Genomic DNA, 288358 nt, shown 5'->3' with positions numbered 1-288358 from the left:
CACTGCAGCTCAACTGGTGCTCTTGTAAGAAACAGGAACAACACTGGGATGCAGTATCAGCTCACATTTACTGTGACTCAGATGTCCTTTTTGACTTCTGTGTTAGTATAGAATCATAGAGCTGTTACGGTTGGACCCCTCACTGCCACATATACACTGTTTTTGAACACCTCCAGTAATGGTGACTCTACCACCTCCCTGGGCAGCCTGTGCCACTGCGTCATCACTCATTCCAACAAATTTTTCCTAATATCCAACCTGAGCCTCCCCTGGTGCAACTTGACACCATTACCTCTTGTCCTATCGCTGTTTCCTAGGAGAAGAGGCCAAAATCTCCTTTCAGGCAGCTGTAGAGAGTGATGAGGTCTTCACTGAGTTTCCTCGTCTGCAGACTAAACAATTCTAGTTTCCTCTTCTGGTCCCCATAATACTTGTGCTCCAGACCCCTCACCAGCTTCATTGCCCTTCTCTGGACATGATTTGTGGTCTCAATGTCATTCTTCTTGTGAGAAGCCCGAAACTGAACACAGTACACAAGATGTGGCCTCTGCAGGGCTGAGTACAGAGGGATGAATTGTTAAGAAGGGCACTGGCTGTAGGACTGTGCTCATATGTCTGGGTAGAGACAGCTGAAAACTTTAATAAGATCAGTGATCATTGAGCTGGTTTAATGGCACCATTTTTATGTGTCGTAAGCTGTTGTGTTCCTATTTGTACAGCCCTGATTAAAATAAATGCTGATTAAATAGTTCTTGGTCTCTGTGTTCAGTTTTCTTATGACTAGTCTGAAAGATTGTCTGCTCCTGTATCAATCCCTTCATACCTTAAGCAAAGGAAAGCACAAATTGTTAACATAGAATCATAGAATACCCTGAGTTGGAAGGGACCAATAATGATCACTGTGTCCAGCTCCTGGCTACACACAGGACCACCCGAAAATCAGACCATATGTCTGAAAGTGTTGTCCAGATGTATCTCAAACACATCCCATTTACCTGGGACAAAGGCAGACAACAGGCTCAATGCCATCATCTGTCTACAAAACAGCTCCAGCACTGCCTGACAGTGCCATGGGAATTCCATGGGGCAGCAACATGCTGGGTGTGACAGTGATTCTTTCTGGCTTGCATTTATTTATCTCCCATTAATCCACCTTTTGCTCTTTTATAAGTGACACAATTTAGAAGGAAACTGAAGCTTTTTCTGCTATCACCTGCCCTTTTCAATAGCTTCCAAATAAGTGTCTCCAGCTATTTCATCTGTGTCTCTATCCCTTCCTTCCTCCCACTGTTTGTGACAGCTGCTACCTCCTGGCTGAACCTTTTCAATCTCTGTGACAAATGCTGTTCTAGCAAAGCATGGTCAGGGCTCCCTGGTGCACCTCTTGCAGAGAAGCTGAGGTCACAGATGTGAATGCTACTGTTACTTACTTTGCTCAGCCCTGGGCTGAGTCCTAACAACTGTCTCAGGAGGCTCACTGCCAGCAAGGCTTGGAACCTCCTTGACTATTTTGCAGCACTGCATGCGAGGGAGTGAGTGAAAGCATTTCTGTGCTGTTCTTCTGCAGAGCAGTCCCACAGCTTAGATGAGCAATAGAATCTAAGTCCTGCAAGTAACTTTATCTAATTTTTTTAATAGACAAGCCTTTTGTTTAGAGTAAGTGCTAAAACAACCAGTGGAAGTTTCCAGTCCCTCAAGCGTATATTATTAGAGAATTAGTGCATTATTAAAGGGGTGGTGTTTTTGACCTGGGTCTTACCAAAAACTGACTCATGCAGGCATCCTTCCTTTTCTCTAAATATGTCATTGCTAAAGACAAGCCAGACATTTAGAATGGTCATTGCAGACTTTTTAAGTAAAAAATAAAAAGAATTATACCAGCACGTGTAGTTAGCAGCATCTGCAGAGAGAGGATTTGCTTTAGGTTTATCTACGTGATGCTAAAAATAATAGTATACTTATTTTTGTTAAAATACTGCTATTATTTTTTTTTCCTGTTTCTTTTCTTCTCCCTTTGTTAGCTCACTTTGTACAAGTGGTTCCTTGCGGTTTGTCTGGTATATCAGTAAGCATGTACAATTAAGCCAGTGAGTGGAGTACTGCAAAACAGATGTGGACACAACCAGGCATAACAGGGTGAGTGAGCTGCTGGGAGCACCACATGGAGAAGGCCAAGTGTGCTCTTGTTTTCTGAGTTCTGGCAGGGGAAAGCAGTTGGCTGATAGTGGGTGTTTTGAACAGCCCTGCGGCTTTGTGGTCATACTGTGCAATATCACTTGGGACACCAGCTGGAGTCCTGATGTGGAATTACTGTTCCCTGGCTGGGATGTGCCTCACAGAGCAACCTGCCTTGTGTAGGAGAGCTGGAGAGCTCTGTAGGAAGAAGCTTCCCTTTGCGCACAGATGGATGGCAACTGCAGGAAATATAGTCATTGCAGAGTCAAAGGGGAAAAAGGCCAACAGGTGTGGGGTGTGGGGAAATCCAGGGCCCTTGGACTGATTTGGGAATAGCTTGGTGTAGGGGAACTGTTGGATCACAGCCTGAACCTCTGATTAACCACCTGAGGTGAGCACTGAGTCAGCCATGGAGCACAGGTGAAGGCGATTCACCTGTGTGATCAGAAGGGGTGGAGCCTGGCTGCACCTCTCCTAGACCCCATTTAAGGGCTGACTGCTACTGAGGAAGGATCTCTTCTGGAGGTTGCTCCTTGTGGAGTTTCCTTGAGCCTACAGCACTGGTGAGTGCTTTCTATTTAGCTCTGATTGCTCTTTCTGGTGTGGTAATCTTACTGCCTAACTTCTCTGTATGCTTATTGACTATTCAATACTTTACAACATCTGTATACTTATTGATCTTACACTTGGAAGTTGTAGAATGGGTGTTTACCAATCTCAGTCTGCAGTACTGAACTGACAAATATTGGCATCATGTAATTCATACATCAGGGCTTTCACAACTAGATTTTGTGCAAGTCTTATACAATATTTGTACACTGAGACAATGAAAACTTTATATTCTAGGCAATGCTGTATTTACTATTCTAGAGACATGCCCAAGTTTTCTGAAGTGTAAATTTCAAATTAAATATAACCATAGCAATTAGCTGCTATTCTCTTAAGACTATACCCTGAACCTTCTGCAGTGGTTTTCCAGTAATAATGAGAATTTAATGTGAACTGACTTAACTGACTGGGAAAAGATGAGGCACCATATGGAGCAGTCAAACATCACTGTAAAATCTAAACCAACTCTGTACAGTTTAAAATAACAAATCCAGGTTTTTATGAACCAAACAAGTGTGTATCCTTTGCTGGCTTCCCATATCAGTGCTGGTGAAGGATTGCTTATTGTTGTTCTCTCTTGTTGTGTAGGCAGGGGTTGAGGCAGTGCAGGAGAGCCTTGCTCTCCAAGGTGGAGCACACAGGGCTGATGGTTCCTCTCTCTACATGTCCCACAGAAGTCTGTGTTGATTTGTAATCAATGCTCACAAAGGCAATATCTATTTTACATCACCTGTGAACACCAGCTGATATAAAGACTCTTTATTTGCTCCTATTTATTACTATGAAAAAGGTGCTATTAAAAGCCCCCCCCCCTTTTTTTTTTCTGCCAGCACAAATGAAAGTGTCCTCTCAGCATTTTCTGTATAATAGTGACTTGTTCCTGTCCACTCTGACCCTCAGCAGCTGAAATGAATGCAGCAGTTCTTCATTCTGCTAGTGCTAATAACAGTGCATACCACTGCATAAGCTGCGCATTGTGTGCACACTTGTGTTATAGATAGTGGCATTCCTAAACACTTGTGTTTTAGCTGTGGTGCTTGCATTCCCTTGTCGAGACACAGGACCTCCTGCTGATCCAGCAACTGACTGTGGGAATTTGGAACTTTGAAATAAAACTGAGGTCGCCAAGAACTTGTTCAAAGTTAGATAAAACCAACAATTTTAAATGGATTCAGTACAAACTGAGAGAGGGAATGGGGAGAGGAGAGAGGAAGAGTTGCTTCTTCTATGAAGAAAGCCTTTCAATGAAATGGGCAGGTGTCAGTCCTATGGTTTTTTTTCACTGAAGTATCATTCAGAACTGGATCTTTAATCACAAAGTATTACTTTACAGTAATGACTATGAAATGCCAAGTTAAGACTGAAGACTTCTTGTGTAACAGTCCTACAGTGTAGGTATTTACTTGGAGTCCAAGACTGGTCCTTAGACTTTGCACCTAAATGATTTACAGCAGGTTATTTCCTTTGGCTGTAACAGTATGATGGGAGGGCAAATAGTCCTGTTTCTTTCAGGATATTTTCAGTATTTGGTACACACTTACTCACATTTTTACCCCAGCTAGCAACTGCAAAATAAAGGGAATTGTGTTTTTCCTAGTACTTGTGATACTAATTTGTCAAGTTGCATCTGTATAAGCGATTGATGTGAGATGATCACATTCATCTCATGGGTGGAAGGAGGAGCATGAAATGGGCAGCAAGAACTTTGTAATTTTTTATATGCTCATTCTGTAAGGGTGAAGTTGAACTACTAAGACTAAGTTGCCTTTCCAAATGTTAATGATAAGCTATTATTCTGCCTGCTCCCAATCCTAGGAATTGCTCCCTATTTAAAATGACTGGTATCTTTGGAATGTAGAAGGCAGGTTAATTTTTATTGTTTGTAACTATCCAAAGAAAACCTTAACTCTGCATCATGTATGTCCAAGGTCTTTGATCATGGAACTGCAAATGGCTGAGGATTATATTTGGAGGAAAAAGGAGAACCTAGTGATGACAAATCGTACCCATCCATCTATAGGGTTTGCACACGTGTCCAGGAAGAGCTGCTACCAAGTGCTCAGAGAGCCTGCATTGCCTGTGTATTATACCCAAGCTACTTACAATATTTTCAAAGAGCCATGCCTAAAGAACAAATGCGAATCTAATTCCCTGTTTTGCAGAGCAGGTATCTGCATTTTAATTTAACAATGACCACAATAAAATCAAAGTTTTCTTCCTGAGAAAGAGCCACTCCAGCAATAATTATCTCAAATCTACTTAGCAGTTGGCAGGCTGACTAATACGATGCAATGACAAACAGCTGCACTCATCCAGAGGAGCCTGAACTCTGCAGAATTCTGCCCTCACTAGGATGTGAGGCTTAGCCTTGCATAGCAGTATTATGTTCCAGTTCAACATTAAATACTGAACAGCTTTTGCCATTTGTAACAGATATGCATATATTTGTTTGTGTGTGTTTGTGGCTAGTTTTTTAATTACTACTCCTGCTAGGACAAAGGAAAACCAGAAGTAGCTGCATAGCGTTTATCGGTTTGCTACCTGCCTATTTTGTCTTTTGCCTTCATTTATTCAATTCCTTTTGCTAAAATCCTGCACCACCTCCTTTAAGGTCATACCTATAGTAACATTTAGGCTTTAAAAATTATTGTGCAAATCTTAAAATCTGATGAATATCTCAATTGCTTCACTGAAATTAAACTAGCAGAGATATGCCTCCCTAGGCAATGGGATTTAGGTTTGTTTGGGGGCATTTTAGGTTTTGTTTTGCTGCTGGGCCATTATATCTAGATCTGCTCCTTTTGGTTTAATAAATTGGCACTTGGAAGAACATCCAAAATTCCATTTTCAGTGTATGAATTTATCAGCCTTTTTTGTTTTACTAAAACAATTGCTTAATTCAAATGCTTTCAAGTTCCAGTATGTCCATCTTTGCAGTGTTTAAGTTTTCTGCACATTGTTTTCTTTTTTTCTTCTATCAAGATATTGACATGCAACAGCTTCACACTTTTTCCACCTCTGACCTTTTGTGTGAATATATGACAGGTACTGAATGAGACTATAATTTCCCCCCTCCCTCTATTGCCTCCTATACACAAAAATGCTGAAGAACAATTGCTCTTACAGTGTGGCCCAAAAATTTTAGTCAGAGCAGGACACTGGGCTAGTTTGACCTTTAGTTTTACCTTGTGGGTCTGTTTCTGTGATGTCAATTGATGTACAAACACATTACATGAGCTAAGACTAGTATCGTTATATGCTAGTGATTTTGCAGTTATGCACTTCCAGCATATCCTTACATCTTTGTGTTTCCTTTCCTTGTTCCAATCCATGCCAGAAAGTCTACTGGGTAAACTGTACTCTAAAGAGTTTGCCAATTGTGCAAACTCCAAAACCATTATCTGTTCTTGAGGAAGCTGAGCTTGACTTTTTCACTCCAGCTCAAGCTGGTAATACAATAGCTTTGGCTCATTTGGGTAATGAGCTTGCATGGCACTGAAGATCAAAACTTTGATTGCAGTCAGTTACTTGGACTCATGTCTTTTTTTTCTTAATTTTGTGGCTCTTTTTTCTTTAATGTAACACTTTTCTCCCTTCTGTTTGATACACTGGGTGTAGACAGTAAGCATCCATCATCCTGTAGTTTGTTTTAAAGTTAAGAGCCAAAGGGTTTGGCAGAAAAACTCTTCTTTTTGGTCAACACAAGCATATGCTTCTGTTTTATGTAACTAATGCTAAAATGAAAGTCCACAGCAATTACAGCCCATTTTTCCATTACCACACACTTACCATTTGTAAAGTCTCCACAGATCCAAGTTTGAGAAGAATGCTTTTTTGTTACTGCTCAACAATCATATCTGATATTTGAGCAGTGAGAAGACAGGATCTCAGCCAAAATTTTTATATCACCTACATAAAAATGCAAAGGTCTGGATACAAAATTAAATACTTCTTGCTTATCACAAACATATGTAAGTCTATTTTTGTTTCCTTTATGCGTACTCTGAAAGGTTAAAATATCTTTTTGGTGCATACATAGAAGCAGTGTTGTCTGTTGGGTACATTATTGGTCTTAGACTACCTGGGTAGTCTATCTTGGAATTTGTGACAGGCACCAGGGAAAACCCTGCCATCTCCTTTTCACCAGAAAGATATAATGGTAATAGAATCATCTGGATGGTATTATAATCCATTATAATTGGTTGAACTTGATGATCTGGGAGGTCTTTTCCAACCTAAATGATTTTCCTAATTATTTAGGATAGCGTTTTATGGGAATAATTAATTGCAGGCTATAATTTGTGGGTAGTTTTTTATGAGACTTTCAAGAAACTGATTTTTTGGTTTTCATGTACCCACAACTGGTGCCCTAGTTTAAGTTGGATACACCTTCCAGACTGCTAATTACTCCAAGAGCAACAATTGACCAAAAAAAAAAAAAGGGGGCAGAAATGCAGGAAGGGGCATACACAGAAAAGAAAATGCAGGAGGAAACTTGGAGGATCTGAAAGACCTTGTCATATGAAAGGGGAAGCTTATTGTGCCGAGTATTTTTGTTCTACCTACTGCATGTCACAATATTTTAAAGTGAGAAAATAAATATAAAGAAAGAAAAGCTGTAGAACATATAGTTTACTCTCTACAGTGGATTAAGCCCCAGGAAAACCTAGCTATGTTTCACTCTACAGAATATTTAGGAAGGCTAAATAGTTCAACTAATCCTCCAGCTGCTGACCCTCAAGAAATCTGTGGCCCTTCAGAGTCACAGATGTGAATGTGGAGACCCTCTGGGACAGCTGTGATAGAGCTGAAACTATCCTGCAGGCAGCCAGGACTAAGGTCTTGCCCCTGTGCTGCAGTGGAGAGCGCTCTCCTTGGGCAGGTTCAGGGACAGGAGCATCCCCTGCCAATGGGTGGCTCTGTGTGGTGAGGCAGGGCAGCTGCTCCATGCACTACATGAAATGAGCTGCTTAATGAATATTCCCTCTTAGATGGGGCCTACCATCAAAATATTCTGTGACTTCCCAGGAGCAAGGAACTGAACTGCCCCCAGCCAAGAGCTGTGCTTTCACTAAGTGGTACACTGAATAGATGAGCAATCTGTGAGTAAAGGGCAAAGGCAGCAATGGAGAGAAGAGACACAATACACTGGCAAGAGCCAGGCAGCACAGAAAGGCATGGGCCAATTCTCCTAAGAGATTACTTCAATTTGCAAAATACAAAAAATGTAGGTAAAGACTAAATTCAACTCAAAGCACTTACAAATCCAAAGGATGCCTCTGCTCTCCAGGGATGCTGTTTTTATGTCTCTCTCAATTGGATTCTGAAGGTTGCAGAAATTTTTATTGGTTTTAGTTGCAGAATCAGTGCATGTTCTGTCTCTTCTTAACCATTTAATGTTTAGGTGGAGTGGAGTCAAATCAAGTTTCCCTTTTAATACATGTTTATTTTTTCATTACAACCAAGAAGCAACTACAGACAATTTAAAGTGTAGCAAGATGAGGTTCTGAGAGGATATTGAGAGGATTAAAAAAAAAAACCCACCTCCTTTAGGTGCTGTTCTTCCACTCTGAGAAATGTGAACTCCTCCTTATCACACCCTTGTACATATCTTTGTGTTTTTAAAAGATGTCACTGAAGAGATCAAAGAAGCTATCAGCTGTAATAGGAATCTCTGTTTGTTGCCATCCCTTCCTGACAATTTGTCTTTGCTTATAAATTTAAAGATATTTGAGAATTTTGCAAGTTTGCTAGCATGACTATAAGAGGACTCGCACTCAGTTTTCATAACTTCTGAAATAAATTTTGGCGAAGTCCAGCATTGCAAGCTATTAGCACTTGTTCCCAGCATACAGTGTGCAAGGACTCTACAGTTACCTGCAAGAGTACCTATACTTTGATAAAGAAATCACATATAGCTAGAACTGTAATTTGGTTCAAGTAAATACAGCAAGAGTCACATGCCATATTTGAGAAGAAAATCTATCACAACTTCATTAGTATCATTTAAGCGTAGTAGAGAACCCTGATTATTTTGACACTTGTATATCCATCATTAATCCTGTAATAATTTGACTGGAGACACAGTGAAGCATTTAGAAAAGGTAGCATGGACCTCATTAAATACTTCTTCAACTGGGAGATAAGATCTTGATTTAATTTAGAGCAGGAGAGCAGCCCTAGTGAAATAACCAAGTCTGTTGTTAAATGCATAGGTGAGACACAACAGGGTCTCCCGAAATTGTGAGCTGTTTTCTGCCCTCTGTTCAGACTGTTGTCTAATGACTCCCAGTACTGATTTCTCTGCCAGTATAGTGGGACTAGACACTACCTTTTTCTCAACTGAGAAAATGTTGTTCTTGGCAGACACCTCCAAGAGTATAAAAGCAAGATGCAACATTGGATTATACTGGATATCAGCTACCTGTTGCAGCTTCCATTTAGTAATACCCACAGCAATTTTATTCCTAAGGGGTTTATTGCCCATGGCTACCAAGAGTCCTCTATATGGAATTTCCATGCTGCCTCTTGTCCCAACTTTGTAAGCTCCCTAGACACTTATGCCTCATTTTATGTAGGCTTCTATGACTGAAATTGCCTTTAATAATAGTGCATGACATAAAAACTCACCATTTCTAAGTTCAGTAACCTTTTCTTGCCGATTTGGCTTAGCATATATGGAGGCCTCACCTTTTATGTTGCTGAAAAGCTATTGCTCTTATCAGCTCCTTAAGTTCCTGCTTCTGGTTTTGGAACAGAAAACTATTTATCTAGTTCTCTGATTGTCTGAATTTCACCTGTGTTTTCTAATAGTATCTTTGCTATTTATCATGCTAATAAAGCAAAAGGTCTTGAAATAACAAAGTACTGATAGTGCAAAAATCTAACATTATCAAAAAATCTAACAGTACAAAAATCTAACAAATAATATCTATGTCAAAACCAAGAAATGATAATCCAGATATTAATTTTATTTGTTTTGTTTCCTTAGCAATTCTAGCTTCTATGTGTTTGTGTAGACATGCTACAAAATGAAATGTCCTTAAGTTGTGCCAGGTGAAGTGTAGGTTAGATATCAGGAAAAATTTCTTTGTAGAAAGGGTTGTTAAGCACTGGAATAGGCTCCCCATTGAAGTGATTGAGTCACCATTTAAAAACCATTTAGATGTGGTGCTCAGGGACATGATTTAGTGGAGGGTTGTTAGGGTAGTTTGGTTAGATTGTGGTTGGAGTCAAAGATCAGTTTCAGAACTGAGAAGATAAACATGTAGAGTAATATCCTTAGCACTTATCTTTGCTGCAAATGCCTGCTTGTGTCTTGACAGCTGTTGGAATCTCTGAACTTGCACATACATGTAGTCACAGCATTCTCCTGGGGCTGCATCTCCTAGCTGCGCCACTTTAGTACTGCTTATCTATTCCCTACAGCACAAAAAGTACAAAGTGTCCTGCCACTTTGGCTGCTATTGTTGTCATCAGCATGTCCAGTGTGTATCAGTTGTGCATTGTGTACCTTTGTCCTGGGAACAGCCAAAGACATTAAAAAGTATGGAAAGCTCTTACACTTCAAATCTGGGACTGCGGCTTTCCTGAATTAATGTTCTTTGCTGTCACAGAGAATTTCAGGATAGTTGAGGTGGGAAGAAACCTCTCCAGGCCAAATAGTCAAAGCTGTCTCATCCCCTTCTTGAATGTTGGATGCTCCTGTACCTTTGCTGGACTCTCTCCAGCATGTCCATATCTCTCTTGTGCTGGAAGGCCAGATCTATTTCTTTTGATAAACTATATGATACTTCCATCAGCCCACTTTTTCCATCCTGTCAAGGTCTCTCTAACTGGCACAACACCTATCTGGTGTATCAGCTGATCCTTCCAGTTTTGTATTATCTGCAAACTTATTTTTACTTTAACTTAAGAGGAGTGCAAAGAGATTAGCATCCATCGGCACTCCACTAAACTCCATAAAAGATTGCATGTGACAGCAGTTAGGAAATCAGTTTAATGCAGCCATTAATTAAACCAAAATATTAAGCCAGTTTTACTATACATTTTCAGAACTGTAAACTAGAATTTCAATGTTTGGAAGTATTTTTGCAATTAATTGCATTTATAGAGGCAACAAACTGATAACAGCATCTGAAAAATTACCCTTTGATGCCCTTAGCACATTTATGAGAGCCAAAATGCTCTCTTTTCATAAGTGCTCTTGTGGTACAAAAAGAAGTGGTTTGAAGGACTGTCATTCCAAACGCAGTACATAGCTGTAGCAGCGTATAAATACAGCAGGGTGAAAACTTGGTTAAAATATTTACACATGATATAAGGTTTAATATTTTCCACAAAATGCCATTTCCAAAAATGCTTGACATAAGAGGGAAAAAAAAAAAAAGCACTTAACCCTTGGACCATGTGTCTGAGCATTTCCTGGTGAGGTAAATGTGGGAATCAGATGTTCTTGGGCTCCTTAACACATGGACTTCAAAGAGGTGGAAGAAGGCTGATGTGTTTTGGTTTGCAATGATCAGGGGTGAGGAGAAAGAATTGTACCGGCATTTTACCAATAGTCAGGAAGACAACAAATGGATAGCATTCTTTTTAAATTCCAGACTGTAGTGGTACTTATTTTTTGTATCAGTCAGGATCCAGCAGCAGTTCGTCAGATTCTAAGCCAAGATAGAGATCTTTTGTGCTTAGAATATGAACAAGCTTCTCATATGGGTTACTAAAATTCTCAAAGGTCTATTTAGAAGGTTCATCCCAGCCAGATCCAGTGTTTATGCATTCAAGTTCATGTATTTTAACTGTGATATTCTTCTCTAAAGTATGCTTTCTGAAATGATAAGAATCATTCTGTTTACATTCATTATTAGCATTAATTTCTATTTTTTGTTACTATGACGCGTTCTATTAGAGTGTGAGTAGTTTTATTTATACTGTGTGTATCACGGTATAATGCAAATGTGGGACACAATTCAGCTAAGAATTGCAGCCTTCCTCCATCACTTTTTCCATCAGTAATTGTTGTAACAGGAGCTTATTGAGACAAGATGAACTGCTGCTTTCTTGACTTTTACTGAAAAAAGCAAGACCTACATGCAAAAAAAAAAAAAAAAAAAAAAAACCACAGCAGGGCTGCATGAGTTAACTAGACTGGTTTAAAAAAAAAATATATATATATATATATATAGGAAGATGAGCTAGACCACTCCAGTGTGTAGATTTTTCTTATAAACAGCATTTTTTTCAGAACCAGTCAGATACTTATTAAATACGTATCCAAATTTCTTTTATTTTTGGCTGATAACATTTTTTTCCTCTCTCTTTTCTCTTCCTAAGGCTCTAGGATACCTCAGTGGTAATTATTAATGTGATATCAGTGTTTTGGCCCCTAGTATAGAAATACATATTAGATATGCAGGTACTGAGCCATGGAAACATCATCAATTTTAAAATGAGGAATTTGGGGGGACATATTCATGGCTGCTGAGTTACAACAGATTCAGCCTTGTGGCTGGGATCTGTGCCAGCCTTCTGATCCCTCCCATGTTACCAGCCATCAAGGGCATGAAGTTGCTGGTGGGGATGTCAGCTCGAGGCAGTATGAGAAAGCCGAGACACCAGGAAAACCAACTGTGTGAAAGGCAGGTCTGACTTGCTGCCAAGCTGCATCAGCTCCTCAGTAGTAATGCTTGTATTAAAGATATTCTGCCTTCCACGCTTAATAGTAATAAAATTTGATTCAAGACAAGTTCAAATTGCACTCTGTCTGATGCCAGGTATTTAATATTAAGCAGTTTGGGGAGTTTAGCTATCTAAAGGAGAAGAGATTTAGATTTATTCCAGATTTTCACAGTAGAAACTTGCCCTAATGGCCTGGAGCCACTGAGCCAGAGGAAAGAGGAAAAAGGCTACTGGAGGTCTGATCATCTTCCTTTCAGCAAAGACATTCATGATTCTTCACATGCTTTTAAAAATTGTTCCACTGTAGAAGGACTTACCCTCTGCTGCAACACCAGGAAATCCCCATTTTGCCATGAAACTGCTGCAGGGTCCAATATAATGATTTTATTTTATTTTTTTTCTTGAAAGCGTGGAGCTCAGGACTCCAGGGATGATAAACTCTCATCCTCACTCTGTCTCATATACGCATACATACTTCCAACCTTTCTGTGTTTGCAAATATAAGTTTGCTATGAACAGGAGGCTCAAAAACAGAAGGAAATTAAAATAGCTGCAAGCTACATATTGGCTTTTTTGTTATTTAGAGAGCCTAAGCCAAACCAATTATATTCAGAGCCTGACTCATGATATTTGAACACTCAATGGCATATCAGATATCCTTGGGGATCCACGTCATGCTGTGGCTATCGCATAAAACCTGTATTAGATTAATACACAACTCTCCACTTAGAAGAAAGATAGAGGAACAGCCTTTCTGGTGCACATTCTTAATTTACTTTTAGATATGGGAAATACAGAGCCTCTATTTGAAGCTCTGATTAAAGAATTTATTAGCTCAACAATTCATATCACTAGCTAACAGCACACATGCAAGTACGTGCTATATTCATCTGGATTTGCATTTGCATGGATGGTTTTTACCTTCAACAGCCATAGCCATTTGCAGGATAAGAATTGTCAATAAAGTAATCTGTATACTTAAGGAGATAAAGCCCTACCTGGAGCATAAACAGTGAATTTCAAATTCAGAGCCATTGGCATAAAGGATTTTGATATGTTCTACAGGGTAAACTGCTTTTGGAACTCAGTTCGGGCAGCAAGAAGAAATTATGCTGCATCCTTCCACCCTAATTTATGGCCTGTGGAATGATGGCCTGGGAAAGCAGCTCACTGGCCAAAGCCTGCACACAAGTTGCATCCTCCCAGGCGCTCAACGTTACACCCTTGCAGCAGTAGCTGGGGGTTGTTTTAGACTTCTTCCATCTCGATCTCTTATTCTATTTCTAGGAGAGGATAATCCTTTGCAGGAGAACCTGTGTCTCTCCTAGTGTTTTGGTGACCTCAGTTTATAGTGCTTCATGGTTTCCTGTTTGGGGAAGCGGCAGAGCAGCATCATAGGTGCAGAGGCAGGCTGATCCCATTTTGAATGCTCATGTGTTCCCTGACCAAACAAGTCCGGATGGCAGCAAAACATCTGCAAAGAAGGGCATATGTTTCTCCCTTCAGCTGCTGGATATGGCTGATTTGAGCACGTTGTCCACTAGGGCAGCATGACAGTCCTGGCTTTGTGCTGCTCCCTGCAGCCTGCTTGTTCTCTTGCTGCAGGGAGGAGGAGGAGAGAAGAGGGAGTTTCCTTGATGCGATTGCTCGAGTCAGATACAGTCTCCATAAATATTTTCTTGAGGAATTCAGTTCATTAAAGCCCAATTAGACACTAATGGTTTGCTTTACCTCATTAAGGCTAATTTAAAATAGCACTAAGCAAACTGTTCCCAAGGATTTACAGCCAGATTTTTAGTGAACAGACAGATACTAAGGCAAAAGCTGTTGCTTTTCTCTCATTTACACTTTTCAACATAAATATTTATTTAAAAAAATTACTAAACCTATAGCCAAACGTGTAACAAGTAAGTTAATAGCAAATACGGTAATTTACATGCAACTCTTCTTTTGTTTCTTTATTTGAAATGTAAATATATTTTTCCTTGTGCTATATTAGGTGAAAAGACTAAGAGAAAAGAGAATAGCCTTGATAATTTTTTTCTTTTTCCATGAAATTTGTAGTGAAAGGAAAGAAAGTTCCCATAGAATTAGCATTTGCTTGCATTGCGACTAATGTGTAGACAACAGCATTTGAAGATCAGGTTTATTTAGCTTCTGGAGTAGTTTCATTTGCATGAGTCAGTGGATATTCGAAGGAGAAATGTGTGGATATTATGAAATACTCAGAATTTTAAGAATTTTTCAGAACAAGGTTTGGGGGTACAAATGATCCAGGTAACATACCCAGCACTTTCAGAGGCCCCCATCATTTTGATTGTGAACGTTAGTCTTTATTTCCAAATTGAAAACAGGAATGACGTTATCTGATGCTTCAAACAAAACAGCAGAAAAGCAGAAATGGTAACTCTGCTCACTTAGATAAATTCAACTTGTGTGCCCAGAGGCCTAAAGGCAATCAAAAAGTTTGATATCTAGTCTGTGCTGCTTTTCCAGGCTCTCTCTACCATTCACAGAGACATGAAAAGACTTGCACAGGTTCTCTACAGGAGGTGAAGGGGTTCTCTCGTCTCTGTTTCCAGACTGCATACCGTAGAGCTGGGTTTGCTAGGGCACCCTGCTTTAGAAGTAAAGTAAGATCCCAAGATACCTTTTATTAAAATTTTCAGTCAGCAAGTTTATTGGTAGGATTGTTTTCTAAAGTGCTTGTGACAATATTTCCAGGGGTTTACTGAAGTCAAAATTTCAAGACTGTAATTAGCTACATTGGACACAGGATCCTAAAAGTTGAAGTAAACTGCAATGTAGATATGTGTATGCTTGCATGAGCATACCTTGTTACTCTAGTTGACAAAGGACATTGCATTACAATCTCCAATTCAAGCAAGATTATCTTTCTTAAGAAACAATCCCAGGAATTATTTCAACCCAAAGTTTATACTCATCTAAGATTAAGTTTACTTTACATAAAAGTATTCAGTGTGCTTTTTCAGCTTAAGATTCTTAAAGGTGGAGTCTAGGTCTCTTGCTGCTCTGATTTTCTAACAGTCACTGCTAAAAAAAAAAAAAAAGTGCATTCTTCTGAGCTATACCTCCATATCATTCAGAAAGCAATGTTAAAATGCACTTCATCTGGAAAAGGTTTCTCTGGTGAAGTTTGTGGGAGAAGTCTAGAGATCATTTTACATGGAAAACCTGAAACCTATCATACTAACTTAGGTGACATGGAGTTAGTTCTCACATTTAAAATTAATTTCCATTTTCCCTACAGAAAATTCAGAATCTGAAAAATTTTACACATCAACTAAGGGGAGATTTTAGCAGCCAACATGCAGAACAGCTTTTCTTCAGCACTGCCTGCTCTGCAGTGAGCCAACCTTTACCCCAAAGTTAAAATCAAGAGTTAGAAGCTTTTGTAGACTCTGAATACTGTGGTGTGGTGAGCAGCTGAGCCAGACAGATCCTTCTGTCTGAAGGCAACATCTCACTCTGCTGTTCTTCATTGCACTCTCCTCCTCTCTTTCTGCTGCCCAAGCTTGGAATCGGTCGCAACAAGAAGGGAAAACAGAAGTCAAGAAACTAAACAACACCATCAAGATCACATAATAATCCAGCAGAAAAGGGCAGACCAACATTCTGATTTACTTTTTTTTTCTTTTTAATTCCTGTCCTTGACACAGGTCTGTGCTGCACTTTATCTAAACAATCAGAGATAGGCTAGTTCACAAAAACAGGAAGAGGTAAAATAAGCAGACGGCTTTTTTTTTTTTCTCCCTCCTTTCAGGAAAAAAGTAGTAAAATCAAAGGAGCTGATTTTTTGCTTATGTTTGGAGGAAGGCATTGATCTACAGATCGTGTTTCAGTTTGACAAGTAATACCAAATAACATCCAGGTTGTGCAAGTCAGAGATGAGTGAGGCAGTGTGATTTTTAGGCTGATGTCCCAAGGGTGGGAGCTCAGCACTGGTGGTGTCTGTCTGTCTCTTCTTTCTTTACCCAGTAAATTTTGTACCCTCTGGCCAATTTCATAATACCACAGAACACAGTCATAGAATAGAATGCCTGAGTTGGAAGTGACTTGTAAGAATAATCGTGTCCAACTCCTGGCTCCACACAGGACTACCCACAAATCAGACCATACATCTGAGAGCGTTGTCCAGACATTTGAACCCCAGTAGCGTGGGACCATGACCATGGCCACTGCCCAGCCAGTTCCACACTCACTGATGAAGAACCTTTTCCTAATCCCCAATCTGCCCTTTCCCTCCACTCCCTGTGAGAGCTGCCGCTGCCACGAGGCCTCGTCTCAGCTCCTGTGCTCTGAGCTGAACAAACTGGGGCACCTCAGCTGTCCCTCATGTATTTTCACAAAATATTTGTGAAAGACAATCCCTAGAGAGAGGGACACGAATGAATACTCAAACAAAAGCAGGGATCCAGATTGGGGTCATTATGGGGGGCAGGGGAGAGAGAAGGTGATATTGTAGAAGGATTTTGGGACTACAGAGATGATATAATGATATTGCAGTAGGGTAGAAGGGGGCAGGAACTGAAGCTATCATAGTAAAGAGCCATAGGGGGCAACATTATAGGAATCCAGTTTTGCTAATTTTGTTGTTTCCTTTCTAGAAGAAAAAAAAAAAAAGGCTTTGTGAGTTTTTGAAACAACATCAGGTGTCTGAAATCTTCCATTCTAAACCTTTTCTGTTGAGTGGCTATCCACTTTCAAAGAGACAGGAAGAATGTATCTGCTTCAGTCATTTCTGGTGGGAAATCTTATATAGAAAATAAGTGTCAGTACTTTACATGATTTTGACTCTTGCATGTCTGCTGTTTTCTACAAGAAAAATAAACCCATCAACCCATGACAATGTCTGTATTTATTTTGTCCTTTCAAGGTAAAGGTTTTTTCACTGGTGTGTTTCTAATTACTGAAGTAATTAGATCCAAATTTTGAAACCAGATGCCATAGTGACTGATCTAATTGTCTTCCAATGACTTGAAGTCAACACAGTACCGCTCCTGAGCAGTGTGGTGAGTTCAGAAGAAAACACAGAGTATACCATGGTTTTGACCCTTCAAAAATTCGTGATCAAAGTTACCATGAAACAGCTTTAGTATTTTGAATCCTTTCAGAAATAATGATAGCAAATAGTCCTGGATGACTCAAGCCTGAAAGAACAGGAAAATATCAGCTTGCTCTCCTTCTGCCATTTTGCCTAGGAAGACTCCAGGGGTTAAACACATCTATCCATGGCAGAGCCCCCATCTTCAAGTTCTCTGCACTGGGGGTTAGTAACAAACAGCAAGAGCCAGACGATATCAACTTGCAGAAGAGTAATAGCGTGGGTATGGCTTGTTTGTATAGCAGATTGTAGGAAGAATATCCCACTCAGAGTGTTCAACTGCCCCACCCCCTACAAACAAGTCAGCAGCTAAAAAATGTAAGTCTGAAGGAAGATTTTTTGGCTTCCAAGCTTGATAAATTAATGCAAATTAATAACTGGTCTGTGACGAGGTGTAGAATCAGGGCTGCACATTTGTATTGCTGTGCAGAGGTATGTAGGGGTAGAGTGCCTCAGCATCAATCAACAGAGGAAAGGAAAAAGACTCCAAGGCAGCTATCGCCCGAAAAGCCAAATGAAGCCCTTGTAGGCTTTCCTGGGGAGGCTGGAACACTGCCTCATTTATTCCAGATGTAACCTACAAGACTCATTTGTTCTGTTGATGGCTAGATAGCATATTTCATATATGTCTCAAATGGTAAGTGACTAGTGGTTAAAAATAGTCACACAAGCACTGTTCACATCAGCAAGCAAAAGATGTGGAATCATGCTTTACAAGAACATCTTTTGTTCTGGATTCATAAAGGCAGAGAACATGTCACCAAGAGAGGCATGAGATGACTGCTTGGTGGCTACACGAGTTTTAGCTCAAGAAAAAAGCACCAGCTTCTCAACATTTTTCTCTGTAACTTGCCAAATTCTAACTTCTCTTACTCTTGTGTTTCTTATTTTTAACTATAAAATGAAGATACTCCATACATCATTCAACTTCTGCAAGACTTGATTTGTTAGTACGTACAGACTTGCTCTGATTTTGAAAACATACAATGACAGACCTCAAGAAACACTGTCTTAATTCTATAGTTTCTGAATAACTACTATGCTGAGATTGTCTTGGAACAAATCATAATTATTATCTAGACATCTTTATTCAGCATGCGAAGATTCATGGGCAATCTTGCAGAACTACATTGCCAGTTTTTACTCATAAAAGGATGGCTTTTTTTTTAAATCAAGACATTTCAGCCTAGAGATAATTTCTTATGTTTAGTAGAATCTTAGATTAACTGCAGCATCACATATATATATATGTAGATATAGATATACATATTTCATGAGTTTTCCCCCTTCAGGTTTGATGCTTATTACTTTGAAAAATTATAAAGACAGTCTGAAAAGACAGCCCATAGGTAAGTGCAATATAATTAACAGAATTTATCAAGGTTAACAAGTAAGGGAAAACAGATAAAATGGCAGCAACAGCTAATATGTTAACATTATTACTTACAATTTCAGTCCTTTTTAGAAAATCCTACAGTGAGAACACAATTCAAACATAAGGTTTAAGTAAGGAGGTTCATTTGTAAATACACTTCGAATTTTGCAGATCAAAGAAGATAATGCTGATGAATCTGTTAACGAAGCAGAAATTTGATGGAAATAAAAATGCAAGAATTTTTAATTTATTTCAGTGATTAAAATCTAGATTATAGTGGATTACTCCCACTGTACATAAATTCTAAGAAACTTTGCAAAGGAAATAGATGTACTATTCTTATTTTTTCTTTATTAAAACAACAAAATAAACTTTGGTTTGCTTACCTGAAATGTGCAGTTTGGGGAAAATAAAGCTGTATTTGCTGCCTTATTTATGTGTGATTGAAAGACATACATTTATTAACTGCAAAATCAAAGTCAAAAGTTCAGATGAGGATAAAACTAAGCCTGTAATCTCTCCCTTCAAAGGCCCTTTCTGGAGAAGAAAAGCAACTCTCCCACATCTTCAACTTGTGGATTGTTCCTGCAGTAAACTTGTGAAATTATGAATGATTCTCAGTTTTTCTTTACTTTGTCATAATAGAAAAATACCCGGTTTTGTTTAAAAGCATCTGAGAATTAGGTGCTATTTACATTTCAAGTAAAACAAATGATGTATTCCAACATGCCTTTTAAGTTGGACATTGGCAACATAACTTTTTGGGACATGAAAATATGTTTTGTGAGTTCTAATGAAATGTAAGGATGTGTTGCGTATAGCAAATAATCATGTAAGTACTTTTTTTCTTTTGAGTTTGCTTAAGAAATATTTCTGAAAGAAGCATGACTCTTAGTAGCAAATCATGTGATGACAAAATTGGAATAAAAATTGCATAGATAATTCTTCAGGGAGCTATTCATTCATGGGAAGAGACAGAAGGAGAAAGAGAAATGCATTGAACAGTAAATAAAAAAGAAGAAACTTTGATACGAAAAATGGAGTGTCTTCCACTAAAAAAAAAAAAAGGGAATTTCCTCTGCACTCCCAGTTTCCCAGTTCCTTGTGGAGAGAGGCATTTACCTCTTGAACAAATGAACAAAAGGACTGAATAACCAAGGTGCAATTTTTCTCTTTACAATAAGTTTAATGTCTACATTTCATTGTTTTCTGTACAAGCAGTGACTGAAATTAGGAAAATCATTTGGATTTTCAGATTTTAGTGTGCTAATTGGGTACAGAAACATTAGGACCTGCATAGTAGGGTGAAGCTGCAATTAGCAGAGATTTAATGAGCTGTGTAATGATAAGTGACAGGGCTATGTAACTTTACAGACATAATTTCCTGACTAGATGAACTCTTAAACACTGCAATCCCACATCCTACCCCAAGGCACATTGACCTTTCTAGCTGCCCAAAGGAGAAGAGGCTGCCTGCAAAGTTTTTAGGACCAACACAGTATTTTAGCAACAGGAAGTTCCTATAGTTTCAGGGCAGTTTCTCATTCTGATCAGAGTGAGCATGCCTTTCCTTTCTAGTCTAAACATTTTTTTTCTTCTTTTTATGATCTAGTTTATGTGGATAGAAGAGTATGTCTGATGACAAGAGGATCCTCTGAAGTAGCCACAGCCAGATAGGATATCAAGGGCATCCAATATCCGCAGCCACATCAAATACAGTTTGGGTGATGGAGAGTACACACAAAGAAAGCCTCTAATAAAATACTTCATAAAAGGGGGCCAGAAAAGCAATCCAGGAAAGAAATTATAAACCAACAGTAGAAGAACTCTATTTGTAACGTTCACAAACATCGAGGAGAAAGCCTGCTAGATAAGCGTGGTCTGAGAGTCAAGCGATCTGAAACCATTAATTGCTTCTGACTAACCATGACTTTTGACAAGTCTGACTCAGCTGGTCTTAGCATGAGGGATGTTACAGCTAAAAAAGTTAGTTAGAGACAATGAAGTCTTTAAAACCAAATAAAGAGAATATCTTACCCAGAATTTTAATCCTTTTAGGACAGATAAATCATAACACATGCTATACCTTTGTGATCCTTCACTCACAGCTTGCTTCCTTCAGCACGTAGCACATATTTGTTGTGGCTACGATAAGCACTCCTTGGAGCAGAGCCTGAATTTACCTCTGTTCTGTTTTCAGCCAACTCACAGGACATCCTGTGATCTATCCTTCTATTTTAACAGAGTTTATGGTGAACATGACTGAGAGACAATGCAACTGAAGAATACCTGGAAAGCTGCAAAATGCCTGGATATTTTTCCTATTAAAATTTCAGCAGACATAAAAAATATCTGGATATATGGATAATAAAAACTTAATTCCTGCAAGAAATGTCCTTGGATACATTCAAGACCTTGATAGATAGTGACACTGTGTGCTCATGCATGCAGAAAGAAGCTGGGCTGAGCAGTGGGTTCCCCCTTCAGTCATTGTCCAGGATTTCTGCGTAAGTCATGAAAGCATCAAATACCTGGCAGGCAGCAGGAAGGCCAGCAGTACAGGTCACATCTATGAAAGTATGCACAGATTATGTATGTGTATATGTATATATATAAAAGTACGTAACACTGTTTCAGACTTCAAAACTGAAACCAATTTTTGAAAGTGAATGGCAAGAGAAGAGGCAATGAAGAAAACAGATTAAACACAACATTCCCCAAATGCCACATTATGTCCACTGTTATTTATATGTTATGGTGGGTCTATAAAGCTAGAAATATTATACCCTTGGTATGCTTATCAAAAGCCCCATGCAGACAATGATTGTTCAGATACATAGTTTAGTAGTTTGGAGGCTGTGCTACATGTGATGACATGGAAATCTCCAGCAATATTACCAGGCTGTGGCATCCTTCTGTCTTTTTTCTCTTTTTCTGATGCTGACAACAAAACAGACATGTTTACTTTGCCTTTCCCTTCAGCTATTACCTGATCCCTGATCCTGGCAGGAGTTTGCACAGTGCAGAAGGCACAGCTCTTGCGACAAGGAGCAGGAGCACATTGATTGTGCTTTGAGTAACACATTATGAAGCTATGTGAGAACCATGGCCTTATCTATGAGAGAAGGAGTCAAATACAGCTGCTAAAGTCCTAAAAAAGTAATTACTAAATACTTTTTGTTCTGAAAAGCTGATCTAACCTGTACAAGTGCTACCAATGCTTCATTTCAGTATTGCCAACAGCCACAACTATATCCTGCCCAACAGTGCATTACCATTATTTAAATAATTATTCGAAGAGGAATACGTGCAGGGCATATCTCAGCATTTCAAGAAAAGAAGTTCTTTGCTGTGGAGTTCTCCTGTAATCAACTTTCTTCTGGTTTGTCAAAACAACGGGATGGGCTGCAGTGAGGGCTCCAGGACACAGCTTCCAGCTACCAAGGTTATTCCCGAGAGCATCTCTCTGTCTCTGCTTGTCTGGAAATAGGGAAAGGAATGAAGGACATGGACCTTATTGTGATCCTTGTGGCCATGCTGCACACTGATGTGTACCAGACATTATTGTTGAGGGAAGGGCAAAGACACGCTCCATCTGCCTAAGGAACATCCAACCCATGTTTGTCATGAGAAAGGACAGGTGCTATGAAGAGGAAGCTCCTTTCCAGCATTACTGTGCTCTGAGGGAGTGAAAGAGTGGGAAAAGGAAACAACTGGGGGCCTGAGACATGAGGTTATTGTTACTGCTGTTGACCTTGGTATGTCTGTATCCCTGCTCCTAATACATTCTCATTGGAAAGCTGCATCTCCACAAAAATCAGAGTTAATGGGCTGCTGATAGGCCTTGTTTTTCTTTATTTCCTCACTTATCTTTACTGGCCACTCATTTGCACACTTCCTATACTCTGAACAAATGCTTTTCAGGGTGGATAACATCCAACTATGACAAAAGCTTTCAACAGCCGTCTCATGTCCCAGCTAAATAACTCAGTCTGGAGCACAAAGACCACAGAACGAAGTGCCAGTAACAATTACATGCAACCTTTCCCAAATAACTGCCATAACATTCACAGCTACCCCTTGCCAAGTAACTGGAGTGAACAGCGGTGCACCGCAGCTCTTTGGGAGATAAGCAAGAGTCCCACAGTCCACACTGGCAGACTGCAGAAGAGCAAACCACTGCTTGTTCCTGGATTTTGTACCATACTCATGTACCAGTGACGCAGCATCATTATGGGTTTGGATAACTGAAGAGTTTTCTGTGTTAACACTGTCCGTGACACCTTCCTCAGTTAGTCACAGGAGTTTGAAGAATACAGTGTTTCTTTCACCCTTTTTTTTTTTCCAATTCAAATAACAGCAGCCAAACTTTTATGCCAGAAGATTAAATGTTTGAGAATTAATTCCCGAGGTCTTTTTCTAATTTCAGTATGAACAATGCAGCCAAAGTTGTGTGAGAGTCTTGAAAGATGGCCAATTTGCTCATGTGCCATATTTTAATAACAGCCTAAACCTGTTGGTGTAATATTTCCTTGAAAGTGGCAGCTAAAAACATCTTCTGAAAAAATCTTGATACAAATCTGTAAACAATACAAAAAAATTCTTAAACATTTGTGAGAGGGAAAGGGACTGAATTCATTCTACTGTAGAGGCAGCTTAATACAATCATGTATTAGAAACAGAAGAAAAACACAGCCTAACTTTTAAAGTATAGCATAGGAAGTAGTGCAAGTTCATCATCAGTGAAGTAATATAAATTAATTAAATTAATCTTCTGAATCATGTAACTTAAGAAAATGAAGCAGCAAAGAATTCATGAGGTTTTTGATCTCTCCAGTGGAGGGAGTCTGATTTAGTCATCTGCTCTGTGAGACTTTCCAGCCAAAAGTCCTTCTAATGCAGCACCTCACTTAAAACCGTTGTTAATCAGCATAGGTAAACTGATGGAAATTGCTCTTCTCCTGTTCCAGCATGAGAGATTCATGGAGAAGAGTAAAGTTACCATTCGGAAGTAATCACCTTCCTTCTGTTACCAGCCTCTTGTTTCTCCCAGTAATTCCAATAGTCTTCCTAAAATAAAATGTATAGCCAAAATAGAGCTGCCTGTCAAGTTTTTAGCTCAGTAATATTACTGCTTTCTTATACAGCAAAGGAGTTGCATGTATTGGTAATGCTTCACCCTTGAGAACCTGTGCATCTAATTTTCAAAAACAACTTGTTCCCAACTTTCGTTTTAATGCTGCTTGGATTTGCTTCCTTGTAGTGAATGTTCTACTGTGATTACGGGAAGATGGAGATTGAATCCCAGTGGTTTTTTGAAAGCGTTGAAGGCATTTTTCATGTATGTGCTTCAGGACAATGCAAAAATTGTTCAACTGTCTACTTCTCTGTCTGAGTTTCCTTGAAGTTTAATCTCAGTTTGGATTTCCTGAGAGCGTGATGATTATTCCTATGATAATTATATAAAAATGGAATATTTTGTTCTTTAATGACTGGTGTATACACAATCTCACCTGTGACTTAATATTACTTTGTATTAGAGGACTTGAGTTTTTACAATGAAAGAATTTTTATGTATACAGTCTAAATAAATATATTGAAGAAAAATTTTGCACTTCAATGGCTCTTTGGAGATACATACTGTGAACTATGTTCCTGCACATTGTTGGGATAGGTTTTGTAGCTCTGGTTGCTCTTTGGTGCTTTGGAGCAGTGTGAAACAGTGAGCACCCAGCACCTGTGATTATCAGTGATTTCTTGCAGTGCCAGGCCAAGTAAGGGCCAGCACTGAGGCTCAGAGACCTTGGAAGTGATGAAGAAAACAGATCTTAGTAGCTGCAGGAAGCTCAGCTTTGCACTTGGGCAGGTGGACACTTGTTTCTGACACTTGTAAGAAATGGAAACTTCTATACGAAGGGCCAAAATCACCAACTCCATGTCTTTCAGAAGAGCAAATAACATTAATTACAGCAGAAACAGAGTCTGAGAAACAGATATTTTCTTTCCATCCTTTCTTTCCCAATTCCTTCCATCCTTCCACCCTTCCTCTCACCACTATTCACACTCGATGGCTACATCCCCATTGAGTAAATAAACCAAGAGCACGGCATGATTTCCATCACCTGTTCCATTCTGGCAGTTAGCAGCATGGAGGCCAGCCCTGCAGAAGGAGCTGCCTGTCTGGGAGGGCAGTCTGGGTGCAGTCACTAGGGGCTGTGGAGGAAGGGAGTGGAGATGTATGGATACAAGATAAACCAGGATGCTTTGCCGTAACAATATTGAATAGCCTTGGGCATCTTTAATTTAGTAGTGTAAATGTAGCTATTGAGACTAGAAGGTACATAAAGAGGTAATTTTATATGGGATTAAGAAATAAAGTCAGCTGAATGGGAAGCAGAGTCTGTGAAAGGGTAAGTTCGTCTCAGTGAGAAATGGGAGAATACAACTATTATACATTCCCTGGAGGTAGCTAGCGCATGAGATTTCACTGATTTTTAATTTAATGCGATGTTTAAAGGTCTATATTGTTATTTAGATCAAAGAGGTTTTTATCCAAAAAGATTACATTTCATTAAAGAATTCTTATTTAATTTTTACCCCAAGTAACTATTAAATTCATTTGTATCATAGTTTTCTCTGGATGTTGAAGGCAAGTACACTATGTCATTTGCACTTAATGAAATGCTTGAAAGCAAAATTTAGTTCATAAATGAGGAAAAGGGGAGAGAAGTGACTGAATTATTTCTTAGTGAGTAGTTTGCTCTGAGAGAAAAAGTTTGCTGAAGCTAAGAAGCATGATGACGGCCGAAAATTAATTCCGGCACATGAAAAAATAAAGCATATTGCACAGTGCTTAAGCTAATTGCAATCACTAAGTTAAAACCCGTTCTGGCTTTCAGACTAGCCCAGACCAGTTGCTCCACTCTGTATTTACATTCTGCAAAGAAAAGCTGTGCAATACCTGCTCCAGCAAGCACTCAGACAGAATCCGTGTGCTAAGTTCAGTTCTTTGCTTCCAGCTTGTGGCATAGCGATATGTTTTTTGACAAGGATTATGCTCCATTTTGGAGGACAAAACATCCATCACTCAACAGCACATAAGCTGTGCAGTTAAGAAGCTTTGTAATTAAGAACCCTTGCAATTGCATTCCATAATTTATTCATAGTATCAATTACAGAATTCCTGGTAGAGGAAGTCAAACTAATTATATTTTTAAAAATTTAAATTAGTTTCTTCTGTTCAATTAAGGCAAGCCAGAAACTCTTTGGGGTACCCACACTGCCAATGGCAAATTATAATAGCTTTGCTACAGGATGATCTGATGCAGCAGCCAGTGGAAGAATGCTCTTTGCAAAACAAAAAGTCCTCTAAATCCATGTTAGCCAATTTGGCCTCAGGGAGTGATTGCTTAGCCTGCTTTTTTCCTGTAAAACACTAAATTCTGAAACTTTTAGAAACAAAACCCAAGAGCAGTATATCTCTTTCAGGATGATGAATGACCTCTGTATCCTGGATGCATAAACACAGTGATGGCTGGTAAGGTGTAGTCAGATGAGGTGTAGTCAGGGACATTCACTTTAGATACCAGCAACCCTATGTGGCTGCTGGGTCCTCCTCACTGATGCCTAAGGAGTAGGGAACAACCTTTTCCTTAAGACAGGCCCCTAGAACACATGAACTGAGGGAATGGATTCATCCTTGCATTCCCGGAGTGTAACCTAGTTGTGCGTTGATGTCCGCTCATGCAAAGCAGGTCTCTGCTGTGACTTTATAAAGCCAGTGATGGCTCAGGGCTGAATTGGTGGAGCCCATTTCACACCCCACATCACTGCTTCTCTCCCAAATGACCTGGCCCCCTTTCTTTCCCCTGTGCCAAGGACATACGATGGCATTTAAGCTTTCATCTGAAAGGAAAACTATTCTACTTACATTAGTTATTCAAAAGAAAAACAGATAGATTGCAGGGAGAATGGTGCTACCAGGAGCACTGCTGGTAGAGAGTATTGTGGGCATTTGGTGATGTAATTTCAAGTATCAGATAAAAAAAATGCTCAGTATGGCCTTCACTTGAGCCTGTTCATGCCCTGATAAAAGAGCAGTGGGCCCCAAGAACCCATCCCAGTAGTTATTACAGGACATTCCTTCACATATCCCACACAGTGAGCTGCAGCTTGCTGCATTATAAATCCAGCTGTATTTTTAGGTGCATTAGCAGTCGCCTGACTACAACTGAGACTGGTCAGAGGTCAGAGATTTGGTAAAGATTTTTTTATTCCTCCTTTCTCCTAACAACTATAAACTAATTTTCCAGATATTTCACCCAAAACCTCAGAGCTTTAACCTTCATCTCACAATTTGAAGGGCTGATTCCTTTCAGGGAATTTTCCAAGAGAATTAGTACACTGCCAAGCAGTTCACTGTATTTCCTGGTTGCCAAGTGAGTACAATACCAGATCAAGCAAAACCAACACCTTGTCTTTGATCCATTCCTCACAATACATCAGTGATGTTTGTCAGAAATTCCTAGTCTCCAGATCATTGTGTGGATGGCCAGGAAGTGAGATTCAGGCAGGAGGGTGGCTTATTTCTGCACAAAAGCAAGACTGGAGGCTACATGGTTAAAAGTTCTTGTATCCATCAGTAAGCCAACAAGGCTTTATTGTCTTCATCATATTTTCAGTTTAAGTTATGCAACTGTAGTCCAGTCATGGAAAGTGTGGTTTCTCCCAAGGATGAATTTATTCAGTTCTGGGAGTAATGAAAATTGTGCAAAATCACTCCAGTCTTCAGGCCACTGTTGTAAGGGAAATTTGGTGGGAAAGTTGTTGTAAATAAAAGTACCCCAAACAACAGTGTCTTTCCCGCATCATCATTTAGAGATTCAAAATACGTTATGAAATCACAACATAAATAAGAAAAACCTCTTATGATTCTTGAAATCTCTCTTTAACACTTTGAAGTCCCAAACAATTTGAAGAGTTTCATTGTGTTTGTGCTAGAAATGAGGAAAAAAACTGCAGGCAATTCCCTTCCATGTTCAGGCAGATGGTGCATTTTCTGAAAATAAGAAATGGAAGAATTTTTTCAAAGTAGTCATGCTTCAGATACTACAGTCACAATTTCTCCCAAGGGAAAACACCAGAGGGAAACAAAGATGTCGTAAGTATTTTGTCTTCTCTACCACTCTTTGAGAAAGGAAGGAGTAAGCACTTAATTTTATGTTTCATTTCATGCAATTAATTGAAGCTAATGATATTAAACTCACTGCCAGCAGTGTTTCAGCATGCCTGTGCTCATTTGAACCCCACACTTATGAGGCTGGATGTATGGTTTTGTTATGGTTTCCGGGCCCTGAAATAAGACAAAAATATGTAGTTTGTAAAAAAAAAAAAAGAGGTAAAAGAGGTTTAAATTTAAATTTTAGTCTTTTAAATATCTCTTCATAGCAAAACATACAGAGTTTGAGTTGTCTTTTATCTTTAGTCAGTCAGATGTAAAGTCTTCTACCAGTTGGGTCAAATATCTTGTCTCTCAGATATAGCATGTGTAACTAGGACTTGAGTAAATATTTTGTTTTCCAATTGAAAAAAAACGAGTATAAACACAACATATGGGGACTGTAATTGGACATGTCAACATGTCATTTCAGCTTCTAATTTCATCTCCAAAGTGTTAAAAACACCTGAGCAGCAATTTTCAACAATGGACTTCAGGTGTCAAGAGAAGGCCATAGCACTTAAACTTACTCATAACAGTTGTGAGTAAGTCCACAGCAATCCTTGAATGACTCTTACTGTATGGGGAAGTGCCTTGACAAAAGGTGAAGCAAAGGAGAGGTGAGACCATGCAATTATAGTGCTCTATCTTTGATCTATGTGGAAAGGAATGCCTCTGAGCTACAGACAAAGTTCTTGTATAAAACATGATTAGGCTTGAATTTAAGAGATATCAAGAAGCTCATTAAAGCTTCAAAATGTCTTTACTGAAGGTGTTTTATGCTGTAAGCTTTAACCTAAATGCATGCATAAGCTCAATTTTAAGTCTATGAGCAGTTTCTTTGAAATGAATTGAGCTGCTCCTAGACTTGGATCAGCATACAATGAAATGCATGAGGAGAATGCAAGGATAAAGTAAATTTTACAGTAGCTGCTTTTCAGCTATTTCCTAACGTTGGTTGAAGAAAAAAGACATTTATTTGCATTAAGTTATGTTTTTTTTGCTTGTATACCAAGTGGTGTAGCAAAGTCATTTGTTTGAGTTATACTCAGAGCTTGCATGGCAATAAAAGGAATTATAAAAGTTAATCTATTCTGCAACATTCTTAGAGAGGAAAGGAAGATGGATTTCATTATTATATAGCAAACCTGATAATATCTGGAAAAACAATTACTGTAAATCAACATGAATGTCTACATTTAAAGCACAAACCCTGGAAACAAAATTGTCTCCCACTTAATTTTTTTTTTTTTTTTTTTTTTTTGGGCCGTTTTCTGATGAAGTTTAAATTTGAATCTCATTCTAGGTATTAATATCAAACAACTGTTTACATTTCTTATACCAGACACACAGTGAGAGAAGAGAATGCTTTCATTATTATTCAAAGTGCTCCTTCACACCTGGAAAGAATTGCATTACTTCTTAGTTTATGCGGCTCCCAAATTTACATTATAGCTCTAGCATAGAGAGAACTCAAAGGTTATCAGTTCTCTGTGGAAGATGATTTAGGGCTGTTTGTATAGTGTAGAATGGATCTCAGTATTTTAAACCTTTTTTTTTTTTTTACTTTTAGTTTGTTAGACATTCATCTTGTCTTTCCCTTTCTGCAGGGGACCTAGATCTGCACTTGACCACACAGAAAACTCAGTGGGAACAGGAATATTCTGCTCTCTCATGAATAGTGGGTTTTCATTTTCCTTTTTTTTTTTTTTCCTCCTCCCTTGTTTCCCTTAACTCTACATTTGGTTTGGTTTCTGGCTACAATTCAATTTGAAATATTTAAGTCTTTAGGACTTCATAACCAATTTTAGCTTCCATTCAGTAATCTGTGATATTTATACCCAGTGCAAGGTATTTTCAGAAAAGCTCTCCAGTCTGGATTTTAGCTCAAAAGAACTAATGCTTTTTTTGAAGAGATCTCTGCTTTGTTTTGTCCCGACTAAGTCTCAGACATGCATATGAATAACAAGTCCCCATAGGGCTGAAAGTAGACTGCCCTTATCTGTGTTACTGAGGTGGTTGAAAATGCTCATTACGAGACAGGTCCCATTACACCAGGCACAGTGGCATACAGACAACAAAAATGTAGCGAAGTTTTGTAAGATAGCTGAAACTTTTGTTTTATAGGTCACTATGTTATCCATGCATTGTATTATACAAAAAGCTCAACTATGTTGGTTGTTGGTTTATTATCACAAAACTTCTCATCTGAAGTAACAGTAATGCCATTTATTTTATTTAACAGCAACCAGTTAATGCTAATTATCATTACTATTGAGGTTTTACTCTCAAACCAAAATGATCCTTAAGTTTTTTTTGATCATTTCTTACAAAATGCCCTGGTATGTGTTTCTGTGAAGTCTTTCATCTTGCTTAAACCCAGTCTTCATAATTATCTGAAATTTAAGGTGAGTAGTGATATCAAAGGAAAGTTCTTTACCAAGAGAGTGGTGAGGTACTGGAACAGGCTGCCCAGGGAGATTGTGAATGTCCTGTCCCTGGAGGTGTTCAAGGCCAGGTTGGATGGGGCCATGTGCAGCCTGGTCTAGTATTAGGTATGGAGGTTGGTGGCCGTGTGCATGACGGGGTTGGAGCTCTGTGATCCTTGAGGTCCCTTCCAGCCCAAGTCATTCTGTGATTCTATCATGCTATTTATCCCACTGTTTTACTGGAGGTCTCATCAGACCAGTAAAATCTCTTATAAAGTTCAGTTTTTCCTCTTTGGCTCCCATAGCACACCTTTCATTTCTAAAAACCAAAGCTTGACGTCACAGAAGAAAGCACCAAGTCAGACTGAGAGTTGATCTGAAGCATCTTGTGTGACTCTATGACATTTCTGCCACAAATCAGTTCCTTCAACATGGTATCCAGTATGCTCAGAAGAATAGATTAATGATATCTTCATAGTCACTGAACTTCTGGCCTGAACAAATACCCCTTGACTAACACACTGTGATAGCTTTTATTACATCGGTGTGAGTAATATGTGAAAGAATCTCTCAAATATACTAAATCAGAGACACAAAATTCTCACTTAGATGTAAGAGTTCACACATTACTTCATTTGTACTGAGACAAAGATAAATGGAACAAATAGTGTAAATTAGCTTTGCAGTCCAGTAGTTCTGTGATTGCGAGGTTATGAAAGCCACCTCTAAACATGACACTTTGTTTTTCAAAACATTTATTTTTCACGTGTTGTGACATTAAGTTAAAGCACATCAGCATCTCAGTCCCACTGTGGCACGCTATTCCAGCAGGACCAGGTATTTATAATTATCCCATTAAATACTGTTCTTCTCTTTAAGGATTTTATCCTAAGATACTTACACATCTTGTTTTGGCAAATAATTTGTTGGGCCAGAGGAAAAAACACATGGTTTTGTATTCACAAAGCATCTTAAGTTCCAGTTTCAGATTAATTTTTCCTGTGTTTGAAATACAAACATTAACTCATGATGGAGTAAAAATGCAGATTTGTTTTTTATTTTAGACATACTAAGTATGAAGGCAGGCCCCGTGTGATTGGGCATTTGTGTAAGCTTTTGCCTCTTTGCTATGCTTTCGCTGGTCTTAAAGTTTCCAATCCAAATTCAATCCAGACTCTGGAATAGTCTGTATGTTGTAAGTAGTCTGTGTGACCTATGAATAGTGCTGGTTTGAAGCGAAGAAGGACAAGATACTCAAACAAAGATAAAATTCTTTGTTTGGCAGTGGCTTCCTGTAAATAAACATACAAGCAAACAAAAAATGTCTGCCTTTGGGATTGCCCACTGTCAAACTGAATCCTAAAGTTATGTGTGTACTAAGTTCTATCACAGGAAAACTTTTCCTTATATAAGGAAGAACTATGTCTTATATTTCATCGTGGGAGGAGAGTGAGTGGTAGACAGTGTTGCAGAAATCACACACTGTCTAACTGGGGATGTACATATACAGGTAGTTATCTGACCTTGTTCATGAGATGTCTAATATTGCATTGTGTTTAATGAACTCGTTTTCATCCTTGTGATGAACATGCATCTTTGCCTACGTTACAGTGGGGACATTTGCATGTGGGGCTGTATAGGTTCATTGTAAGCCTTTAAGGGCATTGAGGTAATTGGAAACTGCCAGCACTGGGATTAAGTGGGAATTTAGGTCAAGTGAATCCACGCCTTACCAAAAGGAGAGATTTTACAGGTTTTGAAACAGGAGGATGTTACAACACTGGAGTATTTGCATGGATGCAGCCTTATCAGCATAACACGAGCTTTATGCCAATGGCTCCTCCAGAGCCAAGCCAAGGGCAGCAAGTAAGAGCTGTCGGTTCCTTCTAGTCCTTATGCTACTTTCCCAGCTACAAAGGATGGGCAGTAGTTATACATACATAGGATGTGAAAATATTTCTCAAAAAGCAAAGTGGCACATTAGACGTAGAAATACTAACATAGAATTTGCTGTAAATTACTTGGGGTATATTTGTGCTTAGAAATGTCAGTGTGGGACAGTACCATCAGAATGAACAGTACTTCATCATAGTCCCTGGCCAGCTGTGCCTTAACACAGAGCTCCAACTGCTGAGCATGAAACCTATAAAGCATGCAGCAGGGTACACGTCAGCTCTCGAGGCTGCAGTTCTTCTGATTTCCATGGGATATGTTAAACCTTCAGGGCTCACTGACATTCAGTTAAAAGAATTAAAACAGCTCATGAAATATGGGATTGTATAAACACAGTTTGAAGATGCTCTGTTTGAAATTATGGCCAAGGCAGACATTACAAAATGCCCTTCCTTCCCCTCAGCCTGTGCATCAGCCTGGCAGTCCTGACTTCCGCAGGGCCATTCCCAGCCTCCGGATGCTTTTGATCCCACTTCTAAAATGGTTCTCATCAAGTAGGGCAATCAAGTCTGCTTAATTACGAAGAAGAGAACGGGGAAACAAAGAAAAGGTAAACGTTGTGCCACATTGAGGTCAGAAAACTCACATTCATGAGCAACTACTCTGAAGTTGCTCATAATGTGGGTACAAGGTTTGTGGGAGTGAAGACAGCACCTGACAGCTGGTGCAGATTTCCTGTCCTAGGGCTGGAGGGAGTACGAGGGTGATTGATTCAATGAGATTTAATACAAGATTACAGTGCTTTGTAATCTGTTGTGTCTTAGGGCTGGAGGGTGTCGCTGTTAAACTGCCTAGCAATATATTTTAATTCAGCTTTTGCATGGAGACGATAGATTTCTGATCTTTTCATTTTCTACTTCTTTGTAATATTCACATCACCGATTTCTTATGAACAAAAGTTATACTTCATATCACAACCAAAGGCATACAAGATTCAGTGGGCAAAAACTGTTAAATCATCTGGAGGACCTGAATAACAAAATCTCATTACTTACAATGGAAATTGAGCAGTATGACCACACAGAAAGCTGATCCATTAAAGTATTTTTTGCTGATTATCTAGGAATGTGGAGGCATGGCATACAGCCTTTGTTTGCAAGATTTTAGCTCGCTGCACACAATATTAGGTTTATTTAAGCTATTTATACTGGTTATGACTGCAAAGAAAAAGCCCAATGTCTGATCAGAAGAACAGGTGCAGAGCACCTGGACCAGTAGCACCTGGACCAGTGAACTGCCCCATTCATCCCTGCTAGCCCAAGGTGTGGCATTATTACAGAGCTGAGCCTCCCCGGGATCAAACTTTTTGCAAAGTGACCTTGCTGTTCTCCTCCCACTGCTTATTCTGGGCAAGCTCTGATACATGCTTGGGTGGGGAGTAAAACAAGTCATGTAAATGGCACAGCAGAAAACTTGCCCAGCAGCATCCCTCTGCCCCAGAAAGAGGGAAGGAAGAAAGAAGAAAACTTTGATCCATGCACTTAGAGGATGAGGAGAAAAGCTTTCAAATGTGAGAGTCTGCAAATTATTCCTCTCCTTAAGTAAGGCTTGGTGTATGATTAAAAGCCTGTTAGTCTTAAGTATTTCTTACCTTGTTAAAGATTCTGAGTTAGCTATGGTGGTGATAACATGCCTGCATAGTACAGAACCAGCTCTCAGAAGTACACAGCCACATCTGTATCCTTACTTGAGGCCTTGAGTTCTGACTTCTTTCAGATGTTGCTGTGCTGAGGGACTGTTTTGAGATGCACACTGTATGCTGCAGTTCCCTGAGAGGCTAACATCTATGACCTCCTCCACAACCCCAGTCAAGTGTTCTCATCCTTCTCCTGGGGAAATATCCATGCACATTCTCCTATTCACCCCTCCCTGCATAAATAGTCATGCTACCATCCAATAAGTAGATACATTAGTTGGAGAATAGGATAAGGCAGGTTTGGGTTGAAATTCTCCTTTTAGTACCCTTATATTGGCACAACTAGGAGAAACTTCCAATGTGTGTTCATGGTATAAGTAGTCCAACAATTCTTTCTAGATTGAACAGCCCATTTACTGACAAATCTTCCAAGGTGTGCTCTACTTTGCTGTCAGTTATGAGATTTAATGTTCCAGTCTGTTTTGGCCAAGGCCAAAGGGCCAGCAGGGCCCCTGGAGCAGAGCTCTGGGAGCAGAGAGTATATACATCTTCTATGGATCTAATTTCAGAGCCAGGTAAATTCAGACAATGTGTTAATCTACTCTTTGTCACCTGATTTACCCTTGGGGCTATCTCACTGAAAAGTTTTGCTATTAAGCTCAGCTGTAGTTAGAATCAATGGCCCACCATATAGTAGTCTTACTATGTCTCTATTATTAAATTTCTTATTTCATCTACTTTCTTGACCACAGCATTTTCAGAAAATCAAATGGTGAACGAAAAGCAGCTGACACAAGCTGAACCAAGCAGGAATACAGATATTCTAGTTGACAGCGAAAAGAGAAATGCTTCAAAAAGTTTATTGTCTTCCCTTGCCTCTGTCTCTTTTCATGTCAGCATACGGACCCTAAGTCATGTTAATCCCATCATCAACTTTAGCAATCATTAGAGCATCAGCAAAAAATGCCTTTTACTTTTCTTGCGAGCAAAGATCTGATCTCTTTTAGCATTATTCCTGATACTAGAAATGTGGGAGAAATGCGAAGTCTCATTTTGGAAGAGAAGTACAGCCTACCTTTCCTGGCAGCTGCAGACATCTCTGATGTAAACTTTGTCTTCCAAAAGCTGCTGGCCACATTTCAGAATTTAATCTTCACATTCCACCATCACCTCAAAATCCACCTATCTCATTTTCCAGACTAATTATGCAAGACGTAAATAAAGTTTTTTTTTTTCTTATCAAAGGGGTTTAGTTTTCACAAGCAAAGTCTGTAGAGTAAAGTTCTAGTACTTAAAATGGAATTAATCTATTCTTAAACCTTTCCTTATCATTTCCTTCTGGACAGAGATTTTCCTCTTTGTATTATATGTGTGTTTTCATTACCATAATTCTACTTTTGCCCAAGGCAGAGAGAGAAGAAATTTCCTGAAGCACAAACAAAAAAAACAAGTTCAAGCATGATTCTGTTAAGGGAAAGGCAAGGAATGGTGAACAGGGGCTTATTTACTCACATAAATCTGAAGAAAGACATAGAAGTTCAATACCATAAAAAGCCAAGTACCCTATAATATTTCCTATGAACAAAAAATATGAGGGCATGATATTTGCTCTGAAGGTGAGCAGTGCTTTATGGAAGAATGAGATCTGATTTCTGTTTCAGGAAATGCGAGACCACTTTTATATTAAGTTGGTGTAAAATGATAGGCTGTGGTGGTAGATAAGAATGACAGCATTTCTTACCTTCTTTGCAAGGAGTAAAGTCTGTATTTCATATCTTTTTTAAAAAGATTGCTTGTTTATGTCTTTGCTGGCCTATGCTGTATCAATTATCTAATTTCTGTGAAAAGAGGCTGACCTATTTTCCAGAATGCAAAGAATAGTGAAAGGAATACTCACACAGTCTAAAGCATGGCAACCCTTTTTTTTTTTTTTTTTTTAAACCAGATCTCATCCAACATTTTTTCATCTTTTGCTGTTGTTCATTACTACTAAAGTAGCAGCTTTCCTAATGAAGAAATCAAATTGGAATCCAACACTTTGGAGTAGCCACAGAAAACCATAATGAAAACAATATCCTCTGAACCAGGATTTCGCATGTGTTAGTGGTTACTATTTCTGCCTCCCTCAGAATTGCCTATCCGCATAACCATGGGCTGCAAAGTGAGTTCAAAGGGCTTTTGTATGCACGAGCTTACATTGCACCGGGTTCAGCACAGCACGTCCCCACGTGGACTCCTGGCCATGCAAAGCTGAAGAAAATACTTGGTGAAAGCAAAACCTGGTTTTGCTCACGTAGGAAAATGAACCAAGCTTAGCAATTTGCTTTCCCAAACCACAAAAACACTGTATCAGCTCAAGAGTTCTCTGAGTCTCAGAGCGCTTGTCCCACTGCTGGTATATTTGCAGGAATTGCTGTTGCTCTTCTGCAGGGCAGTGGGCTGGGCAGGCTGTGGGTCTGACATGCTACAACTGTCTGTATGTGCACTCGTGCATACAGCTCTGTATTTAGAGAAGGAATGACAGATTGACTCTGATCTCATCAATGGGACTTGCCCATTAACCTCAAGTGGCCCAGGGTTTCACCTCAGACCCATAAAACTTGACAGCATAGGCTGGGAATAAGTTTCAATTCAAAAAATACATACTATAGACAAGAATGTTTAAAAAAGGAACAGATCTTCTCTACCCTTTAAAAATCCACGCAGTCAAATCAGTTGTGACCAAAACTATGACACATGAAAAAGTCCCTCAGATGTTTCATTGTAAACCTAAGTGAAGGAGACATAATAATGACCATGCTATTTCCTTTAGAAGCACCCTAAAATCCACTGTGCCATTAGCGAAAAGCTGATGTCTTGTGCTCCCTCAGCTGATTAATGTGTGAATGTTTCCTGGAGCACCACTATAAGCACTGGCTGTATTTTGTGCAGCTTTAGAATCACAGAATACCCCAATTTTGAAAGAGCCCACAAAGATCATCTGCTCGCTCAGATTCAACTTTCCATTGACCAGAACCCCAAATCCCTTTCCATTAAGCCACTCTCCTGCCTCTTTTACCCGTCTGTACAGATGTCCTGGCTTGCCCCACCCCAGGTGCAGAATTTAGCACTTACTCTTGTACAACTCCATGTATTTGGTGATTGCCCAGCCTTATCTTTAGTCAGCATCTCTCTCTGAAAGCCTCTCTACCTTTAAGGGAGTCAACAGCTCCTCCAGTGGCATCCTCAAACTTAGGAGATGTTTGAGTCCTGCATCCAGACACCATCTCCAGATCAATCACCTTATCATGTAGAGAGGAGCATAATTTAAAAGGCTTAAAGAACATCACTGATTTTGTAAGCTTGCTTTCTAAATTTCTGAAATATAAAATAAAAGCATAGGAACAGAAAAGGAGTTACATATCTCCTATTTCAAAATCATCATCAAAATGCACATAGTGTCTTTTTCTAGTTGGATTACAGAGCAGCCTCTGGGAGACTGTTGACATTGCAGAGCATCCCTTGGGTGCACAGCTATTCTCTTGCAGAAGTCATGCTATTGAAATCACGTAGCATTTGGAAGAAAAGGAGACAAACTTGGAACAGATTACTATTTTCTTTTGTTAACATTGCTTGGGAAACTGATTTCCTCCCCCACATCTGGAGAAACTAGAGGGCCATCAAACAGGCTAGAAGGGAGCTATTCAGGGGACCACACAGGGAAGGGGGGAAGCAAGGTCTAGGTGAGGAGTGAGCCCCTTTACATACAGCCAGTTCCTGACTCAAGTCAAAACACTCATGGCTGTGTGCAGGACCAGCAGTATTGGTCATTGACATCTGCTCTGGCTGCTCCAGTCAGCCAGGCCCTGGGCACCACAAAGTGACGTCACTGTGATGATACACGGGCCTCATGGTAATGCCTCAGCTTTTCCCAAAACAAGCCCCAGACAGTTTTGCTGGATTGGATTTCTCTTGCTGATTGGCAGGGTGAAGATTGGCCTGTCACAGAAATGTCTCTGTGCAAAAACTTCCATCAAACTGAGACAGGAAAAATTAAAATTGAGCCACCTTAATTCAAAATAACTTCCATTTCTGATTAGCAGAATCTGATTGAGTCCTCAGGCTCCCCTTCACGTGATCTGATCAAGGAACAATGTGGGATATTGTTCCAACATGAATAAAGAAACAAAAATTTCAGTAACTTTTTCTCATAAAGAGGAAGCCAATGTTTCCCTCTGAAGAAAGCAAAGATGCATCTGACGGGCAGCCTCAAGCAGAACTCTACTGCCCCAACTGTACCTGCAGCTCTCACAGGGCACATGTAGAGGATGGGTTAGCACCCTACCACAGCAAGGACAACAGCACCAGTTACAGGTTATTAAGTTGAGAGGTCATGGATAGATAGTTCTGGAAAGATTTTTGAGCAATTAACTCTCTCCAGTCTTGGGTTCTTTTAATTATCTATTTATTTAGCAGTTCTGGAAATAAAAGGTTTAAATAATAAACCTTTTCAGTTGTCATGTTCTTTTAGCCATTCATTCATTCATTCATTTATCTAATGGTGAAATCTCAGATTGAATCTGTATTTTGTCCCTCAAGAGGAAGTAGAAGCAATGGTTCTAACATCAATTTAATGGTTTTCTGTAAGAATTAAGTTCTAGATTCTTAGTTCAGGAGTAACACAAACTCCAAAGCATTGTTTCATTCTGCTTTTAAATGCTCTTCTCAAAACAATTCCCCATAGAAACTTAAACTATGTTTTCATACAATGCACATCACAAGTTAAAAGGCTAGTAAGCTTTAAAAACTGAGTTAAACAAGCTTCTTTTATCCCTCCAAATTCCATAATTGCACACAATGACAGGATCTTACTGTTGTAGTAAAATTATATGGATTTTTTTCCCCAAAAGAAACAAAAGCCAAACAACATAAAGACCCCAAAGCTATAACTATGCTTCAGTAACTTCATTTCTCTCCCAGAGACTGAAGCTGAAGATGCAGGTCATTCTCAACTAAAAAAAAAACAAAAAAAACCAAAAAAACAGCTACCCATTTTTTTACCCTATTGTTTTTTTCAAATAATACTGTAATACTGAGCTGTAAATTAGGAGCTGACAGCAGCTTCAGCAATGGTAACATAAAGAAAATGTTAAAAAGACTGAGATTGAACTTAGTGGGTGTACAAAGGGAAAATCTTTACGCACAACAGAGCTATTCACAAAAAGAATTTGCAATAGTGATAGCAATGTGTCATGGAGCAGCAAAGGGACAAGCTCTTAGGCTTCTGCATATCTTGAGTTGCCTGACAGTAGTACCTGAAGATCCCAAACCAAATCAAACATTGACTCTTCCTTCTCATCTCCACACACTTAATTAGACTTTGTTCTTTAAATGAAGAACCTGAGCCAGTAATTCTGCTGGCTCAGTGCTGTTGTATGTGCACTTCATGGGAAATTGTAATTCAGTCAGGAAAATACTGTATTTTCTGATATCTGATATGGAATTTCCTGAATATTTTTTTTTTTTACTGTTATACTGTTATTTTAAATGCATTTTTATTTTTTAAGCATTGTTTTGAAAGAACCACATGTTCTCAAATAAACAGCTTGCAGAATACGTTCGCTTTAAAATCCAGTGTAGGCTTAAACAGGCAAAAAGTGAGCTTCTCAGCTACCCAGCTGTGGTTTTATTGGGAAACAAGAGCTCTTCATTTTGTCTCTAGACCTCTTTTCTTACAAAGGAAAATCGTTTGCCAACAGCCTTTCTTGATTGATGGATTACCCTCTCTTCCTTGCCTTCCTTTTCAGGTAGATCTAACTGAAATGTTGTAGCCTTACTTTCTCTAATTAAGTTACTATAAAAGCAGAATGCAATTTGAGTGTGTTTAGTGAAAATATCTAATAATGTGTCATCAGAGCTAATTTAATCACTATTTTTAATGTACAATCTTTGGATAGATTACAGTATTATACACTTCATTGTAAGTGGAGAGCTCCTTAGATGCCAGAGAGAAAAATAAGAATTAAAGTCAGGGCTCTTAGGAATAAAATTTCTCCAAAGCACATTTTTTTTCATCATTTGTGTCTCTTTATAAATAGCCACTTATAGTACAGGTATCTTTCACAGAAAGCTGTGTTGGTTTTTTTGGTGTATTTGCAGGTGGAAGGGCAGTCATAGGAGTCTAGATGTTCAATTCACCCATCAAAACTCACATGAGAAGAGCTTCTAAAAGATTTGCTTGCTCTTATAACACTAGTCTGGAAAAACTAATCACCTTTTATTTTGTTTCATACCTGAGGTACAGATAGTATCTCATAGTAAGAACACAAATATTCTGCTTATAAACAATGCATTACAGGAGTCAGAAATCAAATTAAGAAAACATCACAGGCACAGCTGAACTCAGAGGAACATAGAGATCTGCCATCTGCCTCCATAAAGATCCTATGGAGATGGACTCCTGATTTTCCTTAATTCCAAACTCATGAATAAAGAATCCAGAAATTCTTTTCAGAGTTTGAACGATTCCTGCAATACCTTCAAACAAGGATAAGGTCAGTTTTGAGTTTCTCTAATCAGAGAGGAAGACCAGAAGTCTCAAAGGTTGCACCTTCCTTATGGAGTGAAAGATGAAAAATAAAAACCTTTCTGTTGGTAGAAAAGTCTGCTTAGAGGATACTGTTTCCCAGATAATGTCTAACAGCAGCCTGTAAGCAAGCTTCTCGATAAACTCCAGGACCATTTCTCTAATTTCCAAGTACAGTTGAGAGCCTAGCTTTAAAAATCCAAGTCTGGGGATCCAAGCTGGTCTAAACAGCAGGAGTTGCTACTTGTGCCATCAAAATGGGAACATGCTGTAAATCAGATAATGTAGAAGTTTCAAGGACAGTTTCATGGGCTTATTGTATTAGTGACTCCTGTGAAGGAGCTGAAATGAAAGAAAAAATCTGTTCTAGGCACGTCTCTAATCTTGAAGTATAAATCCAGTGAGTAACAAACCAATAACACCAAGCTTTCTTTAAAATTTATGTATAATAAGCTTTAGAAAGTTGGTTAGTAATTTATCTTATACACTGTAATGGTAGCATCCACTGATACACTGCTTCTCTGAAGTAATTTTCTGAAGGAATTGGGAAGGGATGTGTGTAAACAAGAAAGATGTATGTGACCACTCTCCCTGTGAGGTATATAGAGAATTTACATCCCCCCTTTTTGTCAGGTGATTTCTGCTAATCTGGTAACAAAACTGAAATATGCCAATAGAAACCTTAACAAGTGTGCTCCAATACAGAAAATTACACCGTATTTCAAACACTCCCTATTCAGCTAGAAGAAGGAGTGCAGGGTTTACACCAGAAAATTGTTCCTACTCCCCTCTGACATAGGAAGATCCTAAATCTTCCCTTTCATCATTCTGCTCACTAGTCTCTGTCACTGAGTGCAAAGCAATGAAGATTTACTTCTCAAGCTCCCAAGAAATTATAAAGTAAGATAGCTACCAGGGACCGGGGGCTGTGCTATCCAAACTCATTTCTCCACTAACATAGTAATCATTTTTCAGGTAGCACAGAAATCATTGGAAAATCTGGTAAGTGTACTGGACTATAAATAAAAATATAAATCATGCTTACATAGGAAATGTTCATCCAATTCAAGCAACCATATTTAAAGTGCTTTCACTTGAAACACACAGCAGGATTCCATACAGACTATGCAGGATGTGATTGTTTGGATTGGTAGCTTTATCATTAGCAAGCTCATTTTGCTAAGTTTATGGTGCTTTAAAAAACACAACTGTATCTGTTCTTGATGTTGCATACATAGCTCCAGTCAGAGCAGTCATCTCATCCAGAATTCACATATTTTCTGGGAAATGCAGCCAATGGTAAAGGACATCACAGGTCACAACATTTCCAAATTGACCTTTGGAGACAGCAATTTCTTTGCAACAAGATGATATTTAGAATTTCCTGGCTCATTTGAGGGAAATTTGCATGGTGTCTATGCAAGCATTAAAGCTGAACTAAGTTCTGTTTTTTCAATCCTGCATTCAGCCAACAGATATCATTCAGTCTCAGTGGAAATGGGATGTGACAGTTTTCATCTGGTGAAGCTATAAACAGCACTGTCGAAGGAAACAGAGCTGTCCTTTCGAAAAGACTGAGAGAGCAGAGCATATCTGGCTTTGGCTGCAGCCCTGGCCATGAGGGGGGCTGTTTTCTTTCTGAAATGCTGTGTATACCTCCATGGTTACAAGCAAGCAGCAAACACACTTCAGGTTGGAAGAAACAGTCCCAGGGTGATGACTGAGAGAAGTTTGCCTGTCCTGAAAGCAGCTGTCAGTGGCAACAGCAAAGCCTGTATATTTAAGTGAAGGAGTGGAGGGCATAAAGGTAAAAAGGGCTCATTCACCCTTAATTTCCTGTAGACAGACAGACATTTCTGGAGATTTCAAACTTGCCTTTGCTTTCCTCTCAGTTCTAGGAAAGGGGACTGTATTGGGAGGGGGAAGACAAATGAAAAATGTGAAACCTATAAAGAGACAGCTGAAATCAGTTTTCTGCACTAGCCTTTGATTAGCTGTTCCCCAGCCTTAAAACCCTGAAGCTAAAAGAACTAAAAACCAGCCATAAACAATGAACGCTTTGAATTAGATTCTCTTTGTATGTCATGCAAGAGGAGGGGGTCACGTGCACGCTGTGAGTGGCCACACAGAAGGTCAGACAGAATCTGCATCTAAGTCCAAGGGGTAAACACAAAGCTAAGGGCATCTTCGGGACTCTCAAGAAAAGAAGCATTACAATCAAGTAATTAAGTAAGCAAAACATTTGCTAATGGAGGAAAGCAGCCACAGTGTGAAACTCCCCAGGCATATGACTGGGGTAGGGTGGGTCTTCAACCTTCAGCCCCATGCAGCCTAATGCCTCTGACCTTTTCTCTTCAATGCTCTGTAGCATCACGTCTCACTGCTTAGGGACGCAAGGAGACAATCGATCTGGAAGAGAGTAAATATATCTAACGCAGGAAATTCTATCCATCCACCAGAAGATTTTGTTCCTTAAGCACCACTAAAACCTCAAAATATCGGCTGATTGGCTGCCTCAACTCAGTACTTAAACAATCTTGCTAGTTAATAGTAGGCTCATAGTCCTGCTCTAAAAGCCATTCAAACAGGCCTGTAGTGATGCAGGCTTCAAATCCACAGGTGGAATTTACACACATTTATATTTTTGTTAATAAAGACATCAAGGCTTTTGCTTGCAAGTTACTGGAGACAAATCTTTTTAAGGGAAAAAGGAAGCATCTGCACCAAGCTGATTGGAGAAGAGCCTAAAGACAGATAATAGGCAAGTCCTATGAATAGTTTAAAACAACTTTTGGTAGAGATAACCTGGTTTCATTCTTGCATGTAGGAATCATGAATCATAAGAACTACAAGTAAAGAGATCTTTTTTCCATTATGAATCACTATTTATCTACCTAAAACTTTTTCCCCTTAAGTTTTCTATTTCTGATTTTCCTTTCTTCGAGTATTACAGGCAATTTAGTCTAACAGGTTTCTGAACACCAATGTTTATCACTAAAAGCAGTAACTTCCTCATAGCTCATTTCCACACAAACTTCTTTAAAATGTAAACGAGTAAATATCTTGAACTAAAAAGACTTTAGAAGTTGCCCAGGAAATATCAGTGGTACCAATTTTTGGGAATCCTAGGGACAAGTGCTCAAAAATGGAAAGTAATATTAAGGAAACAGCATTTACTCATATAAAACCCTTCTCACAGCATCTTTGTTTACAGCATATCCTGTTCCATTATTATAATTCAAGCTAATCTCAGCCTAACAACATCTAGGATACGTGGAGAAAAGCCTGCCCCTATCACTAACACACTGCCTGTGCTTTTGCCATCTTTCACTGTATGTGGTTTCTTGAAATTAAAGAAGTTCTCCTTAGGGCCATTAAATTTAGGAACCAAGGCATGCTTTCCATTTGGTATTCCAAACAAACCCAAGAAGATGGGACACCATATTCCATTTTATCAACCTTAAAAAAAATAATTAAAAAAAAAATCAGAAGGAAAAATCTGAACTGCTTTTCAACTCCCCTTGTTCATCACCTGTGTGTTTCTGTCTGCCTTTCAGCCACTCTGTTCACCGCACAGTAGGGCCTTCCAGAGGTGCAGACATGCATAGTACAGGATGGAAATTATTTTTAACATTTTCTCTAGCCAGGAAGAAAATGCATGTTGAAGTGAACTTGCTCATTTACCAAAGAGGTGCTCAAAATATAGTTAGGTGGTTACAAATAGATATAAACTTTCACAGAAGCAAAAGCATATGCAGCTGCTGCTGTTTTCCCTGTGTATGTCTATTATTCAGAAAAATCCCTGTTTCCAAGGGTTTCTTTGCGCCTTAAGAGCCTATTGCTAAAAGGTAGTTGGCAAGTATAGACCATTTGCTTTCAGGTATGAAGGAGAAAGTAGGTACTCAGTGTTTGCACTTGCTGGATTATCCTTGGAAAGTATGAAAATCCTGGATGTACGAGGGCATTTGGTTATTCAAAGCAAACAGAATTTATGTCAGCTCCGACTCTTGTTTAATAAATGAACTTTGCTGCACAATCTTCTAGATATTTCCCCAAATTCTGCTACATGTGCCACTAATTTCAGTGGCTTATGTTATAAATAGCTATAATGCCAGTGTTATAATGTGAATTTGGCCATGGAAAATGTGCACAAGAGACGCCACAGCTACCGTATTTTCCCAGTATGTTCTGGATTATAAGTGCTGGACCCTTGCCATTAAAAGACCTGTTTTCATTTCCTCAATTTTGCCCATGTTAAGTTGAAATTTTCCATGCAAGGATTTTGATCCAAGACAATTGGAGAAAATCTTTAGCTTGACTTGTTATTATTTCCAAGACTCATCTTAAAGTTTACTAAGGATATTCCCTTTTAACAGATTTCTGGACTTTGAAGCAGGATGGTTAGTCTGCCCACAGTGTGCCAGAGGAGATGATGCCTATGTGCAGGAGAGGAGAAGATTGGGTGATGGATGAGGTGAGGATGGTGGAAGTAGTCCTTTTCCCCACAAATACAAGATATGGAAGTGCCTTGGGATGGAAAATGCTATAACTGAAGGAGAAATTGCAGGAGGGAGAGCTTGGGATGCAGGTAGCAAGTGGAAAGAGGAAAGCACCAGGCAAGAAACTGTGCTGGAGAGTGTAGGTGGCAGAGCACCTTTTGTTTAAACATGACAAGGAAATTGCAAAGGGGTAGAATCTTTTATTGGCTAGAAATAAAACAAGAGAAAATAAGATATCTGCATTTCTATTAGATTAGTTAGTCTCCTTTGAAACAGTACATATTCCAAAATATCTCCTATACCAGCTGTATCAGAAGATAAATGTTAATTTTCAAGAGACATCAACAAGGAAGATGAAACATTATGACACATCACACATGTACAACAGAAACAACATGTAAAAGAGATAATGCTGCTGAGAACTCTTGTTATCAAACTAAGAGAAAACAGGCATTACAGAGTTAACTGCAAAGTAAATGCTGCAGCTGAGATCCTTGTTAGCAGCAAATGGGCCGCGTTCAATAAACAGCGCAAATAAAGACAGTATTTCCAGTGCACTCCAGACACACAGGGGAACAGATGCATTGTCTGGCTGCAACTGTTCAAGAAAGAAACACAAAAAGCTTCTATATTGTTTCTACAGTTAAAAAGAGCGTGTCTTTGTTCAAGACACCTTAATTAGGTTTCTATTTGTCACAGACAAATAGTTTATTAATATTTTGGACAGTAAGCTGTAGATGTGTGTGTCTCATCCATAATACCACCCTTTCTTTAAAGTTATATGCTAGGAAACACAACCTTTTTCAAACAAATAAGCAAGTAGTACACAGAAAGGCAGGCAGAAGCAGACTGCAAGGACATCTATTTGAGGCCAAAATATAACTGTGATTTATATTGGGGGAAAAAAAAGATATTGCATAGTTCATAAAGTTTAATGGGATGTAGAAAAGGATAAAAAATATTTAAAATCGTTATATTTAAGATTTGCATCAATATCCTATCTACAGCAACCATGTAGAGTCACAATTCATTCAGAAGAAAAAGTCCAAAGCCAGAAATTCCAATATAGAGCTGAAAGGCAAGAAATGGTAGGAAGTGTGAAACGATACTGTATGGGAACTGTCGAGTTGTGGCCTGAGGCTCTGATTGACCACCTGAGGCAAGCACTGAGTCAGCCATGGAGCACAGGTGAAGGCGATTCAGCTGTGTGACCTGAAGAGGTGGGGCCTGGCTGCATCTCTCCTAGACCCCATTTTAGGGCTGACTGCCACTGAGAAGGGTCTCTTCTGGAGATTGCTCCCTTTGGGGTTTTCAGCAAGCCTAGGATATGGGTGAGCATTTCTTTTTTTTTCTTTTTTTTTTTTTATTATTATTATTATTATCCCTTTCTACCATGGTAGTCCTTCTATTTATACAACCTGTAAAATACCAACCTAGCCTCCGCCACATTGTTAATTGTGTTTTTGTTGATTGTACAAATACTAACACAGACGAAAGCATAGGGCTGAGTTTTGTTCATCTGTTCCTGCTCTGATTCACTATATTTATGTTCATAATACATTAACCAAATGTAAGTGCTACTGTCAGTGCACTGTTATACGTCTCTTCAAATAAGGTTTCACCTAGTTAATAATATTAAAAGGCAGCCTATTTCAATTTAAAGACAGTACAGGAATTTCTGAAATAGCTTGCCTTGTTTCTAGAAACCTTTAAAACTTTTAAAATATTTTCATGGATGAGTGAAATATTTAGAAGTCCCCTTTTCCCTGGCCTTTTCTCAACCTGTCTTCTGATAACAAGGCTTTAGAGGACAAATGTGCTTTACAATCTCCTCTTTCTTAAGCAGCCAGAAGAATCAGCAAAGATGCAGAAAAATGGCATTTCTGTCTTTTAGTAAAATGCATTCTTCAGCTTTTTAATGTAATGTTGAAATACTACTTTTAAGGGTTGCTGTCAACAGTAACAGTAAGAAAATTGTGCTGTGTCCACTGAATTCTTTGAATGCCCCCTGCAGGCCAAGCTAGCTAGAAAGCCTGAATCTTAAAGAAAACAAAATGAAACAAAACATAATGCTGTGGATAGTAATCAAAATAGACATTCATACGTACATATATATTCTGTATAATCTTGTCCAATGAACTTACTGATATGCCATCCTTCCTGCTCCAACACACACACAACCGTAGTTTGAAGCAGCTCTAGATTGCTCTGTGCTCACCTAATTGTGCAGAATGTCAAAGTCTGACAGCAAGGCAGCTCAGAGATGGGCAGCAACAAATAGGGAGATAAAAATTGAACATGTCCAGGGTACGCGAGATCTAGGGAAGCCTACTTCATCCCAGTCAGGACATGTAACTTCCTCTGAAGACAATACTTTGCTATTGAACCCTTTTACCTCTATCTAACTGCAACTCACATGAATGAGCCATTTCTTTTAGTCAGAATTAGTCAAAACGCTCATGGCAAATCTAACAGTGTCAGTAGCATCTGAAGGATGCTGCTATAGGTGGCTTCCCTCTGCTAAATGCCCTCCAAGGCTTTATTCTACCTGCCTGAGATTCTATCGTTGCTGGGCTCTGCTCTGCAACTTGGTGTGGTGTGTCAGGAGCCTTGGGGACAAATGTGATAAAACTGCAGTATCTGGTTATTTTTTATTATTTTCCCTGCTAACCTTGGAGGCTGCACATGTTATATGTTTCTCATAAGGGATTTATTTTGCTAGCAGTTTAGAAAAGGCTGGCTTTCTGAGATGAAGTATTCTACCTCAGTACTCAGGAGAAGGGGAAATCTGTAATAACACATCATTAAATGAATCACCCCACTACCCCAGCAGAATGTAACAGGATACAGTGTGCTGTGAAATCTTGCTTTAGAAAGTTAAAATGTCTCTTTCTTTAAAAAATAGAATCACTCAATCATTTTTGTAGAGATGATACAGGAGACCTAGAAGGCATTGTGCCAATATTGTGGGATAATTTCCAGCAAAAGGAAAGATAAAGAAGAAACAGAAAACAGAAATTTCTAAAGGATGTATGTGAGATGAGTTGCAGGAAAGAGGCTATCACTGAGAATAGGTAATTAGCAATGGGAAATTGGTACAAAGGATTCCAAGGTTGTAATAACCTTTTTGTTCAAGCTGTTTTTCCAGGGGGGAAAAAAAAACCAACCCTCTGAGGCATGTCATCTAAGTTTGAAGTGCACACACAGCCTGATCTGGGATTGTTCTGGACCTCTTGAATCAACCTGCAGCAGTTTGGAGCCAAGTGGCAGCCATAGGGACATTGTGGTGGGAGGAAAAAGACACAAGGTGCAGAGAGCCCCTCCAAAGGGACCACTGTTGTTATCTGCTACACAGATGTTAATTCCGAGGCTTTTTGTGCACTTCCTTGATAGTCAGTGTCTGAGGTACAGTGATTTTCTTCTGAAATGTCATCTTTAGGCTGTGAACTGTGAAAGAATTGCTGTGTAGGGGCTTAGAGGTGTTTTTTTTGTTTTGTAGGGTTTATCTCTTCCAGTCTTTCACATATAGCGCTGCCTTGGCCAAGAGGGATGAGAGGAAGGGGTTGCTGTTTCAGTTCTTGCTCAGTATAAGCCAGAATAACTTTTGCCACTTGGAGGGAACCAGAAAAACTTAATTTCCTTCCCCAAAACTGAGAGGAAATTAAAACAAGCGTTTAAAAGGAGCAGAGTATATGCTCAAAACAGTTGTGAGAAAGTCAGGTTTGGTTAACCCACACCCAACACCACCATTATTTAGGTAAAACTTTCAAGACTTCATCTATTTTCAGTCACACGCTGAAAATTCAGTGTATTTATTATTCATCTGACTTCTTTGTACGTAACATTGCTCACCTCAGGATATGTTCCGATTTATTCTGCTAATGGAGGTGACATTGCTGATTCAGACCTCTTCACACCAAAAAAAAAAGTGTCTGAATGTGAAAAAGCCCTGTTTTCAACAGACAGTAAGAGAATGGGAAAATTCACACCTTCAGCATCCAGATGAGACTAAGTTCCAAAAAATCTGTGGTTCCTGCAAGGAAAATGGTTCAGTATGCAGCACTGACTTTGTATGAGTTGTGAGCCTTTGGGATCCAGCTGAAACCTTCCCAGGGCAAGTGTGGTTCAGGCTCTCTCCTGTCCATTAGCTGTCCTTCTTACATGGCCCAGCTCAGACTGAGCACAAATACATCAGCACACACCTGAGTCAAGATCCAGAATGAGAACAGAAGAGCTTCTGCCATGAAACAGAACTTGTAATATGGGCTAATGAAGGAGGAAGGTAATTTAACATGCTTCTGGCACAAGATGCATTGCTTCAACTAATTTTATAAGATCCTGTATTTTTGCTAGATATTTAGAAGCAATTTGGAAAATATAAGCAATTTTTCTCATGTTATGAGAGAGGATGAAAATAAGAACCCCACCGGTCAATGCAAATGGTAACTCTCAGGATTTTATATTCCAAATTTTGAGATAGTTTTCAGAGTAGAGGTCTCATGCTTCTAAGATTTCCTTTGGAAATGAAGTGCTGAACAGTGTGTTCAGCAGTATTTCAAGCATCACCACATTTAATGAACTCTGCTGTTGCCATATGAGCAGTACATTAGCTGCATTGCTGCAATCTCATTTAATCTCTTGCTTTGATTCTTAATACCCGCAGCTTTAGAAATTGGCAGTGACAGGGGTCTCCAGATCCCTAGTGAAGCCCAAGCAAGGAGTCTATAAAGCATTTTTCTCTGTGTTGTGCTTTCCAAAGATGTAGGCAAGTACAGATGCCTCAGACCTGCCCTCTATGGTTCACAGATCTTCTGAACTAGGCCTTCTGATGTTCTGTGCCATCTCAGCCAAGCCAATAGAGCTGCTGCCACGGACAGCATCTCTTAATTATATAGGCAGGAAAATGTATCACAGGTCTGAGACAAGAGAGGATTTTTTTTTTTGCTGCTGAGCTTGCTTTGCTTTGCACAATGATGTATAATGTCATTCAGCATTATCACCATCTTTACGTGGTATGAAGAATCCTTGAGGCATCCTTTATCTAATATCTCCTGCAGAACAAATTGCTTTCACTCCTTTAAGTTGTTCTCACTTTCACAGTGATGCAGCAGAGGAAAAGAAAGTTTCTGATGACTTATGGCAGGAAGCAGATAACATGCCCTCCTGGCATAAGTGAAGGAGAAACAGAAAGCTTTCGTAAACACACTTTCAAAAGGCAAGATCAGAAACAATATATTGTAATTCTCCGAGATGCCCAAGTTAAAGGCTTGCATTTATGTCCCCAGATCTCTGGTACTCTGGGGTTGCTCAGCTCCCAAATACGTACCTAAAGCTGTTTTTCCATGCTAATTCTGAATTTTAAATAAGCATTTAAAAAATTTAAATAAAAAAAAAAAAAAGGGGGAAGGAAAAAAAAAGTCTATGAAGACTTCAAGCTATTAAGGTCAGGAGTCTTTTTTTATGGGTATGCAGCACCCTGCCAACCTGTTCTCCAGATACTGAGACTGTGGGAAGAATACTGAGGAATACTTTACTTAGGGAAGTTTTCCCAGGGGAAGCCTTATGGACTTAGTAATACTAAAATACTTAGAAGTGCATGTTGGTTTCAAATCAGTGTTCACCTTGTACAGTGAAACAAGCTCCATCATTTTGACATTTTCAAAGTAAAAAAGAAAAAAAAAGCTTTAACACAAACTCATCTAAACATGACAGTTTTTGACTGTTCAGAACTTCTAGCAAATGAAAGAAAAACATGGATTTTATGGAGTTTGGCTTCAGATGCTATGCAAATAAAGAATAGACAATGTCCTCTAAAGGTTTTTGTCTTCTGACCCTAGATTTTTCAGCAGAAAAGGAGTACTTTTTTTTTTTTTCTGAAGTTCATTCATATTTTTGTAAGGATTTTAGCTATGTAATACTGCAATAGGATACCTGACCCTTTAGACAATCTGATATTTTCTCAGCTCAGGGTATGGGAAAAGGTAGTCCATAGATGGATGTAGTTCCACAACACATGCACAAAATTGGTAAAAGAAAATAAGGGCTGGTGTTTATTTGAAGTCAGGGTTCATGGTGAGGTACTTAGTCCACTTGAAACTGAAACAAGAGAGAAACAATCCAGATATCTTTATAGATAGATTCACAGAGTTGCTGGTTTAAATATTTCTTTAATGTGTTTAAATGACTCATTATTTAAAACTCTAAACCAGAAGAAGAAAGTGACAAGTTTTATTAATTCTTAAAGTATCTCTTGATCCTCGAGAAATCAATTCTGATTTTCTTGCCCATGTAAAATGTCTACAGCAGGAAGTACCCACTGTGTCCTGCCCTGTACAAGCAAATACTTAAGTGAGAAAACAGAATTCAGGTTTCCTCTCTTGATTCAATAGAGCAAAGAGATATCCCAAAGAAAACTTCTTCGCTTACCTACAATTCTAATTTTCTGAAAGTCTTCACAGTTTTGCAAAATATTGCAGGTGGAGCCTTATTCATAAAAAGGACAAACAGTATTTCAGAAACTTCTCTCACAGTTTCACAGTTTTTGTTGTTGGTTTTTTTGTTTTGTTTTGTTTTTTTGGCTTTTTTTTTTTTTTTTTTTTTTAGATTGCTCTGTAGACCCAAACAGGTTAGCCAAAGACCATGGTTAATCCCTAGATTAATTCAAGTTCAGCACTTGTAACAGATCTGTCCAGTGTTTCCGCATATATTGTAGTATTAGTTTGGACTGTAAAGGCTGCAACAGAAGAAACGTGGTTACACCTAAAGATGTTTCTTAACCATAAGAAGAAGATGAGCTTAAACTGTTCGCTTTATATGTCTTTTTGTAATCTTCAAGAAAGACATTGCTGGAAAAGTCTAGTTGAATTGCAGCATAGCTAAAATCTGAGAAAAAGCTTCAATTTGCTCCTGCATCTGGATTAATGGAAGAGATTAATCTGAAGATGATGCTGGCTGTTGGATAAGCATTGTTCACTCTGAGACTTATTTTTAAAGCAAGAATCAATAACGAGCAGCCCATTCACCAAACACAAGTAATTACAATTTAATTTTTCGGTACATCCTGATTTCCTGACACGGATGTTGCACAAACTGCTCTGCAAAGATATTTCATGTAAGTCAGCCATATCCTTCACCATGGACTTAATGCTAATTGCCCTGCATAGATCACAGGGAAAATGCTTAGAAGCAAAGCTTGTGCCAGGACTGCAGCAGCACAGCAGAAGGAAAGTGAGGCTGGAAATTGGTCTGTTGGAACCTCAGTCACACCTGAACATTTAAAAAGACACCACTTCCTTATCAAGTTTCTTACAGTGTTTGGATAGGTTTTGCTGACCCCTTATTTCACGAAAGTCTGCTTTTGAAAATTAATACCCACAGGGTAATTAGCTGATATTAAAAGAATTTGATAGCAAAGGCAACTTGCTCTGCTGGATTCCTCTTGACTGAGATCCAGAGACGTACAACCCTGGATCGTGTGATTGATAAGACAGCAGGAACACACAGCAGAGCTGCAGTGCCATTAGTCCGTATTTTTACCTTTCTCCTGGAGTAGTAGTATGCAGATAATATGGATGAATGCTCACAAGAGGTAAACTGATGTAGACAATTTCTGTTACTGTAATCTCATAGCATAATTATATGTAAAATAGGATTTCTGGTATTTTTTTAAAGCAAATCACTTACATTTACATCATCATAGAAAGCTAACGTTGTCACAGGTGGAAGGAAGTTTGAAGGCACACATTTTTGCATAAATAGCTGCTATAATTCCTTGTAAAATGCATTTCTTCTCAGATGTTTAAGAAGATTCAGGTGAGCAGTAAAATATCTGCTTTCTCCTTTGACAAATACATAATAATCCACATAAGAATATGATGGAGCCAAATAATTATTGTGAGAATGTTAGAAGGGAAGGATCCTAGCTTTCCATCTGGCTGCAGCCTTGCACTGTCAGAAAGACCAAGCAAGAAGCTTGGCTGTCTTATGGTGACAGTGCAAAATGCATATGTCATGCTGACTTCAGTCAGTGTAAGTCACTCTTCCAAGACAGTTTCCAAAACCCAGTACCTTCTCCTGTATGAGTTTACCAAAGGCTTGTTTTTAAACTGTGTGTTTAGTGCGTATTTTTGTTCTTTTAAATATTCCTCCCCAGTTTAGCTGTAACAGCCAATGAAAAGCAGGTGAGAAGGGAGTTGTAACACCCTTCTTGCAGCCATGCAGCAATTCTGTGTTGCTTGTAGTCTTCTGCATATAGATGGAAGAGAAGAGAATGCAAAATGATGCTTTTAAATAGGACAAGAATCAAGTTTGTACCACTTGGATAAGCAGGTGACCTTCAGGGCACAGGCTGCCTGAGATTTAAACTGGATTTAAAGAAGAAAGCAGTAAGCAGGAAGGCTCAGGTCTGAAAACACTGATCAGTGACTAGACAACCAGGGTGGCACTTCCATATCCAATACCTGCAATTAACTTCTTGAATTTCTTGATTTCATTTTGTATGGCACAATGCAGCCCCTGTATTTCACTTAGGTGAACACTTTGCCTGCACTGTGCTGCAGAATCTGGTTTGGTTTTGTTTGTAGCCTTCTTGGAGGTTCTAAGTGGATGGGAGAGCCATGGATGGGCCAGTCACAGAACCATGCATTTGGAAAAGGCCTGGCCAAAACCACAGCAGCACACTGAGGAGGGAATGAGTGAATCAAAGCAGCAATTGTGGCAGTACCTTGTCAGATCACTGCAAACTGGAGAGCTACTAGGAGAATCCATGAGTCAACAGACTGGGGGAGGTTTTATTAAACAGAGTGCTCACTCTCTGCTCAATCCTTTGCAGAAGCAGGAACCGTTCCACCAAGTAATATTGTGAATTTAAGGTCCATTCTGAACAGAAAAGCCTGTAGCACTGTGCATCTGGATTCCAATCCTAATTTTGAATTTGAATGTAGGATAAAAATTCTTTGTATCAGTAGACCAAGAGGCACAGGACTCACAGAATCACAGATTAATTTAGGTTGGAAAAAGATGATGTGCAGGAATAAGAATGGAAGCAATCAAGGGAAAGAATGGATTCTCTACTGTTTGTGAAAAGCTGTGGAATATTTTATGATTATATATGTGTATATGTGCATTGAGCATCTCTCTTCCCGATGGCTACTTAATGCATCTTGAATCTAGATCTGGAACCAGGGGAAGCCAGGGATTTATTTCTATTCACTGAAATTTTGAGAGACACATCTTATCAGAGATATCCATGATGCAGCAAGATGTTTTCCTCAAATCGGTGACTTTTTATGGAGCTAAGTTGCTGGTGCAAAATCAGAGAAACAAATGGAATTTATCTCAAAATGGGAGCTCTTAGTTCAGTCTGTCTAAATACAATCTTACTGACATTAGTAAAATATGTGTCTAAGATGGCAGCTAGATATTTTGACAGCATGGTGTTTGTGTGCTGCTTGGTAAGCTCTGTTATAGCCATCTGGTAAGCACATTAATTCCTCCAGAAAAAGAAGAGAGTGACAAAAGTAGCACAGATTTGCTCAGTTTGCAGGAAGGCCTTACACCCACTGCAAGGTCGCAGCACTCTGCCTCCAGAGCGGCAGAAAATTGCTTGGCTTCAGAGTGCCAGCCATAGCCCTTGCACCAGCAGGGACCACATGCCTTCCTCTCTCAGGAGCTGACACGCATTTCTGGGAAGCACAAACACGAGGAAAATAACCCCAATCAGATTGCCTGTGGGATGTGCAGTCAAGCCTCTTGGAAGTGCTATTGCAACACTCTGGTGTGTGTCAGTCTGCTGCCATCACAGTTTCCACAACATTGCAGGAGCAAGTCACAGGAAGTTGTATGAAAGGAGTAACAGCAAGCAGAGGGCACAACATCTGAAACATGGACTAGAAGGAGAAAACAACCAAAATAAAAGCTGGCAGGCTGTATCCAGCAGGGCGGAAGATCTGCTTTCAGAGAACAGGCAGGAAAGGTGTGAGGGAACATGACTTCCGTTCACAATTGTTAGTTACTCCACCTTGGCATGAAAAGAAAGCACGTAGATTTTATGCTCTTTGAGGTCACTGGAACAAAGTATTTCTTTTAATTTTCAATGCAGTTACTAAGTCACATTCTGGTACTCCTTCTACAGGTGCTGATAGATGAGCATTCCCATTGCCAACTGTGGGATGTTCACAGAAGAGTGTAACAGTATGGCTGGGGGCAACACAGTCTCCACCTCTTTTCTTAGTAATGGATACTTTTTTCCACCTATGCTAGACTCTTAAGGTTTTGCTTGAAGCAGAAGGGTCATCTCCATCTCTCCATTCTCTTCCATGCAGTTAAGACACTTCCAGTCTGAAATTGCTCATCAGGTCAAGCAGGCTCAGGTGTAAAGGAAGATGCACCATACTGTGCTTCATCATCACTCCCAGCTAAGGCAATTTTTGTTTTCAGCAGCGTCCTTTTAATTCATCAGACCTTTCACCCCAATTCAGCAAAAGCAGCCACTTTCTTTGGCAATGTTGCTCTGAGATGACTAAACAATTATTATTCTTGTTTCCACACCCAGCAGTAGCAGATGAGCATTATAGAAGGATCTTTAAACTGACTTTCAGAAAAATGTATGGATGTTCCCTATAGCCATAAAATGAAGTGTAAATGCTCCAAAGCTTTGGTGGGCAGCAAGCTACAGTTTAGGAAAGGGATAAAATTGCTCTAGCAATTTTCAGATGAGTGAAAAACAAAATACATATTAAGATAGCAGGTTAAAGGGCCATTATCATCTGTCTGAAGTGACTACATGAGTCCTGGTACTCCCAAAGCTTTATGCTTAAAGAGAATTGTTTTCATTGTTTTAATGTTGCTGTATGGAAAGGATGGGAAGACAGCCTTGCAGTGAGTGACATGTCTCATGAGCAATTCTGTGAAGGTGAAAAAATGTAAAAATTTGGCATCCAAGGCTATGCTAACTTTACAGCATATCTCAAGGCTAAGCCAAAGCACTTTTTAATTTATGTTGAAGCAGTTTCTCAGGAAATAACTAAAAGCAGAGCTCTAGCAAGAAGCTTGTCTAAGGAAGTTCAGATTTTCTATCTCTTTCATCTACAAATAATAAACTCACAGAAAAGACCTCAGTTTTCCTTGTGAATGATAGACTATTAACTTTAAAAATGAAATTTCAGTTCAGAGACAATTTGGCATAGTGAAAAATGGATAAGCATGTTTCCCTGCCATCAATTCACAGCTCTTGTATCGGTGCTATTCCATTTACTTCTACTCACAGACCTAAATAATACAGAAAATTCAGCTTACAGGAACTAAATTTGTATGTAGTTAGATCCACAGCCATGGACTTGCACTCAATAAACAATTTATTTCCTTTGGAAAAAGCAGAATATGAAGTTTCATTATGTATGTTTGTCCCTGCAAATGAACTACTAGAATTAAGGAAGGAGTTTGTGAAGACATGTGACTATAAGGCAGCAGTGATGTGCTGTTTAGAACTGCACTGCAGATTGCATAAGTGGTGTTTTGAGTCTGTAGAATAAAGATAATTTAGTCTATTATTTAAGTAATAACATAAAATAGTCAAAATAATGCTGATTTAAATCCATCTGCAGAAATAATTTATAGCCATGCATTATACCATATGCAAACACAGTCATAACAAGAACCCATATTTTATTGAAAATGCATTTTTTTGTACATTTTAGTGGATATAAAAGCATCAAAAAGTTCAATACATGTACACTTGATCTGAAAACTTTCCACTAATATTGACAGTACTTGATGTAGAAGGAATTTTTTTTAACGGAATGAGCCAGAAAATTGTATAGCACCACTGATGCTGAATAATACATTCAGACAGTGTAAATCTCAGGTTTCTACACTGGTACAATAACCAGAAGGGCAATATTATCTATGAATATGTTTCAACTGCCCATACAGTAATTTGTCATTTTTTAAGGAGAACAAAGTTCTCCTGGAAAAGTTGCAACACCTGGTTGTAAAGCCAAGCATACCTCATGAACGGAGGGGCAGTATAGATAACCTTAGTTCACAAAAAGATGCTCATCTTCTCCTGCATAATGTACTTGGCCCACACGCCTCACCTTCGACCAGCTTTAGCCGGAGGAATTCTGTATTACTCCCATGGATATCAAGTGTAGGGAATTGAGACTTGCAAATTTTACTAGCTATAACGAAGTTAAGAAAACAATTTTTCAGTATAATACTTCAGCATCATTTACTCTTCTGTTTTATCTAACAGCTCTTGGTGATTTCAGGAAAGACTGAAATAAATAAATCTGTGTTAGTGGCCACTATCAATACACATGCAGCCAATTGATTTTCTCAAATGAGTAAATCACAGCAGCCAAAAAATCATTTGTAAAGGACACAGCTTTATAGCTTTCTGTCCTCAGTATAAACCTGAAAGACTTTAGCAGTGAAGTTATAGTATATCCTTGCAGCAAAATTTCCTGCCTGCTAACACCTTATTACATGATAAACTGTTTGAAAAGATTCCCTATTTACAGGATCGGACAACTCTACAGTTGTTTGTAGGAGCTGAGGTACAGGTGGAGATGTTTATCAACAGTTTTCCAAAAATATCTGATAGGACAGTGACAGTTCCGAACAAAATAGATAAGCAATGACAAAGTCAGATACTTGGGAGATAACAATACAGGTGTTCAGTCCTAGAGCACAGTCCTAGGCTGGCAGAATGGTTTCAGCTTCTGTAGAAAACTCTCATTCTTTACCCAAGCCTTATACCCACTTTCTTTTAAGCTAATAAGCCATTTTGAACAGTGGACACTCTTTAACAGGAAAAGCCTTATCAGTGAGTTGTTTATTTTAAAAGCATTGATTTTCTACAAATTCCAGGATATTTTTTTTTTTTTCTGGAAAAGGACCTCAAGACAGTGACATTAACAGGGACATAGATTGCTAGCACCAGCTTAACCACTGTGTTGTCTTGTAGACTTGCTCCAACGTATTTCTGTGCAAACTAATTTTGCAGGCTGTTTTTGTCAGGATAGGCAATGCCCCATTAGTCTGTAATAGACTACTTTATGCTATTTACTTCTAAAGGTAATCCCAGCACAACTTTGGTTGGAAGCATTCACTTGGCATCTATTTTGCTTTGAATGCTAAAAATGTAAGAAACATTTTCTCTAAAGGAAGATCAGATTCATTAATTCATTCTTTCACTTTGGACAATAGGAATAAAAGTGACAGGATTAAAATAACAATGTGGCAAGAACAAAAGTGGAGAAAGGAATTGCCTTCTCTCACCACACATATCTAGACAAGAGAACCCCTTAGAAAGTCCTTGGCAATGTCTGCATCACAACGGCACTGAGCTGGCCAAGACTACTTCCTCAAGTCTGATGATCTCAGCCACTGTAGGATCCCATTTCACTGTATGGAATAGAAATCCTTAAATATACAGATTTAAATAAGATTATTCTCAAGCATGAAAAAGGCTCAGAATGAAATAAGATTTTACAGAACAGATCTTGCCTCTGTGACGCTGAAATCATCACAGGGCAATTGCCTGAAACAAGATGCATGATTGGTAAAAAGTATAGAATGGCCTGGTTAAACAAATCCCTTACTCTAATCTCTGAAAACCAAATGCACAAAAGTCAGCAAAGCAAATCTAAGCTCTCTGGACCAGAAAAGCTGGAGTTTAATAAGGTGAAAGATTTAGAGGAACATCCAATTTGTGGAAGTTCAATCTGGGACTCATTTCCCAATGGGATTCAGCTCCAGCAGACCTCACCTCACTTTAAAAAGATACGTATTACCTGGTCAAATGAATGGCTCTTTAAGATCTTTTGACAGTATTGACGAAATCTTGATTGGCTGTAAGGGGATTGATGTCACTAAGGCATCTAGGTGCCTAAATGTAGGTGTTCTTATACCATGACTTCCACCTTCTATGGGATGACTTAAATAATTTGTAGCAAGCCTTTTAGTCATATTTTCACAAACAAGAGCTTCCAAGAAACCAGAAGATCTGTTGAACTACAGTTAAGGCTGAAAGACATTCATAAGTCAAACCAAGAAGCAAACAAAACAAACAAGCAACAACAACAAAAAAACAGTTTTTCATACCTGCTTATCCACAAACTGTTGTTTTGACTTTTCAGCATATATTGACAGAAAATATTGCAATTAAAAAGAAAAAAAAAGGAAATCAGATCTGAAAAATAAGTACAATTAGGTGTCAGATTGTGTCTTGTTTCAAGGTTGTAAAGAAATTCTGAATCAGTCAGAATAGAACAAGAAAAATAATCCTACAACTTGTGATAGCTAACTGTAGTTTTGAAAAAATAAAATTTTAAATAGCTTATGAATTGCAGTGAAAAGCTACTTTTCATGCTAATAAGACTAAAATAAATTAAACTAAAAAGATGCTGATTCTGAATTTTGATAGATTAGTTTATTGCCGTGATAATAGATTTTCTCCAATCATTATATTATCAATTTTTCTCTGAAAATACTGACTTGATTAGTGGGTCAGGTGACTTCACTGACTCCCATTTCTTGACTCAATCTATTACCTAGGTACAGGTTTTTCTGTTTTCTTCATTTTTATTAGCTGTAGTTTAAAAATGGATTCACTCAGATTTTACCCCATAGACTTCTATCAAAGTATTTCCCAAGATCATATCTAAAGCTTTTCTAATATTTTAGTATCCCCCAGTTTCTCATAATGTAGGCATTCACTCATCTTGAACAATTTCCAGAACAGGTAAGCAGATGTTACCAACACAATGTTCCTCTTCCATTTGCAATGGCAACTGCATCTCCAGTTGTGTTCCAGGAAGCTGTAATGCTTAGTCATTCTCTGCTACTGTGTGATCCACAGGGAGCGCAGTTCCTAAGTAGCCCAATTTGTTTTATGCCACCATCCTTCAGGGAATTGCACTTATTGAATGTTAATGTTCAGCATTCCATATTCTAAAAATGTCAAAAGGTCCACAGAATAATCTCTGTTGCTATTTCTTTGATGCAGTGTCAATGATAAATATTAATAGATCTGCTGTAATTATAAGCATTTGTCCTACAAAAAACATTTCAAAGAGTATAAAATTCATCTCAGCATTCTGCATGTACCAAATCATGCACAGTAATGATTCCTTATCTAATGATGGTATTAAAGTGCAGCACAGTCTTGTCAGTGAAAATTTATTTCATATTTTTTTACTTACAGGCAACAGAGGAAAATGAGTTAAGACAGTTCTGATACAGATTGTGACAGAAGCATTCATCTTCCCATGCTTGTAAATATGAAAAAAAGGAAATAAGAACTGACTGAGAAAAAATTGACTGGATTAGTATGAAGCAACTGCCACTCAGATCTAGTCTCTATAATGCACTTGGCAAAAAGGTTTTCCCTCCAGCCTAAGCATGAAATCAATAGTCATAAAAACACACAAAAACTGATGCTGAGCCATCTACTCAAGCTATGACTGAAGCTTTTGACAACTAGTTTCAGACTCTGGAAGTAGAGCAAGGTCTTTCAATAAGAGACAAAATAATTTAAGAGTCATTTAATGACTAATGTTCTCTACTTTCAAAGCCATGAGAACAACAGTATGTGAGCTAATTTTAACATGTGGAAAGAACATTTAATTTTATCAGAAGGAAACAATGAAGAATCTAATTTGTTCTCCACATGTGTGCATAACCCCCATTGATATTAATAAGAATTAAACAGCCTATGGAGAAGAAAATAGGCCCCCCAGAAGTGGCAAAATGTCTTAAGAAAATTATCTGCAGCTTCCTAATGACCACAGAAATTATTTCTTCTATACCAGCGGAGAGAGAAAAGTGGCTTCATATCCAGCCAGTTATGAAAGGTTTTTGGCTTTCCCAAGGCTATGTGATTGAGAGCAGCAGTACATAAACACACACACAGATGTGGATATGGGTGGTTTCTCACATGTTCATGCAAACATATCCTTCCCAGTCATTGCCTCCTTCCCATCAGCCTTGTCTGCGGCATGGAATGACTGAAATTCTGCTGCTTTTCGCACTTGCTGTTCCCAATTAGGGATGAAAGAAGATAAATTTCATGTAATTCATGTGGTTTTTGAATTTGAGTGCTTAACATGCTGTCAGGGGTAACTGATAGGACCAAGGATGGCTGGTGAAAAAATTTATTTGCCTTGTGCCCTATTTTCTCTTAATTCATAGAATCACCAAGGTTGGAAAAAATCTCCAAGATAATCTAGTTCAACCATCCACCTACCACCATTTCCTCACTAAACCATGTTCCTCAGTACCACACCTAAATGTTTCTTGAACACTTCCAGGGATAGTTATTCAGACACCTTCCTGAACAGCCTGTTTCAGGGCCTGACCATTCTTTCAGAGAAGGAATTTTTCCTAATATCCAACCTAAAGCTCCCCTTGTGCAGCTTGAAGCCATTCCCTCTTGTCCTATCACTAGCTAGGCATGAGAAGAGGCCAACTCCCATTTTGCCACAACCTCCTTTCAGGTGGCTGTAGAGGGCAATAAGGTCTCCCTGAGCACCCTCTTTTCCAGAATGAACAATTCGAGTTCCTTCAGCTGTTCCCCATTAGACTTGTGCTCCAGACCCTTCACAGCCTCATTGACCTTCTCTGGATGCTCTCCAGAGCTTCGATGTTTTTCTTGTAGTGAGGGACCCAAAACTGAACACAGTACTTCAGGTATAGCCTCAATAGTGCTGAGTACAGAGGGACAATCAACTTCCTTATCCTGCTGGCAGTGCTATTTCTGGTACATGCCAGGATGCCATTGGCCTTCTTGGCTACCTGGGCACACTGCTGGCTCATGTTCAGCTGAGCATTGACCAGCATCCCCAGGTCCATTTCTTCCATACAATCTTCCAGCTGCTCTGCCCCAAGCCTGTTGTGTTGCCCGGGGTTGTTTTGGCCAAAGTGCTGCACCCGGCACTTGGTCTTGCTGGACTTTATCCCACTGGCTTCAGCCAAGCAATCCTGTCTGTCTACATCCCTCTGAAGGGATTTCCTACTCTCAGGCAGATCGACACTTCCTTCCAGCTTGGTGTCAACAGTGTTGCCAACTATCTGATCAGGCTGCCCAGGGCTCTGCCCAGCCTGGTCTCCAATGTATCCACAGCTTCTCTAAGCAATTTCTTCCAGTGCCTCACCACACTCTCCATACAAAAAATTTCCTCCTAATATCTTATCTAAATCTCCCTTCTTTTATTTTTATCCCCCTTGTTCTATCATTATCAGCTGTGGAAAAGGCTGGTCTCCCTCCTGATTATAAGCTCCTTTTAAGTACTTGAAGGATGCAATGAACTCTCCCCAAAGCCTTCCCTTCTCCAGGCTGAACAAGCCCAGCTCAGTCAGCCTGTATTCATAGTGGAGGTGCTCCAGCCCTCTGGTCACCTTTGTGGCCCTCTTGTGGACCCTCTCCAACAGCTCCCTGTCTTGTCCCGGGGGCCCCAAACCTGGACGCAGTACTCCAGATGGGGCCTCATTAGGGCAGAGCAGAGAGGAACAATCACCTCCCTGCCTCTGCTGGCCACTCTTCTTCCGATGGAGCCCATTTGCTTTCTGAGCTGCAGGAACAAACTGCCGCCTCACGTTAAGTTTTTCATCCAGCAGGACCCTCAGGTCCTCTGCAGGACTACTGTCAAGGATCCCACCCCTAATTCTTGATGTCTCTCTATATATAGAGATAGATCTGTACTTTTTAGTGTCTGCATACTAGATAATTACAACCCAGATATGAATGCAAGACAAAGCTTGCCTTTTCTTCCTGGGAACTTAGACAACATCTGGTTATAAAGTGCTGAAGTGGTTATAAAGTTCTATCATTAACTTTTTGTAAGAACTTAATCATATTATTGCTTATATAATTGCTTTACCTTTCTGACTGGATGCTTAGAACTACAGAAAAGGATCTCAGGCAGAAGACAAATGCCTGGAAAAAAAAGTAAAAAAATTAAATAAGCAAGATACCTCATGATGTTATTGTATCTTAGAATTAAGTTCAACTCTGGGATTCCTCAGAATCGTGTATCATTAGCTAATAAACATAGAACTTCTTTTGGCCTCTCTCTTACAAAACCACTAGTGCTCAAAATCCCATTTTCAACCTTCTTTGTGAGTGAGATATTGTAAGAGTAGATTTGTTGGTAAACATACTTACTTGACAGCTGTCTCTGGTGGAATGGTACGAAGCAAGTGTCTGGGGCTTTTTTATTACTCATAAGGATGCATTTTCATTTATAAATACAACAAATCTCTGCTCTCCAAGAATAGGAATGTTTTTCTCCCCTAGTTTATTTTCTCCTCCCACTAATACATAAAATTATATATTGACGTTGCCTTTTAACATTGCAATTTTTTACTGTGGTACATTACAGTTTCCAAAGATCTTCGCTTTTTATGATACATGGTAGCTTAAAGGAAAAAGCAGTGTCCAGCTGAGAAATGAAGGGTGAAACACCAGGCTCTTTGTAGTCAGTGAGAAAAACTATTACTGTCTTCAACTGAAGCAAGGTTTCATTCCAAGCATTAAGGGACAAAGGTGGAGCCATGTATTGATTTTATCTCTTAGGTAAAACTGTAGAGAAGAAAAATGCCTTTGTCTGGAATCTAGGATGCTTAATATCAGTAAGCCTTTAGGAAATTGCATTATATAGTTGAATGGTATGTTGGTTCAATGAAAAATCCAAAATCCCTACGTTTGACCTCTGATTCTATAAACAAAGCAAAACAAACAAACAGACAAAAGAGAGCTTAGCAACTGCAAAACCAAATTGTGTAAGATTCTATTTATGTACATAATACAGAACATTGAAATCTGAGCATATTTAAAAGTGAAACAACCAAGCTTGTGTCTACCTCAGCTTGGATTAATAAATCGCAAAGTACACAAATCTACATTTAGACAGAATTGTAATAAATAGGCAGAAAACATCTATTAAATCAAAGACAAGTTAATATGGGATACATTCTCTAGTAGCTGCCCCTCTATCATTTAAAATATTTTTAGCTAATTAAGAGAATTTTGTACCACAGTTAAACAGGAGAAAGAGTGAAATAAATAATTAATGAACATCTGAAGTAAATAATTTCTAAATAGATATTTTGACTAATTTACTTTCCACAAACAAGTGATCAAAGCTTTGTTTTTGCAAGAGTCTGATGAATGCAGTTTTCAGTATTTCAGCTGAAATAAAATTTATTTTGGACAGCTGCCCATTTAGCTTCTACAGGCTCATAACCCAATGCATTTAGATAACAAATCATATAGCTCCATCACTGTTCATGAATTTTGAGTATCGTAATATATTTTTGCACTGAACTGTTGTAAAAAAAAATGCACTAGTCAAAAGTTACCAGTATAAAGAAATGCAGAAAGAATGCTAGAAATAGCTAATTAATTAATTTAACCCTTCTAGATTTGCATACAATTCACACATAAGGAAAAAATGACAGAACAGTTAAATCAGCTTTGCTCTGAGCCCCATTCTTTCTTCCATCTTAATGAAAGAATAAAGCTGGTGCTTTGATATCACTACATTGTCATGGTAATTGTGAAGCTGTGAATTCAACATGATGACTTTACTGTAGGTTCAAGAAAAAAGAAATTTTCAACTATGGGAAAAAGAATTTATTTGTCAGTCTAGATGAAAGGACAAAGATTAATAAAAGCCGTGCATTGCACATCTATTTTAAAGTATGATCTACTTGAAACAATTCTGTAGGAAAATCTCAGTAGCAGTACACTCATATTTAGTGTTGAGTTGGTTAGCATGTAGTAACATGAGATTCAGAATATTCAGACCAGTTGGCTGAGTGTTGTTATGGTCTTCAACATCGCTTCTGTTCTTCTTTTTCCACCTTTCCACCTACATTAAATTCTGTTGCAGTGATAAGGTTTCCAGTAATCACAGAAAAGAGGTTGAGAGTAGCTCATATGTAGACATGGCCTTCACAGTATAATGCAATCCATTCTGTTCAAAAACATGAAGAAAGCTGCAAAAGACAAAGAAAATTCCTCTTTCCCCATATATGTGGTACTTGGCCAATACAAAAGTCTTCATTGGACGAATCCAAAATTAGGAATGTTTATGGTTCAGTAAAAAATCAGTCTCAGCTCTGACTGATTTTTAAGTATAATTTCTGTAACATATGTTACTTTTTAAAACTGCATGAAATATGTTGTAAAAATTAGGTATCCACTTAAATATTTAGTAGCCATGGGTTCAATTGCTGGAAGCATTTAAACACAACAGCGTCATGTTCAAAAATACAATGAACTGATCACTCTGTAAAGAAGAATTGTATTGCAACTAGTTTGGACTTTTAAATTGTGTTCTCTGAGACAAAGGATATGAAAGTTGCTGCTTATTATTAAGAAAGGAAAAGCCCATTAAAGTTATATTTCACCAGAATTTTTTTTTCTGTTCATTATTTTTTCCCCAGCCAGGTCTAAAAGCAGGTATGTAGTTGATTCTAGTAATTTCAAAATCTCTATCAGCCTCCAATTATGGATTAGGGCTCTTTGAAAACTTTGAAAACAACATAATAAGGAAGTTCTCTGCCCCAGCGAACTTCCAATCTGAGATTTAATTAAAATAGGATGCATGAGACAGGAAGAAAGATGAAAGAACAAAAAGGATGAACATTCATAAATTACAAGTGATGATCAGCCTATTTGCTACGTGTCTTTTGGCAGAGCTAACAAACTTCAATAGATGTCTCAAGTTTGTTCGTCCGTTGAAGGTACGGAGATAAAAACTATGCCAGATTTCAGAGGTTACAAACCTTTGTCTTTGGAGTATTGAAAAAAAAAGTGAGAAGTCACAGAGAGTCTTGAACTACACAACCACCTGCTGTTGCAGCCATCATGACTCACATAATTTATTCATACCAAAACGCAGCGTGCATCTGCTATTTACTGATATTTTGGTTTATGTTTCTGATTATGGCTCTTGCTTATATTGAATAAGATTTCTAAGTTCTGTGGAAAGTATATGGATTATATATTTCTTATAAAGGTCTTTCCCTTTAGCACCAAAGAATGAATAATGCATTTCCTTACATTCCAGCTAGGAAAAATAAACATCAAAAGAAAGATTAGCATTTTAGATCTTTAACAATACTAAATCTTTGTATCAAATGTCTTGCTGTCTTATGCAAAACATTTATATTTCTGTACCTATTACACAACCCAAGCAGTAGGCCAAACATATTTACTTTCTTCTAATTTACATAATTAAAAGCCAACATCTCTTGCCAACCTATCTACACTCACACTGAAATAATAAATGCCAGTTTTCATCTTGAAACAAAATCAATAACCAGATTTTGAACTCCTGTCACATTGCAAAAGTGCTTCAAGCCAAGTAAATCCTTGCTGCTCCCTAATAATAACCCAGCCATTGGATGCAGTGGATTATGCATGATGCCACAATTGTAAAGCTGGAAGGGCTGTAAGGAAGGTACTGTAGTCGTCTATAGAGACTTGTCTGCCAGGAGTCAACAGGAATCTCGTGTGTTAGTATTGGATGGGAAGGAATCAATGGCTAAAGAGACCCAAGGTGCACTGATTCCAGGCCAGATTCTGTCAGAACACTGAGGGAAATACCAACAGGCGGAAGATTGCAATATAAATGCTTGTTACAAACAAATGTCTTTCAGACTAAGCAAGAAAGGCTGATGCAGAACTTCATGTCACTACAGGCCCCATCTAGTGATCTAGCTAATAATTTTATTTTTGGTCTATACTTGTGTTTCAGCTCTCTTTTTCTACAGCTAAAGCAGGACTCTATCAAGTCAGTAAAATGAAGGAAGTTCTAAGAAGAGGTCTTTGTTTCTGCAGTGGAAGTGCCTACTTCGATTGAAGTTGAATAAGAAGAAGCCAGGGTGTTAAATACATGTGAATACTTAGATATGCAATAAGCAATTCAGTTAAAAGGAGAAAAAAAGGGAGTCTGGAAGGAAAGCAGCACAGGTCTGACCACTGTCCTTCATTATTTCTAGGTTTTCATCCTGTTCTTTGTGGAAAGAGTAATTTTCTGTTTGCTTTTACCTCACAGAAATATAAAAACCTATTTATCAGCTAGGATCTGCCATCTCAGCCTCACAAAGTCTTACAGTGAGTTAGCTGTGATACTAATGACTGAGCAGTAGGTGACTGGCCAGACTGCACAGCCTTCATTTTGAGATCAGGACACAAACCAGTCTGCACCAGTTCTCTGAGGAATCAGGGCCACCTCTGAGGCCACTCCATAAGATGAAGGAAGTACAGACGTATCTTCAGCTGTCAAATTCACAATGGTTTGCACTGATAGATCTCTAAGCATAGGTCCTTATCCGGCTCACGCCTAGAATGTTACTCAAATATCACACTTCATCATAGTTAATATGAAAATAAAGTTATGCATGCACCTCCTTGTTTATAGGTTTAGGACCATACTATGATTCTTTTCAAATATATAACTTAGCTGTTTGCTGGATTCAATAGGTCTTGTGCTCCTTGCTGTAAATACATGGTACTCATTTTCAGTTACTTGAGAACAAAATGTGCATAAATTCAAGCTTGTACAGGAACCCTACCATGCAGAAGTATGGCAGTCAGTAATACAAGAAAGGTATAGAAATAACCTAATGCACTGGCAGTCTGAAAAAACTTTTCAGATATTCTTACACATTTCTTTGGAAGCAGCTGTAATACTTCAGGGTTTCTCTAATCTACAACTATTACTTTGGGCTTCCTATGCTTATTAAATTTTGGAATACCGTGGCCTCTTCCACAGTAAGTTTTATGTCATTTCAAATGTTATGGTGCTAGCTGAAGCAGGTAGTTACTTCTTTGGAATTTAGGCAGAGTTTGAGAACCAATTTGGTAAATCTTTTCTGACAAACTCCCTAATCTCTTCACTAAAACATGTATACAATATAAAGCATACAGACTTTCCCTTTGCAAGTCACTGCTAATGTCAAGGGCATTGTCCATACTGACTTTGACCATCTTTCTAAGATCCAGCATAGGGAGAGTTACCCAAAACTTTGGGAAGATGGTACTTCTCTAGAAAGTGAAGATACTCCAGCAGGCAGTATCACTAGTTCCACTAGGAACATAAAGCCAGAGATTTGCATTAGATTTATATGAAGGCTACAGGTGTGGTAAGCCTGAGAATAGCTTACATTTAATAGAGTATCTGTAAATTTACAATTTAATTCTTGTTATCTGAGTACTTACATTACTAGCAATGGTTAAAGCCAACCTCTGAACAAATTAGAATCTGTTCACAATTTCTTCAAAATAGAACTAGCACCTAACTGCCCTATCTTCACTTTACACTTTTGTACATAACAAGGATACTTCTGTTTCTTTCAAACATGCTTTCCTTTTGATCTAGTAATTTCCCCCTAATTGCATAAATATTTGTGTGGGAACTGTTGAGTCACGGCCTGAGCCTCTGATTGACCACTGAGTCAGCCATGGGAGCGCAGGTGAAGGCGATTCAGCTGCGTGACCGCAAGGGGTGGAGCCTGGCTGCACCTCTCCTAGACCCCATTTAAGGGCTGACTGCCCCTAGGAAGGACCTCTTTCTGGAGATCCCTTCTTCTGGAGTTTTCTACTGTGGGCCTAGGATATAGGTGGGTATTTTATTTTCTTATTGTCTGTTTCCACTGTGATAATCTTTTAAGTATCAAACCTCTAAAATACTATCCTAACCATGCTATTCTAACACTACATTTGTTAATTGTACAATATTCATGTTTTTTGCTACTGCCAAGGAAAAGGCTAAACTGCCTTGAAATACGAAAATTTGTTTTGATCTACAAGACATTTCGCTTAACTTTATTAACTTAACTTTAAATGTTGTGGAAATTGAAGTTACTTAACTTTCTATCGTCACAAAGACATCAACATTAGTCTATTCTTCAGGGGTATTCAAATTCATGACCAGACACTTCCATACTCAATGACTTTAGACAAAAAATACTTCACCTACAGTTACTGGAACACATGGAATAGTCATTCTATGAAGAAATTATTCTCTTGCTTTATTCAGACTTATGGCTGGAAAGATTGCTTAAAACCAATTATGAAAATATTTTCTCAGCAAAAAAGATGAAGTCTTTCTTAGATTTAGCAAATATTTCTGGCCTAGTATTTATCATTGTAATTAATCCAGAGTATCAAAATCTATTTTAAGTGAATAGGTAGGTAAAATGTTTGGTTTCTTTCCCTGCAAGAATGGCAACATTATCTAGAATCAGATTTCTAGTGTGAATGATCAAAACCAGGAGCATAAATATTCCACTGATATTTGCTATTTACTATTGCCAGGAACAGTCGACTGGTATTTATCATCAGAACCTTCACAGGGAGCAAACTCTTCAGGGCTACACATCTAGATGGTAAAAAATGGAATGTGGTTTTGAAGAAATATGCAGGTAGATTTATTTTTGTAACATTTAGCCGAAACCAATATTTTACTGGTTGAGTGGCTTTGTTATCTACTTTGCTGCTTCGCTCCAGTTAACAGGTTAGGTAGCACCTTCTGGATGGTTGGTTGTTTTTTTTGTTTTTTTGGTTTTTTTGTTTGTTTGTTTGTTTTCCCCAAGGTGTTCTCTTTCAAGGAGATTTGGTTTCAAACAAAATCAGAAGCAATTTAGATTGGATATGGCCTGATCAGGCTCTAGGTGTCTCTGTTCATTGCAGAGGAGTTGGAAGGGAGCCTTACAGGCCATCTAGTCCAATTCAAATGCCTATGTGATTTTGTGATTCTATGGTTCTGTTTCGTTAACACCACTATATTTCATGTATTTCATATGACACAGTTTTCTGACTGTTGCTGGATGGACATGAGGGCAAGATTAGGGAGAGAAAAAGACATGACAGACTTTAAAGGGACAAATATTAGAAAGATGTAATTGGAGGAGAAGAAAAACAATTATGTGGGAAGAAAGTGAATGCATCTACAAAACATGATGTACTCTGTGAGTGAATAACCTATTATTATGAACTTGATATCTCATAGAATCATAGAATTGCTCAGGTTGAAAAAACCTTAAACATCATCAAGTCTAACTACAACACAACCGCACTACCCTAACAACCCTCTGCTAAATCATATCCCTCAGCACCATATTCAAACAGTTTTTAAGCACATCCAGGGATGGTGACTCAACCACCTCCCTGGGGAGCCTGTTCCAGGGCTTAACAACCCTTTCTGGAAAGAAGTTTTTTCCTGATTGCCAACCTATCCTCGTGTAACGTGAGGCCATTTCCCCTTGTCCTGTCACCAGTGAGAAGAGACCAACACTGCTCTTGTATTTACCTCTCAGATATTGGAAGAGAGCATTAAGGTCTACCCTTAGCCTCCTCTTCTCCAGACTAAACAGCCCCAGTTCTGTATTTTATAGTTGCCATATTACATGGTATACTACATTATTTTGATACACTTCAGGCATCAGCTTACTTTTATGACCTAATCCAGAAGATAAAAGAACTTTCTATCCTTCTCATTTCATTCTCATCATTTAATCTTTAAAAAACACAACAGAAAACAATTGGCTGAAGATCAAAAAGCAGTGACATGCCTGTAGTAGTTTTATGCAGGTAAAGTAGTAATTTACAGATTAATGAGAGTCAGCTCTGAAGCCGATTGCGGAGGTTGCTGCTCCTCGTACGAAGTGACCTACCCTTAAAACAGAAAGCCTGGCAAAGCGAGCCCCGCGCTGCTGCCCGCCGCACTCCGGGGATGGCGAGCAATAGCGCCGCGCCGGCCGCTAGAGGGCGCACCGACACTTTTTTTTCCCGGGGTGAAGCGGGACCCGGCGGAGGGTGCGGAGAGACCGGGCTGCGTTTTGTTTCGGGGAGGATGGGGAGCAGCTGGGCGCAAGTTACAGAGAGGGCACGCAGTTTGCGCGATCTTTTGGAAAGCTGTGCGGATTGGGTGGGTAGGGCTCAGCTCCCAGGAGAAACTTTAATGCGATTTGCCGCTTGTCCCGAAGTAACTTTATTTTATAGCCTCTATGTTATGAAACGTGGAAGGCTTTCATAAATCACCATGAAGGCAAATGGGTTACAGCCTTCTTACAGATCCCATGCCAGCAAGGCTTGCCATGCTGCCCGGCTTTTGACAGTCACATGACAGCTGACCACCTTCCTGCTGCCTTCTCACCCTCATTTAATAAGATGAGATTGAAGCTTTGGCTGTCTGTAAAGTGCTGTGAGGAGCTATATCCAGCAGCCAACTGAGAGGAGCTTTAAGCTGATGCTTTCTTGGCTCTCCCTCTTTTGCAGCTGCACGTTAAGAAGCTGCAGGGCAGCAGCCCAGGCCACGCAGCAGGCCTGGCAGGCACCGCTGGAGAGGGAGAACGTGGGAGCAGAATGGTATAGGTTTCTCTTCTAAGAAAAAGAAAGCCAGGTGGGCAGGAAAAGAAATAAAGTGGACAAACAAAAAAAAAAAAAAAAGAGAGGAGGGGGAAAAAAGAGGGGATGGAAAAGATAAAAAGGGAAGAAAAGTGAGGGTAAGAGGTGCTAGATGGAGTAGAGAAGCAGCAAGGAACCAGCAGAGGAAAGAGGCAGACAAAGGGCTGATGCAAGCCCTGCCCCAGGTGCGCAGCCCCGCAGCCGGGGACGCAGGGCTGGGGAGCTCAACAGGCTCTGGGCAGCGGCACATGGCAGGAGCAGCTCTCTCCTCCAGCCCGGTGCTGGGAAGGGACTCGGTGGGGCCGCCGGGGCGGTTCGACCCCCGCCCGCCGCCCCGGGGGCCGGCAGCTCCGCCGCCTCCTTTGTGTGCGCGGGGGGAGCGGCGGCGGTGCCCCCGCCGGGCTGTCAGCGCTGCCCGCCAGGAGGCGGGGAAGGGACGGGAAGGGAAGGGAGGAGGAGAGGGAAGGCGCGGGCAGGGCGGCTCTCCCGTCCCCGCCGCAAGGTAAGCCCAGCTTCCCCGGCGGAGAGAGGCGCCGGGAGCGCCGCGGCCCCTTCCCCACCCGCCGAACGGCTTTGCCCAGCCCCGCGGCGCGGCCGGCAGCTCTGCGGTATCGGAGCCCCGCTCCCTGTAGGCGCACGAGGAAACCGAGCGCGGGCTGCGGCGGCGGCTGGGAGCTGCGCGGCTCCGGCACTTGGCCATGGGCTGGCAGCAGCCGGACAGCAGCGGGAGCCGACGCGGGGCTCGCAGCTAAAGGGGTGAGGAAAAGAGACCATGGCAGCATCCAGCAACTCCAGTCTGTCCGGCTCGTCGGTTTCCTCCGGTAAGTTTCTCCCAGAATTTCTCCCTTCCCTCCATTTTTAGCGGAGGGCTACCTGTCCGCGGTGCCCCCGTCCCGACAGCCCGACGCGGTTCCCCTTAAGCCTTACTCCCAGGCTCGGTGCCCCTCTCGAGGGGGTCGGGCTCGCCTCCTCCCCGCACTGCCTTTGTGCGGGGCGGAAGAGCCCCTTGCAGAGCTCCTGCAGCGGGAGCAGCCTCCCCCGGGCGGGCACGGGGTGAGCCCCGCGGCTCCCACCGGCACCGCGTTAGCGGCCGCTGCTCCCAGTGCGACCCGTGCTCTCCTACCCCCGGGGCTGCGGAGCTGAGGGAAAACAGAAAAGTTGTGTTCGTGAGCGAGGCAGCCCGAAACTGAAAGCGGTGATAAAATAGTACTGTAGTCTGTTTCTTCTCTCGTTGGGTTATTTTAATACTTCAGTGATAGTAGACCAACGAAATTGGCAGAGTGGTATCCTGGCGCATACCGGGCTGAGGAAGTAAATAGAAGGATGAACAACTTTGGGGTTCAAAGGACTTGTGACTCAGTGTTTTATTGGAGGTGCCAGACTGAGAATTTGTAAGAGCTCTTTTTAAGAGCAGCAATATGTGCTGTGAAAAGCCGACGAGCTCCTTTGACTATCAATACAACCACAGAAAAGAAACATATATATGTAACAGGCAGTAAACGACTATTTCTTTTGAAGATGCTGTATGGCTTACACAACTTACTGCATGTGTCACTGTTCCAGGATGCGCCACTTACTGCCAGATCCAAAGAAAGAACTGGCTGCTTAAAACTAGTATTTATTCCAACCCTTTTAATAGAGAACACAAACACTGCAAGCCCTGATTGCCTTAACTAGAAAGCAAGCACCTAAAAGAAGTAGCATGAGAAATTGTGTTGTGTTCATGTTCGTGATGCAAGAGTCGCAGGACCGGAATGAAAACAAGAAAGAGTCAATCCAACGCAACAACCTACCTGTTAAGAATCATGTTCCCATGCACTTCCTTGCTCCATGAATGTAGGTCTTCCCTATGTTCCATTCCAGCCCATGAGAACAGTGCTCAGTGCACACTCCTGAATCACAGAATCATTAAGGTTGGACCACTAAGATCATCTGGTCCAACCATTGACCCATCACCACTGTGATTCTCTTTGGCTGTAGTCTCTGGGATCCATCTCCCATGCTGAATCCTTGCAGTTCAAATGCCTGAACTGCAGAGAGCAGTGGGAATTCAGGCACATCTTTGGTTTTCATTTGATATGTTTGACTCCAGGTGTCCTTCAGTGACTCCTGTTTCAAATTTAACATCCAGCCTAGGAGCTGAGCTCTGGGCTTTGGGTGCATGCTGTTGAAAGCTAAGCTGGTGCTTGCCAGAACTGTGCTGCAGCCTTCAGCATTTTGTGGTCAAGCTTTTCTGTATTTTTTGCAAGGTCTTGGCCCACACTTGGGGCTGTTAGATGCCACAGTGATAAAAGTAATAAATATTGTCAAGTGCTTCATAAAACAACAGGGTGTCTTTCACTTTCATACTTTACAACCTTGAAGTGCTTTTTGTTTTCTACAGTGTGTTGGTTTTTTTTTCTATGCACATACTAATCAGAAGTTGAATTTGCTGCAGCATGCTGAAGTTTCCAATATTAGCAAATGCACCATATCTGAATGTGTGCAGCTGTATTTTGTCTGTCTGCGGTTTCAGTTCTCAGAACTCAGCAAGTCTTAGAGCATACTTTTTTACATAATCTAACCAAACAGTCTTGCTTTTAAATTTAATTTGCTAGAATTTATGTGTATATTTAATTTAGCAGTATGAAGACTTCAAAATGACATAATTATTTCTACTCAGCATAAAAGGGAAGATTATAGTATCATACAACATTTTACTAGTAGAAGTAAAGTTCATGGCTGATAGCAGAGTAGCAAGCTACAGGAGTCCATTCCACCACTGACTTGTCAAGCTGCATATTGTGCTGCTGGATCATTTGTCCATCTCTAGAAGCAATTGTCCATCTTGCTCAGAACTTCTGAAGCCAAATTTAAGCATTGTTCATATAATACCTCCAGGTTTTGCAGTAATCTATGGACGGCTTAGAGTCACCATCCCTGGAGATGTTCAGGGATAGAAGTGGCACTGAGGTACGTGCTTAGCAGGCATGGTGGCAATGCATGGCTGGTTGGACTTGGTGATCTTAGTGGTCTGTTCCAACCTTGATGATTTTGTGTTTACGTGAAGTATCCTATTTGTAAATGAACTTTTAGCTTCAGGAAAACGTGTTTGTTGTTGTTGTTTGTTTGTTTTTTGAAGATGTGTTCATTTACAAGCATTCTGAGAAGAAACAGAACTGTTCTTGAGAGTGTATAATTCAAATTTGAAACCATTGTCAGGATCTACTCTGTTTTTGAGGTAACAACAGATGTCCAGAGAGAAGTTTCTGTAATACCCAAATATGTGGTTAGTGTTAAGCACTATGATGTTATACTTAAGGAGTTTTCTGTAATTTCTTTAGGGAATTTGTGGTGGTGGTAGCTGGGGGAAGTGCACAGATACACATTGAGTTGGTTGACAGCTAGATTCCAGTCATCTAAATGCAGCGTGGTGCTGAGTGTTTTCAGGTTCTCTCTGCTCAGATCAGAATTTTGGTTGGCCTGTACGATATGTATGGAAAGGCGAGGGTTAGCCAGAATCTGTCTTCTAAGGAGTAAAGGGATTATTGACTGAGTGATAATAGGAGAAATTAGTGTTTGAATGGCAGATGGAAGAAGTCACCCCTTTAAATAAGTGAATGAAAATTCCTGTCTCTTACTTGCCTTTCTTAAAATACAGACAGTTCTCCTTCCTTAGTCACATATATATCGTACTGGTGAGCACAGCTGTAGGAACAAAGTAGTCACACTAAGGCCAGGGAGGGGAAAAGAAGTAAGTTCATTAATGATACTTCTGAAGCCTTGAGAATTTGTTCCTGCAAGTGACCATTTGCCTCATAGCAATTCTGTTTTGATTCTTGCCTATTCATGTCAGTGAGGATGTTAAACAAGTCCAATACTAAACAATTCAAAAATATTTCACATGAGAAAGCTGTCCAAGGATTTCAGGGGGTGTAGATATTTTGCCAACCCTCTTACAATCTGCAAAGGTGCAAGTGGGAATTATAGCCTTCACTTCAACTTGTGCCTGTGCATGACCAGAAGTTAATTCTGTCCTGGAGCAGTTTGCACAGTGGCACGGCAGGGTGACTCATTGTAACTGCACAGATAGGGAGCTGATGCATATGGAGAGCTATGAGGTATAAACTAACGCTAGTGCAAGGGTTAGTTCTTAACAGTCCGTTGCTCCTTTGCTTTCACAGCTCAAAACCCTGTCCTTTCTTGAGTTGGGTGTCTGTAGTGCTGGTTCCAGCAGCACTGTGAGGATCCTACTGTGAGGATGCTAACCACAGGTTTGGCGGTGCCAGGTTCCTGTCATGGGCCCCATGTGACCTGAGTCTGACAGATTTTCTTCTCTAAGCTTGCACTTAAGGGCAGCAAAATCCACAGTAGTGAGCAGGGACATTTGTGCTGCATTTCTACACATAACGCTCTGCTTTTGGAGGCAGAACATAAGCTACTCGTTGACTGTAAACAGTTATGTTTCAATGTGGCTGAGAGATAAAAGACTGTACTATGCAGAGGGAGGAAGGTGGATCTGCTAAGCAGTTAAATTTTCTTCTTTGGATCTTGAGTAAATCTGCAGAGCAAATGAAGTGCTGAAATTATAATTACTCCCTCTGGGAATTCCATTTAACTTTCCCATAATCTCTTATATAGTGAATACCCAGGCGATCTGTTAGCTTTATGCCTTGCAAGCTCCTAAATTTTGTTCTTCTTCCCAGATGAAGTGCTGATTCAGCCACAAGTGGCATCTTTTCTTGTTTTCTATTCTCTAGTTGACTGTATGTGTTTCTGTGCTTTTCTTCACGCTGCTTTTTCCTTAAGATAGACCTATTCCCTTCTGCTTCCTGTCGTAGTACAGACACTTATTCATTCTGAACTTTTAGATTTTTAATTTTTTTAAATTATTTTGGAATTTTTTCATCTTTTAATGTCAAACCATTTACTTCTCCCACATCATCATCAGCTGACCCCAGCTTCCTCTACCCAGCAGCCAAATACTGATTGTTTGTGACTGACAAACTTCAAGCTCCACTTTCTGAATTTAAATTCAGTCTTGCTTGAAGACACCTTTGCAATTGTGTCTCTCTGCTTTTCTGAGGAGCAAAAAAAAACCCAAACAATCAGCACGCTTCCCAGCCAGGCTCCATGCAGCTGTGTTTGTAGACATCAGAAGTCTTAGCCTCTGCACAGTTGTGCCACATAAAGCTAACACAGTGGCTGGTCCATGGAAGTTGGCAAAGGCCACTAACATCATCTAGTCCAGCAGTCAACCCATGACCACCATGCCTGCTAAGCCATGTACCCAGGTGCCACATTTACACATTTTTTGAATCCCAACTGCCTTCAAGACTTTGAGCCCTCCTAAAAAAGAGCTCTGCTTAAAAAGCTTTCTGCTTCCTGGTAATGGGCAGGAGGCTGAGAAAATTTGGGCGTCTATCAGGTAAGGGGCGTGCTGGCATCCACCCTGAAGGTAAGTGTAAAGTGTGCTGAAGGGCAGCATGCCATCAGGTTTTCTCTGCTATCAGGACTCAGATTGTGCCAAAACCTTTGCCTTTATAACGCCAATGTAAAAAGATGTGCTCACAGTTTCTCCAAGCTCCAAAGATAAGTCTGTAGGCATTAGAGAAGCTGTGAAGGCTGAAGGGATCCTGTGCACTTTTCCATTCCCATCTGAGCCAAAGCTTCTTCACGTGCTGTGTGCACTTCTATCATTAGGCTAAATGGTGGAGTTGAAACAAATTGAACACACACTGGCAAATTTTCTGCTGCAGGCCTGAGGTGGGTTTACATATCTTGTCTGGAGATTTTTATTTTTTGGCTGTGTCTTCTAATTAGCTGCTCTAATAAGATACTGCTTCTTCCTACAAACCTCCTGTTTTTGTAAACTCAGAGGTAGAAGATGACTGTTATAAATTCTTTTAAAATCAGCATTCTTTGATGTTTTTTTGTTTTGTTTTTAATTGAAAAGAGAAAGCAATAGTTTTCTGTCCTGAAGCTCATGGAAAAAGAGACATTTATGTACCATTTAACTGGTCATCCTAAATTAATAATGAATTTTATGGTTTGAAAACTCATTCTTGCTATAACTTGAAAAGCAACAAATTGCTTTCTCATAAATGAACAGAGATATGTTGTTTAAAGGCAGCATAGTTCTCAGCTATGTATTTTCACACATACTGCGCATTTTGATGATAAAAAATGGCTCAGTGAGGGAAGAAGAAAAATCTTTGATGGTTCCAGTAACTTAACAAGGTCAAAATAAAATATTAAAGGCTTATGACTCTCTGGGGGTCACGAAGGTGCTATGATGTGAAATAGGCAGATATATTGTAAAAATGAAAGTCAACATAAGCTGATTTTAATTAAGATGCTTGCAAGTGAGAAGAAATGAAATTACTATTGTACACAGATTCAGAGAGATTCTAATTGGGAAAAAGATTAGTAAATGAAAACAGATGTTTATTCTCAATGATCTAATAGAAATAGCATAGTAAAAATGGTACATGAAAGCCATTTAAGTCATGCTGCCATTCTGCCGATAAGGTGCTACTTTTGATTTTCTAAAGGGCAATAAGAGGATGGTTGTTTTTTTTTTCTTTTTCCTGTTCCTTATATGGAGCTTCTTCAAGCCAGGGTGTTCTTGCTCTAAATTAAAGCTGAAGTCTTTTGTATTTGGTGATTATAAAGAACTCTTCATTCTTATTAAAAGTAATGAAAATTCAAAAGGGAAAAATGGCAAAGTACCCTATCCTCATGTAATGATTGATCCAACAGTTAGCTACTGAATGCATAGGCTGTGATTGCTAAGAATAAAACGTACTGGAAACAGGTCTCTCCACTTCAGCGTTATATCTACATGCAATGAAGCAGAATTCTTATTTTTCTTACAGATCTGCTCATCTTAGAGGCATATGTGCAAGATCAAGGGAACAGTTTTCCATGCTGTCATTATGGTGACCTTTTTGGATACCCATTCAATTGACTATTTCTTGCCTTCTGTTTGATGGTTTTACGAAGGCTTAGGTATGCCAAATGCTGAGCAGCAATAGGAAAGAAAATTTGACATTGTGTACAATCCTCCTCTGTGTCTGTGCCCATCGTGTTTTACAAAGCAATTTTCAAATTATAATCGTTTGTCTATTATGGTGCATAGGTGGGCTTTTTAACCTACTGTTTTAGACAAAGAAATGTGGTGGTTTTTTGTGTCACTTTTTATATACAACGGGGGCATACCTTTGGCTAAAGAGCAGCAATGGCAGCATTTGCCTCACTGAGTGCTGGCACAAGGTGTTCTCATGCTGAGGACCAGTCTGTTGTCACTTGCTCTTCTCTCCCACAAAAGGAAGAGATACTTGGGAGATTAAATATTTGGAGAAGCGTATGTTAAGGAATGGCACATTAATATTGCATGAAGGAGCTTTCATTGCAGGGAAATGTACCAGGATTTATGCAAGAGGAAATAAATCAGTATTCCTGTGTATCACATTCTTCACAGGTGTAGTCACAGTTTGTCTAAGAATTATGCACAGTAGCTAGTGTAAATGTATACTTTTAGCAACTATGCCTAATAACCCATTCTTGCTGTCTTTTTCTGACCTTTGATTAGGAGAATGTAAATTTGAATTTTATATTTGAAGGCAGTTGTTACAAACTATGAATCATGCACGATTCAGCAATAGTAATTTCATCATCACCCTGTTTTACTCAGCAATAGTCCAAATCCCAGGGCTGGGGATGAGCGTAGTCCTGGTACAAGGAAACAGACGCTGCAATAATGCCCTTGTAACGTTGATGGGCTTTGAAGCTTGCCAGTGAATGTTGAAACTTGGCAGTGTGGTCTCATGCATTTGTTGAGGTAGGAACAGGTTAAAGGGCTTTTAAAATGCAGACGATTGCATGAGTGTCCCATGCTTTGCTTCTGTAGTTATTGATCAAGGTCATCATAAAACAATTAGTTTAGTAAATAAGACATCTGTTCTGAGGATATCTTCATCAGGCAGTCCATTTCTCCTGAGACGAGGTGTCTCAGTTAGAATATTGTTTCTGACAGTCTGGAAGGTGCGAGGTGGGCCTTTTCATGTCATCAGTGAATCACATGTCTCCTGTTGTGACCCAGTGCCAAGTCACATTTCTGAATTTCTTTCTACATGCTTACGTGCTGTTCTTCTCCTTCCTTTTTACCTTCCTGACGACTGTTTAAACGTTGCTCTTGGTTTAAAAAAAAAAAAAAAAAAAAAAAAAGTGCTATGAACTCTGTTTGTGATTTCATACTTTTTTATTTCATCAAAGAAGAAAATTGAATGCTAGAGTTGGAGAATTTAGTTTGTAAATGAGATTTGGCTTGCTGAGCCGATGTTTAATTACTAAAAATTTGTCTTATCATGGCAGATCAATTGGTTAAGTATTTGGTTTCATTTTGTGGCAAGAAAGAAAAATGAAAAGCACACCATATATGTGCGTACTGGGAAGGGCCATCGCAAAGGCAGGCAGAAGTTCTTACAGTATCATGGTTCTGTGCCAACAATGTGCTGGAGTGCTTATGCATGATCAAAAGCAAAAGACGTCCAACAGCTCCTTAAGTTTTCCATCAAAAGACATGGAATCTTTGCCATAATGTTTTTCTACTCTGTAAAGCAGTTACTGAATCCACTTTAATTCCCCAGTAAACTAGAGCAGTGTGCTCCAAAGCAATGAGAAGATGAGGGGATCCTGAGCAGCTCAGGCAAACCCTCCACTTTCAGTTTTTCCAAGGAATCAGGTTGTGAAGGCTCAAATGCTGCCTCAGTGCATGAGATGTATTTAACCCTGCCTCTTGGGGTGGCTGGTCCTGCTTCACCTTGGGAAAAGATACACAGGGTGGGTCATGAGGATTGCTGAATGTAATCTCAGGTAGAATGTGGGATAGGTAGTTTCTACATATTATGTATGTGCATGTATAGGTCAATTGTAAATGTCCCAGCTATTAGCTAGGAGTTCAGCAATAGGTACTGCTTAGCTTAAAGGCATATACAAACCGTGAAACTCTCTGACACACAACAATTAGATATGCTGGTGGCTGATCTGGGCCTTCAGGATGTTTAGATGAATTCACAGGCAATCCATCTGGTGCTGCTAAACACAATAGTATCACCTCTGTCTACTGTTGCTGAGCTGTATGAAGGCCGGGAAACTGCCCCGATGAGGTATATCACTATATAGCTACTGTATCCTTTTTCTTTAGTTATCCATTGATAGTCACTGTGGGAGATAATTTACCCATCTGATGTGCTGTTGCTGTTTTTACCTATAGAGCAGTTAGAGTTACTGCTGAGTCAGTGTGCTGTGACTTCTAGGTCATGCTTGCCACGGCCAAGAGCTTCGAATAGATAGCAGAAGTTTGGAGGTTGAGATACGGTATTCTGACATCTCGTGTTTTGTGTTTAAAATAAATCCACAACTATGTTGCAAAGAAATCTGATGGGAAAATCTTATTAACAATGTGCTGTTTAGAACAGCATATATTTAATGGCACAAGGAGCATTCATCTCTTTCTGCCTTGGCAGCTCAGAGTATATCAGGGAAAAAAGTAACTTTTTTCTGCAGCCTTTTCAGTATTCTTAACGTAGTGCACAAAAGATTGTCAAACAATCAGATTTATCTAAAACTCTCCTTTGGAGTGAAAGGCTTTCTACTTCCTCTCCTTTGCTTTATGAGCATACAACCCAGCAGGATTTATGATCCAGCTGAAGTATGATCACATTTCATTATTTTTTATTCATGTGTTAAGACTAATAATAAATGAACTTTTAAGAGCTAGAGCAGAGTTTTTCATATAAAACTTCAAGATTTAGGGCTGTACAAAAAAATAAAAAATAAAAAAATCTGAATGTTGCAATAAAAAGTTGTGTAAAATCCAGGATTCTTTTTTGAAGTATTACATAGAAGTGTCATAAGGCTGAATTGTTTGTAAAAGATTTTGTTTTCCAAATGAAAATCCCTTTATCAGTGCAAGGTATTCAGTCCTGACCCTTCAAGCTGCTTAGTACCTTCTGTTCCCACTGCACTGTGGTAGTAAATCAGCAGCTTGCAGAACTGGGTGGTTGCTTCTCTGAGTATTTTGATGTCGTTTCCATTAAAGCAGCATCTGCTGTTATGATGGGGCAAATTATGATAGACTTCATAGAAAATTTCCTCTCCTCCAAGTGCTGGTGTGTAATGTATTTAATATTTGGTGCATTTGCATCATATATGTAGGACATGTCATTTCACTGATGATGAATTTCTAAGGATTAGGTACAAGATTTAAATCATACATAATTTGTATAAGTACCTGTTTCATGAAAGAGCATGCTCTCCATAACTCCTGATCTCCTGCCAAGCAACCAAGATGATGGACAGCTTTTGGCATCAAGCTGTGATAGCTCTGTATTTCTTTTATTTTGCAATCTGAAGCATGCAGTTAGGTTGTTCTGTGTTGATGAAACTGTTTACAGAGAGAGTATTGAACCTTTGATGTCTTAACAAAACAGGAAGACAAATTTCAATTCTAAGCTTCCTTAGACCATCCTAATTTGAGTCTGATATATCCGCGTGTGTTGAAAATTGTGCTTAAGTTTAGACAGTAACAATGACTGATGACTTAAATAGGAGTGGCTGCCATGGATGAAACGTCAGTTCTCCTGAGTGAGTGCTTTGGTCTTGGAGACAAATTAAAGCTATGGACTCAGTGATGGACAGGGATGCTTTTTTCTCCTCTTCCGTTGTGACACTGCCAACAGCACTAAACACAGAAGTCCCTGAGAAATAAAACTGATGGATTAGAGAAGTACTGAGGTAAGTAGATGTCAGATTGGTTAGAATTTATGAAATTATGCAGACAAGAGAACAGAATGTTTTTATTTAGGTTGTGTAGAGACAAGAATACAGATTTCTGGATTATCTTTACAAAGTGGAGTGTTATGCCAGACCGTGGCACAGAACAGAGATAGAAACTATAGAATTTTATTATGGAAGTCTTGGAATCTTGATATCAGATGAGTATACATCTCAGCATGCGTGAGAAAGAAACATCAGGTGCACTGATGGTGTGTTACCAAACCTTAGGTGGTGTTAGCCCATTGGGTTCAGGCCATTTTGGGAGTCTCTGAGGGAGCACACAAAGCAGAGGGGGTCTAAGGCATATCCAAAAGCATCACGCAATGGTATTGTCCTTTTTTTCTGTGGCTGAACCAACAGGATCCTTAAAGTGAGGAAGCGACCTATGCAACAATAGGTGCATATGTAATACAACGTGCTTTTGAGAACAGGAAAGCTAAGATTTGTATTGAACTCTGAGAGCTGCATTTCCATCAGTGCAAAACTTGGTGTGATAGCCACGGTGGCTTCCTGTGTTGCACTTGGAGTGATTTGTTTTCCTGTGGTTCGAAAAAGTGTTACCAACACAAAAGGAAGACGTTCTCTGTGCCTGCTGTTGGGTAGTGCTGCATCACATTGCCAAGCAATTGCTGTATTTCCTTTCGGAAGTGATGGATTACTTGATCCAATAAGCTCCAAGAAAAAAAGAAAAAACCAAAATCTCTTCCCAAACCCATTAAATTGCCTTGTGCTATTGATTTTTTAAAATAAACTTCAGAAAAAAAATAAAGTGTACATGCAGCCACAAAGGGTTAAAGGTATTGTTTTTAATGATTGATGTTATAGTAAGGCTTTGTGCACAAGAAGCTTAAGAAATCTACACATACTGTGTGATTTCTGCTGGAGCTCAAAATTCAACAGATGTGTAGTGTTTATATATGGGTTTATTTGCACATTAAAATTATTTCAACATAAGTTCTTAAGAGTAATAATGAAATAAAGTGTTCATACATGGAAATATTCTAGAATAGCTATTGCTGAGCAGTATTCTGTTAAGCTTTGGTATGTAGAGCATAGACTTGAAAGAAGCTGTGTGAAAGGTGTAGAAATACAGCATTAATTATACTAATTTGTCAAGTAACACAAAGCTTCCTGTTTTTTCTTTTTGCCTTTCTACTGGATTTGTTCTTGAAAGCTGGTTGCTCCCTCTTTTCAGAGAGAAAATGCATTTCTGTCATCAGAAACTTAAAACAGAATCTGCCACTTTCAAGGTTATTATTCTTTTATTTAGTTTGGTGTTTTTTAGCACTGAAACTGATCACTTGGTAGTTAAATGAAGAGAACAAAGAAGAGGATTAAAAAAAAAACATGAAGAAAATCTGAATCATGTCAGCAAAACTTTGCTGAACAGAATAACCTGCAACTAGTTAGAAGTATTCTTATTGTGCATGTGAAAAGTACAGTCAGGACTGGAGGTCTACCTTGCTGAATGTTGTTAACCACCCATTTTAATTAGTGCTTTCTCATTTTTGCAAAGATGTACTTATAATGAGACCGTGACCTTTCCATGCAAACAGGTTGGTGACTGTAGAAATGTAGAATAGATGACAGTTTGGGGCCAACATTTTATAACTTGAAGAATGCTACGAGCATAAGCATAGTGAGTATAAATTACAGCCAGAAGGGTGACGAATTGGCACTGTTACTAATTACATGTATTGAGTATGCACATGTGTGTGTGTGTGTGTGTGTGTGTAGGTTTAAGCAACCAGGGATATTTAGGAAAATATTAGGAATCTGTTCCCCACCCCCACTGTCTGTTTCTTTTTTAATTCTGTGAGCTAAGAAGGAGACACATTGCCTTCAAAGAGCTGCTGCAGAAGGCTTTGACTCATGAAAGCCTTTTCTGTATTGTATTTGTTTAACTTCCTTTGATCTCTTTTGGTTTGATGAGTACGTGTCATCACTTGGCATTGCAATTGCTTCCTCTTGTGCAGTTATGACAGTAATAAACATATTCACTGAAAGGTGTAATTTAAAATTTGTATTATTCACAGTTATTGGCAAGTGCTGTAGCCTAAGTGGTGAAAATGAGGGGAAATCTGGTTCAGTTTGAGTTATTTTTAACTAATTGATCAGTCTTATCAATATGCATAATAAGCTTATCAAAACAGGCTTTTCAAAAATTAAGGATGAAAAAAAACCAATATAAAACGATTGTAAGTGTAATTGAGTAGTGTAATTTACTTTCCCTTTACAGGAAAAGGCTTTCAGCTTCACCTCTTAAGAAGCTTTAGAAAACTGCACACTGACTCCTAGCAGCAGTGTATTGATTGAAAGCTTACAGAGTACCTAGGAAGCATGAGTATACACGAATTTGTCTGAAACTGGTGTTTTTTACAGAAAGCTTGTCACTCTCTATGGTGCGTAAAATGTATATTAACTTCACAAGTACTGGATATACTAGTCTTATGTAATCATTAACAGTTTGTAATCAGCAAGATTAAAAAAAAAAAAAAAAAAACTTTTTTGCATCATTCTGTACGTTCTTAACAAAGCACCTGTTTCGTAATGGGGGAGAAACATGGGCAGAACAGTGAAACCACTCAGCTACTGCCAGGGACTAGAATTAAAGTCAACATGGAGTGAAAAACAATAAAAAAGGATTTTCCAATAAATGTTCACAATTCATTAGAGAGTACCACCCCCTTGGAGGTTATGACAGGTTTTTGCTCATATCAGGGACTGTCACGGAGTTATCTAGATCTGTGTCTGTGATGGGGACAGCAGTCCCACAGGTCCACTAGTCCAAAATGGGGAGGGGGTGTCAGTGGTTTACAGGTTGGTTCAGCCCAGTTTTGTGACAAATGGGCAGGGAACCCACAGACCCGTGCCCAGGGAAAAGGGAAAAGGGGGGAAGGGTAGAGAGATGGGAAATGGACCTAAAAGCAGAACAGTGGCAACAATCTGTGGAGGAAGGTTAGTTAACTAAATATGATATCGGAATGCAAGATAGTACACTATAATACATAATTGGTACTGAGGCTAAAAAAACAAGTAAAATGAGACAGAGAGTGTCCAAAACTGAAGGTCTTACTATGAAATTGAAAGCAAAACAGCTGGGGAGAACATGCACATACTGCCAGACAGCAAGGAAAGAGGGAGTCCTGGAACAGGCTGCCTAGGGGGGTTGTGGAGTCTCCTTCTCTGGAGATATTCAAGTCTCGCCTGGATGCCTACCAGTGCGACCTGGTTTAGGGAACCTGCTTTGGCAGGGGGAGTGGTCTCGATGATCTCTAGAGGTCCCTTCCAACCACTGTAATTCTATGATTCTGTGAACTTGCCAGGAGCTTTATCTTCCCCTCTGAAGGCAGAGTCTTCTGGGGTATGTAGTTCTCTTCTGAGTTCCAGGTATTTGGAAAATAGGCAGTCTATGTAAGTGGGGTATTAACTGTTTAACTACCAGTGCTTTACATGATGTTATGATGTGGAATACCGATAATAAAAATCATAAAAATGTGACAGGGACATATTTCAAAAATTCTTTTCCTTATTATGTTTCTTATTTTGCTTGGTGAAATACAGTGTCATAAGTTTGTCTTTTCCATTGTGGTTCCTTTTATAAAACTAGCTTAGGACGTGCTTTGTCCCACTACAGTTTAATTATATTTCTTTTTGCTTTTCCCTCCTTTCTTGTATATTCTCCTTCCTTCTGCTTGTACATTTATACCACTCTGTGGCTTGGAGTTAGGAAAGAATTGTGCTTAAAGCAGTGAAGTGGCTCCAGCTGACATCAGTGATTGGAACAGTGTAATTCTGCATTTGTGTTCCAACAGTTCTTTAGTCTGTTATCAGCTTCCCCATCCCTGATGATCAGACTCCTCCCTAGGAAATGTTTCAGAACAGATTTATCATCACTACGTACTTGAAGTTGATGCTATTCGTTTCTGAAGCTGTTGAATACCATTTGGAATAGCAACTGCTGAGGTAACAATTTTGACGTGTCCCCTACCACTCTTGCAAGGAGAAACATTGTGGCTGGACAAAACCTTTCCAAAGTATCAACAATATGCACATCTGAAAGCATTTGCATATTTTATTTTAACATATATATTTTTTTTCCACCATGAATGTATTTATCTTGCTTGCAGATACTGAGGCTGATTGTTTAATGTCAAGCAGAAATGACTTCAGAATTTTTTTGTATGTCTAAACCTCCATAAACCTGTGAAAAAGAGCATTTTACTTCTGATAATCCACCAGGTTGTGACAAATGTGAAGAAATGTGATCTTATGGGTTAGCTCCGTAGTCAGCTCAGTTTACTGTACCCTGTGATTTATCAGAGCCTCCAGTCCATGTAATGGGAGATGCCAGCTCTCATTTGAGGAGCTTGAAAGAGGGAACAAGAAGCTCACTTTCAGGGCCACACCAGCTTTCTGAAGTACTGAGAAGGAAGAGTTTGAAGAGAGTTTTTACTTCAAACCAAACCAAATTTTAGGCTAAATTTCCAAGCTTTTACACGAGCTGTTGACTTTCCTAATATATTTGTCTGGTAGTACTGTTCTTTTTAATTGTTTCTGTAAATTTGCCCAGTGCAGCTGTCAGGCTACTTGGAGATTTTTGGCTTTCCTTTGCAGCCTTTTGTAAGACTGACATAATATTATCCCACTTCCCACTCTCTAATAATGAGGACATTTTAGAAGACAGTCAAATGCTGTTTCAACCCTGAATCTCTTAGAAAGTCTTTGATGAGTATAACCTGATCTATATAAAATTGTTACTGTTTGTGTGTTTGTTCTGTAAACCCCACTGAAAGCTTCGTGTGAAGCGAGTGGTCCAACCAGTCTCCCACAAAAAGGTGTTCTGTTGTGGGGGTTCTCTGGGCTCAGTGTTCTCTACATGCAGATCTCAAAATACTTATTTTCTTCTGTGATCTGCAATGGATCCTTTTATGCTTTGACCATTTATTGGCTGGACTGGAAGGCTTGGCATCCCGTAAAGGGTTTGTTGTTATGCAAGCGATTTCTCAGCCTGTCTTTTGTTGTACTCTGCTGTGGTTTGAGTTTGCTTTGGCTGTATGTATTTTCTCAGTTACCCTGCAATGGTCAACTTCTTTCATTTGGACATGACTTCAGCTTTCAGAGGGACGTTTTTTTTTGCTTCTGATAATGCTTCGTACCCTGCTGCTTAGCTTTGCTGTCTTCCTTTCTGCTTTCTCAAATGATTTTGTTTAATAGGTAGCATGTATTTGCTCTGGGCCTCTAATGTCGTATCTCTGTTTACCATGCAGCCTTTAAAGGTTTAACTCTCTTAACTTCCCCATTTAGCTTCCTTTTAGCAAGATTTAATGTATCCTCCAGAGTGACTTATAAATCAGATTTCAAAGGCTTTATCAGCCCTGTCAAAATTTCCTAGTATATGTATCAACACTACCTACAGTTACAAACCCATTAAAAATGTCCAAACTGTAAAAACCTTGTGTGAATGTGTAAGCTCATGTGTCTGTTTATCATAGATAGAGAAGAGATAATAGTTTTTGACAGGAGTAATTTTAAATGCAGAATCTGGTTTCTATTTGTTTTTATTAGGCTGTAAACCAGCAGAAAGTGTTTCTTCAAGTGTAACTTTCCTTTCTTCAGCCCTCGTGGTTGCTTGCAACATATCACAGCTTCTTCTGTGTCTGGGGAGTTTGAAAAGTGGTGTTTCAGTTTTGAGTATTTGAGATCCAGAACTGGGATTGAGATAAATTAGTATGACAGCCTGTACGATTACAAACACGTTTGGAGCTGAGGTAGGCAAACTTTATACCTGTAAGCATCTGGAGCACCCCAGAATGTTTTTGTCTCAGTTGGATTTGTGGTCAATCCAGTGAGTGGTGAGCACACAGTAATGAAGGGCCTTTATTAAGTATGGGCAGATATGGTCTAAACAAGCTTCTGACACTTAAACACTGTTTTGTTGTCTGGGTTTTTTTTGTCTGCTTTTTTCTTTTCTCTCTCTCTTTTTTTTTTTTTAAAGGAAAACAATTTTTAGAAAATTATCAAAAAACTTCATGCAGGGTACTTGGGTTTCACCATAACATGTAGCTGGTCAAGGAAATGAAAAACTGAGCAGGATTAGTTATTTTTAAATATTGCAGTAGAAGAAGGTAAAAGACATCAGATGAGATGAAACTGAGCACACACTGTTCTTTAAATCAAAATAATGAAGCTTGCTTGAAGTTAGTGGTAGAGTTGGCATGCATGTGTATGTACTCAAAGGCTGTTGCTTTAGCAGTCATTAATCCTGATCTGACCTGTTCCAGGCGAGGAATATTCTCTGTTAACTTTTTTCTTTAGACTTCAAAAGTGAGCTCCCTTTGTGCCAATACAATATTTTTCATGCTGTTTTTCTGAATCTTTCTTTATGCATTTGAGATTTCTAGTGCTGAACTTTACCTAAAAGCAAATTTATTTTTAGACCTTGGAAGAGGAAGGAGTGGTCTGTGGAAGTGGTGAGGTCCAGAGGCAGGGCAGCCTGGCATGCCCTCACTGGGAAGTGCTTCATACAGGTGTTACCCAAAAGCTTTCCAAAGAGCTGTTTCCCTCACCACCAGCTCACATTCCAAGAGGAGAGTGGGTTTATGTCCAGTGTTCCTCTCCAGTCCCCCTTCTTGCCCCTAGATGCACGTCTGTTCTCATTCATGCCTTTATTTTTGATGCTCATGCCATGCCATGCCTTTCTTGTGGGAAGAAATATTAACTGCATGCACATTTTTATAGAATCATAGAATGGTTTGGGTTGGAAGAGACTTAAAAGATCACCCAGTTCCAACACCCAGCTGTGGGCAGGGCTGCCCACCAGATCAGCTGCCCAGGGCCCCATCCAACCTGGACTGGAGTGTCTGCAGGGATGGGGTATGCACAGCTTCTCTGGACAGCTGTGCCAGTACCTCACTACCCTCTGAGTAAAGAATTTCTTCCTAACATGCAACCTAAATTTCCCTCATATTAGTTTAACCATTTCCCCTTGTCCTGTCACTATTAGGCCATGTAAAAAGTCACTCCCTTCCTGCTTATAAGCTCCCTTTCTAATGTTAAGGAGTTCCTTAGTATCTGAGGCATTCTGAGGTTTTGATAGAATGCCTCTGGACATTTTTTTTTTTTTTAATACTAGCATATTCTGACCATTCAGGGAGCTTTATGAGAAAGGATATTACTCAGTATTACAAACAAAGCAAAAATTTTGCTTGTAAGAGCCTATTACTAAGTGATGAGAAGCCACAAAATCCCAAAGTTGAGTGTCTGGGTACACTTCATAACAGGTCACTGTCAGCAAGAACATTATAATTTAATTGTCAGCCACATAATGAAACGCTTCTTCTAAAAGCAAATTATAACATAGTTTGTGCTTACAGTATTGGCACATCTTTGGAACACTGTTTTATTAGGAGTTTGAGCTGAAATTCTACAAAGCTGTTTAGATTAAATGTGCTTATTAAACAGACAGTAATACCTCGTAACAGCAAAGGATTAAAACGAACAGAGAGTGGCAGGAGACAAGTGTACTCACAGTAAGCATTTTAGAGACCTACTTTGCTGTCTTTTTTTTTTTTTTTTTTTTTTTTTTTTGGTGTTGTTTTTTTTTTTTTTTTTTTTTTTTTTTTTTTTTTTTTTTTTTTTTTTTTCCTTGTTCCCTTGAAATAGAGAAGTGGAGATGGCAGTGTTGTGTGACCCCTTATATTAACTTAGATGAGATCCAAGAAGAGTTTTCTGCTGGGAGAAATAATGCCAATTTTCAGGTTCAATATTTCATGCTACCTGGGCTATAAAGATACCGTGAGTTTTCTGTGCAGCTGATGGTTTGTCTTTCCAATTCAATACAGCAGTTACTAGCAACTGGTTAATTATTAATCTTTGAATTCAAAGCTTTCTTTTGCTTTCTGTTTCTTAATCTGAACCATCCTCTTGGGCCATTCAAGATAACACCTATGAAGGGTTATTTTACCACAGGAATTTTAAAACTGCATCTTCCAAGTTTCAAAGAATTAATTTATTTCATACATGAAATATTTTACAACCAAAACTAGCATAATTTTAAAAATGGAGAGGTTACCAGATTTATGTCATTTTAGGAAATGGATTCTTCTAGTTTAAGCATAGTCCATAAATATATTTTTTAAGATCTCAATAACTTCGTAAGTGTAAATTTTCAAATTCACAATGGTCTCAGATAACGTGATAGAGTGAAAAAAAAAGACTATAACATCTTTGGGTCCCTTGGTCCCATTCAGTCTTGGAAAACAACTCGTACATCAAATAGCTATGGAGAGAATTTTGAAGGTGACTCAGATGTTAGTTTAAAATTTTTGAAAAATACAAAAACTGTTTAAAAAATGAACATTTATGTAGGTCTTTCTAGCAGGAAGTAAATGCTCTTTGTGCTTAAATTTCTAGCTCCTCTTTGCTAAGACAGTACAAATACTGTGGGGAGCCGTAAAATGAAATTGGCTTTGTTTTTCAGAATATTTGATCCATGTGAATGGTCAATGACATAGAATAAGTGAGAAATCCAACCAGGAGCATAAAGAGATGCTCATTCTTACAATGGTCTCCATATGGACAGACATTTCTGCTTTTGCAGAACATCAGTGTTATCAGCAGGTCCCTACATAGATGGTGGATCAGCAGCATAGAGCTGATTGCATCATCAGAATGAGGTGACAGCATGTCTCAACTGGTCGGCTAAATGCTGCGTGATACCCTTCGTAATGAGGATAAGGGCCTGTAGTTATTTTGTTTCCATTAGCTGTTTCATCTGCGCACTTCATGGAGCCATTCCCAATGTCTTCATTTTCTGTCTGGGATAGCACGTGCTTGGGTTTGGATTGAAACCACTTAGTCCTAGCAGCAGTTGTGGAATTGCTGGTGGGCAGCTTGCGGGAGGAAGTATGACAATAAGGAATGCTGTGACTGGAGGAGCATCTGAATCCTCTTTCTTTTATCCTGAATCCTCTGAACTAGCCACTGCCCAGCAGCTCATTACGTCCTGCATGAGACCCCACCTGTAATGCCCCCAGTGTTGTCCCTATCTGCCATTTCCACACCCTAGCTCCTGTTTTTCAAACTTTCTGATTAATTAAAAGACTCAGAAACTTCAGTTTCCTGTGACTTCAATTCAGAATGTTTCCTTTTCTTTGTGGCTTATCCTGGCAGTAATTACAGTATCTTTAAATTATATCTACTTAGTGAAGAGATTGAATGTGAAAGCCTTTCATTCATTTCCAAGAAGATACGAGTTTGGTGGCCAGGCTAGACACCACCTTATTTGATTACTTGTACTAACAGCTTATGCTCATGGAAGGTATTTAATCAGTCAGGAAATTAAAGAATAGTCCTTAAGAAGAGTTTGGGGCTTAATCACTGCTGCAGCCTTGCAGCACAGAGTAAGGTGAGCAGGTTGGCAGGAGAAGTTAGGAAGCAGCCGGCACTGCAGAAGAAATCGGTAGGTTGAGGGGGCTGTAAACACTCCAGAGGAACTTGGCAGCAGTACTGGAATCATTGCTGCTTCTGTTGTAAAATGAGTTATGAAAGGAAACATTTTGTTTATTCATGAAATGAAACCAGCATGCTGGGTTACGTCTTTTCCTAAACCTGGCACTGCGGGCAACCTGTCATCTTTCCACTCTGTGCTGGGACATCTGTGCAAATCCAAAGACAGACATTATTGTCTCCTTCCAACCAAACGACAAAGTGGCATCTGAGTGGCCACTTCCTTGCTCCAGCTGTTTTGTGAGCAGCTGTGATTACCATCGAAGTCATTAGCTGCATTTTCAGAGTTGAGAAGACATCGATTCCCGCAGCGGAGGTAGAATCCACATTATTCTGTCTAGACATGCTCTTAGCTGCAGCATCTTCAAATAACAATGCTGTTGTGTAAAAGCAGAAATATGGCAGCTAGCGTCTGGGTGTAACTGTGGGAAGGGGCTGCAGAACCGTTTGATTGTGGTGGTGAAATCAGAACTCAGTGGCTGATGCTAATGAATGGGCTTTTCCCTGCAGGAAAGCTGTGCTTTTAAAACAAATACCTGCTTGTAGCATACATCTGAATGATGCACGTGGGCACTGAAGCTTCTAGTTACTCTTCGCATACATTTCTGAACGCTCAATTCTTCACAAATGCAGTCAGATATGATGTAATATTTTCCAGAGAGATATTATTTATTCTGAAAAGGATTTGGCACGTATTAGCTGGAGGAGTTCTTTTCTTGTTTTCTTTTTCCCCTGCTTTCAGTGAAGGACTCTGTAAGTTCTCACTGTCTTCTTCTTTCTTAACCAACATATGGAAAAGCCATAATGTTGGCATGATTTTATCTCCAAGCAAGTGTGCCAGTGGAGTGTTATTTTGCTGCACTGTTTAGTACAGGGAACTGCTTTGTGTTCTGTCTGTAATTTCGTCTTTTCTGCATGTTTGTTTTAGGATTCAGAATGCTAGAATTGATGGTTTCTGCTGCGCTTTAGAATGCCTAATACAAGGGATAATTATAGCATGAAATATTTCTTGCTCATCTTGTATTTTTTTAATTGTCTCCTTTATGTATCGGTGTTAAGTTTTCTGTGGCAGATATTTAAGGATAACTATTCTAGGAAAAGTTGCAATTCAAAAATGCCAACTTTTTGTGTCTGAAAGTCTTCATTTATATTTTTCAGAGAGAATTCTTTGAAGCTTATATGATGTTAACATTAAGATCTGTCGTAGCTGTGTAACAGGAAGCAAAACTGTCAGCTAAGATCAAATACTGACTCTCTACTGAAGGCAGTGACAGGGAAGAAGGGAAGAATGGAGTGGGATTTCCACATCTTGCTTTGTTTCCTGGTTTACTGACTGAGCAAATTTGATTTGGGAAGTAACTTAGACAAAGTATAAAGGCTTTAAAATCTTTTTAAGTAATAATAGCAATAATTTTTATAGTTTACTGTAGATAAAATCCTGGCTGTGTCGAAGTCAGCATAAAAGTCTCCCTGACTTTGGCAGAGCCAGGACTTTGCAGACTGTGCTGAAAGTGCTGTCAGGACATCCATTGGTTCCCCAGTGTCCTAAGAGGTGGATGTGTTTTGTTGCCTCTAACATGCAAACCGAGATAGCAGGATGAACTTGCTTGGTCCTGGCCTCGTAGGGAGTTGGTCAGCACTGAGGCAGTCATTTGAGGTTTCACGGGCCTCAGCAGTCAGTTCGTGGTTGGCACCACCTTTTGCAGAGTATTTTTGCACTGTGTCCCTGCTTATTCATTTGCTATTTTGTTCTTCTGCCTTGTTTTTGCTTGCGCATCTTTTACCCACCCTTTCATTTATCACGTACTTTTGTGGCCTTCTTTTTGTCTGCGTTAATTTACAGTGGTTCTATTTCTGGCAATCAGATTTCCTCTCCTCCTTTTATGGCCATAACAGAGCCCTCTTGTAAATCATCCCTTGTACTGTGCTGGTTGCCTTGCTTCCACAAAACGTGAGCGACTCTGTCCTGTCACTGTTATGCACTGACATTCAGCAGATGTATTTTCATTGTTCCAGAAGTACTATTTTCTTAACATTTTAACGTGGTTTTGTTATTGTGAGGTACTTACCTCCTGGAAATAACTTTACTAGCCTCCAGTGTCTCTTTGTAAACATAATAGATGTGTTCTAATATGTGTAACTATTTCTTGAAATGTTTTCCCTTCATGTAGAAATAATCTGTACAAGCTTAATTTTTACACTGCTGCCAGTTAAAGACAATTCAATTGGGTGATATGAAATTCTTTTATCGCTCCTTGTTGTATATTGTATTCTATACAAAAACTTAAATTACTGTCATAACAAAGACATCATCTGAACAATGGAGGACTAGCCAGCTATATCCAACATCTTACATTCTGCTATCTTTCTAAATCTCCTATTCATTTCCCCAGTCTGTTACTTGTTGTACTCATTCCCAGCTAGTTTAATGCTGGCTTCCTTCCCCTATCAAATTAGATCTGTTGGAGTACCGTGGCATGTACTGTGATTTAATAGTCATTAACTGGTTTTCTCGGTGGACAAAGAAAGGCTGGCACATCCAAACCACAGGGTCTCTCTCTTTTCTCTGCTCCCCATGTGTGTCCCTGGAGCCTCCGACTTTTCACCAGCTGGGGTCTCATCCATGTGCTTGTGATTTGGCATGTGGGTTCATCATTCAGTAAAAGAAGGTACCTATTTCTTTCACAGCTGTGGTGAGTGATTTTGTAGCAGTGTCAGATGGCTCCGTGTGAGAGGTCTGAACACAGATTTCCTTATATAAAGCACTTATCTATGTCTAGTAGTCCTTGTCTTGCTTTTCACATGTACAGCAAAGTTATGCTGAAATTTGCAAGTTTAATTCTTTGTGAGAAAGTTATAATATGCCAACTTGCCAAGTGCATTGTCACTTGCTTTCTGCTAAGCATTACAATCAGTTTTGGCCCCAAACTGGAACCTTGAACCCAAGTTCTACATTTTTATCTGGAACAAATCCAGAATCCAAGTAGCATCTCTCTGTGGGTTCTAGGTGGAAAACTATTGATCTTTCTCAAGATATCAGTATGATCTTATTTTTACAAAACATCTTTGGGACAAATAATTCTGTGTGATTTCCGATAATGTGACAGCAGTTCTTTTTTGGAGTTACCACCTTTGCTGGCACCTTGGGTTGTTCTTATTTCCAAAGCAGCTGCTTGATCCATGCCTGAGCTCTAATGTAAAACTCACCAAAATCTGTATCCAAACTATTGCTCCTTTGCCTGTGCCATCACATCACTATTTATCTCAATGTATTTCCAAAGAGGAAGGGAAGGAAGGGCAGAGGAGGAGGAACTGCCATCTGTCTGAGCAGCCTAATTCAGTATATGTTCAGTGGTTGTCCTGGGCTATTCATTTTAAATGCTGTTATCCACTGTTCATGAACACATAACTGACATAGTAGTACTTGATCACTTATATTTAAATGCTAATATTTGCTAAAGTGGAAAGCACTCACTAGTCATGCAATTTACTGCTATAAGGATCACATGGATTAGAACTATTGCCTTATCTATTTGAATAATCTGTAGGTTGCTTTGAACAAAAAAAAAAAAAAGGGAAGGATATACCTTTGTAACCTAAGTATATCTTAGGGATATATGAGTCATGTACTCATCCAGAGATTTTGGAAATGCTTCCAGATAGGTGCCGACTGTGGTATTAAGTGAATCCCCAGGTCCCTGAAATATCGTCTAATATGTAACAAAAGGTGATAATAGGATTCATTCAAAAATTGTCTTTAAGGGTGCTTGATTCTATAGTCATCACTCAAACACTGAAACCCAAGGGTACGGGCTTTTTATGGAGGAATTCAGTATTACTGGAAAACCATTTCCATCATCTCTCACTCTTCCTGCATTGTGTTTGCATTGTGAACAGGCCAGATGGTGCCTTGCTGCATGCGAGCAAAGCAGTAATTGCAGTTCTCAAAGTGAATGACTACATTCTGCAGCATGACACCAATTTTATATGAAAATGAGTCCCCATGTATTGACAGACACCAGCATAGTGAAGCTGTGGCCCACAGAGTGGGAGTGGACTTGCATTCTGGCTATTCCTTCCTATTATTCCTTATGTCCATTAACAAATGTCTGTGTAAATTAGGGCTGTTTGAAGAAATGTTGGCTTGCAGTGATGTTTCAGAAATTATTCTCTTTCCTCCTCGAGGCTGTATGTTTCAGATTCTGACAACTTGCTTACAGTGTTCTGAAAAGGCATTGAGTCTAACAAGTTATTCTGTGTTTTGAATTAAGAGTTTTTATTGGTGGAGCTGGAGATGATTTTGCTGTCAGTCACCCTTTATGATCTATTCCAAAACATTTGGTTTTGAACTCTACACTAAGTTGTTTCTGGCTTCCAAACAATTTTACCAAGTTTACAGCTAAGTGCATTTTTGCTCCCTACATTCTTCTCTGCTAGAAATCCCATCACTGATCTTAGAAATGCATAAACACCAATCCTCTCCTTCCTTCCATTGCATCCTTTTCTCCTCTCTCCCTTTTCTCTTGAAATCATGGTGCTCAGCTATAAGTCTCTCTGCCTCCATCTCCCTGCACCTTCCTTCCCCAGGTCCTTTGCTTTCATAAGGTTCAAAGCTTTCATGTAGGGGGAGGAGATAGGGGGGCAGGTTGTCAGCTCCAGAAGGTCTTAATAGGAGAGGCTGGAAATTGAGGAGGGGAAAGGGGCTGGGGGGGGGAATGTTGCTAAGGATTAGGTTTCCATCTGCCACTCTCTCATCTGCCCTTACTCTGGTCCTGTGCTGCCAGTGCTCTCTTCTTTTGCTGACTTGGCCCTGCTGTTGAAAAGAAGGAAGAAAGCGTGGGCTTTTGTTTGTTTAAAAGCATAAAAGCGAGAGGGAATTAAGCTCATTAGTCCTTCGTTATTAGGCACCATTGACTGTAGGGAGTAAGCTTGAGTAAATTGAGGGTAGCAGAACTGTACAGTCGTTCAATAGCAGCATTTAAGAGGAAACTGAAAGTCTATTTTTCCTTTCTGCAAGTTTGAAAAGTACAAAAACTAGATGATTTTACCCCTCAAAATTATCATAGGAATAATTAATTGTATTACCCATTGTTTTTTTCCCTCTTACTGATTTTCTAGAGAATATGAAGACTTTCTAACCCACAGTTTTGCTTGGGTCTGCTTTGCAGTGTGTGTTACAGTTTGGTTTGGAAATTTTAGTATGACTTCTAAGAATAAATTTGTTACTCTGTATGAGCACTGTAGAGTAACTGCTATCTATATGGAAATATGAATATGTGTATCTGAAGTCTGTGAGCATGACTACTTGAGAACAGTGTTCTGTTTTTCAGAATGTGTTTGTGTTTTATTTGGGAGTCAAGTTTCTGTTTTCCTATTCTTGGCTTAATTTTTCATGGAATCACAGAATCATCAATGTTGGAATAGACCTCCAAGATCACCTAGTCCTGCCAATATTACCTACTGAACTGCCTCCCTTAGTACCACATCTACACATTTCTTGAACACCTCCAGGAACAAAGGTACAAGAAGGCAGATTTGATTCTCTGTTATCAACTCTGATTTAAAAAAAAAAAAAAAAAAAAAGGCTTTCTTGATTTTAATGTCAGAAACAGAATTCCTCTTGATAGGATACTGGTTTTACCATGGCTAGAAGCAGGTTTGGTGCTGTGAGTGCTTAGGTATTTTTATGATACAGGGTGTATCATAAGTGCAGAATGTAAGTAGTCTGTTATGAAATTTTAGCTCTAGAGTAGAGGCATCATTTGTCAGTGAAACAGTACAAAATCTGAGATAAATGTAGGAAGTAGCTATTGGCAGCCTGAAAATTCAGAGGTAAGCTAGTGGTATCTGTTAGGGCTGCTGCTGCCAGTTGTGCCAGACTCTGTTGTGCTTGTGCAAACTGAAATTACTAACAGGAAATATTACCTCAGGAAAATGGTGATTAGTACCTTCATAGCTCATTTGCATGGTTTGTGAATAGGAGTGGTTTAGAAGCAAGAGTGATGACCATACAGGAAAAACTGATGATATTCCAAATGGATTGGAAACTGAGGCATGGGGACGGTCTGTGCTCTGCACAGTGCAGAGCCAAGAGTCAAAGTGAACTCTTCTCAGCCCCACTTCTTGGGGCATTTACGGATACTGTAGGATGCTGCTGAACAGAAGGGAGTGTGTCCAGTAACGTAGTGAATGCTGCCAGATGCTTATGGAAAAGATACAAATACACCACTTCCTCCAAATACTTCAGAGCATGACAACCACACATTCCCACACATGGCTTCAAGCCCAGGAGCATTTGGAGGGTTGGGAACACCTTCCAAATCATAATCCCTCTGCTTGCCCTGCCCATCGGACTAGAAAAGCAATTGTGCATCTTGGGCGAGTGCTGTGTCTGTAGCTTCAGCAGAGTAAGGCTCTTGGGCACTGGCAGCTCACCCAGCACTGTGTGTAGGACTGGTACCAACACATTACAAGATGTGGGACCATTGTCACAGCCAGATCTGCTTCTGCTGTTCCATGACGGATGGTGTCTTCAAGCTGCTGGCAGGCTTTTTCTCTTTTGTGTGCATGTGGGAAGCCAATTTGCATAAAACATGCTGTTCAGTTAGGATGGCAGCAGGTGCAGGTGTTCTCTTGCATGTAGGACACGTAGAAAAGAAAAATGGGCACTAGATTTCATCTCATGGGCACCACTACAGTTTTCCTCTTCTTTTATTTTGCAAATAATCAGTTTGAAAGGTTTATTATAAATGAGGTAATTGCTCCTGACATTCTTTGAAATTAAGAGCATGACTGTGTGTCATTAGTTTGTCTCTCTGTGTGAGCTTTATCATATTTCAGATGGTTTACCTACTCTTCAAGAAACCAGCTTCAGTGAAGACATTTTCACAGAGGGCTTTAAGACAGATGAGAGAAAATACAGTTGTTTATAGTGCTTGTAACAACGCCTTTGCTGATATGTCTCATTTTTGAGTATCCTTTTATCTACATGTCTAAAATTAAATTAAGGCTCCATTACTAAAATTAGACCGAAGAGTCGCTGGATTAGAAGTGCTTCTTTTCTGATCCCTAACTGAATGAAAGGAGCTTCTTTTGATAAAACTATAATAGAATTAAATGTTCTACATCTCATCTCCTGAAATGTTATGGATAGAATATTAATTTTATTTTAGCCACCAAGCTAACAGCACCTTAAAAGGTGGATTCAAAATTTTGGACAGGGAATGATCTCTCATTTGGTGTGAAGGAGAGATTAGTCATTCAGCCTGGGATTACGATCACTACTGGATTTTTGTACAGGGTAGCCTTTCCTCCTTATGCAGACAGAACACCTATTGTATTCAGTACAAGTTTTTCTTGTTTGCAGCAGCATGCTTTCCCTAAACTTCAGTGGGTAATGCTTGTTTTTAATGCAAAGCTTGTGCATAAGCGTTTTTGCTAATTGGCACCATAGCATTCAGCGTCTTTCAGCTCTGGCATCATAAGAGCTTGAGGATTAAATCCACTTTTTGGCACTACTACACAATGTATGTGTTTTGTAAGATCAAGTGTTTGTATGTTTCTAAAATGATTTACTTTCTACTCCAGAAGCCCTCCATAGCTGAATCTCAGCCACATTCTCTTCTGCTGGGGTCTCTGGCTCCAAAGTGTTGCTGAATGAATCCTTAGTAGAGATTGCACAGGGGAAGGGCAACAGTCCCAGTCCCAATGCCCTTAACTGGTCAGAGATTGAGCACTGAACGGAAACATCAAAAAGTACTATCCAAACTTTGCTTCACAGTGAGATACATCCATGTTTTACCATTACTTAAAAAGTAGCCAGACTAAATGCCTTCAGAGCAGTTTCCCTTAGGAAACCAACTCTCCACAAGAGCTTCCTGTGCTGTTGGGGCTGATGGAAGGCCCTGGCCAAGGGGATTGGTGATTGTTTGAAAAGTGACTTTTTTCAAACAGCTTGGCTCAGTGCCTGTGTCTGTCCCATAGTCTGAGGTTATCCAGGAGTTGGGATCATGCAGAAGAGTGTAGGGTGGAAAGGAGTTTGCTTTGGAAACATTTTAGTCCCTTACTTACAGTAATTGACCACTCTTGAACACAACTGTGTTTCCTGTGAGCAGGGTAAGATCAATTTTCTGTATACACTAACATTCAAAAATTAAAAAGGAGGAGAATAAAATGTCATTTCAATGCCACCATTGTAATAATTGAGCTTTTCTTGGGGTGTGAAATGCATACCTCATTCAATTTATCTATGAATTTTTCTTAGAGGTATACAAATATAATCAGCATTTGTTCTTCTTAGAAACAAAGTGGCATAGAAGAGAAAGCTGGTGTTCAAGTTCTCTTCTCATAATCTGGTCATTTCTCCACCAAGAAATTCTCTAACTGCACTGAGGTTATTTTAGCATGATGCATTCTGTAATGTGACCAAGTTTCTTTCATGTCTTGTGTGTCATTTTTAGAAACAGAACTGCCAAGAAGTGTATTTAAAAATGCTAAGATATTTGCCATTTCTGTGGCCTTCTTTTATTCATGTTGAAGCTATTATATCTTTTATGTCAGTAGTTCCCAAACTTGCCTGCTTTGGACTCATTCCTTCCTTCCAGATTTGAATCATGGCTTCCAGCTGCAAGTTGGAATGCTGTTCTTGCATTATAATAGTTGTGGTAGCCCTGTTTCTGAGAGCCAGTATCCCATGTGAGCTCGTGGACCCATGTTCAGACCTGATGTCCTGTGCAACCTAACCTTGTTTCTGGCTGCTTTTCAAAAAGTAATATTACCTAGCATAAATAAGTCCATGTGTGCATAAAGTTGAAGTGTAATACTAGATTGAACCTAGCTTATTATTGAACTTATTTCATCTTCCATCTTAATTTTACATTTGGTTTTAAGTAATAAGATCCTAGGTAAAAGGTTGATTACTGAAAGTGAAGCTCCTTTCATCTTATTTTTAGGTTGGAAGAGACTTGAAATGGTAAAGAATAGTTATGTTCACAAAGGGACAGGATGTGGCTGGGAACATTTGCTAGTGCACAGTGAAGCACTGATCTAAAGAGGAAGTGTCTGAAGAGTGGATAAATGTCCGCATGTATATTTAGCCAAAGGCACCCGTGACAAAGAGAGGATGAACACTGGCAGTCTAGCCCCAAAATACTTTTATTTGCCCAGTGCAATTTCAACAGCAACACTGCAGATAATCCTATTTTTCACCTGCATTTCAGTGAGGACTGCTAAAGTGTTTTTCAAATACAATGTTTTAACTGAATTGTAAAAGCTGTGTGAGGTCTGTGCCAATACGCCTGTTTTGCAGACAAAATCGCAAGAGCACATAGAAGTAATCACTGTTTGTAATAGTAACATCTGTACAGCAGTTCTCTTCAAAATGCACCTGAACAGTCTTTCCCTCGATATTTTTAATGAGTGTATGGTAGCTATATGTAGTAGAAATGCTCAGTCAGGGCTTGAAGCAGTGATTGAACACCTTGTAGGAAGGCAGGACCTACCCAGGGGAGCTCAGGTGCAAGCAATGCAGTGCACCTGAGTGACTGAAAGGTTGGAATCAGGATCCACCCCTTCCCAGACCTCATTTAAGGATTGACAGTGGCAGTGAGGGTACCTCATCTGGTGGTCCCTGCCTACCTGAGAGCCTTACAGGCCTTCTGAAATAAGCACTTTCTTTCCTTAATTTCGTGCCCACTGAGTGGATCCTCACTTGCTGTGGCCTGGGATCTTGCTGCTCTGCTATCTTGTTGTGCTTTTCATCACGTTACACTTCATCAGTATTTCTGCATTACTCATTTTCACAGATTAAATTTTTAATGGGACTTTTCAGTGGAGTGGATCTTTTTTGTAAACAGGTACTTAATAAATTAGAAATTAACTAACAGGCAGGATGACTAAATTAGCGTGTAGGAAATATTCTGATAATAGTTCAGATATTTCAAGAGTAATTTGAGCTTATGGTCTCTTTCACACACAGCTGTTAGCAGCAAACCAGCTACAGAACAAACAATCCCTCTCCCAGTATATTTTTGCCATTTCTGGAGTAAGTAATGTCAAGTGAAGACAGCACATTTCTTGTCTGTAAAAGCAGTTTCCACTACTTCCAGTAATACTTGTGTTTTGGTCTTTATTCATTTGTTGTCTTTAAAGTGTCATTTTTCCCTTGTGTGTAGAGATCATTTCACCTCTCAGAGCACCAAGAATGAATATATGCTGAAGGCAATATTTGATGTACATAAAAACTGAAGTAAAGAAGAAAAGCCTAGCAAGTCAAACTAGGGCTCAGAAATGCTGAGGAATAAATTTTTAAAAAAGAAAACAAACCCAAAACATTGCATTACGCTTCAAAATACAAGAATTGTTTGCTTTTGTTTTGTTTTAATAACAAGAATATATCAAAGCTTTTTTTCCCTGTTAAAACCTATTGTAGGGTGAGAGGACAGGTAGTGCTATTCATGCAAAATCTATGCTAATTCCTGAATGCTTGAAGTTTATTCCTTTTTCCTCCTTGCTAAGTCTTCTAAGTTGATTAGTAATAAATCATTTTTAAGCCAGGGCACAGGGGAGCATTGTGTAGAAGAAAATGCAAGAATGACAAGCTTGCTTACTAGTTTAGCACACTAAGATGTTGGGCATATTGCCATTAGTCATCTTGAATTTAGAGATCAGTTCAAAGAGATGCTTGTCAATGAATTTCTAAAAGGATGTGTTATTCATTTCCATAGTAATGCTGGTGGTGATTGCACGCTCAGTAGAAGCTATGAAGAAACTGGAATTTCTTCTTTGTTCTCGCTTTGACATGGGAAATATGATGTATACAAACTAGGTACTGTGGTATTAAAATTAATGAATAATTGTACATTGTTGTCTGGCAAGAGGAAAGTCAAAAGCACACTTTAAGAAGCTCCCAGCTTTGTCCTGACTTTGCCAGGTGCTTTACTTTCTGTGTGAACTCTTGTTTTGCATTACTGAGGAGAACGTGCCCTGATACGTTGGCTGGATCAGCCTCATCCAAATGGCCTCTCTAGGGCCAAAGCAGGTCAGAGTAAACTGAAGGAAGTTAATTCTGCTGAGGATGCTGAGGAAGTACTGGGCCCTAACAGATAGCGCAGTCCATGGCACTTGTGAAGTGTGTTCACATCTGTCCAGCATCCTTAGAACTCTCCTTTGAAAGAACAGCCCCAATAAACTGTCATTGAGTAATGGCTCTTAATAAGCCTTTACTGGATAACAGTTCTAATGGCTGGCTGTATTGAAATGCCTCTTCTCACTATGGCATTTAAATGGAAATAATGTCCATTTCCCAAGTGTTTTCACAGCAGTAGTGAAACAAGTAGCTGGGAGGAGGAAGGCTGCTATCTTCACAAGTGAGTGTATCAGCAAATAACTGTTATGGTTCTCCTTGAGCTGTGAGGCAGTTCTGCACTATGCAGGAAATGCATTTTTTCACACCTTTAGAATTCAGATTGATTTATTTAGAATTCAGAATAGCTGGTGATCACTCCTGTCTCTTATAGTTGTAGGGCCAGAGGGTTTCCAATTTTGGTTGAGCTTAAGGCAGACGTGGTTGTCAGGAGAGGGTAAATCCCAAATAGCTTTTAAGGATGCTGACAAAGGTCCCTAACTGGACCCTAGGTTAAGTGGAGGAAGAGAGTTACTAGAAGGATTTCTGAAACATATGTAAATACGTATGTGTAAATATATGTAAATATGTCATAGGAGGAGGAAAAAAAAAAAAGCCTGAAATACCTAGAATCTGAATTGAGTCCTATCACCTGTGAGAGAATGTTCTAGCTAGTTTCCTACTCCACTAGCCAGCCTGAGCTGTTCTGATCATCCTGTGAAAGATGTATCTCCCTTTTAAAGAGCTATTATGGTCAATGGCAGGAAGTGGTGGTGTTATCAGAAAGCATTTAGAACAGATTCTTTTTGAAAACAGCACATCTTTATCAGAAGGAAGATTCCTTGCTAGCAAGTGGCCACAGGCTGAGTAGATGTGGAAGAAAAGCCCTGCTGAAGTCATCACCATGTTTTGTTAAAGGCCGTCTTACTAGGTCTGGTTCAGCAGCTGCTTAGGTAGCAGCCATGATAGTCAGCAGAAATTTGGCCTTGCTGCCCCAAATATTGCTCTGTGATGGAACTGAGTGTAGGCATTCTACCAGACCTTAATTGCAAAGGTTTTACTTTAACAGTTCTACTGTATTTCTGAAAAGTCTTGCTAGGTGAAGTAAACTTTTGGATTACATTCTCTCTGAAGTCTTCTTTCTAAAGTAACTGAAAATCAGAGCAAATCTTAATCTTTGTGTTTAATGCTTTGATGTCAAAACAAATAAAAATACAAGCGTTTTTAACTTCTCTAACAAAAGTAATTTCTTCCTCTGCTAATGCAGAACATTTCTTCCCTGTAGAAGCAATTAATCAAAAATTGATTATACCAAACAGACTAAAAATGTCCAGGGGAGCCTGAATCTGATGAATTCCCAATAAGGAAAATGGAAATCAAATGCAGCTGGATCAATGTGATTCCTATTCTCAGTTATTTATATAAGTAATAGGAACTAGGCTATGCTAATAAGCAAGTCATCCTTTGAAGTACAAAACATATGCAAATGTGCAAGCCAAAATTTGGAGTTTGGAATGTGATTAAATGAGCGGAAGAAGCACTGAAGAAGCAGAAAAGTTTCATGCCTGTGGCCCACTTTCCAAGTGGAATTTACTGTGCTTTTTGAAGTCTGTCTTCAAGCCCCAAATCATTTTCATACTTCTGATTGTAATTTCAGTTGTTAAACAATACGATAATCTATTTTGGTTCACGGATATACTTCTGCTTGTTAGCATTTGCACATCCTGCCTCCTGTTAATATAAAAGAGGCACTTTTGCACTTAGCTTTGCAATACTCAGATCTTAACACACAGAGCAGTTTTAGGAAGGCTCAAACATATATAATTTTGCTTCTTAAATTCTCGTAACTGCTGCTGCAGTTATGAGCCAGTAGAGTTAGGGTTAGTTAGAGTAGTGTGGTTAGTTTGCGGTTGGACTGTCAAGTGATCTGGAAGATGATCTTGAAGGCCTTTTCCAACCTGAGCAATTCTATGATTCTTATACAATCACCAGAATAATGGAAATTTTTAATGGGAAGAAGGCTGACACAGACCTAGGGGTATGGAACAATGAGCACATGGAGAAAGTTAAGAACATGAAAAAGTGTAGCTGTGAATGTATAAAAATATTTGTTGAAGGAGAAAAAGCCAATAGAGTATGGAAAAATAGGAAGGCAACAAGGGCTACTTTCAACATTTTGACAGTAGCAGAAAGGAGTAAATGAAGTTAAAGAAGAAAACTATCATTTTTGTAGCAGGAAGATGGTATGTACTTTCAAAGGATCTGAAACCTATAGATTTTTTTCTGTTTGCTTGGAGGGAGGTTCTACTTTTTCACAGTCCTTTGAAATCGACAGGTGTGGTAGCTTAAAGTCTTATGTGCTTCTTAATGCTAAATTCTGAATTTACAGGGAGCATGCTGCAAGACTTAGTAACAGAATGGCTCCAATCTCATAAATAATGACATTTAATGAAGGCAAATGTTCTGTCATGTGGGATACATTAGAGCAAATCCCACATTATCCAGAACATGAGAAAAGTTTTTCTGGGAAAACGGAGTTGGTAATATGCAGTCCCACTAATGTTATTGCTTACATGTTGCAGTGTTAGGCTGTGTAACCATAAAATCTAAGAATGGATGCATAAGTAGTCCTATTAGAGTGGTAGCAGACTTGAGAAAGTATGTGCTTGGTTGCTGACATACCATAGGACTTCTGTAGTGTGTGTTTACTCAGACACCAGTGGTACAGTCTAGTGACAAATTTTGAAGGCAGCACCTGATTGCAGTGAAGGGAATGGTTAGGGAAGTATATTTTCAGTATATTAGTCATCATTTTGCAAGACTGCTGACAAAATACTGGTGTTTTGGTTTGCACTATGAAGTTTCTTATCTGATGAATGGAAATAACAACAAAAAAAAAGAAAGGTACACCTTATCTTGGATGAAAAAGCTACAGAATACCTTGATGCTTCTCAGTATGTGTGCTCTTCTGCATCTTAGGTTTTTTTTTTCTTGATTTGGGAGGGAAAAAGCTTTCAAAACTAATTTGAAACACAGATTAGGATGTATGTTCTCTTTATATGTCTCCAACTCTTTGCTGAGAGATAATGTACTTAGAGAAACTTAGAATATACTTGCATCAAAAAAAAATTCATTGTGTTTGACATACATTATTAAAAATATGCTTTGAATCCTACATGTTGAAACTGTTACTGGCATTTCCTACTTCTGATTCTTTCTCAGCACAGGACACACAGGAGTAGATGACTAAAACTGAGAGGAAATGATTGCGATGAGCATGGTACACTTGGAGTCCTCTTACAAACTTTGTGTCTTGATTTTTAAACAGGTAATGATTGTATGTTTCACACAGAAAACAGAAATTTGAAGGTGTGGTATTTCAACTTCTCTTCTCTGGCAAATGTTTTCACCAGGCACGTTTTCTGTAGTCAAAATTTTAATTGCCAAACTACCCATGATATTCAGATGGGATTGGGAACCTCATGAGATAATCAAGGCACAAAGAAGCAGTTTACCATTTAAGAAAGCTTTTTTTTTTTTTTTTTCCTTCATGGTGTAGAATACTTCAGCTGGAGAAGTGAACATATTTAAAGATTCCTCTTTTATGAAGTTTCTTGCTTTCATTTGCTCTCTGCTCAGCAAAGTCATCAGGGTGTGTGCTGTACAGTGTGGCTTAGCAGAGTCATAACCCTTCTGCTGAGGAAATTTGCCAAAAGTTGCAGGTCTTTCAATAATGCAGCGAAATATGTTGAGATTTCAGCTCATACATGCACAAACAGTGTGAGGAAAAAATAATTTTTGCATGTTAAGGTGCTTTTTAGAAATGGCTCTTATGTTCTCTGCATTCTGAGAGTGACTGATGCCTCAGGCAAGCTGTCTAGTCAATAAGGTTACTATTAAATTTGAGGCCTTTTTTCTTTCTTGTTTTTTTTTTTTTTCCCAAGTTTGCTCTTGGTGGGGAGAAAAATGTTGGTTTGGCTTCATGTTACTGGGTAACTTGATGTCTAGCAAAACCGCAGTGATTTTGGAACATGTTTAGCTGTGACAACACTAATAGCAATGGTCTAAATGCTGCTAGGGATAAAGGACCAAGATAAGTTATCATAATTGTTCAGACTGAGATTGTTCAAACATTGGATATCCTGAGGCACTGCAGAATTTTTAATGCCGTAGCAGCCATATTATTTTGGTCTAGGTAGACCTACAGTTGTTGAATAGATGAGTTATAGAGATGGGAGCTGATGGGATACAGAGAATTATCTTTATCTTATCTAAAGGAGATGAGCCTGAAGATGTTATGAAGTAGTAGCAGTGCATGAACACTGCTTGAATAGGGAAAGATGTAGGAATTGTCTCCACCTTTCCAAACTGACTGATAGATAATGCAGTGGATAACACTGGGAAACAAGAAATGGCATAGAGCAGTTTTCTATTTCAAAATAGAAAGATTCTGAAGAAATGTCTTTTGGGATCTGTTCAAACTGCTTGTCTTTGATTTAATTCATGAGACCTGAATATTTTATACAGTAACATATGTATTTGCATGCTTTGGAAAGTGATTTTGTTGTTGTTTTTGGTTTTTTGTTACATGTATTCATTCTATAAGTTCAGACAAACATCTTACAGAATGAATCTGGTATAATCAACTTCAATATTAACAAAATTTTCAGTAGGAAGGGGCTGTTAGTGCAAAACTAAAACTTTCTGAAGAATTCCTCACATATTGTACTGTGCATGTTGGAGTAGGTTACTTCACTGTGTACACCTGTGCTTAAAAATTGAACAGGAAGAAATCAATTGTTCACAGAATCACAAGGATTGGAAGGAACCTCAAGAGATCGAGTCCAACCCCCCTGCTAGAGCAGGTTCCCTACAACAGGTTGCACAGGTAGGCTTCCAGGCAGCTCTTGAATATCTAGAAAGAGACTCTGCAATCTCTCTGGGCAACCTGTTCCAGTGCTCTGTCAACCTTACCATAAGGAAGTTCTTTAGCATGCTAGTATGAAACTTTCTATGTGCAAGTTTTAGGCCTTTACGTCTTGTCCTATTGCTACACACCGCTGAGAAGAACCTGGCCTCATCCATTTGCCTCCCACCTCTTTAGATTTTTATAAACATTTGTCAGGTCCCCTCTCAGCCTTCATTTCCCCAGGCTGAACAGACTGAGGTTGCTTGGTTCCCCATATCTGAGTGGATGCCTCAGTTTGAGCATGCTGAATTCAATAATAACTCAGAACTGTTTGGCCTAGCCCCATTCTGTGTTCAGGGACTGAACACAGGTACTGTTGTTACTGCTTACTATTTTGGGATATGTGAAGCCTTAACTGTCTAACTATTATGGCTCTCTTGCACAGGATGCCAAGATCATAATAAATCCCCAGACACTATTAAGTAATTCTTGTTACTGGACAGATAGAGTGGAAAAAATATCTAATTCCCATTTTAAAATATAAAATCTGGGTAATCAATATTAAATAATCAACAAAACTGAGTCATGGATTCTGGTTTACACCTTCATCTAGTTTTATTGCAGGACTGAAGATTTTGTTTCCCACACTTTCTGTGCAGTGATGGGAATGTTTTTTGTAGTAGATTGACTTCTAGTTCTCATCTCTGTGCAACAATCACATTTGAGTATATAATTTGTTCTCTGATGCCTATTAGAAGGAAGCAAGGCATTGCTATATGACTGTGATGTATCAAAAGTGTAAGGCATTGTGAAATAACCAACCCAGCACAGTCAATTGCGATTCATTGTCATGTTTCCTGTGTTTTTGGTTTACACTGTACATGAGGATTTTCTAATAGGAAGCATGATTCTGAAAGCAGTGGAGCATATCAACAATGAAGTAATTGTTTCAGAGCTGATAGTCACAAGTTTTACCTACATGGTTTTTGTTTACTTTGTGGGCTTGATGCTTGTCTAGACCTGCTTGTAATGCTACTAGCTTCAAAGCTTAGGTACAAGAGGAGCCTCCCTTTGCCTTTTTTTACCTCTGGCAGTGCAGTTGTTTGAAGGTGCTCTTTGTTTTCAGTCTGTAAGATCTTAATATTAGACTGTATATAACATAGCTATTCAAGTTCTTTCTACTGTATGTGGTAATCACATTTATGAGTATGTTGTTAGGGCTGCAGACATGATGTTCATTGATGGTGTAAGAGAACGGTGTTACCTTATCTGTAACTTTCAAATCACCTGTCTTCAAGTGTTTTCAATGGTAGAGAGCATTCACGGTCATTCAAAATATATGAAATGCAAAGCTGAAAAAGAACCAAAGCCAAATACAAAATAGATTTGAAAGACTGCAATTGATCATACTTTGATAGCATGGATAAAATCCAAAATGAGGCAGTTGGCGAGCCTGCAAGAGTTCTGTGGTGTACCTGGAATGACTGGGCAATTGAACTGTTAGGGACATTAGCGTGCAATGAAGAACCTCATACACTGAACTGAATGTGGAGACTTTCTCTTGACAAAAGGGAGTTGAAAACTTGAGATAGAGCAGTGACATAAGAACTGGTTAATAATATGCTATAGTTTCAGGTGGCTCTGAAAGTTTCTCTGGAAGTTTCTAAAGCTGAAAAGTTAGGATTCAAAATCTAATCTTCTGAAAACATGGCTAGCTAACCTCAGATTTACAGTGCAAAATCCTTAGTATTTTAGAAATGTGAATCACAGAATTGTAGATCATGGAATGGACCTCCAGAGATCATCAAGTCCAGCCCCCCCGCAAAGCAGGCCCCCTACATTTAGAGCATTTAGTGCTGTGCTGATGAAGACAGATCTAGGAGAAAAAGCGACCTCATTTTTAATATTTGATACTTGAACCACAAGTATTTACATATGTTTTGCAAGGTAAACAGACATTCTTTGTAATGCAAGCTTCTTGTTGAAAGATTTGCATGTTACTTTTCCTTTTATTTGTTTCCAAGCTTTAATTAATTCTTAAATATTCTTTATTATCTGATTCAGATAAGCTGTCATAGGATGTTGACGTGGTATCTGAGTGTGATAAGAGACACTCACACTTGGTAATCAGGAGTAGGCTAAACAGTGTGTATTTACCGTATCTTTGTTGCCTGAACAAAAATAAATAAATAATAAGGAGGGAACCCAGCAATTTCCAACAATGAGTAACACGGCTGGCAGGTTATTTGCAGGCTTAGGCATGAATATGCAAAGGCTGAGATGATTCACATTTGAGGAATAAAGGGACAATGAATGAAGCCTTTGGCTCCATGTACAGTTATGCTGGTAAAGTCTGACACCTAAGAGGAAGAATATAATACTTCCTTGATTGGGCAATCACCTCATCCAGAACAAGTTTTTCCATGAGCAGAACTGAATTTCCTATGGGTTTATAACATAACCCACTGCTCAGCATTACTTCATCTCCTCTCCATGTGCTTCACATGTGCAGCTACAATTCCCGTGGTCTTCAGTGTTCTCTTGACTCAGCAGGTTCCCATGCTTACCCTAACCATAACCTCCTCCCGTCATGATCCCTTAACTGCCATTTGGGCAAGGTGCAGTATGTATTGCTCTTAAATTTACCAAACCTAGCTCTTAAATCTCTCCTGTGACCTTTCTTACATTCATAAGTCACAGATTCTATTTAAATCTTGGAAAAGCAGCCAATAACTGAAATCTTAAGGCACCATTTAACTGACAGAAATATTGAGATGTTCTAAGCTGGAATTCAAATGTAAATTTCGCAGCTTGAAACCATATCCAGTCTCTATTGGCCTGTAGGATCACCATGGCTTTTGAAAGTCTCTGGTCCTTAGGATGCAGAGAACTTTGACTAACAATACCAACAGAAGACAGAACCGAACAACTATCCATTCCATTTCTGTGTATGGCAATAGAAAAATACATTAAATGCACCTGTGTTATATAGTGGGAGTGATGCTCTGTTGCGGTTTTGTGACCAAAATATTTTTGCAAAGTTTGGAAGGTGACACAGAGTACTAAGATGAATCTGGACAGCCTTCCAGCACAATGTGTTTTTAGCTGCAATAGCACTTCACAGCAAACACATATTGAAAGATAGAGCATTTGTGTGTGGCTTTCTCAAATAGCTAGTGTTAGACTATTCATCTTTGATGATCGGTGGGATGACTGAAAGACCTTCTTAAAATGTCAGCATTTAGTCAGAGCTTGTTTTTCTCTGAAGGAAGTTTTCAGCAAGGATTATAGGACTTTCAGGTGTAAATTGATGAAAGTTACTGTACTATTTCTAGGAGTTAGGGAGCCTTTTTGCCATTCAGTCTTCAGAGCTATTTTTAAAATATAGTTTAATACTTTTTTGTAGTTTCTTTTTGTTTCTGTATGGCCTTTTTGTTCCTCGGAAAGGAGCTGCTAGGAAAGGTCAGTGAGGCAGCACAGCTGAAGCCTGCTGGCAGGAGGAGGTAGCTAAGCATACCAATCATCTGGTGATTAGGACCCTCTTCAGAAGAATCTGAATACGGTAATTAAAAGCAGCTTTTTAGGCAAATTTGGTTCTAGTTAAGTGCTAAGTACCCTCACTTTTAGCTGTACTCAGATCTGAAAAGGATCTACTGGGATGGGGGGGGGGGTAATTTGTGAATTTATACATTCCAGACCATATACCTTGTTGTTTTTTTAATGAAATCTGTTTAACCTCGTGACCTGTACCCCTTGCACATTGTTCTGTACAAAAAAGACAAGAAGTTTGTTCTATTTAATGGAATGGACATATGGAGAAATACTGGGTGAGTCTGAAAGAATTGTCAGTAGTATGTGGGGTTTGATGCAAGTTTCGGTGTATGCTCTAGTATTTAATTTTTTAAAATTTTCTCTAGCTGTTTTATTATGCCAAGTGAAGCAGCCTGTTATTGTTCTCATTTTTGCTATCCTACTATTTAAAGCTGTTTGGATCACGCATGAGAATGATCTTGTTTCCTTCCCTGTTCCCTGTCATTAAAGGGGCTTTGGGAGGTGAATGGCTTTTCAAGACTTATGTATTTCCTTTTGTTTTTGTTTTTTTTTCTCCCTGGCTTTATGGGATGAGTTGCAAGTTGACAATTCTTTTTTCTCTGAAGCACTCCATTTGGAAACTGAATGAAGGCTGTGTCACAAATACAGCCCAAGGTATCCAGTCTGGGGAAAGGGTGTGGTTTGAAAGAGCCCTTATGGGATCTGATGGGTGGTGTGGTGGTTACTAGTTACTGTCTGGAATCATCTTTGTGAGGGCAGCCTGACCTTTTTCAGACCTGGAAACAGAGATGAGAAAATCTGCACTAAATGAGTATTACGGGAGAGGAAAAAGTAAAACTTCAGTTTTACAGTCTTGTTCATTTAAGGAAAAACATGTTCTGTTATCAAAACCATTATTAGTAACCAGTGTTTAGTGACAGCTTTTTTAGTTTTCTCTGTCATGTGTGTCCACTAAAGGTACACTGACGTTTCAGTCTTTCTCCTAGGGGAAATCTTAAGAAGATGGTGAGAGCTTGTGCGTGCACCTAGAAATAGTCTGCTCTTAAGACAAGGATTCCCTGTTAAGAAAGTCAGATAAAACAAACTTACTTCTTCTTCAAACTTACTTCGGCTGCAGTGTCTTCCATAAACTATGATACTTGACTTTCTTTGTTGCTTCTTACTAGCGGTTGTAATAATACAAACCTGACATAAATAATAAATAGCAGAAAATAATACTGATTTCTTCAGACAAGAAGGTGAGCAGATCACATTAAGGAAATAGCATTTTATATCTGTAGTTAAAGGTAGATCTATCTTGCTTCTCTCAAAGAAATCATTAGGAAAGCTTAGAAGTACTTTATGGAGGAAGAATAATTTAGCAAGTCATGAGTACGCATGTAATTCTGAAGCTAAAAGTATTTATGTCAGCATTGAGCTTCACATGGTAGCATTTCTAACAACAGATCACAGCTCAACAGGTCGTTTTCCCAGAAAGGCATGCATGTGGGAAAACAAAATACTTTAAAGAATATTAGTAGGAATTAAGGAATGAGGATTACAAAGTATTAAATGTGATTTATGTAATTGGAGATTATCTGGAAAATACAGCAATGTAAGAAACTCTAACCGTAACTGCTCAACAGCTAAAACTCCCCTCATATATAACACGTTTTGATTAAAAAGTAGTCCTCTTGTCAGTGACAGTGTAACTGATGCTGGTGGTCTGCAGTGTTATGTCCAGAAGACAGGCTTTGAATTTTGAAGTGATGTTAATGTGGTTCAAATGAGTGTAACAGAACAGATGTCTCTATATAGTAGCACAGGAATGTTTGTCTTCCTTGGATGGGGAAGCCTGCATTTATTTTTGGAAAATTTGACCCTCAAGATCCAACTGGAATAGGTCAAAAGAAAAAAGAAAAAAAAAAAAAAAACACCCCACCCAAAAACCTACATTAACAACTGAAACTTTAAAACTGCAGCTTCTCAGTTGTACTATTGTAACCTATTATTTAAGGGTGTATGCTGTTATTGCATGCCTACAAGAGAGTAAATCACATCAAGGCTGGTGTTTAAATATCAGTTTCCTGAGGTTTGGTGTAAAAAGAAACCAACAATTAAGTAGGTCTTCAGTTTTCACTTAATGTTTGTTTATCATATGCAGATGCCTTTGGAATAAGCCAAATGAATGTCTCTCAAATGTTCCTTATGAAGGAAGCATCTTAAACTCAGGATTTAGAAACCAAAACAGTGATTTCCTGTCTCTGTGTCAAAAGAAATCATTTTAATTATTTACAATCCTGTTACCATTTCCTACCTTTGTTTAAAAGGGTTTGAAAGTATTCTTAGTTGAAATAAGTACAATTACAGCTACTTTTTGAACAGAAGTACACAGCAGCCAACATAGAATTTATAAAAGACACACAGAAGGGCGAAATTGTAGGAGGCTTTGGGAGGGGTTCTTTATGTTAGATACTCAACATTTTTAAGGTCACATACTGCTGGCAGGAAAAGGAACTTTTCCTATGTAGCAGTAGCAAAGTATGTAGCAAAAATTTATGTTGTGGACTGGAAGTTAATTTTTCTATGGAGATTTCACATAAATAAGAATTCTTGAGGGGCAAATTTTGCACTCTGCTGAAATCAGCTTGATGTGCACACATTCATTCAGGGATTTAAATTAATCCCATGAGATCTTTTCTGTAACAACATTCTCTTAATTCATTTGGGCAATAGTATTTCAGTTTGAGATGATTGAAAGTGCAGCCTTGCACTGAGCTATATGGATGAAGTCCGTGAATATGCATGTATATGTTGTGTATCTCTTTTGTTTATGGGTGCATTCAGGACCTCTTCGTAACTTTGAATGAGAAATTCTTGACTTCATTTTCCTTCCAAAAGTTTGTTGTTTTATTGTTATACACAACTGCTCCAGTATCGATCCAGACTACTTATTAAAGTAGCATAAATTGCCTGAGACTAGACTCACAAGTTGAGATAAATCTGTAGAAACATATTTCCTCTCTTCAAGCTTTGAACAGTCATAGCCATGATGGAGAAGCCGAGCCAGTTCATCTCAGTGGCTTTCCAGTAAATAGTGGGTTTAAGTCCAAATGTCTCAGTGCACCAGTATGTCTTAAATGAGGTAGAGATTGGATCAGATTAATACAATGATTTTAAGTATAAATTGCATACCAGTCTGACCCACGGCAATTAATGGAGAAGAAAACCCTGGTATTATTTTCTTTGCAAAGAATATGCCAAGCACTGTCTTATTTTATATAATTATATAATAAGATAGGTAGCCCTGTCTTATTTTTTATGCCTTTTGACTCTGTAGTATCTCTACCAGTGCCAAGCCACCAGAATCTAATGGAGACTTTACATCTTCATCCACTGTCATGACACCATTTAATTAGATTTGCAGTCTGTGTAACGATGGGCATTGGATCTTGACTAATGAGCTAATTGAATGGATCTTGTTAATCAGCTTCTAATCTGTTTTTATTGGAGGCCTTTGGTTGAGATTTTAACCTGTATTCAGGTTGGTTGGAAAAGTGATAAATTTTGAACTCCAGATATGATAAGTTTTACTGTTTGAGAAATGCCCTGTGTGTCAGTGAGCCAGACCAGCCCATCTGATTGGAAATTGGGGGGGAAAAAAGGAGACAAGGTAAAACATTATGGAATTATTTGTAAAGTGACTGCTGTGAAGCAAGTAGGTTAAAGAGATATTGATGTTCTCAGGGTGTAATTGTGGCAAAAGCTAAGGTGGGTGCAGCCACTTCTATTGCACTTCTATTGCCAATGCTGAAACATGTCATTGCCGTTTTTTGTTTTTTTTCCAGCCCATCCTCATTGCTTATCATAGCTTGTTGGAAATATCTGTTCTCTCAGATTTTCCCACAGTTACGCTTGTGTAAGTTGTTTCCTTACCTTGTTCCAATCAAAATGTGCATGATTACCTTATGCACCGTAAAAAAACTTGGCTTTGTTTAATGGCACTTGCTACACTTTGTGGAGCTGGGATATCTGGCTTGTTAATGCTCTCTCTATAGAATCATATAAAACTTGCTTGGAAGGGTCTTTAGCAGGTCTTGAATGAAAACTGTGGCCAGCAGCGTATCAGTCAGACCATGGGTTTGTCTGCTTAGTCTTGAATAGGAGCACAAATTGCACTGCTTCTCTGGGCAGCTTTCTCTGCTGCTGCCCTGCTATTGAATTTTGTTTAAAGGTCTTTGTCCAGTCTGCACTATCCAAGTCTGTTATGGTTGCCACTTGTTGCATCACCTGCTACTACCTAGGAGAGTTTGATCCTGTCATCACTTCAGCTGCTGTTTAAGCAATCATAGGCTGCTACTAGATTACCCTTTGCTTCCTCTTTGCCACACTAACAAAGCCTAGCTCTTTTAAGCTCTCACTGTGGTCAACATATGCTCTGTATTATTCATGAAGTAAGCATGTTGTCAGTTTATGTTCAATTTGGAGTCCACCATGACCTCAAGGTCTTTCCAACAGGGCTGCTACTCAACCAGGCAACCACTTGCTGGAGTTAGCCTTCCCCAGCCACCAGGCTTTTCACTCGTTGAACTTCATGAAGTTCAACCTGGCCTAACTCTCAGTTAATCAAGGTCTTTCTGAAACGAATCTCTCAAGAAAATATTAAGCGAAACAGTAGTTTACTGCTGTCCAAAATGTTGATAAGGAGTCTATCTTATCACTCAAATAGAAGATAATGAACAGTATCAGGCCACTGTTGATGTTGGGTTATTCTGCTTATCACCAGCTGTGAAACAGTTGTAAATAAATTGACAGTCCCTCTTGCAGGACTGGAAGACTGACCAATACTCAACTGATCAATGAGTTTGTTCTTCTAGCCTTTACTTGCTTAGCTCCCAAATGAGTATGAGGGGACGCCACAGCTTTGAGAGCCTTAGTAAATCAAGGTATGTCTTTCTCTCCTCATCCACAAAACAGGCCATTTTGTCATAGGAAGCATTCAGATTAATCAAGCATTCTATGCTTGTGTCGACAGTTTTGGATTACCTTCTTGTCCTCCACGTGTCTGGAAGAGGCCTCCAGGGAGCACATTCTCTGCCCTGTCCAGCCTGTTATTCTCTTGGTCCTTCCTGCTTTTCTTAAACTCAGCATATCATCAGCATTTTCTGGTTGCTAGGGACTTGCACTGGTCACGTGCATTTTTCATGGATAATGGCCACACAGTTGCATCTGCCAACTATTTCAACACCTTGAATGAACCCCATCCATTCTCAGCTATTTGAACAAATATGGGTAGTTGTGTTGGTGAATTTCTAACCAGTTACTTTCCCGCTGTTAACTGCCAGTCTTTTTCCCAAACTGTAGTGATACATTCAGAGGTCCAGCAGCAGGTTTTTCTATATTTCCTGTCAATGGATTGTCTACCCAAGTAGGTCCACATTTTTCTGACTTTCCTTTTGTACTGACGTTTGTAGAAGCCCTTCTAGTTTCCCTGTACATATCTGACTAATTTTACTGTAGCTGGACTTTGACCTTTGTGGCTGTAACCCCTATTGACAGAGCAATGCATTTATATCTTCTCTCTTGCCTTTTCAAGTAGCAGTTTGCTAGTTAAAAGGATGTGTATATGCAGCGTGGGTGTTCATTAAAGCATGCAGAAGCTGGAAGTGCACAGGCAGTGTTCCTGTTGCTTTTCCTTCAGGGCAGAGGAGTGCCTGCTAATGATACCATCTTACTATTTGCATCATTTCAGTCACCTGCTTTTGTACACATATAGCAGATCATGAGAAACTATTACTTTCCATGTCCCTGATGGCTATTTACAGTATGACTAATTTATTTCTCAACCCACTCTGTTATAGATATCTATTATATTAGGATACTAGCATAAATGACTATGTTGTTCTAAAGAATTGCTCTGGTTCAACATAATACTTTTCCAGTTATACTACAGTGTTACTGCTTTTGATTTCAGTGGAGTTAAAGTGCCATTAAATTGAAATATGGGAAGTGAGCCTGTCTACAGTCTGTACATTTTTTATATCAGAGGCAAAATAATAGCAGCTGGCTATACTTTGTATTTCAGGGTTAAGAAAAAATGATGCATCCATAAACTTTTCTTTTGGTTATTCATTGTGGATACTGATGTACGCTGTGGTCTCCAAACCACTGTAGAGGGAGTGAGTTAGGATGCAGCTCTGGTGTTGTAATGTGGCAAGGAGCCTCCTCCAGTTCAAGTGATGGCTCTAAAACTCTTTTCTTAAGCAAATGTTGTTGGGAATAGTGTATCTGCATTTTCCATTATGTGCTAATAAATAGCCATAATTTCATTAATTTTATTTCTTACTTAAGCTGCATGTCTTATCCCTGAGCTAGTTTCCCCTACCAGAATATAATAAAAAAAAGGAGTTGACCTTGATCTTAATTCAGTTTACACAGTGTGACATCAATGTGTAAGGTCTGTTGCACAACTGTATTCCAGAATTATGTTTGTTTCAAGAAGACATAGCAAAGATCACCAGAGACACTTCTTGAAAGATTTTCAATAACAGCTTGTTTACAAGGTGAAATACCAAATCCATAAATGAATAATGAAGAGAGCTGGAATTGGATATTTAGATAACTTACAACAGGGCAAGGCAGAAATGGCCTTTCCAACTTGAACAGGAGGGAAAATAAGAAAAGAGTACACTACTTGAAATCAGAACAGACTCCTCAACTATGCAGCTATTTGTGATTTGTTGTTTCTTTTTTTTCCTGAATAACTTTGTCTGGTCCATCATGCTCAAATTATTATTTTTTTTTATTTATTTGCTGGGAACTTTTGTCTTAGTACTTCAGTTACTTCCTGTGCTCATCTGTACCTTTGTGGAGTTGGGGAGTACTCAGTTATTCATGAGGAAATTAATCAATCATCACTTTCTCATGTCATCTTGCATTGCATCAACTTCCTTTTTCAGATGAAATGGATGGGTGTAGCACTCTATGGCATCTGGCAGTGCTGTTTGCTGGCTTGTTTTTTGGTGGTGGTTGCTCAACGTTGATTTAAACATTTAAGCACTGCAGCTAATTTATGTTTATCCATGCCAGTGCAAGGCTTGGAGTTTAAGCACTGTTGAGGAAAAGTGGCATTTGTACTGCCATGATGTTGTACCATTATCCCCACAGTCATAATTGGAAAGATTTGCATTTTTAGTGGAGCTGGGTAAGGATTAAGAGCATAAGCAGGAGTGAGGTGGGTTGCAGAGATATAGCTGAGAGCATAATTTGTTCTGCCAGCATCCCATAATTGGTAATCGTGCTTTAGAAGAAGTAAAAGAAGTAGGGATTTTTGTCTGCAGGACTGCCAATTAATTCATTTACTAGGGGGCTGAAAGAATATTTTATGGTGTTTGAGAGCTGCCACATAGCAAAAGAAATATCACGTCAAGTTTACCTTTCATTCTGGAGTTGCACTTAGCTTTGAGTACAATTGAGATCCTATTGAAAGAGAAAACAGAGACTGTTTCCAGTACGCCACTGCATGTGCTCTTCCACCCTGATTTAGTTCCCCAGCGGCATGAGACTGCTACCTAAGTTAGTTCATTAATATTCATTCGGTAGATCAGTATTGCACTGTTGAAGCCAATAAATTTTGGTTTAGTTTAAAAATCAGAGATATTTTATACATTATGTTAGCATACAATTTTTATTAGCTTATCACTCTTTAAAAGAGTGATGCATTGAAGCCAAAAAGCCACGTATTTCAAGTAATTGCTATTCCATTAAGTAGAAGTGGCAGTTTCAGCTATAAGAGTGGAGAGAAATGTTTGGCTAATGAAAAGAGCACTCAGAGTGAGAATAACCCTTTGATGTGGCGAAGACACTGGTGGAAAATACCCACCTTGGCAGTCAGTATGTGAGGCCCTGGGAAGCTGGTGGTGACGTGGGAATAGCCCAGCCTGCAGAAGCTCTTATAGGAGAAGGTGGAGAGGTCATGATGACCACTGAGACTCACTCCTCTTGCTCGAGGTAAATAAATAAATAAATAAATAAGCAGCAGCTGAGACAAACGCTTAACAGCAGGTTTGTCTGAACTGAGCTTCTCCTTTCTTGTCCAGAAGGAGCAGTGTGAGAGATCAGAAACCACTTGAAAGCCCTGGGCTGGGGAGTGGCTGGTAGACAATGGCCATGATGCAGCAAATGTATGTGCTGCTGCTGCTGCAGCTGGCCCAGAGGCTTTTCTCACAGGGCTGCACTAGGGGCAAGAAATTGAGGCGGGCCATCTTCCCATTCTCCTTGGTCTCCTCTCTGTCATCTGTGGTGCTTTGAGCAGGTAGGAAGCCACCACATTTGAGATGAGCACAACCACTCCAGCTCTTTCTTGATTTTCTTCCACTTCTGTACCCTGCAGCTTCCTTTCTCTGCCATGGTATCGGAGGGGCTGCAGGCTGAAATGGAAGAAGAGAAAAAAGGCATGTGCTCCTGTAAGGCTGGGGATTTGGCTGGGAGCCGGCCTGCTGTTCTGCATCAAGCTGTAGGCATCACAGTTTGGAACTGAGGAAGGAAAGCTCCTGAGATACGTTTTGGCTCATAATGCAACAGCAGTTTTCTTGCCCATATCACTCTCCAGTGACACTCGGCAGTTGAAATTGATTCCTGTGCCCTTGATGAAGCATTGCAGCTCTGCCATACTATTGGTGTTGGATTCAAAATATTTACTCTTCTGAACTTTGCAGTAAAGATCAGACTTGATGCTTCCCTCTTCTCTTACTGCCTTATCCTTGCTTAGTGCCAATGTAGAGAGTCTTATTTTTGAAGTGTACTCTAGTATTCGTGGTAGCAGAAGTATTTGTTTCTTGTTTTACTGCAATATTTAAAGGCAAGGTTCAAACTGAGGACTCGGTGCAAGGTAGCTTCCCAGCAAAGCTGTCTGCCTCAGAGAGGCTGGAATCATAGAATGGCTTAGGTTGGAAGGGACCTTGACGATCATCTAGTTCTGACCTCCCTGGGCAGGGTTGCCAACCACCCTGCCCAGGATCCCATCCAATTTGACCTTGAATGCCTCCAGAGATGGAGCATCCACAGCTTCTCTGTGCAGCCTGTGCCAGTGCTCACCATCCTCTGAGTGTAAAATTTATTTGTAACATCTAACCTGAATCTCCCCTCTTTTAGTTTAAAACCATTCCCCATTGTCCTATCATTATCCAACTATGTAAAAAGTTGGTCCCCATTCAGCTTGTAGGATCCCTTTAATATTGGAAGGCCACAATGAGGTCTCCCTGGTGTCTTCTCTTTTCCATGCTGAACAAGCACAGCTCCTTTAGCCTTTCTTCATAGGAGGGATGCTCCCTTTGATCATCTTCCTGGCCCTCTCCTGGAGTTGCTCCAATAGTTTTTATGTCCTTCCTGTACTCAGGGCCCCAGGCTTGGATATTACTTGGATATTGCAGGTCTTTTGGGCTACAAGAATATACTGCAGTTTCGTGTCCAACTTTTTTTTTTTTTTTTTTTTTTTTTTTTTGTCTATTTGGACATATGAAGCTCTATAAAAAGTATTTTTTACAAGTTTAAAAACTGATGGATACAAAATAAAATGAAAAATTGGTAAGAATATGCAATTTAATTTTGAAGTCAGTGAAAAGGCAAAATATCTCTTGTTCCATATATTCCATTCTGAAAAATGCTAAATCTGGAGTGTTTGAAAGTCAAGAGTAGTGGTGAGTGTGTGAGATGATGTACAAAGGCCACACTTGCAAAAAATAAGGACTGAACCTCAGTGAATGCATAGAGATGTGTAAGTCTATTGTGCTGGTATAAATATATTCAGGAAAAAAAAAAAAAGATGATCCTCAATAAACTTTTTCAGCTAAATTAAGATAAATCGACAAGAATTCATCTGTTTTATAATCTGTTCATGTACTACTGGTCTTTGGTCAGATCTACTGTGTTTTATTTTTGTTATAGGTAAAGGTACAGATACCAGTTCTGACATGAGACTGTCTTTCAAACATTTATGGAGGAATTAGAGTAAACTAGATTTGAATTAGTGTTTCATACTGCTTCTTATCTGGGATTTTTGTTGCTTTTTAGCTTAGTTTTTAAAGGGAGACAGCAGAGTTTTTTCAATAGATCATATATTTTTATTAGTTATCAGCATAGCCTGAGTTCAGCTGGTGGGTAGTTTGAGGAGTATACTTCTGTTGTTCTGTGGGATATGTTAATCTTGACTACCTCAGTGGTTCATGTAAATTCTTACATAGGAAAATACTTCTGTATGTAAAAATCAGCTGCCTTTTCAATATTACAAGTTCTGGACTGTAAAGGGTAAACCAGAGAGTCACCAGTTAACAGCAAGTGTTGCAGAAATGTAGCACACTGGTCTAGGATATGCAAAAGTAGTGTTTCTGGTTGGCTAATACTGCTGTACAGCAGCAGTCAGGGCACACCTTTGAGACCCGTATTTGGCAGGACACTGCAACTTCAAGTCAAATCTGTTTTAGGAGAAATTATAGGAACTATAAAAGCTTTCTTCAGATCTGGCATCAAACCACTTTGGCACCTAATCAGTGGTCTCTTACATTGTCACAATACCACTGGAGTATTTTCAGATGAGTCTTTTGAGATTAGCATTGGCATCTCCTGCTTTCTTAAAGGTGTCTGTAATGCGTTTCTAGAGGAGGTTTGCTTTGAGGCTAATGATCATGAAGCACTACCTCACCTTGATCTTCTTCCTTAGCTCTTCTGTGCAAGAAGTTCTTTTGTTGCTGGAAGCCCATGTTTCACATCTCTCTTTAGCCAACTGTTACATCATCGTAAATTCTCTGTGGCAGGACTTGGCGTTCTGCTGAATTTTGCTGTCCAATGGCACCAACAGTGTGCCTTGTCTTCCTCATCAGATATACATGACTGCTTTCAAATCTGCTCATTCCAGTGGGGACTGATTTTTGGACCCTAATGAGGGAGAAGCTGGTAAGAAATGTAGCCATTTAGACAATAAATTGGTTTTCAGAATACGTAAATGAAAGAAGCATTTCTGTTGAAAAGGTTTACTGCTTGGGGACTTCAAACTAGACTTTGCGAAGCAGCAGTGTAAGTAAATTGACTGGCATCAGAGCAAATGATGCACTGAAATCAGACTTCCAAGCAAGGGGATACAGGCTGAAAATTCAGTAGCCAGGTGCTATTCTCTGGTGCGTCTTAAGCAGAGAAGGGTGTGCTCTCAGTGAGCTGCAATTTGCTTGTGAATAATTCACATTTCAGGAAAGAAAGTTATTACCAAAGCTTGATCTGGAATAATTGTATTATTTATGTGATGTGTCACTTCAATAAAAATGTATCATAAATGTATTGAGGTTGTTTTTTCTCACGCTCTCGGAGGGAACTAAATCTCCACCATTTTTCTTAACGTTTATATGCAAAGGTTCCTGGTGTAATAATAAATCATGTGAAGTTATCTCTTGTGTGTTTAGTGCCCAGTTATTCTTATTTTTTTTTTTTTTCTTGTTTTTAACATCATCTTCTGCTGTTTTCTGGCTATCTCTGTGTTGTAGTCAGCTATTTTCTTACTAGTTAAGGGAGGCTGCATTGGTACTACTGCTATGACATTGATAACCCTCCTGTTACTCTTTTGCTTTTCCATCCCTTTTCCTTGTATCTGCTGGATGCACGCTATAATCACAAGCACTTTTAGGTCAGCAACTGCTGTGTTTTATTTTTAAACTACGCTTGTTAGCAGTTGGACTTGACACCAAGCCTTATTTTGGGTTCCAAATGCTACCATGATGGGAATATTTAATAATAATAAAGTGCTTTGCTTTTTGCCTCATTTGGAGTTCCACCTAACCTGACTAAGCAGTCAGCAGCTACTCGGCAGAACTAAATTAAATATTATTACTCTATAAAACCATTTAAATTTGAATAGCCTTTTATTTAAGATGCATAAGCATTTCTCAAACATTCAGTCTGTTACACAAATTATATGCTGTAAAAGAAGCATTTATTGCTAACCTGTGAAAATAAAATATAATATTGGTAAGTTAGCTGGAAGCTTGTAGATGTTCCGAAAAGATGACAAAGTAAGATTAGCAGCAGAGCTAAGCAGAAATTGTTGCAGAGCTTCTTCTGAATAGCTGTCAGTTTTATGTTCTCCTAACACAACAATGGGCACTCCCAGGAGGTGTAAGTCTCATGGGATAATTATTCTTCTGAGGTCTAGATGGGTTTTGCTATGCCTTTTCCACACATGGGTAAGTGCCTTATAATTATTCTCCTCCCCTTTCAGTAGATTTTCCTAATGTAGAAATTAATAGAATTAATTCTGTATACATGCACGGTACTTACATTACCTAGCATATTAATGAATTTCAAGCAATATTGAATGATGCTATCGGATGGCAATAGAAAGTGGTTTGGAGCTTTTATCTTACAAATTGGTTTTAAGTCTCACTGTACTTGCCTTTTGAGAGGTATTTCTTTTTAATATTCAGGTCTATTTTCTGCTGTTGTCAACTCTCCCAACCTGGTTTATCTTCAGCCATCCTTGAGAATAACAAACCCAAGAAGTAAAACTTTAAAATAAGCATATAGTCTTCAGCAGTAGAATATTTTTGTAGTGCCTTCTGCACAAAGCTATTACTGTTGCTCACTCTCTCTCTTTGAGCGTCAAACAATATTGATGAAGTGAAGCAAAATCTTGGCAAAAGCTTAGCTTCAAAAGGGCGTCTTGTAGGGCAGCACATTTGACCATTAGTTACAAACCTTTGGTGTTGCCAAATAAACCTGCAGACAGCTTGCAGCCCAGTCCCTAGATTCTCAAGAAGGCTTGTATTAGAGAGGTTTAGCTGCTAGGGTGATCTGACAAGTTTTGACAAGCTCACCTTTATGATGTAACAACCATAGAAAAAAAGCAGAAAGGTCTTTAAAGATTATCTTTCTTACCTGTTGCTCTCTTTACAAGACTGAATATTCATCATAGCTGTATTGGTGTTGAGACGAGTGCTTGCTCATCCTCTTACCCAAATTTCCTATCTTCCAAACAGGAGTAGGTCTGCAGGGTGGTGTTTGCTGGTAAGACTTGCAGTTCCTGCTCAGCACCAAGCGTTCCCTTTAGCTTAAGGGGAAAAAAAGGCATCATATCACTTTGGAGATTTACCAAATCTTTCCAAGAGACTGGAATTTGTTTTGTTCTTCCTTCTCCGTGCTCCTGAGTGCCACTAGTCTAACTGCGCTGACAGGTTTGAGTCTTTCAGCATGTATGCACACGTTCATTATAGGTGAATAAATAATAATTGAACCTTGTTCTGCTAGATGAAGACTGATATGTTATCAGGGAACAAAGATCTTCTAAGCATGAGGAGTAGGAAGTAATTGGTATAAGGCATTTTTTGTGTGCCTGTAACTATTGACCTGGTGTACATAACTGCATATGTGCTCTAGGAGCACGGGAACATGGCATTTTGGGTAATTCTGCAGTACAGTTAGCTGGTTTTCTGGTTTAAAAGGCTGTGATTATGCCTGAGCATTTGAAGGAATTCTGGCTTATTTGCTTTTCCAAGAAGGGAAGCCGGAGCTGGGTCATAAAGACTAGCTGCTGATTTTGTTCCACAGAAGAAAAACTGAGGATATGTGATTTCTGAACTTCATCATTTGAAGAGTATAAATCACAAGAGAAAGCATACGTGCTTACTGATAGCAGGTTGAATATTATCACAGAGTCATAGAACCGTTTGAGTTGGAAGAGACCCTAAAAGTCCATATAGTCCAGACCCCTGCAGTGAACAGGGATACCTGCAGCTAAACCAGATTGCTCAGAGCCCTGTCCAGTTTGATCTTGAATGTCTCCAGGGATGGGGCATCCACCGCCTCTCTAGGCAACCTGTTTTTAGGGTGTCTTACCACCCTAAAAAGCCTCTTCCTTAAGTCCAGTCTAAATCCCCTCTCTTTTAGTTTCCCCTTGTCCTATCACAGCAGACCCTGCTAAAAAGTCTGTCCCCTTCTTTCTTACAGCTCCCCTTTAGATACTGAAAGGCCACTATCAGGTCTCCTGGAGCCTTCTTTTCTCCAGGCTGATTATCAGATACTGTTTAACTGCTGTTAAGCTCATAGTAAACATATTTGCAAAGTTTAATTTTCGCTAAGAGTATTGCTTTTTTCTGCATCTCTGCTGTGAAATATGTATTTTCATGCCAAAGCCATAGCCTTGTTCATAATTAATTGACTTTACACAAGCTGTTTCAGTGGTATGAGTTAGAGGTTTTGTTCAGATATGTGCTACCTGAGCAAATTTTTAAAAATAACTCAGAGGAAGAGCTTTTTTTTTTTTTTTTTTTTTTTTTTTGCTTAGTGTCCAGATTTTAGGATCATAGATCTGATGGATAAGCTTTCAAGTACTGGCTTCAATATCCTCTGAGTGTATCTGCAAGATAAGTGGAGTATAGAGAAGGCAGAAACAAGTTTTCTTTGTAATTTCTACAAGGGTGAAGAATTCCAAAGTATTTATTAGGAAAAATAGTGGTTTCTACTTAATTTCAAAGGTAACTGGCCTATCTCACATGACACAAACAAAATACGTTTTCATACTGGAAATTCATTCTTTCACCATATTTATTGCACACAAAGAATCTTTCTCTATTCTGAGATACTTACGTACAATATTGTTGTATTCTACGCATCTTCTAAATTTGCAGAATAGAAGATCTGCATGTTAGCCAGGCTGCAGTCACGTTTTCCTTTGTACATCATGGGTGGCTGAATTCTGTCCTCCCACTCATTGCCACGAGAAGCATTGGTTACAGTTGAGGCCACCATCTTCCCCTGAGCACTGTGCTGAATGTGCTCTGATTTGACAATTAAAACGTGGTGGAAACATGGGATTTGCCTAATATGGCATTCCATTGACCACAGCGTTGCTGTAAAGAAAGTGCAAAGCTAGAAGCTGAAAAGCAATACTGTCACCTTTGCCCAGGCATGAGGGTGTTTTGCACAGCCACACTACTCTGACCAAATGAAGTTGTAGAAGACAAACATATTTTAAATTTTATAGTTTTGTACAATGTATTTGAAGCTATATGATACTGTTAGAACTGTGAAAGTGCCAGGCAGTATTATAAGGATCCTGGAAACAATACATAAACCATATTCGTTTGAGAAGAAATGGTTTATAATAGCTTTCTAACAATTTTAAATACTGGTGGTAACTTTTATTGCTGAGATTTCAGGAGAAAAGTAGATTTTTTTTATGACATAAGAACCTTGTCAACATAGAAGTACATATTATGAAACTTAATTTTAAGTGTTTATTAATTAGATGAAAATTTAATAACTTTAAGGACAGTGGTGCTAGGAGTGCCGTTAAATCTGGGTGGCAATATTATAGAAAGACTTGCAAAGTATTTGTGTAACATTTGAAGAGAAGGTGGGTGCCTTGGTAATGTCTGACATTGCTAAATCAATGCTATTAAAAATGGAATATCCAGAAAATAAGTTACATAAAGTAATAATCTAATTGGCCTGGATTGTAACAGGCACACTTGGATAAAATACTTATGAAAGAATGCATTGCTTCTTATCCTATGAGCCGTGATTGTTCCGAGTTTTATCAGAAAGCTGTGGGAGTGATTTATATGCTTTGCAGGTGGGTGGTGTTTTTCCTGTTTTTCATGCTCTAATATAGTATAAAAACAAATATTGCAGCAAATGCTATGCGACCTGTAAAGGAAGTCAAGGAAAGACCTAATTATTTGCTAACCTTTTATTCTTCTGCAGGTCCTAACATGTGCTCTGCTTTGCAGGGTAGATCCCATTTCTGATGTCTGAGGGTTGAAATAGTGTGTAGCATGTATAGTTCAGTGAGGTCCCCAGTGTCTGAGCAGCCCTTGTGTTGAGAATAATGTATTTTGAGATCTTTATACATTACCAACTTAAAATCATGTGGCTTTCTTGTTTGATATGAACTATTGGGCTTCCTTTTGCTTCCGAATCTGCACTGTTCAGCTTTAAAAATACTATTTCTGCATACAGAGAGATATGAATGCAGGCCTGAGAGGCAAAGACTGAGATGTTCCCTGGAAAGCTGTTGAATGGTAGCCATGTTCAGTTGCTGGGCTAGAACTACTCCTCCCCTTGAAAAAGCAAGCATTTGTGACCTTAGAATCATGAAAAGATTTGGGTTGGGAGGAGCCTTAAAGATAATCTAGTTCCAACCTCCTGGCTGTGAGCAAGGACACCTTTCACTAGGTCAGGCTGCCCAGAGCCCCATCCAACCTGACCTCAAGTGCATCCAGAGATGGGCTATCCACAGCTTCTATAGGCAGCCCATGCCAGTCTCTCACCACTCATACATCTGGTATCCAGTTCTGGGCTCCCCAGTACAAAAAAGACAGGGATCTCTTGGAAAGAGTCCAGCGGAGGGCCACGAAGATGGTGAAGGGCCTGGAGCATCTCCCCTATGAGGAAAGGCTGAGTGAACTGGGTCTGTTCAGCCTTGAGAAAAGGAGACTGAGAGGGGACCTGATCCAGGTCTATAAATATCTAAGGTGTGGGGGGCAGAATGGTGAGGCCGGACTCTTTTCAGTGGTGAGTGGAGACAGGACAAGGGGAAATGGCCAGAAACTGGAGCATAGGAAGTTCCGCACAAACATGCGCAAGAACTTCTTTACAGTGAGGTGACGGAGCACTGGAACAGGCTGCCCAGGGAGGTGGTGGAGTCTCCTTCTCTGGAGATGTTCAAGACCTGCCTGGATGCCTACCTGTGCGACCTACTGTAGGGAACCTGCTTTGGCAGGGGGGTTGGACTCGATGATCTCTGGAGGTCCCTTCCAACCCCTACAATTCTGTGATTCTGTGATTCTGTGATTCTGTGATCTAACCTACTCTCTTTTAGTTTAAAGTCCTTATGCCTTGTCTTATCACTACATTCCTTGATAAACAGTCCCTCTCCAGATTTTCTGTACATCCCTTTTAGGTACTGGAAGGCTGCATTGAGGTCTCCCCAGAGCCTTCTTTCCCCATGCTTAACAGCAGTTCCAACTCCTTCAGTCCCTCTCCATGGGAGAGGTACTCCAGTCGTTCCATCACCCTCATGGCCCTCCTCTGTACCTGCTCCAGCATGCCCATTTCCTTGCTATGTTGAGGACCCCAGGGATGAAGACAAGACTTTAAATGGGGCCACACAAGGGCAGAGCAGAGGAGAGCTACCACTTCCCTCACCCTGCTGATCATCCCTCTTTTAGTACAGCCCAGAGAACAATTGGCTTTCTGGGCTGCATGTGAATAGTCTCATGCTCTCCTCAGGCACAAGGAAAAGAAGCCTAATTAGAAGGAGCTGTTATACTCTTTACCAAAAGGCCAGTATCTGCTTAAAGAACTTGAGGAATAATGTCCATCAAAAATTTTAATGGGCCCGTATATATTATGTAGGACTACGTATTCTTGAATGCAAAGTCAGAGAACCAAAGCTATTACTATAACAAATGCTATGCACCATCCCTCTTCTGTCTTCCACAGGACAGCTGAAACACATGAACCAGTGCAGAACTGACACTGTGGCCAAAAAATCTAACTAATCAGCATGTATTTTACTTACATTATTAAATACTATCTGTAAACTGAAGCAGTTCAGGATCTTTTGAATGTGCAATTCAAATATTCTCCTATATAGTTGAAAATTTACAGCAAGGGAAAGCAAATTGAGGAGAGAAACCATTGTCACTGTCCAGGTAAATCTACTCGTGTTCTTGGTTAACATCTTATTTTAAAGGTGGTCTTTCTGTGAAAATGGAATGATTGTCCCAGTGAGCCAGAGAGATAATAAAAAGATGCATGTCAATAATAACAGTTACCAAAAGCAATGATTTGGATTTTGCTAAAGGTTAATAAGTTTTCAGGGAATGTACTGGCTCCTTTGACAAGCCAGATAAATGGGCATCGCGTCAATTTATGATTGCATTTCTGGAACAGGGAGCATGCTGACACTATTTCAATATAAATGTTCTAATTGAAATATTTCACCATAATCACAGTGACCCTTTTATTGCCATTTTTTGGCATTATTGCAGTTATTTCAGTCATGTGCTTTTTCATACAATGCACGGGTTTCTTTTGCTGAGTCCAGGATGCCAACTTGTAGGGTTGCTGGTTGTTTTTTATTTAAATTGCTATGAGTAAATGACAGGAAATATGTTGTCACGTTCTGCACGGTGATAAAACTGCTTCAGTGAAGCTATTCTCAAATATGCCAGCTGATTATCTGGTCTTGATTTTTAGCCAGGAACTAACTGGTCATTACTTTGATGCTAAAATATATCTGAGTGAGATATGAGCTCTGCAAATGTGATGTGATTTTACTTATGTCATGTGTTTATTCCTACCAAAGAAATGCCAGTCTCTCGGTCAGGCAGAGCCCTGACTGTGCCATTTTAATTTCTGGATACCTCTGCTTTCTAGATTAAAAACATGAAAATGTGAAAATAACTATTAGATTTTAATTACACTGGCATTAAATTGGGTAATGGTTGCAAGCACTGGGGCTTAGTTCTTAGTGACCAGATTAAATTTAATGGCAGCCATTAACTAAAACAGATTTTTGGCTGTCAAGCATGAAGGAGATATTTTGTGGGGGTTTTTTTGTTGGTTTTCCTTTTTTTTTTTTTTTTTTTTTTCCCAGCATCTTCCTTTTTAAGTTTTTAGACACAATGTTGTGATCCCTTGAATGATGAAATTCTTAATTGTTGCTCTGTGAGGAATATGCTTCAAAGCACCTAAATTATGGAGGCTTATAACTGCCATCAAAATCAAATAGATTAGAAGTGATTCAGCATGAAAAAAGCCTGACTGAGATTAGGCAGTGTGGATACCACCCTACGCTATAAATCATAGATTTCCCAGAAAATATTTAAGGCATTCAGAATATTTGTATGAGCTAACTCAGATCCCCCGTTGGGTTCTTTGATTTGCCATCTGGAAGAGCCTCTTTCCTTGTATTTCTTGGGCCCCACTGAGCATCCCCAAGAACTGCTTTCCTGAAGGAAACATAGATTTATACAAATATTCTTCCCTCTCCTACTATTGAGAGCTGTACCTATTCCTTCTCTCCATTTCAAGATTTTGAAAGATAGGCTTCTAGCTTTCTGACTTGTCTTACACTCGCAGTTAGAATTTTCTTGAAAGTTTGCAGTATAAAAAGACAGATGTTTTAATTAAATGCAATCCTGCAATCCTGGATGATTGTAGCAGTCTGAACAGCGCTCAGCAAGTGCAGAATATGGCTCGTCAAGCTTTTGTTCCTAAAAGTTTAGATGTGGGTTCAAATAATTCAAATCCCCAGTAATGTGTTGGAGTTCATTTATTTCACAGTAGTATTTAATATTTGATAACTCTTCTAAAGCGTTCACCCATTCACCGGATCTTTTATCTTTGTTTTAGTGACCTAGATATGTGTGTAAAACCAAATTTTCTATGGATTGCCAATACTTGTGTACAAAAGATAATGATTTGAAATCTGAAGCAAAAGCAAGAGAGCACAGTTTAGGAAGACTGACTGGTAGAATGGAGTAAATGAGCTTCATTTGCAACATCAGTGGTTTCTAATCACAAGTTTATGGTATACGAAAGCCAAAGATACAAAATAGCTGTCAGTTTATATTGTGCTTATTACAAGCTTACAGTTTCAGCCTGATCACTGTGCAGGATAGACCTCCATCCCTTTTACAAGTGTTTTTTGACATTTTAAATTGCACACCATTGCTGATTTTTTTAGAAACAGAATAGCATAGCGGGAAGTACTCACCATGTGAATGAATATACCAATTATCATGCATGTTACAAATAATGTGATCGCTTCTCTTGTGGTGCCTTACACTGGAAGGTGAAATATCTCATTAAGACAAAAGTTGAAGTATCTTTCCGTATTCTAGTCTCCATGTGCTGGTGAAGAGAAAGTTCAGCAGTAAAGATGGCAACTACTGGCTGATTCTGTAGGCAAATGTATGTTTGAATGAACCATTAAACAAGGCTTCTGACACTGAAGGGTTTTCGAAAGTTGCATCACTAATTATTAACTGCAAGAGAATTAATTTTGCGTTTGCTTTTCAAAAGAACACTGACTTTTTAGGAGTCAAAGCGATGCTCGTTTGACAGTATGATTATTTGCAACTTGGAAAATAAGAGCATTCTTTCTCAAAGGGTAGTCAAAGACATGCTTGTAAGGACAGTTACTATATGGAACAGAAGTACCCATAACACCCAAATGTATTTGCCATACAGCAGTCACACATAAAAGTGCCTATTCAAAGTAGTTAGCCAGAATTGATGCAATATGGGCTAGTTGTGTATGCATCTATATTAATTTGCAACAGGGTAAAACAAATGAAAATAGCTGTTTGCCATCTAGCTTACTGGCCATTAGGGGACCAGATAAGATGAAAATGAGCTTCTGTAATTGCTAAATTTTAAATACTTGAAGGAAATTAAATAATGCAGAGATGTTGTGCATGCTGAAAAAAACCTGCCCTTAGCAAAGAAGCTCCCTCACTACTCCTTCCATGCTAGGAGCCACACAGCTGGAACAAGCTCTGAAAAAGGGGACTTGGGGGTCTTGGTGGATGGCACGTTGAATACAAACCTTCCTTGGAGACAGTCCAACACCATCTGGACCTGCTCTTGGGCAAGCAGTTCTGTGTGGCCCTGCTTGAGAAGAGGCTTGGATGAGATGACCTACAGAGGTCCTTGCCAACCTCAGCCATTCTGTGGTTCTGTGATCTCAGTGCTAGTCAGTTGTACAATACAATCCTGGTTGTGTGAAGGGAAATGAAAAATACAAACATGTGCCTTTAAGTATACAAATCCATTGATCTTTCACGTGGCATTTTACTCAAGTATAATTATATATGAAATAAGAAAAACAACATGCTCATTGAATGTTTTGGAAACAAAGCTATCAAAATGGAAGTGCAGTATATGGTAAAACTGTGCAAAATCTCTTCCAGGGAAGTATACAAAAGGCTTTAAAGTTTTAAAGGTTTTAGTCTTGGTCCTGAAAATAACAATAGAAGATGAAGAAATTAGTAACTAGACTTGTTCATCCTGTTAATCATTTATCTGCAGACTGCCGGTAGGCTTCTTCCAAATTGGCTCTTCTTCACAAATAAGGGTCTTTTCTTGCACACACAGGTCATAGTTTTAAAATTAGTTGTTCCTGGAAAGGAAATCTGAAGTTCAGACAATAATGGCAGAAAATGCAAGCTGAGACAGCGCTTCTGAAGTGAAGTGCAGATTTTTTCAAATTTTTTAAATAAGATTATAGGGAGGACAAAGGAAAAAAAAATGTTTTCTTCCTTTTTTTTTTTTTTAATACTTACTATGAATAAATTAGCGGAGAGTTATGGTGACCCTCTGGCAGCTGTCACTCTATGGTCTGTGTAACTCTGTAGTACTACAGGGATCAGTACTTTCTGAAATCTCTAAATTGATCAAGGCACATTTGGGGATTTGTGACTGTTCCCCTTGTAGTTAGAAACTGTATTTGTAAGTCAGAAATATTTGAGTTGTGTGGCATGATCTGTGATCTTTCCTGTAAAACAGTTTCCTCTTTCCAGTGCAATACCTGTACTGACAGTCTGAAGTCTTTGCTAATGAGTAGCTTAGCAGAGCTGCTTTTTCTAGGTCAGTCCCAGTGTTGGTAATACAAAAATGCAAACATCTGTGTTACATTGCTATCTGCACAAAGTACGAGGAAGCAATAAAGAGGAATTCAGCTACTCCAGTGTCTTTCGCAAGTGCTCCCAGAAAGGTGGTACCTTTGGTTCAGAGCCAGGTGTGGAGAAGGACAGGGCTTGAAGTTTATGGATAACTATGCTTACTCTGTAATTACTGTAAGCTTTGTTTCTCAGAAATTGCTCAAGAATGGCTATAAGTAAAGTGTAGACCATTTATCATGCATCCTTTACATAGCCTTCTGTCTTCTTTGGTAGCATTGACCATTCCTAATGCCTTTCTGTATAACCAACTTCTAGTTATTTTCTTACGCCTAATAAGTACTGACCTTTTCAACTGTTACGTTTCAAAGGATTGAGCTAATAGTATTGCCTGTAAGACTCTTCATGGAAATCTCTCATGCCTGTTTTGCTAATTGAGGTTTTTCCAGTGTAGAAGCAGTGTGAGGATTCCTTGGATTTTCATGGTTTTTTGCATTTCTGATACAGTGTTGGTATTAAGACTTGAAATAAGAAAAGTGGCCTAAACTTCTAGAAATGGTATAGTTCATTCAGAGAGTCTCTCTAAGTTGAGGTGTATCGTAGTTGACCCTGTGTCATTTGGTTGAGCTTTTCTGAACTGATACTCCTTTTGTGCTTTCAGTTTCTTCTGTGGCAGCTTCTTTCAACCTTGTGCTTAGCTGTCTTCCTTCTTGAATTCAGACATGTCACTGTTGAAAGTGTGAACCCCCCAAGGGAGCAGTGATACGAGAGAACCTTCCTGTCTTATCAACTAAGAATATGTCAGTTAAACATTTTTTCACGTACTGCCTATCGCAGTTAGGATAAGCCTTATGATTGAAGTTCACATCAGGAATATAATATAATGAGATAACTCAGGGCACTTGTCATTTGTGCCAAGTCTGATTTTTTTTGTTGATTGGTTTTGGCTAAGTATGTAGATCAAAACTGAAGTGTGTGGTCCTTGCTTGAGATCGTTACCACGATCCAGAACTGAAGACAAAAGCTGAGGGATTTGAGATGTCACGTACTTCCTGCACTGACCACTGAAACTATTACTGGTAACCTCTGTGAGCATGCTATACTAACCCTAGTGAAGGAGAATGATGCACAATTTAATTACTAGAGCCATCTTAGAGTAGAAGAGGGATAATAATAAAAACAATACAAAATATAAAACAGCCAGTCCATGCCTGCAGAGGTGCCCTCTGGCCTCCTTCCACAAAGGGAGCAAGACACTGGGCTCCACTAAACATTTCCCTGATCCTTAAGCATGACCTCTCTCTCTAGGTTGTATTTAAGCTAATTGTTTTTATCTCCCTGCAAATGGATGCCATCAAATGTCATGCACAATAGTTTGATAATAGACAGCATTAATAATGCTGCTTGTGTTGTGTTTTGTTCTCTGGGCTTTAAGATGCTATCAGCTGGAGGGATTGGGGAGGATGCTGCAGTACCTTGTGAGGGAGAATGTGGAGTTGGTAACCCATGCTTTTCCTCCAAGTGTACTGCCCTTTACAGTTACTCGTTTCTGTCTGCTCTGGGCTGACAGATTAATAACCGTGACAGATCTAACATAATCATTGACAGTTTTGTTTTATGACTATCTTCAAAATGATTGTGTTTTTTACTAGGCTACAGTGTTTCCAAACCATCAGTCTGTCTAAAGCTAATGAAGCACTTTATGGCCACTTGTGGAACAGCTTCCATTGTTTAATTTCATGCGCTCTTTCTAATTAATTTGCAACAACCGATACTTGTTTTTTTGCATTGTTGATTCCACTATTATTTCCTTTGTAGAGTCACAAATGTAGATAATCTAATATTCATGTTATCTTAGTGTTTCTCCTATTTGGAAGAAAAAAAAAAAAAAAAAAACCAACCTGTTAATAAGCAAATTCAGAAATTTTGTTGCAGTAGCATGGAAGTGTGGAATAGGAATATAATACACGGTATTATGGGTTCATAGTAAAAGATATAGAGAGCAACAGATGTATAGAAAAAAAACGGAGTGATGTATTACCATTACAGAGAGAGAAAAAATTAACCTGCTCTTGCATGAATAAATTTCGCTGGTCTCATGAATAGCTTCAGAATTTAAAATAATCCTTCTGTATAATGAATTTGCAAGCTAATTACTCTTGGATTGCCACAGTATGATATAACTCTATCAGTCTGGAAGTGTTGAAAATTTTGCCAAAGTTGTGAAGTGGATCCAGCTGAAACCAGAATTGAATGGGTTTCCTAATCAATATATCTGCAGATTGTTGCAGCGTATTATTCCAGTAACTGTGATAATTATTGGGTTTTATCCTTTTTTAAAAAAACAATAGAGTTAGAAGTGGCAGATGGTAGTTAATGATTAACATTCCTAGTAAACAAACTTTTGCATGGTTATATTTAAAGTGGTTGTGTGTATATAAATAGACAGGGAGCATGAGCTATGCAAGTATAATTGAATTACATTAGCATAACTTAAGTAGGTTTGGTAAATACCAAACACCTTAATTAACTTACACAGTATTAGGAGGTTAATGATATACTCCTGCTACAAGCAATTCTTCAAAGTGTTTGGCAACATGGCAGTTCAGAGCCAAGCTAATTCATGGTACCCCACCCTTTGTAGCTGATGTATAGCAGCTTAGTTAAATCTTGCACTTCAAGCCTGGCCTCTGCTGGGATTTCTGGATGTGTAAGCAACAGTTCCTCAGGAAGGCCTGGAAAGCTCCCTCTGGAGTGAGGTTTGTGGTCTCATGTACTCAACATGGCACTCAAGTGATGCAGGTCTCCATTCCAGCCTGGAGAGCCTTCTGAGCTCTCAAGATGTTTTTTTCTCAGGCTCTGTAAGCTTGCACTTTTAAACGGAAACTCTGATCTCTCTGTCAAAATTTTGTCCAGCAGCGTCGTATAACTCTTGTGCTAAGAAAAGATAGTAACTCTTTTCGTGCCATCAGTTGATAAAGACAATTTCTATCCGTCTTCAGCTGCTGTTTTTGCAGTCCTTCCTCTTTCTGAGTTCTTATTTATATTTTTTTTGCTGATGCAGTTTCTGGAAAATATGCAAATTGCATCCTATAGTCAGTTCAAGAAGTATAATTGAATCTCATTTTTGGAACTGTCAAATCAGTGTCCAGTCGGAGCTGTGCATCTTTTTAGCTAAGCATGTATCATTTATTATACTTACTCTAAAATCTGAATAGTGGAGTTAGAAGCCTGATTGAAAGCCAGTAGTGGAAGCCAGAGTCTTTATCATGCTGAATAAAGTAAACAAAGGATGTTGCTACCAGTCTAGTTAATTATTTTAAAAGTATTGGTGAGTCAGGAAACTATATGCAAATTGGTATGAAATTAATTCCTGTTGTATTTGACTGATTTGGGAAAAGCACATTGGATCTACAAGTGGTTGAAATTTGTATTCTTCTCTCATATAGAAAACTGTTCTCTAAATGAGCTAGCGTCTCCCTTGGGAAAGAAATGTGAATTTTGCTGACAAGCTGAGGACTCTGAACAGAAAAATGCATGCTGACAGTTTGACCAAGTGGCCAATTGACTGATTTATTTCTCTTTTTACTTCTGTTTTAGATGCTGAAGAATACCAGCCTCCAATATGGAAATCATATTGTAAGTACACCAGAAAAATGAATAATCTTAGTACCTTGCCAATATGTCACTGTTATGTCTTTTTCCTTCCTTTGTTGGGGGGGGGGGAACATAAATGTCCATTATGACTGTAGAAATTACTAAATGGGACAATAAATGGGACAACAGTGAAACTTGAACTTTTCTGGGTCTCTGTAGAGCAAATACAACAGGATTTTGAGTGACAGATTCTCTGGGTTGCCTTGCTAATGTGTAAATCCGGTGTTTCACGGCTTTTCTTCTGAGGGCTCCAAAGGTAGAGGTTAATGCTTCATGCACTTACTAAAGGGAAGATTTGAGTGCACTTGTCTTTTTATATGGGTTGTCTGTTCACTTTAAGATAATAAAAGTTTTGATCCTGAACAGTACAAGATGTTTTTTGAAGTGCTTCAGAAATTAGTGACCTTATGATCAGTTCTAAGAACCTTCCTGTTTGCTATTAGAGAAGTCATCTACATAGAGTACAATGCAGAAGTTAATATTTTATGTTCTTCTTTGCTTTGTATGTTTTAATAAATCAGTACAAAGACAAAATATTAAAATATTACCTTGTAAATCTTTGTTAAAGATAGCCTTTAAATTTGATCTTATTTTGAACACTTACAGAAACTAAAGTGAAACTGTACCTTTGGGTGTTTTTTTTCCCCCACTGATTTCAGATACATCGCTGTCCTAAGTGAAAGATGACCCTCTTATTTTGGCAACTTCAAATTCAGTACAGCACCTTTACGGAAATGGAAGTATAAAATGGATTGCAGTAGTTACATGCCTATACATGTATAATTCTAAAGGTTTGAGTAAACTTGCTGGCTTTGCTTTCGTGCACATTACAGTATACTTTAAGACACCACCTACGTGAGAATGACATTCTACCTCATAGTAGACTGGGATTCTTTCATCCAGAATTTGAGTATACCATTAAATTACAAAGATTGGTTTTCAGAGCACTGTTTTCTAGGGACTTTTGGTTTTGGTATTCCAGTATGTTGGAACTTTGTAGAGTATTTGGAGAAAAATAGAGGCTCGAGTGTGTTCTTTTAGTAAAAAAATCAAGCTTACTTAAAGTCAGTGGAAAAACTACCATTGACTCTGATGAGACCAGGGTGTGAAATGATAGTAATGGAGCTTTCTATAGAGAAAAACATCAAAAACTAACAGGGACACATGCCTTTACATACCTTCTCTTAGTCATCTCACTTGTGCAGCAGGCAGGTCAGTGCATGCAGTGAAAAAGTTTGGTTACATTTTGCCTGAGAGTTTACAGGTAGCACTTTTAAAAAATTACACAAACAACAAAAGCACAACAGGATGAACTAACAGAATCTGAGGATATAATTTCCTATTTGGATTTAAGAAGGATGCCAATATTGTGGCAATGACAAAATCATCAACATCTCAAACCCATGCATGAATGACTTAGGAAAAAGTTACCCGGCTCCAAAATTCACATAGTAGTTTAAGCCTACAGAGATTTATTGCTGAGACTACTTAGCCACAGACATATGTTTTTCATTGCAATATTGGATGAAATGCACTTCTTTGCTCCTCTAGAAAAATCATCATCTGTCCAATTAATTATAGAAATTATGACCAATGATTGCATTACACTGTGATGCAATCTCCTCCTGTCTCGTCAGGTTTAAATGAGTACATGCATTTTACTCTTAGCAATCAATGCTTTCTGCCTATTTAACAATTATTTTATGTGTATTTTAGCTAGTAACCTTTCTTCCATGCTTGCTAATATACTGTTAAAATACTTGCATATACTTTTGACTTCTTTTTAAACAGCTGCGCTATGTGGTCATTCATTGTCTTAATTATCAGTGCTTCAGCTCTTCCAGCTTCTCATCAAGGGCAGATTTTCCAGTTTGTGCAGGCAAAGTATTCAGTTTAACGGTATCCATGGGCAAAGCCTGGTCAAAGCAGAACAGCTTTCAGAATCCAAGTGTTACACTTGGTATAATTCAGAAGCTTGTTCCAACTGGATTTGGAAAAGATGCACAGTTCTAATTCAGAAGATATTCACTTGTTCATGAGTAGCTGTTTGAAGGAATGTAGATTTCACAGGTCTGCACTCTGTTGTGGAGTAATGTGGCAAGGTGCAGAGCCACAAAACTAAGGAATTCTATGGAGCACTCTCTGGCAGAAGGCAGTACATTTCTTCACTGCTTTATAAAAACAGTGATAAGAATTTTTCCTCTCCGTTGGAGCATCACTGAGCAATAGTCATAGGTGAGTTAAAATAGAAAGCTTGAGTTCCTGGCACTCTGCAGACTGAAAAAGTATGGAGATGTTGATGGTGATAGCCCACATTCTCTGGCAGAAGAGGAGTAAGTGTTGATTTCTGCATGTTACCTCTATGGTGCTTTACACAGATCGGATTTTATAATTAGACATTCCGGTCTAAAATATTTAGGTTGCTCCAAAAGTAATGCCTCCTATTTATTTCTGTGGAAACTACAACAAATACAAAGAATACAATAACACTGTTTGATAGAGCAAAATCACGGCTAAAAGACTGTTTTGATATAGTCACCACTATCAGCTATGCATTTTTACCATTGATGAATAAAAAGGGCTTGCCTGCCCTGTTTCTGAAAATCTGCACCAGTCCGGGTCACCAGTGGAGGTGACCCACTATTTCACAACTGCTATGATGGTGACATTGCTAGGAAAATGTTACCCACACAATCCATCTTTCATCAGCCTGTACAGATGGAAATAAGAAGTTGCCAAATCCAGACTATTTGGTGGGTATGGTAGGACATCCAGCCAAGACTGGCAGCATGCTACATGGTCTTCAAATTGGTGTAAGTGCTGGTGTTACCATGTTTCAAGTGAAAGGTTGTCTTCTTCTCTGGTCTGAGTCTGGCAGTGTGAGCCTTCAGCTGAGTCACCATCACAATGTGTGTTAAGAGTTTGTGGTTTGTCTGGGTCCCAGGAAATCCAGAAGGATCACCCTTTTCCTACTGCACATTTTTTTACCTGTGAGGGCTGTGACTTGAACTTTTTCTTCAATGGGGAATTCACATGTTGCTACTCCATGGACTGCTATTCTGACCCTGGGTCATAGTCATGGCACCACATCTCTTCACCAGTAATGATGTGATCCAAGAAACTGCCACCTTCAGCCTCGTTGTAGTTCAGTAGGTCCTAACAAACCCGTATACAATGTTCTTTCCATTCTTGTGTCAACATTTGTGGGAGCCACCTGGTGCAAACTGCAATATTCCAACATTGCAACCATAACTTCGAAAGCAATTAAGTAGATATTCAGCTACATGCGTAGACCCCTGGTTGTAATTTGTGTGAATGGGCTGATTGTGATACTCTTCATTTCCTGCTGTGAAAGCTGTGCATGGCTATCTGGAACGTGTCTTGTTTTTCATGTTGCTGTTGTCACTGCTGAAACGCACCACCCACCACCTCACTGTGCTTGCTTCCACTGTTTGATTTCCATTAGCGTTAAGGAAGTTCAAGGAATGTCAATGTGTGCCATTTTTTCTTCACAGAGGAATTCAGCATCACATTTTTGCTTTACACACACCTTCATGTCAGACATCATTTTGTCAGACTGTCCCTTTGCTGCCATCTGTAGCAACTACCTAAAATGGAATACTGTCAGGAGGTTTAACCTATTCTGCTGTACCACCAACATCAGCCTCTGGTGCTGTGGCTGGCATAATAGAACAGGAGGCATTAATTTTAGGTCAAACAGCGTTAGATTAAACGATTTACTTTACTTATTTACAAGTCTCATCCTCTTTCTGCAACAAAAGAGCTGTATGTATTCAAACTAGTTATATCTCAAAGAAAAGTTCACTTAGATATTCTATAATCAACTAAAGTTTGTTACCTTTATGCACTCCCAGGTGATTATGATACTGTGGATACTGGCAAGCTATTTGAATTATTAAGCTGATGAAAATTGTTTGAAGGGCATTTAAATTTTGGTTTTTTTTTTCTATTGCATTGGTGCATTTTGGTTCAATATTTTGTCCTAGTAGTACTATGCATTTCACTTGCATCTGATGCTGGACCAGAAAGTTACTTCCAGTCTGATGCTGTTTTCTCTCTTTGTGTGCTGTTGACTTTTTATGAGGTTAATTTTCTCTGGGCTAGAATAGCAATGTATCATTTTGTTCAAGCATAATCTTTTTTATAATCAAAGTGAGTTTGTCTGTAACGTACCTGTCAGTTCTAAAAGCTGAGATAGACTGGGTCAGATGTCAATCACTGCTTAGCTCTGTATTAAATAAGTATGTTTTTATATTACTTCAGTCAACCATATCCTTATGAATTGGATTCTATTTTAAGATTTTCAGCAGTGATGAGGGGGAAATGAGGCAGAAAAGCAAGGCTAGGATGTCACTGGAGGAAGTGAATAAGGGACGGTCAAAATCTTTCTGAACTTCTGACCATTCACTGGACTCTGCTGAGGTCTCAGCAGTGTGTCAGTCCAAGAGGTAAGCACCCAGCAAATATAATGAAATCAGGCAGTGCTGTGGGATGTTCTGCGCTTCTGAAATGAGGTCACTTAATGAGGTGTCTGTGCTCATTGGAACTTAGCTGTAGGGCACATTTTTATCGAGTCACCTTAACCATCATATTTCACTTGTATTCATACCTCATCTGCTGATTTTCACGTAGCAATCATGTGAAGCAGTAACAGGAGAGAACCTTTTTAGAGAAGACCACAACTTTCTATACCATCACACTTGCTTTCCTCTGTAATGCTCCAGTCTGGAATATTGTCTTTCCCAGCTCTTCATTTACTTGCCCTTTTGCTTTTTTTGCCTCTTCCACCCTTGCCTTACTTTGCATCGTTTCTGAGTATTCTTGCCTGTCCTTGTTTCTTTCTCCTTGAGCTGCTTGGCATTTCTCACCATCATGGCAGTGATGAGTCTCAGTCCTTTCTTTCTGTTCCCAGTATGTCTTTTCTCCTTCATCGTAATAGTTCTGCATCTCTCTCCAGTAGTTCTACAGGGCTGTCTGTCTGTCAGTTTAATGTCTTTCCATTTAAAGTTAATACAACCAAATCTGAATGCATTATCTTTCCCAGGAAACCATTTCCCATTCACAGTGTTTTCTGTGCTTATGAACAGTCACAAGCTCTGCTGTGCTTGTTACCTGGGGGCCCATTTCTCATCCTGCACACTTAAGGCAGCATGTAGATTATTATTTATTTGTATAGTAGTAATCTTACTTTATTTTCCTCTGATGTATTTCTAAATTAGGTATCTTTCTCAGTTCAGATTACTGTGGAGATTAATTACCCGAGAATGACAGCAGTCTTCTTCAGACTATTCAGAACACAGTTGTTAGGATGGTTTGTCCTTCTAGTACCCATCATGAATCCCTGCACTGATTGATCCACTGCATCCTATCAAAGTCTGCTTTCCTGTGTTCACTTTCAAATTTTTTGTATAACCACCCTCTCTTGTTAGACATTCAAAGAATCACAGAATTGTAGGGACTGGAAGGGAATTTTGGAGATCATCTAGACTGACTCTTTGTTAAAGCAAATTCCCTAAATAAGTTATGTAGGAAAACAATCAACTGGGTTTTGAATATCTCCAGAGAAGGATCATTTCACAGCCTCTCTAGGCAGCTTATTCCAGTGTTGCATAACCCTCAAAATAGAGAAATTTTTCCTCATGTTTTTGAGGAGCTTCTCAATCCACCTCACCACACTTCCTAAGCTTACCTACAGGGATGTTATGGGAGACAAAGTCAAAAGCCCTGCTGAAGTCAAGGTAGAAAACATCCACTGCTCTCCCCTCATCTACCCACTCAGTTACAATATCGTAGAAGGCTATTATATTGGTCAAGCATGATTTCTCCTTGGTAAATCCATGTTGGTTACTACTAACCTTCTTCTCTTGCATTTTCTTGGAGATGATATCCAAAGTAAGCTGTTCCATTCCTCCCTTTGTTTTGTGAAATGCTGATGCTTCTCCAGTGATATCAGTGACATATCTAGGCAGTCTAAACTAATGCCTGATTTAGTGTTTGGCAACCCTACATGCAGCGGGAGCATTGGAAGTAAATGATCTTTGAAGTCCCTTTCAACCCAAACCATTCTGAGATTGTGTGATCAGCCTCAGTGATCCTTTCAGACATTTCAAAGAGCTCTTTACCCTTCTCATTTCTTCTAAGTGCAGCATGTCGTAAGTTAGGCTTCGTATGTGTTCTTCAGACCTATTTTTTCAGCACCGCAGCTATCAAGGTTATTTTAGAAACAGCTTCATCAGCTTAATTTGCTCTGCCAGTTAATATTTAACAGTTTTGATTACTGAAAAATGGGATTTTTATAAAGTATAATTTTTCAATTAAAATTTAAATGAATGAATTTGGGAAATAGATCTTTCATTTAAAATGGCAAGGAAGCAATCTCGTACTTGCAGTATTTTGAATCCATAGAGTACCTTTTCCCTACTAGAAAAGTATGGGGAAATAAAAAAAAAAAAAATCTTCTTTAGTATGTTTAGTATTAAGCATTGTGGTGGTAAGCATCAGTACCTTGATGAATCAGCTATTATACTGGTTTCAAACATTCAGAAATGGTCTCTTGAAACTGTAATACTGAGATGCAGAATAATTAGAGTTTTAAGAAATGGTCTCTGATTTTTGAAGCATGTTTGTTATGCTTTACTCAACAATTCTTTTGGATACACAAGTAATTTGATCAGAAATGAGTAAAAGGAAAGCTTTCAGTTTTACTTGGTAGCACATTTGGAAGAGGTAAGAAAGCCCAGAAGTTGTGATAAATCTTCTATAAAAGCAGCAATAGCTCTGGTAGTGCTTAGTGAAACAGGTTAAGACTAAATTCTTAGTACATATTCAGAGCTGGAGTGCATACATAGGCTTTAAAACTGACAGTAGAAATGAGGAGTTAAGAACTCTCCTGTTGTGACCCTCCTGTGAACCAGGGATGCAGAGATCATGTTGGGAAATGACATGTTTTTATCCACCTTGACATTAGCAAGGAACACACTCCCCAAAGCTTTCATATCCCCTAAAAGAGAAACTTGAATGCAAGCTGAGGACTTTTAACTTCTCGTGTTTAATTACAGCCGTTTCTAGCCCTTTTTAAAGAGAAATTGCAGACTAGAAGGTGCTAAAGAGCAGCACCTACCATTTCCACGCCCATTCTGTGACAGAACTCCTATATTTACCTAATCTACTACCATTTATTTTCCTTCCATATTTTGCCACCTTTTGGGGCATAATTCAGAGCTTCACAAGCATCATGAAGAGCACTTCCCTAGGAACTCCGTCTTTAAAAAAATTCCTAGGCACAACATCATCTTTCCAAATGCAGTATACAGAAGGCTTTCCTCAAGGGAGGCAATCCCAGCCTTTGGGATTTTTACTGGAGTTCTGGAGAGACAGTCTGTCTGCACTGGAATTGATTACTGTCACTGTATGTCATCTCCCTCTCGTGACTTTTGAGTGGAAAGGAGGGGAAGGATCTCATTAAATACATGAAGGGAAGAGGCTGGGAGCCAGGGTTCAGCAGCTACCCCTGGCCTCAGCTCTTTCTCTTGCAGCCTTCAGAAGACTGGTAAAATTGATCCTGGGCCATTTGAATGTGGCATAATCGTTCTGTTCTCTTGCTCATAAATAGTCACCAGGAAATCTTAAAAACAAATAAATTATGAGATGATGGGTTCTTTCAAATGGGCTGAACCTTTTCTTGCCCTATCCAAAAAGCAGAGGTGCTGCTGGTAAGCATTCTGTTCTTCAGACACAGTACATGCAGAAGTGAGATTTCATCCTGAGATACACCTGAAAGATCCTTCTAGCCTTTTTTTTTCTGATATGGAGGCAGTAATAATTCTAAAAGGAAGTAATGATTCTAAGAGTTAAAACAATATTCAGTTTTACTAGTTTACAGCTCAGCAAACTAGTTGTGTTTTCATATAAATGATTTGCACATACCTAAATAACTCAGTTTGCTGTCTCTGCATTTGCATTTTTCTCTGTAGCCTCTGGCTAAAAGATTCATCTGAATAAAAGTTTGTGTATATTGCAGTCTTCTAATTATCTGTACATTTTTGTCTTTGACAGTGTATCAGTTACAACAAGAAGCACCACGTCCCAAGAGAATCATCTGTCCTCGGGAGGTCAGTTCCTCTTTCACTACACCTTGTTAAATCTGATGAATTGTCAGCAGCATCATTACCAAAAAATCTTTTGTACCGTCTGAGGGTAGTATTCTCTTTAATTGTTATAAGCCATTATTTTATATATTCATTTTCTTTAAAGTTGATTAATTGAAGCAGATTAACACTTGCTAATTGGGCATAGAGGATTGATTCTACCACTAGTAGCACCTTACTGGACAAATAACTCCTAATCCGTTGCTTACTGTAATCTTCTGAATACTACCTCAAGTATTTTTTGTTTCTTTGTCAAAATGGAGCAGCAGAAGGTGTATTTTCTTCCTACATCCACATATTAAAGTGTGTGTGACGTGTTTCAATGTGATTCATGTTGCTAAGGTTTCTTGAATGCGTTTTGCCAAAATTCAAGTTCAAGCAAAAAAAAATAAGTTCGAGGTAAAATAGCTGGAGAACTTGGCTCTGTCACGAAGGCTTTAAAGACTGAAAAGTATCAAGAAATACATAGGACTGAATGTTTTACTGGGTCATCTTGTCTCCTGTTTTCTTTTTCTGTGTTTCTCCATCTCTTCTTAGTTAAATGTGTCATCTCCTCAAAATGCCCTGTATAATAGTGATTGAAAACATGCGTAAGCTTCTCTGCTCAATCAATAAAATTGTGATAGCCTTATCTTCTATAATGTCAGGGACACATTTTGTGCAAATAGAAATGCAATACTTGTAACAGAAACACTGAATGCACAGAGTGATTACATGAGTTATAAAAGATTATGCGAAAGATGGAAACTGAAACATTGCTATGATATATAGCTCTTTTTATAAACATTATCCCAAGCTTTGACGTGCTTTCCCACACTGTGAAGAAGTGCTTTACCCACTGAAGAAGAGCCCTAGTACAGCGCTATAGCAAATATTAATGGATGCAGACTCAGGGCAGTTTTGTGGGGTGCAGAAAGTTTTGTACCAAGGCACAGGTAGATGAAATGAGTTTCCTGGGGTCATAAAACAGTCATTGCAAGGTCAGGTACTGAATCCATTTTTCCCAAGTCCACAGAACACCTTCACTAAAAGGCTGTTGCATTTTTTTTTCTCAAGTGCCATGTAACAGCTGTTTCAGAGCAGGATCTTGGACTTAGACTGAAGGTCTTCAAGCGCTGTTTATTCTGGATGTTCCCAAGACACACACACAGGATGGTCAGAAAGGCAAGCAAAACTTAGGAGTAGGTGAGCCCTCCTGTCATTCTCCCTGGCAAAAACAAAGTTCGTGAAGAAAGAGCGTGCTGTAGCCCTGTGGAGTTCTGCACACATGTGCTGCAGGGCTTTAGCAAGACTTTCTTCTACAGAATTGTTGTATCAGAACAACAGGCAGGTCTCTCTAGCTGTGGTATTTTCAAAAGGTTTTTCCTAAATGAGTATCACACAACAGGTATTAAACTGTGACTGATTTAGCTGAAAATACTTAAGGTAAAGATTTTATTTCCTTGCAGACTTAGAGGAGTTTCTTACTTTGTGTGAGTCAATAGTCTATCCAAGATCTTGTTTAACCTGCGCACTGCAAGCGCTTTGAGGAACAACTTGTCTTCAGAAAATCTGATTGAAAAGCATAGACTGCTGAGGCACCCTTGGCTACCATTTGAGCTCATTTGCATAGGAATATAAATGACTTTGTCTGAAGGAAATTAATCCAAAATTTGTTATGCCTACTGAAATTAAAACATTTCTGCCTACATGAATGAGAATTTGGATCAAGGTAAAATGTGACTGTAAAGTATAATAGTGATAGTATTCTTGTTCTAGAAACAGAAGTATCTATATAAATAAGTATCTATATAAATAAGAGTTGACGTGCAACAGTGAAATCTTCTCCGTTATACTATATTGAAATTGCTTCCTTACATACAAGAACATGTTATGTACAGTTGAAGTTATCCTTTGCTTCCCTTAACTGATGTTTTAAGACCATACATTATTTAGTTCCTATTCAGGTCACTTCTAAAGATTTGCAAAAGGAAGCCAAGATCATATTGTATTAACAAAAAGAGAATAAATAGTTGGCAAACAATGCCTAGCAAAGTTAAGTACAAAAAGTCTGATTCATATGATATGGATTTGTTTCTAATTAACCATTTTAGTGGCTCACTTTTTGCACTTAAAGCAGTCTTATTTTGATCTGCTGTATTTTTGTTACTGTTGGTGTGTTGTTGGGGTTTTTTTGCCTAAAAATAAGAAACTTCATTCAAAATATGATCTTTCAGTTCTTGCTACTTCAATTTTAAATCTTTGGGTAGAACAACAACCTGACTGATAGAAACAGATTCTTTAGCCCCAAATAATAGTAATTAAAACAAAAAGAAAAAGCAACAACAACAAAAAAAAGACAATGCTGCACTGGTGATTTGCTTTATTTGTCTGAATTTATTTTTCTCTGTAAGTTGGGACAGGGTCCTGATGTGTAGATTGCTCCTTGTGAGGTTCTTATTATTGGTTCTGTATAAAGTAGAGCTGTGTAGTGGTGCTACAGAACATCACAGATTATTTTGAAGAGAAAATTCAGCACTACATTCTCATAGAACATATTAGCATCTCCTTAACATACAGATTGTAGGGTGGGTGTATTCATTGCTTTTCCTCATTTTAGTTTGACATTAGTGTCTTCTAATAATTGCACAGGCTTGCTTCACTAAAAGCTGTCTTATTAACATTGGATTTCTATCAGTTGCGTAGAAAATATCTGAAGATCTAGTACATTGTCATCAGTGAGAAAATATTGTAATTGGCAATAGGATAGTTACTTAGTATGCAGCATAGTGCTCAACCAACATCTGGAGAGCAAGTGTCAGCAGGATGTGTGAATGACAGTGAAAAGATCTCTCTCTCCATGTGAATATAGGAACTGGACTTTGTTGAGGGTGTTCTCTTGTGTAATTTAGGATTCAAATTACTTCGGGCAAATGTGGTAAAAATTGCAAATTATTTTAAATCCTTTGTGCTCATTGGATGTCTTTCATTCATAAATGCTGAATTCTGCTTGTTCTCAAGGAAATTCAGGCATCTGCTGAAAACAATATCTGTAGCAACAAGAGATAAACTTGTGAAGTGTTGGTTGTTTTTGCTTTCACCATTTGGCACTTTCATCATTCTTCTATCTTTTCTACTGCTGTTTTCCACATTTTCTGCATTCATTTGCTCCCCCATTTCCTCCACATTGCTCTGCAGTCACAAAGGTTTTAGCCTCAGATCTCTGCAGTTCTACCACCTGATTTGTGTGGCTTTCCTGATTAACTATGCTGTAGAGACAGAAATCACCTCTCCTGATACGCAGCCAACCAGACTAAAAGCTGGGACCTTAAATAAAACATGAACATTTATATCTTTGTGTCTTTGTGCTTTGCTACCATGATTTTCTTTTTCTTTTCTGCCTGCATAAATATCTCGTCAGCAAAAGCAGGTCGTTCCTGCAATGGGAATCATATTGAATGAACTGTTAGGGCTTCAGGTATCTAACGGCTTTTAATTAATCACCACTGGCAGCACGAGTAGTGTGAATATCTACCTTCCCAATAATGCTGGATTCCTGCCAATATCCTCATTTATAATATTCCTCCCAGCAATGTTTTAATGATTTATTTTTTAAATACAAAAAAGTTTCGTTTAAAAGCACCATTCAGGTGGAATGTAGCTCTTAAATATTGTGCTTGCAGATGCAAGTCTGATTATAGGTGCCAAAGGATCAGATTCATTTTGTGAAGAAGCCATATTATAAAGCATCTGTTAGCATTTTGTCTATGGAAATGGAATGGTGATTAAAAATGACACTCACAGAAAATAATTTAAAACTTTCTGGTTTTATTATGAAGTATCTTTTCTTAAATTTATTTTTAAGAAACAGTTCAGTAGCAGTCTATTCAAAATTAAAATATCTTTTAAAGAAGTAGAAGCTTTAGCAAAGTAGCATGAAAGAAGGCTGATGACATTATGTGGGAACATATTTGATAACTACTGATAACAGGCACAGGTTATTTGTACAGCATCATTCAGTTATTCATACCTCTGAATGCCACTCCTTTTCCAGGAAAGTCTTAATTGCTGACAGCATTTTTTGAGGCTGGTGAGTTCGCCTGCATTAAACCTTTAATATTCCTAACAGTGTTTTGGCCAAGCCAGTGTCAGCGACAGTGAGAAACTTGTCTGGATTTCCCCAGTGTAGGCAAAGCCTTAGAGCTTTAACTTATATTATTATGTAGAAAGATGTCAGTTAATTGCCTTCCTCCTTGTTCTGAATTACAAATAGGTTGCACCAGAAGCAGAAATTATTTTCTCTGCTTTTAAAGCACCAAAATTGTGGTTCTCTGTTTAAAAGCAAATATGATTACGAAAAGGGAATCTTTCTGTGGAAAAAAAAAGGCTTTTTTTTTTTTATTATTATTTTTTTTTAAGTGATTCTGAGACAAAATAATAATGACATAGCCAGACAATGCTGGTGAGAATCTTTAACCATCCAGAGGGTCAGGAACTGTTTTGACCCTTTGGGTATCCATTACTCAGATTCATCAAAACAAGTGTATATAGTTAGTGGCATTTCACAGAGCATTACTGTTGAAATGGTCACTAGCAGGTTTGTAATTATATTGCCATTTTGTGCTGTACTGCATACATTCAGAATTATCACACATCTCCAAAATCGAACCACTGCAAATTGTACTTTACTTGGTTATCCACAGAGTCTTCTTGAAGCTGGGATTCAAGCTTGTAAACAGCAGTTAGCAGAGTATGAGTTAAGCAATAGCAGTATGGAAAAACACCTTAATAAAAACTGCTTTTGTCAGTCCAACTTTCAGCAACGAGAATATTTTATATCTGTAGAAAAGAAAAAAAACCTTTGAAGCAGTCAGTTCCATAATTAGGTAAACTTGAGCAAGGTTATTGAAATTAAGCCTTATCTGACTGCATAATAAGTATTTAATCATTGCAATAAGTCTTTCATGAATTTCCTTACCCTGCTCACTTGATGACCTTTACAAGTTGACTATTTTCTTTTTCTCCTCTGCCCTCATATTTCTTAGAACGATGTCCATACTGCAGTAAAGTACTTGAGAGCTGTAAACTGGCCATAAATTTGGTGGTAGATAATAAGAGTAAATGGTTATTTTTATGGCATTTGTTCAAATCACTCTACTGCAAAAAGTCAAGCAGAGCCATAACAAGGTGTCTCTTACTGTCAGTCCCAAGAGCTTACCTAGAATTATTCAGAATATTACATTATCTTTTCCTTGGAAGGAAACCTCGGAACAGTGACACACTAAGATACCCCATTAGCCAGCAATTAAATGAAAATGAACAAAGTTGTTCCGAAACCTATTTTCATTAATGAAAATGTTTGTACATATAAGACTTAATGGAGCCTATACCTTCATGTTCTTACAGTGTTGCTGCTGCTTTAATTATGTTTCTAAAATCCTGTATTTATGATAGAAACAAAACATAACAAAGAGGACACAGCAGTAGTCTGTGGGTGGTAAGTGGAGCTTAAGAACAATTTTGAATAGACACTGGCAAAAGGAAGAATGTTCTTCGGCTGAAATGTGTAGTGAAAGAAGAAAGCCTTGCTGCATTGGAGGGAAATGAAAATAATTGAAGGCTGGGAAAAGTCTTTGATTAAATTGAGGTAGAGGACCCAGATAATGTTTAAATGCATTGTAACCAGCACCTCTCCAAAGTGAACACAAGTATGCTTTCCTGTTAGGTATAAATTGTAGGGTTTTACCCAATGTAATTTTTCTACAGTATCTTCATAAGACACTTTTGATCCATAGCATGCCTGTGATTTTCGGCAGTGGATGAAAGGAGTCTAGAATATTGCTTGTCCAAAATTAACTTCTATTCATCACATCAGACAAAAGTGTCATTTTTTTCTCTATCTGTAGATGAGTCATAAAGTCTCACCCCCCAGCAGTAGAAGCTGCATCATCCTAAACTCAACAGTCAGCTTACTACTGAGCAAAGGAAAACTTTCTAAGTGTTCTGCTGGTGTCATTGTTAAGATTTCATGGAAATAGTGACAAATAAATAAAATTAGAATAGGTTTGTCTATTCCAAATTTCATCAGGTTTGATTTACTGACGTTCTAGATTACAGTTTGCAAATTAGTCTGATGATACTCTTTGCCAGAGAACTATTGTCTGAATCAGTTGTGTTTGTGGACCATTCTGAAATGGAAGAAGTAAAGCAATTTTTTTGGAAGACAGGATGGCAACTTCTGACTGGCAAGCAATAACCAGCTGTCTTTATGAAATGATGAACTTGCTAGTTATTCCTCCCTTTTGGTTGAAAATTTGCTTGGGAAGTTTCACCTTCCCTTCATTTCTCCTTGAAAATGTGTAGTGCATTGCGATTTTGCTATTGCCATAATTTTTTATTTCCTTTTATCTTTGTTATCATGCAGTCTTATCATACAGTTCTTTTACTTTGACATGATGCCAAATTTAAGTAGCTTTCAGACCAAAATAAATGCCAGTTCCATTTCTCAACATAAGGTTGAGAGATCAATCAGCCTATATCTATGAGAAAATTCTGTGTGCCTGTACAGTGTTATGTATCTGCTCTAATTCAGGCCACTGTTCTTTCTTCTGGTTGAAATAATATGTAGAAGAGGGCCTGACTGTGTTTGCTCTCTGACTAATACTTTGTGTGATGTCTGAATAGATGAATACATATAAAAACTACTTATTTGTCTGTATGCACCTGTGTATCTTACTTCCAGTCTTGCTATACACACATGTATATATCTAGACAAAGAATAATCAAATCAGTTAGTTACATACTTCTGTTTGGAATGCCAAAGAGAAGTAGGTACGATCATAGTGAAGTCTGTATTAATTTCAAACAAGGACTCCTGAATTTTCAGGGTTCAAAATGAAAATTCAGAAGGTTTGCAATTTATTCTTTTGTTTATAGACTTGTTTCCAAAATATATGCCTATCTGTTTGAAATATGATAATTTAACCTGTACTGACATATTTCAACAATACCCTCCTACTTGGTATTTAGCAGGGAATCTAATAAGAACTCTACATTTTTCCAAGCTGGGAAACGTAGCTAGCAGTAGCTAAGCTCTGTCATTCCTCTTCAGACCTTGTAGATAACCTGACATGAGAGATGTCTGCTGTTCCCAGGTACAGATCTGAAATATTAATAGAGTCAATGATGGGAGAATAACTGAGTTGATGCTAGTGTTTTTGTTTTCATTCTTGCACAGTCTCCATGGACAGGTGTTCCCCTGGTGTAATGAGGTAACAGTACATATCTCACTCCATGATGGAACTTACTCAAGGCCCTTTCCTCTGAGTTTTCCACTTTCTCTTATTCACTCTCAGTTTACGTGTCCTGTTTCCTGATTTTCCTTCCTCACCTCCTGTCCATGGTTTTGAACTGGCTTCTCCTGACTGATTTCTAACCAGTCTCTGACAGATTGATTCGCAAATGTTCATTTAGTAATTTGCAAGCCTTTCTCTAGGTCCTTTGCTGAAGAGACTTGTTTTCACATCAAATGGTAACAGTGGTCTGGTTAGGAACATGGCATTTGGGGATGCCTTTGCTAAGGCAGATAACATAACACAGTGCATTTGTGAGGCTATACTGTGGACAGTTATGTCATATGATGGTTGTAGTGCTTCTCAGTGGTTACAGAAGCACAAGCAGCATTTATAACATGGTTAGGTTTTTCTGCATTTATCTGCTGCTGCTGCTGTTGTTGCTGCTGCCTTTCCTCCAATTTAACATGTTGGTCTTGGAAAAAAGAAGCACAATTAAATACTATATTTAAGTTTTTTATCTAACATTCAAGGTAAGATTGATCTTCCTTCTTCCATGTAATGATGCCCTTTCTCTGTGAGTGAAAACCGCATAACAAAATAAATGACTCCTGGTTTTGTTATCAAAGCTGTTTGAACGTGACCTCATCTCCCCTGACTATTTAGCAGCAGCCTCCCTGATTAACATTTACTTCAATTTATTTTAGCTTGTGTACACAAGTACATTATTTTATTAGGTAACAAAATATTTGTATTTTCTTTTCTTGTTCAACTATGCTTTTCCATGTTAAAGCTGAGTATGTACAGAAATGTATTCCCTTTTACTAACAGTGGCAAGTGTCAATGTCAGGGAAAATTGTATAACCTTCTGGAGTTTAAAGTGTTTTGATTGTATTGATTACTGTATGCTGGACTGAGAGAGCTTACTCAAGGTCACAGATAGGAAACTAACCCAAGTTAAAAATACCCTCATAAGAGATGCTTCACAGCACTTGTTTTGAAAGTTTGGTACAAGCAAACAAGAAAGCAAACAAACCAACCTGACTCTTGTTAAATTCTTTCTCTTTAAAAATGGCAGGAATAACCTTGATGGAATGGAAGTCAACCTGCAGTAGATGTCATAGAAACAATAAGATCTGTTGAGCTCCCGGACTTCCCTGTGATGCACTGAGGAGGAATCCTTGTGCATCAGTGTTCTCCACAAGTTACAGCAAGCCATCAGACCACAGAAGTAGTTAAGCAGCTTAGAACAGTAGTTATTAAAAACAGTCTTTTGAATTCTTCACTTCTGTCTTAACTTTTATATTCTGCCTTGCAGTGAAGAACTCCAGTCATATATTCTTCCCAGTACTGTAAGTTTTACAGAAGGCTACATACATATATATATATATTTTTTTTTTAATTTTTTTTTTTTTTTTTAATTTTTTTTTTTTAATAGCCAGCATGGTTTGGCACTTCACTGTTTTATGCTATTTGGGTAAGCAATGACCAGTTCATCACCTGGTGACTTGGCCTTCTGCTCTGGAGTAATACATTCAGTCCACTGCCTTCTCCCTGCTGTCCTGAGGTGCTCAGGAATGTGGTGTTGCTGTGGCTTTATACGTGATTTATACTACCTTCTGCTCCTTGCTGATCCCTATCAGCCTGAGAGCAGGCAGACATGAGGAACTAGCTGCATCATGCATATCAGGGCTGGAGGAGAATCACAACTCTGCAGCAAGAGGAGATGTTTGCATATATTCTTCTTAAAGTCTTCCACAGATTAAGATTTCATGAACTCTTCTGTTTTCCTATGTATTGCTTAATTACTTTTAACACTTTCCTTGTATCTAAATCCTATCTTTTTATGCAGTTTAAGTATTGCTTCTAGTCATGTCTAGTAAGCACTCAGAGAACAAATTCTTACTTCCTCTTGAAGGCTGCCCTTCTCACAGGTGTCTGCTATGGCCCCATCTGTCTTCTCTTTAGGCAATCTCTTTTCATCTTTCACGTTTGCTGAATCCCTGTTCCTTCCATTGATATGGTTCTAGACTTTGTTGAGAATGGTACCCAAAGCTACACTCAGAATTTCATCTAGAGGATTTCTGAATGGAAATTTCAAAGAGAGAATTATAAGAGGTGTCTTTTTGGCTGCACACTTGTTTTTATATCCTGTGGAGGGGCAGCGCTGAGCTCTGCTCACTGTGACAATGACAGGGCCTGAGGGAATGGCATGGAGCTGTGTTAGGGGAGAGTCAGGTTCTGGGTTACAGAGGGATTCTAATCAGAGGGCATTGGGCATGGAACTGGCTGCCCAGGGCAGTGGTCATGGCACCAAGCTGCCAGAGCTCAAGGGGCATTTGAACAGTGCTCTCAGACATATGGTCTGATTTGTGGATAGTCCTGTGTAGAGCCAGGAGATGGACTTACTGATCTTTATGGGACTCTTCCAACTCAAGATATTCTATGATCATTTGACCAAAATATCTGAACTTACAAAGTAACGTGGTCTGGGTGGGCTCGTCATTGAAGCTTGTCCCACTGGTCATGCTGAGTGCCAGTGACTGGAGATCTTATAGGGAAAGAGCAGCTTTTCACTATGTGTGCACATAGTGACTGCCTGTAATTGGCCTGTCCTTGGCCAGAGATTACAGGTGTTGTTACATGGCTGCTATTCATACCAGCAGTATTAAGAACAGGCTGTGTGACATGATGCTTTTCTCAAAACCAAGTATTGCTTCTGTTTGAAGACACTGGAACCAAGAAGCCTGAAAAAATAGTAGCAAGAAAGTAAGGAAAAGGTGGTAAAAACAGAAGAAAAAAGATAAATACTGTCTTGAAAAAATAATTGTCTCCCTTATTAAATTGAGGCATTGATGTAAAGTAATTTCTCCTACTCAAAGGTAATTTACATTCTAATTGAGCTACATAGAAATTTATTTAAGAGAAATTTGTAGGCAAAAAAAAAAAGAAGCATATTATAGAAGGAAATAAATACAGCATCATTTTTTTTACTCTGTTATACTTCTGTTAATGAGGGCTTAAAATGTTTCTTAATATTTTTGTCATTGATTCCTAGGCAGAAGTTTGCAGTTCACTCATGACATTTTTGCCAAAAGCTGAACAATTAGGATAGTAAACTCCATTTTCTATATGGTCTCCATTCTTTTGAAGACTTCTCTTCCAGACTGCTGTTTCTCTCTTGCTGAGTTGAAAATCGTATTTATGGCTAGTCAGCTAGAATTACTGAAAAATAAATAAGATTTTTTCCAAACAAAAACTATATCTGATTAAAATTCCTTTGGGAAAATGTCTTACTGCCTGCACTGATTGACCACACAGACATTTTAAACTCCTGGATCTTGTTTCTCTGTTCTTTCTGTGTAATGGGGAGATGAACAAAAAGCTATGCATCTTATTGTTCCCCTTCCCCTTTCACATCCTCCTTGTGGTTGTATTAAAGCAGTGTTTGAAACAGGTAGGCCTATGATGTTATATCATGCTGGCCTTTCTGAATTAGACAGATTGCTGTCCTAGAGGGATTTCTCGGTTTTCATCAAAATATTTCTTGACTTCAGTGTTGGCCACTGGATAAAGAAATATGTCTCGTGCAATGAATCTGAAGAGAAATTAATTCATTTTTTATTTTTTTGAATTAGAGTTATCTTATTTCTGTGATTGTACTTAGGAACTCTTCAGGGTATCTCAAATCTTCAGTGCAATGTGGCTTGGTAGATGCTTGCAATGAAAATCTATTACATTAGGGCATACTCACCTCCTGCCTGTGTGATTCCCAGTAGTTTTGCAATGACTTATCTGCAGAGTGCTGTAGGATTTTAATACAATAATCTGTACATTAGCAAGAGTATGTCATTCTAGGGCTAAACCATTGTGGCCAAAAGAGAAACCACAAATCCCAGAGCACTAAAATTCAGTAAACTTAAAAATTATGTGAAAGTAGCATATTGAATTAGCTTAGATAGCTTGTGTGTTTTTATGTAGAAGGCATAGTTCTTTCTCATTGTTGAGGTTGAACTCCAGTACAACTGATTCCATACCTTGAAGAATATGCTGTAACACTGTAAAAAACTTGTAAAACTAGATTAAATGTAGGAGTGAGGCTGAGGAGGGGGGGGTTTGGCAGGCTCAGAGTCAAGGGTGGACTAAGGATGGACTGTGCAGAGCCTCTCAAAACGATCTTCTGAATAAATGCCTTTGGGGGGGCTAAGTTTAGTTTGAGTGTGCTTCAAGATTAGATGTTTTCAAATGTTGCTGGTTTTGTAGGACTGATGAACTATTATGGATTTAAGGCTGTTTCACTATAATTTGTATTTCCTGATCAATTTTGACATTCACTGATAATTCATAATTTGTGTAACTGTGCATTTCAGTACTAATTTTCAGTGCTTTTCACCAGATTTCTGAAGCAATGGCAAGAAATGCCTGCTCTGCAACAGCCTGTTGGGTTTGAGATTGGCAATGATACATTTTCCTAAGCCTGAAAATCACTATCTCACATTTAACTTAAAAGCTGTCACTTTTAGTGAAGACACAGAATCCATTTTGTTTGTCCTTTATGTAGGAGTAGTAAAAGCAAGTTACAATGTTCTTTAATGTAAATATATATTTTCACTAGTGAAAACCTATTATTTGCCATATGTTCTTTGTCCTATGTGAGGGTCCTAACTGATTCAACACCTCAGATTTCCTCACATGCTGAATGTCTAAAGGAGAAGGGTTGAAGCATTGTATAAAACAACCAGGGAAATGTGGTCACTTTTTCAACAAAGAAATTGTGTGGACTGTATGGCAGTTGATAGAAGTATTCTTTGTTGTCCTTTATCAGTTAAAAAATAAATAAAAACAATTAGGTGTTCATGTCCTTAGAATAAGGTTTATTATTCTGAGCTCCTGCAACTTGGAAGCAGTCACTTGTCTACCTGTGAGTTTTCAGTCCTCACTTTTTGAAGGATTCTCCGTGTCAGATCTGTCTGACTCTGTATGCATGCACATGAGCCCATTTATAGTAGGAGAGGAAAAGCTAGTCCCAACTGAATTCAGTCACCTTTGCCTTTTGGGATACAGGCTTTTCCTTGAAGTCTGTACAGAGTCTGCCGTCAGTGCAAAGCAGAACTACTGGCATGCTTTGATACTTTTGAGTTTCTGCTCCATCCATTGTGTTGGCTTTTGGTTTATTTCCAAGTTCAATCCAACATTCTGGGTTTGATCTAGAGACCCTGATGTCATTTTGATCTTTTCTCTCCCTGTAACTTTGTTTCTTTGTGTTTGTTCCTAGCAGAGAAGTTGGTTTTAGGAGCTTAATGATTATTTCAGGCCAAAGTTGGCAGTGAGCACAGAAGAGAGTTTCTCAATTCCAGCGCAACACAGCTTTCACTTGTGCTCCTGGATGGTCAGGCAGATGTGCAGCTTCACTTCACAAAGCACTGCAGTATCTTCCTTGCCTAAAACAAAGTGCTGACACTGTGGCTGCTTTAGACACATGGATGCTATAAAGGTGTTGAAGCAGGGAATTCTGCTTCAGGGAGGAGGGGAGGGAAAGAGGATTTGATGGGCTTCGTGTGGATTCTCAGAAAAGCAAATCTTTTAACATGTGAACAGCAGGAAAAAGGGAAATCTCAGTGTGCAGGGCATCCCAGTTGGTTGCTTGTTAAATGATAAAAGTGTCACAGACAAATTTGGAATTTTGCATAAAAAGGTGTTGTGAGAGGGATTTAAAATGTGTCTCCATTTGCTGACAGGGATGATTATGGATTGCTTTTATACTTCTGTTATATTTTCTGTATTTGTGGGGGAAGTTGTGCTTACAGGTAGTTTTGATGGCAGGTGCTAGTACTTCTAAATCACCTCTTTATCTTTCTGAGGTACACTGAAAGCATGCAGGTTTATTCTGTGTATAGAAGCAAGGCAAAGGCAAATCACTTTTTTTTAAAGAAGCAGATTCTGAATCCAAGATGAAAGTCACACTTCACCTTCTGTGATGTGAAAGTTTTATTTGGCTTTCTGTAGGAGTGAAACTTTGTCTGCTCGTTCCTTGTCACCATTTTCAGTGTACTGAAAATTGGCCTTTTCTTCCACAATAGAGCGGATTGAATGTGGTCCTCTCCTAAACCTAACCCAGCTTTTGATATCCATTTTTTAATTAAGTTCCCAACTAAAAATATATTTTGGAGGGTCATTCAGGTCCATAAGAACCAGGTCCAAGATGATAAAGCCAAGTCACGCTACTCAAAATGAACATTCTCATTGCTGGGAGAGGTGGTGGATGCCCCATCCCTGGAGGCGTTTTAGGCCAGGCTGGATAGAGCACTGAGCGCCTCACATAGCTGTAGGTGTCCCTGTTCGTTACATGAGGGTAGGACTAGATTAGTTTTAAAGGTCCCTTCCAACTCAAATGATTCTGTGATTCTATCTATAAAAGTATCAACCACGTTCTCTTTCTGAGATAACACAGCTTTTTCTTGAGTTCTTTTACTTACAAAAATATGACATTCAGAGATAGGGCTAGGCTGGTTCGAATAGGAACAATTTTAATGAAGACCTCTTTAATCTCCTCTAGTTTCTATGTGATGTGGATGACTTTTACATGAAGCCTGAATACTCCTTTCAAATTTCCATTGGTCATATGAGAAGTGAACTAAGAATATTTATAAAAAGAAATTGAATTCATATGCTGTTATTTCTGAGTTGCTGTATTTGCACACAGAAACACAGAACCTGCACTTGGCAGTTCTCTGATTTTGGTCTTTCTTCTCTTCTTCGTTTCCCTTTTGCTTTTAATCTACGCCTCAAAGCTCCAAAATGTTTGGATCAGAGTATTATTCCTGGGCAGGAGTTTCAAGGCTATGATAGTGCTATTGTCAGAGCTGTGCTGGGAAAGAAACGTCAAGCTGGAGAAGAAGCACAGTCGGGACTTGATTGAACTCCCATAGGACTTCCATTGAAGATTCTCATTATCTTCTACAGACTTTTGTTCATTTTGCACTGCATTGGAGCCTTAGTGGCTGCAGGGTACAAAGGCAGCTGCTTCAATTTAATGCACAGTGTATAGATTATCGAATCAAAAGGAGCGACACGCATTTGTTATTTAGAAGTAAAGGATCTCCATGAATTCAAAGTCTTTATGAGTGAAATAAGGAGATTTGATCAAAACAAGAACATCCTGGGGTCTGCAAGTGAGGGTGCCCGGACCAATTGCAGGTGGATCGGGTGGGTCTCAGAGCAGGGTGAACGCTGGGGGAGCCGTGCCCTCTGCCGGCCTCTGCCTGCTGCGCGCCGGGCCGTGCATCACCTGCAGAGCCCTTCCAGGAACCGGGAAGCTGTTCAGCGAGAAAGGAAAAAGAAATAAGGGGCTAACAAGGCTGGGGTTTGCTTTCAGAGAACTTACCAATTATTGGAGCCTGAGGAATAAATGCAAGCATCGGACTACCCTAAGTTTCTGTAAGCAAACATTGCATTCCTAGGACTTGGTCCAAAGGTCTTTGGAATAATTGGGTGTCCTTCCAGCAAACTCAGTGTACTTTGGATCAGACCCACATGTTTTTGAGACTTCAAGGTATTTAGGGCTTCATTTAAAACCAGAAGCCTTGTTTTTCCCAAGAATATTATTTTATTTTATTTTATTTTATTTTATTATTATTTTTTTTTAATCTTAGGTTATTTGCCATGTATAGACAAAAAAAAAAGTTTATCAGGAGATAAAGGGTGTATAACAAAAATAGTCTTATTAAAATAGTCTTATTTTATAGTATTAGACTAGCAAAAGTACTAATACATATTCTTTATGCAACTGATCAGATTTTATGCAATTTTATATCGTTCTGGTTTTTTTTTAACCTCTGATAGGTGCTATTCTTCTAGAAATCCATAAGTAAAACCACTTCTCATTTTATTTTCCTGTTCTGTTCTGGTCATCATGTTCTGGTCACAGTTTTGAATCTGCAGAATTTCAGCACCTAGATGGGCTCAGAAGTCCTCATTTATAATCAAGCATAATTTATTTTTTTGTTGCTTATCTAAAACTGTTTGAAACATTTTTTCCTTTCTTTCAAAATCTAGGTGGAGAACAGACCAAAGTATTATGGAAGAGAGTAAGTATCCTTTTCTTTTAAGTATCTGTTGGGTGCTGTAGTTCTAGAATTAAAACAATAACAGCAAAAAACCACACTGGAGTTCTGACAAATAATTTCTTTTCCCTTTTGCTTCAACTCAAAGCTAAGTATCTTGAATGCCTAATACTGTATCAATGTTATTGATGTTACAGTTCAGTACTGCTGCTCACAATCTGTGCCACTATTGAAGCCTGCAGGTTTATGTTTGTCAGGACAGTTTGGGGAAAAAAAGATGTTGTCTTAAGTGTTTTTTCCTTTTATTCTTGTTTTTTTTAACCTGCTAGTGGCCCTGTGATGGGCAGCTTGCCTCCATCAGTGCCTTTTTAAGGGTGTCCTTATGCTTCCTCCTCCCTAACACTCATACCTGGATATGGAAGTGTGCACACCCACTGCTGCGTGTCAAAGTACTGCTAACTCTGGTAAAGTTACGAGGTCTAAAATGGCCCAAGTGTTGGTGCATTTTTGTTGTAAGCAAAATAAGGGACCACTAGAGCATAACTTATTCAAGCTTGACAGCTTTCCTGCCTGTCAATAGCTTACTTGAAAGGATCTGGATTCAGTATTTGCAAAGAATTTTGAGCAGGTAAAGCTGCAAGGGGGAAGCCATTGTAGCTGCCACTGCAGTCTCCTGGTTCAGTACCACTTGCAGTGCTAGATTTGGCCTTTACTGGAGTAATCTGCTGAGGCTTAACAACTTATCACTGGCTAAACTGCTGAGATCCCATGTTCTTATTTTCTTCCATCCCAGACACATCTGTGTTTAACGATCCTTCTCTGCGCAGATTGCCCCTAATTACTGTGTTTCATTTTTTTTAATACTGTCTTTGACAGTAGGGAATTTGGATCTAGCCATGAGAGTACAACAGAGCCAAAGACAGCATCCAGCTAAGCAAGCCATCACACTGTATCAAGCAAGACTTGTAAAACCATTGCAACAACCTTTCACCCATGTAGTGCGTGCAAGTTGGCATCCCGTGGGTGTGTGTGGGGCTGGCAGGAAGTCACCTCGGGGACATCACATCCATTCTTACCAATCAGAAAGATTTCAGAACCACTGGGGACAGCCTTGTGCCAGCAACTGACTCACTGCTCAGTAGTACTTGGAAAGAGAATCAGAACCTCCTAGGGAAAGAAATAGAAAATATGAAAGTATATTACAGTATAAATCCACAGGGTGGCTGCATTTTAATCAGTGCAGGTAGTTGTGGTCCCCCTCTCCCCATTCCTTTTCCCTTGTATTTAGAGCGTAGAACCAATGAAAGGCAGAGCAAAGTGATGGACTGCAGTATACAGAAGATAAACAGCCCTTCCCCAGTGGATGCCCAGTAGGGGAGTTCACAGTGTTATTCTCGGGTTCATTGCCATGGGATGCTTAGGAGGCCAAAAGCACGGTGATATTGAAGTTTTTCCAAGTGTGACTCTCTGATTCATGAAGGGTAAGGTCATAGCTGATGGGCACAACTTCTGGCTTAACCAGTGATGAATGGATGGACAGGGATGTGAAGTGAAAGTATTTGACTGCTTCCCATACTCCTTCCATGAACATTTATTGTCTGCTGCTGTCACAGACAGGAGGCTGAGTCCAGGCAATCTTGTACCGTGCACAACATATATATATATATATTTTATACATATATTTACTGAAAACACACGTGAGAAATGCATGGATTACCCAGTGCTTAACACCCATGGTTAAAGAAATTTCCCAGGTGCTCCAGGTATCCTGTAGTCCAGTAGTATTGTACTGTCCCACAAGTTTCTTATATTAAGTACCAGGAGAGGTTTTTTTCCTACTATCTACACTAAAGCTTGCTTTATTTTATAATAAGCTTCTGGTAGTGCTCATTATTTTTACCTAGTACAAGTTGCCACAGGTTTACTAGTAAAAACAAGCTTAAAATATGTCATCTAGAGGATGCTTGTTTTGATTTGGGTGCAGCAGGAAATGAGTGTGTCCCCAGCAGTACAGAAAGAAAATATGAATCAATTTACGTGTTTTTGAACATAAATTTACTATGGTAAAATCACCAAAATCTAATGTTTCCAGCATATATTAGTTGTGAAAATACAACTTAAGAGAATAGGACAACAATTGCATTTACATTCAGTGTGTTTTTCTTCTCTTCCACTACTATGCCAGAGGCAGTGTTAGAAATATGCCACTTCAAATGTATTGTCAGAAAAGAGAAAACACTTCAAGTCAGTACAATTTGGTGCCATTTTTCAGAGACAGTGGCAAAAATAGAAGCTTTCAAAACCTTTGAGTTGACCGTTGGAAACATGAGCTAGCAAAATGTGTGTAGGAGTTAAGACCGAAACTGCTGTAAAGACTTTGTACTTACAGAAGGATCACAACTAAACATTGATTACTGTAAGGTTAATTGTGCATCCTACAGCCTCTTTCTTTCATAAAATACAGTGGCAAAAGAATCACAGAAGTACTGCTACGCAGAATGAGGAACTTGACTGAAATAAAGAAAACAGTGTTTTTCTCAAGAATGTGAAATATCTTCTACTTCAGAATGTACAGAAAAGAATGTTGAGCGACTTGCCATTTTTCTTCTCAGTTTCAGCTACAAATTCAAGGAAGCAGTATTGAAAGCTGAAGCAAACTAGTAATAAGAATGACCTCTTCTTTTGAAATAATCTCCATTTAAAATAAAAATATTGCCATTATTGCCCATTTTTCTATTCTGTCCCCAAAAAGCTTCTACAGAGGAAATAAAGAAGAGAAGCATTGACTGATAGAGGAGAAAAGTTGTAAAAACATGATATATTAATGAAAAAAGATTTGGGAGGATCACTTGGCTGTTGTTTGCTCTTTGCTTCTCACTTGCCAAGTTCAGATGTGAGACAGTGTTGTGTCCTGCTGCATCTGCAGTCTCATTTCAGAAGCTTTTCAGTGGTTTCTGGAGTAGAGCAGGGAGGCATTTCTGATTCAGTTGTTCTGAAAATTGCCTTAATATCTTCCCTTAGGTTCCATGGGATCATTTCTCGGGAACAAGCAGATGAGATACTTGCTGGCGTAGAAGGCGCGTACATTCTAAGAGAAAGCCAGAGGCAACCCGGCTGCTACACACTTGCTCTCAGGTAAATGCTGTTTTAATAGGAATTTACAGTTCAGCTGTGAAGGTGCTTGGAGGAGGCGATGTCAGTCCCGCCTGGGGGATGTCTGCACCCACCAGCACTTAAAACACTGCTTGGCTTGGGGTGGTTTTGCACCCTCTTGTCAGCAACCTGACTATTGCAGCACCACAGTTACTAACACACTTTGTCTATGTGTTAGTGCTTGGCTAGCAGATTACTTTCAGAAGCCACTGCATTTCTCAACATTTCTGCTACCTAGAATTGAGTGTTGTAGTGGGATAAATGTGCAGCTTCTATTTCAAAACTGTTGAATATGGAGGTGAAGACATGGGAAGAATGTCCCAACAGAGGACTCAGCTAGATTGTTCTCTGAGCTCTGTGATTCTGTGATGTGTTTTACACCAACATCAGCAACAGGAGATGATATTCAAAGAATCAGACCCAGGAAAATTATGAGGTCCAGCGTCAGATAAGAGGTCAGTTTTCTTCCTCTGAGTGAAACTCAAGCTCACTGTGGAATACAATGTGAAGCATAGGATGCTCAGAAGAGAAAGTCTGTTGTACACCTGAACTGAAAATTCCATGAGATTCCAAGCTACAGCTTCACAGCCCCTCATAGGTGCCTTTCCTTGAAGATACAGCTGCTCCTGTCTTGGCTGTGCCATCCAAAACCTTCCCATGTGGCAGTCAAAGGTATTTTGTGTTAATGTGAAAAGGACCAGATATTCTACTGGATTTTGTCAAAACAAACTACTTGGCAATATGTTGCAATGCTTATAGCATTATTCCTTCTGTGGGACATGCACAAAATAGAAGTCTTCATTTTCACCCTCTTGCTAGTAAGCCAGTAGCAAAACTGCTTATCCCAAGTAGCTGTGAAATGGTGCTGAAATCCTTCTGAGAGTTCATATTGATGTGCAGATGGTAGAGTTGGAAAACTGGTGAGTCATGCCAATTGCAACGTGTTGTAAATTAAAAGCAACTTTTGTCAGCTGAAAAAGAACAAATGTAATTTCTTAAGGTTTTGGAGAGAGATTTAAAGAATAAAAGAACTACCACAGGATGGGGATTATGGCAAATTCTCTGCTGTTTTGACACTGCTGCATGATTTCTAAGTCCATCCAAATAATTATTTGTAGACTCCAAAAATGAATTTGATTATAAATTGAGAATTCATATGAAAAACTTGTGTGAAAAAATAAAAGACACCATTTGATTTGAATGCACTAGGAAGTGTACAAAATGTGCACATTTGGTACAATATAAGTCCACATAACCCAGTGTCGTACCATTGAATCCTTCAGTGGGGAGTAGAATTCTGCATTGGTGTTGTAGCAGAACATGCTGCTGTAATGCTTCACTTTTTCAGCTATTAAAAAAAAAAAAAAAGAGAGAGAAAAAGAAGTTTACACCTGCCATGAATTTACACATAGTTTACACCTCCTGAAATTAGGAGCGCAGTCTCTCTGGCTTCCTACCAGAGAGTGGCTCAAACCTTTGAGTTTAAGTTGCTTGCTAAAAGTGCCCATCTTTTCAGTGGCTGTAAATAATGGCCACGATTGTTAAAATTCTCCAGTTTCTGGACCTCAGAAACATTTCAGGGCAAACCAGCCCTCAACACAATTATGCATCCCACATAAGGTCATGTCAGTGACAACATGCCTTTCTCTTGGCTTTTGTAGGCCCTTCAGGATTTATATTCAACCCATGTATACCTGAGTCATGTAGTTTGTATCCTACTCCATGGGGTGCAGTTAGGTTTGGGTTCTGATTTGAGTTGGGGCACCACAGAGATGCATTTGCACCATGTGCGTGTTCCATTCGCAGTCCAGACAGTTCAACTTGTCAGCAAAATAATCTCTTCAAGTGTTTTGAAGTGTGAATTCCCTCTAACATTCTTCCCTCTGTCTTTTTGTCCTCTTCCTCCTTTTCTTCTGATATCTGCAGATTTGGCAATCAGACCTTAAACTACAGGTTGTTCTATGATGGGAAGCACTTCGTTGGGGAGAAAAGATTTGAATCAATCCATGATCTAGTAACAGATGGCTTGATAACATTGTATATAGAAACAAAGGCTTCTGAGTATATTTCCAAAATGACAACAAATCCCATCTATGAACACATTGGATATGCCACTTTGCTTAGAGAGAAGGTCTCCCGGAGGCTGAGCAGAACAAAAAATGAATCAAGAAAAGCAAGTGTAACAAGTGAAGAAAATACCCCGGTTGAGAAGGTAAGTAAAAATTTGGCAATTGATACCAAGCATTCTGTTCAGTCTTCAGAAAAAAAGCGTTTTGTCTAAAGACTTTTAGAATATGTTTTCTCATATTTCATCAAACATTGCCATCCTGCTGAAATGTTTATGTCCTATTAATGTGCTCTTTGCTCCAAACTAATATTTGTTTGGAGTTCATAATGAAAGCTTTCTAACAAGTACCAAATGCAAATATTTTCATAATGTATATTTATATACATGCACTGACTAGCTGCATCTAGAATTACCCACAAGTTACGTTTCTTTGTCCATGTATACTCAAGCATATTCCACAGTAGGTCTCTGGTTATGAAACTGGTTCCCATCTGCCATTCACCATAGCTCAAGTTTGTTCTTTCCATTCACAGTGCAAAGCTCCTCTCTTCTGCTAGGGCCTTGGTGGATGGGTCTGACACTGGGGTGTTATGTGGTTTCTTTCTCCTCTTATCACTTTTCTCATTTGAGTGGGCTTTTCTTGATCTCCTCCTCTCATGTGCTCATATCCCTTAACATTGTAAGGGCTGGGGTTGTTAACATAATAGTAAATTGAGAATCTTGTGCAGTTAGCAGTCAGCTGAAGATGTAAAATTAGAATTCTTTTACATATGAGAAGCAGTCTTGTACATAGTGACCATGTGGATATTTTCATTTCCCAGGTGGGAAGGCAGTAAGAACTGCCAAACAAAACTTTTTTTGAGGCAGATGTTAGTGGTGAATCGATCTACTGACATATGTAAGCATACTTCTGCTGATGACTGATGCTCTTAATGCTCATTGTGCTGGCTAGCTAGCTGGGAAATAGAGATGGCTTATATTTGGGAAGCAAGGGGTGAATTTGCCATTATATATCAATGTTGAGCATGAATGAAGATCTGCTTTTTTATGTGTATCCTCATTACTCTAGGACATTTCTAGGATAGTTATTATCTGTTGGGTTCACATATCAGCTCTGACTGATAATATGCTGGCTGGGATTTGATGATAATTGCTCTAGTAACTGACCTGACTTGTAAACCTCTGTAAGAAATTAATTCCATTAATAATGACATTTTTTAGGGAAGGCATACTGCTGCAGGGAAGTCCTTTGGAGAATGACACAGCAACAAGTCCTCTGTTAAAGTTTTATTTCAAAATGAGTCCACTGATAATAGGTTTTGGATTCAGTTGGGTAGTATTGCAATAAGCAAGGGGACTGGATGCAATGTGGAGACAGGTTTCATGCTGGTTTGGTTAATTCCTGTGGTTTTTTGCTGGTTGACTGTGAATGCCACAATGGGTGCAAGAAATTGAACTTTGTCTTTTAATTGACTGTAAAGCAATTGTGAAAATTGAATATCATGGTATGAATTTTTTGTACAGGGAGAAGCAAAAGCGAAAGTATTCAAAATTTTGAAATTTTCTTAGTTTTATTTCAGTTTTTGCAGTGGAATACCAGTGATCTTTTGTATAATGCAGTGTTCTCAAAGACTTCAAAGGGAAGTTAGAGTAGCTCGCATTTCGTAACTGATTGTTTTCTTGTTGCTTGGGGTTAGATGTCATTTTTCTGGATAGGCAGTTTGGGGTAAGAACTGTAAAAATGCTTCTAAAACAAAAATATGGTGCTTGTTGCTGAAAGAGCCCCTGCCCTGACTCCTTCACCACCTCCTTTTTGCAGCTACACAGTAGGTGACACTAGAAAACTCCAGATTAAAAGTAACTCAGCCATAAGGTGAATTTTCAGCCAGATCTGCCGCTCGACCCACCTCATGTGAGTGGAAATGCAGTACAAAGGAGAGGGCAAGACTTTCATCTGATGACAGCTCAAAAAAAAAACAAACCAGATAATAGTAGCTTAATAGTAGCTTAAAATGACTGGAGAGCTGCATCCTTATTTCCAGGTACCTGTGCTTGGAAATGTCACATTTGGACCTGATGTAACTTCCAGTGCTGATTACAGTGGAACTGCACCTCAGGATCACATTAGTAGTTGGATTAAGTCTTTTATTGTACGTCGGCTGAACAAAATTGAAGTGTTTAAAGTATTAGTTACCTTGGAGGCAATTTGTGGTGCAAAAGGCAGCATCACGGGTCCTTATCCTGCAAAGTGCTCAGCTAGATTTCTGAGCAGGTGGGCAGCAGCAGCCTGCAAGACTGTGCTCTTGTGTAAAAATAGCTGGCATCAGTTGAGCCGTTGCCTTGCTGGCAACTATTCCTGCCATCCTCCCACTGAGGGAAAGCAGCAGAAGGAGGAATAGCAGCTGTTTCTAACATACTTTCCTTGCCAGGAGGAGTGGAAGCCATCGCAACAACAAGAGGAATGGGGTTAGGTAGGCATGGTGCTCCGCTCGTAGGCTGAAGGCCTGCCTCATCCATTGGTAATTAAGACTTCTTCACTGGTACCCGTAGTATTCCATCGTCTCATGCAGATCTGTGCAAGCAAATGCTACTTTAACTGAATTACTAGCAAATGAAACAGTCACAGAAGTCTGTGCAGTTTCTACCATGGTTGCTTTTGCTCTTTTGCTTCATTTGTTTCCACTGGAAGCTCATGGGGGTTTGGAGTGCAGGTGAAGATGCAGGAACTGTTGTTCCCATCTCTTCCTCACAGTAAGCTCAGATAAAGTAGGGACGGGGCTATGCAATAAGTCAATGAAATATTGAGAACTGGTCAGCAAAAGCACACAGAGACAGGGGAACTAAAGGGAATTTAATGGATGTTTTTATACAAACTTTAGATGTCTTTCAACATAGAAAAGTAAAACTTGGGACATGGTAGTTCACTGGTAGTTGTATCAGATGTTTTGCTTGTAATTGCCACATGTTGTACAGCATTTAGACAAAGGGCATGCTTCACCCACTGATGAAAGCCTTCACCCTCACCAACTGCTGCAGTGAAATTCAGATCACTGGAAATAAGTATATGAATATTCAGTCTGACATATTTCTGCAGAGCACATTCATTGCTGTGTGTGTGAAAACATAATTGAATTCTTTGTAAGTTGTGTTTTCTCAGCTCAGTTGAACAGGTAAAAGGTAATTTTTCAGTAATTGAACCAGCTTATTTGAAAGCGCTGCCTGGAGTATTTTGTGTTTCATAAAGGATGGGGGGGAGGCCTTACATGCAGGACAGAAGCTTCCATTATTTCTCAAAAGGCACAGGGGAGAATTTAGCACTCTGAGGTTAAGCATCAGCGCTTCTGTTCCAGATTAAGCTTTTTACAAGTGAAATTCTGTTTTATACTGAAACCAATTGCAGAGTGTGAAACTGCAGCTGAAGGCATTCCTTTCTTTAGCGGATTTGTTATAGCGCACAGGGAATCGGTCCGTCTTGCTGTGTCCCATCTTGACAGCAGAATTACTGGATGCCTCAGTCATCGCCGAGCTGCACTCCCTGTTGGGAAGGTCAGAGGAAGGTTGCCACCGAGGCACAACTGCCAGGGAAAGCACGCGGCTCAACGAAATGTCGTGGTGCTGCCTGGGGTACCTGTCTGCTCCCATAATTATCATCTCTTGGAGGCTGTAATTAGTGGAGCTGTGCCTGCTCCAGAAGGGAGGTGTGATGCATGGGCCAGATTAAGCTGTTGCTGTTCAGACCTTTCTACCCGAGCTGTTTTGTAATAGGCTTTAGAAAACGTTTATGCTTTCAGATATTTAGCGCTGACGTCTCATTCAAAAATTATTTCTGTAGAACTTTAAAGAGGTGTTTGTTTTTTGTGGACATCAATCCAGTATTTTAGGCTGAATTGTTTGAAAGATGTTTAATTTAAAAGGAGCCACAATGGCTTTTAGAAATAAAGTGTTGCAGAAGAGCAGCATGCTGCGTATACTATACAAGTGTAGGCAATTGTCATTTTAATGTGATTCAAATTTAAAGGGGATTCTGGATAGGAAAACAGTTTTTGTGTGAAGGACTTTGGGGCCCTGAATGTTGCCTGGATAGGACTGGTCTGAACTGTGGGCAGGACGCGATCCCTGCCTTGTGCTCCAGTTGTGGGGCAAATCAGCACATAGAAGCTGCAGGGCAGATAAGGACCTAATGCTACGAAAGCAGAAGTGTAGCTTGCAGTGAGCAATTAATCCTTGTGTGGGAGAGAAAAAATTGCAGTCGTCACATTGTAAAATACATCATTTCTGAAGCATTTATCGGTATCACATATCATGTTATCAGGAAACTGCTGCCATTACTGCGACACCCATCCTTGTATCTCTGGCAAGGAGAGAAAAATTCTTCCTCTGTAATCCTGGCAAGTGTAATTTGGGAAAATATATTTGAAGGATTGAAATGATGGAAGGAGATGCAAATTGGAGTTTCAGGACCATTCTAGGCTGGAAAAAAAACATCCTGGCTGCTCAGTTTGGGCTGCCCTGTAGCTTCTCAGATACTCGTGGGAGTACAGGAAGGGTTATGAGAATGGGATGCTGGAGTTCCAGAAAATCTTTGGCAGCAGTTGAGCTGGAAATATTTACAAAAGGAATGATACCTATCTGAAGGACGACAAACTGCTAGTAAACACAGTAAAAATTATGGAAGGTTTTGTCAGTGCCAGATCCTGGCAAAACTCCTGTTCTCTCCAAGGAGGACCTGGCTCATTCAGCTAAAGCATTCCAGTTATACATGAAATATGAGCATGCTTGGACCCTGCTCTGCTTTCTGGACACATGTGTGTGCCAGGAGCAGCAAGAGGCCAGCAAGGATGATGGTTTCTGGGAAGAACAGTGTAGCATTTTGAGCTGAAGCAAGGAAGCTGCATGTGGAGACTTCACTTAGCAGCAGTACAGTGCAGACAGCTATATATGGCTGCTTGTCATGGTAACCTCCCAGTCAGCTGTGCTGGAGCTCTTTACTTTATGGACATCTGTGTGCAAAGGACAGAGCCCATCATTAGTGCTGGTGTCTAGAACTAAAGAACTGGAAAGATAAGCATATTACAGAGTCTGGAAGGTTGTGGATTTCCTCAGCAGAAAACTCCACACAAATAATAGACAGATAAGAAGGTGACAGGAAAGGAAGAGTAACTTTGGCAGAAGTAAAGTTGTTATTACAGTCCTCATTAGCCATGCTATTCACACCATTTCCCACAGAGTGAATTGCAGGACTTCCAGGAAAGTCTGTTTTTTAACATCCCTTAATTGGAGATGTAATCTGATTATGGAACTAAATTTTGTTAGAAGCATTACAGTTTTTCTTACATCAAACCTACACAGGAGACAGCCAATTTTAGGAGACTCTCTGGTTTGGTTCAATTTTTATAGGTATTTACACTTCTGCATTTTTATTCACACCACGTCTCTTTCTGAAGGCCTTTCAGCCCCATCGTACTTCTCCGTCTTTTGTCTCTTCCCTGAATTTTCTCCAGGTGCTGCTGTTAGCCAGTGATAAAGAAATCTTTTAAGTCTTTAATTTATTCATTATTCTTTTCAATCTGCAGCTCCTCCAAACCTCTAATGATCCCATTACAGGTTACCAGCTGGTGTTTAACCCTCTGCTGGGATGTCTGCCCAGATGTTGAGGATTGCCTTTCAGGTGGGGTTGCAGAGTACGGTAATCTCCTGGCAGCAGAGCAGGGGTTAAGGGGATAGTGAGCAGAAACATCTGTTCCTGCAGGCTCCAGGCTAGAACTGCACTGGTAGTTTGACCCGCTGTGTTTTAACATTGCTAAGAGAGCAAACTGAAATGCTCACTGCTACAGGGACCTTAACACCCCACTACCTGCTTGTATTAGGAGTTAAAGTCTCATTCCTGCATGCATGTCCACCCAGTTCAGATGGGATTCTCCACGGAGGGACTGATTTTGCATGGAAGGTGCTCAGGCCCCACGCTGATAAGCAACAGCTTAAAGCGTGAACAGAAAGTGGCCTTCATCTGCAGATCCCAGTAAGACATACAGCAATAAAAAGCACTTGGCACTTTTGCGGCAAAAAGCAGCAAGCTTACACATCAAAATGACTTTGGGAGTAGTTAATTCCTTTCATCTATCACTTTAGGCTGTCCTGAGCAGCAGCAGTTCTGCACACAGGCTACCCATGTGAGTTCAGAATTGTGGTGTGCCCTGGCACAAGAACTCAGCTACATCCACCACTGTCTTCTTTAAATAACTGTTAGCATTTAGTATTGATTTAACCTGGATACTCTTTGGTGTTCTACTGCAGCACAGGGAAGCTTATATGATTACAGTAGATCTGACAGTAAACAGTTTTATATTTGGAATGACAAATGCCATCTTCTGGAAAAGCTATCTGGATAATAATTTCTTTTGCCTTTTAATGTTGGCATTCTTCTGAATTTTTCTCTGTGACTGTGTGACTCCTTATAGCTTATTTTATACATGCATATAATTTCTTTAAAGCATCATAAATATAAAATAGAATCATAGAATATCCTGAAGGGACCCATAAGGATGGTCATTCCAACTCCTGACTCCACACAGAACCAACCGAAAAATCAGCCCATAGGCAATATGTAAGGAATACAAATAAAATCTACCAAAGTAAAATCGTGGAAGTTATCTTTAATTCCTCCCCACTGGGATAGGAAAAAGGGCTCTTCTTTGTAGGTGACCATGGCATACCCAGTCAGATAGCCAGTGTTTTTCCTGATTAGGAAAGGATTTTTGAGAAGAATCATGTGGGCTTATGTTAGCTAGCCGTAATGAAAAATGAGGGAATTAAGAAAAAAAGAGATTCCGTTGCAAAGTGTTTGCTTACACTGCTTCTCTGAGCATTTCTCTAGGTTGCTGGTTTTGTTACATTATCACTGTCAGCTTAGGATTCATGTCTTTTGCCTTAGGCAGAATCAGTGATACCATTATGCCTGAAGAGAGCTTGTAAATTGCAGGCAACACTAATTTACACAGATGACAAGATGCGATAGATACGATTTGATCCGAATGCTACTGATGTTAATGGGGAGACCTCCAGTGATTTCCCAGGGTCTTGAGCAGTTCAGGATATTGCAAAGCAAATGTAGCAAAGATGAAGTTTGCTATAAGAGAAGCCTTTCCTTATGCAGTTTTGGTAAGATAGCCTAATGGAAATGGTGCAAGAGCTCTGACCTGTAAAGAACTGCAGAATGAGAGTGTCAGGTCAGTACCAGCAGTGATTAGAAGCAGCAGAAGTGTCTATGTGGTGCTAAAGCAAACACTATTTGGCTCTGTGTGTTTCTTCAAGTGTAGTCCTATATCTGCAGCTAGGCTCTGCTGCATACATAAATTAATCTTTTTCTCTTGGGTATTTTCTTATTATGAACAAATTAGTAATTTTCATAAAGCTAGATGTTTGTTACATAAAAAAACATGCCTTGTTTGATGTATTACAAATAAAATGTTTATAGGAGAACTTACTTGCCTTGACTTTTATAGCCTTTAAACAGTTTCATGGTATTAAATTAGTATAAACAAGCTTCCGTAGGGATTGGGAGGAAGCCTTCAGTACAAATATTTCATTTATCTAGTCACTGGAAAATAAAATGCCATTTTTAAAGTAAAAGTCCTTAGATGATTATCTCGCATGAATCTTGGGATGCTGTATAGGAGTAGGCATTAAATTTTTACATGTGCTTCTGAACTACCACATCTTGGTCTTGGAAAACAAGAAGACACACTAAATTCTCTTGGTGGATGATTTGAAATCAGTTTCAAAAGGGAAATGTTTAAATATACGTATACTTAAAAGTACTTTTAGCAATATTGTTTGCCTAGCTCATATGTTAGCTTGCTTACTTATAAGGAAAACAGTAACTTGTCATCTGCTCATGCTGGACATGACAAGAGATGACAGGCCTAAAATACAGTGATGAACATTGCAGGCGAGGTAGTAAGGGAGGAAAAAAAAAATAACAGGGTGAAATGCAGTGATGGAATACCTGAGGGAGTTATCAAATCTCCTTCATCTTATGGCATAGAAACACATTAGAAAACATCTGCGTGTAATGCTGTAGTTGTTGTTGATTTCTGAGGTAGGAGGAAAATATAAGGTACCTTTTAGTCCTCCTCTGGTTTAAGTGCACAAAAAAAAAAAAAAAAAACAATTGAATTTGTCTAGATCTGAGGATACATGCCTCTTTTACCCTTTGAATGTTTTTTTCACTGAGGAATTGAGTGTAGCTGTGATCGTGATCGCTTCCACAAAATACCTAGCACTAGGCAAGATATCCTACGTTCTTCCTCTTCTATATGCCCTGCAGATATTCAGTCAAGGAATGTCTTGCTTGCCAGGGATCCTAATGGTCACCCCAGGGCAGAGCGAGCAGCCAGTTGGTGGCAACAGGCTCAGCCACAGGGCTGGCAGAGCCTACAGAAGGTTTGGCAACTATGGGCAACCAGTAAATGGATGCTGTGACGGACCTGCTATTGAAAGTTTTCTTGTCTGAAGTGTGGTTACAGAGGTCAGGAACTCTGGCTTATCATAGCTGTTAATATTTGGAAAAGAGGACACAGTAGTGTAAAAAGTCCAAACTGTAACTATGAGCTCTTTATTGTAAGATATCCTCATCCCCGGAGAACAGTGGGACTGTGCACAGTCCTCAGCATGAGTTATAAAGAATGAATGCTGCCGGTTAGGCTTGATTGCCTTTTTGATAGAATTACAAAAGTAGTGAATGAAAAATGCAGCAGATACAGAATAATTGCATTTTTAGCAAAGTAGTACGATGTGTCTTGAAATGATACTCTTGACATTAATTCAAATTGGTTGGTGCAAGAACATGGTCACTTGGATTGAAAATAGGTAGAAGAATTTCAAGAAAAGGGTGGAGATAACAAATTGATAAACTGAGAAGAAGGAGCTGATGAAGTACTGCAGGAACTGCAGTTTCTTTTCAGATTTTTATTGATCAGGAAATGTGAACAAGACATTACCAGAAAATCAGACGGTGTGTGCTGTGATGTTGTTCAGTACAGGGATCTAATTCTTGGAAACATAACGAGTGTCCGTGGCAGAAACATCAAGAGAATCTTGATTAGAAATTTTAAGAAAACAATCTGGCGTATGTTATGTGCGTGAAAATGGGTTGAGCCACATCCATACCTTGAGTGTCTCTCTTGTTGGGAATTGAGTTTGCTTTTAAGCATGCACGCTATTATCAAAGCAGAGGCTATAGGCAAGGAAGAACATTGTCATAGACAAAGGAGAAATTGTGTATGCAGTAAATGTCAAGAGAAATTGTGGTTGCTATACTTCGATTGTTCCTGATTTTCCCTGTCCCTGATTTTCTGCTGGTCTATCCATCTAAATAACTACTGCTGTGGAACCCATTGTCCGTTGTTCCAGCTGTAGCTGGGAACTGCTTCCATTTCTCAGATTGTATAGAGGTGCATAAAGCCCCCTCCCTTTGCCCTGTGCCCGTGTGCTGGCCCAAGTGCCATTTGGCTGATGGTGAAAGTCAATCTTTCCTGCATCTGTTGGGCATGCTTGGGATCTTGGCAGTGGGGTCAGGGAACACCCCAGATCCACTCTCAGCGGCAGTCTGAAGAACAGGCTTCCAAAGGGAAAGGTGAGCTGGGAGCCAAGTTCAGCCTTTTGTCAGTCAGCTGGGGCTGAACAGTCCCAGGGAGGAAGATACTTCTTTCATTGTAATGCTGAATGGTGTGGTATTTTGGAGGAGGGGAGGCAGATGGTTTGAAAACTCCTTGTGATACCTCTGCTGAACTCCGTATCTCTCAGACTCGCAGGGAACAGCTTTGGATGTATCGATTAAGATGATTTATGAATGAAGTTGTCACAATTAAACACTAGGTGGCATATTTACTTAAGACTTTCCAGAGACTGTGCTACTGTGCCTTCCACAGTTGGCACTCGTTTGTGTTCATGGTCCGTGTGACGGCAGCAATATCCCAGAGCAGGCTCCTGGGAATGTGTCCTGGTGTGTCTCTTTTTAGCAACAGATTTTTGGCATGTTCTTAAAAAATGCAAGGCAAAGATGCAATTGCTTACTTCAGCCTCAAAATTATTCTTTAGTTTCAGAGTCACTTCTCTGTTAATTCTTAGGTTATTAAAGGTTGTGTGGTAAGATGTGGGTGTGCATGGTAATAGTCCTATGGAAGGCTCTACTCCCACAGGGACTGTGTAAATACTGACAGGGGTTAAAATGCGAGCACGTATGGTATGACTTGCTTATTTTACATGTCTGATAGACTGAATGTGGGAATGTTTAACGTGTTCCAAAAAATCAGATGAAGAAAACCTAACTTTTTTCCTTATGTGAATGCATAGCACAGCTTTTGCTCCCAGAGCTGGTATTTTAAGGTAATAGTGCCCAGTGGTTAGGGCTAACTAGTCAAAGACAGAACATATGCCTTTCTTCTGCCTGTGTGACACCTGTTAGGGCAGCCAGGCTGCAGTTTTCCATATGCTGCCACTTCTCCATCTGTGGGAGAGAACACAACAAGCTTTCAGAAATGCCTTTCTCACAGCCCATCCTTGAGAAATGCCGTTGCCACAGCCAGCACTGGAGCAAAGCACTTAGCCACTACCAAATGTACCATGTTTACTACATCTGCTCTAAAAATTCTTTGTTCTTCCTATTGATATTTTAAGACAGCTATATACTTTGGAGTAGCTGCAGATTCCTTGGAGTAAAGATAAACTTCTTTAGAAGTGCAGGAGTTATCTGGAGTGCTTTTTGCACAGGATGTTGCAGCTTTTCCTGTATCCACTACCAGCCTGGTTTCTGAGACCAGTGCCGTCGTCCATCACCCTGCCCTGTTGTAAGTCATGTATTGACCTCTGTTCATCGTGACTATTTATAGCTATTCAATTCCAGCTCTTACAAGCAAAATGGGAGCTAAATATGTGAGTCTGAACTGGAGCGTGTTCATTTTGCCAATGCCAAGGAGTGTGGGAAAATAGATCTTGCTGTGAGAGCAGAACTATGGAGGCAAATCCTTTTCTGTCAGACTGCCTGATGTTGACCGTACAACAGACAGGCAGTCCTGCTCACAGTGAAATGAAAGTCACGTTTCCCATCCCTTTTCTGTTCACTCTTCTCCCACAAGAAGCAGGCTGTAGCCATGGCATTATTTGATGGCAGGGAATGTGGTGGGGTAAAATCTGAACGTCTTACAGCTTCCTTTAGGATATGGAAAATGTGTCTGTGGCATCTATGCTCTGGCATCAGGAAAATCTGTTCAGGTTTGTTTTACAGAGATGAATCTATAACTATTCTCAGTAGTGTCTTCTGAGGTCCATACTCTGTAAGGGTTTTGAGTCTGTTATTTTGCCAGTCCACAAGAAAATACTGGTAGACTAGCACATCATTTGGACAGAGAAGTGATGTTTCCCCTATCTACTGCTGGGCTGTATTCTCAGGGCTGTGTTTTAAAATACAAGTAGATAAAGAGATAGAGATAGCTGGTCAACTCCAACCACCTCAAATGAATTAGTCCTACTTAGTTATGTATTTTAGGAAGTAGGGGAAAAATAATTTCCTTTGATTCCCCTCTTCCCCTGCCTTTGATTTGATTAATTCCATCTGGTCTATAATGCATTGCTGAATTTGTCAGGCCAAATGAATTTACAGGCAGTGCTTAAGGCACTTCCAGAATGGATGAAAATGAGGTATGTTGGCGGAGATTACAATCCAGCATAACACAGAAAGAGCTACCTGAAAGAATAGTATATTCCTATAGGGTTTGGATTTCTTTTTACTTCTCTATATTCAGCAAATAAATTTGTGCATAGACAATAAGGCTCAATAGTACCAACCTCATACTACTTTAAAAAATGCAAGTGCTGAACTCAGTAGCAGTATAACAAAGTATTTATTGCAACAGGAGAGAAGTGTTTTTCATGAGACTTCCTTTAGCAAAATTATACTAAAAATGGGGGTTGTCCCTGCGAAGCAGGTTTCAGCAGAGGAAGTGTATCTGTAATAGCTCATATGGGACTGCAGAGTGTTTTGGATTAGCTGTGCACCATGGGTAGTACTAGTTTTATCTTTTTATTGTTGTTTTGTTCACAGTTCTGTGTATTTTAAGATGCTATCCGTGGCCTTTGGGGGTATAATTACATTTTTTGCTTGATCTGTAATTTAGTAAGTGAAACAACAAGACAAAAGGTTATTTGGAATCAGAGCTGACAGCCAGGAGGGTGAAGTGCTGACATTAGTCTGCCTCCTGACAGGTCTATACCTCATGATTCGTCTGTGCATGTGTCTGTGATATATTTAAAAAGTGAGAAGCCTGGCAGAACGGATTCTCAGCCTACATAGAGGTGCAGGTAAATGGCACAATAATGAGCCTCCAACTGCCTGTTTTATTATCAGCGTGATGCCTTTTTCTTTGGCTCACTTTCACCAAACCTAATGAAAATAGTTGTCACAGACAACATCAGAGCATGGTTTTTTTGTTACCGCTGGAAAGTGTGTCATTGCTCTCCGTCCTTCTGCAATTTCATTCCATAAGTAGTGCATACTGTTGGACTTGAATCCCTATTGCTGAGTTGATGGTCTGTCCCTCTGATTTTATGTAGAGTGGTTTGTCCATCAGTGGTTCCGTTACTTGGTAAACTAGGAAAAATGAGAGTTGGTGTTGTGTTCTGCATTTACTAGCCAAAAGCACTGGATATCCTTCTCTATCTGCTATCCACCACTGTTATATTAAGTGCTATACCCACTGAGGAAATCTTTGTGTTCCAGCAGCTCATGAAGTCCTTTCTCATGGCAGAACAAAAATACACCAATAAAGAATTCAGGACACAGATGCTGATCTGTCTCTTTCTGATACTTATAAAAATGCATCCCTGGGGCACCTGTGGTAATTAAGGTTGGTTTGCAACTACATTTTCATGGTGGCCCGTTTGGACTACTAATACTGAGGCACAGTGTATTTTGTATATCTAACTTAAAAGTCATATTTTAAAAGAAAGACTCTAACAAGGGACTGCTAAGGAATGGCTATGACTGAGTTTAGAATCATTAAGGTGGGAAAAAAAAACACTAAGATCATTGAGTCCAACGATGCCCACTAACTGTGTCCCTCAGTGCCACATCCCCACAGTACTTGAACACCTCCTGGGGCAGTGATTCTACCACCTCCCTGGGCAGCCTGTGCCACAGTATCACCACTTCTTCCGAGAAGAAATTTTCTGATCTAACTTGAAGGTGCATTTTTTAAGGCACATTTGTTCTAGCAGAGCTGTTGGTGAAGGCTGGAGCTATACTCAAGCATGTGTCTGTGTACCAGAAGACAAGACTAGGCCAAAATTGGCATTGTGTTCAGAGCCTGTGCAGCGCTGCAGCCAGGCCTGAGATAAATACCAAACAGACAAGTCAGATCTCCAGCCACTTTTCTTTTAATCAGCATCTCTTTATTGATCTCAGTGGCAAATGCAGATAAGACAGCTACTGTGAAGAAACCATAGAGCCATGAGAGACTGAAAACACAGAATCAAGATTAAAAGCATTTTTAAAATTTGATGTTTTAAGTCATAAACTTTTTTCCTTGAAGGTCCTTCTGTGTGATAATTTGCCTTAAACATTTTTAAAGATGATGATTTAATAGCTTAGAGAATCAAATAAAAAATTGAAAGATTTTTTAATGTATTAACTTGAATTTTTAAATTCCTTACCTTTAATGACCCACTCAGATTCACAAAAGATAAAGATAAGCATATTGTTTGCATCTAACCATAGCAGTGCAGACACAGTGAGGCTTTGGGTGAGATGACAATGGGCAGTGAGGCAGAGACAAAGCCTGAGTTTGGACACCACTGGTTTGGGCTCTTGGCTCAGCCCACAGCTCCACAGGTGCCAATGCCCCAGCACTGAGAGGATTTCAACATGTGCTTAGAAAAGACTTCCTAAGCAAGGTGCCCCTTCTTCAGTTAAACACCTCACATTGCTCTATGACTCTTCTAACACCTCTTAAATAACGGTGCTTCAAACTCTACCTTCCTAAGCTTTGGGCTCTTCCTGTCAAACTAATTTTTTGCTCTATAGAGGACTATTTTTTTCCACTCAAAATCAAGCTTGAGAACTTTTGGTGACATAACAAAGAAGTCCAGGGAACTTGTTTCAGCAAAAGAGAATGTCTGAGCCAGAAGCTGATGAGAAAAGTATTAAAATAGTATCTAAAAGCATAAAAAATGTTAGTGTGGTTAGATCCCACAGCTTCCAAAGTCATCAACTGAAAGAAAGGAAGCATTACTGAATCTGATCCTGTAGCTGTGTAAGGAAGTGCATGTTCCATCCCACTAATCAATATTTATTTCTATTTTAAGTCTGCAACCGGCTTTCTAAAAATCTAGGTGTTGTGCTGTCACATCAGAAGAGATTCTGCTGTTCTGTTCAAGGGGAACAATAATAAAATGTAATGCAGTTACCTCCAGCTACCCCTCAGCCTCTTTCACCAGCCAGGAGGGGAAGGCAGTGATCTGTAACTATAACCTGCCTGAGCTTCTGAGCTGGTGAGTAACAGGAAAATACGAGGAACCAGCAGGAATTTAGAAAGCACCATATATTGAGTGCTTCAAACATACACCACCAGTTTGCCCCAGGGCAAGAGACATTGAGTTATTACTTTACCTGAAGGGAAATGAAGCAGTGCACCCTTGGAAGCTGCTAATTGCCTCCCTTCAGTGGAGGGGTACTCCAGCAGCAGGCCATTGCTGATATTCCGAGGAAGAAATTCAAGTGCCCTGGGAAGTGGCACTATCAAGCTCTGTCCTATCTCATCCTTTGCTTGTCCACTGGATGACCAAACTTGATAAAAATCATAGCTGTGTTGTGGTATCTAGCCTCATGCTGGGGAGCTGGTAGCACCAGCTCTTATTTACCACTCCTCCAGCTGGATATTTGTAAGTCTTTCCCACCCTTTTGATACCACCCTGAAGGACAGAAGTTCAGCCTCAGTCCCAGTTCTGCAGTGTGAATCTTTCAGGATGAAATCAGAAATAATTTTTGCAAGAACGGAAATGCAGATATACCAGATTCTCTTGCAAAGAGGAGCATGTAGGAGAAATGTAGGTTCCTATTGCTGCTACTGGGGAACAGAGCATTAGTAATTTCTTCTGACAAGTGACATCACTTCCAGAGGTGCAGTGAAGGGAAAAGCATCAAAAATACAAAACAAAGATCAATCCATTGACCACTTTTGGTTCTGTTAAATCCTCCTTTCTCTTAAAGGAGATAGACACATTTAAGTTGTAAATTATTGACAGATTTACAGAGAATGAACACAAATCGCTCTTTGTCTGTCTAAGAAACAAATTAAGATTTGGAAGCATTATTTTAAGGTCATGTTAAATATATCATTCTTACACTAATTTTTAAGTGATTCCACACCCTTAACATTTCTCTTTTTCTTTTTTTTTTTTAGAAAAAGATTTTATTTTTATTTTTTTTTTTTCAAACATATGTTAAGTTACACATATGCACAGGGAAAAAGCACTGGCGCTGTCATCATTACTCCTTTTCAACTTCACCAGCAAAGTCATCCAGGCTGATTGTGAAAAGCCCTCACTGAGGGCTATTTTAAAAAGTTTTACATCAGATGTGTTGCAATCTCAGCTTTTCCCTTGTTAGGAAGACATTACATGCTGGGCCATAGCAAGATTTATCAAAGCAACATCAGAACAGACCATCTATACAAGGGTTCTCAGCACTGTGAGTCAGCCCTTTGTTACCTAGGAGGCTTCAACCTAAGACAAACTGGGAATGGGGTTTTTCCACCAGGATCTGAAGAGATGGATGCCCAGGGGGGCATAAGCCATTCCAACTGCGTTGTTGGATCTTCCTCCTTGTACCTGAGGCTTGCAAGGAGGCATGCCTGGCTGTTCTTCTGCTTGTAGCTTGTTTGGAAGAGAGGAATGGGAGCAAGATGGGAAATAACAGTTATCCAGAGGAAAAAAAAAGCCAATTCTAAACTGCTCTTTGAAAAAAGAAAAGAAAAACACACCTGTTCCCCAGGAGCTGGAGAGATTAGCATGCCAGGAAACACAGGGTGCTTTGTGGAGAAGGGCTTTTCCTCACAGCTGCCCTTGGTGCACAGACACGACCCTCTGAGATCTGCCTCTGGGCTGCACTCCACAAAGCCAATTCCCACAGCTTCTTCTCTGCCCTCCTCGTTCACTGGCAGCAATTAACTGCCCTGGGTCAGGCCCCAACATTTCAGATCCCACAGGTTGGGTCCTGCTTTTGGATGCTGCCTGACAAGCGTTCAGTTGTTGCTCTGAGAGATCTTGGGAGAAGTGACATAGAAGGTGTTCTGCCCAGTCTTCTGTGGGAGAGCAACACGTTGCAAATGTATTTGATAAATAAAGTTACCTTCCAAAAGTATCCCCCAGCAGGGACTTTGCCCAAGTAGTCTTCAAAAATTTAAGAAGAGGGATCTACTTTGGGTAAAGTTCACATGAGAAATTAACAGACATTTTTCCAATCTGGTACACTGGAATACCTCCCCCTCACACTGTGGTTTTCCTTCAGTCAATTTTTATCTTTTATTTAAACTATTGTCCAGAAAAATCACCCACCTACACCACCTTTATTTTTGTTCATTATTTCCCCTTGCCTTCCCAGGACAAGAAAAAGTCTTTCTTTTGGCTTGTTCCCACTTTATGCTTCAGAAACCCCAGCACAGATACCCTGGTTTCTACCTATGGAGCATCAACACAGCAGAGGAAAACAGTCACCTTCTTCCACAGCACAGAAGATGCAAGAAGGACCAGCAGCAAGGGGGTTAAAAGGAGTCCCATAGCAAAAATTTGTAATGCCTTGAAATTTTAAGTACTATAACTCACAAATCCCCATGAGAATAAAACTCTTAAGTCCAGTTATTTCTGGTTGACACGCAATACTTGGGGCCAGTTATACAGGGTGTTTTTTCCTGTGAACAGAGGAATTGGTGATGCCTGGTTCCCTATTGATTTGTGCTCTCTTTCTGTGCACTCCTCACTTTGTTAAGCCCAGCAATCCCTCCAGACCTTTTGCCACATCTCTCCCTCACCCATTTCTCTCTTCCTCCAACATCTCCTTTTTACTGCTTGCCAAGGAGGCAGCAGTGCCAGGACTCCTCAGCCCACACACACTGCTGAACTGCACTTGCCTCTATCCAGCTACCAAGTTTTGTGACACTCAGACATATATTCTTCCATCAACATTGCAACATGCCAGCTTATTATATCCCACAGAATGAATTCAAGTGGTTTTAAAAATAAAATCCCAAATTTGGCCTTGCCTTGACTGCTGTAGCTGGTGACCATTTGAAACCTGTCTGAAACAGAGAGATGGGTGCAGGGAGGGGGTGATGTTTCTGTATAGGATGGAGAAAAGGGATTTTGTTGTGTAGCTATTTTTAATGCTTGAGAAATACATCGCTCACGGCCTTCTCCCTTTTCAAAGAGGCTGAAGAGAGAAGAATAATTGGTGCTGTCTTGAACACCCAAGAATAGCAGTTTTGGATGTAGTCAAGTGTCCTTACCTCTAGCTAGATAGGTTGAAATGGATGAAGTCTCTTACCTTGACCTGCTAGAGCAGAGGCACCTGACATACTGCCCTTTTTAACCTCCATTGCACAAAATGAGAACTCTAGAACCAGGAGCACCACGCTTCCACCATCCAGTTAGGTTCCTGGCTGAAGAACACCCACAGAGCCCTCACTGTGATAGGAAAAAAGGACCTTGTATAATAAATCAATATACAGATGTTGTAATTAAGAAATATATTAAAAAGCTCAGCTAAACAAGTTAACACACTAAAGAAGAGCAGATGGAAAGCTTACCTTTGTCTTAGGGCTCACTGAGAAGACTCCAAGAGGAGCAATCTCCAAAAGAGATCCTTCCCTAGGGGCAGTCAGCTCTTAAATGGGTCTAGGAGAGGTGGAGCAAGGCTCCACCCCTACAGGTAGCACAGGTGAATTGCCTTCACCTGTGCTCCCAGGGCTGATTCATTGCTCACCTCAGGTGGTCAATGAGAGGTTCTGGCTGTGATTCAGCAGTTCCCATACAGGCCTCCAGAGAGAGTCCTGTATTTTTATCTGAATAGACTCTCTACAATTCAGGACAATATGTTTCAAGCTCATTTGCAACATCTATTTTCCATGACTTTTCTCAGAGTTATGTGTGCTTAGCATTACTAAAAAATCTTCTCGCAAAAATAAATGCATCATGTGGTCTCTTCTGGTTTGGTTTAACTCTTCAAGCAGGCAGCTTCTGAAAGTCCTCCATTTTTCTGACTACTCCAGTTCCAAGAAAGATTGAGTTTGCTTTGCTTCTTCAATGAGACTCATTCCAGTGAACTGCTGTCTTGGATGTGCGGAGGGATAAATGCCTGATTTTCTCCTTTTGAAAAGGCCAAGAGAAAAAAAAAAAAAAAGGCTTGCACTTCTGCTCAGCTGTTTGGCTGGGAGGTTTCCATATCATATGTCACACTGGCTTTTCTTCTCCAGAAAACTGCACATATGAGACTGAGGGGAAGTACAGGGTTCTGACAGCATTTAGAAGATTCCAGCTAATTGAGTTCACTGGGAATTTTTCTACACAGCATTTTTTCTTTTGAAAAATGCCAGGTCCATGTGGAGGAGGGTCAGTTCCAACAAATAATTCACTTTAACAGAGATAGTTTGAAGGAGCTGAAGTTGAAGGGGCCGGGCTCCAGTTAGTGCCTGGCATGGTGGTGTCTGTACCCCGTGACCTTATAGGGCTCAAAAATTCTGTATAGGAAATCCCATCATTCCACTGTTGTCAGCAAGTAATTAGGAAAATCAAAGTGTTATTGCGTGCTCTTCTGTGACTAACCTGGGCACTAAGTTATAATCTGCTTCTAGGAAGGGGCTTTTTTTAAGGGCGTGTAGTGACAGGACGAGGAGAACTGGTTTTAAACTGGAACAGGATAGATTTAGACTAGATATTAGGAAGAAATTCTTTACTATGAGGGTGGTGAGACACTTGGAACAGGTTGCACAGCGAGGCTGTGGATGCCCACTCCTTGGAAGCATGCAGGACCATGCTGGATGGGGCTTTGAGCAGCCTGATCTAGAGGGAGATATCCCTGCCTATAGCAGGGGGTTGGAACTAGATGATTTAAAGGTCCCTTCCAACCCAAACCACTCCATGATTCTCTGATTTTTGTTGTTTGGTTTATAAGCTTTGGTCCAGCCTTGGGCAATAAACTGTTTTCAGGGTTGCCCGCGTCGGTCTTTTAGCCTGGGGAAAGGAGTTCATATATCTCCAATAGTAAGAAAAAATGACTAGGGGAGAGAGAGACATCATTAAAAGAGCTTTAAAGTGCAAAATTAAGTATTTGGAAGTCAGGGAACACCAAACAGGGGGTCATCAGCACAACCCCAGTTGTACGCTTAAGTGATTGGTAAAATTTTTAGTTATGTGATCCCAATTTTTTTCTGGGGGGCTCCTGCCTCACTCACTGCACTGAAGAAACTTTGTTCAGTTGAAGAAGCATGGTTGCATAGTTAGAAGCATTGTTGTCCACAAATTGGATTTGGGTGGTTAAAACCAAAGAGAATGTCCAAATTTTGCCTTTCTCTGAAAGCCACAGCTATAGTTGACTACAATTTCTACTATTTTCATTTTTTGATGACTGTTAAGTCATGGCTGTGGGTGAGGGGGTGGCTGTGGTTAAGTATCTTTTCCTTGCTATTTATGGAAATGGAAGGCATGTGATGAAAAGGAAGAAGAAAGAAGTCTACTACAGCGATGAAATTTGTTGAAAGTTGCACCATGGGCTGGATTGCATCCCTGCCCAGAGCTCTCACTTGCTGTTGGCAAGCAGCTCGAACATGTTCAGAGGTTAATGAGGCTACTTCTGCTGCTGAGTGCACAAATTAGATTCTGCTGAAGTATTGAGTAAATGCAGGTGAAACTAATGGGATCTGTTCTCTGAGTATAGAAAATAGTACAGCGTATTAAATGTTATTAAAAAATGCAAGCTGCCACTACAATTAGGTACCAAAGAAGAGGAAAGATTAATATAATGAGTCAGCCTCTTGTCAATGAAATGGAAATAATACCAGCCTTTCTTCTCACTGTGATTTGGGGGAAATTATTGTGCAGCATTCAGACAACACAGCATCCCATTCCCCAGTGAGCCAGGAGTGAGGGAGTGGAACGAGTGTTAAAGATTCAGAGAACTTGAGAGGAATGTGCCTTATGTGAGCTGGCTCGGAGGAGAATAATCTGTGCTCATGTAAACACAGACGGCATCATATGACTTCAAGGGTCAGAGCTCAGCCTGAATTAAGATAGAGCTCTCTTTTTTGATATTTAGCATTCAGAAGATGAAAGAAGCATTGCCCTAGAAAAATCAGTTTTTAAATTCTGCTGGATCCTGGGATTTCTCTTTAGAAGTAAATTAGGACATTCTTTTCTTTGCACTTCAAAGATTTACGTGCATGACAGTGAGTAATCATCTGTTCTCTAAGTGCTAGTCAGCACGATGGAAAATGAGCCATGAGCTTGTCCCATAAAGTCCTGGGAAGAAACAAATAAAACAAGTGACGCAGGGAGGGTTTGCCTTCTTTATGTGGCTAAATAAAGCATTTCTTACCAGAAAGGATAAGGCAGTAGTCTGCCAGCTTTGTGGCTGATGCAAGCAGAATTTTTAGTCACAATATTTTAACAGAAACGAAAGCAAATGAATCAGAACAGCTTTTCCAGAAAGTGCTGGAGAAGACTTTCTCCCAAGGCCACACTTAATCCCTCAGTTGTCACTTGCTTTCCATCACCCAGAAGCAGGTCTCTGCTCATCTCACAGGTATCCTGAGGATTACTAGTAATACTTTCTTTTCTTGTTGCTATCTATTTTCTGTAAAAGCACCCATGTGGAATAGGCACTTTATGGACAAATAAGGAAGCAAGTTACTATTCCTAGAAACTTGTGATCAGTAGGGCTTTGCCTGACATTGTGTAGGGTGAGCATCTCTGGACTGCGTTTATGTATACTTTACTTGTAATGATTTAGCTTGTGTGCCTGGCTGTAATGACTCTTATTTCACAAAACCTGGAAGTGCAGTAGGTGATCCACAGCAGAACCTAAGCTATAGGTTGGAACAATACATCAAGAAAAACAAAAAGAGTGGGTTCAGGTCTGTCTGGCCTGGTGCTTTTTCTTCCAGTTCACACTCTGAAACCCATCCATCTCAGAAACTGAGCCAAGTGGGTGTTGCCATAGACTGCCCAACGTGTATGTTAGAAGGAAACAGGAGAAACCAAGTTCTCAGTGTTGACAGAGAAATCGCTGGGAAGAGATGAATCCTGAGGAGTTCCAGTTCGAAGCCAGAGTCAAAATATTGTAGCTGGCTTTCCTAAAGCATCAGTGTGCTCAGAAAACAAAGAAGGGGAGGGGTGTGTGCAGCAGGGGCAGTAGCAGGGCCTGCAGCAAGACATTGGGTGCTCTGAGCATCCTGGCCCCAAAGAGACTGCTGCTGCCACCTGTGTCATGCAGACCACTGGTGAGTGGACCCCAGGTTTGAGCTTCAGCAAAAAGCATGGAGGTATTTCATCCTGAAGGTGGTATTGCAAGGAAGTCTTCTGCAAAATTAATGGCCTCATTGTCATCTTAACTGTGTAAAGCACTGCAGTCCTATCCCTGATGGCTGAGAAGGAATGCTGGCTCAAATAACTTTGCTAATCACTGATATCATATTAGGGGAAGGTGATTTATCTTCCCTCAGTAAGTAGTTTGGGTTCTTACATAGCAAGCACACTTACTGACAGTCAGTGTACACAACTGCTCAAGATAGAGAGCCTTTTTAATAGTACACAGTCTAACATGTTCTTTTTTCAACAGTAACATTTGAAAGGCATGCAGGAAGATGGACAGGTGGTGCTTTTGACTTGAAATAAGAGCTTTCCTATTTTGATTTTGCTCTGAGCTTAGGCCTGTATAAGAGGAATTGTGCAATCTTTCTAACTACTGTACTTTTTCCCAGTATATCCACTACTACAAAAAGCAGTAGTGTGGGACTGTAATATCCAAAAGAGTAATTCTGCACTTCCAAGTATTTGCATTTTTCTAATGAAATATCCTGACAGTTATATTTTACCTGTATGCGATTTATTTTCTCTGATTTAGAGACAGACTTCGGGTACATGAGTGTGGTGTTTACCATGCATGGCTCCATGTTTCTTGCCTGTAATACATTTTTCAAATACGCCTAACTACTTAAATTTAAATATGGGGATGCTTATATATTGATATGCGTATTATATGTCTATATACTATGTGTGAATAGCATATCAAAAGACATATACATATGCAGATATACCGAAGATAAATAGTGCAATGTTGTAGCATGTGAATATAATAGATTCATAAATATGAAATACTCCCTCTATTCTTTGTTTTCTATGCAAAGTTATGGTCCATCAAATAGATTAAAGCCTGTGGCTGCTGCATAGTAAAGCAGGCAGCTGCTTGATATTTATTTTTATCTTCAATGCTGAAAAAGTAGACGCACTGCTCATTAAATTAGTCTTGGTTCTTCCAGTAATCACAGCGTATCTCCTTCGGCAGAGGTCCAGGTTAGAGATATTTGGATTTTCTCCAGCAACACCTAGTTTTTATTTCTTATTTTTCAGAAAGTGTATATCCGAGCCCAAAAATGTTTCGTTAAAAAGAAATAAAATGCTTTACTGACTGTGTATTCACACATCACATCTATGTCCTCAGCACTCACACCTCAACATGTCCTTGGATTTCTTTGGGTGTCCCCAGCCTTAGTATAATCTGCCTGATAGATTGGCTAATTATGCTGGAAGTTAATGATCCTCGGCCCTTAGACAGCCTGCTATTGAGCTGGGAAACCAAAAACAGCCCCCTGGCTAGCTGGCAGATCTTCCCCAGACACAGAAGATCTGAAACACTGTCATTTTCCCCAGAAAATTACTCTCACCAAATGCCAACTGGTTCTTGGGGGCTTTAAAATTTGAGCAAAAAAACCCAAGAAGTATTACACAGAACAAATACCTTTCTTTACAGAGAAATCTAGTCCACATACACTCTTTAATAAATCATCACATTAATCCACACACCTTTTTCTTAATATGTGCCTCTTTCCTATTATGTCCATGGAATGACAGACTCTACACACACGCACATATATAGAATTAGACAAAATATATTGCCTATAAGTAGGTAGTTCTTGTTGTGCCCAGAAGGGCAGTGCTGGAATTCTTCAGATAGTTCTTAACTATGCTGTATCTTGGCTCCTAAATACTTTGGTCTATTTATAACTTTAGGAAGTTATTTTAAAGATGTGTTTTAATGGAAAGTCTAACTGGGGCTTGTTTTGAACAAAAGTATTTGTAATTTTTCAGTAGATGTTTTAAAAATATTTTCTCTTTGTACAAATTGGTCTGGTTGGGTGTATGTTTTGGACTTGCTACAGCGAAAGTTGTTTTCAGACTGGTGTAGGGTAGAAATTACAAAATGAAGTATCTGGATGTATGACAGTATAAACGATAATATTCAAGGAAAGCTCTAGGTTCTGACAAATGTTGAATAAACTGTGTCCTTATATGCATTCATCTCTTGAACTTGTGCCAGTTTGCTCTCTGAAGAAGCAGGGGAGCGGTTATTCTGGGCAAAACGGGGAAAAAAAAACTGTAAAAGTGTGTTCTTAGTGGACTGGAAGGAGGTTTCCACTTCCTTCTTCCTCTTTGTTTGCATGTTTATCAGAAATTCAGCATTTAACCAAAGGAGAGCTGTGAGCCTGAATACTTAGGGTGTAATATATAGTGCACTTTTAAAGCACTCTGGGGATTTATTGTTGGGTCCTTGTTCCAATATTTGCAAATTCTTCTTTGCAGCCTTAAAAATGAATGTCTTTGTCTGTTGTGATTATGTCCCATTTCTTACACAGGAAAAAAGGACTTGTTATGAAGGTGGGGCAGCTTTCTAGACTGTACGCTCTTCAGGGCAGGGATTGATCTTTTCCTCTTTGTTTGCACAGCATCTCTGTTGTCAGGACCTGGCCGAATGCTCAGGCTCCTGTGCACTATTGCAAGGCAATAATAAACTTATGAAAAACAAAGAGTCTGTTCAGTCAATGGGAGTTTTACCTAAGTAGGAACGTAGGGAAATGAGGTGCTAAAGTCAGTGCTGTCCATTTTGTGCTATTTAACATACAGTAACAACTTAAAACAGTAAGTTTTATGAATTAGCCACGCTGACTTCAGAAGATTTGATGATAAATATAATGACATTTCTTGCTAACAACAAATAGTAATATTGTGCAGATTTACCAAAGAGAAATGCTTCTTATTTTGTAACCTCACCATTTAAAATAAAATCAAATTCAGTAGGAATCCTGCCAGTATAAATCACTGTAAGTTGCAGAATTGCTAAGGCATACATGGAAGTACTTCAGCAAATCCAGACTGCCTAATCATTCAGTTCACTACACGAATTACCACAGTTAACCATAGAGGACATTTCATTTTTCTAAAAAAAATGTTTCTTTAGGCAATGAGTTAACATAAATTACAAGTTTGAGACATCTTAGGGAGTAAAAATGAAATGTGAAATTAGCTCAGTATTTTTCTCGTTTGATGCTTCATGCAGTTGTGAGAGGAGAATCATCTCAGTTGAATATGAGCAAGAAATGACTGGAATATTGATAATATAAATGGCTAAAGCGAAACTGCTTTGAAAACAGTGGCCCAGATGTGTTCAGTAGGATAGATGGCCCACATCAAGCATTAGACAGGCAATTACACAAGGGCAGGAATCAGAAGCTGAATAATAATACACAGGGTCGAAGCTGTCACTATGAGGAAGCAGAGACCCCTGGCTAGAGCTGGGACCAAACCACAGCAGAATGATGTTGCAGAATGTTCACTGAATTCTTCAAGGGGAACATTCATTGTTCATCAGCAAGCCATAACAGTAATGCTGCTCTGAGTTATACCTTGGGAGGAAGAGTGTTTTAAACAGAAGCTCTGGCTGCTCTGAAGAGCTTCCTGGTTGCCCAGCTGATGTTTTTCTGCTAAGTCACAGCCATGGAAAAGCTACCAGACTCTATAGAATTCTTTCTCACCTGCAGCATTAACGTCCCATGATATTGTTCTCTGCTGAACTGTGGAGCTAATCACCTTGTCCTGGCTTGATCCTAGCTCTTTGGATCTCATTTGGTGGTGAGCACCTACTATGGTTTTTAAGAAATGACACCTCCCATCATCTCACTCCCTTGGCAGTCAGTGTGTCAAAACCTGGTTCCTGGGTGTAGGTAGCTGGCACCTGGATGGTTCCTAACTTTTCCCCCTGTCAGAAATCATGTACTTATTTCATGCTGCTGATACCTTTGCTGATCATTGTGAACAGCTCGAGGGATGGCTATAATTGCTTTTTAGTGCCCTTGTCATTAGCTGGGAGAAAGCACTGGACCAGTGCTCATGAATATCCTCAATTACATTGACAGTGGGATTGAGGCATCCTAAGCAAGTTTGTGGGTGACACCAAGCTGTGTGGTGCAGTTGACACACCTGAGGGACAAAAAAAAAGCCATTCAGAGAGACCTAGACAGGTTTGAGCAGTGGGCCCAGGTGAACCTCATGACATTCAACAAATCCAAGTACAAGGTCTTGCACCTAGATCATGGCATCAGTACAAGAGGGAGGTGTAAGAATAGAGCACAGTAAAAAAGGATCTGCCAAAGGGTATCTGGAGGTACTAGGGTATGGCAGATAGACATGAGCCAGTACTGTGCCCCTGCAGCCCAGAAAGCCAACCATTTCCTGAGCTGCATCAAAAGCAGCATGGTCAGCACTGTAAGGGAAGTGATCCTACCCCTCAGCTCTACGCTGGTGAGACCTCACCTGGAGTACTGCGTCCAGATGTGGAGTCTGCAGCACAGGAGAGACATGGACCTGTTGGAGCACATCCAGAAGAGGGCCACAAAAGTGGTCCAAGGGATGGAACAATTCCTCTGAGATTACAGGCTGAGACAGCTGGGACTTTTCAGCCTGGAGAAGAGAAAGTTCCTGGGAGACCTGAGATTGGCCTTTCGGTATCTAAAGGGAGGGCTGTAAGAAAGAAAGGGACTTTTCAGCAGGATCTGTTCTGACAAGAGAAGGGGAAATGGTTTAAAATGAAAAGTGAGGAGATTCAGATTGGATATAAGGAAGAAGTTTTTTACAGTAAGGATGGTGAAGTAGAATAGGTTACCCAGAGAGGTGGTGGATGTCTCATCCCTGGAGACATCCAAGGTCAGGCTGGATAGGACTCTGAAAAACTTTATCTCACTGTAGATGTACCTGTTCATTGCAAGGGAATTAGACTAGATGACTTGTAAGGATACCTTCCAATGCAAATGATTCTATGATTTTATGATTTCTAGTTGTTGCTTCTTTGTCCCAGGCACCCTTGGATAGATGTTCCCCCTTGCCTCTTCCCTGCACAGTTCATGTCATGTGAAGCACTTTATCTTGCCAGGTGCCATGGATTTATGTCACGTGGGTAGCAGCAGCAAGGTGCAAATCAATGTTTTTGAAACAATGTCAATAGTCACCAGCTAACCCTGCTGAGCAACCCAGAAGATGACTCTGCTGCCTTCATCAAAACCCTGATTCCCAACAGCTCTAGCTCAGCTGGAATTGAAGCTGAGAGACCTGGAGCAATCTGGAAGTCTGCAGGGGATTGTAACTAGACCAGGGGAATTGCCTTGTGTTTGTTACTGAAGCTGAGGATGTTGCTGCTCTTTGACATTTACATGCAGTTGTATCTAGTAAGGGGTTTATTTTATTATTATTTTAACCTACATCTAACTGGTGACTGCAGTGGTTTTTCTTAGAAGCAGACATTGCCTTCACAATCAGTCCCATTACTACTACTTAGCTGCACATACCGCTGCTCCTTTAGAGCAAACTAGAAACTGATGGTAGAGCAGCAGACTCTTCAGTGGATCGTGCTTTGAGGAGCATGTGGCACATGCACTGTAAGGCACATCTTACCTGTTAATTCTCAAACAAATTTAAGATGTTGCATTCTGACCAGTGAAGGTCTATGCGATATATGATTTGCTTGCAAAGATAACCTTTCTCATTGCAGCGTTTTGCCACTGCTGAAGTTAATGAAGAAGATTGGTTAGAAAGCAAAAAGGTCCCCCAGTGGGAAGGGCTCATTCTACACATCACAAAAGAATCCAAGTCTGTTGCCCTGCAAAGTACTATCACTTCACCATACAGCAGGGAAGGCTGTGAGAATGGTGTGTGAATGAAATGTGGAGCACAAGCAAAACAAAAGCAACTGGCTTTTTTTCTATGCCAGTCTTGTAATTATGTTAAATTACTAAGAGCCCATGTTGGCAAGTTGCAAAGAAAAGCTATAAATTACAAACAAAACAAGGGCAGGAGGTAATCATGATGATGCTGATAGAAGATGGCAGTTTATTTAATGAAATCTCCCTGTATTACAGCAATCATAAGCTGACTTGTTAAACGTCTTAAAGCAAATTAGATGTACTACCTAAAGTCATGTGCATGGAGCTATGGTTTTCTTTCAGTGCATCAAAGCCTTACTTTAGTTTTTGTCTTATGCTCTGGAAAGTAATTTGTGTAAACACGAGGTTTAAAATGCGGCATTGTCTGCTCCTTGCTAAGTAAATCCTTCATTAACGCTGTGTATATTAAGTGCATCTCCGCTCCATCAGGGCTGAAGCGCAATGTTTTCAAGCAGCTGAGTCTCTCCAGGGCATTCCTTAGGGGCAATCCTCTTGAATGAGCCTGTGCAAGGATATGGCCATGGCATGGCTCCTTTCTATGCTGTCTGGATCAATGCCGTCTTTCACTTGAGAGCAAAAATGAAAGTAGAAATCAGTCATTGGTAACACCAGTCTGCTGAATACACAAATCTTCTGTTTTTTCCATTTCAACTATGAGAAACTGTGTTCTTTTCTGCTTAAAATGATAAAGTATTTAGAGATGTGTCTTTTGTTTTAGTAGCAGAAAAGCTATTCATGGTGAGGCTGGGGCTGTCACTCCAGATTAACGGTGCACTGGAGACCAGCAGATAAACAGAAAGAAAAGGATGCAAAGATGCAAAGCCCCCATGTGTCTGCCTTGAGCTCGTACAGGGGAATACAGCCCTGCCTTGGGGGGGGACCGCCTTTGAGACTCACATTTTATCAGAATGCTGTAGTGAAGGTTTATAGTAGTAATGGAGGATACCTACACATTTATTTTTACTTTGCTCTGAATTGTGATAAAAGTAAAAGCCTCAGCTTTTTATGAACTAGCCCTGAGGAAGCAGGATAAAAGGCAGAAACAGATCCGAGTTAGATTACCGTTCCAACTATTTTTAATGTTTTATGAACTGTTTTGAACAAAATGGTTCCAACTGGAAACAGAAAATTCCTTATTAAAGTATTTCAAACTTAGACTTTGGCAGTTTAGAAAAAGATACACAGAATCTGGGTCTTGATCAGAACTTGCCTGTGCAAAGTTCCCAGTCTGATGAGTCACATATCCTGCAAAGATATGTTTCCCTGAAAATCCCCCCCTACCCAAGCTCAAACACGCTGACTAATTGTTGATGACACTTGGTGAAGCAAATGGATCCTCCCTCTGTTCCATCATGGGCCCTGGCCCAGTTCCATGGTGTACTGAAAGCCCCAGCTCCCATTGAATTAGAGGCAGTAGAAGACACCCAGCACAACATTGGGTTGGGCCCCTCTGGAGCGTGCTGTTGTTATCATCAGCATTGCTGATATAGAAGGACTCAGAGTGGGGTTGATGGGAGCTGATGTCTCTCTTGTCTCATCAGCATAATAGTTTTCTGCATTCCCATCCACTGGGCGCAGCTGTGCAAATCTGCTGAAAGCCATGGGTTTATTCCAGAAGCCACGCAGATGGAGCTGGTTTGTACAGTTGTGCTGGAGGGAATAATTTGAACCTTATTCTCTGTGGTCATATGCAAGAAGAAAAAGCTTAACTTGGCTCTTTGGTCAAAACCACAGAGAGACGGTGACGTCTCCCATGGAACCTGAGCTGTGCTTTATCAGTAAAAACATCCTCCTCGGCTCAGAAGATGGGACGAGTGGCTGTGGGGCACTGCCTGATGCCAGGCCCCAGCACTAGCGTGGGCATTCCGTGCTGTCCCCTGTCCCTCAAGGAGCAAAGAAATAGTTTGGTGGCAGAGGATGGTGGGGGCTTCCTTGATCTCAGTAATGCCCCTGCATAGAAGATGCTCAGTGCCTCCCCCAAAGGAGGCTTTTGTTCTTTGTGGAGCGTTTTCATCTTCACACGTCTGTCGGTTGTTTCAAAGGGAGGGTGAAATAAAACAGATTGGAAAAATCATTTCTGATCCTTTTGGCAGTGTGTGGAGCTGGTAACATAAAGAGTGTGATAGCAGCTGTGTCGCCACTTTGATAATCATCTTCAGTGAGACATTCCTCAACGCAGTAACACCACTTCACTGTAATAATCCACTTAGTGCACCAAAATAAATATTGCATTTTCCTGTTCGAGATTTGTTTCACAAATTTTACCAAATTCTGCACTGTTCCCTATAAAACTACACTTCTGTTTATTGTGCCATTCCCCATTCACTCTAACAGAGTACTAACATCTTACAGCAGCATGAGTATCATAGACGGGCTTTTATTTTGTCAGTTTTATAGCTGGGAATACGAAGGCAAGGAACGGTTAATTATTTCATCTCAGTCTGTGTGGCCAGCAGTGTAACAAGAAGCAGAATTCAGAAATTCAGCTCTGATTGTCAGTGACATAGAGCATATCCATTACAGCTTATTTCAAAAATCACACTATATATATACTGCTAATTTGTTTCAGGGATTTTTCCACACATTGGAAAGTCCTGTTTGGAGACTTATTTTGCTGGAAGCCTCATCTGTTGCAAAGCAAAAACCTATACTCTGCAGAAAAACAAGATGGTACCAACTACAAAATACATGTAGGTGCCAAATTCCATCAACCTAAATAGTAATCAGATGACATTCTTCAGGCAGTGTATAAATCGAGGGAAATACTATCCAGGTAAACTTCAGGAAATACTTCAACCAGGTGAGATCACTGCACACAACACATTCAGGGCTCTGGAGTTTGTCCCAGAGCATCACAACAGTTGTCATCCTTCAGTGTCCAGTGATCAGAAAGGGGAGAAGTCAGAATGATTTCCCACACCTGGAGTTGGATTCATACTACAAAGCTAGAGACTTCCAAAACCAAAATGTTGTGTTATTTAGTTCCTTTGATTTTAGTGAAGTTGTGAAACATGGATGAAATCCTTCACATACAAAATGTATTTTTTTTTAAGAGTAAAGCTCATTTATTCTGTTTTCCCCAACAATTTCTCATCATGAGCAATGCAAATAAATGAACTCTAGAACAATTTGTGTATACTGCAGTTCAGCTACAGACATGGAGAGAAGTTGGGTACAGCATCAGCCTTCCTTTTTGAGTACTTCGGAAGTGCTGCTGTTGGTAGGATGGTATCTATTCTATTAACAGATTTCAAAAGAAACATTTTTTTTTTTCTGCAAATACTGACTTTTTCCTTTGAGTGGGCAAACTCAACTACGCTTTGAGTTTAAGTGGAGATAGTCCTATGCAGCAAAGTCTGGGCTGAGCAGTGTTGTCATTCCGTCTGTTGGTTTTAATCTCTTTTTTTTTGCTGAGAGCAGCCATCTGTCCCTGTCCAAACAATGATGGAAGCAGCTGTGTGAGTTGTGCCCCCCAACAACAAAAGCCACCACTCCATAGCAGGGGGCCACGGTCTGCAGGTCGCGGGGAGCTGGAGGGTATCGGGGTCAGGTGACACCTGATGCCGTGCTGTGCAGAAAGATAAAACTGGGATTATACAGCCTTTATGTGCTCATTCATTGTAGAGAAGCAGGGTCAGTCTTTGTCTGGGGTTTTCTTTAATGGCCATGGGAATGTGTGTGTGTTTTCAAGGGTAGCAGCACAGCTACTTAGCCATGGAGTGAAAGCAAAACAAAAATAGCCTTAAGCAGCAGGCGAAGAAAACATGACACAAAACAGTGCTTTCAAATGGAAAATAAAACAACTTGAATACATTCTGGTACTTTATACAAGTTCAAAGTGTAGGATCTCAAGTGGCTTGAGTATCCTATAAGGCACCCCCGGAAAAGCACACTGAATCATGCTTTTCATGTTCAGCCTGCAGCATACTGTAGCTCTCTTGCTTCTCTGGGAAAGGAGAAGCTGATTGAAGGCCTGGAGCTAATCAGAAGGTGCGTTCATAGAATCATAGAATCATTAAGATTAGAAAAGACTTGTAAGAACATCTAGTCCAACAGTCAAATCCATCTCCACCATGCCATCCCTCAGTGCCACAGCTACATGGTTCTTGAACACCTCCAGGGATGGTGACTCCACCACCTCCCTGGGCAGCCTGTTCCAGTGCATCACCACTCCTTCTGAGAAGAAATTTTTCCTAATATCCAATCTGAACCTCCCCTGGCTCAACTTGAGACCATTACCTCTCATACTATTGCTATTAGCTGGGTGAAGAGACCAACTCCCCCACCTTGCTAAAACCTCCTTTCAGGCAGATGTAGAGAGAAGTAAGGTCTCTCCTGAGCCTTCTCTTCTCCAGATTGAACAATCCCAGTGCCCTCACTGCTCCTCATAAGACCTGTGCTCCATCACAGCTTTGTTGTACTTCTCTGGACACACTCCCATGCCTCAATGCCTGTCTTTTAGTGAAGGGCCCAAAACTGAGCACATTACTTAAGGTGTAGCCTCAACAAGTACAGAAGGGTGATCACCCACCTGGTCCTGCTGGCTACACCATTTTTGATTCAGGAGAAGATGCTGGTGATGCACTGAGCTGCTTTTTCAGAAGAGTGGGCTGGAAGGAGGTGAAGGAGACTGCCTACTTTCCAGGACACAACTGCCCATTCTTGCAAGTAGCTTTCCAGTGTCCATCCAGCAAATGGACAAATTCTTACCCCAACTACTTCATATCCATGCTATATCCATATGGAGAACAGAAGCAGGTTTGAGCTGTAGAAATTTTTCTCATACACCAAGGGCAAATGCAATATATGGGAAAAAGCTCATGCCTTTAAGGAAGTAAGTAAAAATTCACAGTGGAAAGCAGAGCCTCCAGTGTTCTTGTTAACCCCATGTTACTTTTCTCTGCATGGATTCCTTCTCTGCTTCCAAGCAAAGCTGCATTTTAGAGCCATTAGTCAGAAAAATACCGAAGGTCATACAGCCATACCACTTGTTTGGGATGAGAGTCAGAGATTTGACCTTGTCTTTCAGAAGTGACATTCCTTCAAGTTTGATGGCACAGAAGCATGTATGTCACAATTGGGTAAGCTGTAAACCTCCTCTTGGGACATGGAAGCATTTGTGGTTGTACAGCTCATCTCCAGCCATGGGGCAGCCGTGGCTGGCCCAGCACCAAACCCACTTATGCATATGGGAAATGGGTTGTTATTACCCCATTTTATTTTATTTTTTGCCATGTCATCCATGAAGGATACTGAAATGCAAGTTTATAATCATAAAGCACAGCGTTTTCATAAAACAAGCGTGTCTTTTTTTTTTTCCTGTAAAATGCACTGCCTTATTACACCCTTCACTTTTCTTATTTGCTAGTTACATTCTTTAAGATGTAATTGGAATAAATCTTTGTTTTCTCTTTATATTGTCAAGTCAGTTTATGTGTTACTGCAGAAAGAAGTCACAAGGTGCTGCAATAAGACAGGACAAGTATTACTAATGGTGGAAAACACTTCATTCCATTTCTAGCTCATCATAGCTCTGTGTGCTTTACCTGACAGCGCTGTGACTGCTGAGCAATACTGTGTTTTGTTGTGCTGTTAGTAATTTTGAGACCGAAACTGTAGAGTTCCTTTACAACAGCCAGAATCTGCCAAAACTAGAGAACCCTGTTTGCTTCTTAATGCTGTTCTTGGCATGCTCCTCCCTGCAAATTGCCTATCATCTCTATCTCCCTGTGAGCTCTAAACAGAGCACCAAGCTGCTGAGGATCAAGTCCTGAATTGTTACTTTCCAGGAACAGTTATGTTTCAAGGACTGACAGTTTGTTAGACAAGATGATCACTGGCTCACAAATCACTGATTCACAAATTATTTGTTCTATTTTGCTTATATACATCACTTCTTCAGCATGCACTAAAGTCTCTTGTTTTAAACTGTCTTAAGCTCTGGCAAAGCTCGTGACAATGCTGCTAACCTCTGAGGCTGCCTGAGAATGTAAAGCATACTTTACATTCTGCTCTCGGCATTGCTCTGCAGTCCCTCTGGAGATCAGCTGGCTCTGCTGAGCAGTTAGTGGTTCAGAACACAAATGCCATTTCTGTCTGATTCTGTGGTTTCTGGGAAACTTTCTTGAAAATTCTTTTCCTCTTTGTTTTGTCACAGTCCCATGGGACTGGAGTTTTGCTTCTCTATAAGAACAGAAGAAGCTGTGAATGTGGTCCTTAAGATTCAGCCTGGAGCATATACTGCAAGGTCTCTCTCTGAAAGTTCACTTCCATCATTACACAGTATCAGAACTCAAAGTGAGAAAGGGAAGAACTTTTTGTATATTTATTTTTGTATGTTCAGTTTCACTGTTCATGGTACAGATAGCTTGTTACTGTATTGCTATGAGATAGGATCTGCACGTACAGTTTGAGAGTTAAATGGGAATTAACCCAAAAGTGAGTAGGCAGTTGCATGTACGCTATCTGTGTTTGGGTGTGTGGTGGGGCATATGGTCCAACAAACAGGCCTTATGCCCATCAGCTATAAAAGCTGTATAGCAGTGGGATTTCCTTTCAAGTTTGTTGATTTAATGTCCTGGCATTAAAGAGACTTAATGACACCTCACTAAGCATGGTTTCTGCTGTGATTTTGCATGGCACCCAACCAGCTCTTTCAGCGCACCAGCAATTAAGTTCAGCAACAGCATGAGCGCAAGCAGAGAGCCCCAAGAATGAAATGTCTGTGCTCATGGCACCTCTGTCCTCTTTCCCAACCCTCTATGGGCATTGTATCGTGCTCACATTATGTTGCCTTACTCAGAGTGGGCATTTTTGCCTACTTCTCCATCCAGAGTGGGAATTAAATGTGTTAATTTCTCCACTTCATTGTGGTAGCTCAGCAGGTTTGGCTTTCGTTCAAACTCTGCAGTCTGCTTGCAGAGCAATGATTGTTTTAATCAATGGCAAGCTGGCTTTCCTAAACCAAGTAGTATTTCTTCAGGAAGGAAGAGCTTCACAGCAAAAATATAAAGTAATGCACAGGTCATGTATGTGTATAAGTTAGATGCTGAAAAACCAGTATCCACCCAGGATCTAGATAAAAACTATAATGTTTAAGATGCTTTTTTAAAGTCCCTGTCTGTTGACTCTCTTGACTAATGCCCCATATCTTTCAGACAGCATGAGTCACTTCCCTTGTAATTCAGATAAGCCATTGTATATCATATTAAGTTCATTATGTTGCTAGCCTATTTCCTCTGCGGGTGAAATGTCAAAATGCTGGCTACCTGTTTGGTCAGCATCAGAAAATTGTATCAATTCCTTACTGACTCCTCCAAAGTAATACTTCCTGAAAAAGTTCATCCAATGAGCCCAAGTAAATGTATAAAGGTAAATACATCTGATTAACAAATGATACAGTAAACTGGCTATTTTGTATTATCAGTCTTAGCCAGTTCTAAAGCATGGGAAGTATTAATATCCTAAATGAAGTACAGTTAGCATTCTATAATTATTCATAGATATAGTTCAGGCTGAAAGAATAAAGAATGCCATATTCAATTTTTTCTAAAAATGAATAGATTATAGAAAAATAGAAATAAAAAAGAGCCCAAAGAGAAATTAATCTTACCTAATTTTTAATAACTTAAAGTAAGCTATCTATTTCTACCTCAGTCATATAATTTCCTTATGTCATCCATAAAAAAGCTGCAGAAACTTGGTTTGTCTTAGTAGAGGATGAATCATTGTCCGGAAGTTTGTGTTTTTCTTCTTTTATTGTGAAGAAAGTCCAGATAACTTTCAAGTTAGATACCTGCCATTCATCCACCCATCTTTTCATCCATCCAGTTTATTTCTAGATGTCGATTTCTTATTAAAAAAAAAAAAAAAAACTGAGTATTGTTTTCTGGAGAATTTCATTGATGGAATAACAGGATTACTGCAGGTTTCTGGCAAAAATTGGAAAAAAGTTTGTTTAAATTCTGGTCTGACTACAGACCAGATCTTGTCATAGTTGCTCTTTATGATTTATAGGTGTGAAAACAGTACTCATTCGTTTGCACTGCAATCAGTCATATTCATTGTGTCCACAAAGAGAACAAGAAGTACATAATTCAGAAATAGATCCAGTGCAGTTCCCTTGAGAAAGCTCTCTTTGCAAATGAAGCGGCTTCTTTCTAGCCCAACTGTTACGGCCTTAGTGCTTCTCTTCCTCTGTGGTGACAGAAATGGCATCAATGTCTGGCTCTGCTCTCCTCTGCCCTGCTTGGCCTTCACTCCGTGCCCTTTCATCCCTTTGCTACTTCTTGGCCATGAATACTAAACACAGAGGAAAGCTCATGAACTTGGCCAGGAAAATGTCATTAATAACCTTGACAAGTATGGAGATGGATTGGAAAGGATAAAGGAGAGAGTGGGAGGAAAGGAAGTTGAGGCAATAAATAGGCCAGGCCTGCTGTTACCATGCTAATCTCTACAGGGTTATTCAGGGAAACAACAGAATTAGTTAATCCTATACCTAGATCCTTTCCTTATTTCTGGATATATTTCTTCTTTAATATCTATAATAGATTTATAACACAACACATATTTGTAATAGTTTACAACACATATTTATAATAGTTTACAAAAATGAAGCTTACTTCTGTTTACAAAAACAGAAGTACTATTTTAGACATATTAAGTGCAATGGAAGGCATGGAAAGCAAAATTTAACACATTGCGACACAACTGTTTAACAATGTAAAAGCATTTATTCCACCCATTATTTTTAATTGGAGATGAGTATGTAATTGCTTGCCACTAATGTAATCTCCAGTTGTTGTTCCAAAACAGACAATAATTTAGTATATTAATACTCCATAAGAGGCTTTCATCCACTATTATTTTTAGTAACAGTCTCCCTACTGCCTTGCTGAATCTACTGCACTTCACCTTTGGTTCACTACATTGTTTTGAGAAAAATAATCATGATGTGTACAGAAAAATCTGCTTGAGAAGGATTTATAAGGGGGGGGGTCTGAAGTTTAAGAGGGATTATTTCCATTTGCTGTAGGTAAACTATGCAGGGGAAGGGAGCAAGTACCCTGCCAGAAAGAGGTGGATATAAATGACAGTTGGTCACTGTGAGGCTAATAAACAGTCACATGAATTTGGGAGAGATGTAATGATTTCAATTCAGAACTTCAGAGCATTTACTGCACAAGTCCTCCTAAATGAGCATTTCTCTTTGTTCTGAACTGGCTTGTCTTCAAAAGAAAAGGTTATCAGTGAGGACAGTCTCTCCAGTATGGTGACTTAGTGCTAGCAGCAGCCACCAGTGGGGAACTGTTCTTTTTTTGTCTTTGATTGATGCCATGAATTCTTGAGGCTGCTTTGGTTTGCATGGACCAACAGCCCTGAAGAGACCTTCCAAAACTCTGTTCGCTCTTCAGTCATAAGGAGCACATATAAACATAGTTTGTACGAGGCATTGTGGTGGGATTCAGTGATGGTGGAATAGTTGGTCAATATAAATAATCTGCTGCCATAAACACAGTGTATTACTGACAGTTCTTAAAACTCATAATTTGCATTTGTTATTTTAAAAAAAGTTAAATAAATTAAAAAATGCAACTCTGAGGAATAAGAAGCAAAATGATAGATATATCTCCATCCTTAAAAAAAAAGAAAAAAATTGCTTTTTTTAATGGGCTCAAACTTGAAGATGTTCAGTTTACTGTGCTCCAGCTCTCCTGAGACAAAGTTGTATATGGAGAACAAGAAACTTGAGTTTTTAGTGAATAAGGACTTCAGATAGACCTATGTTTGGTAAAACCTGTCACTGGTTGCAGCTGCAGCAGAGGTTTAGCAGAGGGTAGCAGGCTATGAATGCTAATTACTTTGTGTACGCTTATTTCCTGAGAGCATATGGACTGTGTTCCCCTCCAAAGCAAATGTGAACATAGCATCAGACCCATTTCTGTGTGGTCTGGCTCCTTCCTTAATATACTGTGGAGTTTCATGGTTCTGCACACCTCTGTGTTTACTGACTAGGCATCACAAAATGGGGAATTTCTTAGGAAAGTGTGTTTTGCAAGATCAGATTCACAGGCACTGCTTTGTGTTTAATACATCTTCTGTATGAAGCTCATTTCCTCCCCTTGTTACAACAGAACAGAAACTTTGTGGTGTCAGCCCTGGTGCTGTGACAGGGGGAGGCAAAGGCTGGCCACAGTGCAGTATGAAGACCTTTCACTGACTGGCTTCCATGACCACATCCCTCTCATGCCATCTGTTGTGCTAAGGGTGCACTTAGACCATAGCATTACTCACTGGCTCCTTTGGAGTTGTCTTTTGAGTGTACTGTGAGAAGAACTTGGTGGGAGAAAACCAGGAAGAAGTCAATTGCTGCAAGATTCCTCCACCATGTGTCATCTCCACACTGTGCTTGCAATTGAGCAAATGCAGTCTGTCTGGCAGATGACTCAGTGTACTGTGCCTGTGAGGAAACAGGCCTCTCTTTGACCTATGAGTGTGTTTATGTGTGGTGTTAAATGTTCTTAGGGATCAGCCACAGGTGTGTCGCAATTCTCCATCATGGAGCAGGTTTCCTTTGATGGTGGTCTTTTATCCAGAAAACATACTGTGTCATTCCTCTGCCCCTCGTAGTTGTGTCATTGTCCCATCCCCCCAGCCACATACGTGGGTGACAGCATCAGGGGGACGGAGGAGGTGAGCCATGGCTTTCCACCATGTAGTAGAAGGGCCATCACAGAGTAGGCCACCCCACACACACACAGTGCGAGACGCATCTTTCTTGCAGCCAGTCCTCAGTGCTGCCCACACACTTAAAACTGAAATCATGCAACATGTACACAAATGAAAGCTTTTCATACTAACATTTATTCCTTCTTGCCCCCAAGGCCTTTGTTAGTTAACAAGATGGCAGTGTCTTAGGGAAGAGACAATTGTGCAGTTCAGCTCATTATACAGAGGCGTGCTGGAAATGTCACAGCAGCTGAGTCGCACACTCCTCTCGCTTGTAATTTTGTTATTCTGGTCCACTGACCTTTATTTTGCTGTAAGTGCTCTATTTTCTATATAGTATTTGTATTTTGCAGAGAGGCTAATAAACTGAAATCATATGTTACACAGAAATCCTTTCTTCTGAAAATGCAGACAGCCTGCATTTGCCTTTCAGTCTTTACTAGTTCAGACATTTGGTCACAACCAGCAATAATATTTTTAGCCACTGGTGCTCTGCTTCTTAGCTGCAGGCTGACTTGTTAACTTGATCAAGAGATACTCTTTAAATGAGCTGACACCATGTCCTGTGCAGTAGATTTTATATTAAGAAAAAGAAAATAGATAAAAGAAAGTGCTTCAGTTCTGAGGTTGGCCTAGGGTATCAATGCATTAGAACTGGTTGCTGCTGGGAATTGGATATTGACACTGTTTGATCCTGGCTTAGAGAAGGGGTTGTATTGCAGTCCAGCTCACCTCTGTTTCACAGCATCATTTTAGACAGCAAATTTGGTGGGGCTTTTTATGATTAAGGTTCTTAAGAGGATGCTCTCACAGTTAGCCTTCTATTCAGATGCAATGTCTGCAAGGGATCCCATCAAACAACCGTCTAAACACAGCCCAAGAAAGGGAGATAAGGCAAACTAATGGATAAATAAAAATTCATATACAGTAAACAATAAATAGTCATCTGCCTTAGTCATATGAAGTAGTTTGGCTGTTTTCCGCCTCCAAGTCAATTAAGTTTAATGCTTCTATGCAAACAGTCAGAGTTTCCATTAAATACAATTGTGTCTGACCCCAGAATGACACACTGATATTCCAAAAATAGCATAATAAATATTCTGAGATGCATCATTGTAAGCCTGTAGCTTGAGTATCAGATCTGCCATGTTACATAAAAAATATTGGTTATATAATGGGATTTTTATCAGTCCAGTGACATAAATACAAATATTAGAGCATTATTAGGCAACAAACCTCACTGTGACTTTGGATCTGTTATTCTGAAAGTCAGAGAGAAAGTCACTTATATTATGTGGATTTAGATGCTGCAGCTCTAGATGTGTCTGAAAATTCAGAGCTAGTTAAACTTTCTTAGCTACAGATAAATGCAAATACATTTAAAATGGTACTGACAACGGAAATGGGGGTGCGATGCAAACTTCAAACTGCTCTGAAGTTTCTTTCTTGATGGCCAGACGGAAGTCATTGCTGCTGTGGGGAGTCAGGGATGTCCCTCAAACCAGAGCTCCTCATCTCTTGAAGTACAGTGAGAGACATCTGGGGAAGAATAGTCTGCCTTTGTCTGCTATAAAGCAGCTAAAAGTCCTGAGCTGGCAGAAATCAGGACTTAGTGGGAGGACATATGGGAGAGCAGCAGGGATTTCCTCCAGGCAGAGCAATATTAATATATACATCATTGCTGCTTGTCGCTGGTGGTCAAATAGCAGTACACGTGCTGGGGAAAGGCTGGCCAGGCAGCAACTGCTCTGGGAGTGAGGTCCTACCTATAGAGCAGAAGCTCATAAAAAGGGGTTCTACAACTTGCCCAAAAAATAATTATCTTGTACGTAGAAATAGGTGCATCATTTGATAACTGAAAATCTGATTTTGTAGGTTACAGAATTTCTTGAAAACCCTAAGTAGGGCATTAAGTGAAACTGCATGGCCTGTTGTTACTGACAGCCAACCATCTGTCCCCACAGGCTTTCAAATCAAGAGAGCAACATTTCTACTAAGGGCAGAAAATCTATAGTGTGGAGGTTTCAGTAAGTGAATTAGATGAACCTTCTGACTTTTCAGTTTGAGGTAAGAGCAGACTGAAAAAAAGAATTAGAAAAAGGCAAGCTCAACTTCTCAAGTTAACATGAGCAAATTAAATAATTTCACATGTTTTTTGGGTAGGTTGAAATGAGGCAGACTGTAACAGACTCATGTAGTCTTTAGTATCTCTAGGTCAGAGAGCCTGTTTTCCCAGGAGTACTGATTTGCTCTGCCTCGGCATATCAACCATTACACACAGCTCAGAGAATTACATCTCACAATAACTCCTGTCCTCTTATGTTTGGAAAATGAGAACATTCACAAAAGGAGCGGGAGATGAGAGCTAGAGGGAGGGAAAGCGGGGCTGATAGTTCTGCCCAAGGGAAGCTTGGTGTCACACATCTTCTGCATGCTGAGATGGGGGAGCCCTATCTTTAAAGACCTGAATCAGGTGCCCAAAGTAGCACTGCAAACTGTAGTGCAGGCTGGCTGGGCTCTCTGTCTCTTCTGTCACTGGTCTGTAAAGTCAGTTTCCCTCCCCAGTCTATATATGTGTGCAAGCAGAGTGAAGGACAATGTTCTTTCTGCCTCGCAGATCTGCTCTGCAAACAGAGCTGCATCCATGGGCTTTTTACATGTGCATGAAGTCCCCTGCCCGCACTCTAACACTGCATGGGATTACAGGGCTTCCTAGCTTGCATCTCTCCCTGCTAAACTGCTAACTTTGACAGAGAGCTAACTCTATGCTACTAAGTGTGCTCTGACAAAATGTTCTGATATAAAACAGCATCAAAGTGTTTGGAATGCTGCTGGATTTTCCCCTTGCACAGGATATAAAAGAAAAGAGAGATTTTTAGCCCTGTAAGATTAAACAATCATCATGGCTTTAAGGGCTTAATCTGCTGGCATGCAGGCTGCTGGCTTATAAAGTCTCTGAGTGTAATTGGATGCAGCATCGCATTCAGTTGTGTGGGCTTCTCCAGGGCTTTCTGTTTGTTTGTTCATTTCTAGCAGGCTGCAGAGCAGCAGCATTCTTCCCCTTGAGAGGCTCTTGGCCATGGAGCCGTAAAGCTGTGCCCCCAGCCGGGATTTCGGCAGCACCTCGCTGGATCCCACTGCCCAGGGAGGGAAGGGGGGGGGCTGGCTGCATGAATTCGGGCTATTGTTCCAGGCGCACATCTGCCTTCAGAAATAGCACGGCACAGGCCGTTACTTATTCAGATGCAGAAGCTCCTTCCGTCCCACAAGCCGGCCCATTCGAGTCACATGCCAGAGGTCTCAGCAGAATGGGCTGCAGCTGCTTCAAATCTGCTGTCTAACATCAGAAGCAGTTGGACAAACTGTGCTGCGCTGACAGCAGCGAGCCTGCCGGGTGCCGGGGAAGACAGGGAAAAGATCTGGGACCCGAGCGCGATGTTCTCGGAGGATCTGTGGCTGGAAAATGAGAAAAGCTGTGCTGTCGTCCACAAGTCGAAGCGGGGAAGGAAGCGCCAAGAGCTCCTGGCCGTGGCCCTGGGGGTGAAGGTGGGAGTGAAGGGGGCACTCCTGTGGCAACCTCTGAAACTCTTTGCCTATTCGCAGATCACCTCCTTGGTCCGAAGAGCAGCCTTAACTCAAAACGACAACCATTTCAACTATGAAAAAGCACACAATTTTAAGGTAAGCATGGCTTCCTATTATTCATGACTGAAAAATTATGTTTTGATACCTCTTGATTTAGGGTTTTTTTTCTGTGGATTTTCATGCAATCATCTGTACTAACTCTGAGGAAACTGCTGAAAAATGTTTATTTCTTTCTAAAGTTCTGCTGACTGCATTCCTAATGTGCTTTCACGTATCTACTTAATCCAAGTAATGGTTTTGCTGTTTGCTTGACTGTTTGATTGGTGTATTAGTTATTTTTCCTCACGTTCAGTGTTCTTTTTATTGTTCAGAAAGAAAGGATACTTCATATTGATTGTCATTACCTTAAAGTGTATCCATTTCTAAAAGACAAAAATGCAGCTGCTATCAGAAGCCACCAGCACTTTATCAGCAACATTTTGTAACCTTTCTGCTTTGAAGAAGTTGAGAATGCTCCAGTGCTCACCCATACAGCAAAGTGCAGAGGGGTTTTGTCTCCCAGCTTTTGTTCCAGCACCATATGCTAAGGACATGCTCTTACTCTACAGTCCCACTGAGCAATGGGACCTGAGCTTTTGCTTGTTTGTCAAACAAAAGCATGTAGCTGGATAAAGCTGGGGATCTTCAGACATAGCACCTTACTGCTGTCTGATGCAGACAAAATCAGATTTTTCTCTTATTCCCAAGAGGAGCGGGGAAGTGACTCAGCTTTGGAAATGAACTTCCAGGCAGCTTAGGCTGTTTTGCCAGAGGAGAGTGCTCTTCCAGAGCATGCCAGCCAGTTACTGTATCTAATACTGTCAGACTGTGGTTTGATGGTTATCAGAATGGATACAGAGGGACTGAGAGGTGGTGACGCCACAAGAAAGGACTGCATCTCAGCTTTGAAACCTCGGTTTGCTCATTCTCCTTGAGGATGCTGATCTGGGTCACTGTCAGAGCATTTCAACTCATGAGCAGAAAGAAAATGTACTGATATTCATCTCTGGCCTGTCAAAAAAGGAGAAGCACTAACGAAAATGATTTCACTGATTTTGTGGTTTAGCAAAAAAAGCTCTACTTCTTGTTTTCCTGTATGCTCTTCCATGCAGATGCTGCTCTCCTCTGCAGTGCTTCAGCTGCAGTTAGTAAATCAATAATTTAATATTAGTGAGCAACACAAATAATAGCATTCCTCTTCTCATTCCTTCCCCTCAACCTAGTCTACAGAAAAGTCAATACTAATTTCACTGTTTCACACTGAAGGAAATAGGGGAAATACTCTGTGTTGCCCTGCTTGATTAAAACATCTTTCATTCTTTCTGGATTTTGCCCTCATTATCATTTTAATATCAAAACTATTTTAGTTTAACAAGAAAATATTTTCTCATGGCTGAGAGTTTTTTCCACTTTGACCCATGCATTCTTTCCTCTTCAAAATTCCCCTTGTTTTGGCTTTGATTTATAACTGGAAGTGTGCCCAGTTAACTTTGAGTTTGCACAATCTAGCTGTTGTACAGCCTCTATTCCTCTCTGTTTCAGAAGAGTCATAGTTTTAACTGGAAAATCACATGATTAAGTATGTATGCATTTAAAAGCTTGACAACAGAAAAATTATTGGTTTTTCCCAGTAAAAGGGCGCAAAAATCTCAGGGAAGAAACATTAAAAAACACATGTCCAGAAAGAAAGGGCAGGTGAAAGAGTTATATTTACTTAAGGAACAAACATATTTACTACGCAAATAAAGTTAGTTTTCCAAAAGAATATATTAAAGCATGTCTAGCTGCTGAGCAAAAAATGTGGATAGAATGCTTAGAGTAGAATATTTAGATTTAAAGGACAGATAAATGCAAGTCTATCTTTAGCTTAAACTAGAAAAAATATTAAGAAATTATATAAAAGAGATAGAATGGCTTTATGGCTTTTGGAGCAAAATTCTTGATGCATTCTGGGAAATCTGGGATTTTTCTGAAGGATAATGCTATTTTGCAGACATTCAAAGTCATTTTCTGAATTTTTAGGTGAACATGGCCATGTATTGTATAATTCATTTCAGTTATAGAGTCAAAGGTTACATATCATAGCGTTCATCTCGATCTTGTCGTAAGCTGCTCTTCATGAAACTCTTTAGCTCTTTTTCTTTGGTCTTGAAGAATCCTAAGTCCAAAATTCAAGTTAAATTGATAGATTTTATATCTACTAGGATCTCCCTCCAGTCTTTACAGACCAGTATAGAAATTAAAAAGGACCACGAGAGTTTGGGGAGCGAGGGCACCAGGTTATCCCATTCTGAGCACCTCTGCTTTCTAATTTAGACTGTCTTCCAAATTTCAAGGCACTCAGGGCAGATGAACAGAAAAAAAGATGTAGAATTCTGCCTGATTTGTTAACCTGGGTTTGTCCTAAGTGCAGAATACAATCACATGGATTTAGATTTGGAGCTGGCGTCTGTCTGGCGAGACAACTTTGCATAAGCCGGGGTAGACATACCATAATTCAAGAAGAGGAATAAATCTCTGAAGCCCTGTTTATAAAAACACAAAGGTATTTCTGAAACTATGTGGGTTCCAGCCTAACTGTGTTGCAAAGTCGCCTTGTATCTCAACATGATTCGGATCTAGCAGACTTTGGCATGTTTTTACCACCAGTGTCAGTGACAAGGTCAGGCTTGTGCCTGAGGGCAGCTGTGTGGAGTCTGGGGATGCTCAATATAGAATCATTGAATCATAGAATTGTTAAGGTTGGAAAAGATCTCTGAAACCATCAATCCAACCATCAGCCCATCCTGACCATGTCCACTGAGACATGTCCCTCCTAGGAATTCATGATAGGGGCTCTGTGCTGCTTTAAGGGAGCAAATATAGCTGAATAATGTGTTTTTATCACAATATTGCTCCTGTTTGCCATGATAGCACAGGCAAACCCCACAGCAGGATTTGCTACTAGAGGCAGTTGATTACTTGCAAGTCAGAAGCACTGCTGGGAAAAAGGAAGCTCTAGGTTAAACCCCCCCCTTGCGTTAATCACTGCAGACAAATACTGCTTCTGGGAAACAAAAGGGAGGTATTTTTTAGAAGCATCACAAATATTGTACGTGTGTATTTGAACGAAAATTGCAGCTAAGTCAGCTTGTCTTCCCTACAAACAGATCCAGCTCAGCAGGAGTACACAGGAGAGTATAAATTCACATGTGCTCAGGTGAAAGTCTGAAAAAAACCTCCTATTTTCTTTGCCTGTAAATAGAAAAGTCTTAAACATAGTCACATAAACAACAAAATCATCTCAGAAGCAGCAGTATCTAATTCCCATTAAAACCATACTTTCAATCCAGGACAATTTTTAGTTTCTTTCTATGATATTGCTAAGGGGGTTATTTTTTCTTGCCACTGCACTGGAAGTCCTTCACTTTGATCTCAGTTTCTCCCTCTGTGAACACAGTTCATATAAAACTCCAGGCACAGACTCAAACTTAAGGAGACAGGTAGTGCCTGTGGGGAATCTCTTCCTTTTGGAAACAAGGGCACCAGAGAACTGAAGGGCAAAAGTAGGAGAAGAGGAAGGCAGTAGAAAACGGCATGCAGGGGAATTTTGGGTGGTAACCCAAAGGTAACTGGCAGAGAAGGTGAATATAAGAAAGAACATTTTGTTGGAAGTCATAGAGATGGAAAGAAAATAGAATAAATGAGAAGTTTGAGGAAAGATGAGAGATTGAACAGAAACAGTACAGTTTTGTCTTTTATGAAGAAATTATTGTTGTAAATTGGAATTCTTCATAGACCGTAGTAAAATCAGCCCAAGTCTATGCAGTGTGTATTCAGAGAGGCCAACCAGTGCTGCAGAATGGAATGGCAACACTAATTAAATCTTCACCTTTTTTCAAAAATCTAAGTCCAATCCATTTGTAGGAATACAGTTGCAAAGAGTGAGGCAAACACTGAAGACCTATCTCAAAAACTTGAAGACTTTCTGTTATCTTTTCCTTGCAGGCAAAATTCCCGTTTGCCACTTGAAGGTGATAGATGTAAGCTTTGGGTTGAGTTCAAGTGATGAGTTCACAAGGACAGAATTCCTTATTTCTTTAAATTTAGTGGCAAGGCAAGAATAAGAGACTTGGTTCAAATCTGCATCTTAGAAGATTTTTGTACTTTCATCCAGAAACTTCCAAAAGTCTTCCTTTTTCAGTTGGAATAGCAAGTATTTTGCTGTTTCAGCCTGACCAGAAATCAGCAAGACTAGCTTTTCTCAGGGTATTTCAGCTGGGATCTTGCCATTTGAGCTAAAATGCAGAGCCATGAAAAATTAAAGTGAATGCATAAATAGAGCTAGGCCTTTGAGGGCCACCAAGCTGAAGAAAACAAGGGCAGGGTGTGTGGTCAGCATTTCTCAGCTGGAGCCCTCCATGAGCTCTAAGGACTGCTTGCTGTTAATGACAGGAGAAATCAAGGAATAATCAGCTCCCATTTTAATATGCCACAGCAAGATCAGCTGAAATAAGCTTTATGTAAAGCAAGCAAGTAGGCCACAAATATCCTAGCAACTGAGATGTGTTTCATGCGGAATGGAAATGGTGCAGTTTTAAAAATACCAAGTGAGCTTTTACAGCCCCTTCTCACAAGGTTAGCTTTTGTAAAGCATTGCGCAGCAGAAGATGTGGATAGCTGTCTTCCCTTAGCAGATGACTTCCACCCACAATTAAATGCAGGTGCGGACCTACCAATTACAGGGTTATCAGTCTAAAAATGCAGTCAAAAGATGCAGGCATAATTAATTTTGTCTGCAGTCTTTTTACCCACTGAAGGTCACATAGAATATACGCCTGAAACTGAGATCATGAGCTGGTGTTAAATGCTACTGCTAAAAGCCTTGCCTGAAATTCCCATTGCCCTACTTCCCATTCAAAATAAAAATAAATAAATGAGTGTATGATGTGTATATATGAGATATTTCAAACTTTATTGCAAGGTGTTGCTTCCCAAAGACACACATTTTTTCTGTGAGGCAAAACAACATTTTAGAAAATTTGACCCTTCGGATTTTCCAGCTGAGACCGTTTATGAACAAAAAGGAGGAAGAATTACTATTGCTTTAAGCTCACCCATGTAATTATTGGATGTGTGTAATTGGTCTGGAGTAATTTGTGGTCAGGCTCTTTAAAGTAATAATACCATATTTTATCACTACGTCAAGAAGAGGGGTCTGTACTACAATCACAGTATTTTCCTGCAGAGTTGTTTACGCACGATCCTGTGGACAACCGTGGCTAAAACATTAGCAAGCCAAACGCTTGCCTTCAAACTTCACAAAGTTTATTTCAAAAAGGGCAACAGCCAATTTTTATTCTATGAAAAGAGCAACTTTCCCATCCCCTGGGCGGAAGCGGCCTGTCAGCAATCCGCCCCATCAGTAAACACAAACACGTCTGAAGGAAAAGGAAGCATTAGCAGCCTGAGTGTGCATGATTTATGTTTTGCTAACTTCAGTTAAGCCTCTGACCAGAACCGGCTCATACCACGTCCATTCACACAGATGTAAACCCTCACTATTTACTCTTCTTTTCAATGAAAGTGAAATGCTTACTTTACCAGAACATACATCTTAAACAAAAAGCTTTTCCATACCAGCCTTTGCAGTTGAGGAAGCAGCACTTGTCTGCAAAAACATTGATTTCTCAGCACCCAAGTTTAATTATTTCTCCTTATTTACTTATGTTTGTGCTGCAGTAGAACATCTGCTGTACCGAGAAGGGCCCCTGTGATATATTTTGCCTGTGTGAGTCCACTTTCCATACTGCGATGGGGAAAGATATAGTTTGCTTGTATCACTGATGGACTCCAATGTGACAAATCAGATCTTTACCCAAGCACTGCCTTGAATAAGCGCACAAATCATTCCTTGTTATCCCCAATACGAGTTTATTACAGTCACCACGAGTTTTGGTCGGTGTTGTTGCATGTAAATGCACAGACAATAGCATCATCAGAGATGTGCATGGTGCTTCCATCATTGTGGCTTTGCACCAGATCTATGGGTACGTGGCTTTGTGGGAAATCAAAATGGGGTGCATTTGTGCCTCTTCTGTCATTTCATTGTTTCAAGTGATCTGCTGAAGTATGTTTGAATCTCAGAAACATGCTTCGTTGGTTTGATCTCATCAAATAAAAGCACTGACTACAGTTCCTTGGATTGTTAGTTTTACATCTTTCTCCTCTGACTAACGAACCTGGTTTCCTCCTTTCTACTAGAACTAAAACGTCAGCTAGCAAATATTGTTTGGTTTTAGTGTTGCACATAGCCTGGTTCTCTGTTACGTTAAACCTATTGAAAGATAAACTTTGAGATCAAAGCAAATTACTATGCCTGTGGTTTATTTCATCTAGACTATGGAAAGATGTGGGCACTGTGTGGTAACAATTTGCTCCTACTGAGTCTTCTGTTGTTTATCCAGTTTAGTTGTTCCATCTGTCAGACCATCTGCCTCCCAGTGACCCCATTTCTTTTTTTTCTCCTTCCTTTATGTTACAGGTCCACACATTTCGAGGTCCACACTGGTGTGAATACTGTGCCAACTTCATGTGGGGTCTCATCGCTCAGGGAGTAAGGTGTTCAGGTAGCCTGCAAACATTTTCAGTCTTTATTGGGAAGTGCTCAGGCATCCATCCCACCCACCCCAGCCTGCATGCACTGCAGGAGGGACAAGCAGGGGTTCCTTTGCAAAACATGCCAAGAAGTCCTCCAGTGCCAATTAGAGCTCTGTCATTTTCTCGTCCCAGAAAGCACAGACTAGTTTTAAAAAGGAATCACATGTATGCAGCATCCACAATAAAGGCCTGCTGTTAGAGAAGGGATGTCTCTGGTGGGGCCTGTAAAAAGCATCAATCTTTCACATCTCACCTCCCCCCAACACAAGAAGGACATTGAGCTGCTGGAGCAGATCCAGAGAAGGGCCACAAAGATGATCAGTGGGCTGTAGCACCTCCAAAATGGGGGCAGGCTGAGAGAGCTGGGGCTCTTTAGCCTGGAGAAGGCTCCAGGGAAACCTTATAGCAGCCTTCCAGTACCTGAAGGGGGCCTACAGGAAAGCTGGGGAGGGGCTTTTTATAAAGGCATGCAGCAACAAGGACAAGGGGAAATGGCTTTAAACTGTAAGAGGGTAACTTAGACTAGATATTAGGAAGAAATTATTTACTGTGAGGGTGGTGAGAAACTGCAGTAAGCCCAGAAAGGATGTGAATGCTGGATGAGGCTTTGAAGAACCTGGTCTAGAGGGAGATGTCCCTGCCTATAGAAGAGGTTTGGAACTAGATGATATTAAAGGTCTCTTCCACCCCAAACCATTCTGTGATTCCATGTGAAGAACTAACAGAAGTGGAACTACAGGTTTTTCAGTTACCATAACAGATATTCTGTAAGGAAAGCCTTAATGTGTTTTCTTTTCGAAAAACAATCCTAGCTGCTCAAACACAGCATTTTGTCCTGTTTGTTTTACCACACTGGCTAGAATGGAAGGAATCCATAAGCTCTTCCGTACTGAAAATTGCATCCATTCAGCAGTGCCTTGGGAACGCACATGGTTTGGTGTATACATTAAGAATTGGCCTTTGTGATTTCAATAAGTTTTCATTTGACTGTTTTTGCATCTTAAGAAACAAGCTCTGGAAACAGCATAGCCAGCCAGCAGCCAGGCTTCATAATTTGTCTTTTTTGCCACCAGTAGTTGAAAAGTGCCCTTGTCTGCAAAAAAATCATCACCTGTTTCCTGTAAAAATACCATGCATTGCTGCAAGCCCTAAATAGCCCACCTCAAGGGAAAACAAATAATATGACTTCATTTTCCCAGAAGGATTCATTTCCTGATGCCTCTATAACTGTATTAGCATTTTAATAGCATTTTAATTACTTTAAATTTGCTCTCTTGTGAAAAATAATCATGCTGGAAAAATACAATAATCCCTGAATCACGATCTTTAGGATTCAGCAAGTGAAATTGTATTTGGTGTGTGGCAAATGGGGTTTCATAACTTATTTCCACAGATCTCCAATGTCTTCCATGTCTCAGATGAATATGAATATGAATATCTTTAAGGTCCTTTCCAGTCCAAACCATTCTATAACACAGTTCTGCCATAACTCTCTCTGACCTGACCCCAGGGTGTTGCTGAACTCAGGCTGGCACCAAACACACTCGCCCTGACCTCTGCCTTTCAAGTCGAGAGGAGGTGATTGTAACATAGAATTTAGACAGCAGCTTGAACGATTAAAATAGCTTCCAGGAATGCAAAGTTACTGTTATGTCTTTTCTGCCTCTAGATGAATAATGGTAACAGAAAGAATATGGAAAGTATAAGAAAAGGAAAATGAATAGTAGGTCGCTTTTAAACCAATATGATCTTAAACACAAGTGTTCAAAAACTGACAAGCACAGAGCTGTGTTTGTTCACATATAAAATACTGAATTTATGAAAAGGTTTATTTATCTAGTATGAAACATAATACTCTCCCTCATTAAATTACCAACATTAACTCTTAGACATATGCATTTGGACTTAACTTCACATACTTGAAGAACAGCACTGAAAGACAGGATCCTAACAGCAGCTGCTCTGATGTGCTTGGATTTCAGACAACAGTAATTCATTGTGCAGCAACAACTGTATGAAGAAACATAGAAGAGCCCACCAATTCCATTAAATGTGTCAGTGCGTTTATAGTGATTGTCTGATTTTCCTTGATTAATATTTTATGAAGAATAATACTGCAATGTGTTTCAAGCAGCAGAGACACATTTGTACTTTGAATAGTTTGGGCAGTAAGCCAGCAGGAAAAAACAGTAAGCAACTTGCTAGTGATGACACTGGAAGTATCCAAAAGGCACTGGGTGATAGGCATGACTGGGAAAGCATTAAAACAAGAACCACATTTCTGTGAGATAATGTAACTCACGGTGGTGTTTGCCTTATTGAGGCTTATAAATTAATTTGGCTGAGTGCTTGAATCTATTAGAAAAATTCAATTTGTGGTGATCAAGGAGTATCTTAAGTTAACAGAAACTCACCAGTGCAACCTAGAGCTGATTTTGGAATAAGATACCCCTTATAAGAACAATTTGTAACACGAATCGCTCTCATTTACATTGTGCCTTTCATGGCATTTTATATGCTCAAACTGACCCGTAGACTAAACAGGGGGGTCACTTTAGCCACCAGGGAAGTGACAGTGAGGCTGAAACTGTTGAGCAGAACAAGCCAAAATACTGTACAGCAGGGATTTGGGAGGGGAGGGGAATTGAACTGACAGCAGTGAACTGACCCAGCCTTAAGAGGGGCTGTCCCCACCAGGCTGAGAGGCGAGGAACACTCAGAGCTCTTGCAGTCTTTTTAGCAGTGGTGCTCAGGCTCACTTTCCCCAGCAGAAGTTTTTCATAGGAGATGTCTGTGCTCATCCTTTTTGTCTTTGGTAATTCTGCAGCACAGTGAACTGCCACTGAGTCCTGTCACTGTTCTACATTGAGAGGCCAGCAAAGTCATAGAGAGTAATATAGAAACAACAGACCTTTTCTATGGGGAAGTTATGCCTCTTGGTTGTGCTAAGGAAATAAATTGTTAGACAAAACCTCTCAGCGTGGTATTAATTAGTGAACCTGGCTAACTTTGTTTCCAGACTGTGGGTTGAACGTACACAAACAGTGCTCCAAGTACGTGCCCAACGACTGTCAGCCCGACCTCAAGAGGATAAAGCGTGTCTACTGCTGTGATCTGACCACACTGGTGAAAGCCCACAATACCCAGAGGCCAATGGTGGTGGATTCCTGCATCCGAGAGATTGAAGCAAGAGGTTTGTGTGCTTCCAAAGCAGCAGGAGTGATAAAATGACAATGACTTGAATTACATGTTAAGAGAGTAGTATGCTCTTGTACCACGAGGACAGGATTTGAGAAGGGCTTTTTTTTTTTAGCATAGGTGATATGTTGCTTTGCATTAGCTAGTAAAATTAAATAATGACATTTCATAATGCAATTTACTGAAATGCTTTCTGAAAACATGTCAAAACAGGTATTATGTTACACTTTTGAAAGGGGTGAACTTTAAAGTGAACTTTAAGTTCATGTTTACGTGTCTTTTTTCATCATTTTGTTTTAGCATACCTAGAGACACTTCAAGCTTCAGAGTTTAAATCAAACCCATTATTAATAACCGCTGAGGGCATTCTGGGCAAGAACACTCAAATGGCTGGAAATGTCTCAGGCAAATGAAGTCACAGACTGTAGCATTTTGTAGTATCTTGCAAACTGCTCAGATGATGAATATTTGCATGACATTAACCTGCTGACTGATGGATTCCAAGGCTCAAGCAGCCCATCACAGCCCATCCAGCTTCAGACAGGTTTTCACTACTCAGAGATGCATGCCAGATTGAAAAAAATAGCATCTCTCCCCCAGCACATCTACAAGAGACAGGAAGGGTCACGTAGTTTTGTTTTGGATAGCAACTGTGTGTGCTGAGCTGCCCAATAAGCCAAATTTCCTTGTCAGTAACAGCTTTAGCACAGAAATCTCATAATGTTGAGTTCATGGCATCACAGTAATCTGCATAGCAACACACTGATACTAGCCATAGGGATTTCAAAGCCACGCATCATCTCCTGAAATGAATGAAAGATTTACAAGTAAATCCCCTGCACTGCTCTGTAAAGCTCTACCAGGATTATATCATCATTGCAGGGACAAATAGAATAGCTTGGAGTAAGACAGAAGAGCTTTACTGAGATGATACAACAGTCAGCTACACTGCATTTGAGATATAATCACTTGTACATTTATTGATTAACGGAAAATCTGCTATGCATTCCTTTTTTTCAACATCTTTACGTATCTTTCCATAATTGTTGTAGAATGTCATTTTTGTTTTACAATGCTGATTTTGTTCTTAGGAAAACAAAGTGAGTTGGGTCCTATAGGTAGGTTAGCACCGTGCATAGGTGGAATAAGGAGCTCTAAGGTTAAAATAAGTAACATCAGTATAACTGTACTTGGTTAGTTGTGTCTGCTTTGCTGAGCTGTCCTTCATTTCACTTTGCCTTGGAGTAAAGGTGGGGGGGCATAAAGCAGGTCTGTTGTGCTGGAAGAACTGCAGAAGGGATATAGTGACATGGAGAATAGCATCCATCACATATATCAGCTTTGTTTAAGTGTAGGTTGACAGCAAAACTGGGAACAAATGTGCTCAAAGGCAAAGGCAGTCTCTTACTTTCATTGTTATTTATTACTAAGCAAATGGTAAAAGCAAAGAAAGCCTTCATTAATTACGGACAAATACAGGAAAATCTCCAATATAAAAAGTGTAAATCATGGCAATAACATCCTGCCATTAGCGATGTGCAATATTTGATAGGACGATGATAGGACAAGGGAGAATGGTTTCAAACTGAGACAGGGGAGGTTTAGGGTAGATATTAGGAGGAAGTTTTTGACACAGAGGGTGGTGATGCACTGGAACAGGTTGCCCAAGGAGGTTGTGGATGCCCCATCAACCCCCTTGAATGCCCCTGGCATTCAAGGCCAGGCTGGATGTGGCTCTGGGCAGCCTGGTCTGGTGGTTGGTGACTCTGCACATAGCCGGGGGGTTGAAACTAGATGATCACTGTGGTCCTTTTCAACCCAGGCCATTCTATGATTCTATGATTCTATGATTTTCTTCTAGCATTACCTGCTGTGTATCTGCTGTTATTTTCTGATTGTTACAAAATCAGAAAAAATAAGTTCTTAAAGTTTTTAACCCTGTTAAAAAAATACTTTAAAATGCCTTTATTTTTCCTTAAATGCTCCAGATTTTCACATCACAATATTTTGCTGTATTTATCAGCCCCACCACTGCTTTTGCTTTGTTGTTTTTAAGCCTGCTGCTTTTTAACCTAGTGATTATTGAAGCAAAGTTAACCGAGAACTTTTTGTTTCAGGTTTGAAGTCGGAGGGCCTCTACAGAGTCTCAGGCTTCACTGAGCACATTGAAGATGTGAAAATGGCCTTTGATCGAGGTACAACATTTTTAAATTTTGTACAGTGTTTTGTTTAAAGTTTCCAGTTGAGAACTTCTCTGTTCTTTTGTGTTTGCATGAGTTTCACAATAATGAAATTGGCATGAAAGCAGAAGTACAGTACAGTAAGCAGCCATTTTTTGCAGTACTTTTCATAAGACGAAAATGTATTTCCTAGCTGAAAAGATTAACTAAACACTCAATAAATTATGGTACAGAGAAGGCTAAGTGCTCAGGCTATTGGGTGAGTGCTCAACCTAGCAGCACAACCTAGTTCAAGCATAAGCCTTTTGCCAGGGAAAAGTTCTTGGCCCTATCTTTAGCATACTCACTGCTTTCTATTATGGTAATCTGTTTATGAGCTCAAGAAGCAGGAACTGCTACTGAACAGTCATTCTGAATGCAGCCTTGCAGGAAGCAGCACACCACCACGCATATGATTGCCATTTCTGTGTCTGCACCGCAGATGAAAGGAGCATGAAAGAGATGAGTTGTACAGCTTATTGAAAAATTGTATTAACTGAAACACTGCCTCTTAACCATGATTACCCTTGTAGCTGTAATTAATTGATTTGGCTGATTTCTTTGGTCCTGGTCATGAACAGTCATTGCATGCAGTGGTTCAGTAGGTCAGGACCTCACAGACAGGTCCTGTCCCACCACCTCAGCCAGCAACAGATGAGGGTGGGGGACAGGAGAACAGCTGAGGTTCACCTCAAGCCCCATCTCTGGGCACCTTCCTGGTAGCATGGTTGAGCAGTGAGTCCATGATTGAAGATCAGGATCAGCTCCAGTGATAGTAACCAGAGTCAGACACAACCTGAGTCATCCATGGGGACAAGGCAGGTCCAGCTCAAGCCAGGCAGTCAACCTGCAGGTTGGGGCACAGATCAGCAGGGTGAATGACCAGGCACAGGCATGGCCATGGTACAGCTGGAGACAAGTGAAGAGTTGCTCAGGCAGGAACTGGAGCCTGAAGTCTGCAGTCCCCGTGGGCAGGAGGTGTGGGAGCAGGCTCTAGGTGAGGCTGCTAAGGGCCAGTAAGGTCTACGGGTGCCCTCACGGTGTGGCATACAGCACACTTACTGTGCCTGAATACTTCTTTATTTGGAGACAGTGTGCCATGCAGACTTCATTGGCAAAGAAGTCCAACTATGTAAGTGGGAATTTCCAAAGTGATTGTTTTCATTCTATATGCAAATATTCTTTTAAAAATTATACAATAAATGCATTGGATGCTGCAGTTATGAACATACATACGTCAATCAGACATCATTTGGATGAAAGAGATATCAAATGCTATGTCTGCTATCATACCAAGATGCACATTGCAGACTTGTAAGCAGCATTACTGAAATGGTCACAGGTCACATAGCTCCCATTCTGTCTGTCTGGGTATATCTAGCCTGACTAATTCTTCTGTTCTGTGTGTTAGCTCTCTTCTGCATGTGCCAACCTGAACAAAACCCAAGTGGGGAAGCACAGGCTGAGGAGTGATAGGCCTAAAGAGAGTAGCCAGAAATTTGTGTTTGAGTGTGACTTGCATGCTGCTGTAGCTGTTGTTCATTTGAAAATGCTTCTAACCACCAGAGCCAGCTCAGTTTTACAGAATATTCCATTACTGTTGCTGATATTCCTGTCATAATATGGTGGCAATACATACTAGAATTGGAGTCACAGCGGGGAATATAGCGTGGTTTGCTGGAAAAAGCAGCATCTGTAAACAGGAAGAATAAAGTCACAGGCAGTGTCAGATTTCCAAGAGGAAAAGTATGAATAAACACAGAAGCAGAGAAAGCAAGGACCAAGTTTGCATACACAGACTATGAGGAAGCCTATTGGGCATAAATTAATAAAAAGCTATGTCTTCATTTTCCTTTGACAATCTCTTGAGGGAAAAGGGATAAGAAAGGAAAGAGAGGATTGCTGTGTTGCCATGAGTAATGCTAAAAGCAAGGAACAATGGACAAAAGATTGTAACGGGAATGTATGACTACAGTATTACTGAAACCAGATACTGAAAACTTTCCTTTCTGCTTCTGAAAATGTTTTCTCCCTGAACTGTGATTGAAAGCAGAGAGATTTTTCTTCCTCTTTTTTTTTTTTTTTTTTTGGTGTGTGTGTGTGTGTGTAGTAAGCACTCTAAAGAAAACAAAAATAGATTTTTTTGCCTGACTTGTGGGCTGCACAGCTTGAAGGTGTTGTCAGCTCACAGAAGGTTACACTGGCAAAAGATTTCCAACCTGACAGCTCAGGGCTGACTTCCCTGTCAGATCCAGGCCTAGAGAGACAGGGACCCTCGCCTTTCTTCTGCATCTCCTCCCCTGTGTCACCCTCAAAGCCTGAGCAGCAAGGAGCGCAACATCCCAAGGGCATGACATATCCCACATCTCTTCAGTAGGTGTCAGAGCTGGGTGGGAAGGGAACAGAGGGCCAGGTACTTGACTATTTAGAGGTCCCTTTCTAACATCTGAATGCAAGGCTTTGAAAGGAGAGTCTAATAACAGTAGGGGTAAACACCTTAGCTAGTTTTTAAATGGAAGCTGAGCGATTTATTGACAGGATGGTACTGCATGGTGCCCGTTGTTACAGAGTGTCACACTCAGTGACTGCAGATGTCTCCCCTTTCCTTTGTGTCTGAGCCACCCCTGGGCTATGATGTGCTGTTGCATCTCTAGAAATACAGCTCTTGATAGCTGCTTTTGAAAACAAACAAGAAAGAATTTCTGCTATTTTAACACACAGGATGCATACTTCAAATAATGCCAGGAAGCCTTCTGGTTTCACAGCTTTCCTTCATCAAGACATGGGTGAGAGAAGACAGAATAATGTATGGATTAGGCACAAGGGCTGACTCGGCCATAGGGTCGCTCTCCAGTTATTCCATTTGCAGCCAATCGACAGAAGTCAGCCCTCCCCATGACCGACTGTCCCAGCGCTGTCAAAGGGACACTGATTTGTTGCTGTCAGAGAATTACAGTGAGGACTGAAAAGCTGAATATCTCAGAAAGAGAATGGCATCCCACAGAATGTTATTCTGGCTGTAAAGCTGTGACAGTTATTTTTAAAACGGAGAGAAGTTGGTCTTCATCTTGTTTAAACGAAGGCTGCCTTCTAGAGCGAAAGTGGTGTAAATACTCCTGCTGTCAGAGAGGGCTGCGCTTGCTGGGGCACTGACAATGTTCCATTTCAGTGCTTTTCATAATGAGAATGGAAGGAATAATATGGATTTATTTATCCTTGTGAATGTTGGTGCTGTAAAACAACAGTTGCTCTCTGTGAGCATTGTTGAGCTGTGGCACTTTAACAGCCATAAAACTCCCATTGTGCGCTTTACCCACAGAGCTGCCGTTGTCATAAATGCGTTCTGTCCTTCCACTTGTTTCTATGACTGGCTGGTACAATACACTTGCTAAAAATATTTTGCTGTTTAATATTACATGAGTACTCAGAAGCATCCTAGCTCATCCTCACACTCCTTTGCCAGTGTGTCTGAAAACCTGTCACACTGAAATTCCAAATAGTTACCAAGAAGCACATTAGCTTGGCAAAGGCTGTGCAAGAAAAAAAGAAAACAAAAAGGGAGAAGGAACTTGGATAGAAATATAATTCAGTATTCAGAGGGCATAGCTGAGGCTTTAAGAATCTAATACTTACTCCATTTCCTTTTCTAATAAACTACTGTGGCATCAAAATAAAGGAAAAAACGCTTCTCTTGTCTTAAAAAAAACATAATGCAAGAAAATCTGTTGAAAGTCAAAGCAAGAAGGAAAAAGGAGTGACAGGTCTGAGGTAGGATTAGATCTATAAAGATTAAACAAACTAGAGGCTTGCAATGCAATATAAAGAAAAGATTGCATTAACATATGTTATCACATGCAGTATCACTGCAGCGATCTGAGGAAAGTTCCTGTACTGAAGAGCTAAAAAGACAGCTGTGGTAATGCAGAAAGTACTGTACCAAATATATGTATTTCCTGCAGTTTGTTGGTGTAGATGAACTGCTGTAAAATAGATGTCACGGGTTTACCTGCAGTGGATCAGTTTTTTTATCTGTAGCACTTTGAATTTTAAGCATACCTGAAAAAAAATCCAAATGCGGGAATTAGGTGAGGATAAAAGTGTAGCCTAACAAAAGGTCTTCCATGACTGAAAATGAAAGGAAAAGAAAGAATCCAGAGTCTACTGAAGGAAAAGAAAAATTCCACCTTCCCCTAAATAACCACTGCAGAAGTAGAGGTATTTTGTGACAGACATATTATTATTATTAACAAAAATCTCAAAACAAAATCTTCAGTGTGTTTTCAATGGATGTATTTTTGTCTCTGAAGAGAGAAATGTTTTACTTGGGAATTAATGCCTTTCTCCTACAGTAAATGGACAGAGGTGTGTTTGAAGTACACTGCAGTTTGAAGTACCTCAAGCCGAAGTGCCCCTTTAAGGAAGTTTGCTGGGCTGCTGTGCAAAAGCATTAAATAAATAACACTTCTATTTAGTGTACCAGTGACCTGGATAATAGATGCAACCTTCTGCTTTGCTATATCTGTCCAGATGCAGCTGCTGTCTCCTTGAAAGTATCTGTTTTCAGTGCAGCATTTTGAGCGCTCAGTGTCCATCAATTAAATAGAGCTCTCCACACAACACTTCATAGAACTAATGCTACTGGGCCTGGAACGTGTGGATTAAACAAAAGATTGGGGCAGTGTAAACATTCTCCGAGGGGTTATTGATGCTGTATTAAATTAAGTGCTGATGGATGTATTCAGACTGCTCAGCTGCATCAAGAAAGGCTGCTTGTTTTAAACACTTAAGCGTATAATCTCCTCTTGATGAGAACATGTAGGGCTGTTAGTCTTAATGAGAATTATGTGCATACATTGGACAGGACGTATGCCTTAAAGATTAATGCCATAGGTTTGTATAAAACATCTACAATCAATATAAACTGTTTTACTCGGCCGTGAAAGCCTTTATCACCATCTTAGAAGCAGTGCATCAAACATAGCACCTCATCTGTCTACATCAGTGCATGTCTACAAGCACCAGCAATTGTGAGACAAGCAAGGCAATGGATTTACAGTGCGTCAACCCCTCAGTGGTAACAGTCTGAGCTTGTGCTTTGCACCTCCTGGCAGACACAAGCAGACTCCCTTCCACTACTGCAGCAAGCACAATCTTGCATGGCCACAGTCATCAGGTAGTCCCAAGTTGCTGCTGGCTTTATTTTCACTGCCTCTGGCAAGTGAAGTGCTGTTATCCTCACTTTAAAGAGCTCAAAGGTTTAACTGATCTCAGAGAAGCCCAAAGTGAAGTTGGGTATTAAATCCAGACATCTGTTTGACTGCTGCCCTATCCTGTCCCTCTGCTGCCAGGCCCAGCAAGTGAAATAGGCACATCTCCTCCAGGGAGGGAAGATACCCACATTGCTCAGGAGTTTAAAGTGCTAGGTAGTACAGAACAGACATGGACATTTGAACTGGGAAATAATAACCACTTAGCTTTGCTGGTATTACTTGTAATTTCACTCATTGCAAGCCATGTAGTGGGCACGGGCTGACCTGCAGCAATGGAAATTTTAAACTCACACGTTAAAAATTTTGGAAGTTGGAATTTTGAACAACTGTGTTAAAATATATAGAGGGAAAAAAAAAAAAAGGAAAAAAAGTATGTCATTAGGGTTGCATAATTCAACAATTTAGCTGTTCATCCATTACAACTATCCATATTCATTTAACAAATTGCAATCCACATTTGGGAATAAATTGTGTAGCTAAATGCCATAGCATGTCTTTTTAAATTCAAATCTTTGCAACAAATAAATAATTCAGATATGAAGACATTAGAAGGCATCTGGAAAATAAGAAGGCTTTCTGACTAGCTAATCAGCATAGATAGATTGGTACAGGACTCAAAAGATTTGGCTGTGTGCTCTGATTTTTGCTGCTTGTCTCCTGGGGGATGTTGCAAATTTATGCTATTTTTATACACCTCTGTTTCCCTAAATGCAAATAAAAGTAGGGGGCTCTACTCCTGGGTATTGATCTGTGGTTACAAAATACAACATCAAGACAAGCTGCTCACAGCTTAGTTTTGACATTTAATAAATTGGCCAAATTCAACAAATACATTATTAACATGACTTTTTCATCCAACATTAAACATCCCATGCGAGATGACACACTGCAGACACTGTTCATGCAATCACCAGCCTCACCAAAAGATGTCAGCTAATGCATTATTTACTAAGTGATATGGAAACAGCCATTCCTCATTCATCCACTGTAAAGTTGGTAGCAATATATTCTCATTTAAGCCTTCCAAATGCTTTCAGGTTGTTTTTTCTTGTCAGGTTGGGCACAGTAAATCTGAATTAAGTCCTGCCTTGCTTCAGTCAGAATTAGACTGTTTTCCAAAAAGATTTCTTCTTTCTCTTCCAGATGGTGACAAGGCTGATATTTCTGCCAGTATTTATCCAGACATAAACATTATTGCTGGAGCACTGAAGCTGTATTTCAGAGACTTACCAATTCCTGTGATCACCTATGACACCTATTCCAAGTTCATAGAGGCAGCAAGTAAGTATTGCACAGTAATTTGTACTGTTCTTCAATTATGTTTCCCATCCATAGCACTGTTCACAGTAAAGACAGACAACAAATTGGAAATGTGCATTTCTCAGCCATATATTACTCTTAAATGGAAGTTTTGCTTGATTGTTATTGTAAAAGGAACATCATGCAAGTAAAAAAACAACAACAACAAAAAAAAAAAAAACAACCACAATAAATGTAGAGTATAAAAATACTGCTTAGCAAAGAATGTAGAGATCTGTGGTACCTAAGAAGTAGCACATTTTCTTCTTTAAAAAGTATCTTTAGTGATTTTGAAATGGCAATATATCTATACGCAAGAGGTCTGTGTCACCATGCTGGGTTCACCTTCTGGTCACCCAAACTTGCACTGCCCTTGTAGCCAGAGGCAGCTTTTGTGCTCTTCTCTTTCACCTTAGGCAGAGAAATTATTTTATAATTATTTTATACTTAAAATTATTTTATAACTCATAAATCACATACTCAGATGAAGCAGTTCCTATTGTGAAATACAGTAATCTTTTAAAAGCAGGGCATAAAGATTCTTAATTTTCTAAAATATCATGTTCCTGATACCATTTTTATGAAAAGTCATGCAACAGATACAAATCTGACTCACTTCATATTTTTCATGTAAAATACATGTAAAAACCAATCAGATTTTTAGGACTGCCAGTCTTAAGCAAGCACTGACATTCTCGCATCACTTATTCCAACGTATTTAAATACGCTCAGCAGTCTCACCTTGTTTGTGTAATTCCATGTCACTTCAGTCTCTCTACCTAAACTTCAGCACAGTCCAGTATACTCAAGAACAGTGTCTGAAGCACATGTCCACATTCCCATCTGTTTTGGATGGATAATTTTGAAGGAACCTTATGCGAGATTTTATTAAAAATCATTTCCAGACAGTGTATTATGAAGAATTTAATGAAGCTCAGGTACTGTACCTACTACTGTAACTAGAGCTACAGTCTGTAGAGAAGGTAATGTCACACTGGAACAGGTTACCCAAGGAGGTTGAGGATGCCCCATCCTTGGAGGCATTCAATGCCAGGCTGGATGTGGCTCTGGGCAGCCTGGTCTGGTGCACATAGCAGGGGGGTTGAAACTAGATGATCATTATGGTCCTTTTCAATGCAGGCCATTCTATGATTCTATAATTTTATGACTATGGGGTGGTTTCTGTTGCTGATTTCTTTGTAAAGCCATTCTTTTGAGAAGTTACTTCTGTGCTCCCTGTTCATGAGTTTGGTATTTATCCCTGCAAGCACAATCAGTGGCTTGTGAAGGACTCCATAATGACAACTTAGCTTCCTGAATTACCGCTGTTTACAAATGAAAGGCTCTATTAACATTAATCTATTTGGTGTTTTACAGAAATCTCCAATCCTGATGAACGACTAGAAGCAATACATGAAGTGTTGATGTTACTCCCTGCTGCTCACTATGAGACACTTAGATACCTAATGATTCATCTCAAAAAGTGAGTTAATTGGCATGCAGGATAATTCTTGAAAAGCATAACACTTTTCTGCATTGAAAGACCAGTATTACAGAAAATATCAATAAAGCTTCCATATCAGCACTACCACTACAGCAGCAACATTACAAACAAACAGACAAGCTACGTTTGCACAAATGCCTGTAAACTACGTATATATATAGTGTAGATCCTTCTGCTGGCAAATCATTGCAAGCCTTTGAAGAGTTAATTCAGATTTGACACATTTCTCTGAGGCAGATTATATCTGAAAAAATACCAGAATGGTAGATACTTTAGAGAAGTGTTAGATGTTCTGTGGCAAGTGATTTGATCACGGTTTCCTTTTGCCTCCCCTTACCTCCCACTCTGTCTCTGTCCTCTGGTAATACAGCTCTAAAAGGAAGGAGCTGGCTCTCACTGATTGCTCTCTTCATCTTTAAGCCACGAATCAAGTGGGGCCTATTTTATACTTCTAGTAGAATCAGTTATGGGCTCTCTCCAAGTATTTCCTATCTCCTTCGTTTTAAAACACAAAGGGACAAGATGCCTCACTCTCACTAATTTCAAGCAAAACCACTTAGCTACTTTGGGCATTTGCATGCCTCAGAAAGTCTTGTTTGCAAGTGCTTAAAAGCTGAAGCTGAGTAGAGACTGACACAATCATCTCAAAGCAGGCCTCACTTTAAGAATATATTGCCTGCATATATTTAAAAATATATAACACTCTTCTCTGGTTAAAGCCAGTGATGCTACTTGGACATGACAGAAAAGGGGATAAGGGAGAAGTAAAACTATTTGCCTTTGGAGAATTTTCTGATTTTCATCTGCATATTCTGCACTATTTTAATACCAAAGTGAAAAGACCTCAACTGAGGTAAAATCACATCAGAGAGCTTGTGTGAAGTGCATTTCATGTTTAATCAGGTTCCCATTATGCAGAGACTTTTCTTCGTTGGCTCAGGTCATTACACGGAGTAATTTTTTCTTTTGATGAGACATTACCTGGGCATGCAGGATCTCCTGGGGACTCTGCAGAGATGAGATGTGTAAACAGCCATCCCTGTAGCACATTTGCCTGGATGGTGGTTCAGGATGAACATGGTTCAGGATGAACCACGCCAGCTTTTAAGAAGGCCATGTCAGTAATGAAAAATGAGTTTGTCAGCCAATTAATTAATTGCTATCTTCAATCGAATTGGAATATTCTTTCTGGTAACATTTTACTTAGAATTGGAGGAAATAGAGTAGAATGAGCAGTCCCCCCTGTGGTGAAACACATATAGCTCCATCCACATTGAAGCTGTGCAACTGAATCTCCTCTGTGCTCATCCCAGGCCTTGCTGGGAACAAGCTCCATACAACTGCACGGGGGTGCTAGTGAGATGTATAGTGAGGTGTATGTGTTATAGCACAGCTGTTCAACATTCCTGTTGCACACAGGCACAGGTAGAAAGTGGTGTTGGGCTTGCACAGTGTCTGGGGCTAAGCAGGCTTGGTTTGCCTTTTCTCCTTGCAAAGCTCAGCTAACCCATTTGTTAGAATGTGGTGATGCATCTGTGAGTAGGGACACTAGTGGATTTCTGATCTGAAAACAGAGAAACTGTGTTTTTCAGTGATAGTCACTCTCTGCAGAGGGATGGTGGTAGACAGAAAACCTGATCATGTACGGACCCTGTGAATATGAAGGCCAGAATGTCTCTTCTAGATTCAGCCTCTGTGCTCCCCGGGAGGCATCCACTGCCCAGCTGCAATCCAGTTGGGAATTACTATGTCCAGGGATGGCCCCAAGTGCTGACCATACTCAGCATGACACACACCTAGCAAGACACAGAGAGCTGTAATTACTGTAGAATGGGGAACTGCTCCATGTGTGATATTTTCTACCATGATTACGCTTCTCAAAAAAGCAGTTTCCACTAATTCTTATACCTTAAAGGATATAATAATGGAATAATCGCTGAAGAGTTGCAGGAGGAGTTTTTAAAGGCTCTGAAATACACAGCCCAACCATAATTGCATCGTACTTGCAATGGAAATAGTTACTGTGGAAATTGGTACTATATTGAGTGAAAACTCTCATAATATGGTAAAAATACCGTTATTGGGCAATGCTTGGTGTGAGGCACAGCTGAAGTTTAAGATGCAATATGTATTTTTCTTCAGGGAAGTAAACAGCTACTTACTTTTCTTTTCTATTTTAGGGTTACTTTGCATGAAAAGGAGAATTTTATGAATGCTGAAAACCTGGGAATAGTGTTTGGGCCTACTTTAATGAGACCTCCAGAGGACAGTACCTTGGCTACTCTGAATGACATGCGGTACCAGAAGCTAATTGTGCAAATTTTAATAGAAAATGAAGATGTTCTCTTTTAGACAAATATGGGCACATCTTCAAAACCACTTGTTTTAAAATGATTAGTTTGAAGGGAAAACAACATTTCTTTAATTTTTTTTTTTTTTTCAATAAAGGAGAACTTCCTTGGCTGCACTTCAATTTCTGCAAAGCTGCAGATGGATGCCAAAATGTTTAGGGAAAGCCTGTGTCTCATAGACATATGCCTCTTTGTAGAAGGGGGAAAAAAAGGTCAGAAAAAATCCTCTCACCTTGTATCTTTTGCCTTGCCTCGGGTGTATATTTGTTTTGAGAAGCTGCAAGCAATTTTATTGTTAACTTATTAAGAAACACAAAACGTATTTTAATATGGCTAGAGAAGCAAAAAGGTACTTAATCAGCGTTATTTGTATACAGCTATACATTTCCCTCTCCATAAGACATAATTATATATGTCAATTGTGAAACAAAACCTATATTATAAAGATATTTTTACTTTATCTAGCTGAAAGAATGGCATTTTATTTTAGCAAACTACAGATCAATGCGGTGCATTGATTGTTTTCCACATAATTCTTTCCTGCATTTTTGCTATGATATATTGAAAACAATTACCACGAATGCAGTATTATCCTGACATACCTCTTTCATGGCAAATGTTTTAAAGGAGAATCTTCTTTTTCTTGTGTGTATTCCAACTTTCCTTAGGTTTCTTTGCATTTAGGCACTAGCATTCCAAGACTGTGTAGTACACTTTTAACCATTTTGTATTTCTCAAAACACACAGTATTTTCTCTTTTTTGTTTTGTTTTTTTTTAATCCCATATTAAATATGATATTGAGAATTTTCAAAAGTCCTGGTGGTATCAGTTTCACATGCCAGATATTTTTTAAATTATTATTTCATTAATATGTAAGTTAAGTGATGCTGGGACACTGGATATTTTCTGGCCTTGTTGAAAAGTCAGCACTTTTTTGCGTTAAATATGAAGGATTTGGTTTTTCTGTAAAAATCAAGCTATGTTTTGTCATGTTTCTGTATTTATAAGTGTACAGTAAATCTCCTGAAAATGTAGGATATTTCTCTTGAATGTGTTCCAGATGGTTTGTTGTTTGTCTTTGTTTTTTTAAAAAGAGGACAAAAAAACACAAGAATATGGAAATGTGGAAGTCGGTAATTTTAATTATTACCAAATTTTAATATTTTTCTCCCCTCACAAACATTGACTACAGAGTTCATAGTCTAACTGCAACTTATCCCTAATGTTAAAACTGTTGCTCAGCATGAGATGTTTCTGCAAGTATAGAGAATCAGCATACTTTACTACCAAACTCAATTTTCAATACAAAAGAAAATATAATAATCCCTCATCCTGATCGTTTGTATGATATGGTGGGTTACTCAGTTTCCTGAATTATTTCAGGGAGCACATGTTTCTATTCAAATTGAAAAAAAAAATACATGTAACTATGATAATGAAGGAAAGTGGAGGGTATTATTGTAAATTTGTTGTCTTCTAGAGAAATAACTAAGGGCTAGATAGATTAACCCAGATTGCAGAGCAAATGCTAAATAGTCTGAGTTCCCAATACTTCTATAGATCCTCCTGACTTGTACAGGACTATTCGTTGTAGGTTATGTACTACTTAATACTGTCATAAAAATGATCTGGAAATGGTTTTATTTTGTGAAGTGAAATATGCTTTGTAATTTATGATAGTGTAAATGGAAGGAAAATCCCATTAAATGTGTTAAAGAGTTCTGGTGTCTGTCACTGACTACATGGCAAACTGCCAAATGAAAAATCAATCACTTACTAACTACTGTCTTGGCATGGCTGGGAAACACTTGGAAAATGCAGAAGAGCTTAATTGCGACAAGCAGTTTCAGATGGGTGCTTAGAACCCCATGCAACCAAGCCTCGGTGCACCAGGATTTACTGCAGTCACTCCAAAGCACTTCTGTGTAAAACTTCCAGCAAGCATAGAATCAAAAATACCAATTCAATCCATCTTAATGCTTTCCAAAAATCAATGTCATCATAGCAGTTTTCTACTCCTTTGAATGCAGACATTTGCCTAGCAATGATTTTCTTTATTTTTTCTAGCCTGTTCAGTAGTGTGTTATTTTGTAAAGGCAGAAACAGTGCCATTATTCTTATTTTTGCAGGAAAACAGGCAGTTCTGTTTCTGTTCCTTCCTTCCCCTCTACCATTGGCAAACTGGTAGTCTTTGAATGTTAACACATGTCCCAGCCTAAGGATTCAAGCAGTATGTTCAGAAATACCCAAGCAATAGCATCTCTAGAGGGACAGGAGTTTCTCATACATTCACTTGAGTGCTGAATACAGTTCTGCACCTCAAACAGCAATGAACTGTCCATGTTTACTCAGCTAACATGGGCCAAGTGTCTTCAGGAGCTTGCTGTGGAGATAGTAGGCTCCCTTCACCTAACACAGCTACGTGGCCTGGGAATCAGGCGAGCCGCCTGAGCACAGCTCAGTGTCAGAACCTCATTTTTCTCCAGGTCCTTGAGAAGGACTTTGGTGGGCTGCTGCAAGGGCTGCCATCTGCCAGTCAGCAAGCCCCATCTCCTGGCAGGGTGCAAGCTGTCCTGCACCCCAACAAAGCTGGGTCGCTGCACATATCACATTGAGATGACTCACCTCCCATACAGCAGAAATGTCTCAGTACTAATAAAACATTGCTTGGAGTTAATGATTTATAAGGCAGTCACTTTCACCAGTTTTGTGGAACTGCTGAAGTCTCTTCTTTGTGGCAGAATCATTGTGAGACTCAAAGCTGTCTGGTTTAAATATTTTGAATCTCAGGGGAAAACTTAAGGAAATGTTTCATGAGAACAGTGCAGTCTGATATTTACAGCTTGTGTCCCACACACTGCAGAGCTGTGCCTTTCCCTTATGCCCACACCAGTTGGTTTCCTCACCTCCATCCCTGGAGTCCCCTGCTGCACAGCTGGCCCATCCCATGTTGGACAAGAGGCAGCACATGCTGTGCCTCCCTCCAAACTGAGTGCAAGGCTGGATGGGGAGCTGCCAGGGGTCTCTTTAGCCAAGATGCTGGGTCTGGGGCTCTGATGTGGGCTCTTCTATTCAGACATCAGTTATCACGAAACTTAATTTTTTCTCTCTCCCACTGTCTAGTATCACTGAAATTGGACAAAAGATTCAAAAGTTACAGGGGAATAATTTGCAAAAAGAGAAATGAGGAGCCTACAGACAGTTTCTATAGGAAAATTTACAAGTGAAGTTACAAAGGAAACAGCTTTGCTCTCAACTCCACTGCTCTGTATGCTGATGCCAGTTTAAGCTACAGAACAGGCGATTTAATTTTATTTCTAAGCAAAAAGTAAGACTGCAGTTTCTTGTGCACACAGTAGCCTGAAAACACACAGATGAGGAGGCAGATCTGTAGACACTTGACCTAAGACACTGGGAAGGGCTATATCAAGTTTGGGATCTCTTCTGATATGAGCTGCTTGAGGAGAGACCTGAGCAGTGTGTAACTGCCAAATTTTGGACAGATCTGTGAGTGAGTATCTTGCAAAACCCTCAGAGAGGTGACTGCGGTAATAATCAGCTAGGTTGAAAGAAATCTTAAAGTCCCATTGCCAAAGAGGTGAAAGTGAGCACAGGTACCGCAAGCAGTTTACAGAGCACGTGGAGAAATCATGCGTTCTGTGATAAGCTCTAACACACACAGTGCAGGTCTGTACAGGCAGGACACTGGGAGCTGCCTAACCTTGTTGGCACAGAACACTACCAGGGCTCACATGTCTGCAGAAAGGACGCTGCCTGAGCCCACCTTGACTGCTGCTCCCCCATCTCCCATCACACCTTGAGCAGAAGACAGCCCACAGCCACAGCAGTGGGACCCCCAGCTGCTCCCACACACAGCTTAGCTCCAGCAGGACAGAACCTGTCCTTCATATTTCCTTATTGACAAGTACAGACTCAAGGTCTGCAGAAAAGGGAGGGAGAAGATTTGAATGCCAACAGACAGACCCCACTGCCAATAGCCAGGAACCGATGAAAACTGAACAGGAAGGTAATTCACACTTACACAAGAAGAATGCCATCTAACTGGATCCTCCAAGCAAAATTATGTTGTTCTATCTTCCCAGACTATCTAAAGGCAATGAAGAGACTCTTATCTCATTGAGATAAGAAGAGTAAAAGCATCTGTATATCTTATATTCTTTAGCCAGTAGAGATTAATTCCTTGATTAAAGCAAAGATCATGGTTAAAATTCAGAAATCTAAACCTTAACAAATGGTGGTTATTGCTGAGTGCTGTAGGGCCTAAGTATTTATGACATCGGTGGATCTTGCTAGGCCCATCCCTTACACTCATTCCCTGAAGGCATGGTCTTCTGGTTGTAATTATGCTGATGCTATGACTAAAGCTGGGATCCATAGTTCAAATAATCCAGCCTGAAGGACCTGAATTACTGCAGGGTGGTGTAAAGGCTACAGTTAGGTAGAATGTGTCCACTGGGGCCTGTACCTTATAAGCTGCAACAGAAATAAGCAAGGAGTTATAAGTGAAGAACATGTCAGAGTTCTGTTTATGTTACTTATGGGAGTGTTGTGAACCAAGCTTACCTCAGGATGCTGGAAGCTGCATTCCATGTGTGATCATTGGGCCTGACAAGGAGTCAGCGTTGTGCCTTTTCGCAGAAGTATCAGCCATTTGTCAATATTAATAAGAAGATTAGAATGAGGACTAAGGTTAAATTTAGGGTTAGGAGTTATGGATCCTGAAGAATGCTAATTGCTGCTGACAGTATTTGAAGATACTTTATTTTCTGTTCTACTGTCAGGCAGGCATGTGTATGACCAATGTGCACAAAGGTCCAATTTACTATGTGCTGCTGCCCAAGAACATAAGAAGGAAGCCTAGGGTACATAGGTATTTATAACAAGGAGCTGAGGTTAGGGTTAGGTTAGGAATCCGATACTGAGGAATTTGTTTTGTTACTGGATGCTGCACAGCCCTCAGTATTAGGAACAGGGCTGATGTCAGTAAGAGACAGCTACTGGGGGACAAGAGGGAAGAGAGCAAGAGTGTTGTAGACCCAAGTCTAACAGTTACAATTGAGTAAGGAAATAACGTTAAACTTAGGAAATCTGAAGCCTGAGAATCAGAGTTAATGCCAATATATATGAAGTAACATCTCTATTAATACACTGCGTTGGTAGGCATTAGTGCTTTATGGTTTATTTTCCTGAAGCTTTGGGCCTTCGTTTTAGAAATGGGAATTGTTAGGATGAAGTTTCAGAATCTGTTGTGCTCTGAGCTGAATTTATTCATGAAGTTGAATTCTCCATTGAATGATGGAGATCACTAGCATTAGCACAAGCTTATGTTCTTGGTTCATCTACAAGTCTAGCTCCCTTCATAAAGCTACCATCAGGGCTCATGTAATGATACTGTCCAGGTGAGATTAGGAAATTTAAGACTACATCTGTGTCACTCAATAAAACAGGGCTAAGGACTTCTCCCAAGCCAAGCAGCACAGACTCCTTGTCTACTTTACACAGGACTTAACTGAGGTCCCCTTAGGGCCCAAGGTGTCACTGTGGCCTCTGAAAGTATTTAATTTTTCTAAAGACACTGAAACAAAAATTGTCATTTAGTGCCTGAAAGGCACCATGTTGCAGTCCATCAAAGTGGTACATTCAGTCCTTGAGCTGAGGTTGTTCAGTGCACGTCCTAGACTGCAGCATGAGGAGTAGTTGTACACTGTCCTGTCCTGTTGAGGGCACACAACCTTTTGCAATAAAGCTGGAGGACTGTGGAGGGAGACAAATTGATGTTGTTTTGTCTGTTCTGTGTAGAGGAAGGAAACCTTTACCTCTTACAGTCTCCAAACCATGCCTGAGCAGTGAATATTAAATGACACGAGGGGAAAATCAAACAAGGGAGTCACCATTAGCACTAAGACCAATTCAGGGGTCACAAATTTCGAACTTATTCTCCGTCTCTTATGGGTTTTTTGGTCAAGACAGTCATAGACTGGATGTGAAATGCTTGATTTTTTACACATGCTGCAGTTCCACAGTATTAACCAGCAACCTGGTGTTAGAAGGGAAAATGTTCCCCGCTACAAAACAGCTGGAGTCCTTCACTGTGGTTATAGCAAAGACGAAGGTTTGAAAGTGCTGCCAGCACTTGGATATCTAAAGCTTAAAGAACTGACAACTTTGCTGACTTCTTCAGAGCAGACATCCTGATGTAGATGGGAGCCAATTTTTATCACAGAATCACAAAGGTTGGAAAAGACCTCGAAGATCATCTAGTCCAACTAGTAGACCTGTCAACACCATGATCACTAAACCATGCATGTCCATGTCTTCTTGTGGTCTTTTCCTGTACCTTGGTTATAATTAACCACAATTAGCAGGCTGACATACTGATATCAGTATGGTCCGATCATACTCAAAAGGAGCATGTTACAGCATAGAAGAATAGGCCCTACAGTTTCCTTTAGCAACATACTGTGGTGTCTGCTATAATCCTACACATACAACCTAGATGAGACTACAGAATCGCATTAGCTGTTATCCTCCCTTCCTGCAAAAAAGAACAGAATTTAACCTCACAGTCATAATACGAAACTGTAATCTAAGTATTGACAGAATGTTCGACTGTTTTGCTTTCTTTTTATATCAGTTTGATAAGTATATGCATACTGAAATAATGCAACAAGTACCGGTGCTGTAAGGGGCAGAGCAAACATTTTTCACGGTCAGGGCTGCTTTTGCATAAACAATAATCTTAGTGACAATCTCAACTGCACTTTGGCTGTCTGTAGCAGTAACTTACAGGCACTAAGCACCCATACACACCAACTCTTACAAAGCTTTCCCAATGGTTTGTCCCCTTTCAGGAGACCCTGCTTTCAATAGTGTGCCAAAAAGGACAAATATCCTTCATTGCAAGGTTCATAGAAAACTGATGATTTTTTTGTTAAGTCAGCTGAGAGATCAGGTCTATAGTAATCAAAATAAAAACGTAATACCAGCAATGTTTTGTATAAGTCTACAGCCAGGATGAAAACTATAAATGTCAACCTGTAACACTTGTGAAAAGGACGGTTAATAACTGCACAAACCTTCACTTACCCCTGACACTTTCAAAAACACAAGGAGAGGAGGAAGGCTTGTGTTCTTTCTCCACAGATACAAACACATAGCATAGCAATGGGTCATACTCATGGCAGGAAACTGGATCCTGTTATTTGAGCCCAATGCCCTGATGCTATGAATCTCAGAAAATGAGAGCTGTTTACTTGTGAGGATGCAATTCATTTTTTGGTAGAAGTTACTGGTTTATTCCTGATTTTTTTATTTTTCTGTATGACAGAGTGCTTTCAAGTGTGTATGTATATGCACATTTCCCAGTCCCAAGCCCTTTGTATTTGAAGAGAGCAGTTTACAGAGCAGTGTAAGCGCCCACCCTGTCTCCTTGTGCAATCACTTGCATTCTCCAGTCTCGATGTCTCATCATTGTAGGCCAGGCAGTGGCAGAAGTTGGGCTGCAGAGGAGAGAAGACTGAAAGGTCACTGCTTCACAAACTGCTCCATAAACAGCTGTGAGTAACAGAGAGGGTGGCAGACCAGAGGGATGTTAGGAATCACATGAATTTTACATGTCGTAATTCTCCAAAGGACTAATCACTGAGTTTAACACATGACAAATCTTTTTTCTCCTTTCTGACTGAATTAAAAAAAAAAAAAGGCACTGTGTTCAGTTTTGGACCCCACACTACAAGAATGACCTGGACCCTGGAAGTGTCCAGAGAAGGACAACAAAGCTGATAAGGGATCTGGAGCACAGGCCTTATGAGAAGCAGTTGAGGGAACTGGGATTGTTTAGTCTGCAGAAGGGGAGGCTCAGGGGAGACTGCATCACTCTCTACAACTGCCTGAAAGGAAGCTCAGGTGAGGTGGGGGTCAGGCTCTTCTCCCAGGTAACAGCGACAGGACAAGAGGGAATGGCCTCAAGTTGCATCAGAGGAGGTTCAGGTTGGATATTAGGAAAACTTCTTCTCAGAAGAAGCGGTGATGCGGTGGCACAGGCTGCCAGGGTGAATTCACCACCCCTGGAGGCGTTCAAGAGCTGTGCAGGTGCAGCACTGAGGGACATGGTCAGTGGCACAGTGGGGATGGCCAGACTTGATGTTCTGAGTGGTCTTTTCCAACTTTAATGAATTCTATTCTATATTTCTGTGGCCAGCATCACATAACAATTCAAAGTCCCACATAAATGTAATAAGCATAAATACCACATTGCACTGCTTTTCTTTTCTCAGCATTACAGCTACTGCACTCACTTTTTAAAGATGCCCAACTAAAGACAAGCTTACAAAGCGCTCATCTGCACACAGCCATCACGTGCACAAACAAAATGCACACCGGGTTCCTCTGGACGTGTTACAGCCTCAGCCCGCCAACACCGCACCTGCAGCCCCGTATTTCATTACACACTTGCGGTGCTGCCTTACCCGAGAGCCGCTCCGCAGAGCCCTCTCCTTTCGCTTCAGCTGCGCCACCAACCCCTTCCCAAAGCGGTGAGTCGCCCACCCTCTGCACGGCGGGACAACTGCGCCCCTCTAGCCCAGCAGCCGAAGACCCCCGCGGCAGCCCTGGCCGGGCCGGAGCTCTAGGCAGGTGCGCGGTTCCCGCCACCTCCCGGGGCCGCCGCCCCGCCCACACCTGCCGCCCGCCCGCCCACCTCCGGGACGAGCCGCACCGCCGTAGCTCCCGGCTCACCGGCTATGGACGCGTAGCGGCGAGAGAAGAGCGTTCCTCAGGTCAGTGGGTGGAGGGTGGGAGGGAGAGCCCCTCCGAGGCATCGCTCCGCTCCGCCTCCCCGCTGTCGGTCCCCTGCCCACCTGCGCTCGGCTCGGCGCTCGCTGTCCGTTCGCCCTCAGCCCTCCCGCTCTGACGGCCGCTCTTCTCTCCCGCAGAAGCCCCCGCGTCGCGATGGCGGACAGCGCCGCGGCCACCGCCACCGTGAAGGGCAGCAGCTCGGGGGGTCACTGGTGGAAGTCGCTGACCGGCAAGAAGAAGCACAAAGAAGCCGCGGCCGCCCCGCCTCCCCCCGCCGAGCCACCCGGCTCCCCGGAGGAGCCGCCCCCCGCGCTGGGCAACGGGGAGCCCCCGGGAGCGGGCGGAGCAGCCCGACGGAGCCTTCGCGTCTCGCACTCGGGCCGCTTCAAGGAGCGGCGGAAGGTGCGCGCCTCGCTGCTGGCCGACGGCTCCGAGGTCTTCGACGGAGCAGAGCCCGGGCGCGCCGCCCCCAAGGGCGAGTAGCCCCGGGGGGAAAGCAGCCCCGGAGGCTGGCCTCGCTCCTCGCCCCCGCGCGGGGGGCACAGCCTCGGGGCAGCCCCGTACGCGGCGCGCGGCCAGCGGCGAGCGGAGGCCTATGGGACTGCGTGCGTGATGAGGAGCGACGCATCCAATCGAGGGACGACGTGATTGCCTTAACGATGATACCGATGGACACCCCCCCGCCCTGAACTGCGGTGGACTGGCACAAAGGTGCTGTCCCGGGATCTCCGTGCCTTCCCCGGCCCTGTCTGCGAGCCAGTGCTTCCCGCTTGGCCTGCAGCCCCCGGCCAAAGGTGCACCACCGCCTTTTGAAGGAAGGGGGAACGACGCGTTTGGATCCGATTTCAGGGCCAGGGATCTTCCAGTAGTGCCTCCGAACTGCTCTTGGTGGTGGGTGTGCAGGGAAACAAGCCCTGATTGTGTTTAGATGCTGGGGGCGCAGGTGCTCGGGTGCTCTCAGGCATCGCATTTAAATATGCAAAGGCAGGAGCGCATTGTTTTCTGCTCTTAGCGCTAAGCAGGTGATTCAAGAGGTTAGTCTCCCATAGCTCTGTTACAGCAAGAGTCCAGTTATTGTCTAACAACTCACATTTACTACTCAGAGAATGCACCATTTTCTTATAATTGGTGATAACTGGCATAACAAAGCTGTGATAAAGAAATGCGGAAGACGAGACCAGCCCTTGAGAGCATGGGCTGCATGGTACTCTAAGCACAGTGATTGGCTTTGGAACCACTGGAAGTATTCTTTAGTTTTTACTGTGTACCAGGCTTCTGGGGCAAGGTGCAGAGCTCCTGAGACCTCTTGTTGACATGCTTTGCCCTGGGCAGATGCATCCCTGCAGCTCCAGGAGCTTTGGACCAGAGTAAACCATCCACCAGACTCGCACTGGTATTGTGCCTTACAGAGCAAACTCAGCTAAAAATACTTAGCAATTACACATTTCTTAACAGCAGATCATGTAGCTGCAACTGCCTTATTTATTTTTAAATGAATTTGCAATATACTTGATATCATTGAAATGGTTTTAGCCTTTTTTTTTTTTTTTTATAATGTGATATAAGATATTACATCGTGCAGGGACCAAAAATAACCTCCTAATAGTCAAGTGTGATGCAGTTATGATTTTGTTTTGTTGTTGTAACTAATTATTTAAGGTGATGACAACATAAAAAGTGACCTGCAAGGAAAAAGAGAGATGAATTCTGAAAATATGGATTGAACCTGTCACTGACAATCAACAAAATGATGTAGTAGAGACAGGACTGGTGCCCTGTGCTTCACTTGCATAATGGTCTGTAATGAACTTTGAAAGGTCCTGTGCAATAAACTAAGACAATCTTGCTGCCTTAGTTAACAATCCTTCGCTCAGCTCCTTCAGTGTCCTATATCTGAGGACACTGGGACTGTATCATCATTAAAGTATTTTCTTAAGAGTCTGCTTTCCACCCAGTGTGCTTTTTCCTTTTGTTTAGTAAAGCTTCGAAGCACTGATTGCTTTTGGACTGCCCTGTGTACTCTTGCCTACATGCTGACATTGCAGAGCGAGGATGGGGCAGCTCTTAGAAGCCACCACTGCTGCACCTTGGAGATGCTGCTCTTATGTAGAGCTTGTTCGCTGAGAGGCACTTAAAGCCATGAATGAGAAGTGACTGGAACAAACCCCATCTTGTATGGAGGGATCTGAGAAAGATGAAGTTTAAAACTGGGAATGGAGACAGCAATGACAAAAATAACTTAGCAACACTATTGTGAAAAGATAGTGTTTTGATTCCAAGCTACTTATTTCTGCAGTGAACCTCTGTTTGTTCTTTGGAAATTGACTTGCAGGTTCATTGGCTGAAAGTCCTTGGGCACAGGGTATCTACAAATGATGGTTTAATCTCAGAAGAACTCTGGTATGATGTTCAGATGGTTGCTGCTAGGATTTGATACGCACGCAGGTTAATATGTGACTACATATTAGTCATATCTGAAGTCCTGATGACTGGTACTTACAGCCTGGAGATTTGGTCAGAATATGACGTCCACAAATACATGTAAAATGACTTGATAGCAACCATCCTCCATCTTAATCGTGACCTTGAGCTGTGGGAAGGAGAAGTAACTCTATCTTCCTGCTCAGTCAAATCCTTGCTTCAATGAATTTGATAGCAGCCACTGAAAAACTAGATCCATGAGAAAACTGGCTGCCTGCCGTGTCTCACTTTCCACACCCTCTGTGCAATGGCCACACAGCAGTGCCTTCAGGTTAGCGCTGGCCTGGGTTGGCTCAACGTGAGGAGCCCCACTGGCCATGGCCAACTTGTATGGCAGAAATAATCCTCTTCTTTCTCAGCCTGAGCATCAGATGAAGATTTAAGCAATGTATGTGTCTGTAAATGAATTAAGCCGATACAAGAAAAACACTACAATTTATGAAGCATCTGAATTATTTTTTTAATCCTTGAAGTAAAGAAAGATTGAACTTTCTTTTGTATTGGAATACTTGTTCAGTTATAACAATAGTGTAATTATATGCAGTGAATTATTAAAAGGCTGTTGGCATTCTTCGTATACTTGTTTTCTTCATCTGGCATTCCTAGTGTACGTATTTTCCTCATCTTGTTATAAAGAAAATGCATCAGATAGCAGGTTTAGGAAACGAGGCAACTGCAGAAGTAGTTGCTGCTTGTTTTTAAAAGTAAAAACAGCTTATTGACAAAATAAATAAATAAGCAGATGAGGTTGAACTCCTGCTACAACAGCTGTAGTGCACTTTTCTTGAAATTATTCCACAATTTGCTAAGGGTTGCAGGTTATGGGCAAAACTAAATGCTTAGTAAATAGCTTGAACTTTTCAAATAAACTTGCAAAGTGTATGCCTACTTATTCTTGCTCTTGTTGAAGCCAAAAATAAAGCTCTGGGTGGCTTCTGGTGATTCATTTGCTATTGTAGGCTGGTCAGTCTGGCACTCAACAAAGATTATAGGGAGCAGGAAGCCCGCTGCAGCACCTGCAGAAAAAGATCCTAAATAGGAAACACTGGGTCAAATGCTGGAATAACTAGCTGGAAAGCCTCAGGAGTCTAAACCTCAGCTTTTAGGTAATGCTGTTGCCTGAACTGAGCAGAAAGAACGGAGAAGGGACTGTGTGAGATACTCACAGATTTATTTATGTAAATTTTGTCTTCACTGTAGCGCAAACAGTGATAGTTTTTATTTGACATGTAGTAAAGTCTCTTGTCTGTTGACAAGATAATTTCTTAGGAGGGCTAAGAGCTGAAGGACAGAGCTCGTAGCCTTGGCTCAGGCAGTACATCTGGATATCACACTTTAAAGCCTGTGTTTAATTTAGCACGTTCAAACAGCTGATATCTCATTGGATGAAAAGCTGTTCCAAGTGCAGGTGCAAACTGGAAGCTCATTTCGTAGCCTTTGGGGATCCTGTCTAAACAAAGAAACCCAGGCCTGGTGTTTTCTAGGATGTCATTTCAAAACTGGGGTAAGAGAGTGTGGATTATAGAATGATATTTGAGACCATACAATTACACCATTTTGAAAAACAAACCTTTACCCTTCATCACTAATTATTGTAAATAGGAGGGGAGACCTGCTGGCTGTGATTTTTCATTTCAGAATAAAACAGAAGGGATAAACTTGCTCTACTTTATATACCACAGAAGTAGCTTATCTTGTAACTTGAAAGACACGTGAAATTCACAAATAGCTCCAAGAAACAATATTCAGATGTAGTCTTCATGTAAAGCATATTGATTAGCAGTTGCAGCTTAAGATCTAGACAAAGCAATATAATATCAAATAACGTGTTTTGAGGATAGAGAATCTCTTTTCAAAAAAGTTCCAAGGGATGTTTTTAAATGAAAAATGTAGTCCCATGTATAATCCTCATCAGAGCAAAACGTCATATTTCATATGACTGAAAATGAGTTAGAATATTTTGGAATTAGCAGAGTATTAATAATAGATAATAATAATATATATAATAATAACAGAGTTTATTATTATAAATAATAATAACAGAGTATTAGTTAGCAGGCTATGGATTGTTTTGGAAGGGTTGGAGTTGGCTTGATTCTCAATGCCAGGAAACTTCTGCTACCTCCTTGCCACACCTCAGGTCTCCTCATGCAAAGCTGCTGTTTGTGGTGGCTCTTTCTGCCTCTGTTACTGAAAATAAGAACCACACCTACGTATGTCAGTAGAAATGAAAAATCAGTGTTACTGTGCTCCCTTGTACTTCAGTAGCTTACATTCTTTTTGCCCTGCTGGCATCAGTGAATTTTGCTTCCCAGATTTTTGTTTTGTCCTCAGTTTGCAAATGTTAGGACAGATAACCTCCACTGAGCTCGCAAGTGCTGCTCAGTGACAGAAGAGTGGGCAGCAGTGGCTGAGGGAAAAAGAAAATATAGGGCAAATCTACTTCTGCACTTGCTTCTGGGAGCCTTCCCACTCATTTTTGTGATGTGGAGCAAAATTGAGCCTTAATCTTGATTATGGAAACACCACTGCCTGAGAAACATAGTGTGCACATCTTTGGTTGAATTTATCTTGTCCTGTGCTTTCAGTGATAGAGCTTTCCAAAAATCAGTTGGTTTACCTGTCCTGTTGAACTGCCTTGGGCTCCGGGCTAGCAACATGGCATAACCTTAAAAGAGCGGTCCTTCCAAAGCTGCTTCCTTGAAATGCTGTAGCTCAGACCTGTGCAATATGAAGGACGAAAACACCTACATGAGCTGTATTTTCTGGCTCCTCTATTTTGGGAATCTTTTCTTGGCATAAAAGCACTATAACAATCTCCTTGCTTGCCCCAAAAGCAGCTGGAGAAGTAGACCATGCGATCAGCACAAGTACAGCATACAGAAGGACAGCATTTTGCACTGGCACTCTCTTAAGGAGACAAACCAACCCCTAGACACTACACCACACTTTTTAAGACAGTTTAACTCTTCCTTCAAGGCCAGAAAGCTACAGTTTGTTGCTGGCTCCGTTTTCAACCAGTTAGCGATATGGAGGAAAACGCCTCTGGGTAATATACTAGTTATCACAGCTGCTAATTAACATCTGCTGAATTGCATCTGGAATGGAAAACAGAAAGAAAGTGAGGAGTCACGTTAGAATAGCAGAATATTGTTGTCTGTGGCTGAAATCATGTAACCTCTGGAAAGCTAAGGTCACACACATTTTAAGTGATCACTTGCAGCACATGAAGTACATTATGGACAGTTGTTCTTCCTTAGTTCATCATGTTTCTATTTTCTTGCTGTAGTAATTTACCATACAGTTATCTTTTTAATGACTAATCTTATATATCATGTGTTAATTCTCTAGTAGGTTTTATTGATTTTCTTTTTTGTTGTTGTCCTAGAATAGAAATTTGTCTGGACATGTCCTCAGTCTGCAGACATTCCTGTGACCCTTCTTTACCTAAACCTCAACTCAATAACAATACTTTGCAATTGTAAGCTCACCATGGAAGGCATATCATGTCCCCAAAATAAACATTCATCATTCCTAACTTAAGGATAGAAAATTCACGAAATAGAGCTTAAGTAAGGTTCTTGAATCTATACATTAATTGAATAAAGCATCTTGTCAGGGAGCAGAAATTAGGCTGCCCACAAAAAACAAGCTGCATTGAGTGGTTACAAGGGTTTCAAAGAGGCAATGAAGTTTTATGTCCCTAAAAGGAACCTTCAGAAACGTGGGGGTTTTAACTACACATCATTGCATGGCTACCTCCAGTAGAGCTGCTGAAGCTGAGCATTGTAAACCATGCTTAGAACATGGATCCATAGAGACAGGCAGAAGTCTCAAAGTATTGTAGCTGCGCTTGTGACTTTGGCATCCCACTTGTACACGTAAGAGAAATAATTTTGTTATACCCTAAGCTGTGAATCCAAGCCAGTGTAGTTGTGCTGGGACATATCTCCCATCACCTAGCTGCAGATTTCTAGTGTGGCCAAAAGGTAACATCAACAAAAGCACTGAGGTGTCTAATTCCACTCACTCCAGTGACTCAGTACCCCTGGATCTGTGCTTCTGTGAAACCTCTTACAGAAAGGAGCACAGTCACACAAATCTATCAAAATTGTATGAAGACAAAGAATTTTAAATGGTAAATTTCTGGTATATTTACATGAACAAATAGAGTTAAGAACACAAAAGGACTGTGTAACAACAATAGTACTTTCTATTATTTCTTTTCAGCTGTTTTTGCTGTAGCTGTATAGCTCCTTTCTCCCCTTCTCCCTGGCATATTCTTGCTTTCCAGCTGCTATTTGATCTTTTCTAGTCTTGACTCAAAATTATTCCTTACAGAATATCTCAGTGAAGTGGTTTCAGTTCAGACTAGTATAACATTTCAACAGAGCCATTGTTCCTTTGTTCTTTTCCTCTAGATCAGTTTTACTTCTAAACAGCTTCTTTATGAGCCCCAGTGAAATCTTCTTTCTCTCTTTTTGTGTGTACTGAGAATAAGACCAAAGGTTGAGGATTGTTTTAAGTCCTGAGGTGTGCGAGCCCCCACTCCCTCCCCGTGGCTCGGTGTTGGTTACTGCTTTGGCCTTTCCCTGTTGAGCTTTGCCAGCCAGGACGGGGCACACCCTCACCTAGTACAATAGAAACACATTTAATTAAGAGCTATTCAAGCTCTTTTTTTTTTTTTTTAATGTTTGCTTCAACAAATGCCCGTGTCAAGCAGCAGTCATATGACACCTTTCCAAAGCTGCCAATCCAGAGCAGAAAACAGCAAAACGATTTTAACTCACTTGTAGGACTGAACTGTCGCCACAAACACCAACAGCTTTTTTTCAAGACTAAGGAAAGGTTACTGTTTTGCTGCTTCTTTCTGACATTTGCATGCTCTATTGCAGTTTCCAGAAGTGATACCAGGAAGTTTTAGCTATTGGGGGAGGGTTAAAAATAGTGGTACATATGGAACTTCTTGAGACCAAGCATGTTTGCACACGAATTCCCAGTGTGGACTAGCAAATGTGGTGTTTTCAGGATGCACATGATGCTTAGCCTTTGATATCTGCTTGCAAAATGCCACCTGCATGCATGAAGGATTTGCATTTTGGCATGAGCCTGTGCAAATCAACATAAGCTATTGTGCATGGGAAGTATTTTGACCATGTTGAACTTCTAGTCTGGCTTGGGGGATGTAGCAATGTCTGAAGAGCCACTGCATGAGCCACAAGGCTCCTCGGTGGCACTGCACATGAAAGCTGTTGGGCAGCCCTCAAGAATTACAAACAAACAAAACTGAACAAGTGTGTTCACAAGAGTGAACAAAACTGAAAGAGAAAATTCTACTGGAGGAGTTAATGCCACAGGCATGCTGGAGGAGCACATCTTCATTAACACTCTTTTCCCAATTAATGCTAACTGTACTTTGGCCTGTATGATCAGCATTGGTGCCTGTTGCAGTCACAGCTCCCCCATCTGCTTTCACCTGCCATTAAGTAGTGTGGAAATATTATCATTTGGATACGCTGGACAGATTTGAGAAGGAACATGTGGTTCACTGAAGGCTTGACTAAAGAAAGAACTTGGATAGAGCCATCTTAATGTAATAAAATAAAGCTCCTGCATTAGCTAGTTAAATTTATGGATCCCCCTGTCAAAGGTCCATATCAGTCCTCAAGCACACCTGTAAAATTGTGGTGACTGAGAGCTGTAAGATCCTATCTGATGACACTGTGGAGAGTTGATCTACCCTTCTGCTTCAGCAGGAATCATAGAACGATAAAATCATTAAGATTGGATAAGACCATCAAGACCATCGAGTCCAACCATCAGCCCATCCCCACTATGCCCACTAACCCATATCCCTAATTGCCATATATACACGGTTCTTAAGACAGTGACTGCATTACCTCCCTGGGCAGCTTTTGTTCCAGTGCACCACCGCTCTTTCTGAGAATAAATTTTTCCCCATATCCAACATGAACTTCCCCTGACACAACTTAAGGCCATTACCTCTTGTCTGGAGGATGCGGTTCCTCCTCTGAGGACCTTACAAATGAGACTTGTTACCCTTGCTACTGTTTCAGATCCCGACATTATTCATATTATTTTCACTCAAATTGGTTTAAGAAGAGTATGCTGACACATTTGAGCCAATGGCACTGTATCAACTCTGCCATTTTGATCAGTCACATTTGTGGTTGCTCTCTCAGTAGGCCAGCTAATTGCTTTCATCTTTGGACAGCTGCTCTATTGTACTGTGCCCTTACAACTTGCAGTGAATCTGTCCAGAAGCTATTACAAATATGCCTGAGGATGCAGGTGCTTTACTTTATCAGGTAGTTGGAGAAATCTGCCCTGATAACTAAATGGGAAGATTTGCACCCTCAGGTAACTCTGCTGCAGGAGGGTCCCCCTCAGGCATGAGATAGCCACCTTCCTTGTAAGTGCTTTTTATCTTAGCCTGGGTATCTTAGTGCTGTTAATAGGGCTTAAAACCAGCTAGGCAAATTCCAGTGAGAAAAATCCATCAGGAGATGTTAACACAATGATTTTGTTACAACTCCCAGATGGGAATAGGTCTGCCAGGAAGCATTGATCTCTTGTCAGAAGAGCACGGCAAAGGAAATATCTGTTTGTCCTGTCCACAAGAATAAGGGAAATATTTGCTATCAGTTTCTGTCAGGGCGTACAGGCGTAGATGGATGTTTGTGCTGACCCAGTAAGTTCAGGACTTCCACCTGAGCACAGTACTTGAGCTGTGAGGAGCCCACAACCTAGGATGGAGTCCGAAACCAAAAGCTCTTCAGTGAAGCTGTGCTTAGCTGCCAGGCCATAAGTTATGTGTTTCATCCACAACAGAGCAAGGGCCCTTTACACAAAAGCCCAATGTCACCCATTTGTCTGCATTTGTCAGAGCTGATTTCTCTGTGGTTCAAACCAGGAGGCACCTTTTGCAACTGCTGCAATGAGCTGAATTTTTGTTGTCCTGTATCTAACTGTTGCTGTACTTTCGCACATTCTGTTTTCATTTCTATACAGAAAATCCTCACCGAATGCTTTGGAATTCTTCTGCACAGGAACTGAAGGAGCAGAATGGTTTTCTGTTCCTGAGGGAGAACAACTGCTTGGCAGGACTGCCTATGCCTGCAGGGAAACGTAAAGTATCCATAAAATGCCTTGCCACGCTCAACGTCTGGAAAGACAAAACAACACAAAATAAACAGCTATGCAGGCATGCAGGGTGACATGACAAACTGGTTTTATAGCAGTTAAACTGTCCAATGTTCAAACAATAAAATATTCACAATTACAGAGCAATAGAAAATGGCCTTCCTACTGATAGGAGGGGCTGATGTGCACAGCCTTTTACCCACATCTTTTGGGAAGCACTCGCACCCTCAGCCTCCTTCTTAAGGGATATTCCTCCTCAGCTCCAGGGGGCTTTCTTTTGCAGTAATTAACAGCGTTTGCACTGTTTCTAGTGACTCCAGATTTTAAACTTATCAACCAGGCGGAGTATTTTTTATATTGCTTAGGGCGTAACCTTAAGGTCATCTAACATGTCCTGGTAAAAGTTTAATCTGTAAGAAGAGTGAAAATTTTACCTCTACCACTCCAGCTATGGAAGGCTGATTATTACACAGCAGTCTTTTTTGTACACATAAAATTGTTTAACATTGGCAATTTCATGAGCTGGAATAATTTATATTCTTCAGCAGAAGCCTCAGCCTCATAGTCTCATGACTCCACGTGAATCCCAGGCTCAACTCATTGCTTGCAGTTTTCTCTCGCCTTGTCATCTGTTAGAAAACAGTTTACAAGCTGTGTTTGTTGGGTACTGACAATAGGTGTTGTTATAGATTCCAACCTTGCCAAGAGTGATCTTGATCAGATTTATGCTCTCTGTAACACCTGAAGTTTCTGCTCTCTGATGCATTAGTCACAACATTCTCTTCTCTCTTTTAGGTCTGCTGAAATCACATATTGATACTTTGAAGGTAAATACAACCATGAAATTGCAAGAGTTTTTGATCAGACTTTTAATCATGTTAGATATAAATATCCTAATATTCCAATCATTAAGAACAGGGGTGTGCGAATGTTAATTTTTGTGTTTGTAGGCCTTCCTCTGGACACTCACAGTCTGACAAAGTCCACAGCTTGCACAGTTTTTCTACAGCTCTCTCCTACATATTACCCACAGGTAGTAATATATTCTAGGAATAGCTTAATTTAGCTTAGTGCTGTGCGTAACTAAGTCATGAGTAAACCAGCCTATGATTTTATTAGATTCCAAGGAAAGGGAGTTAATCTGATGTTCTGGAAAAGCATGCCTGAGTGCTCAGAGCATTGAGATGAACATTTTACTGTGCCAAAAGTGAAGAAGTGAGAGCTTTAGGCAATAGCACACTGTCCTCTCACCAGTTCAATCTAGCCGCCTTGTTTTGTCTTCAGCCTGGAGCAATCTCAGTGGCACCAAAACAGTTTTTAATCTCTGCTCAGTCACCTTCCTTGGTAACTTCATTCCCCTCATGTGGTTGCTGCTGCCCTCTATTCGGTTTTGTGGGGCCTGTTGGGCCAGGGCAAAAGGTCATTCTCTCACTCTCTCTAAACTCTTGATTTTCTTCACAATGCTTTTTACTTTCTCATCTTCACACATGAGGGGAGCTGACTCCTTTATTTGCTAAGCAGCTTTGCTTTTCCTGGCTGAGAAAGCCCAATGGATGTACCAACCTGCTGCCAGCTCCACACCAGGTTGACACGCTGGGCACAGCCCACGCTGCTCAGCTGCTGCAAATGGTGCCTGCAGATGGGAGCCAGAGGCCTTCAGGAGAGATTCCTTCTCCCTGCAGCCAGAGCTTATTCTTCACACACTTGCCATGAGTGCTGCAAATGCTTTTGGATTTTAACTACAGATTGTGCCAGGCAAAAGTTCGTGGAGCAGGAATGATAGCAGTAGAGGAGCAGGACATACCGTGCTCTGGGATATTTACAGAGGCAGCAGGGTAACCTTCCCCAAAGGAACAAGACATGACAAAATGTCTTGAGAAGTGACATCTATTATAAAGCAGTTGGGGTGTAAATATTTATGCTGTGTGCTCTTGGGTGGGCAGGCAGCCTGGCTTGGTATAGGCTGAGAAATAGCCCAGTAAGGAGCCGCAGGCAGGGCTAACGCTCAGACCATGTTTTATAGTTTTGTGTTGTACCAGCATGACTCAAAGCCTGTTAACAGATCCTTTATTGGGATTTTAAGTTGATGATGCACTATAGTTGGTCCTGATCCTTGGCTGGCAGATGAAAGAACATTTAATTTCCCAATTGAGAAAAGCAGCTAAGGACAGAACAGCTTTCTGACTGTAATGTTGACATCTGATATTCAACAGGTATACCACCAGTAGTTTCTGCTGACCTCAAGCACAGGTAAATGATGAGGTATTTCTGCTTTTTGTATGCAGAAAAGTGTAGATTTCCTACTACTTCCGGAAAACAGATGGTTATCAGTGTGCACGTGGAGTGCTTTATTGTGATTTTCAGACTATATCCCCTGGACTGTAGGACTAGGTGGCGAAACCAGTGCTTTAAGTTGATATGCAGCAACCACTGTATATATTTCATTATATTACATTCTCTTACACTTTCCAACAAGTCCTGTCACTGGCTGCCATCAGAGGCTGGCTACTGGCGTGGATGGACCTTTGCTCCAACCCAATGTGACTGTGCTGACTCCCTGTTGGGCGCCATAAATCTGACTGTTTGACAGGCAAATACACAGAAATGAAGTTTATGCATCAGATACTGCTGGAAGATATGTTCTATCTTATGGGAGTCCCATAAAAAGTATACAAGCAATCTGTCATTCTGTTGCAGATATATTACAGGGGAACTACTATAAAATGACATGATGTGCTCGTTATCTACGCTCTATCAGACTATCAGTAGTAACTCAGTTCTCATATATTGCCACAGATTATATTATTTTCATAACACGGGTTATAACAGAGTCTTGGCGCCAGAATTTGTGATAGCTTAAGAGGTTACATCTCTATGAAAGTTAGATAGTTGCTTTGAGATCAAGGTCTTGCTACCAATCAGTCTGGTTTAACAATAAATTAATATACATCATCTTATAAACTTAGATATGCTGAACTTAACCATGGGTCTGGGACGCATTACAGTTCATAGTCTCAGATAAATCTCGGAAAATAAAACGCCTTCAAAGAACTAAGAGTTTACAAAGTAAACCTGGATAAATTAATATGCTAAGCCTGTGTGTTCAAGAGAGCTGAGAAAAGGTGTTTTTTCTTTTCTATGGTTATAGAGAAATCCAAACTAAATGGTGTTTTATTTTTAATAAAGATCAACCACATTTTCCCATCACTGTAGTACCATTCCTTATCTGAGGAACTCAAAGTGCGTTGTAAACATGAATTTGCTGAAGGCTACAGAGTGGGCAAACATTATAATACTGCTTTTTTATAATGAGACTTCACTGCCAAAATTTTAAATACTTTAAGAAATTTTCTCTGTTAAAAGGCAAAGAAAAAGTGAATTTTGTAAATACAGCTTTCCCTAATTTCCATGCCTCTGCTGTGGTATATTTACACATTATTTTATTACATTTTCCTTTTAATTAAGAAAATAGTAAGTATTTTAAGCTGGGATATCTGACTGCCAGGTATGAAATTTTGTATTTTGTAGGAAAATAGGCGGTTTCATAGACACAGCTGAGCTCAGCTGAACTTTCCTCTTCATAATCCTATTCCTATTTCCAAACTCCACTTCTGCAATTAATTCCCCATCACCCATCAGCTTGTGAGTCACAGCAGTGCTACCTTCTGAAATCATAAGAGCTTGTTTAGAAATCTCCCCTTTAACCAGAATATCTCCCACAAATTAAGTTCACAAACCCGCCATCACAAAGCCATTATTCATTAACCAACTTTTTAATAGGATAAAGAAAGCGTAGTGTTTTTGGGAAGCTGGAAGCTGGCAATCACAGTGGAGCAAAGTTGGTGGCGGCTGCTGCCACTTTGTTGTGAGCTACTGAAAATACAGTGTATGTTTTGGTTCACCTGGAGTATCAGAAACTTGAGAAGGTTTAGCAAACAGACTTTGGGGTTTGGGCAATGAACCATTCCACTAAGAAAGAGAGAGAGAAAAAGATAAAGGAAGGGAGGAAGGGAGGAAGGGAGGGAGGAAGGGAGGAAGGCAGGCAGGCAGGAAGGCAGGCAGGCAGGCAGGCAGGCAGGCAGGCAGGCAGGAAGGCAGGAAGGAAGGAAGGAAGGCAGGAAGGCAGGAAGGCAGGAAGGCAGGAAGGCAGGAAGGCAGGAAGGAAGGAAGGAAGGAAGGAAGGAAGGAAGGAAGGAAGGAAGGGAGGGAGGGAGGGAGGGAGGGAGGGAGTACCACCACCACCTGATGAAACTTTCTGTAGAAGCAGGTAGTGCTCCAGCAAAATGGCTGTGAATGTAAACATGAAGCATAAAAACCAGACAAGGAAGGAAGAGGGAGAGCTAGATGAGAACACGGGGATAAAGCCGGTCCCATTTAGACCTACAGCTGCACCTGTGGTCTGCTGGATTGTGCAAAGCAGCAGAGAACATGACTTCATAGTAATTGGATGGGGTACTTCCAAGGGAAATTATGAAAATAGCCCTGAACTTAATATTGACATGCACAGAGCTGGCAGGGCAGACTGAAATATTAAATTCTGCATCTTTTGGCAGTCCTGGAATTCAGCTAAGCTCCTCTTTGAAATTCTGTCCCTTTAAATTGCTTTTCAACCTGAGTACCCAAATCATAAATCACTGGGTGGTAAAATGAAATAAAAAGAATTGCAGTCCCTTCCAGAGTGAGTGTAAGCACCCCCGAGTCATTCCAGTCACTGCAACACTGTGATGCCTGTTTGTTGATATGGGCCACACAGGACCAAAGTGCACCTTTTTTTGCATGCACATTCCTAGCTCCCAAATGTTCATGTGGATCTTCAATTGAACTAAATGCATCTGGGAAATTTATTCTGCCAATTATTGCTATTTACACTGACTAAAATTAGCATTGTCCAAGCCCCTGTTGGAATTTGTGCTTTTGCTCCCTTTTGCTCTCCAAAAGATTGTTGCTTTATCTGATGTCTCTTTGAATACCATGATGTCTTCTGGTTTATTTTCCACAAAGTAACAAAATCTGTTTCAATAGTTTGTATTTTAAATGAAGAACATTTAAATGAAGAAAAACTACAAAACAGCTCTTTTGGAGGGAGGCAGAACAGAATGTGAACTCATCTCTCCTCAAAATCCTTCTCTTCTTTGTGTGACTGCTTTATGCTCTCCATAAAATGAAGTGTAATGTAAAATGAAATTGACATGAGTAGCAAGAATGTCCAGAAATGAAACACAGAGAGTTACAAACAGCACCCTTAGGGATTAAAAAAAAAAAAAAAAACTTCTATTAAAAAAAAAAAAAAAAAAAAAAGAAAGAGAGAAAAGCTTTATTTAAGCTTTTAACTTAAATCTTCACAACTGAACTTTACAAAATTCTTCTATAACTGTCCAGAGAAGCTGTGGATGCACTGTCCATGGAGATGTTTAAGGCCAGGTTGGATGGGCCTTTGGCAGCCTGTCTTGGTGGTGTCTTAGGGCGGCAGTCCTGCCCGTGGATAGGGGCTGGAACTGGCTGATTGTTAAGATCCCTTCCAACATAAGCCATTCTGTGATTCTATGACTTTTTGAGAAGATATTCTAGGTTTTAGACATGCAATTCCTGTTGCTTCTCAGTGGGAAAGGGAGCATGGAATTTCCCCTTCTTGCCACCCCTGAATTTTCCTTTCCAGAGCCCTAGATCCCCAGCTGACCTGAGACTAAGCAGCTTGTTGATCTGACAGAAGAAATAATGCAAGTGGAAGACCAGTCACTGCTTTGGTGGAAGTTCACTACTAAAAACCATGGAAATACTGATGTTAGGAAGAACTTCACTTCACTATGGAGCTTCCCAGGAAAGTACTGCAAAGGCTGCATACTAATGACAGGCTGCAGCAGAACAGCTGGGGACAGTGAGAATTGCTGCAGTCTGAATAAACTGCATCACAGAAGTAACTCAGTGAAAATGAAGAATGACAGCAATTTACCAAAGAGTCTATATCCTTAATGAGCATAAGATCCCTATCATTTTACTGACAATGTGTGTGATGTTCTGTTCTCCAGTCTATTGCAGAAACAGCAAGAAATCTCTCTGAAAGCAAAACAAAAACAAATTTTATTTTTAAGTAAAAAATTAATCATTAGATCTTATGTCCACTCCTTCTTCCTGAAGCTCATTTCTGACCTCTCCCCAGAATGCCATGTTGATACTTGAGTCTCCTACAAAGTACATAGAATCACAGAATCATAGAAAGGTTTGGGTTGGAAGGGACCTTTAATATCATCTAGTTCCAACCTCCCTGCTATAGGCAGGGACATCTCCCTCTAAACCAGGTTGCTCGAATCCTCATCCAGCCTGGCCTTGAGTGCCTCCAGGGTGGGAGCATCCACAGCCTCTCTGGGCAACCTGTTCCAGTGTCTCACCACCCTCACAGTAAAGAATTTCTTCCTGATATCTAGTCTAAATCTACACTCTTACAGTTTGAAGCCATTTCCCCTCATCCCGTCATTGCATGTCATTATAAATGTCCCTCCCCAGCTTTCCTGTAGGCCCCCTTCAGATGCTGGAAGGCTGCTACAAGGTCTGCCAGGAGCCTTCTCTTCTCCAGGCTAAAGAGCCCCAGCTCTCAACCTGTCCTTGTAGAGGAGGTGCTCCAGCCCTCTGATGGTCTTTGTGGCCCTCGTCTGTTTTTACTTAACAACAATGCCAGTGTAATGTTGCAGGAAAGGTGTTGAATCAACAGTAACACAGAAGAAATGCTTCAAACCTGTTCTGCATTGTTGAGACTGCAGTTAGAGCAGGCATCCAGGACTGAATCCTTCAGGCACTGAGAAGGAGGGAGCATAAGCAGTCTGTGGGAGGTGCTTCATTTGCATGAGCAGGAGCCTAGGAAGTATGGGAGAAACAGTGGTTGGCTGCCTCTGGTTGCCAGAAGGCTGCACAAAAGGAGCAGCCCCAGTGAAGAAAGAAATTTATATCGAACTGATTCTTGCTGAAAATACTTGCTTCATCCTGGTAAACATGCTGAACAATTCCAGCCCCCATACGGACCTGCAATCATTTTGATACAAGCAAGGACCATAAACACCTTCTTATTATCTGTCATGTACTGGAGGAAGGCAGAACAATGTAAAGAAAAGCCTCATACTGGGCTGACCTTGGATTTTTCTCAGCACTCAGATTTGCAAGGAGCTGTGGATGCCGAAGCCCAAACCCTTCCAGCATGACTGAGGAGTGCAGCCACCTGGCCCTGGGGACACTGAGCCACAAATGACTGCTGCCCACAAACACTACCTTTTCCATCATCAGCCATTCATTTACTAGTCTGCAGCTAGAAAGCCACAAAACCAGAATGTATCAACACAGGAGAGTGCCTCGGCTCAGTCACTGGATGCTTTCTTCACACTGCCCACCCTGAGCTGCACAGTGTCAAGCAAACATTCACATTCACAGCTGTCAGCAGTAGGGACAGCCTCACAGCAGCAGATCAGCCAGCTCAGATTGGGATTAGCAACAAACAATGATTAAACAGCAGTGAAAGGCTTTGGCTGAGAAGTTTTAGAGCGAAAACCAGCATTTTCTGGCCTCCCATTTAGTTCTGGGGGAAGTTCGTCTGCACCCCTGATGTGGCTGGGCCACTGACAGCATTATGATAAAAGGCTCTTACTGGACTTGTAAACAGGCTTCATAGACTCCTCACTTTTTATCTGCAAAAAGGAGAACAGATTGAAAATTGTCTGGACAAATCTGTGAGCCATCCAGATATCAAGAAAAGACTTCAAAATACAAGGGAGAGGAGTTGTTTGCAGCATTGGCAATTACACAAGAGCAAGCCAAAGCTGTCAAGTGAGAAGGAGATGGCAGAGAAGCACATCCCTGTGCAGAAGTGTACATCCCTCCCAGAAGGGTAGAGAGGTCTGGTACAGATGTGGTATCACTGAGTGCATAAGAAGAGCTTTCTTCCAGATGCCCTTGACATGCCCAATCTTCCTGCTGGGCAGAAGGGCTTGAGTCCTACCCTTGTGCTCTCTGAGCTGTACCTCTGCCTTAAGGGAAGACACTGGTCTTTGATTAAGGATCGAAAGTATGCAAAATAATATTTTTAATAGCTACCACTTGATAGGATCAGAATATCATTATCAGTAGGAAATAAGAGTGCTTATGATGACAGTAAGTCTCACAGGAATTGGCTCTTATTTTAATGTAATTTAGCATTTTTATTGGTGACATGTAAGAAATAATATTTCCCAGTTTTAATCATTACTTAAAGCCTGAGCTGATTGAAAGGCCAGATGTGTGGGTACAAAATGATGTGAATGCGTTATGGGCAGAGACCAGACTGGGCCTTCTGGTCACACCAAAAAAGAGTACAGACAAAGATGGGCTCTTAGAAAGATCATAGGGCAACCAGAGCATGAAGGGCAAGCCGTCTTTGTGAGTTTGCAGGCAACCAAAGTATTTAATATAAACCTTGATGTATGTGTGAGAACACCTGGGGAAGGCATATTGCTTCCATCTTTCCACTGGCGTAGCCACTTCTAATAACATCTAAGTATAACGTCTAGTTCATTTATCTGAGAATGATTAGAGAGAAGAATGATCTTACAAGATCATACAAGAATGATTAAAGGACTGGAAAATATTTCTCATAATGTAAGACAAGAGGAGTTGAATCAATTTATCTCAACAAAAGAGCCACAGCATGACGAAACTTTGATCTCAGGCTTCTTGATCTAAGAAAGATGTAACAAGATCTGGGACAGCAGCAAACTCAGATTATAAATAAGATGTAATTTTTTATAAAATCTCTGAGATTTTAAACTAGTAATAGAATCACTTAAAGAAAAGAGGCTCTAGGTAGGTTCAAGCAAGAATTTGTTTGTGAAAACCTCCTAATTTCTAATGGAGTCAGATTCAATAACTGAAATATTCCCTTGGACCAGGTAATCTATGGGTTACCAAGATTTCCCAGGTCTACTCTGATATTACGTCATTATACGTTACAAGCTTTCCCATCAACTCTAAACAAGATCCACAGTACTTTATAGTCAATGCTGTACTGCCATGTCTCAAGAAGAGTGTCTCTGCCTCAAAGACTTGCTAAATAAAATTATCTCGTGCCCTATTTTACAGATTAAGTGATCAGACTGAGGTCAGATGGGAAGCTTGTGGCAGAAAATGAATTTGAATGCACAAAGACCTTAGCACAATCTTAAACAAAATCTTGTCCACATCTCACTGAGATGTGCTGATGTTATGTGCTTACAGAGCGAGGGTATGTCTTGAGATCTCTGCCATGTCCCTGTGCCGGTGGTTTGCTCCTTGTGCTGAAGGATGGTGATGGAGGAATGCAGAGAAATGAGGAGTACTGGCATGGGCATGCAGCTCGTAGGAGAGGCAACTGCAGCTGCTGATGGGACAATGCTGATGGGATTTCTGGATCAGTGTTCCCTCTTTTTATTAGAGCCTGCAGAGGACATTAAAATCAGATTCACATTGTGTGGATTAGTTATTAACCTGCCAATGCCAGCAGAAATATGGGCTCCTTCCTTACGAGGACTGAATTCTGCTGAGGAAGCATAATGCCTACGTACAGCACATTTATGTGCAATTCCCTGTGCATCAGCAGCAGTGCAAGGAGATGAGGGCAGGAGGGTGCACAGCACATCCCATACATTCACCAGCACAACCTCTGCAAGCATCTTTACCCACTCTGAGCCTACAGCACCTCCAGATCCATTCTGCACATATGGGCAGTCCACCTATGGCGACCCTGAACAAGGCAAAGATGGAGTGACAGGAAGGATTTTCCACAGGAAATGGAGCAATCTTTAATAATGATTCTTCTCTGCTTTGTTTTTGTTTACTTTCTTCAGCCTTCCTCCTCAAGCTGCATGTCTAATGAAGCGCAGTATTATGAGAGGTTCATTTATGGATGTGGGAAGGAGCAAAAAAAAACCTGGAGTTTCACTTGAAAAATGTTGTCAGACAGTTCCTGTACAAATGGTAGGGGAACTTATATATGTCCTTTGGATACAGTGAGCCTGTAGGAAAGAACTAGTGGCTGTTGCTTACGAGAGAGATCCCTCTGCTCACAGGGACAGGGACGCACAGGCTGGGGAAGGGCACCCTCCTCATACAGGCCTCTGAACATAAATGTGGGCACACACACATTCACACACAGCCTTTGCCTTTCCATGCATTCTAAAGACTCAGCTGATGCTTTCAGGAGTTTGTGTAATACCATCATTGCTGGTTAATGCATTGGAAATGCTGAGCAGGAATTAAATAGCAATTAGTAAGCTGAATGCTTTATTGTCGTCATAATTCTTCTCCATTTTACAAAGCAAAGGCAAGAATGTCTTGGCTGCAGGCCAAGAGATTGCTCAGAAGGGTGAGCATGCATTTCCACAGCATCCAGAGGGTTAAGTTTCCTGCTGAAATCCTAAAGTCAACAAGGAAGGAGAAAGTCTGTGATGTGGCAGAAGTGGCATAAGGAGAATTGTTTGGGAACATTAGAAGAGCTGCACTCCTAAAGTCCTGAAGCAACACTAGGGGCTTTTTGATGCCTTCCACATTACTGCTTTCTTATTGTTTTACATTCAACACTGTTGCATGGAATCTAAAAACAAGATTTATCTCATTAGGGTAAGCAACAGAAGGAAGATTGTAAAGATCCAAAGACCCTGGACTGTTTGGTCCTGTTAACCTCTTCAGTGTGTCCTGTGACTGCAGGAAGGCTTATCACAAGCTGTTCAGCTGTAGCTAAGCTGACTTAATGAAAATAAAAGTACTAAGGGTAGCAGGGTGTGGTGCCAACCTTTGCTCATGTGCTTTTGTTTGCACTTGTCAGAGTCCAGGCTCCATCTATTTATCATGTTCACTGGGAACCATATCTCTGTATTTAATTGTCCTCAGGAGGACTCGGGCACATCTTGTGGCCCCTGGTTGGATTAGGAAAAACTAGTGGTCACCTCATATGAAAACTAAATTTTTGTGAACAGAGCATCATCCAGGTCACATGTGGATTGCTCATTGAAAGGATCTTGAAAGTGTCTCTAAAAGCTGTAACAGAAGTGTAGCTATAAAGGAGTTCTTCAACCCTATTTTAATATTAATCAGAATTATCCTCAAGCTGCAAGAGCCTTTTAAAACAGATGCAGTACAATATTGTGTGCTACTATCACTTATATAAGACTTCTCACACGGGGCAGATTTCTAGCCTAGGATTAGCAGCTAGTTTTATATCTAACATATAGCTAACTCTTATTTGAAAAACATGTCAGTTTGACTAGTTAAGAGAAAACTTGGAGTTCTCAGCAGTTCAGACAGTGGTATTTTAAGGCTAAATGATAAACTTATTTAGAAATTCTGTCCATGGCCAACACTAGCACTCTCTATATTAAATCTCCTAATTGCCTTGTTGCTTACATTGCTTCCTCCATTTTTATATCTGAGGACATGACGAAGGATTGAATGTATCTGCAGAAGTGCACTTGTTAGGTCACTACTGAAGGTGATGCCTTTCCTAATGGCTTTGTTGCCCAAGGAGGTTGTGGATGCCCCATCCCTGGAGGTACTCAAGGCCAGGCTGGATGTGGCTCTTTGCAGCCTGGTCTAGTGGTTGGCAACCCTGCACGTAGCAGGGAGCTTGAAACTAGGTAATCATTGTGGTCTATTCAACTCAGTTCATTCTATGATTCTATGATTCTGTGACATAGTTATTTTAACCATCTACTTCGCTGCAACAGCTCCACATAGAGGGGTAGGGTAAATAACAAATAGGGCAAAAATCAGAAAGGCCTTAACTATTTTGTGAGAGGACAGTCACAGTTGTTTCTCATGATTATCACATTTGCAAAAGGCAAAAAGGAAATTTTAAGCTAGTGTGAAATATTGCACATAAAAATCTGGATTCCATTTAGGTGTGTCTGCATCCTCACTAATTTTTATAACAAACAGGGATGCAATTGGGACTCGCTGACATGACAAAGTCCCTTGAGGGTGCATGTAGAAAAGTTCTGCTTGCATGTAAATGTATCTGGATGAGCAAATTCACACCCAGCTATGATTCACTTCAAAATGGATGTCAGCTAGAGAAACATTTCTCCAAGACTGCAGGTTACATGTGGATGCATAGAAAGCCCTTTCCTTCTGATTTCTCAAAAAACCATACAGCATAAAATACACTGTCACAACTGATATTATGAATGTATGCAGTTGTTTTCAGTATAGCCAGATCAGTGTTGGGCTCATCTGATTAAAAAGAAGACTTTTAGATACCAATTTTCCTTTAGATTGACTTCACTGCTGCAAAACAGAAGTAGTAAAGTCTTATTTCTGAATTTTACTTTAGTTACACCGAAATGAAAAGCTTAGACAAGAGACTTCGGTGTTCATAATTTTTAAGAGATCGCCACCAAGTGGTAAAAGAGAATTAATGCCACTTTTCAGCTCCAGGAGGCAGAAGCAATGTGCAGCAATGCTTAGCAATGGCTGCGCACATCAAAATATCGCCGTAAAAGTAAACGCAAAAATTAAGGGAGATTTAATTTTTTTTTTTAATTTTAAAAGGGGATTAATCAAGTAATTAAAATCTTTGAAATGTAAATGACATGACTTTCACTATCATGCCTTGCTGTGAGAAACAGCAGAAAGCAGGCATCTTCTTATTTGAACTATTAGCTCTGGTTATTATGAAGACAGGAGCTACCTGGGCTGTATAACTCTGATTTATCTTCATTCATAAAACTCAGTAGAAACGATTCTATTAACATTTCTTTAATTGGCTGAGTTTCAAGCAGCTAAGTCTTTTTAAAGCTAGCATGTTATCATTCAGTTACAATTTTTCTGGACTAATTAGTGTTGCTTGTAAGCTGTATGACAGCCGCATAAATAGGATTTCCCATGGAGGACCCCAGTTGAACATAAGCCAGAAATATTCACTTGCAGCAGAAGAGACCAACAGAACCCTGGGTTGCATTAGGAATATTGTTGCCAGCAGATCAAGGAGGGTGAACCTTCCCCTTTATTCTGCATTGATGAGGCCACATCTGGAGTGCTGTTCCCAGTTCTGAGTTGTCCAGTTCAAGAGACACGCGGACACACTGGAGGGAGGGCTATGAAGATGGTGAAAGAAGTGAAGCATCTCACATATGAGGAAAAGCTGAGAGAGCTGGAACTGCTCAGCAAGGAAAAGTAGAGGCTCAAGGAGCGGAGGGTCTCATAAATATCTGAAGGGAGGGTGTAAGGGAGAAGGAGGTAGGTCTTTTCTGGTGGAGCTGAGTGCCAGGTAGAGGCAATGGGCACAAACTGGAACACAGGAGGTTCCTTCTGAACATCCATAACAACTTCTTTACTGTGCAGGTGACTGAGCACTGGCAGAGGTTGCTCAGGTGCTGTGGAGTCTCCTTGGACATCTCTACAAGACAGCTGGACATGCACCTCAGCACCCTGCTCTGAGTGTTCATGCTTGAGCAGGGGTTGGACAGATGGACCCAGAGGTCCCTGCCAACCCCAACCACAAAATTAGTATCTTTAGTTCTACATAGCAGACCGACTTTCATATCACTTTTAGATTATCTTCATACTTGGGGTTACAACCAGCAATTTTTTCAGAGTCAAATAGCTTTTTCAGAGCGATTTGATTCTGTGTTCTTCAGTACAATTTGAATCAAAGCTCTGCAACCACCAGTCCTTCTCTAATATCACATTGTTGGCTGTTCATAAGAGCCAGCTATACATCTATACAGAAGGAAAACATGATCCTCAGAAAATTTGGGGTTAGGAGCAGCTACAGCAGCAGAGATGGCCACTCCTGGACCATGGTGCATCCCTCCCCTGATGCTGGATATTGCGAGAAGTAATTTCATCCCCTATTTCTGCAGGTTAAGATCTGCCGGCTAACAAAAGTGAGGATGTTTGGGATCCTGCCCTTTGTGAAACACAGTGCTTACATAATCATTAATCCTCTCCTGTTTATCCCAGTTTTTTTAAATGTCACACACGAGGTGGGGGACAAGTCTCTAGTTCCACATGATTTATGCAATGATAAATAAAAATGCCAAAGAGCAACTTCTTTCTGGGCACTTAAACAAAGAAAGTCTTTTATGTCTCCAGTGAACCATGAACCTTATCATCATGAAATGTTCCTTTGGGTAATTCATTGTGATGTGACCAACCACATATATCACTCAGTTCAATCAGCTGCAAAAATGGAAAAATACACATATGCACAAGATGGTTTTTTTCCTCTCTTCTTGGAATAAAGAGGTTCTTGTAATTGTATTGCACCCTGTTTTGAGCTGATGATCTAAAATGAGCTACCTTGACTTGGGAGCCTTGGCTTGTGTCTCAGCAAAGGCCGTGATGCTGATACCAGCAGGCTTCTGCTTGAGGAAAACTGAAAGGACTCTGGAGCAAACCTGAAGGAAGTTTTACATTAAATTGGCAGTGGACATTTTATCTATGAGGGCAGATCTCACACTTAAGCCCAATTTCTGCCAATTCCAGAGGAAGCTTAAACAAAGCTCCGGTTCCAGTCATGTAAGTATCAGAAGAGTGCGCTCAGGACGTGGCCATTACCAGTGTCACAGTTGCACTGTGCAGCATGTACAATTCATGTCCTGAAGATACTGTGTCAAAATTGAAATAGTCCAATGCTTTATCATGCATTGTATACAAATGTTACTCATAGTTAGAATATGTTCAGTAAACCATCTACCCAGGTATGTGTTTGTTTAAGACCTGGGAGGAATGCCAGAGCTATATTTTCCTGCTTCCTGTTGCTTTAAGGAACAGGGTGTAGCTGATGATTCGTTGTATAAAGAGCAAGATGTAGTCACACAGAATGTGGGAGACATAAGGCTCCAGGAGTCACGGTTCATACAAATTGGTGAGGATTAGACTGGATTATGATAGTAGTCTTGGTGTGAATGGACACTGGTTGGGAATAACCTCTAAATTCAATTGGCTAGGTCAGTCTTATTTTACCTAGATGATGGTTAGCATGTATTGGCTTAGTTGTACTGGCTTAGTTGTATTTGCTTTTAAGCTGATATAGTTTATGCTGTACAAATCTAGAGCTAAGGTGGACAGCAGTAGGGAATAACAATATAAAGCACCCCAGCATCTATGTATTATCTGTATTATCTGTCCTCTACTCGTGTAGCTGTTGGTGTGTTAAACTGCATGATTTGTGTACCTTATTTTAAAAATGCTCTTGAAAATTCATTCCAAAATTGCAATTCCTTGATCAGTGTAAAGCTTTGCTTAGTAAAAATATCATCCAAAGTTCACGCCCCAATCCACTATATGGACAACTTATACATCAAAACCTGCTGATGTGCGCTGTCTAGGATGTAGTGGTGTCTAATTATATTCATTAGGCTACCTTCTCAATCACATGGTCTGCAATTTATTTTTTGCAAGGGAAACTTGCATGCAGGCTGCTGTCTCAACTGATATTGGGGACTTTGGAAGAAACAAGATTCTATATGCTGCTGCATTTTGAGCTGAAGAGTCACAGCAGTGCAGCTGTGAGCTGTAGTACGCTGCTGTGATACAGCACATGTGGGATTTGTATCACATGCAACAAACAGATGTGCACTTCAGTTCAGCCAGACTTTGCTACTGCAAGCAGATGAAATTTGGCCAAGGGTTTGAACAATGAACTGGTGTGTTTCTACTGGTTTTATGAATAAAGAGCTACGAACAACACTTCCAAAATGGTCTCTTGGTTTCTTTGCCTTTGTTCTTATTTCTATAATAACTGCAATAGGAGCAGTGTCAGTTTTCAGCTTCCAACCCCTGTCAAGTGACAAGATTGTTAATCCTTTCATCAGCTCAAGCCATGTTGCCCAAGGATGTTGTGGATGCCCCATCCCTGGAGGCATTCAAGGCCAGGCTGGAGATGGATCTGGGCAGCCTGTTCTTGTGGTTGGCGACCCTGCACATAGCAGAAAGGTTGAAACTAGATGATCTTTGGGGTCCTTTTCAACCCAGGACAGTCTATGATTCTATGATTCTATGATTCTATGTTGAGAGACTGAAGTAGAAAATGAGGATCAGCTTTCTTTACCAGTGCCCTCTCGTGTTTGAGTGTGTGTATATCTTGTCACAGTAACAACAATCACATTTATGTCAAACCATTTTCCATTTTACATATTCATATACATTCATAGAAATGTAATGTATAAAGAACAGATATTATTGCACTGTGTAGGAGTACATTATGAAAATAGTCAAAATTTTGGCAACTGTCTTGCAATAGAGAGATCTAGTTATGGTTTCTAAGGCAGAGTTTGGTTGCTTCCATTTAATCTGTGTAACTGCCTTTATTATAATATGTTCATACTCTTTCATTAATGTTAAAGTCACAAAACAGTCAAGCAGGCCAACTGCCTTCCATTCACACACCCAATGCTGCAATGTACAATCTGTCAAAGAGATAAAAACACTTGCAGAAAGCAATTACCTGACTGCAGACATTCCAGGCAGATTTTTGTAGGTGTCCCCTGGTTGCACTAATCTCTTCTGAACATGTGGCAGCCTCCTGGTGACTTGGCAGGGTGATTTTGCTGTGCCCGGCTCCACCAGTCATTGACAGGTGGTCTTGTTCTTCATTTTATGGTAGGCTACTAAATAACTGTTGCATTTCTTTAGACAAACAATGAAGGAAGAACATTCCTAGAGTTAACTGTAAGAAAGACCCTGAGAAGCAAAAATATGGTCCACATTTTGTCCACGTTAAGCTCATTTTTGAAAAGCAAGATAAGTTCAGATTCTGGAGACTGAATTTAAGGATCACTTTAGTTCCATCTTTGCATATTAGCAGGGTAAGCCAAAGTCACTTACACTGACAACACAGATAGAAAATTGTGGTTTAAAAAGATTCCTGTTGATTTGTTTCTGACCCATGGTGTTACATGTCATGAGAACAAAGCTGTCTCACCTGTTTGCCCCCACAGCCCTTCACAGTGACCATCCCACACGTAGGTCTCACTCCTGCACCCAGCTCTACAGATAGCAGCTACTCAGCCACAATTGGATGTTCCAAAAACTGACTTCAAATCCTACCTTTTCCAGGAACTATATTAACTCACATTCTTGCTCTGCCACAGAGCTCAACTTGATACCAGGTTTGTCATCAGACTTACCTTATTAGAATAGGATAACAAGCAGTAATGGCTTACTGTCAGTCAAGCAGCGGTCAGTTGTCTGGCTACCTGAATCCCATAACCCTCAAGCTCCAAGTCTCTTATGCATACATTTGTTTTGTTCCTTATATCTTGTTGCATATCACTGGCTATTTTCTTTCATCATGTACTTTCTACATGGTTCAATACTTAACTCAAAGCCTAAGGAAGAATGCACATAAGCTCCACGCCTTATCAGTGGTGGGTACACAGAGCATACTGAGTACTCACCATTAATACTGTAGCTGGACTTGTCCCTGTCTACAGCTGTGATACCACAGGTATCTTTCAAAGACCATTCTTAGTCCCTGAAGAACTACAGGCATCCTGCTTACTTGTTTGGTACCTGAGCCCTCGGTAGTCTCACTCCTTTCTTTACTTTAGTTGCACAACTGTAATAATTAGACTTGCTGCTTTCCAGGCCCTTTTTGAATTGCATTAACCTATTACTCCCTGCAGAGCCTGCATATCTAGCATTTGCAATACAAATACTCCTGACATGCAGCCTTGCAGCCCTGACTGCCTCTGAGATCTGCCCCATAACCACAGAAAGGCTGCCTCGAGGTTATCACAAGCAGCAGGCACACAGCCTGCTCTCATCTCTCTCATAGTTCTTAGGTGTCCCCTTCATATGTCCTTCTTTGTCCGCCATTTTTAGTAGACCTTTGGAGTGCTGAGGTAAGATGAGAGGTCTGTTACACAGCAGGTACTCAATTAGAAAGGGAGTTGCTGCCTTTGTCTCCAGACTGGTTGGCATTCACTCTCATTCTTTTTTCTCCTGCTCTGAAAACCTGTTTCTAATCAGTCTGTAATGTTTACTAAAGACGTCCACAGGAGAGGGAAGTTTGCTAAGTTATCTGCAGTGGCTGTCAACTAAAGTGAAATAAAAAAAGGAAAGATATTAAAAGTTAAATATATAAAAGAAGACAGTTTAATTACTAACAGGATAGAGGGATAGAAATTCCAAACAGATAAATAAATATAACTGGAATAATGATACCCAGCAGCATCCCAGGAAAGTATAGAGGAGATAAGCCCATCATTGAAAGATGTGTATGATAACTCATTATATCGCATCTACTGTGAGCTATGGCTGGACACTGGTCAGTTGCCATGGCTTGACTCATATGCAGTAACTTCTGCTCCTGTTCCTCGACTGCGTGTCTAAGTCCTTAGGTTTCATAAATAGAATCTTAATAGATGAGATGAATCAGGTTGGCAGAGCTCCATGAAAACATGCAGAACATTAAAACTAGGAAGAGAAAACAGAACTCAGTTCAGAAACAGAAAGAAAACCACTTTCTTCTGTCTTTGGAAGGTTCAGTTTAAATTAACGTAACACCTGAACCTTGCAGAAACAATAAATGTGAAAGTTGATGAAATGAAAATATAATAATTAAAATAATGTAAAACTAAGCATAAATCTCAGTTATGTGGTGAACTGGGTAAAAATCAGAATGAAAAAAATTGGATTTTTTTGTGAGAATCAGGAATAGTATCGTGCTTTGGAAACCAGGAATGACATCCACATTCAGTGCCAAAGCCAAGGCAACAAGACATTCCTCACAGCCCTTACCACGCAGGTATATCATGTAGTTCACAATTTAGATGCTCTTTGAGCCAGTGAGTGAGTAAATGCTGTTTAAGGCACTCATCTGTGACTCCCAGTCCCAGATCCAATGCCAGGAGTGAAATAAAGTGGACACTTAGAAGAGGAGAAATTCACTTTCTGTAGTTAATGACCAAGGTACTCTTCTAAAATACCAAACTTAAATATAATTCCTTGCTCCAAACTAGGCAAGGAGAGGAACTGAACCCTGTAGGCTTCCAGCATCAAGTTGTACTAGGTGAGGCTTACATTGGATGTCAAGTAGAATTTTTTCACATAAGGAATGGTCAGGTATTGTAACGGGCTTCTCAAAGAAGTGTTGGAGACCTGGAGATATTCAAGAAATGTGGAAATGTGTGGATGTGTGGGCAATAAGGACTTGGCAAATCAGACTGATGGTTGGACTGAGTGGTTTTGGATGTCTTTTCCAACTTAAATGATTCTGACTCAATGACTCTAGGTCATATATAAGCAGCACAGACAACAAGAGCTACTGGGCAGCAGACATCCATGGCCCTGCTTCGCATTTTTTAAGAGGCAGAGGCTGAGAACCATGTCATGGCTGTTGGCTAGGACAGTAACCGAGCCATTTCAGAATGCTGTACTCTCCTACTCCACTGGCAGCATCATGTCTGGCCTTCCTGATCTGTCCTTTCAGTTCTTCATCATAGCTCTTGTCTTCTTTTCCCTCCCTCCCTTCCTGTGGTAGAAAGACTTCTCCAGACAGAAAAACTCATTTTTGCCTATACTGCAAGGATGTTTTGAGCTGACTATGGAAAGCACAATAACTTTGCCTAATAAATCTCATTTTCTTCAAAACTGTCTACAGTTTGTTTGGTTTTTAACTCATTACGAAATGTATCACCTTCCAGAAAGAAGTGGTGTTTAATTCACAACATATTTGTGAATATTCAACTAGAAAAGTAGTTTCCTAGTCAACTCAAAAGAACTTTTATTTTAACTTTGCAACAAATACCAAACCTGCAAATCCCAGAAAGTTTATAAGAGTGGGCAATCTATTACATATCAGAATGAGAAAGAAACATAGCTGACCTCAAAGCTGCATACAGGAAGATTTGTGGAATGTACATTGACTGCAATAGAAGAAGTAGCTGTTGTAGATGCTTCTTGGTGTGAAGCTTCTGATTTTGTGAAATTCTACATCCAGATCCCTTTTTCTTTTTTTAGAGGTGAGTTCAAAATTGGCCTCCAGCTGAAGAAAAGGGAAGTATTCAACACAAAGAACTAGGGGGAATAGAACAGGCAGAAATCATCTGTTAAGAGGAAGTAGCTGCCTGCTGGGTAAGAAGAAATGGCACAGTTGCTAGCAGCACTAGCTACTTCTCTCTACAGGGTCGTGCTGCCCTCTGTGCTGGGGCTGGCTCAGGCACGAAATGGCATCAGGGGGATCCTGCAGAGCAACTGTAGAGCCCAGCAGTGCCCTGCTGTGGAGCATTCTGGAGGGATGGGAAACCACGGGCAACCAGGTTGACTTTTTGGGATGACTTTTCCGCAGCCCACTCATGCTAAATGCCAAAATAATTAGTCAGATTAGAGCTGAGCTGTTCCTCCTACAGTGTGTTTTTGCTAACCTTGGAAACTCAATTAGAAATGATTTAATCTGTGCTTTTTTTGTTGTTTATTTATTCATTTCACATTTTAGTTGGAGCGCGTGTTGTTCTTATGAAATGAACTGATTGGAGGGCTATGGGTACTGCAGTACTTTCTAGGGGAACAAATATTCCTGTTTTCTTTTTTTGCTGCTGCAATATCCAGGATGCTCAGACAGCTTTTCCTGACCCTCTACATTCCAGTCTCAGGAAAAAAAAAAAGATTATCTTTGCCCTGGCTCGTTTAATATCCCATTATCCTCTAAGAATGTATTCATCTTTTTGACCCATTTTACTTCATGTTCATGTAAAGTTTATCTATGAGAGTTTATCTGAGGATAAGCATGACAACTTGATAAATATATGATCAAAAACAAATGACAAAGCACAATAATATCACCAAATAAAAGGGAATTTGTTGAAAAGCTTGATGGGATTTGAAAGTGAGGTTTATATCAGAGAAATGGAAAATAAGATCTTGCCCCAAATTCTGTTCCTAGGTTTTCCACCTTCTACATCTTTGTAAATTACCATCTCTTCAGCAAATAACTTATGTAACTAATCATAACTTATATAACTTACTATAACTAATCTCAATTTTCTTAGGGAGATGGAAAAGTTGTAGCATTAATCTTGTTACCTTTTACTGAGAATTTCCGATGGTTGTGGCTGTGTGGGTTAATTTGCCACAGAAATGAGAAGTCTGAGACATAGGGCTGAGTTATTCTCTTCATGTTTTGTCTCCTTAAAAAGCAAATTTCACAACAGCATTTTTCTCTTGCCAAAGAAGATGATGTGACTTAGTCTGCACCAGTAAGAACTGCAGTGGGTCTCCCTCATGCTCATACAAACTCAAAGAAATTCATTTGCTTCAATACCTCTTTCAGTTTGCCCTTCCATCCTCTAATTTCATGCACTTCATAATGAGAAAAAGCCCAACATCTTACTAACATGTCAGCATCTGGAAAATGTGAGGTGGCAATCAAGCCTTTTCTCTGCAATTTGGGGATGTGTATGTAAACCAAATGAAAAAGAGTGGACACCCTGTGCCTCCTACAAAATGTTCTGGACAGTTACTGCTTGGCAACTGAAAACATTATCTGGAGAGTTTCATTTCAGTCACTTAAATATCTGTCGAAGTCGTAATAATAATACAGACTTCGATAGTGCCTTAAGTCATAATAACAGGAAGTGCATTGAGATTCTGAAATAAAAACTGTTGCTATTGCAAAGTATTATACGTTGAACAAAAGAAGCAGCTCCTTGGTGGCATGTAATAGTTACAGCTCTTTCTCCACAAATCACTTAGAGCCACTTACATATACTATTATTAGCTATAAAAACCCACTAGGATTTTATGAACACAGGAGAACTGAGACAAAAAGATCATTTCAAAAAGAATGGTGTCTTGGTCAACAGAAGGCTTTTGGCCCTTACACAGACACGGTCAGAGGAAAAATAGAGATCATACAAGTCCAATTACCTAGAAAAATGTTTGAAGGTTTAAATGCAATTTATCTAGGAAGATTTTGTTTTAATTAGAACATAGCAGAGTAACTGCAGCAACTTGCAGTGATATCATCAAATCAAGGCTGTTTCTATGGGAACACCACCGACTCCCAGAAATTATCGTGTCAGTTTGCCATAAATAGAAAATTTTATTTATTTTTTTAAGAGAGAGAAAAGAGAAAGGAAAAAAAAATTACAAAAGAAAGAGAATGAATAGGAGAATCGACTCCTCTCCTTTTGATGCTTATTTCTAATACACTGTCAGATTTTATTCTGCAAAAAAGTGTGTTTTCATGCAGTGTGATGAAAATCTCAGTAGAATAGACACTGTTCCTACCACAGACCTGAGACCTTGAACATATTTTCTGAAGACATCTACAGGGTGTTATAGAAAAAAGCATGCAGCAGGCTGCTCTGTACTGATCTCCCTGCTCTTCCTGCAGCACAAGTGAACTTAGGATTGGAGTGGGAGATGGAAATATCTTTGTCCATAAGTTACATGTCTTCATTTTCTTTTATTTTTTTTTCTAGCTCTGTACCTTGAAAGTCCATTCTGTATGGCATACAACTACAGAGCAAGAAAGGGCAGATATGAATGTCACAATCAGAAGCTATTATTTCCCTCCATCTACTTATCTAATTGCCTCCCTTTTCCAACAACCTTCCTCCCAATAGCTGTTTGCAGTATGGTGTGTTCAGCAATCATCTAAATTTAAGGGAAAATGCTCACGTTCCTCCCAGTAATATCCAGAGATGTCCTATCTACTCAAGTTTCCAGCATGACAGTATTTTTGTACTCAGCAGCTCATTCCTTCAAGTGCTCCCACCACCACACCACACTCTTTCTAAGACAGTGTCTTTCTCATGAGCTACAAGAGCATCTCAGTGCTGTATTCCCAGATGTAAAATTCTCTCTTGCTCACAATTTGTCTTCTATTTTCCAGCTTGAAGACGTGTTCTACTGACTGTGATATTTATTTCTTTCCCTCTCACCAGCCATTCCTCTGAAATTATCCATTATAATCTTCGTCAGCCCTGCCCTATGGTGGCTAGTCATAGTACTTGAATGTTACACCACAAACTGTGTCGATTGCTTCAGATGTACTGAGAAGAAACTCCTCACTTAGAAATATTTCATGATAATAAATCATTATTTAATTTCATCTTATTGAATGACTGAAAATAATAATGTCATCTGGGACAAAACCAGAGAATAATAATATCAGTAACTGCTGATGAGAATATTGATGGTGAACATGATGATAGCCCTTCAAGTGCAGCCTTTCCCTGCTAACAATTGGGTTGAAAATCCTATCTGCACACAGTGCAGCAGAGGGCACTCCTTTCTTCAGGTCCCCACAATGAGGTTCAAGTACTTAAAGTGCTAATGGAGCTGGGAGAGATATCCACTACATTTCGAAGAGAAAAATTGCTTTAAATACCTATTAAAATGTTGACAGCACCACCTGTAAACACTGTTTGTGGATCCATTTGTTCCAGTGGGACTTAACATGCATATTTTTCTTATGCTGCAGACTGTAAAGTAGCTCAGCTTTTCTTGTGAGGTGGTGAAAAGCTGAATAGGCACTTACTAACAGTATGTTCAAATCTCAGTTTCAAGCAAGACAGTATCTTTCTTTAGACACAAAAAGCCAATTATTTCAAAGAATATGTTAGGTATTTACAGTGAAATATCCACGTAGGGAAGCTGCAAGTTTGCTTACACACATAAATCATGAGACCTGCTTCCTGTCTATCTCCTGCTTTCTGACAGTGTGGACTGATGCCTCTACAGCAGCATGACTTTAAGGACTGCATAGCTGAAAGTATTTCAGTTTTGTCTGGTGTGAACCAGACAGAGCAGAAGAGCAGACCAGAGGCCTAGTGTGAATCACAGAATGGCCTGGGTTGGAAGGGACCTCAAGGATCATGAATCTCCAATCCCCCTGCCACATGCAGGGCCACCAACCATTTAATATTAGACCAGGCTGCCCAGGGCCCCATCCAACCTGGTCTTGAACACCTCCAGGAACGGGCATCCACAACCTCTCTGGGCAGCCTGTTCCAGCACCTCACCACTCTCTCTGTAAAGAGCTTCCCTCTGACATCCAACCTAAATCTTCCCTCCTTCCACTTAAAACCATTTCCCCTTTTCCTGTTGTTATCTACCCTTTCAAAGAGTTGGTTCCCATCCTGTTTATAGGCTCCCTTTAAGTACCGAAAGGCTGCAACGAGGTCATCCCTCAGCCTTCGTTTCTCCAGGCTGAACAAGCCCAGCTCCCTCAGCCTGTCTTTGTAGGGGAGGTGCCCCAGCCTCTTGATCATCTCTGTGGCCCTCCTCTGGACCCTCTCCAACAGCTCTCTATCTTTCTCATACTGGGGGCTCCAGACCTGGAGTTTGCTGAGAACAGTAAGCTTATGTCTGCAGTACCATCAGAAGCAGCATGGACTACTGGAGCATCTGTACCCAGACCAACAGATGCGTACTCACACTGCTCTTTGACTATGCTAATATCTAAGCTCCGTGTGCCATATTAATAGCTGTGTATGCCGTTACGTAGGAGACTTTTCTTCTTGTTTGGCATTCTGTTCTAGATAAACCCTGAGCTAAATCTTGTTCTTGACATTGATGCTTAAAAAAATAGCGTTCAAAATATGTCCAGGACGCAGGAAAATACTCGCACTGCTTCTTCAATGATCACAAAGTACCCTTCTATTTCAAGAAAGAGGCAAAGGACACCATCAGTTCCAAATACAGCATTTGTGCTTGCTAATTGTTATCTTCAAGTACGCTCCCCCTGGTGGGAATGAAAAGGTTATGCTCCGAAAAGTGAGATTTGCAAATGGTGTTCTGATTCTCTCTGTATTTCACTTCTCACTCTAATTGCAGACTGGCACCGGGCATGCTTTCAGCTCATTATTCTCCACAGAGGCCCGCTAATGGTAATTCATCCAGTGCTTAATTCTACAGCTTTGACATGGAAAAATTCCTTTAAAATTCAATACTGATCAAGAGAAAAAAGTAGGCCTGCCTCTCTGCTTTTTGTTTAGCTGTTTGGTAACTGGATAAACATTAACCAGCTGGATTGTGCAATTATAATTTCTGTAAGGAACTGTAAATGCTCGCAGTAGCATAGTGTCTGGCAGCCTCACAAATATTAATGAATGCATTCTTGTTCCACTCATGCTATTAAGGGCGATTAAGTACTTTCGCAGAGGTCATGCAGAAAATGAATGGCAGAACCAAGCACTGAAGAAAATGCAAAGCTTTATTGCTAAGAGATACTTTTTAAGACATCCTACAGCACAAACAGAAGTAAGCAAAATAAATACAATTAATGGAAGGGATTATTCACAGTAGGTACTAATTATTTACTATGAGCCTGAACAAACTTAGATGTTGTTTCCAAAGAACACAGCAAACAGCTTGCTCAACAAGATCAGGAGTAAGGGTTTAGGATTTGGATTAAAAACACCAAAAAAAAAGAGTAAACACCAATATATTACTCTAGGGAAATCATCTCTGTTAATTATTTGTCTACAGATTTCCTCAGTATTGCTGTCTAAACTTAATTTGTAAACATGGCTCCATTATTACTATAGTAAGTAATCCAGTCACGTTTAGAAATTTCCTACCAAAATGTAATAGAAGAAAAATAAGGTTTTATTAAAGCAAAAGATATTAGAGCAAAAGTAAGAATTTGAGTTACTTTATGGAAAATAAAGTACAGAATTTGTACAGATAACAAAGTTAAGATTTGGAGACAAATACAGATGAATATCTCTGTTAATACAAGGGAAAGTCTCTGTTAGTTGTGGAACCAGAGCTAGCAAAGTCATCAGGCACAGTGGTTGAGATTTCTTGAAACACAGCTTTCAAGTGTTGGAAGCTATTCAGAAGTGTAATCAAATGGCAGGCTGAAAGCAAGAAACATTTCTATTTCACCTTTTAATGCTTTTCTGTTCTATGCACTTTAATGTAAAGCTATTTTTCAGATTATGCACAAATGCCTTGACTTATCAGTATTTTTGTTACATCTTAAAAAGGTGTTTTAATGCATTAAATGCATTGCATTTCTTCTATACTTAGGGTAAGATATTATCATTGATACTTACCACTGATGTGATCAAGAAGTACAACACAAGCTACACCAGAAGCAAAGCTGAGGGAATATTTAATATTGTACAGTAACTTCCAGACACATTTGCATTTTAAGTACTTGAGTTAAATGTTTAAGTTAATTAAAAAGGAACAAATTTATGTACTAGGCTCCCTAAAGCAATTAAAATTACACAACAAAAGACAAAACCAGTAGAAACCACGTTTGCTCTGACTACACAGTACATCCTATGTGTACATTCTCCATTGATTTTAGGTAATGTACAAGCTTATGAACAAGAAAATGTTGAAACATGACATTTTTACTTGAGGGCTTTCACAGCAGGCATCAAACCTGATTTCATAGTTTCTGTTGACCAACCAGCAACAAAAACAGCCTTGAAACCTTGCCCATGTGGCACCGACATTGAACTAGAGCTGGAACATCAGCTCTTTTCAAGAGCCCATAGTTCTCCAGGGTCAAGTTCTGAAGGAGAAATTAGTTTGGTTTAGGCCATCTAGGCTGGGTGCTGCTAGCATCAGATCTAAGGCAGCACAAAACACCCGCAAGCCATCTGCCTGCTCAGTTTGTGTCCTTGGAAGGGCTGTTTTTTTGACTCTGTAGATCAATGTATAGTGGTCTACTTTCTAGTAGGATTGAGGCTACCTGTATGAGCAGTACTGTCACCTTCATGTACTGTATAAAGCTTCTAGTAGCTAAGATCTTATCAACAAATTAGAGAACCAGTAATGTGTAAAAGTAATGTGTAAAAATAATGAATCGAACAGAAGCCTCTATATTTTATTATTTATGGATGAAAAAAAAAAAACCCAGAACTTGAACACATCTTTTTGAGTACTTTCTTTGACAAGTACTTATGCTGACACACATTAATGAAATATCTCAGATCCATCTACTCGAGAACTGAACCATCATGCCAAATAAAAGAGATGTTCTTCTTCCCCTGCATGGGATACCCTTCATCTCCTCCTAAATCATTTGACTGATTTCAGGTGTTCTTTTTTCTTGTGTGGAATTACCAGGAAGTCTTGAAGATAATAGCGTCACAAACATATTCTTGGTGTAGAAAGGTATTTTTAGAGAAATGATCAATTATATATTTATTAATAATCATCATAATCTAGTACTGAAAAAATTTAAGAATGGAAGGGGACTTCTATGGAGTGATGCACTTTTTTTTTTCCGTTTGTTTTAATTGGGTTTTGTCGCAGTAGCCTTCACAAAATGGCTTGGATTTTAGTCTGGCCTCTTCCAGTAGCACTGCTCATTCCTGGATTGTCTTTGGATATACAGTACCAGGAAGTGAGCGCTTCTACACTTTCCATCAATTCCCCTCAAAGATGAAACAGAAAAAGAAGACTTTTACAACCCCTTGGCATGCATCCCCAAAGGGCTCTTCAAATAAAATGTAATGTGCCACAGTTTCCTCTAACATGCTAACACTAGCCCAGTGGCAAGTATTACATACTTCAGTGCATACTTCAGTGTAATAAACGCATGTGAATGATGTACTGAGGGTAAAGCTGTTTCGGATTAAACCAGTGCGTAAACAGATTAGCAGCTGAGTGTAGCTGCACAGGTAGAAATGGTCACTGCTGAACAGTACAAACTTTGTTACCATTAGGTGGACTGAGCTGGTAAATAGTGGGATTTAGAAACCAGACAGCAGTCATAGGAACAGAATAAGTCAACTTTTTTTGTGTGTTTCTTGCAGCTTGTTTCTCTGAAATACACTTCTGATCTAAACCAAGAGGTTTCCAGCATTAGTAATCTAAAAACTAGTACTAACTGTGATTAAAAAACATGAATAAAGAGGGTGTCAGAAGCTCAGAAAACTGCACCAAACTAAAAAACAAGATAATGTTCTTGCACACTGGCATAAGACTATTTTCAAATTTGGAATATATATGTATAAATATATTTTTCAGGTAAATGCTTAGATTTTTTCTGGTGCGCTACCTACAGTCCTCTAGGTTTTACTTTGTGCTTTTAGGTTGAAACTAGTGGGCAACAGAAATGGGTTTAGAGCTCCCTGACCACTGTAGAAACAACTGGGACAGATTTTTTGCACAAGCAACCAGGAAGATATTTTTAAAATAATAAATCAAGTTCTCAACTCTGGACTGCTGCGAAAGCTCTGGCATGGTCCGGCATCTCATCCTTATCTCTAAACTGGGGAGATATGAGTTTGAAGGATGGACTATTCAGTGGATAAGGAACTGGTTGGAAGGCTGAACCCAGAGAGTTGATGTCAATGGCTTGATGTTCAGGTGGAGGCCAGTAATGAGTGGTGTCCCTCAGGGGTCCATCTCAGGCCTAGTACTCTTTAACACCTTTATCGATGACATAGATGATGGGAATGCATAGATGATGGGAAGAAGATGGGAGTGCACCCTCATTAAGTTTGCAGTAGACACCAAGATGAACAGTGCATTTGACACAATAGAAGGGAGGGACGCCATCCAAAGGGACCATGGAAAAGGTAAGCCTGTGTAGACCTAATAACGTTCAACAAAGCCAAGACAAGGTATTTGGTATGTGGGTTGGGGCAATCCCAAATATGTGTATAGACTGAGAGAAGAACTTGGCAGTAACTCCCTGTCCTCAACAGAAACAAGGAAAACTCTCCTGGGGTGAGGCCATAGCATTTCCAGCTGGAAACTGCCTTTAAATAATCCTGAAGAAACCAAGATTGTTCGTGTATATTCTGAGTACACAATCTGAAGTGTGAGGGTGAGGAATGAAGGCAGCCATCTGGCTGCACCCACAGCCTCTTCCCAGGCAGGTGCAATTCACCGAGTGGATGGCCTTTGGCAATGGGTGGAGTGGTGGCACCTTTGTGCTGTTGGGCAGTGCTTCGGGTTCCATGTGGACATTTGAAAAGAGAAGCCAAGGTGTGCGCTTGAGTGATGAGACACTGCAATGCAGGACAGTGCTTCACAGTTGGGGATAGGGTTGGGGATGAGGAATGGGCTGGGCTTGTCCAGGGCCTCCTCCTTGTCCTCCTGAGAACAAGCCAGTGTACGCACCGCTAAGCCCTCAGCTGCCGTCCAGGGCCATCTTGAACAGGTGGCAACTGGTGCTGCGGCGGGGCTGTTGGCATCAGAAACAGCTGGCTGCAGCTGGCCACCGTCTGTCTCCCACTCAGTACGCGTGCACGTGTGTGTGTATTACATTACCACTTAATATTTAGTTATTTGTTTGTTTGTTTTTCCCTCCTGAAGATTGTGACGAGCTCCTCTCCCCTCCAGATTTCAGACTTCCCTCCTCACACACACCTCCTTCCCCCGCCTCCCGACCAACCCCCGCTCCCCCGAGGAGAGGCGGGCAGGCGCCGTACCTGGCGCCCTCTGCCCGGGGAGGAGCGCGCCTCTTCGTCCCGACCCCGGCGGCAGCGGCAGCGGCAGCGGCAGCGGCACGGCGAGCAGGTGGGCGCCGAGGGAGGCGAAGCTGGCCGCTCGCCGCCCCCAGCCCGTCACGCCTCTGCCCTCCGCTCCACTCAGCGCGGGGCCGCGGCGGGGAGGTGCCGGCGAAGGGGCCGGTACCGGGGCCGGGCGGCAGCCGGAGCTCGCCGGGAGGGCTGGGGGCCGTGAAGAGCGACGGCCGGGGCTGCCCCGGCTCTGCGGGGCCGAGACGGCTCCTCGTGCAAACTTAGAGCCGGCTGCGGGGCCGGGGAGGGTGGGGATCAGAATGCCTCAGGCTGCGGGATACGGTGAGGGCTGTGGATGAGGAGAGCAGGGTTGCATGTGAGCTACGGGGCCGGTGCGGTGCTGCGCTGTTTGTTTATCGCCCTCAAACGGGCTGTTTGCACACAGGAAGAACTTTTTTTTCCTGGCTGGTGCCCTTGAAGTAAATGTGTTGGAATAGGTGAGCCGAGGAAAGGGGGATTTGTGTAAATGTAAGCAGTGCTCTGTGTTAAATGCTTGTGTACCTATTGCAGTGGGCATGTGGGAATGCCTGGTGTGGCCCACCGGAACAGGGAGGATGCAGGGAGGGATGGAAGGAGAAATGGAGGGATCAGGAGCCAGCACAGCTGCAGGTGGGCTTCGAGATTCTGGGGATGGGAAGGATGCACTCAGGCCGATGGGCTGGGTTGGGCTTGGGACGAAATGTGGTTTGTGGTGAATTGAGAGGGCGAGAGGGCTGAAAGACAGCAAAAGGAGAGACGGTATGGAGGTATAGAATAAGGGTTGGTGATTTCAACACGGAACAGCCTTGGGACAGTCTGGATTTATGGGCTAAAGTTTCTGGGTGCTTCTGCTGATTCAGACAGCAAGATACTGCTGCAGTTGTGCTAACAGCGATACTTGTTACTGTGTGTGCTGCACGGTATGCTCAGCTGCCCTTGATGCTATCAGTATTTTCGGTTTCTCCAGCTCTGTATCCAGCACAAACTCATGGTCATTTAACAGTGTGCCAGTGTTTTTGAAATCATTGTTAAAGTCTTCAGCTTGCTTTCTTTGTACTGATAAACAAGCTACAGGAAAGATGAACACAGGCTTGCTTAGAGCAGTGTGATCTGGGACACTCGTTAGGTATGTGTGCCTGCAGATCCTGCTCCTGCGTGGCCCTGTGACCCAAGCAGTCCTGATGGAATGTGCGGGCGGTGCGGACTCTGCTGCCGCCCACAGCTGTGGGACTGTGCCCAGCCCGAGGAGGAAGGATGCAGCCTGCTTTGCTGACAGTTACCAGCTTCCATGTAGAAGCAGCTCAGTGTAGGATGCTTAAAGGATTGCGTAAGTGTGTGTTGTTTCACTGACAGTGCTTTGGATGTTTTGCTTTAGATGATGCCAGAATATGAGTTAGAGTCATAAGATTCAGACTTTGGTCATGTGAGGATAGGTACAGAGCTGAAATCAGCATTCAAATCATTCCTTGTTTGATTCTATTCCCGAGAAAGATCAACTTGCACTTGAAGTACTGACTCTGCACTAGAAAGAGCAGCGTACACTACATTTATCAAATTATGTAGTATAATACAAAGCAACTGCTTTTTTCTTCTCTCTCTCCATCTCTAATGGCTCTTCCAAAAGGAAATATAGATAAACTAACATATAAAGATCCTGCAGCATTTCAGTTACTGCAATACATCAGGAAAGGCCATGCACTGAATTTATTTATGATTGCTATTAAATTTGCACAAAGTATTTAGATATCTTTTTTGAACTGTAAATCAAAACATAGCAGTAACCATACCATAAAAGTCAGCAGCGCTTGTTGAATATCTTGCCTTAATAGATCCTAGCATATTTATGCTAATAGATGCTCTTTGTATTTGAAAAGAGTCACTTTTTGGAGGGGGTGATGAGGTCAGCATTTTGGGAAATTAATTGTCCTCTGGAAGGAAGACCTTGAACTAAAAACAGTGTGGTGGTCATAACAAATAGAAGAGTGTTTGCACGTTTTAAGACATAAATGTGGAAAGCGTTAAAGCTGAGTAACATATGATTTAATATTTTAAATTCAAATGTAAATGATATTGAAATGTCAACCAAGGTTTAATATTTTAAGCTTATTCCAGCTCCAAAGCGAAGCTGAGAAAGAATTGGCATCAAATTCTTTGTGTGTTTAATAAGTCTGAACCTACCTACAGGAAATTCATGATTTTCAGTAGAATCACTTTCTCTGGAAGCTTTTTGTCTCTTTGCTTGGTGGCTGGGACAAGTTCTGCTTAGTTAATGAAAGCAGGTAAGATGGGCCAAGATCAATTCAGCTCTCTTCCCCTGGGCTTCTGTAATTGATTGATCCTGGATGTGTGTGAGCATCAGATACATTGTTATGTAGGTATTTGATATCATTCACTTAAAGGTCTAATGAATCAGATGAAAAATTGAAGCAGGTGATTGCTTCGGGAAAATGGTGGTGGGTTCTTTTGTGCCCTGATACAAATTTCTGGCTTCTTCCAAACTGCATGTAAAATTAATAACTAAATAAATATATAAATGAAATATAATATCTAATAAATTATTCTGACTAAAAGTCTTCAGTACTTTCAGTACTTGCTGTTTTTTGTAGAGATCTTCCTCAGCCTGTGCTCTTACAGGAAATAGTTATACTTTTTGAAAGACTGAAGCTTTCTGAAAAAGAGCTGATAGGAGCAGAACCTTAATGGGACTTCACAGTTACTTATTAATCTCTGGTATCTCTGCATCGGGGTTGTCCTGTGCCTTTGTAACCAGGGTGACCAATGATGTAGGTTGTGCTGTGTTTGCAAACAGAAAAATGTCCTCAGGGCTTCCAACTCAGAAAGGGAATATCATAGAATCAGAGAATCATGAAACGGTTTGGGTTGGAAGGACCTTAAAGATCACCCAGTTCCAACCCGCAGCCATGGGCAGGGCTGCCGCCCACCACTCAGGCTGCCCAGGGCCCCATCCAACCTGGCCTTGAGTGACTTCAGAGATGGGGCACCACAGCTCCTTTGACTTGTACTTTTGTACCACCAACTGTATATGTTTGGACCAACTTGAATATTTTTGAATATGTCCACCTTAAGTGGTATCATTAAGTGACCTCATTCAGTAGTATGCACAACAGCTGTAAAGGCACCTTTGACTGCTATAAAAGTATGTGAAACAACTGAAGATTGTTCATAAGGATATGAAAAGCATGTTTCCATGCCTTGGTAATTCAGACAACAGTTCAGATGGATTTCCTTTAGATTACCAGAAATAGCTCTCCTTTGATTAAGATAATGGGAAACCTGATTCTTCTTTGCATTGACCCTGTGTCACTGCTGACCACTGTTAAGAGGAGACAAACAGCCCTCCTTGAGGAGAATGGTGACATCAGCAGTGTTATCTGGAATACAGCATCCAGGCCTGGGGCCCCCAGCTCAAGAAGGATGCAGAGCTGTTGGATGGCTATGAAGATGCTCAGAGGTCTGAAGCATCTCTTCTGTGAGGAAAGGTAGAGGGAGGTGTGCTTGTTTAATTTGGAGAAGAGAGGGCTCCAGGGAGACCTCATTGTACTTTAAGGGAGCTTATAAGCAGGAGGAGGACTGAATTTTCACATGGTCTAATAGTAATAGCACAAGGGGGAATGGTCTTAAACTAAAAGAGGGGAGATTTAGATTGGATATTAGAAAGAATTTTTTTTATTCAAAGGATGGTGAGGCACTGGCACAGGCTGCCCATCCCTGGAGATGCTCAAGGCCAGGTTGGATGGGGCCCTGGGCAGCCTGCACTGGTGGATGGCAGCCCTGCCCATGGGTGGGAATTGCAACTAAATGATCGTTGCCATCCCTTCCAACTCAAGTCATTCCATGATTGTGTGATATTGTAGGCCAGCTGGGCAGAGGAGAGTAACAGAATAGCTGTGCTATAGCTCCAGTACGAGTGATAATACAAAGTGAAAAACATAGGAAAACTGGACAGGAGGTTCCTACAAGGTAAAATTCATTAAACTCAGAAAAACAGAAAGTTCAACAGGAAAACATTTGCTCGGTTTTGACACTGCTTGTACAAACATCTAAGAAAAATACCCTGTATCTGTTGTGCACTTGTTAAGTAATGGATATGCTTATCCTTCACTAACAATGTGGCAATTGCAGCATCTGTCTCCATAAATTGAAGAATTGGCTATAAACTACAGTGCTTCTGTTTGATTCATAAGATAAGGGGAAATGCTTCCTTCCAAATGAAGAACAAAGTGAATGAATGGATTTAGAGATAGTAACCCCTTTGTGTCAGTCCTTTTCACTAACTATAAGCAGCTCTGTTAATGACTGCTTAGCTTTTTTCTAGCTAGCATATCATGTACTCTCTTCATTATAAATAACAAAAAAAAAAAAAAAGAATGAGGAGAGCAGAGTATGGCAGCTCACAATGGAGGTCTTGGGATCTTTTGTTCCTCCTCTGAATCTTCATGTCTGAAAGTTATTATATTATTGCTTTTCTAACTGGCATCGTTTTGTGCAATGAAAATTTCATACACCAGCACTGCTGACTGCATATGAAATACCCCTGGCAGGTTGGGGGCTTTTGTTCATATCAGTTATGCCTTTATCATAGGCTGAAGAAGAAAAGAAGACAGCACAGGATCTGTACAAAGTCTGTAGATTTGCTGTTAGTTGAATAGTAGATGTGGCGCTGTGGGGCATGATTTAGTGAGCACAGTAGTGGAACTGTTGGGCTAGATAGTCTTAGTGGTCTTTTCCAACCTTAATTATTTAATAGTTCTTTGATTCTATGAGTAGACAGATAAGAAAATCACGAGGAGGGAAGGCAAGCCAGGCTTACGTATGAGGAAAGCAGCGCATGTTTGAGTAACTTGTTTTTGGGAGGAATGTTTGCTCCTCTTGGGGATGCATGAATCACTTCAAAAACATCTGCCAAAATCTGTCTAGGATTTGGTCAGAAAGATGCTTTGACTGATCAGTTGTGCAAGCACAAACAGCTTAGCGTGCTTAGGGATGTTACTTGTGCTACCTCAGCTTGTTATTTGCTTGGGTTTTCAGAATGAAGCCCTAAGGAACTGACATCAGTTCTACTGAAAACAGTGGAAAATTGAGCATAAAAATTAATCAGGGATGGGTTAGTCCCTAAATCAGTAAATTGACATAGTGGGAGATTGTAGTGTACTGTGGGAATGACAGGTGTGGGACCTGACTGGATGCTTACTGCAACCTTTTTTAGCCTTGAAATAAGGATACAGCAATGTGATTATACAGAAGTGGGCTGTGGAAAAAACAAACAAACAAACTTGGATCAAGTGATCATGAAGCTACATTGACTTAACGGGAGGATGAATAGTGCCGTGCTTTGTAGGGATATCTGAGCTTGCTTTTAAAAAGCTGCAGCAGGAGCTGCAGAGGTCCTGTATAGCTGCAGTGTATACTTCAGTTGTTTTGTCGCTTTCCTCTGCCCAGTCTTTTTTGCCTGTTTGTTTTTTTTTAAATTCCCATATTCCAATCTGGTACAAGACTATCAGGAAAAGCTTTGTATTTGGCATTAAGACTTACCTACTTTACTCAGGATACATTTCCTCTCTAGAAAACACATTTCTGCTACCTGACAGGATCACATTTCCCTTTCACAGACAGGTCAGCTTTCTGCATTTCTTCTGTATTTCTCAGTATTAGCAATCAGTACTAAACCTCTGATATTGCCAGTGCAGTTATTTACTTGTGCAACATGTGCTGTGTTTCTTTCTCCAAGGCAAGCAACTCAACCTTGTAAATGAATTGTCTGAATTTGTCTGGCAGGCATCAGCAACAGGCAGCAGTGGAGGTGAATGTTGAAAGGAGCAAAGATAAAGAAGGAATGAAGTGAGGAGGGCGGATGAAGAGACCAGTAAACCACTAGGAAAGGAGAGAGATTTTCGCAGAAGGAGAACAAGAGAGAAGAGGGCCAGATCCAGACTGGTAGAAGTGAATGTTGGAGTCCCAAACGAGCATAAAACTTGACACCAGAGTTAGTTTGAGTCCTCCTCTTGTCCCTGCTTACAGTGATGGTAGGAGATACTGGCTGCACTGGAAGTGTTCATGACAGCTCATTCTGGCATCAGGCTTTTGCTCTATAAATGAATCTGCTTGTTCAGAGAAGGGACAACTGAAAAAAACACCTTGTTCCTTCGTTCCTGTGAAGGTGCAATTTCAAATAATCTGCTACTGCCAGTTAATCCCCTTGAATTACTTTCCTTCTTCAGCAGGCAACAAAGGAAGTTGACTATTTTTGGATGTCTAGTGTTCACTGCTTATTCTGTATGTATGTGTAGATATCCATTGCATTGTCCACTCTGAATATGATGTTTTTAACAAAGACTTGTAACTCAAGTCCTTTGAACTGAAGGGCTGAATCTTCAATTTAATAAAACTCAGATTGCTTCCTTTTGAGAACTTTGTTTGACTAGAAATTCAGAACTGCATTGGCAGGTCAAAGTGTCTTTTATCTGCAGTTCTCTAGGAAATTAACAGTTACAAGTGACTTCACAACTTGTTATTTCTTGTAAAAAATGAAGGCATTGTCCTAAGTAAATGGATGACAGTGGAGATAGATATTTTGTCTATTAACTTCAAAACTAATTTTCTGTTTACGAGAGTAATTACATTTTTATGCACGGAATTTTATAAATTATTGGCTATGAAAGGAGCCATAAAAACACTTTGCATTTTATTTGTTTTAGGACGCTGAATTAGTTAGAGTACTTAAAATACAACACTTTTGCAACATAGTGTAGCTCATCTTCCTTAGTAACACAGGATTTTTTTATACCTTTTACCTGTAAGTATGGAAGCCTTGCATTGCTGTGAAGAATGTCTAAGATGAGTTTATCAGTTATGTCATTGAAATGAAGCAGCAGTTTCAGCAGGATTGGCAAATAAGCAGGAAAGGAAGAATGTGTAAGCATGTTTACAAGTTGCAGTTCAGTTGGTCAGTACATCAGTGCTAGCATTTTTACCATTGAAAATAGATTTGGAAGGGAAAAGAGATAACCGCAGCTTCACTGAAAACCTGGATCAAAACTTCCCATTCTTTTTTTGAGGAGTTTTCCTGGAAGCACCTTCCCAGAGGTGATAACTGCTTTTTACAACCCTTATGGAACAATCCTGACCAGAGTGACCAGAGTCCAGTTTCAAGCCAAGATATTGATGCCATCTTGTAGGGAGAAATGACTCACATTGCTCTGCCACTTTTGTTTTTCTTGCACTGCAAGCACCGGACTGTTTCTTAAGCTAGTAGAGATCAGTCTGATATTGCACTCTGCAGGTCTCTGTATGCTTATATTTTCAAGCATGACGTTGTCCATACTAAAGGTCTCCAGGGCTGTTTGTACTGAAACACTTGGAGAGTATAAAAGTAAGCAGTCATCTTCATAATGTGACATTGACCTTGAACTTCAACTGAGTCGCACTTTCTTTATTTAGCTTAGGCCAATGATTAACTTTGCTAATGACTGTATATCAAATTCACCATTGTTTATAAATCTGGCAGTGAAATACGGCCTGTCTTTGTGTGGATGATACAGTGCGTTTAAAGGAAACCTTTGTATAAATTGCTTCCTTTGTAAAGTCAAGTCTTTGTGCCAGTCCTAATTGCTTCTCATCTACCTTGGTCTCTTTGAGCTCTTTAACCTGGGGTTAGTAATACTGTGAGCATAATTCATTTTTTGTTCTTATGTATAGTTCTGTTCTGTTACTTCTGATTTAAACAGGATGACAAATTTCATATTCTGCAGCATTACAGCAATCATTCTTCTATGGTAAATCTCCACAGAGCACAGGAAGCTACACCCTAAAATAGTCATGCATAGGGAATATGAAGTCATATATGCAGCTTTGCCTCTGAAGGAAGATTTGTCAAGACACAGCACTTTAATTTGTAGCCTCAGCACCATGGGGAACCCAGCAAAGATATCTGCCCTCTGCACACATAGAAGCAAGGCGTCTTCAGATTCCTGTAATCTGCACTAGGTCAGCCCTGGCTGGTTAGTCGCACTGTTATCAGGCTGCTGGCAGGACAAGAGTTGCACTGTTAGAGTGTTTTGTTGTTTTGTTTTGTTTTGTTTTTTCAAGCAGAAAGAAAGGGGATGTAGCCTTTATTTGGATATTTCCACGCCTGGTGGAAATATTCCACACTGGGGAAGCTTTACTGTCGTTGCTAGGCTTAAATACAGAATACTGTTATGTGCTGTGAGACAGTTCCACAGACCCTGTGTAGGCAAATGCTTCCTAAGAGTGTTTCATCAGGTGTTAAATGGAGGAAGAGCCCCCGTGGTTAGTGCATTGCAATGGAAATGGAAAAGCCAGATTCTCCTTTCAGTTGCGTTGAGGTAAATGGAGATTGGGAGCAGAAATTTCTCATAAACTGTATACAGTCCAAAGTGTGGTCTGTTAGGAAATGGTAAAAGACTCAAGTTTTTTTATTCAACTGTGGGAATTTACCTCTGAATGTCTTAAAATATGGATAGTAAACTAGGTATGCATATGAGGGCTTATGTTTCTAATAAGGTGCAAAAGAAAACTGTAAGTTTCGTGCTTTTGTGCAGCTCTTAAATCTCTCACATACAGCAGAATCCATTGAGTCTTTTGTGGACAGCTTTATTTCTGCAGAGGATGGAGGCTGTGAGGATACTCAGAAGCTCTGCTTTGATTCTTTATTAGTTTTGTTTTCTGAATTCAGAAAGTCATTCACACTGAAAGCAGTAGGAAGAAGTGGTGTGACTTGTTTTGATTTCAATCGTAATTAAAATCTAACATGGTTCGTTCCAAGCAGAAGCTTTTTCCAAGTAATTTCCAATTGTGTGATAGCAGTAGCTGGAAAATTAATGTCTGTAACGTGCATATGTTCTTCTCTGTTCCCTCCCTGTTCTGCTTCTACATGTGTTACACTGGAATTAAAACATTTGTGGTGTATTTGTACCAGGGACTTCAGCTGTTCTTCAGTGATGTTTGAGAGGAACAAGTGTGGCACAGTCTACCACACAGATCATGAAAGCTGAACAGATGCTTAATAATGCTGTTTCTCTTGTGTGATTTTAAATTTTCTTGATTTTTTTTGTTGAAGTGGAAGGATTTAAAAGAATTCAGAACAGTATAGTTTGGAAATCATATGTGATTATGTAAAAGATGGCTAAAAGTTAGAGACAGGGTTTGTGGTCCACATTTATGCTTCAGTTTCTAATCAACAAAATAAGATCAATGTTTTAGATGAACTTTCCTACACACCGGTGTAGTCTTCATCTTAGCTTTCACTATTATGCAAAAATCTGTAAATTTCCCCACATCTGAATTTCCTAACTCAGATGCACAGTTGCAATGATTGTAAATCCTGTAATAGTAAACCTGTTGTTTTGCAGTTCTTTCCCTAAAGTGATTAGAAGGGTTGAATTTCATCCAACTGTGTTGTTGTACTGTAATGACTATACCACCAAAAGGCAATAACCATTTTTTTTTAAAAGGAAAAGCTACTGATTTAGAAATAATTTTATGTTGCATACCACATATATTGAAATAATTGTGATTTTTCCCTTTATCTTTTCTCCTTCTCAGCATTGTTCTAAAGTGGAGTTACGGCTCTTCCGCGCCTCGCCCTTCTATGACAAGTGACATATTTTGGTACAGTCCTTGTGGACGGACCAGTGATGGTGATCTGCAGGGCTTTGGTGTGATAGCAACGGTGGCAGCAGCTCTCCAAACACTGCGCTGTTGCTCTTCATGGTGCTGGGATCCCAGGAGGACTTTGGCTTAAGGTGAGCCCAATGGCAGTGATACTTCAGAAGGAGATCTTTGGGAAGCTTTTGGATCAGAGCTTGCGTATGTCTAGTGGGCAGGCAAAGTGAGACCAAATCTGTATAAAAGCATAAGCAGATGCGTTGAGTTTGGTGCAGGTGAATCTAACACAGAGCTGAGAAAGCAGGTACCAAAGAAGGAAAATCTGCATTTGCTCTGTCTTGTCTTCCATTTCAAAAAGAAAATCTGTGTGATGACTTTGGGACTTCAGAAATTTGGTGCTTGAGTTATACATTGAGGATTACTGTGGTTCTTAAACCCAGCAGTTATTCAACCATGTATAGTGAATAGAGGAACAGTCTGTGACACCTGAAATTACCAACTTTAGTGTTAGCATTACCAGGAGGACAAAAAAAAGAGCAAGTATTTATAGATCAGAGAACAATAATAATGCTCAGTGGCTGATGAGATGACTTGTAAGGAGCAAAACAGCTGAAAAGTGTAACGAGTACCTGCAAACGTGCTTCTAAACTATAATGTTTCACAGAACTGATATTGAGGAGTAGAGGAAACTTGCTTGTTACATGGTAGGGCCATCTGCAGTGGAGTGCAAACAGGATCAAATTAAGGAAAGCAGAAATTATGCTGAGTGTCAGGCAGTCTCAACTGAAATTTATTTGACTGTGAATGAACTTCCCAAGGGAAGTAATACAAGCTACATTATTTGGAACATCTAAAATTAGACTTCAGAAAGCACTATAAAATTGTACAACCTTGCTTTGGTAAGGAGGTGGACTAGAAAAGGCAGACTTGGATGTTTTCCTTTTTTGCAATAAATTCTGAGATTGTTGGGCCTGATTCTGTATGATGACATGGAAGTGAAGGGAGGATTTACACTACTTTTGGCCTGAACGACTGAGGTTAATCACTCATGATTTCT

At 40.1% G+C, this 288358-nt stretch overlaps 3 protein-coding genes and 2 long non-coding RNA genes across 5 annotated transcripts in view; 3 read left to right on the top strand and 2 right to left on the bottom strand.

Moving 5' to 3' along the window:
- Positions 1-27931: 27931 nt before the first annotated feature.
- LOC122189238 lies at positions 27932-28728 on the bottom strand. Its single transcript, XR_006181755.1, has 3 exons — positions 28713-28728; positions 28232-28317; positions 27932-28023 (listed from the first exon to the last, which is right to left on the bottom strand). It is a non-coding gene; the product is annotated as an uncharacterized LOC122189238 (long non-coding RNA).
- Positions 28729-72364: 43636 nt separating this feature from the next.
- CHN2 (chimerin 2) lies at positions 72365-231498 on the top strand. The gene is made up of 13 exons (XM_042888856.1): positions 72365-72507; positions 136851-136889; positions 144984-145039; positions 160402-160433; positions 163431-163544; positions 165489-165774; positions 207276-207353; positions 213820-213904; positions 216955-217128; positions 219251-219328; positions 225766-225903; positions 227299-227404; positions 229606-231498. Exons 1-13 carry the CDS (start codon positions 72459-72461, stop codon positions 229775-229777), a joined length of 1407 nt encoding a protein of 468 aa, XP_042744790.1. The 5' UTR covers positions 72365-72458; the 3' UTR covers positions 229778-231498.
- On the bottom strand, positions 181114-183362 carry LOC122189567. The gene is made up of 3 exons (XR_006181858.1): positions 183224-183362; positions 181665-181985; positions 181114-181557 (listed from the first exon to the last, which is right to left on the bottom strand). It is a non-coding gene; the product is annotated as an uncharacterized LOC122189567 (long non-coding RNA).
- Positions 231499-238507: 7009 nt separating the features above from the next.
- PRR15 (proline rich 15) lies at positions 238508-239077 on the top strand. Its single transcript, XM_042888080.1, has 2 exons — positions 238508-238575; positions 238732-239077. The coding sequence occupies exon 2, from the start codon at positions 238748-238750 to the stop codon at positions 239075-239077; it is 330 nt and encodes a 109-aa protein (XP_042744014.1). The 5' UTR covers positions 238508-238575; positions 238732-238747.
- A 38570-nt stretch (positions 239078-277647) lies between these two features.
- WIPF3 (WAS/WASL interacting protein family member 3) overlaps positions 277648-288358 on the top strand; it is a 37212-nt gene continuing 26501 nt past the window's right edge. Inside the window, exons 1-2 of the mRNA XM_042888463.1 lie at positions 277648-277675; positions 287239-287438. The gene's annotated coding sequence lies outside the window, so the exon portion shown is untranslated. The remainder of the gene's footprint in view (positions 277676-287238; positions 287439-288358) is intronic.

Source organism: Lagopus leucura, unplaced genomic scaffold, assembly GCF_019238085.1.
Source record: "Lagopus leucura isolate 7727_CA_CO unplaced genomic scaffold, USGS_WTPT01 Super-Scaffold_100157, whole genome shotgun sequence".
Classification (NCBI taxonomy): domain Eukaryota; kingdom Metazoa; phylum Chordata; class Aves; order Galliformes; family Phasianidae; genus Lagopus; species Lagopus leucura.
The sequence above is the reverse complement of the archived record's forward strand: the minus strand, read 5'-3'. Positions and strand labels throughout refer to the sequence as shown.

Excerpts from the sequence above, each read along its gene's own strand:
- CHN2 (XM_042888856.1), top strand. The coding sequence starts at position 72,459 with ATGGCAGCATCCAGCAACTCCAGTCTGTCCGGCTCGTCGGTTTCCTCC. Across the intron at positions 72,508-136,850 it reads CGGCTCGTCGGTTTCCTCCG|ATGCTGAAGAATACCAGCCT; the intron begins GTAAGTTTCTCC and ends CTTCTGTTTTAG. Across the intron at positions 160,434-163,430 it reads CCAAAGTATTATGGAAGAGA|GTTCCATGGGATCATTTCTC; the intron begins GTAAGTATCCTT and ends ATCTTCCCTTAG.
- PRR15 (XM_042888080.1), top strand. The coding sequence starts at position 238,748 with ATGGCGGACAGCGCCGCGGCCACCGCCACCGTGAAGGGCAGCAGCTCG.